General features: G+C 39.1%; 1 protein-coding gene and 1 pseudogene across 1 annotated transcript; both read right to left on the bottom strand.

Annotated features, from left to right (window-relative positions):
• Positions 1-55,985: 55,985 nt before the first annotated feature.
• Positions 55,986-250,893, bottom strand: LOC116329604 (annotated as a pseudogene).
• A 4,514-nt stretch (positions 250,894-255,407) lies between these two features.
• Positions 255,408-260,030, bottom strand: sox4b (SRY-box transcription factor 4b). The gene has a single exon (XM_031751776.2). It carries the CDS (start codon positions 259,437-259,439, stop codon positions 258,195-258,197), a length of 1,245 nt encoding a protein of 414 aa, XP_031607636.1. The 5' UTR covers positions 259,440-260,030; the 3' UTR covers positions 255,408-258,194.
• Between the last annotated feature and the right edge of the window lie 28,328 nt (positions 260,031-288,358).

Here is a 288,358-nt window from a genome sequence, read left to right as displayed (position 1 = left end):
TAGAAATCTTTAAACAGTCCTTTAGATCAAAAATGTACATCTAACATTTATAGTTATATTTAGTTTTTAGATTTTAGGCTAATATACATTGAATGTTCAATCAGCTAAATCCAGTTAAACTTTTTTCATTTATTCTTCACTTTAAAATATTCTGCATTGTGTAAACCACAGTATTTAAAGTTGTACTCCTATCTTTTAGTTAAACATGTTATATTTAACACACAAAGAGGAAATATACGATACATACATACATTTGATTTTTTTTTTATTGTATTTCTCAAATAAAAAGTTTTCAATCTCAAAATGTACGGTTTAAATCCTTTGTAACAGTACATGACACAAATGCCTGCTCCAGCTTATAGTTTTCCATTCCATGCAAATGTATTCTCTAAAAACAGCTAGAAAGTACCCAAAACTTCTGTAAAGATTGTAAGGATTCAATTACTGCTATATTAAGTACTGTTGTAGCCAGGGCATTTACTTTTGCCAAAGATGGAAAGAATTAAATGTAGGTATTGCTTATGGAGGAGGCAGAGAAAGTCATATGAAGAGATAGGACTACCAATCAGTCAAACAATCAACAACAACAACAACAACAACAAAAATATTCCGATCTGAAGCTTTTGTAGATTGAACTTTTGTTGATATTTCAAAATGAATCTTATGCGTAGGTTCAATAAGGAAGATCTGTAATCACTCATCTGCCTGCTTTTCTAGTTGTTCAGCTACTTTTCTGTTTACATTTCTAACACTTTCCCACCCTGTCAGTCTCAAAATTGACATTATTGTAGTCCAGTCATCTTCTCGCCCCCCCCCTTCTTTGAACCAATTAACCTCTGCTTCACATGGTTTAAAACTGTGCTCGCCATTATTCTCCCTCTCAGACTCTCTTGTGCAACCCACCTCGTTCCTATCTCCAACTCAAACATCTCAGCCAGAGCTCTGTTCAAGTCTTAGTCTTCATCTTCATCACCACCACCAGGTTTTATAATTCGGGGGTTCCTGTCCTAAATCCTATCATCACTGGGATTCCTTTCTGCCATGATGGGTCATCGGAGTCTAATCACCAAATATATTAACTTTTCTAATTCAATAAATCATATTCCATTCTTCCAAGTAAACTCTCTCCTTATTGAAATGAGGATTGGTATTGTTTTTAGTGGTACAGCTAAACAGATGACTACAGCTGTTTTGCTTCCTACTTTCTTTCAGATGATTTGGGGATTTAAACTCATTCAGATATTATTATGGTTGGAGGATTCATCTGCCAGAGTAAAGTACATCCTTTGTTCATAGATGTATGTTTGTGTGTCTGTGGATGTTAAACTTGATACTTAAATATGCTCCATTAGGCAATAACTGGAAAAGAACAAGTTTTCCAGACAAGCAGGGGTTAAATTGGCCAGCATTATGGCATTCTGCACCTTCAGTTAATGACACTTAAATCTGATAGGCAGGTTACGCATATTACTGTCAAATAATTCAATTTTTTTTGTTTTTTTGCTACAGTCTGACATAACTTATTGTAACTAGAGATGGCACGATACCACTTTTTTATGTCCGATACCGATACCGATATCATAAATTTGGATATCTGCCGATACCGATATGAATCCGATATAGTATGTTTTTAATCAATAAAACTGTTTTTTTAATATCTTGCTGCATTTTGTATACGTTCATACTCAAGTTTAAATAAACAACAACACTAAAGCTATTCTGTTATACCTGCATGTAAAAAATACACTGCACCCAAAATATTTCATAGTTCAGCAACACTGATCAATCTAATAAACTTAAACCTACTCCATCCTCCCTATTCTGGTATTTTAAAGAGTACTTAGCAGAAATATTAAGCAACCTAAGTAATAGGGTTGCAAACTCCCAGCAAAAAAAAAAAAAAAGGGAACCACCTCCCACCCTCCACCTCATGATGCTTAATCGACGTAATCAACTTTAATTTGATGCAGGGTGAAAAAAATGCACAGAAATAAATTATTTTTCAAGAATAATTAAATAGATTCAACATCTTTCTTCAACAGAATTGCAGAATTCACAGATGGTACTTTCCCAAAGGAAAAAGTACTATAGCTTACTAGGGTATATTAGACTTAACAGTTACTATATACAGTAATGGACTTCTATACATTTTACATCAGATTAAAACTTTGGGTGTAATATTCAGATAATTATTTATTAAAAGCTAGACATTTTAAATGAGAATAAGAAAGAAAAGTATGTCTTTGTGCCCCCCTTTTCCCTGTCCATGTCCTATCGGCCCCCTGGCTAAACTTTGCTAGATCCGCCCCTGCACAGTTACCAGCGTCAGCTACGTAGAAAAGGATCCTGGTGTAGAAAGTAATATTAAATAAATTCTAACAACAGCTTATCAAGCTTAAACGTGCTGCTGTTGTTCCGCCGCTGGTTTCCTCTTTCTGGTGCAAAGTGGGCCAAAAACAAACAAGAGAGACGGACTCGCGACAGAAAAGCCGATCAGCTGATCATTGATCAGTTTCAGGATTGAAGTAGCGCCAGGAAAGTGAGGGAGAAGAGGCAGTCGCTCCATATATCGGTTGTTAAGCTTAACGTGGGAACGCTTTACTAACATTCAGAGATGAACTTACACACTTGCTTTACTTCTCTCTGGGATAACTTCCTCGGAGATGAAATGCTGGTTTGGTAAGGAGGCTCCAAATACACACAGCCTCACATGAGGCATACTGCTCCGATGTGCTACGGTTATGAGCCGAGTTACGCCATGTCGCAAGTTTTGTGAGGTGCTTTTTTGATATTTAATGGATCGGATTACATTTTTTATTTCTCTCCGATATCCGATCCAGTAATTTAGGTCAGTATCGGACCGATACCGATACTTAATATCGGATCGGTCCATCTCTAATTGTAACGGCATGGAGATACTTGCCCAGTAATAAGAAAATAATGGTATCCCGTGGCCTTTTAAAACCTTTAAAACATTACCTTTTTTTGTTTCATCCCTGTGATGCCTTCATGAGGCAGATGTAAAAACAGTTTTTTGTGTTTTTGTTTGTTTGTTTTGTGGCAGGTAATTTCAAATGCAACTTTTAAAGACCAAGAAATGTCACCAAACACACAAACTCTTTCTGCACAGTTTGTCACACAATGCATCTGTCAGTTAATGAACAGCTGAAAAAAACATTTTCATGTGCAACACACAGAGATGAAATAGAAAGAAACAGATCCAGTAAGGGAGAGGAAAGATTATTTTTCAAAGGGAAGACTGTTCAGCAAGCGAATATTTATAAATTGGAAATTTAAAGATTAGAGGTTTCAAACCAGATTCTGGATCTACACGTGCTGTTTTGCTGAATTATGTTTTGTGAACCCTTAGTTGCAAAACTAACAGAAGAATACAAATTTTCTGGTGTAAAATCTGTTTTGAAGTTTAGCTACAAAATCTTCCCTCTGTGCATCATCCGGTACTCACCAGACATTTTTGTTATAAACGTGTGTTTAAAGGTTTCAGAGAGTTCAGGATTATGAGAAAAATAAATGGACCATTTGCACTGTATGCACTGGAGAGAATCAGAACTCCAAACACCTTTACACACCAACACGAAAATCCTGCAGAGTTATTAAACAAAGTATTTGTTGGTTATTCAAAATGCCAGGAGAGTTGCACCACACAAACAAAATTTTGTGAATAAAATAGCATCCAAAGGCAGACCAATACCAGAAATGGCAGAGTGAAATTTACTTTCAGCTCCTTAGTGGAAAAATTGACCTTCACTTAATCTGGTATGTTCCCTGAAGCTCAAAACCCATTTTAAACTGAGTTTTCATTCACAAAAGACTGGAGTTATTGTGGACTGATATGTCAGTGAAATGTCAACTGTCATTAGCATCTTAGAAACACGACAGTTTACTCTCTGTCTTAGTTCTTGACACTTAATTTGACACTGTGATTACCTTTAAAAAGCAAGAAGACAAATAATTATAAATGCAATAAAGGAGAGATATATTTAAACAAAACAGAACCAAACATCTATTTATATCTTAAAATGTCCCTTGGTTTATAAAAAAAAATAAGTCTTATATGAAACACATGCAAGTAATGTTTATAATGATTTTGTAGAGTCATCCAACGGGCAGTAGAGGGATTGACTGCCTCTTGGGTAAAGGATTACAGTCTTGTGTTCTGCCTCCTACAGATTATTTGGGTTTGTTCTGCCATGACAAGATTACAGAGTGAAATTCATCACATATCAAATGACAGCAAAAGGTAGTAAACTGAGAAAAGCACACATAAGGCAAATGCTAAACCGCACAAAATATCTATGATGTACACATGTGAAATATATATTTTACTGCAAATGTAAAAACACTTCAGGAAAAGCCACACTGATTTTTTTTCTCAAACAACCTCAGAAGGCAAGATCACTTCCATACTCCAAGTTTGGTGTGACTAAATGAAACAGGATTAATCCACCAGCCACAAGATTAAAATCTCCCATCTCAAGCTATGTAGGTTTCACCAAAAAAGCCACAACACATCTGGACACTGATACAAGAGCATTAAGTTTGTCCTATGATATCTGGCATCAGGATATTGGCTCAAGCCTCTAGGAATCAGGCTTGCCCTGACACAAAACTTAACATCATCTGGGGAGTTTGAAAGGCTCATGCCACAGTTATGTTTGACATGTTGGTCATTGCCTAACATAGTCCTGTAACATTTACTGAAGCTTCTACCTTACACTCTGTTTCTCAAAGACAGGTCTCACAAATCTGAAATAAAACAAAACAAAACAGTGCTTTGTGTTGAAGTGAGAATAGTAGAACGCTAAGAAACAACGTTTTTTGCAATACAGCTTGTCTTTTACAACTTTTGCAGCAACCTCCCTGTATGCGATCTGGAAATCCCTATACTTCTTCATTGATATATCATAAAAAAGCCTCTAGGGACCTACCCAATCTCACATTCATGCCTGAAGCTCAGCCATGCCAGCCGTACCAGCCATGCTACGTAAGCTGAAAAGACACCAATGCACACTGCGTGCCAGTACTTGTGATGTCATTTCTGGCAGACCTAACCATTTGCTGGGGCAATAACACTGAGCATAAACTGCCTGCTAGGCATTGTTGCCATGTTCCTTGAGAGTTTCCTGACCTAATTTTGCTGGTAGAGGCAGTTGCTGCTGGAAGTGTCTTTGGCGTTGGGGTTTACTTGATCTGAGGCAATATTACATGTAGTTACATATCATCTACATGAATGCCAGGATGTAGTTTCTCACATTATCTCACACACTGTAAAAGGTTTAACAAACTTTACTATGAAAATTCCTGCTTTTGCTTCTTTACAGATTTTTCCAAATGTTTCTCTTTTCTTTAAATAAAATCCCAAATGATGGAACCTGCATGTCAAAAAGTGCTTTAATCTTGAGAGATACCTGTATTTCATGTGAGTCTGCCAAGATCACTTTCATAGGAGAATACATCTTGTGAGGCTTCAGTCCACGGTTCTGTAGATGGTAAAACATCAGCTTATAATCAGCACACTATGTGCAGCTGCTGCTGCACAAATTGTACAAGAATGAAAAAAAAAAACTTTTGACAGTACAGCAACAGCAAACAACACACTTTCCTGCAAAAAATGCATTATCCTTGAATAGAAAAAATATGAAATCTTACCAAACATGCCCTGAAATGCATGTTCCACTAAAATGTTAAAGCTGAATAACAAGACTGCCAGCAATTTATGTTCTTAAGAGCTCCAATGCTTAGGATATGGCTAAGGATATTTCCAAATTAGCCATCCTCCACAGTGTAGGCCACATTTTAAGACAGCAAGACACTCATAAAACATAGCCCTAATTGCTCTGTCACATCAGATGCTATGTCCCCAATGTATTTTATTCTCCCCTATTAACATACCCAGAAGTTTTCAGTAATGTATTTCTCACTGGAACCTAAACAGTCCACAATAACATGAACAAGAGATGTGATTAATTTAAACACACCTCCCCTACAGATTCAAGGTGAAAACTAAATGGCCTTTTAACAGAGGAGAGAAAAAGATAACCTCAAATTTATATGTATAAAAAAATGTCCATTAACGGCTGATAGATTGATTTGCATAAATTAGCATTCCCCTCCCATTAGCAAGCATTATTTTCCCAGTATTTCTTTACACCCATGGGTTTTAGCCAGGACACAGGCAATAAATCTGTGATAAAGGTGGCATCAATTTGTGGACACTTCATGTAAAAGGACAATAACTCAGTTGGAAAAACACTTTTGTGTCATTTCAATTCTCCAGAATTTAAGCTGTGTCTAATTTATATTTTGTGTTTTACCTTATGAGTTTAAAAGTGTCTTATTATTACAAAAAAAGCAAATGAACAAAAAATGTAACTGCTTTAAATAGCAAAAGAAAGAAAAGAGGTAGTAGTTTTTTGTTTCTTTCAAATGATAACACATACAGTAAACAAGGTTATATGAATTCTGTTTCCCTGATTTGCCCTCCTTGTCAGTTGCTTTTGTGCAGTGCAGTGAATCCCATTCATAGCTTCTGATTCATATCTAAAAGGGTAGTGACTGACTGAAAATCCATTGAGTAAATACAAAAAGGTGGCGACAAATAGCAGTACCGGTCATCCGTAAATATGTTGTCTCATAGGTGAATGTCATAAATGTAACTGAAAGTTAAATCCTAAAAGTAGAAGCCAATTATATACTTCTTTGTTCCTTCAGTTGTTAAAAACATGGAAATTTAAAGACCATTTTCATTTTAAGACAGAAACATGCATTAGAGGATCAACACAAGAAAAAAATGGGGAAAGGGGGTAAAAACTAGATTTAAATATTATCATTGACAAAAGTAGGTAGTGACTTTATTTTAATTAAAAAAAATTCAATAAAAGCTTGTAAAAAAAATAGAGAGATTTTTTTAAATTATTTTTTTCTCATCTCATGGTCTAATTCTCTGCCTGTAGTGACTTACAACAATAGCCAAGGGAAGGGTTTAAATCAGAACAGACAAATAAATAAATATTCTCCAGTGTCCAACTCATTGACCATGACATAATGTGTTCAAGCCAGACACTGTAGTGACTGCATAACTTTTAAGGTTGTTGTTATTTCTTTAATAGCCTGATGGGGGCAGACAAGATCTTTTGAAGCAAGCAGACTAGAAAGTAATCATTTCAGTATTTTATGTTAGATGCAGGAAAAAGAGTTCTAATTTATTAATTTATCCTTATTTATCCTTTAACAAGTAAACACAGAAATAAAATCACCAAAACACACAGCCTCATCAGTGAGTTACAATATTTATTTTTAACTGTTATGTCATATACAGTAATTTATGTTATATGTAGTTTATTTTTAAACACAGACAGGAAATTGTTCTGGACATGAAAATATGTATATGTATATACTGCATCAATCATTATTATGGATAATCCTTCCTCCCTTTGTTTATACAGTGAAGCAGTCATCAAATTCTATTTATCACCCAACATAGATACATCCTTTGTGATCAAATATATATTTTGCAATTCATATTTTGAAATTACAGTTTTGTTCTTTAGGCTATTCAGCCAGCACATGTTCTTAAACGCTCTCACTAATTCCATGTTACTGACGTCACTTTTATTCTCCCTCCTCAGAATAATAGTTCTTGCCACCTCTTCAACTATAATGCTTTTACCAGTTAGACAGTCATCAGAGAAGCATAGACTTTCTTTTCCTTTTAATTATAATTATTGATCTGTCATGTCCATTTCACAAAATGAAAAGACTGTGGAAATGTCATATGATTTCCCCAATAGGCACCTGTGGTGGAATAATTGGGGTGATTACACTTACCGTTGCATCTGTGTAGATCTGTTAACCTTTTGTCAATGGGTGACTCTGTGTGTGTGTGTGTGTGTGTGTGTGTGTGTGTGTGTGTGTGTGTGTGTGTGTGTGTGTGTGTGTGGTCGCACTGGTATCTAAAGGGCACCAGCCTAAGTTGTAGAGCACGGTACTCTTCAGTGTTGTATAAAACAAAAGGGAAAAATCATACAGTGATGTAATATCACATTAGTTTAACATATATATATATTTTTTAAGAGATATGACTAAAAGTGTGTTACATCATTCTTTGATCTAAAGTTGATATGATATTAACTTGATTAATTTAGCATCTCATTGCACAAACTGTAGTGATAAATTCGTGAAATATAGTTGAGGCTGAATGTCATTACTGAAACTTTGTTGGTACTAGATTGTCAACCAAGGAACCAGTTAAAATTGATTTCTGCTCAATGGTAGTGCATGTCGAATGAGAACTTTGGGGAACATCAAAGCGATTACATTTTATTCAAGTGACGGGTTGTTTTTTTACCATCAAGTGTATCTATCTGTATGTATCATTGGTTTTAATCATCTGGGAGCCATGCCTCTAACAAACATGGAGATTCCATCCAATCAACCTAGAAATATTTGACGAAGTAAGTGAATAGTTGAACCCACTGAAGTAGTTCAAAGGATTGATAATCCGTGCCTCATACATTTCTGTTCCATACTAATCAATGCCACTGTTCAGTCAATGGCAATCGCACAGTGATTAAGTCTAATGCTCTGGGGACAATAATTTTCTATAGCCCATAAAAAATGTATGTATTTAGGTCTAGATCATGGTTACTATACTACTATAAAACCTGACTGTGACAGTGGGTTAAGAAAGTTCTCATCACATGTTTATTTTGTAATACATTTCTAATTAACACCTACAACATCTATAAAATACTTTGGAGTAATGAAGAACATATTTGTTTTACATACATGCAGATAACAAATTCCAGAGGCCTGTACTACAAAGCATGATTAGGGTAACTTCAGAGTTTTCAATAGTGCTGTACCTCTTACCACAATGCACTGCCATGGTAACTTATGCTGCAGATCTAACCTGCTCCAGAGCAGGTTAGAGTGGTGTGAAACATTTTTGGCTAATGTCCTGATTTCCTTTCTTTTTGTGTGTTTGTCACACTTTCATGTTTTAGATCATCAAACAAATTTAATTTGACAAAGATATTAGACAAAGATAACACTAATAAATACAAAATGCAGTTTTCTAAATGAAGGTACTTATTATTAAGGCGGAAAAATCCAAACCTACATGAGCCTTAATGAAAAAGTGATAAGATAAATTATAAGTTCGTAAGTAGGTTATAAGATAAATGAACTGTGGTGTATCACATCTTTTGCAAAGCTGACTTTAATTTCTCTAGCCACACCCAGGCCTAATTACTGCCACACCTCAGTTAAGGTCAGTGTTCATGACTCCACCATAAGAAAGAGACTGGGCAAAAATGGCCTGCATGATGGAGTTCCAAGACGAAAACCACTGCTGAGGAAAAGGAACAGAAAAGGCTTGTCTCAGTTTTGCCAGGAAACACCTTGATGATCCCCAAGACTTTTGAGAAAATACTGTGTGTGTCACTGTGTGTGGCAGTGTTTTTCTGGCAGGTTCGTGTCTCCTCTCTTGGGTGGAGTTGACCTAGTTTCCTCTCTGGAGCCGCACCTGGATCTCATTATCATGGCAGTATTTAAGGCCAGCGCTGACTACTATTCCTTGCCAGATTGTCTGCTACCCAGTTCAACTCCATGGATCCTTACTCACTTGTTGCCCACAGCTTTTCATAACCTGGTTGCTGGTCTTCTCGCAAAACCTCCGCCACAGACTCCAGTCTCATTCTCACCCGCCTGCCTCTCTGTCAACACACTTGGACTTCTGAAATCAGATCCTATCCTTAACCCTCACCTGGACCGACACTGTCTTGTCCTCCCTCTCGTGACACGCTTCCATCTGCAACCAAAGTTTCTGTCCTCCGGCTCTCAATCTGCCTAATCATGGCAGCATCATGAATTGCTTCCTGGAACCCTGTCGCATAATCATGTCCATGACCCCCAAGTGCTTGGAGTCTGTATTCACAGTCATAGATCCCTGCTTTAGTTCTTGTTTATAATTTGCTCTGTTTAGCCATAGTGTCTACGTTTTCTAAATAGTATTGCCGCACTGTTGTATATAGCCCTCCACTCACTCCCCTGTAAATAGCCCCCTGCACATCTCATTAGTGCCTGTGATCTCTCGTCATTGTAAATAAATTATTTCACGTCACGCTCTGAATATCTGTGTTTGAATCTGCACTTTGAGTCCACTCTGTCTGGCTGCCACACTGGCCCGGACAGTGTGGACTGACGAGACTTTTTGGAAGGGGTGTGTCCCATTACATTTGGCATAAAACTAACACAGCATTTCAAAAAAGGAACATCATACCAACAGTAAAATATGATGGTGGTAGTGTGATGGTCTGGGACTGTTTTGTTGCTTCAGGACCTGGAAGACTTGCTCTGCTAAATGGAACCATGAATTCTGCTCCCTACCAAAACATCCTGAAGGAGAATGTCCGGCCATCTGTTCATGACTTCAGGCTGAAGCGCACTTGGATTCTGTAGCAGGACAATGATCCAAAACACACCAGCAAATCCATCAATGAATGGCTTAAGATAAACAAAAAGAAGACTTTGGAGTGGCCTAGTCAAAGTCCTAACCTCAGTCTGATTGAGATGCTGTTGCATGACCTTAATGCCAGGATTACAAGGCTTGACTCAAGTGCAGGACTCAGAACTGTGCAAACAGAACAGGGTTTATGTACACTGAGAGGGGGGAATTGGGGGTCCAGGGATTCCTAGGGTAGGTCCAGGGCTGGGGAATAGACACTCCTCTTTACTGCCTTCCTGGACCCAGGGAAGGCAGGCTGGGGTCCAGGGAGGTCTGTGCAGGGGAGACGGAAAAACAGCGGTTAACCAGAGAACCAGGGAGCACAAGGAAGGATACAAGAGAGCCAGTCTACACTTACTGAGAATACTACAACAATCCAACGAGGAATAGCATTCCACCGAGACCTTAAATGGTGTCAGTGCAATCAGCCAGAATGAGCATCAGGTGAGTAGATAGAGGGTGAGGGATCCAAGGAGGCACAGGTATCCAGACGCCCCCCTGGCGGAGAAGGTGAGTACCACAACCAGAGCAGCCACATAGAACCCTGACACTTAGAAAGGTGATTCATGCTTTAAAACCATCCAATGTGGCTGAATAGCAACAAGTCTCCAAAGATGAGTGGGCAAAAATTCCTGGAAAAGACTGATTGCCAGTTATGGCAAACACATGATTGTAGTTGTTGCTGCTAAGGGTGGCCCAACCACTTATTAAGTTTGGGGGGCAACCAATTTTTTCCATAGGTTTTGGGGTTTTTTTTTCACATTTTTCACATAGGATATTTGAGAGTGCATGGGAGTTTGCCCAACCTGTGTTTTGGTTACATTAAGTGGATTGAACCAGTGAAACTCCACTTTCTGTGAGTGTAAAGAAGTTACATATCTAATCTGTTAGCCTGACTCTCTGGACTTAAACTGTAAGAAATAAATGTGTAAAATTAAAGAAAATGTTCTGGTAGTTCGTTGTCCTGTTTTTGTTTTGTTTTGTTTTGTTTTTCTTTAACTGTTGTCATAAAACCTAAAAAGTTGGTTCTATTCATATGGTCATACCGTTTTCAGTGAAAGAGTGTAGTCAGTGTAGTCATAAAAAAGAAATTTCTATAGTAGCAAGTGAAAAATAGAAACTTCTATCATTTAATTGTTCATTGCTTATTTGATTTGTGTAGTATGAATGGCTATAAGTGAGGTTTTTATCGGTAGGAAAAGCTGTAAAATTTATGGGATTGCTTGTGGTGAGCAGCAGATTAACAGAGATAAGAGTTATTATTATCATTATTATTATTTAATATTCAAAACTGAACTGTAAATGTAATCTTTTTCAATCATTTTTTCAAGGAGGTATTTTTTTATTCAGTGTTTTCATAAAAGCCTTTATGCATTTAATACTACTAGGGGGGGACACACATGAGATTTAAGGCCTGGGCAAGTTTGAAACCTTTTGTCTGAAGCCAAGTTTGAAAATTAAAATGAATGTCACTTTAGCAGGCTTCTAGTTTGAAAAAAATTCTGCACTCAGCTTTGCAGTTTCTAATATGATTGAAATGCAGCCAAGATGCTGCTCATTTTATGTTTCCATTTGTTTCTCCACTTTTTCCCAATACAATTGCATTTAAATCTGGCTCACCTGTCTCTCTATGTACCTGCCCTGTACCACTACACTTGCTGTCTTTGGAAAGTTTGCCCCTCTTCTTTTTTTCCACATAATCCCAAAGTCAAACAAACACTGAGAGTTACAAACTGTCTAAATTCTTTCATCTATAATAAAATGATCAGTGTGGCTGCTCTACCAGGTGTAACAATTACGTTTAAAATCCAGGCATCACCTGCTTACATCCTGTTAAATTCAGTTGTAAATCCACAAAGAGTAGTAAACGTAAGAGCAGCAGTAGCCCTGAACAGCTGATCACAACCTATACACAAAGAAAATCTACTGGAGCTCTCAGTAGAAATTATTGTGAGTTGTGATTCTTTTTCCCATGCTGAGCCACTACAACCGATTTTAGGGCTGCCCTGCGCGCTAAATCCCACTTTAACACCTTCCCTACTCTTTCGCTGTTTAGAGGCAAAGTAACTCTCTACAGTATAGACAACAGAAAATAAAGCTTTCTTTTTCTTTCTTTTCTCTTCTTATGTTCATGTTCATGTTGATAATTTGAGTGATTCAAGCTGAGTATAAAAATTACAATTTAAACTGAAGTAAAATTTGTTATCTCATTATTCTCTTATTACATGAATATCATGCCACTGGTTTATTTATAGCCGGCGTGTTGCTTTTCAGCCCGTATTATGTGTTTAACCACTTCATATTTTTCTAATATGAAGGGGTTACATCAAAGTTTTACTTCCTTTGTAAAATTAATCGCTAGACATTAGCCATTTTTTTGTGACTGGTCCGATGCTGCCAGCACCACTCCTTTCACGTGAAGAAACTCCTAGCTAGATTGATATACCCTGTTTAAACTTCTCGAGTATATAACCACCTTTGTGTGACCACCACAAATGTTAAGGGGGGTTAAGCCAGATAACAAAGATCTTCTGGGTATATCAAATTTGCAGTCCAGGGTGCAGGTGTGATATCTACATAGGCTACTTATTTTGTTTTGTTCTTACTGCACTTCAACTACATATACTCTGTTAAGAGAAGTTTATGTAGGGCAGCAACTAGATACATACATAATTAATTTTAAAAAGTAAATAAATCTAACTAATCAATCACAGTGACTAAAAAATGGCAGGTACTGAAAATTACAATGAGATTATATGTGAATATACTGGTTTCAAAAACTGTATGTATTAGAACCTTCCCTACAAGCAGTTTTTGTTAGGCTTGTGGTTCTTTTTCAAAGTCTTAAGTCTGTATTTAGTGGTGACTGGATCATGGATGCAAATCTTGCTGACCGTTTGGTGACTATTTACAGGTTACATACACTTAGCATGACACTGGAAAGAAAGTCAAGTGCAAGCAGAGAGCGTAATAGTGCTCATAATATCATAGTACTAGTAGCAAATGCTAGCTATTGCGGCTACTATGATGTCTTCGTAGGGGAATAATGAAATTAAGATAACATATATGAAAATCAGCAGAATTAAAATCTGTAATAAATAGGGTTTAAAAGAAAACATACAGATTGAAATACCCATTAAGTTGGAGATGGGGTATATACAGACATTTACACATATATATGCTGTGATCCTTATAAAGAGGATTTTATTTGAAAAATTGAATATTCATTGTGTTGCTTTTCATCTTTTTTCCATCTTTTCTTTCCAGAATATCTCTTTTTGGCAAATTTCCAGACAATATGGGTCAGCATAGCCACTGGGACTAATTTAAGTTCAGCACCATTAGGTTCTATTCAGTTGGCAGTTGAACAATACTGAATAATACAATATTCCTGACAACAATCTTGAGGAAACATTTACAGCCTGACTTTTCTGCCATATTGCCCTATTTAAATTTCAGAAAAGTAATTAAAGGTAATCTATTAAGCTACACTATTTTAATGAAGTAATAAAGCACTTCCATTTTTTAACAGGGTAGTTTATTTGTCTGTAATCCATTGTATTTCTAAAGTAATCCTTGCAAATCTGTTAGCTTTGGTACACTTTGGGGTTGGAATGCAGGAAACTAAGTGGAAGTGCAAAGACATGGGGGAGCTAAAAGGGCAGGCAGGCTGTGGGCTACCAGGGAGTTGGGGAGTGAGAATTTTGCTTGAATTAAGAAACACAGCAGCTGTGTGTGCAAGTGTGCTTGTGCATGTGTGTACATGTACATGAACATCAGAATATGTAAGATCATCAAAAGCAGAGTGCATGCACAAAGGTCCTCTTAATAATGTGTTTCTGTGTTAGTGTGTGTCACAGAATGTATGCATGTTTGTGTGTGCATGTGAAAGCAACCAAAGAATTTTGATTTTCTTATGACTGTGTCTTCTGGTGCTGAATCGGTCGGGGGTTCAAACTAGACTCATGCTGGGTCCCTCCAAGCACTCACCCTGCTCCTCAGCATTCATTTGTCTCTTTTCCTTTTTGTTCCTCTCTTTTGCTCCTGCCTGTCCAGTTTTTATTCTTCTCCTCTTTTGCAGTGTCTGCCTGTCTGTTTGCCTCTCCTTCTTTTCCTCTTTCACTGTATTTCACTCTCTCCTCTCTGTCATACTCTTTTTCTTTTTTCCACCACATCCTTTCGTTTCATGTGTGGATGGTGGATGCTCATGAATTTATGGATTTCTGCATGGGGGGCTCTCTTCCGACGGAGACCAAAATGATTTCACAGCCTGCTGTGTGGAATATGGTCTCGTGCAGGAACAGGGTGGGAGCTCAAAGCACCAGACAACTGTTTTGTTCTGGTCCATTCTCTGCCACAGAGGGAGTGGCACACCTGAAATAGACCATAAAGTGGCCTTTCTTGTAGTGGTCATATGACCAAAATACCCACACCATTTTTTCTACTATGATTTTTCTGATGCTTGTTGTATTATTTCTCCTATTAAAGGTCTGGGAAGTTGCTTGATTTTAATTTTTTTTATCTAAAAAAATTAAATTAATGATTTATTGTATTATCAGCTTTGGCAAGAGATGCACTACAAGACAGATAAATGTACTAAACAGTTGCTCCTGGCTAAATATTGTAGCTATTAAAAAAATAAAATACAAATCTGGGACTGGATTGTCCAATGTGACAAATATCATCATATGACCAGACTGTTCAGTTTACATAGACATTTATATATTAACATGTATAACAAATACTTTCCCCATTCACCCTGCTGGGCGGTCATTATCTGTACGTATGTTGTTACACTTATGGTATCAACTTTTTGTTTCATACTGGGTAGTGGTTCTGACACTCATTAGTCCTTGGCCCCCTTCCTTCCACTTAGTGTACAGTCTCAAGGTGCTGGACTTGGGGTGAAACCCTGCATGCATGTTAAGGAGTTTTCTTGTCTTAATGTCAGTGGCTTCTATCTCATCCTTAGGCCTCATCCTGCTTATTAACCCAGCACGGTTTCTAACGACCAGCAGGACATAGTTGTTGATTGGTCGGATCTCTGTTCTTCCCATTCAGCTGACTCCTCAGGTCTTGCCTTACTCTCTGCAGATATTTAGGGGTTGCGGCTTTCCTAGCAGCCTCTTCATGGTTCCCATTTGCCAGTGGGATTTCCACATACTTGTAGCTGTCCTCAATGTCTGCAATGTTGCCTTCTAGTAGTGCAGTACCATAAGTTCTGACTACCTTTCGTCTCTTTGCTACTATCTGACTACACTTCTCCAGTCATGACTGATTTCATTGCAGTACATCTTAGAAGCGTGGATAAGTGAATCAATGTCGTGTTCACTATTGGCAGCTTGATATCATCCATATAGAGGAGGTGGCTGACAATTGTGACCAGTGTGCAATCTGGTCTTATGGTCTCAAATGATTGCTCTATCTACCAGTAGCCGATGTTTTGCTCCTCTGGTGTTTCTGCTAATTCCTTTCTGTGCCCTTTCTGTGTCATGTATTGAGTCGAGTCCCTGTTCATCTTAACCTCTACGATGCCTGACAGGAGATTCCATGTTGCAATGAGGCAGGTTAATACACGGTACTTGGATAAGACTGGTCTTTTCTGGGGATGCTTGGCGGTCAGATCTGTCCGGGCATTCTGGGCATCTCACCCATTAGCAGCTAGTTCATTTGTGGTGCCAAACCCTCATGAAGTGCAGTAAGCTTCTTTAGGCATAGACATCCTGTTGGGCCTGATGCTGTCCGAATCTTCATGCTTGAGACCCTTTTTGTGGATGTCTGCCACTGTGATGGTTACTGGAGCCTGTTCACGGAGGTTGCTATGGTCTGTTCTGGTCTGGTCTTGTTGTACTTCTTAGGCATTTCTTCTTTTTTTTTAATCACACCTGGAACTACTATAGCTGACTAACTTCCCACCATTCTGACCTAAACTTTTTTGGCCTCTAGTTTCTTCATCCATGAAAATTTTTACTAGAAAATTTCCACGGTCATTAGTACTACATATACAGTTTCCTCTCCAAAATAATATACACATTGTATAATTTACAATATTTGCTTATTTGATCTTATTGGCTCTTTCAGATTCAAAATTTGAATGTTTAAAATAACATTTGGTTTTAATATTCAATAGTAGACTGTGAAGAGTACAGTGTGTTTTTTTCTCAAATTCTCTTGCTGCAGGGTTGCATAATAGAGACACAGGGAAAACCTGCCATCAACACTGAACCACAGAGTATATCATACAGGAGGGAATCCCATATCCTCTGTATTTTTACTGATGTACCTTTTCTTATCTGTTAGAGTTGGGCATTGTATAATAAACCATTAGTGCTGAAGTGACATATATGCCTTCGTTGCTTTCACAAATCCCTTGTGCTTGTACTATGAATATGTCAGCTTGAGTGTAAGATTATAGCAAAATTTAGGACAAACCATCTAACCATAAGATATTTAATCTTGAGCTCTCCAGCAGTAAACCTATAAAATGCAACAACCGCTATATATGATTTACAGTGGTAGATACAGGGAGTGCAGAATTATTAGGCAAGTTGTATTTTTGAGGAATAATTTTATTATTGAACAACAACCATGTTCTCAATGAACCCAAAAACTCATTAATATCAAAGCTGAATGTTTGTGGAAGTAGTTTTAGTTTGTTTTCAGTTTTAGCTATTTTAGGGGATATCTGTGTGTGCAGGTGACTATTACTGTGCATAATTATTAGGCAACTTAACAAAAACAAATATATACCCATTTCAATTATTTATTTTTACCAGTGAAACCAATATAACATCTCCACATTCACAAATATACATTTCTGACATTCAAAAACAAAACAAAACAAATCAGCGACCAATATAGCCACCTTTCTTTGCAAGGACACTCAAAAGCCTGCCATCCATGGATTCTGTCAGTGTTTTGATCTGTTCACCATCAACATTGCATGCAGCAGCAACCACAGCCTCCCAGACACTGTTCAGAGAGGTGTACTGTTTTCCCTCCTTGTAAATCTCACATTTGATGATGGACCACAGGTTCTCAATGGGGTTCAGATCAGGTGAACAAGGAGGCCATGTCATTAGTTTTTCTTCTTTTATACCCTTTCTTGCCAGCCACGCTGTGGAGTACTTGGACGCGCGTGTGATGGAGCATTGTCCTGCATGAAAATCACGTTTTTCTTGAAGGATGCAGACTTCTTCCTGTACCACTGCTTGAAGAAGGTGTCTTCCAGAAACTGGCAGTAGGACTGGGAGTTGAGCTTGACTCCATCCTCAACCCGAAAAGGCCCCACAAGCTCATCTTTGATGATACCAGCCCAAACCAGTACTCCACCTCCACCTTGCTGGCGTCTGAGTCGGACTGGAGCTCTCTGCCCTTTACCAATCCAGCCACGGGCCCATCCATCTGGCCCATCAAGACTCACTCTCATTTCATCAGTCCATAAAACCTTAGAAAAATCAGTCTTGAGATATTTCTTGGCCCAGTCTTGACGTTTCAGCTTGTGTGTCTTGTTCAGTGGTGGTCGTCTTTCAGCCTTTCTTACCTTGGTCATGTCTCTGAGTATTGCACACCTTGTGCTTTTGGGCACCCAGTGATGTTGCAGCTCTGAAATATGGCCAAACTGGTGGCAAGTGGCATCTTGGCAGCTGCACGCTTGACTTTTCTCAGTTCATGGGCAGTTATTTTGCGCCTTGGTTTTTTCCACACGCTTCTTGCGACCCTGTTGACTATTTTGAATGAAACGCTTGATTGTTCGATGATCACGCTTCAGAAGCTTTGCAATTTTAAGACTGCTGCATCCTCTGCAAGATATCTCACTATTTTTGACTTTTCTGAGCCTGTCAAGTCCTTCTTTTGACCCATTTTGCCAAAGGAAAGGAAGTTGCCTAATAATTATGCACACCTGATATAGGGTGTTGATGTCATTAGACCACACCCCTTCTCATTACAGAGATGCACATCACCTAATATGCTTAACTGGTAGTAGGCTTTCAAGCCTATACAGCTTGGAGTAAGACAACATGCATGAAGAGGATGATGTGGACAAAATACTCATTTGCCTAATAATTCTGCACTCCCTGTATTTTTGAAGATGATCAAATTATTTCATGGATATTTTCACTGGAGGTAAACGAAGACACAAAAGTGTTGAAGCCAACTGACTCCATGGTGTCATTTTAATGAATGGAGAAATGGGGTGGAAAATGCCTCCAGCAAAGTTCATTTTTTATGTAGCCATATGAAGCTGAAGGTATCAATGAGGCTACAAACCTGCATTATAGAAACAACTGCAACATCTGCTTCCCTAATCACGATGTATTATGTGATTGCACTTCAGAATAGTAATTACAGCATGGAAGATCAAGAAACTTAATTTGTTCAATTCTTCAAGCAGAAATCAAGCTTCCCTGGGTGGTCCTCCAAGGATGCAGCAACACTCTCAAGCATTGTGTATTGCTTTAAAATATCAATTTTGCTTTCTTTTTTTTACTCATTTAATATCATCCCTGCTGAGCCAAAACAGATACACACATCTACATTGCAAGTATGTTATTTAACTGAGGACATATAAAAGTGGAAGACATTATCTTAAAATTAGCAATGGTCACAAAAATCTGTGTTTTGGGGCACTGAGAAAAAAATCTTGAATATTGGCCCCGCTCCTCTGGTAATCAATCTTCCTGCACACAATATGAGACTGCTGCTGATTGTGATAACAGCACTGTGTGTGTAGTTGGTGATGATTATGCTTGCCACTGTATGAGCTTATTAGTTCTATTAATATGTTGGTAGTGAAAAAAAAAAACTGCCACTGACGGAGGAATTGTTGCGTCTGTATTACATTATAGGGGTTCTTCAAAATATCACCAGCTTCCTTGATGTTTTTACAGGGGGAGACACATGCATTTGTTTTCCATATTGTACTGGGGTATCCTGGCAAGGTAGCACACAAGCCAGATGGGTGACAGCTGTGGCATAAATTGTGACCTGCTTCAGAAAGACAAGAACACAGTTTAATCACTTCATGATCACTTCAGCAAAACAGAAATAGGCATTATCTGCGCACCCTTTCAAACAGGTTCAATGAAATGTAAAAGACAGACAACAAAAGTGAAAAGCCTTTTTTTCCCTTTTTTTGTTTTAAAATTGTGCTATAAATTTATTAATGGGCTGATACACCACTAAACAACAATGTTTTTAATGAGGTCTAATGTAGCTAATGTAGGCCTTCTATGTCTTTGTACATATATTTAAACTACCATATTACTGTTATGAAACAGTGACTAGAAGAAATATGATTATCGATTAATGAATTTAAAACTGTCTCCATGCCAGTGACAGAAAACTGTTGACCTTGCAGTTATAAATTTGTTGCTTAAAACAAATAGGGTCACTATTAAACTATAAGGGTTCAAATAAAATCTGTGTTAGCATGCAAGAGTATGTCAACAACAGACATCAACCTGATAACATTTTGCATCTCATACTGACTGATTCAATGTGCATGTTGTGGTATGATAACGTATATAGGAGGGGGAAAACCCCATTTGCAATCCATCTGGATTGGATCCAAGCTAATTTAAGCCACATTATAGTATAGTTGAGTCCTCAACCTTTAGTGTAGAGGATCACTGACAGTGTAGTCTCTTTTTAATATGCACTCTTCAACAATATAACTTTTTGGTTGCAACAATAAAAATCATTTCTACATGCTACATTCGGCAAAATTTTGAACAAGCTATCAACCCAGCATTAATGGAAGCAAATCAGAGAGACTGGATTAAAGTCAGTGGAGTCTGAGTTAAAGTTTTCCGATGGATAGTATAATGCCAGAGAAATTCCTCAAGAAAACCCATTGTGATGTCTTTACGAAAGGCTACAGTTTCATTTTACAGGATATTTCAACTTTTTTCTCAATAAGCTAAAAATATTTTTCTACACGGTCGGCTTTTCATTTTCAAATAGTCCATCATGTTTTCAGTCCATGAATATTGAAGAAAGTCTACTATCTTTATTCTGACACAGGGGGCTCATGCATTCAAACATTCAAAAGCTACCCACACTAGTCAATTCCTCCACTCTTCTATTATATCCAAGAACGTCAAAAAGTGGCTCAGAAAGGGAATGGATCAGTTACAGCTGAATAAATTCCTCCCAGATATACTTCTCTTATATAACATTTCACTCTTGTTTGATAGACACAAATCCCCGTAAAGGATAAATTATCCGTATATACCCTAAGGAGTCAGGAAAAGTTTTCTCTCTTCAACATAATCCCACATATCTATCTGTCAGACACAGAGGAAAGTTTTATTTGAATATTTGTGTGGGAAATGAAAAAGCAAAAAGGCCAAAACTCTTAAAATGTAGCTATCCAGAAGAAGTCATTTTATATGTTCATTCTGAAATTCAAAATATTGCTTTAAATTGATTATTTTGACTTTTTACTTTTCCTATGATTATTTTATGGCATTACGTAAAGACAGAAATACAGTGGTTACAATATAATTTGGGTTTTTCTTACCAACATAATCAGACTATTTTTATGCTTTTCAGATCTTAAAGAAACATAAGTGTGGCTCGGCGTAGTCTGCAGTGCAGCTGCAGGGGAGGCGGACGCACCTGAGCGGCATCCGCAATCACGCCACACCAGCATAAATACACTGAACTAGGTCCTGTTGTGGTTGTTGCTGGTGTTGTGCTCGGCTGTGAGCTGAAAAGCTCCAGCTGTCTGTGTGACACAGAAGCTGTAAATAAAAGTGGATGCTGAAAATGCCATCATGCTGTTTGCTTCAGGGAAAGAAGTTTTTGTATTTAAATGAGAAGATGGAGTGGTAATTTACCACCTAGCACTAGCAAAGCTGGTTTGCAAGCTGTAGCCATACACTGTATGGATACATTAAATAGACTCAAATGCCTGTTAATTAGTGCTAACTAACAGATCAATAAATTACCGAAATTTTGCTCACCAAAACTGAAGCACAAATGTCTGTACAACACAGCAAGCCATAGTTCTTGTCAGATAAATGGTACCAGGATTATAAAGATAACCTTACTAGCCATGATTGAGGAGAGCTGGTAATCAAAGCAGCCACACCCCAAACATTAGTATCCAGATGGTTGAATTATAAAAAACATTTACCCACCACACAGTCTTTATGAATGTGGAAATTATCCATGGAACTCGAAACTGTATCATTCAGTGCAAATACATTTTGTACTAATAGTGCTTTCAATAATATAAACATGCTTTTACTGATATTTTACTGATAGAATAAAGTAGGCCATTTTAATATGGAAGTGTATGAGGACTGATTTGCTTTTGGAGCGAGCCTCGAGTGGCCTTTCGATGAACTGTAGTTTTTGACACTTCCACATTGGCTTCATTTTTTCATGCATCCCCTGACTGCAGAAAAGTTTCACAATGAATAATTTACATCTCCAATTTCCTAAATGTATGAAAATTGTAGTGCTGTAATTTAGATGCAGTCCAGTATCTATTTAACAAGGTTATTCACAGTTCTGTCAGTACTAAGCTTACCTCTCAGTATGTGAGATAAACCTTCTTCTATGAAGGATCTAGAAATCTAATATTCAGGACTAGAAAAAATGAAAACATATAATAAACAAGCAGCTCCACATAAAAACACACACACCAGATGGTTTGAGAGGGATTTGAGGATTTGCTCATAGACTTGGTATACCTTATCATGACCTTATTGGTAAATAGTCCTTTCCAGGACCCTGAGTAAACTCAATAAAACTAGCCTCAAAACCCACTGCACTCCCCAATGAGTGCTGAGACAGAATGAAGGGAGAAAGGAGAAAGAGAGCAAGAAAAAGACACTGAGAAATAAATGGAGAAGCAGATGGGGAGAACAAGGTATTGAGATTGAGAGAGATGAGGAGGGAGGGAAAGAGAGAGATCAAAGACAAACAGTGAAGCAGCTGAGACAAGGAGAGCAACACTGAACGAGGGAGAGGGGAACCCGGTGGTGGAAAAGTAATTCAGCGCTGCAGGGAGATGTTGTGTTCCGTTTCTGCTCTTGGCCTCACCAGCTGTAATGAGCCTCAGATTACAACTAGGCCCCGACCCTGACATGTGCAAAAGGCATTGCTGCTCAGGCTGGCAAAGCTGGAGACTGCACTTGGAGAATCAGCTCATCATTAAAACATATTGCCCTCAGCCAGAATAATTGAAAATAGGAATGTGTGCTGTTGTTCATGATGAGTGTTTCTAAGACAGAAGGGAAAGAGAAAGACAGAGACAGACAAAGAGATTGGAAGTCTATGAAAATTGAAAAATTCACAGGTGGAAACTAGCCACTGGTGCTGTATACTCTGTGAGACTCAAAGAAATTCAAGGAAAGATTAAATCATATCAGTATGTTACATAGAGGCATGATAACAAAAAAAAGCAGTAGCTTAGCAAACTCCAAAAAATGTAGGGTGTTGCAGTGAACTATAACTAGTCTTTATTCATGTAGAAATGTTTTGCAATCCATTAATAAGCACTTATTATTATATTATTATATAGTAATATTATTATAATTATATTATAATTTCCCCTAGGGATCAATAAAGTATTCTGATTCTCATAAGTAATCCAATTCAAACCCAAACTCCTATGTCCCACAATTATAATAAAAACAGAGCTACAACCGCTTCCTTTCATATTGTTAATACCTCACCAGCTTCTTATGTACTGTATGTTTGTAAGAGGAATACTAAGAATTAAATATATCTGTGACCTTTGAAAATGCATGAAAAACAAAGTAAAATGTTGATACATTTTAGTGCTACAAAGCTGATGCAAAAACTCTGTAATGTATATATGACTCATGTTAGCGGTGTGCAGTGTGTTAACCCTTGCAGAGCTGCAAGGTCTAATATAATCCCAGGCTGGGCTTTCAAAGAATGTGCCCATCAGCTAACAGATGTGCTGACGGACAATTTTTATCACATCACTAACCCGGTCCTGAAATACTTCACTATTGCATGACTGAATTTCATGTTGTGGCACTTTCTACCATAGTACAAGTGTTGCTGGTCATAGCATGTTTTAAAGAATCCATTCCTATGACAGCAGCCCCTCATGGATACACAGAACTGCTTCACAGGCTATATCACTGAGTCTGTCTCCTGGAGACACAATGCTGTCTACAGGTAACAGACCTGCCTACAGTACATGAACTTCCTCCCACTCCTCTATAATAGAAGAATAGCTGGAAGCCCCTTACTTTTACATGTAGGCTATATAACCCACAAACACATTGAACACAGATAAATGGGCCTACAGATGTCTTTGCTTTCTGAAGAAGTAACAGAGAGTAAGAGAATATTTTTTCCTGAACACCTTCTAGAGATGTGAAAAGGGGAGCATCCGGCCATCCTGCATACATCTTTAGAATTCACACTTTTTTTGGCCCTTCTCCAGGCTGGATGGTGTGCCAGCAGAATAGGAACTGAGTGATGCTGATTGTTCCAGACATACCGTAACTGCATCTGTTGATTGTTCGAATGTGAAAAGCAATACTGGCAAATGACGTTTAAAAACAACATTTGTAAACACTAGTAAAACATTGTTGACCCTGTGCATTGCCTAAAAGAAGAAATAATAAGTATAAACCCATTAGTTATGTGCGATAAAATTTATTCATCTCAACTATTGCTTATGTTTTGGGATGTATACCTGTAATTTAAGAAAATCCCCACAAGATATTATGACAAATAGAATGATGTGAGAATGTGTCAGCAGCTGCATGTTACCAGCCAGCTGGAATCTATGCTGTCATTTGGCCCTGCTATTTCACTGTGCAGTGAACCACCAATGCACTGCCATCACACCACACTTCACCACCAGCAAGGATTTTTTTTTATCACATGCACAGAAAGGGTATTTTTTTTCCAAAATGTGAAATGGAGCTAATGCACTAGGGAAATATAACACAATTTCAACAAGCACTGTAGCAAGACATTTGTAGAGCAGACAGAATACCAAAAACATAGCACTGTTTTCTCTGCTTGTAGAAATCACTTCATGCAAGTCAAATGATTGTCCATGTTCATACTTTTGTGCATGGTGGTGAGAGTTTGCTTGTTAAATGAAGGGCAAGTACATACTGTCCTCTCCTTTATCACCACCTTCTCCTCTACTACATACAATGCTACCCTTCCTCATTTTATTCCTCCCACATGTTGTGTCACTTGAGTGAACTCACGGTGTACTGACTTGTTTTGATTGTAACCCTTTTGAAAATTCACTTTAAGAATGTAGGATTATTATCTAGTTTTGCATTCTGGGTGAAACTGTAACAGTGTGAATACGGACTAAATATTTTCTAATAAAAACTGCATCCTATGCAAATTCTCATTTCTCATTAAGTATACTTGGTTTTCAGTCTTAATACTGACACCAAATACAAATTGTTCTGATGATGTCACGGTCATCTTTTTTTTTTCTGGTCCCTTTAGGGGTCGCCACAGCAAATTATTTCCATTTCCCCCTGTTTCTGGCATCCTCTTCTGTCACACCAACCCTGTGCATGTCCTCCTTCACTACTGTACATCAATACATTTTCTCAGTGGTCTTCCTCATTTCCTCATGTCTGACACCTCCATATTCTGCATTCTTTGTCCACTATCTTCAGTATACTCCGTACATGTCCAAACTATTACAGCCTTGCCTCTGTTACTTTGTTCTCAAGCCACTCAGCTGGAGTTGTCTCTCTGATAAACTCATTTCTTGGTGCCTCCTAATGAAAATATTAGCATCTTCAACTTTGCCATTTCCAGTTCCATCTCCTATCTTTTTTTGTCAGAGCCACCATCTCCAAACCATGTTCAGACCTTCCTCACACAGTACCACAGGTCTTTCTCTTTGCACCCAATCACATGCTTTCTCTAGATCCAAAGACACAGTATAATTCCATCTGACCTGCTATTTACTCCTTTATCAACACTCTCAAACATCACATCTGTAGAGCTCTTTCTCTGCCTGAGGCCATACTGCTGCTCACTGCGCGTCACCTTCATCTTTAGAAGACAATACCTCTTTTCCATGTCTTCATAGTATGACTTTAACCCTCTGGAGTTACTACAGTGCTGCACATGACCTTCTTCTTGAAATTTGATACCTGTATATGTCATCCACTGGTCTCTCTCCTAGGCAATTCCATACCTCCATATGCACAGTATGTCATGTGGACCAAGTGTTGTTCCACACTTCATCCTTTGTTTAGCTGCCATCACTTCTTTTTCACTAATCCTGTCCACTTTACATTCTCTTCTTTCTCTGTATCTTTCTCTATTTCTCTCTTTCTTTATTGATGTCACACCCAAAGTCCAGCTAAAGTATGGGGCAGATGTTCACATGACTTTTTCATTCTCCCTTCCATTTAATGTACTTCCTTGCAAACCGTTCTATACCATACATTTTCCATTTCATTTCCTTGATTGCATATATACAGTGAGTGATGTAATTCTCCACAAGTCACTATTCTTGCATACAAAAAACAACAAAAACAAAAACACCCAAAACATAAAATAGACCATTAGTTGGGCTTCTATGTCAGGCTTCCTTTTAATGGCTAAACCTCAGCGACTTTTCAAATTGGTGTCTTGTGGACTAGTTTTTAAAATGTCATTTGTTTTAAGATGTGAAAAAGCAAGTCAATTCTATTTAACTACATGCAGTAAATCCACTGTATAGATTATTTAACCATAATAACTTTCTACCTCTGTAATAATGACCTGCATTTGTGGAATTGCACTGTAATCAATTTTTCTCATTTGTTATTTCTGAAATCCTTTCTAGTGCATGTCCTATAACCTGAAATGAATGTGCAATGCTATGTCAAATATGCCCCAAAAATATGCAATTAAAATATGATGAAACATATCTTCCAGCTTTGGCCAGCTTTGCTGAATATGCTTTCATAACAAACTAGAGGTGGCCAGTTTATGCAAAACCTTTAACAATAGCTACCCTTGGGAAAACACATTGTTGATCATGTAACATGTCAAATGTATTTGTGTATTATGAAGATGTTGGACAAGATGAACAAGACAGCAGTCTGATGCCTCTTGAGGGGTGGTTAGGAAATTCAATCCACAGAAGGCAAGATATAGAATAAGCTTATCTAACCAGGTAGGACAAACAAGCTCTTTATTAGAATGACAGATCATTATATCTAGTATTTACTCAAGTGTTATTCAAGTGTTAGCATGGAGACAGTATTGTTTACAGAGATGTTTGATAAAAATATTTCCATATAAACTCAAGTCTATTTTTCTTTTTATTGTTTTTTGTCTTTTTTCATTAGGTAAACATAAAATAACAGATACACTGTCCTTTCCTTACTGTCCCTGTAATGTGCAAGTTCTGTGCAGTACTTTTTTGCCAAGAACATAAATAACATTTGTTGTGGTGTGAGTCAGGATATATACTGGTAAATATTTGATCGAACAGCTCTCATAGTTCAACACCAGCCATGCCACAAGTCAGAAAATCAAGGGAATTGTCTTTGTGATTTGATGCAATATCAATCTGGAAAAAAATGCTGTAGCCAGAAGACAAACACACACAGACTCACACACTTCCCTTCTGCCCTCATGCTTGTTAAGATCCTATCTATCTTGTGAGAGAGGGTGAGAGCCCTTTAGCCATACTCATTTCCATTCAAATACACACGTAAGCACACATAGACACAACATAGTCGTGTACTGCACATAATAACAAACACAAACACACACACACACATATGCTAGGATTAGAATTCCAAAAGCACCTGTAGATTGTAATGAGACACAGAGTTCTTTTTGACCTTGGAAGCACCAAAAGTGAAAGCGGTCACCCTCCAGGAAAAAGCTTGCTTGAAAAAAATAAATAAATAAAAACAAGTGTATGTTTGGGAATCTGTGTGTCCTGAATAATATGCTAGTCTTCATCCAGGTGTTCCACTGTGTGTGTTTGTCTGAGACCCAGGCCGTATACTACATCGACCGAACACCTGCTGCTGTGGTAACTAGGATGTCAGTGTGCACAGGAGAGCTTCATAAATATATATTAGAATCAGAGCTGATATTAAATGAGGGAATAACCCAGGGAATGATCTTGCTAGGCCAGTCTGATCTGGCTTCATCCATTTTCTCAGCTCCCTGTCTGTCGGTTTCTCATCCCCTGGAGCCTACAGTATGTCTATGTTCAAAAGCAATGCTGACCAGGAAATTAGTGCCTTAGCCAAATGTACAAATCTTTTTAGGGAAAGAATTTCATATACAAAAGTGAAAAAGGAAAAACGATTCATAACAAGGCTAAAAAAATAATAATTATATGGAAGTAAACACAGTAGTATTCATGGATTTTTACTTTAATATCACAATTGGAGAGCAGTTTGTGTGTTTGCTTATTAAATGTTTGGCTAAGGGACCCAGCCTCACACCTGCTTTTGTGTTACACTTCTAGGTTACCAATTAATTTTTTGAATCATTTTTACTGGCACATAAATTCATCCATTTTAGTTTGGACTTGCCAAAAAACTTTTCATTTTTGAAATCCAGAACTTGTTTTGAAATCTGAAACTACTGTTGACCAGAATAATGTATACCACAGAAGAAGATAAGCAACAAGTTTACATCTAAATTTACATAGAGGGACAAATTAGTGTGTGGCTGCAATTGCATGGCTATGTAAAGTTCTGCATGGGATCGGCTAACAATTTGGTGTGTGTGTTCTCCAGGTAATCTAACTTCCCCCCACAGTATAAAGACATGCGTGTTAGTTTAACCAGTGATTATAAGTTGGCACATAGTTGGCACGTAGTTAAAGTGTGACACGTAGTTAAAAAACTAGGCCTAAAACAGAAATCATTGGGGAGTCATGACATTATAAATACACCTTTGCTGCCATTTCTGTGTGCATCCTGGTTCATCCCAAAGACAAAACTCCTAAACACAAACTTAACAATGTAGCATATGCTGTGCAGTGCAGCAAAGAATGCTCAGACTTCTACATTGGAGAAACAAAACAGCCACTCTACAAACACATGGCACAGCACAGAAGAGCCACCTCGACGGGTCACAACAGTCACTCTTTTGAGAATGCCAGTGTTCACATTTGGGACAGAGAAGACAGATGGTTTGAAAGAGGAGTGAAAGAAGCCTTCTATGTCTACTGTGAATGACCATCTTTGAACAGATTGCGTGGCTTACGACACCAACTGCCTGCCATCTATAATCCAGTTTTGAGATCCCTTGGGTCATTTGATCTCACTAAGTCTCATGATAGGGTGGGGCAAGGTCTCACAATGGGTTCACCCGAAACCTTGGCTGACCCATTTTCACACCTTGGGATGATGCAGAGGACCAATAGGGGGTCCACAACGCTCTAAGGAACACTCCCATAAGGGCTTAAAAATCTGTGACTCTCCACCAATTGCTCTTAGAACTGAAGAAACTTCTCAGATGAGAGGTGAAATGTCTTCAAGAAATTTAATGAAGTCCAAATGCTTTTCTTTCCAAGTTTCCAACTCTTTCCAAGACCACTATGACCCGGGTGACTTAGAACTTTCAGAGACATCTTTTTAGATTCCTATGCAATAAGGCCACAAAGCTATGTTAGTCACAAAATGTGCATGGTGCACCTTCCTAAATACAGACAATACCTTTTTTAAGAGTATGACAAAGACCATCATTAAATCTGACCTTTAAACTACTTTGTGTCATTTGTTTGATATTGCCATGCTTATCGCTAACCAGCTCTGCATTTGTCTTTTATATATTTTCCCATAGTGTACAATGTGCATACAGTACACCAGTCACTTTATACTGGATAAGGCGACTGCCAAGGATATAGGAATTATTTCTCATTTCCGCATATAGTTGTGTGTATTAGTCATATATACACCAGATATGCACACTAGCTTGCAAGATGATGTATGACTGACACCGTACATAATGCTAGCATGTAGATAATAAGATAACAAACATATAAAAGCAAACACATTGTGACTGTCATTTCACATGCAACTAGTTACTAGTTACATAGGGTAAGTTTATCTTAGACTAGTTTATAAAAGCATTGTAACTATTGCTATTAATGTAGCACACATGTTTTAGTATGAAAACCCAAATTTAATTTTTTAGCTTTTCTTAAAAATACAGGTCTGGCAAAACATGCATCATTTGAACTTCCTGAGAGTTTTCCAGATTCAAGTTCACAAAGACCCTGGCTGATGGAATTTAACTTAGGACAGTCTGGGTCTTAACCACTGTGTCGCTATATAAGACTTGCAAAGCTGATATAATATGTTGCCCATCCAAAGGGGGAAGGGAGGATCTATCTTGCCTGACGTACAAAGGAGGTGGAGAGATACATTAAACCCTATCACACTACACCATTCTCCTGTAATTAGAAAAATAATGAAACATGCAAATGCTCATAACTTCAAATGCAGGGAACATGAATAGGGTTCTTAATGACCAGAGATAAATTTGTATGAGTGATGCATTTTGTATCTAAGTATGTCTAAACTCTACTCCTGTTGGCCCAATCAGCCATAAGACCTTCCCCAACCTTTTTTTGAAATGAGATTATCAGGGTTTAAGAAATATATGGACACCAGGGGTATTTGTGTGCAAGAGGCTGCTGAATGACACAGTCCTTCTGTGTTATAAAATAATTTCTCTGTCGGGATGATGAAAAGGTCAAGCTCAGCAAATTGAAGAGGATTTTTCAGTCTTATGGCAAAATGTCTCAATTTTCAAAAGCCAGACCTTGAACTTGCAAGGTGACAAATAGTTTCAGGCTTCAAACCATCACCTTAATTCAACTGCTGGTTTTTAAAATCACCAATTTATCAGATGTCGGTCTTGTCCATGACTTCCTTGTGGCAGTCATGGAAAATTGAAGACTTGCTCTGGACTGGCAGCCAGCATTGTTTGTGGTGAAAATAATAATATTTTGCAGGTGATATCAGAAGTATCCTAGTATGTTCCTTTAAATATAGTCAAAACAGATAATTCCAAGATAAAAGCATAGTTTGTATGGTTAAGTATGCTGATTACCAAAGGGCATGTAGTGATAGTGTAGCTTTTTACAGTAAAACCTTTGTGGAACATGTTGACTTCACAATATTATAAAACTATTAATAATTTCTTTTATTTGTATTTCTTATCATTATACAGCCAAGGAAATAATAACACACAAGGGATGGCTCAGTTTATCTATATCATACCTCTGAGCCTAAATAATAATGGAAAGAAAATAAATGTTACAAAAAATCAAGTAACAAAATCATATTTCATTCAAAATCGTGATACATCAATACCCAATACAGATTGGTCTACAGCATGCTTTCTGATGATCCGTATGACATATATAAAACTATTTTTTCACTTTGCAGTTTGAGGACAAGTCAAAGTCAAACCTATAGCTCATTCCATGTGTGGGTGTCTCGATTCGTTTTCTCTTGACTTCCAATTTAGTGAGGTAGAGAAAAGTAAACCCCATGGCAGTGACCTCTGCTGTAGAGCCATGAATAATGGGGACTATTAGTTGCAAGGTACTGCACTCTGAGAAAAGTAGTCATTTCAGCTGCAGGGCTATTTAATTTAGACATGGGATAGAACGAGACAGTTTGCTAAATGTTTTGCATACAATATCAACTTGTATGTGGAGCATGCTTCAGGTCAGAAAACATATATTTTGCCTGTTTCTTTTCTCTGTCTCACAGGTGCACAATGAACTTAGAGGCTCCGTCCTTTTTTTCTCTCAGATGCTCTTCTGCTTAAATGTGTGCAACTATGCAAAATGTAACATTAAATCATATTTTCATTTAATAGCAACTATCTTTTGTTTTAGTAACAATTTATGTTGTAACCTTTAAAGTGCCAAAGGTTATATTTTTAACAAGTTGGCTAGCTAGTTAGCTAATAAGTGATTTTTATTGGTAAAAAAAAATGGACAACATTTGGAAACACACAGGAAAACAGAAACAACAACAAATCAGTGAAGCTTCCAACACTTTTTTTCATGTTAAATTGGTCCTAACATACTGATAGCCAGTCTGGGAGACTGGCTGTCAAAGGCATGAGGGGGGAAATTACTCACTCATATGCAGCAGATAAATGTTTGCTTCCAAGACTTCAAATCAAATTAAAGGCAGTTAGCACAATGCTAATATGTGCCATACCATCATTTGGAGTCACCTGGTCTATGTCTTCATTCTGTCTTTTTACCTTTATGTCACTGTCACATTCCTTCTTCATCAATGGGCCCTCACTCAGAGTAAACTTCACACTTCATTAATTAATTCATTACCTAAAAGCTGAGTATTGATTTTCAGTAATGGATTTACAAAACTGTTGGACACCTTGCTGCAGGGATAATTAAAAAGAATGAGTATTTGCAATAAATCATCCTTAAAAGGGTTAAAAGTCATCAGAAAGGTGACTTATAGTATTAACAAACAGACTGTGATATCCTCCGTCATTAAGGACACCAAAGGACAGCTTTTACGATTGTTATTTTTTTTTACCATGGTAACGCCAACCAAAGCGGGCTTAATGGGTGTCATTAAACACAGAGAAAAAAACGTAATTGTCAAGCACTGGAACTCAGAAGTGACGTATTGTTAGAACTTAATTGATTAAGTCAGTAAAATAGAAGTGGATAAATGTCATGGAGTACACTTTTTTTCTTTACATAGAAGATATTTTGATATTTGAAGGGACAGAGACACATGGATTCATATATCAAGTTAACACCTAACACTCATTACCTATAAACCTGCAACAAAATCTTTATTTAATATTAATATTTATTTAAAAAATAAATAAATATATACAATACAAACAGATGTAGGTTCATCCTCTTGGCTTGCACTCCAACAAGGTCAATTTGTCACTGAGAAGATGTAAATGTATTCAGCCATGACCTTATATCATAGTAATCACAGCCTACACTTCACTTGGGCAAAACTTGTGATTTAAGATAGGAGACTGTGTTTTATAACACTCTTTAATTTTTTTTCTCACTCTGCCTTCCCTCCCCTTTGTCCAATTGCCTGTTAGCTTCTCGCTCTCTGCTCTCTATCTTGCCTCACCTCCACTGCCTTTCTTCCTCACACACACATGAACACACAGTTTCATGCCAAAGGAGACCATAAATCTAGTTGGTGTGCCAGACTGGGCCGTGGACGCCATAATTACAGAGCATCAAATGAAAGAATTAGTGTCCCTTTTCTCATTACCATGCAAGACTTGCAAGTCCTCTGCAATTTCTCAGCTTACCTCTATTTTACACCTACACAGACAACACATATACCTCCTTTTCTTCACGTCTTGTGTAAGTGCATGCATATGCCCAAACAGTGTGTATTTACAAGGACTGACGCCTACAATATGTGCAAGTGGGCACCTGTATGTGCAATCACAATATCACTTGTATACTCTTACACAATGAAAAAACACATTTAAATCACATTTGTTGTCTCTGAAATTACTTTACAGGAGTGCTGAGAGTTTGAGGATGGGCTGGGTATTTTATTTCCTCTGTCTATACCCAGAAAATATGAGACAAATGTACAGGCTACACAAAAGGAACACTCGGTTGTGATACTTGACAAATTGTCCTTGTCATACCATTCTAAATCCTTGGTGCTACTTGAAATTCTCCAATCAGAGATCCAGCAAGTGCTGCATAGATGCCATGACAGACAGGCAATCCATCCATATGGCCTCCAATATCAAATTCCCTAAGTGGAATTGCTCCAATCACAGACTCCCTGTGCAGACTCAGCGACTGATCTGCAGCACCCTTCCTTTTGCTTTCCTCTCACCTACCTTTCCTGTCAATTACCACTCTAAGGATAGATGGAAAACTGCACATCTCAGCACTCTGAGAGCCACCTCTGCTCAAGTATTTCCCAAGGTTTTGATTGCAAAATCATATGAAAAGCTTGAGATAGTGGCTTTTGAGGATAGCTCCCTGTGGAATATAAGAGCATACAAATGGCTGCCCTTAGGTCCTAACTGAACATAACAAGGAGAGAGAGTTAAGAAAGAAAGGGCTCTTTTTCTCTCTCACTCACTCTGCTTTTTTGCTCTGTGTGTGTGTGTGTGTGTGTGTGTGTGTGTGTGTGTGTGTGTGTGTGTGTGTGTGTGTGTGTGTGTGTGTGTGTGTGTGTGCTAGCGAAACTACATTTCAAAATTTGCTTCACAAAAACAGCATGTGTGCTTGTTACACAGGAACTGGAAGACTGATTCAACTTAAGCTTTAAATGGTGAAAATCTAGTGAAAATCCCTGGTATGTGTAAAATTTAGGGGTAGGTTTAAAGGTAGCAAAGTATTTTTGATGTTATTAGCTTTAAAATTGTGGCATGTGTACCAAATCATGTCATGGTCCTCCAGTCCTCCTGTGCGTCTTCACCGTTTCTCTCTCTCCTTTGTTTTCCCTCTTACTCTGTTTATGTGCTGACTGCTCTGTGTGTGTGGAGCTCCAGCCTCTCCTGGACACACCTGTGGATCATCTGGCAATCAGCGGCCTGCTATTTAAGCTCAGGCCTGACATTCAGTCTTCACCTGAGTGTTGGCTAACTATGGTAGTCTCTGTGGGACCTCTCTTTAAGTCTCTGTTTTTGGTAACTTGAAGAAAATTTCTAATGTGCCTCTTCCTAGGACGACCCAGTGGAGTTCTGAGAGAGTGTTTATTTCTTGGCAGAGTTAAGAGGTTCTGTATGGGAGACTCAGAGAATCAACTTGGAATCACAGAACCTTCCTTCCATATGATTTTGTACAAACTGGACTTTTGAACAGAACACTTCACAAAGACTTTCTTTTTTTATTTAAATTTAGCCCTGCTCCATTTATTGAGGCCATTGTAAACATATCAACTTATGAGTTGTTTGACAATTTCTATAAATATTTACCACCCTGAAAGACAGTCTTCAGTATAATTTTGTATGACATAAGTATACTGTGAATGTATTTTCTATTTCAGTATTGTCTCGATGATTGTACAGAAAGCTAACTTAAATTAAAAATTAAAAATCATATGAACTACTTTCCTATTGATTTCTTTGCCCCATTTACATTTTAATAATCTATGTATTTAAACCTCAGTGAACCTAAAAACCTTTGAACCTAAACTTACACAATTGTTTCCTTACTTTGTGACAGTCAACTACACTTTTATGACTGGACATGTAGTTAGCATTTATCAGTACAGTTCTCAATAACCACCACCCATGAGGTTCACTTATGACTCAAATCCTTGGATGGCACATCATAAAATAAATCACTTTAACGTAATAAACTTTGCAGTAGAGACTTAAATATACATGATAACTGTCTGAAAATAAGAAATGCTTCTAATATTTTAAAATACCCTGCAAGTTATCACATAAAACAGAACTCACATTGGTATGATTTTCCCAGTGACCCATCTTGCCTTTAGCCCCAACGAGGGTCAGGGATCGATTATGTTTCATACCATTTCATACCAGTTAATAAGTGGAGGTTTCACAATATTAATAATGGAGGCAGGAGAGTGTTATTTTTATTATTAGTGGTGGGTTTCGTGTTTTACTGTGCAGTATTGGTTAAACAAATTACATGTAACATTCTAGCTAGAGACTAGCAGCACATCATCAGTGGTGAACATAATGATTCTGGGTTCAGGCCACCTGGGTGTGTTTCTGTGCGGAAGTGGCTACTTCAACTTCTTTCCATAGTCCAAGACATGCGATGTGGGTTAATTTTTTGAGTCTAAATAGGTTGTAGGTGGAGGTGTGAATGGTTATCTTCCTCTGTATGTCAGAGAATACCATGTCAAAAAAATGTTTCCCCATGTTTTTTTTAAATAAGTTGATAAATAATACTGCATATACAGAGGCACTGCTTGCCACCAGGCACAGCAGACAACTGCTTATAGGCCCCAGGCCACTGGGAGACCCCTAAGGCCTGACAAACTTTAACTACAGCAGTGGCATTTTACAAAAGGAGAGACTTAACCTCCCTGCATGATTGTGTTTAACCAAACCTAATGACAACATTGAAGCTCAGCAAAATTTAAGAGGAGAGAAAAGAGAAAGAAAAAAAGGGGTGAAGAGGATAAATAAAGCAAGACCAAGGTGAGTAGAGCAGATAAGGATTAAATATGTTAATATCTAGATGCTGCTAGCCTTAACAGTAGGGGAGTCACGCTTGAGTAATGTAACTTCCACTAGAATCACATCATTTCTTTTTTTTTTTTCTTTTTTTTTTTTTTTTTACATTGGTTAACTTAGCTAGCAGAGGGGTTTAGTGTGTCCAGCTCTGTGTGGCCAGGAGTTAGAGTCGGGACCCCAACAAACACTAGAATCACCACTGCACATTTACAGTACTTTAAGTACATCTACTCCAATGAGCTAACATCTCCAGAATAAAAATCCTGACTGCAGTTCATATAACAGCAAAGAAATTACTGACTTGAATAGATGTCAGTAAAACAGAGAGCAACGCTCTACAGTTTCAGTTTTTTATCCCCTAGTTATTTAGAAATGCCAAACTCTTACTGTTAAAATTTGCATTCATATGGCTTGAGGCAGTGAAGATGGCTGCAATGTTCACCTTTTACATCACAAATCTCATTCATCAAAGAGAATGGGACATCCCATTAACTCGTTGCTTATTCAAATACAGAATCCCAGCAGGTGGATCCTTTGCCTTTCATGGCAAAAAGGGTCAGCGATCAAGAGCTGGTCAGAAATGAACTAGATGTATGAATATCACTTCAGAGTTCTCTAACCGAGGGGATGACTGATGACTGTTTTTCTGCCTGACTGCCACCGTGGGTTAAGACAAGGGGCTTTATGATGCATGGACATCCTTTGTTACTAATTAACCTTCATACCACACTAATTAATTAGATTCTTCCAAGGTCAAGCTTTCTAAATGGGACAATTAAGTGCCTTCCTCTTAAAGTATTTTGCAATAAATAGCCCAAAAATTATTTAAAAAAAATAATATTTAAAAGAAGAAATGCTAAAAAAAAATGTTTTAAACATATCATTACACTAAGTAAATATTAAATGTGAAATATTATGAATTGCAGAATAATTTTTCGCAGTAAACCATCTCTCATGGCAGTTGACTTTAAAATACCAATTTAAATCATTCAGGCTCAAATAATAATCTGTGAAAGGAGGCTAAAAGAGCATTATTTATTTGTAAAATTAGTATTTATTATTATTATTGTTATTATCATTATTATCATTATTATTAATAAAAATAATAACAAACATAAAATGTGATCAATTTCAAAGAACAGTTTAAAAAAATACTGTAGTGACAAGCAAGCAAGGTAAAAATGTGATGATGTTAGCATGCTGTGGGCCTAACAATGTTTTAACAACACATTAGATTTCACTAATGATACTGGTAGCTGCAAAGCGGTAAACATTAACACACATTTTTATTTTCTTCGCACAGATAGACAGACTCATTACAAATGACAAAAAGATGTGGTAAATGAGAAAAGTGAGAGTCAGGAAATTAAGCCTGCTTGAGTACACACATTTTCACTAGAAGGCGTAATGGACCAGTTGGACAGAACAGCTTGCTTGTGTTAAGAAGAAAAAAACATATCAAATAATGACAGAAGCAAATGCTTGCACTGCCACAGTCCTTTACATACACATATGCACATATGCATGCATTTCACATTTGAATAGAGTGCACAAAGATGTGAAGACATAAACAGACTGTGGGCTAGGTATCATTTGAAAGACAATTCCCCCTGTACAATGGAGCCGATATCTGACTAACAGTGTGGAACCAGCCAAATGTGGCAGCCAACTGGTGCCCATCCTCGGGCTATCCCTGGATTTGGACCAAGTACAAAAATTGTATCAAAGTGTGTGTGTGTGTGTGTGTGTGTGTGTCTGTGTGTGTGTGTGTGTGTGTGTGTGTGTGTGTGTGTGTGCGTGCGTGCGTGCGTGCGTGCGTGCGTGTGTGTGTGGTATAGGGGCTGCACAGACAGTAAGCTCTGGCTCATGAGATAAAATAATTGCCTAGAATGGAATATTGTGGTTGACTTGAGGTTGTGCATGTTTGTGTGTGTGTGTGTGTGTGTGTGTGTGTGTGTGTGTGGGTGCCAAGGAGATACCATAGAACCTTTTTCTCGCGTGTACTTTGCTAGAGGAACAGTTATGTCTCACCATCAGTGCTGACACAGTTAGTTTATCAATCAGTAGTACATACACAGTAGCTTTGATGAATGGCTAATTGTTTTCCTCATTCTCTATTAAAAAAAATTTCTTCAGACAACTGTGTATCTGACAGAGATTAATAAACAGCAATACCATCTTGGAGCTATAGATCCAATGTTTTATTAAACCCCATATAAATAAAAGCATAGGGTGCCTTTTGCTTTTAAATACAGCAATGTTCTTTACTGTGAGCATGCTGGAAATTTAGAGAAGTTGATTTAGAGAAGGCAGATAAGTGATAGAAAATGTACATACTGAAAAAAACCCAGAAAACTCAACATGAGCCTTTAGAATTCAGATTTCTACTATTATTATCATTATTACTTATTCACTGGTATGATACTGTTAGATGACAGGCTAAGTTAGAATTTTTTGTGGGACAAATTAACAACTCTAACAAGGTAAAGACTGAAGACAAAAGTTACCCAAAGTAGATACTTTGTAGATACTTTAAATTCTGCTGTGTTTTTACTACATAAAAACAGAAGATTTCACACTTTATATTTAGTATCACTGACATGGATCAGAGATTCAGTATTCAACAACCAGCAAAGGGCAGTGGCTTCCTACGTACCCACCTGACCAAAACACGGATGATTCATGGAAATGATAGTGTTTAACACATTAGTAACACTCTGCTCATGAATAGATTAAGTTTTGTTTTTTGTAAGATACATTTTTTGACAGACAGACAGAACTGTTTTACTGTGATTCAACTGTGTAAGTGTTTTCAGTACATTTTATGAATTTTAGTTTGTTCAATTCTGTTGCAATTTTTTAAAGTACCATATCAAATGTATTTTGGATAAAATCACACTAGGCATTCTGTGCCATGCCAGACTCCCAAAATTTAGTGGGCAAACACATCCAGGCATTAACTTCTTTATTAAACTAAACTGATTTTTAAGTAAAGGATCATTGTTTGTTGCAAGAGCTGAACCCCCAGCTGTGCCAGGGAGTCTTCTAAAGCTTTCTGTTGAAGAGTCCAAATTCTCCAACACTTTTTGAGACAGTGTTATGCAGTGTCAGTTTGGCCCAAAGTGTAAGACTGTCTAGGTTTTCTGTCAAATTAAAAGCTATGGGGCTTTTAAAATGAAATCCTTATAGGAAATCTTGAATTTGCCTAGTATATTGCCTTCTACAATATACTTCAGGTCAACAGATGATGAAAGTGGAGCTTGTTCAAATATAAACAATTGTTCTTGCAGTTGTGCAGTTGTTACTGTTTTATTAAATGTGGTGTAAACAATCTTAATACAGTGACATAGCATTATGAGAAGATGACAGTTTGCCGGATGCATCTGGTAGCTAAAGCTTTATTTTGGACAGTACAAAATTAATAATATCACTCAAGTCATATAACTTTCTGTAGTATTAAATCAAATAATTTGTATGTCAGTGACACATTTTAAACAGCAGGTGCTGACAGAAAGTGCTTTGCAGAAAAGGATGGATATATTTTGTAAAATCCTGGAAAATTATTTGTTATTTGTCCGTGTTTATTAATTTACCAAATAATAAATATTTGTAGACTGCACAGAATCTTGTTTTCCTTAACGTATCATTTTGCAAAATGCACACTTTCCAGATCTTAGCAAATGTGTTATACATGTATAAGCATATAAAAACCTGGAGAGAGAAAACAGAGAGAATGTGTGGGTGTTAGCAAGAGAGAGGAAGGGCTAATTAGAGAACACTGTATTATATTCATTCTCATACACTAGGGACACCCAGTAACACAATGCCTTGGCACAACGAGACAAAATGCCACATCTCCAGGTAAAATTTATTAGGGAGTGATGCTAGATAATATGGATGCCCTGGCTCACATAGGAAACAATGTGTTATCCAGTTACCATTACACCCAGCTAGCTCTGGAAAGAGCTTAAATTAATGATGCACCTGTTTGGTCTATATGGAGTACTTGATAATGGCCTGCATGTTAGGGCTTATTAAGATGCCAGAGAAGGAGAAAATGAGTGGTTAGTAGGAGACCAAAATTAGGAAAATAGGGCTTCAAGAAAAATAAAGAAAGGGGAAAAGACAAATGCAAAATGAAAGAAAGAGGCAAGAACTGAATAATACAAAATGGGAAAGAAGAGAAAAAAGTGGGGAAAAGAGACTCAAACACACATAATATTATTTTATAAATCTGACTTTTTGTTCATGAGGGTAATCTTGTATACATTTAGACGGTTTCCAGGATTGCTGTTTTCACATTCTTTTTGAAAGTCCCCTTTCAGGGTGTACTGGCACAAGATGGCACACACAATAGCTCTATTTCCCCCAAATGTTCTACCTTGGATGCCTTGGGATGTTACAGTAAAATTCCTAACTGACTGCCTCCGGGGGATGATTTTATGGTGCAAAACCCCATAAATGTTGAAAAATATGACAAGCATGGTACTGGTTGTCCTCAGACCTCATGTGACAATTTTGGATTTAGAAATTGCAGTTTCTTCCATTTACCAATGATCTTTGGCCTGTAGGTCATTGCCTTTGATTTTGTATGGATGCGGTTGTGAAAGTTACTGATCATTTGTGTCATCACTTTTTCGATGAAACAATGCACACACAATAGTCTTTTTTTTCCTCCATGAAGAAAATTCTCAGAAGAGACAGTCTGAAGTTCCATTTACTCCACTATGAAAGAAATGACTGAGAGTGACAATCATCCACCTGCTATGACAACCAGCTATCATTACGGTGTCAAATGACCCCTTGGGCTATATTATATCCACCCAGTGACACCAATTACTAAACAAAGATAAGTTGTAATATTACCAACATACATTTGTACTGTGTTTTGTCAAATGTTAATGTTACATGGAGGTCATTTGGGTGTACTTTGAGTATGTGTTGAGGCATTTGATGAACTGTAATGCAGCCAAGTCTACACCAAAAAATGATGAAGGAGCCTATGATGTTTCCTTTTGGGTCAACAGTATTTCACAGTGATGGCTACAAAATGCAGTTTCACAGCAAGTATCTACTCTAAGGATGTAGCTCTTGTAATGTACACATGCTAAAACAGATCTCTGTGCACACATTTGTGCAGAAGAATAAATATATTTGTATTATTTTGCTGAATAATTTCTAAATTAAAGATTCAGTTGTTTCCCATTTTTTACAGTCAGAGCCCTGGGAAAGTACTGAAGATGTTCTGTTCTGATCCTATTGCTTCCATTATGGAATATGCATTTGAAAAATACCAGTATTAACTAAGCTATGAAATAATCGTATTCCCATACAGTCTACTAAACTGCACTCTGCAAAAAGGAAGTTATGTTATTCCTGTGATGACCTGTAGGGTACAGTGGTATGGCAGCTGGAAAAGGCTCCCTTGGAAACCTTAAAGGGGTAAGTGACTAAGAAAATCAATCAGTCCTTCTCTAACTATTAATAAGGCATGAAGACAGAAAATACATAGTTTAAGAGGATGGCAATTCCATGTTAGACATTTTAAATATGTATCTAATATACATAGTATACTGAGACCACGACTATGAACTGCAACTCGCATAGCTGTTGTGAGAAATTGCTTGAGATTTTGCCATAGTTACAGTCCTGAAACTGCTGAAACTGAAGATAATATGGCAAGTAAAACATCCTTGTTTAAGACTTGTAATACATTTTAACCAAAATTGTGTAATTTGCATTTCAATAGCTTAATAAATAATCTTATTCAGTATAAATTGAGGAGTTTGTTCCTATGTCTCAGGTGGAAGTCAATAGAATGACTATAGGAACTGGCAAATCATAAGAGGAGTGCATTTGCCATTACACACTGCACATTCCCACAGGGACAGTTGAAAAGAAAAGAATGGATAATTTGCTGATCTGGGCATATTCCTTTCCTCATCTCTCTTGCTGTGCATGCATAGTGTCTCCATACAGAACCTGTGACTGTGTGCATGCTTGTAAAGGCAGTGATGTGTGTATGTGTACATGTGCAGCATAGGGAAGAATAAATGAAGATGAACATTCCAGACCCTCTGCTCTTTTCTTGTGTTTTCCTCTATTTTTCTGTCCCCCACCACCAAATATGTATTGATTCCCATGCATATTTATTATCTGTGCTGAACCAGTGGGTCTCTGGGGCTTTTAGAGGTGATAGGCCTCCTCCATAGAGCAGAATCAACAATATTGAACAGACAAGGAATCTCCAATCATGCCTTTAAGCACTGATGATATAAAGCATTCACTTCTGACTCATTGCATATGCATTGTCCACTGTGTGCATATTATGTACATTGCATGCTATCAGAGGTTGGTTTTATGCTGTTGTTAAACAATGATTCAGTTTTTTCATTTAAATTTTGTCTATCTCAAACTCACCATATGGTTGCTGTATTTATTGCACTGTATGTGCTGGCATTTTTTATTGTTTATACAGCTTCAGATCACATTGTGCCTTTCAGTCTTCTTTTTCTGTTGTTTCTGCATGACGTTTCTTCTTTCTTTATACGTTTTAGTAAATTTTCAAATTTAAACTTGATTAAAAGGACACTCAACATCAGTAATCTTGTGATTCTGATTTTATAACATAACGTATTTATTAATACTTTTATACTTAAAATCAAGCCAAATTATTCATTTTCCAACAACACTGCAAGCCATAATTTATTCCCTATCAATAGGCTCATGAGTATAGAGCTTTCATAGGGAACGCCCAGAATAAAGACAAGGGAACGGTCTCCTAAGTGCCTCTTCATCTGCCTGCTGTCATCCTTGACCTTGCACTGATGGTTCTGTGCCTGTCTGTATCTGAATATGTCTTTTTTGTATACTTCGTGTGCAGTAAAGCATTTAGACTATCAAGCTGGTAAGAATCTTACTATATAAATTAAACAATATTACAAAATAAATAGATATATTATACTGAACATGTTTATTTGCATTGCATGCATGTGACAATGACTCAATGTGATTCAACATAAAACGTATACTTATCATTTTACCAAAGTAAGTCACATCTGTGTTACTGATTGATTTCAAAATCTCCATGTGATCATTTATTGGGCTGGTTGAAAAATTAAGCATCCTGACTTTTGTTGTGCCAGTAGAATGTATGTTTACATATACTGTCAGAACAGATACACTAGCAGTCAAAAGTTTGGACACATTTTCTCATTTATTGTTTTTTCTTGATTTTCATGACTATTTATATTGTAGATTCTCACTGAAGGCATCAAAACTATGAATGAACACATATGGAATTATGTAGTAAACAAAAAATTGTGAAATGACTCAAAACATGTTTTATATTTTAGATTCTTCAAAATATCCACCCTTTGCTTTGATTACTACTTTGCACACTCTTGGCATTCTCTTGATGAGGTAGTCACTTGAAATGGTTTTCAAACAGTCTTTAAGGAGTTCCCAGAGATGCTGAGCACTTGTTGGCTCTTTTGCCTTCACTCTGCTCTCCATCTCGATTGGGTCTAGGTCAGGTGACTGTGAAGGCCAGGCCATCTGGATCAGCACTCCATCACTCTCCTTCTTGGTCAGACAGTTCTTACACAGCCTTGATGTGTGTTTGGGGTCACTGTCCTGCTGAAAAATAACTAAACTAAACTCAAACCGGATGGGATGGCATGTCAGTGCAGGATGCTGTGGTAGCCATGCTGGTTCAGTGTGCCTTCAATTTTGAATAAATCCCCAACAGTGCCACCATCAAACCACTTCCAAACCATCACCTCCTCCTCCATGCTTCACGGTGGGAACCATACATGTAGAGACCATCGTTCACCTTTTCTGCGTCACAAAAACACGGTGGGTGGAACCGAAGATCTCAAATTTGGACTCATTAGACCTAAGTACAGATTTCCACTGGCCTAATGTCCATTCCTCGTGGGGTTTTTTGCCCAAAAAAATCTCTTCTGCTTGTTGCTTTGTCTTAGTAGTGGTTTCTTGGCGGGTATTTGACCACAAAAGCCTGATTAGTGCAGTCTCCTCTCAACAATTGATGTAGAGATGTGCCCGCTACTGTAACTCTGTGTGGCATTTATCTCTAATCTGAGGTGCTGTTAACTTGAAATTTCTGAGGCTGGTGACTCCGATTAATTTATCCTCAGCAGCACAGGTGAATCTTGGTCTTCCTTTCCTGGGGCAGTCCTCATGTGACCCAGTTTCGTTGTAGCGCTTGATGGTTTTTGCAACTACAGTTGGGGACACATTCAAAGTTTTAGCAAATTTCCAGACTGACCGACCTTCAGTTCTTAAAGTAATGATCAGTGTTACGTAAGTTACTTTGAAAAAGTAATTAATTATAGTTACTTCTTCAAAAAAAGTAACTGAGTTAGTAACTGAGTTACAAGATTCTAAAAGTAATTAATTACTTGAAAAGTAACTACCTTTTACCCTTTTTTTAATAACCATTTCAAACTATTTACATAACAATCAGGGTTTCTGCATTCAATAAGATGCCACACAAATTACTTGTGCCACTCTAAAACAATAATTTCTGTCCACTATAAAGGAGAACATCACAGGCCTGATACCTGCAGGTCTGACAGCAGGAGGTGTATCACTCCTGTTCTCTACCTGGAGAGAGCAGTCGCATTATTGTTCTGACACACAACACAAAACTATCCACAACATTACACACTAATTACACAAGACAACACATTAACTACACACTCCAAACTCTCTCTCTTTTTCTGCTGTCTTTCTCTCTCTTTCTCTTGCCTTCACTCCTAAAACTTCCCCCTCTCCCTAAACAACCAAATGTCATGTTGCCATATCATTTTTTGATTAGCTGACATGGTGCATTTTTCCACCAAAACGAATGGGCTGTTTTTTGTTGTGTTTTTTTTATTTTTTGGTCATAAGCAGAGATTGCTTGCTAGCGCTGTCCTTAAACAGTAAACGTGGCGAAACTATTGAGGTAAAAACAACGCGTATATATTGTTTATCATGACTCTGGTTTTACGTGGCCCGTCAACACAATTTAAAAACTGGTATATATCACCTTGTTGCTTTGTCATCTTAAAGTGGTCATGTAATTGGCTTACCACGACTACTTTAGTCAAAGGAGTTTGCAAAGAAAAGCGTCTGGACTTCTTTAAGTTGCTTGAAGACGTTTCACCTCTCATCCGAGAAGCTTCTTCAGTTCTAAGGTCAAATGGCCGAGAGTCCCAGATTTAAACCCAGTGGAGAATCCCCCAAGGAGGACAAGGACCCCTGGTGATCCTCTAATCACATGCGCCAAGGTGTGAAAGCGGGTGTGGGACCTAATCAGCCAGGGTTTCGGGTGAGCTCATTGTGAAACCTGGCCCCCACCTTGTCATGTGAATTCCTGAGGTCAGATGGCCCAGGATGTGAGTGGGCGTTAAGGCGTCTGGGAGGGAACTCAAAACTGGATTATAGATGGCAGACAGTTGGTGTCGTAAACCACCGCCTCTGTTCAAAGATGGTCGCTCACAGTGGACATAGATGGCCTCTTTCACTCCTCTTTCAAACCATCTGTCCTCTCTGTCCAATATGTGAACATTGGCATCCTCGAAAGAGTGACCTTTATCCTTAAGATGCAGATGGACTGCTGAGTCTTGTCCTGTGGAGGTGGCTCTTCTATGTTGTGCCATGCGCTTGTGAAGTGGCTGTTTGGTCTCTCAATGTAGAGGTCTGGGCATTCCTCGCTGCACTGTACCGCATACACCACGTTGTTCAGTCTGTGTTTCGGAGTTTTGTCTTTCGGGTGAACCAGTTTGTGTCTGAGTGTGTTGCTGGGTCTGAAGTACACTGGGATGTCGTGCTTGGAGAAAACTCTCCTGAGTTTCTCTGATACACCGGCTACATAGGGGATGACAACGTTGTTGCGTCTGTCTTTCTTATCCTCCCTCGCTGGTGTCCGATCTTCTTTTCTGTGCATCTTTGCTGACTTTATGAACAGTTAGGATAACCGCATGTTTTCAGTGCTTCCTTTACATGTGTGTGTTCCTTCTTTTTTCCCTCAGGCTTAGAGGGAACATGTTCTGCCGGTGGTGTAGGGTCCTAATTACTCCAAGTTTGTGTTCCAGAGGGTGATGGGAGTCAAAGAGGAGGTACTGGTCTGTGTGTGTGGGCTTCCGGTAAACTTCAATGTTGAGGTTGCCATTCTCTTCAATGTGCACAGCGCAGTCCAGGAAAGGCAAGCAGTTATCCTTTGTGTCTTCCCTGGTGAAGTTGATGTTTTTATCCACAGCGTTAATGTGCGCAGTGAAGGATTCCACTTCTTGTGTCTTGATTTTGACCCAGGTGTCGTCTACATATCTGTACCAGTGGCTGGGTACTCTCCCTTTAAAAGAGCCAAGAGCCTTTCTTTCCACTTCCTCCATGTAAAGGTTGGCTACAATAGGTGACACAGGGAGCCCATGGCACAGCCATGTTTTTGTCTGTAGAAGCCTTCGTTGTATTTGAAGTATGTGGTGGTAAGGCATGGGTCTAACAGTGTGCAGATCTGATCGGTGTGAAGTTGGTCCTGTCTTCCAAGGAGCTGTCTTCTTGTAGTCGTTTTCTGACAGTCTCCACTGCTTCCGTGGTGGGTATGCAAGTGAAGAGAGAGACAACATCAAAGGACACCATGGTTTCATCTGGATCCAGGGTAAGTTTCTGGATCTTGTCGGTGAAGTCGGTAGTTCTTGATGTGGTGTGGGTGTTCCCACGAGAGGTGCAAGGATGGTAGCCAGGTGTTTCGCAATGTTATAAGTGGCTGAGTTTATGCTACTGACTATGGGTCTGAGTGGGACCCCTTCCTTGTGGATTTTAGGAAGTCCATAAATGCAGGGTATGGCATCCCCTGGATAAAGGCGGTGATATGTGAGGCGGTCAATGATTTTGTCCTTTTCAAGGTCTTGAAGGCAAGCTATCACCCCTATATTACCAGCGGATAAGGGAAGGTGCACCGTGGTCCTAAACACAACAGATTACCACACAAAGATCACTACTCTCCTCAGTGACAACAACACCCACGAAGCTTTAAAACGAGACCCCACAAGCAGCTACAAAAGAAAGTTATAGCTTGCCTTCAAGACCTTGAAAAGGACAAAATCATTGACCGCCTCACATATCACCGCCTTTATCCAGGGGATGCCATACCCTGCATTTATGGACTTCCTAAAATCCACAAGGAAGGGGTCCCACTCAGACCCATAGTCAGTAGCATAAACTCAGCCACTTATAACATTGCGAAACACCTGGCTACCATCCTTGCACCTCTCGTGGGAACACCCCACACCACATCAAAACTCCACCGACTTCACCGACAAGATCCAGAAACTTACCCTGGATCCAGATGAAACCATGGTGTCCTTTGATGTAGTCTCTCTCTTCACTTGCATACCCACCACGGAAGCAGTGGAGACTGTCAGAAAACGACTACAAGAAGACAGCTCCTTGGAAGACAGGACCAACTTCACACCCGATCAGATTTGCACACTGTTAGACCCATGCCTTACCACCACATACTTCAAATACAACGAAGGCTTCTACAGACAAAAACATGGCTGTGCCATGGGCTCCCCTGTGTCACCTATTGTAGCCAACCTTACATGGAGGAAGTGGAAAGAAAGGCTCTTGGCTCTTTTAAAGGGAGAGTACCCAGCCACTGGTACAGATATGTAGACGACACCTGGGTCAAAATCAAGACACAAGAAGTGGAATCCTTCACTGCGCACATTAACGCTGTGGATAAAAACATCAACTTCACCAGGGAAGACACAAAGGATAACTGCTTGCCTTTCCTGGACTGCGCTGTGCACATTGAAGAGAATGGCAACCTCAACATTGAAGTTTACCGAAGCCACACACACAGACCAGTACCTCCTCTTTGACTCCCATCACCCTCTGGAACACAAACTTGGAGTAATTAGGACCCTACACCACCGGGCAGAACATGTTCCCTCTAAGCCTGAGGGAAAAAAGAAGGAACACACACATGTAAAGGAAGCACTGAAAACATGCGGTTATCCTAACTGGGCGTTCATAAAGTCAGCAAAGATGCACAGAAAAGAAGATCGGACACCAGCGAGGGAGGATAAGAAAGACAGACGCAACAACGTTGTCATCCCCCTATGTAGCCGGTGTATCAGAGAAACTCAGGAGAGTTTTCTCCAAGCACGACATCCCAGTGTACTTCAGACCCAGCAACACACTCAGACACAAACTGGTTCACCCGAAAGACAAAACTCCGAAACACAGACTGAACAACGTGGTGTATGCGGTACAGTGCAGCGAGGAATGCCCAGACCTCTACATTGGAGAGACCAAACAGCCACTTCACAAGCGTATGGCACAACATAGAAGAGCCACCTCCACAGGACAAGACTCAGCAGTCCATCTGCATCTTAAGGATAAAGGTCACTCTTTTCGAGGATGCCAATGTTCACATATTGGACAGAGAGGACAGATGGTTTGAAAGAGGAGTGAAAGAGGCCATCTATGTCCACTGTGAGCGACCATCTTTGAACAGAGGCGGTGGTTTACGACACCAACTGTCTGCCATCTATAATCCAGTTTTGAGTTCCCTCCCCAGACGCCTTAACGCCCACTCACATCCTGGGCCATCTGACCTCAGGAATTCACATGACAAGGTGGGGCCAGGTTTCACAATGAGCTCACCCGAAACCCTGGCTGATTAGGTCCCACACCCGCTTTCACACCTTGGCGCATGTGATTAGAGGATCACCAGGGGGTCCTTTGTCCCTCCTTGGGGGATTCTCCCACTGGGTTTAAATCTGGGACTCTCGCCATTTGACCTTAGAACTGAAGAAGCTTCTCGGATGAGAGGTGAAACGTCTTCAAGCAACTTAAAGAAGTCCAGACGCTTTTCTTTGCAAACTCCTTTGACTACGATGACCTGGATGACTGAGAACCTTCACAGCCACGACTACTTTAGTGTTCCTCAGTCAAACAGCAGCACTCATGCGACTGTTTTGCCCCCTTAGCTCCAGGTGTTGTGCCAAAAAGTGATCCTGATTGCCATCTGCGGGAGCGCGCGGAGCTGCTTAAAGCTGTAGCACCCAGATTGCTTACAGCTACTTCCGTGCAACTAATATATAAAAAGCGGTAAGCTGAAGACAGCTTCAACCATCTGTTTGTTGAAAAATAGCAACGCGACCGCACCGCATTTTTCTTGTTAGTAAAGGTAATGCCGTTGTAACGGTAGGAATAGTAATTAGTTAGATTACTCGTTACTGAAAAAAGTAACGCTGTTACTTGTAACGCCGTTATTCCCATCACTGGTAATGATAGACTGTCGTTTCACTTTTCTTAGCTGATTGGTTCTTGCCATAATGTGAATTCTAACAGTTGTCAAATAGGGCTGTCAGCTGTGTACCAATCTGACTTCTGCACAACACAACTGATGGTCCTAACCACATTAACAAGGCAAGAAATTCCACAAATGAACCCTGACAGGGCACACCTGTGAAGTGAAAACCATTTCAGGTGACAACAGCTGTATCCCAATTCAGGGTCTGCAGCCTTAAAGTACGCAGCCTCAATGGTCCTCAAGGGCCGTGTACTCAAAGACCGCTAAGGCCGGAAGTGCGAGGCTTGTGAAATGGGACGGTCTAGCCTCCGTCGCGCTGCCCAGGTTGCCTAGCAACCATGATAGCTGGAAACGTGTGGTTGACAGAAATGAAGGAGAACATATTTTGTTCATTTGTTTGTTTGTTTGTTTCTACACAAGCTTTGTGTGATTTAATAAGTATCTGAGGCTGAGACCACAGGATTGTAAAACATGATTGTTGGCCTTCATATCTGTACTGAACAGTCATTGTAAGATTAGCTAGGAAATAAGAATTAGTTAATGTTGTTCATGAGACTAAAGTCAGTGTAAATATGATATGGCCAATATTATAGTTATTATATTAATCATTATTAGTTATTACAGCAGTGAGTTTGAACTCTCAAATCAAATCACTTCTATTGTCACATGTGCAGGTACACTGGTACAGCACATGTGAGTGAAATTCATGTGAGTGAACTCTGTGTCAAATACTGAGCTTCAGTAAAGATTCAAGTTGCAGTTATTTATATTTCCTATCACCTTAAATCTTCACTCAAAGACAAGTATCTTTGACAGTGTATATATAGGTGTATTATATATAAGAGACAAATGTTGTTCCTTCAGTATGTTGGCATTACTAAATTTGGCTCAATGCTTACATATATGTGTAAAAAGCAAATGTAAGAGCTGTGATAACTGTTTCTGATAGAATGAAGAGTAGACTGATGTATTAAATATTCCTTTATTGGGTGAGAAAATCATACCATGTCATAACTGCTTTAAGTCATACAGAATAGATATCAGAGCCTTAAACAGGCTGACTTCTGCTAAATGGGTCAAACTGGGCAGAAAGTACACAAACACATAACATCCTTATAGAATATGATGTAACACTATAGATCAACTTACCTCAGAATATATAAAGCATATAAACAATTACAGCAATATGATGCAACAAACACAGCAGTACTACTGATCCAAAATACTCAAAGCTTCATAGAACTGAAACAAACATTCATTGTTAGGTCCATTCTGCTGCTGATACATACTTTAGGTTTCTGAATATTAAACTTGTTTCTGCCTTTCTTAGTGTTTAACTTGAAGGCCCTGAGTACTTTCTCCCACACTGAAAACACTGGAATGATAAAATTATTTGAACATTACCTAATAAGACTGATTCAGGACAGATAATTAGTTATTTTAAATTTTTCTAGCAGTCCTTCACAAACAGGGAACAGTCTGTCTATTCTCTCCATCTGTCAGCTGCTGCTGGCTCTTCCTCCTCCTCTTCCTCACACACTGCTGAGTTTGTCCTGGTGGATCATCAGGGTGCAAAGCCTCACAGATGATGTGCAGCAGTGGGTCCTCAGTCTGTCCTCACTCTGGACACTTGCAGTTGTCACACATGGAAATCAAAATAAGCTGATTCAAACACAAGTGTAACTTATAAATACATGTTCATACTTTTATTCCACAATCAGAGAGAAAGAAAAGGGAGAGAGTGCAGGACAGACAGACAGGTGACAGTCTCAGGTGTATACACTGCTACAAAACAGCACAAGAGAAGGAGGATTTAGTGTTTGTGTTATTACGAGTGCTAAACAAGAAGAGTTCCCAGATGGTACAGTGGACACATGTGTGACTCCTGTGATTAAAGCATCTTTCTTTCAGCTTAACGAGTGAACCGTCAGCTCGTTCAAACACACGTTAAAGTCCGTTTGGCTCGACACCACCGAACAGAGGCAGCAATATAACATAGCTAACATTAACAGTGCAGTGAATCCTGCTTGTGCCGTGATATTCAGGACTGCAAACCGAGCAGCATCAATTATCCATAAAATCATCACATTCTCTGTAAGATTAAGGTCGACTATTGAACGGCGTATATTTTAAAGTAAAGGCTTTAAAACCAAGTAAACGCTGAAAGTACAAACATTGCTAATGTCACATAACTTTGCCAACATGTGACCAACAGTAATGTTTTAATGTTCTCCATTATTCAACATTTGCACATAAATAAGTGACATATTATTCAGTACTTACTTTTAACAGTTTACTCTTCGCCCGCTCCGCTTCTGCCGTCTGCGGCAAAATTATCCACACCGACTGCCGCGCTACGAATTGTGGGATATGTGGGGCCACGAAGTCTACAAATGAAGGACGCATTTGAGGGCCGCATTTCGAGCAGCCTTTGAATTGGGACAGCCTTCGGCGCGTCGCTGTGACGTAATCGGCCTTAATCGACCTTTAAGGCTGCAGACCCTGAATTGGGATACAGCCAACATCATGAAATTCACTGAGAGAAGGCCATGGGTTTGCAGTGCTGTCAACAAAGCAAAGGGTGGCTACTTTGAGGAATCTAAAATATAAGTCATTTTTAGAGTTATTTACCTATTTTTTCTTTGCTACATAATTCCAAATATACACTTCCTATTTTTGATGTCTTTAGAATGTCTCTACAATGCAGAAAGCAAAAGAAATAACGAAAAAGTATTAAATGAGAAGGTGTGTCTAAACCTTTGACCTGTAGTGTGTAAGCAGGGCACACAAAGGAATTGGCAGGAATACCAGAGGGGTGAAACACCATCTCCCGGTAGACATAGTAGTTGTTGCCTGAGACTGCAACACCAAGCTCACCAACCCGTGCACCATGCATCACCATCAAGTGTGGGATATACCAAGGAGATGAGCTGTCCCCAGCTGTTCTGAATAGGCCTGAACCCTCTCAGTGAGATCATTGACAAGACTGATTATGGATACCGACTACAGAATGGAGCAAGCCACCTCCTCTTCATGGATGACATCAAGCTGTATGCCAAGAGTCAACTAGACATCAATTCACTGATCCACACCACCAGGATATACAGATATACAGGCAGTCAGAACTGAAGGGATTGCACTACCAGAAGGCAACGTTGCAGACATCGAGGACAGCTACAAGTACCTGGGAATCCCACAGGCAAATGGGAACCATGAAGAGGCCGCTAGGAAAGCTGCAACCACTAATTACCTGCAGAGGGTCAGGCAAGTCCTGAGGAATCAGCTGAACAGTGAGAACAAGATCTGGGGTATCAACACCTATGCCCTGCCCATGATCAGGTACCCTGCTGGGATAATAAGCTGGCCAAAGGAAGAGAAAGAAACGACTGACATCAAGACGAGGAAGCTTCTGACCCTGCATGTAGGGTTTCACCCCAAGTCCAGCACCCTGAGGCTGTATGCTAAGGAAGGAGGCCAGGGACTGGTGAGTGTCAGAACCACAGTCCAGGATGAGAGAACAAACATCCACGAATACATCAGGAAGATGGCCCCAACCGACCACGTGCTCAGTGAATACCTCGGGCAGCAGAAACCCAAGAAAGAGGAGCAAGAGGAGGAACGATCATTGAAGGATAGGCCCCTGCACAGTATATACCAATGGCAGATAGAGGAAGTGGCTGACATCCAGAAGTCCTACCAGTGGCTGGACAAAGCTGGAATGAAAGACAGCACAGAGGCACTAGTCATGTCAGCACAGAAACAAGCTTTGAGCACAAGATCCACAGAGGCTGTGTAAAGATGCCCCTGAGACAATCCAGCACATAACAGCAGAGTCCAAAATGTTAGCAGGCAGGGCATACATGGAACGCCATGGTATACAGAAATATCTGTGCTGAGTATGGCCTGGAAATCCCAAGGTCAAAATGGGAGACACCCCCTAGGGTGGTTAAAATTGACTTAGGTAAGTTCCTGTGGGACTTCCAGATAGAGACGGACAAAATGGTGATGGCTAACCAACCGGATATAGTAGTGAAAGACAAGCAGAGGAAAACGGCTGGAGTGATAGATGTAGCAATACTGAATGACAGCAACATCAGGAAGAAGGAACATGAGAAGCTGGAGACATACCAAGGGCTCAGAGAAGAGCTCAAGAAGATCTGGAGGGTGAAGGTAACAGTGGTCCCAGTGGTAATCGGAGCACTAGGTGCAGTGACTCCCAAACTAGGTGAGTGGCTCCAGCAGATCCCAGGAACAACAGAGGAGCGCAGTCCTACGAAAAGCTAAGAAACTGTGCAGGACCCTCAAGGGCCTAGGCCTCTGGTAGAGGATCCGAGCTTGAAGGATAGACCATCTGGCTTTATGTCAGGACTTCTTGTTTGTAGAGGAAGAGTCTGAATTTGAGTTCTGAACTAGTCTGCCAGATATCTGGACAATTTACCAATTCACCAACTGAAAATGTGTCACATCATGAAAACAAAAATAAGAAAAAGAAGAACCAGAACTATTGATCTGCTAGAATCCTTTATTAGACATAAATTTGGAATAGAGCACGAATCTGGACTGTTGTTTAAAGAAGTAAAAATTTGGATAAAAATTTCTTCTTTTTTTAAAAAATTTTACACAGCAACCCATTTTTTTTAGAATGGGGCTTATACTTTAGTTCCGATTAGTTTTTATATGCACAAAGCCTGCGTTTGGGACAGAGTGCAGGGGATAAAGCTTGACAGATTGTTGTGGACAGCCTGCCTGCAGAAATGCTGTTAGAAGAGCTATTTTGATGTGTAGAACCAAGCAGGATAAACAGCTAAATTTCCCTCTGTTTAAACTGTCCGACAATACTCTTGAGTAGGGGTGTGCTTTGATTATCGTTGTTCCGATAGAAAATCGATTCTAGCTTGGATAACCTGATATCGATTCATTAAAATCCTGAATCGATTTTTATATATAAAGTTATTTTGCCCAAATCTCCAGAATCTCAGGTTAAACCTCACAAAATTTCAACAACCACCAAACAGCTAAAACAGTAAATGAGAGTAGGTACACGGATTCTGCACAAAGACATAAACACAAAGCACGGACCCGGCGACGCATCAAAATCAGTGAGATGTTGGGTTTCTCACCCGACGGCACAAACATGGACGCGCCGTCGGGGCTGAAAGGCGACAGCTCACAGAATCTGATGTGTTGCCGGGTCCGCGCTTTGTGTTTACATCTTTTTTTGCGCTAGATTCTGAAGCTGCAGGTTTCATCACTCTCCAACCAAAGTTTAACCAACAGCAAAAGAAGATCCGAAGTAAGCTTCACATTTCACTTCACATAAACACGAATTCCCTCTTACTTTTGCTGTTTTGCTTCCACCACGATAAAATGACACTTCATGTACAGCTCTCTCTCTCTGTCAGTGTACTCCAAGAACAGTTTCCCATCTAAAAATCTCTCTTTCCTGCATTATTCGCTTGCTTATTACCCACCAGTATACCGTTGTTTACAGCGCTATCAGCTGCTGTTTTATTTTTCTTTTTTTATTTAACTGACTTCCGATAAGTAAGTCTCAATACCGAAGAAATGTAAACTTTTTAAAATTATGCGAAACAGCAAAACGATTGGCTGTGTCTCTAATAAAACCTCTGTAACTTTGCTCTGCTTCGCTTCAGCAACATCAGGTAATGTTTATATGATGATTCATGGTTTTCTTCAGTTTTTGTTCTACTGCAGAATATTTTTAGGGTTATCTGCTTTAAAAAGCCAGGCCAGTAAAATCTCCATCATGTTTTTCTGTGTTTTACCCTCAGTTACTTTGACACAAAGGCATCTGCTGTTATGCTTGCACCTTTGATAAAGTCTCACAAATGTCACCTTTCTTTTTATAGATATAAAAATCAGAATTATAATATAATATTTCTGACTGTCTGAGGCAAAATTTCCTCGATTCAAATAAAATCAAATCAAATCGAATCATGGATCAAATCGATCCATTTGAATCGGAATCGAATCGATTCTAGAAATCAGTGACGATACCCAGCCCTACTCTTGAGGTTTATAAAAAGGTGAAATACGTGGGTCACTTTATTACTGATCAAATAAATGATGACGATGAGATATATATATAGATATATATATATATATATATTTATATAGGCAATGTTGTAAGCTCTATATCCAGGCAAATACCACTACATGTAAGTTCAGCTTCTCTTCAGTTCCAGTTAAAGTGGCTTTGCTTAAAGCAGTGGTTCTCAAACTTTTCTCAATGACTACCACCTCATAAAATATATGGCTCTTGAAGTACCACCCTTATGACTGACATTAAAGTACAGTGGTATAGGCCTATTTAACACCACATACAGTTTACATGAGAAATTTTTATTTCTTATATGAAAGTTATTTATTTCAACTGTCATAAACAGGATGTGACAAATGATAATAATAACAACTTTACTGGATTAAAACATTCACAGCAGATTGGATATCTTTAAGTGATGACCTGATGAACTCTGCTTCCGGGTCCGAACTACTGTGCGTTTGTTAAGGCTGTTGTGTTTTTAACATGTTTTAATGCTTTGTATTTTGTTCTATTTTAACTGAACAAGAATCTAAAAACAGTCAGGGATCACTGTTGGCCTCTCTCGGTTGAGAACCACTGGCTTAAAGCGTGTTGCACAGCACTATATACTGCTTCCTTATGGTCATCTTACAAGCAATGTAGCATGCAGAAGCTGCATGTTGCATATAACGATGCATTAAGAATCCTGTGTGGGATACCTAGACGGGGTAGATGCCAGTCAGATGTTTGTACCTGTGGGTATTTGGACTTTGAAAACACTTTTAACAAAGTTAATGTTCACTTTTACAGAACGACAGAATGGTGGTTCTCTAACGATTGATTGATTGACTGATGGGTAGAGCAAAGGATTCTAACCTTTCAGCTATGCCTCTGCAACTGAAACAAATGACTCTTCAAACGTTTGCTGCACCAATATTTATTTGGAGTTTAAACATTTGCATGGAAAGGAAACGGAAAGTATAATATGTTTTGTAGAATATTACATGTGATACAACAGATACAGGAAATATTTATTTATGAAGTGATATTTCTGAAATTACTTTATATGAATGGAAACATTCAGTAAAATTGATTGATCAGAATGAAATTTCCCTGCAGTGTGTAAAAGTAGGGGGTACAAATAGGGTCACTAAAAAGTTGCAAAAAATTTGAACTGAATAACCCTTGACACACTTACTTTACAAATGAAGGAACACTACAAGAGTAAATAATTTTCTTTAGACCCAGCTACACTCAGATTCTTTGTAAGAATCGAGTTGAGTACCATCAACTTCCACCTCACAAAGTGTCAGGTATTCTGTTCTCCCAGGAATAACGATGTTTATGTAGCGACCTTCCATTCCATTACATGCAAAGGTTTGTGATGCCCCAGCAGCGATGGACGAGATTACAGCACATCTGAAAACAAATTACAAGAAAACAAATTAACAAGTAACATAAGCTTAATCTAACATAAAAGTTTGTATAAATGTCACTTTCAGATAAAGTGCTACTCGATATTGCATGATGCACTTAATTCTAAAAAAGGAGGTAGAAGTAGAAATATTTTACAAACATAATTAATGATTGCCACATATATGACTGTTATGTCAAAGTTTCAATAAAGTTTAAGATAAATAGCTCCTTTACCTGGGATTCGCATTGCCATTGTCATTAAGTGAATTTCAATGCGGATCTCAGCTCCATTGATCCTCTCAGGGCAACAGTCTTGTCTGTTGGTGATAGTCACAGTGTTGATTTTATATGTCTTCAAAGGTCAAGTCTCCACCATGGATTCAAGTTGTTGTTTGTACAGGCACAGGATCCCTGGTTGAAGTTGCTTGCACGATTCCCATCAATGGCATTTTCAGGTTTGGCATTCCCATACATTGAAGACTGAGCCACTTGTCCAAGTCTGGCAACATTAGTCTCTACAATGTTGCAAATAATAAGAATAATATGATAAGAAGAAATCCAAAATCATTATGTATTCATTTAACCCGGAACACACAAGAAGAATTGGACAAGATTTACCTGAAAGTGTACCATCAACTTCCACCTCACAAAGTGTCAGGTATTCTGTTCTCCCAGGAATAACGATGTTTATGTAGCGACCTTCCATTCCATTACATGCAAAGGTTTGTGATGCCCCAGCAGCGATGGACGAGATTACAGCACATCTGAAAACAAATTACAAGAAAACAAATTAACAAGTAACATAAGATTAATCTAACATAAAAGTTTGTATAAATGTCACTTTCAGATAATCAAGGTGCTGCTCGATATTGCATGATGGACTTAACTCTAAAAAAGGAGGTAGAAGTAGAAATATTTTACAAACATAATTAATGACTGCCACATATATGACTGTTATGTCAAAGTTTCAATAAAGTTTAAGATAAATAGCTCCTTTACCTGGGATTCGCATTGCCATTGTCATTAAGTGAATTTCCAATGCGGATCTCAGCTCCATTGATCCTCTCAGGGCAACAGTCTTGTCTGTTGGTGATAGTCACAGTGTTGATTTTATGTGTCTTCAAAAGGTCAAGTCTCCACCATGGATTCAAGTTGTTGTTTGTACAGGCACAGGATCCCTGGTTGAAGTTGCTTGCACGATTCCCATCAATGGCATTTTCAGGTTTGGCATTCCCATACATTGAAGACTGAGCCACTTGTCCAAGTCTGGCAACATTAGTCTCTACAATGTTGCAAATAATAACAATAATATGATAAGAAGAAATCCAAAAATCATTATGTATTCATTTAACCCGGAACACACAAGAAGAATTGGACAAGATTTACCTGAAAGTGTACCATCAACTTCCACCTCACAAAGTGTCAGGTATTCTGTTCTCCCAGGAATAACGATGTTTATGTAGCGACCTTCCATTCCATTACATGCAAAGGTTTGTGATGCCCCAGCAGCGATGGATGAGATTACAGCACATCTGAAAACAAATTACAAGAAAACAAATTAACAAGTAACATAAGCTTAATCTAACATAAAAGTTTGTATAAATGTCACTTTCAGATAAAGTGCTACTCGATATTGCATGATGCACTTAATTCTAAAAAAGGAGGTAGAAGTAGAAATATTTTACAAACATAATTAATGATTGCCACATATATGACTGTTATGTCAAAGTTTCAATAAAGTTTAAGATAAATAGCTCCTTTACCTGGGATTCGCATTGCCATTGTCATTAAGTGAATTTCCAATGCGGATCTCAGCTCCATTGATCCTCTCAGGGCAACAGTCTTGTCTGTTGGTGATAGTCACAGTGTTGATTTTATGTGTCTTCAAAAGGTCAAGTCTCCACCATGGATTCAAGTTGTTGTTTGTACAGGCACAGGATCCCTGGTTGAAGTTGCTTGCACGATTCCCATCAATGGCATTTTCAGGTTTGGCATTCCCATACATTGAAGACTGAGCCACTTGTCCAAGTCTGGCAACATTAGTCTCTACAATGTTGCAAATAATAAGAATAATATGATAAGAAGAAATCCAAAAATCATTATGTATTCATTTAACCCGGAACACACAAGAAGAATTGGACAACATTTACCTGAAAGTGTACCATCAACTTCCACCTCACAAAGTGTCAGGTATTCTTTTCTCCCAGGAATAACGATGTTTATGTAGCGACCTTCCATTCCATTACATGCAAAGGTTTGTGATGCCCCAGCAGCGATGGACGAGATTACAGCACATCTGAAAACAAATTACAAGAAAAACAAATTAACAAGTAACATAAGATTAATCTAAAACAAAAGTTTGTATAAATGTCACTCTCGGATAGTTAAGATGCGGCTCGATATTGTATGGGGGACTTAACTCTAAAAATTAGGTAGAAGTAGAAATATTTTACAAACATAATTAATGACTGCCACATATATGACTGTTATGTCAAAGTTTGAATCAAGTATAAGATAAATAGCTCCTTTACCTGGGATTCGCATTGCCATTGTCATTAAGTGAATTTCCAATGCGGATCTCAGCTCCATTGATCCTCTCAGGGCAACAGTCTTGTCTGTTGGTGATAGTCACAGTGTTGATTTTATGTGTCTTCAAAAGGTCAAGTCTCCACCATGGATTCAAGTCATTGTTTGTATGGGCACAGGATTCCTGATAGTAGTTGCTGGCACGATTCCCATCAATGGCATTTTCGGGTTTGGCATTCCCATACATTGAAGACTGAGCCACTTGTCCACGTCTGGCAACATTAGTCTCTAAAAAGTTGCAAATAATAACAATAATATGATAAGTAGAAATCCAAAAAATCATTATGTATTCATTTAACCCGGAACACACAAGAAGAATTGGACAACATTTACCTGAAAGTGTACCATCAACTTCCACCTCACAAAGTGTCAGGTATTCTGTTCTCCCAGGAATAACGATGTTTATGTAGCGACCTTCCATTCCATTACATGCAAAGGTTTGTGATGCCCCAGCAGCGATAGACGAGATTACAGCACATCTGAAAACAAATTACAAGAAAACAAATTAACAAGTAACATAAGCTTAATCTAACATAAAAGTTTGTAAATGTCACTTTCAGATAATCAAGGTGCTGCTCGATATTGCATGATGTACTTAACTCTAAAAAAGGAGGTAGAAGTAGAAATATTTTACAAACATAATTAATGATTGCCACATATATGACTGTTATGTCAAAGTTTCAATAAAGTTTAAGATAAATAGCTCCTTTACCTGGGATTCGCATTGCCATTGTCATTAAGTGAATTTCCAATGCGGATCTCAGCTCCATTGATCCTCTCAGGGCAACAGTCTTGTCTGTTGGTGATAGTCACAGTGTTGATTTTATGTGTCTTCAAAGGTCAAGTCTCCACCATGGATTCAAGTTGTTGTTTGTACAGGCACAGGATCCCTGGTTGAAGTTGCTTGCACGATTCCCATCAATGGCATTTTCAGGTTTGGCATTCCCATACATTGAAGACTGAGCCACTTGTCCAAGTCTGGCAACATTAGTCTCTACAATGTTGCAAATAATAACAATAATATGATAAGAAGAAATCCAAAAATCATTATGTATTCATTTAACCCGGAACACACAAGAAGAATTGGACAAGATTTACCTGAAAGTGTACCATCAACTTCCACCTCACAAAGTGTCAGGTATTCTGTTCTCCCAGGAATAACGATGTTTATGTAGCGACCTTCCATTCCATTACATGCAAAGGTTTGTGATGCCCCAGCAGCGATGGACGAGATTACAGCACATCTGAAAACAAATTACAAGAAAACAAATTAACAAGTAACATAAGCTTAATCTAACATAAAAGTTTGTATAAATGTCACTTTCAGATAATCAAGGTGCTGCTCGATATTGCATGATGGACTTAACTCTAAAAAAGGAGGTAGAAGTAGAAATATTTTACAAACATAATTAATGACTGCCACATATATGACTGTTATGCCAAAGTTTCAATAAAGTTTAAGATAAATAGCTCCTTTACCTGGGATTCGCATTGCCATTGTCATTAAGTGAATTTCCAATGCGGATCTCAGCTCCATTGATCCTCTCAGGGCAACAGTCTTGTCTGTTGGTGATAGTCACAGTGTTGATTTTATGTGTCTTCAAAAGGTCAAGTCTCCACCATGGATTCAAGTTGTTGTTTGTACAGGCACAGGATCCCTGGTTGAAGTTGCTTGCACGATTCCCATCAATGGCATTTTCAGGTTTGGCATTCCCATACATTGAAGACTGAGCCACTTGTCCAAGTCTGGCAACATTAGTCTCTACAATGTTGCAAATAATAACAATAATATGATAAGAAGAAATCCAAAAATCATTATGTATTCATTTAACCCGGAACACACAAGAAGAATTGGACAAGATTTACCTGAAAGTGTACCATCAACTTCCACCTCACAAAGTGTCAGGTATTCTGTTCTCCCAGGAATAACGATGTTTATGTAGCGACCTTCCATTCCATTACATGCAAAGGTTTGTGATGCCCCAGCAGCGATGGACGAGATTACAGCACATCTGAAAACAAATTACAAGAAAACAAATTAACAAGTAACATAAGCTTAATCTAACATAAAAGTTTGTAAATGTCACTTTCAGATAATCAAGGTGCTGCTCGATATTGCATGATGGACTTAACTCTAAAAAAGGAGGTAGAAGTAGAAATATTTTACAAACATAATTAATGACTGCCACATATATGACTGTTATGCCAAAGTTTCAATAAAGTTTAAGATAAATAGCTCCTTTACCTGGGATTCGCATTGCCATTGTCATTAAGTGAATTTCCAATGCGGATCTCAGCTCCATTGATCCTCTCAGGGCAACAGTCTTGTCTGTTGGTGATAGTACACAGTGTTGATTTTATGTGTCTTCAAAAGGTCAAGTCTCCACCATGGATTCAAGTTGTTGTTTGTACAGGCACAGGATCCCTGGTTGAAGTTGCTTGCACGATTCCCATCAATGGCATTTTCAGGTTTGGCATTCCCATACATTGAAGACTGAGCCACTTGTCCAAGTCTGGCAACATTAGTCTCTACAATGTTGCAAATAATAACAATAATATGATAAGAAGAAACCAAAAATCATTATGTATTCATTTAACCCGAACACACAAGAAGAATTGGACAAGATTTACCTGAAAGTGTACCATCAACTTCCACCTCACAAAGTGTCAGGTATTCTGTTCTCCCAGGAATAACGATGTTTATGTAGCGACCTTCCATTCCATTACATGCAAAGGTTTGTGATGCCCCAGCAGCGATGGACGAGATTACAGCACATCTGAAAACAAATTACAAGAAAACAAATTAACAAGTAACATAAGCTTAATCTAACATAAAAGTTTGTAAAATGTCACTTTCAGATAATCAAGGTGCTGCTCGATATTGCATGATGGACTTAACTCTAAAAAGGAGGTAGAAGTAGAAATATTTTACAAACATAATTAATGATTGCCACATATATGACTGTTATGTCAAAGTTTCAATAAAGTTTAAGATAAATAGCTCCTTTACCTGGGATTCGCATTGCCATTGTCATTAAGTGAATTTCCAATGCGGATCTCAGCTCCATTGATCCTCTCAGGGCAACAGTCTTGTCTGTTGGTGATAGTCACAGTGTTGATTTTATGTGTCTTCAAAAGGTCAAGTCTCCACCATGGATTCAAGTTGTTGTTTGTACAGGCACAGGATCCCTGGTTGAAGTTGCTTGCACGATTCCCATCAATGGCATTTTCAGGTTTGGCATTCCCATACATTGAAGACTGAGCCACTTGTCCAAGTCTGGCAACATTAGTCTCTACAATGTTGCAAATAATAACAATAATATGATAAGAAGAAATCCAAAAATCATTATGTATTCATTTAACCCGGAACACACAAGAAGAATTGGACAAGATTTACCTGAAAGTGTACCATCAACTTCCACCTCACAAAGTGTCAGGTATTCTGTTCTCCCAGGAATAACGATGTTTATGTAGCGACCTTCCATTCCATTACATGCAAAGGTTTGTGATGCCCCAGCAGCGATGGACGAGATTACAGCACATCTGAAAACAAATTACAAGAAAACAAATTAACAAGTAACATAAGCTTAATCTAACATAAAAGTTTGTATAAATGTCACTTTCAGATAATCAAGGTGCTGCTCGATATTGCATGATGGACTTAACTCTAAAAAAGGAGGTAGAAGTAGAAATATTTTACAAACATAATTAATGACTGCCACATATATGACTGTTATGCCAAAGTTTCAATAAAGTTTAAGATAAATAGCTCCTTTACCTGGGATTCGCATTGCCATTGTCATTAAGTGAATTTCCAATGCGGATCTCAGCTCCATTGATCCTCTCAGGGCAACAGTCTTGTCTGTTGGTGATAGTCACAGTGTTGATTTTATGTGTCTTCAAAGGTCAAGTCTCCACCATGGATTCAAGTTGTTGTTTGTACAGGCACAGGATCCCTGGTTGAAGTTGCTTGCACGATTCCCATCAATGGCATTTTCAGGTTTGGCATTCCATACATTGAAGACTGAGCCACTTGTCCAAGTCTGGCAACATTAGTCTCTACAATGTTGCAAATAATAACAATAATATGATAAGAAGAAATCCAAAAAAATCATTATGTATTCATTTAACCCGAACACACAAGAAGAATTGGACAAGATTTACCTGAAAGTGTACCATCAACTTCCACCTCACAAAGTGTCAGGTATTCTGTTCTCCCAGGAATAACGATGTTTATGTAGCGACCTTCCATTCCATTACATGCAAAGGTTTGTGATGCCCCAGCAGCGATGGACGAGATTACAGCACATCTGAAAACAAATTACAAGAAAACAAATTAACAAGTAACATAAGCTTAATCTAACATAAAAGTTTGTAAATGTCACTTTCAGATAATCAAGGTGCTGCTCGATATTGCATGATGGACTTAACTCTAAAAAGGAGGTAGAAGTAGAAATATTTTACAAACATAATTAATGACTGCCACATATATGACTGTTATGCCAAAGTTTCAATAAAGTTTAAGATAAATAGCTCCTTTACCTGGGATTCGCATTGCCATTGTCATTAAGTGAATTTCCAATGCGGATCTCAGCTCCATTGATCCTCTCAGGGCAACAGTCTTGTCTGTTGGTGATAGTCACAGTGTTGATTTTATGTGTCTTCAAAAGGTCAAGTCTCCACCATGGATTCAAGTTGTTGTTTGTACAGGCACAGGATCCCTGGTTGAAGTTGCTTGCACGATTCCCATCAATGGCATTTTCAGGTTTGGCATTCCCATACATTGAAGACTGAGCCACTTGTCCAAGTCTGGCAACATTAGTCTCTACAATGTTGCAAATAATAACAATAATATGATAAGAAGAAATCCAAAAATCATTATGTATTCATTTAACCCGAACACACAAGAAGAATTGGACAAGATTTACCTGAAAGTGTACCATCAACTTCCACCTCACAAAGTGTCAGGTATTCTGTTCTCCCAGGAATAACGATGTTTATGTAGCGACCTTCCATTCCATTACATGCAAAGGTTTGTGATGCCCCAGCAGCGATGGACGAGATTACAGCACATCTGAAAACAAATTACAAGAAAACAAATTAACAAGTAACATAAGCTTAATCTAACATAAAAGTTTATAAATGTCACTTTCAGATAATCAAGGTGCTGCTCGATATTGCATGATGGACTTAACTCTAAAAAGGAGGTAGAAGTAGAAATATTTTACAAACATAATTAATGATTGCCACATATATGACTGTTATGCCAAAGTTTCAATAAAGTTTAAGATAAATAGCTCCTTTACCTGGGATTCGCATTGCCATTGTCATTAAGTGAATTTCCAATGCGGATCTCAGCTCCATTGATCCTCTCAGGGCAACAGTCTTGTCTGTTGGTGATAGTCACAGTGTTGATTTTATGTGTCTTCAAAAGGTCAAGTCTCCACCATGGATTCAAGTTGTTGTTTGTACAGGCACAGGATCCCTGGTTGAAGTTGCTTGCACGATTCCCATCAATGGCATTTTCAGGTTTGGCATTCCCATACATTGAAGACTGAGCCACTTGTCCAAGTCTGGCAACATTAGTCTCTACAATGTTGCAAATAATAACAATAATATGATAAGAAGAAATCCAAAAATCATTATGTATTCATTTAACCCGGAACACACAAGAAGAATTGGACAAGATTTACCTGAAAGTGTACCATCAACTTCCACCTCACAAAGTGTCAGGTATTCTGTTCTCCCAGGAATAACGATGTTTATGTAGCGACCTTCCATTCCATTACATGCAAAGGTTTGTGATGCCCCAGCAGCGATGGACGAGATTACAGCACATCTGAAAACAAATTACAAGAAAACAAATTAACAAGTAACATAAGCTTAATCTAACATAAAAGTTTGTAAATGTCACTTTCAGATAATCAAGGTGCTGCTCGATATTGCATGATGGACTTAACTCTAAAAAGGAGGTAGAAGTAGAAATATTTTACAAACATAATTAATGACTGCCACATATATGACTGTTATGTCAAAGTTTCAATAAAGTTTAGAATAAATAGCTCCTTTACCTGGGATTCGCATTGCCATTGTCATTAAGTGAATTTCCAATGCGGATCTCAGCTCCATTGATCCTCTCAGGGCAACAGTCTTGTCTGTTGGTGATAGTCACAGTGTTGATTTTATGTGTCTTCAAAAGGTCAAGTCTCCACCATGGATTCAAGTTGTTGTTTGTACAGGCACAGGATCCCTGGTTGAAGTTGCTTGCACGATTCCCATCAATGGCATTTTCAGGTTTGGCATTCCCATACATTGAAGACTGAGCCACTTGTTCAAGTCTGGCAACATTAGTCTCTACAATGTTGCAAATAATAACAATAATATGATAAGAAGAAATCCAAAAATCATTATGTATTCATTTAACCCGGAACACACAAGAAGAATTGGACAAGATTTACCTGAAAGTGTACCATCAACTTCCACCTCACAAAGTGTCAGGTATTCTGTTCTCCCAGGAATAACGATGTTTATGTAGCGACCTTCCATTCCATTACATGCAAAGGTTTGTGATGCCCCAGCAGCGATGGACGAGATTACAGCACATCTGAAAACAAATTACAAGAAAACAAATTAACAAGTAACATAAGCTTAATCTAACATAAAAGTTTGTAAATGTCACTTTCAGATAATCAAAGTGCTGCTCGATATTGCATGATGGACTTAACTCTAAAAAGGAGGTAGAAGTAGAAATATTTTACAAACATAATTAATGATTGCCACATATATGACTGTTATGTCAAAGTTTCAATAAAGTTTAAGATAAATAGCTCCTTTACCTGGGATTCGCATTGCCATTGTCATTAAGTGAATTTCCAATGCGGATCTCAGCTCCATTGATCCTCTCAGGGCAACAGTCTTGTCTGTTGGTGATAGTCACAGTGTTGATTTTATGTGTCTTCAAAAGGTCAAGTCTCCACCATGGATTCAAGTTGTTGTTTGTACAGGCACAGGATCCCTGGTTGAAGTTGCTTGCACGATTCCCATCAATGGCATTTTCAGGTTTGGCATTCCCATACATTGAAGACTGAGCCACTTGTCCACGTCTGGCAACATTAGTCTCTACAATGTTGCAAATAATAACAATAATATGATAAGAAGAAATCCAAAAAATTATTATGTATTCATTTCACCCGGCACCAGTGTTCGGTAAGTTACCTTAAAAAAGTAATTAATTACTAATTACTAATTACTTAGTCAATATTGTATTTAAAGTACTTATCTAATTACTGTGTCAGAAAAGTAACTTAATTACTAAATAAGTAATTTAACTAAATACTTCTTAAAATTCCCTATAAACCTTGAGTGGGCAAACAATAGAAACTAAACTCTTTAAATAATAAATAATTTTTTTTAAAAGACGTAGACTCTACAGTACGCAGCGGTAGCATCTCTTTCACAATGTAGCCTGCAATCATTTTTTTAAGCTCACCTTCAGACGCTTTCTGTGCTGCTGAAGTAAAATCAAGTTTTGCCTGCTTAGCAGGAGTTGCCGCGGTGTTATCCATGGATGATGAACAAGAATCACTCAGAAGTGTTTGTCTATGCTGTCGTGTCAGGCGCTTCAGTAGATTACTCGTGCTATTAACAGCAGCCGATAGTTTTTTCTCCCCAGGACATAGCTTACATATTACTGTAATATTCTTGTCTGCTTGTTTCAGAAAAGTGAAGAGACGGGAATATGTCCACTTCATAAAACAGCAACACGCTTCACCCGAGACATCTTCCGCTTTAGAATACGACTATGCAGCAAACTGGCGCGAAATGACGTGCACCTGCACTACAGCGATGTTAAAGCGGCAGAGTTTACTTCTACGTTTAGAAGATAAATTATTGAAATTAAATAATGATATTCAGCGAGTTTAGTTATTTTACAATGTAACGCAAGTACATTGTAAGTAACTGTAATTACAATACCTAAGAATGAACAGTAATTAGTTACTCTACTTTTTCAGTGGAAAAGTAATTTAATTACAGTAACGCGTTACTTAGTAACGCATTACACCCAACACTGCCCGGAACACACAAGAAGAATTGGACAAGATTTACCTGAAAGTGTACCATCAACTTCCACCTCACAAAGTGTCAGGTATTCTCTTCTCCCAGGAATAACGATGTTTATGTAGCGACCTTCCATTCCATTACATGCAAAGGTTTGTGATGCCCCAGCAGCGATAGATGAGATTACAGCACATCTGAAAACAAATTACAAGAAAAAAAATTAACAAGTAACACAAGATTAACCTAAAACAAATGTTTGTATAAATGTCACTCTTAGATAGTTAAGATGCTGTTCGATATTGTATGGTGGACTTAACTTTAAAAAAGGAGGTAGAAGTAGAAATATTTTACAAACATAATTAATGATTGCCACATATATGACTGTTATGTCAAAGTTTCAATAAAGTTTAAGATAAATAGCTCCTTTACCTGGGATTCACATTGCCATTGTCATTAAGTGAATTTCCAATGCGGATCTCAGCTCCATTGATCCTCTCAGGGCAACAGTCTTGTCTGTTGGTGATAGTCACAGTGTTGATTTTATATGTCTTCAAAAGGTCAAGTCTCCACCATGGATTCAAGTCATTGTTTGTATGGGCACAAGATTCCTGATAGTAGTTGCTGGCACGATTCCCATCAATGGCATTTTCGGGTTTGGCATTCCCATACATTGAAGACTGAGCCACTTGTCCACGTCTGGCAACATTTTCACCTTGATATTTAAAAGATAGAAAGATGCACAGAATTATCAAATGTAAATAACAGTGGTGTAAGTAATTTCACCAAATATTTACAGTCAGCTTCTTTAATTGAATTTTTACTATAATCCTTTTGAAAACAGTTTTTCATCGAATTAAAACATATAATTAAATATTAATTCTACAAACCAGTTATTTACCTTTAAAATCTTTCCGTGAGTTAAATGAACCAGATCCTAAAATTATAATGAATTCACTTTTACTTATATTTCTTCAATACATTTTTTATTCTCACCCAAATTTCCAGTCAGCTTTCCTACAATACACAACAAGACAAATATTCCAACCGTAGTCAACATCCTATAAACAAAAGAAAACATATTTCAGGTAAAGTTTATCATATTTAATCTGGAGTGGAGGTTTTGACAGATGTACAATTTTTCTTAATGGTTTGCAATTTGAGCCAAATGTCAATGATTCCTTCTAGAGTAATCTTTTAAATACAAGTATCAATTTTTAAATTATAACAGTAATTAAGCCTTGATAAAGTTGAATACTTCCAAAAATATATTAGTCTGACAATTGAAGGTTATTAATGGTATTATTGTCACATTTAAGTTAAGTACTTTTTTTGTTTTTTTTTTTTTTTTGTTTTGTTTTTTTTTTTTTTTTTTTTTTTAAATATATATATATATATATATATATATATATATATATAGTACAAAATACATGGAAAAACTCATATCATCCTATTCTACCATGGCCTTACCTTCAAGTGTAGGTAGAAGTCTCAAAGTAGGTTCAGTCTGCATTTTCACAAACTGAGCCATTATTATATATGCTTACTGTGATCATGACTGACAGTTGTTTAAAGAACATAAATGTATGTTCAAATAATAAATGTTATTCTTGTAACTTTGCTTAGTTTCATATACACCCTTGTCAAATACCAGGTGACTCCCTTTTTCACAACAGTGCTGTGCATACTACAGAATATTTTGTCACGGACCCAACCAGATGACCTCAGTTACTATTTCTCTATTCTGAAAACATCACGGGATGTCATGTGATAATTCAGAATTTCCTAGTTGTTGCCATAAGTGTTTGCCAAGTTATGAACTAGTTTAAAAGATATGTAAAAATGTTTTGAACATTTATACAATTTAAGGAGAAGATTTAAGGGGAAAAAATCCCAACAAGAATAAAATTTGTGCAAAAATGATTTTTGTCTTAGTTTTCATTTTCTTGTTCTTTACCAGCACTACAGTGTTTTTTAAGGTATGTCTTTAACACACTTTATTGCTATTGCCACACCACGAGACCGGACAGTGTATGCATCGTGGATGACGTCAGTGCTGAGGAGGATGTGCGGAAGTGCTTCAAAAAGGTGAATGCAGGCCAAACTACTGGTCTGGACGGGATTCACAGCTGTGTCCTCAAGTCATGCTTGAGGTCAAGCTGGCTGGAGTGTTTCCACACATCTTCAACCTTTCCCTCACTCTGTCTGTAGTCCCAGCCTGCTTCGAATCAGCCACCATCGTCCCTGTACCCAAATCCTCCACTATCTCATCACTGAATGACTGGCGACCGGTAGCCCTGACCCCTTTCGTGAGCAATGCTTTGAGAGGCTGGTCAGGGACTTCATCTGATCTGCACTACCTGACTCACTGGACCCTCTACAATTTGAACACCACCCCAACAGGTCCACTGATGATGCCATAGCCCTGACACTACATACTGCCCTCTCGCACCTGGAGAAAAGGGACACGTATGTGAGAATGCTGTTTGTAGATTACATCTCAGCATTCAATACCATCATTCCCTCGAAGCTGGACAGACAACTGCAGGACCTAGGATTGAGTAGCTCTCTCTTCAGTCTCTGCTGTCTGACAGATGCCAAGTGGTCAGATTGGGCAGCATCACCTCACAATTGTGCCAGGAGAACCATTTCACCCTCAAAGTCACAAAGACAAAGGAGTTGATAGTGGATTTCCAGAGGTGTAGAGAAGCACACACCCCAATCACCATCAACGGCGTTGATGTATGTATATATATATATATATATATATATATATCATATATATATATATATATATATATATATATATATATATATATATAATATAAAATACATGGGAAACCCGAAACATATTCTACCAAGGACTTACCTTAAAGCATAGGTATGAGTCTCAAAGTAGGTTCGATCTGCATTTTCATATACTCAGCCATTGTTATATATGCTTACCGTGATCATGACTAACAGTTGTTTAAAGAATGAAAAACCATGTTCAAATAATAAATGTTGTTCTTGTAACTTTGCTTAGTTTCATACAAACCCTTGTCAAATACCAGGTGTCTGCCTCCCTTGACAGTGACTTTCAGTCCACATACATGTTGTTCATTAATGTTTTAACTACAGATTCTAATTTTTTCTATGTCCACAAACTTGTTTTTTCATTACATGATACATTTTCCACATGCATGTTGTTTATTAATGTAATGTTTTAATTACTCATTTTCATTACTTCTTTGTCCACAATCTTATTTTCCCATTACATTACATATTTTCTGTCTGCATTTATGCATTAATTTCTTGTGCAGCTCCTTTTGCTTTTAGCTACAAACTACATCCTAACTGCAAAAGAAATAGACATAATTCAGGTCTGCCATTGCAAATATGTTATTTATTGTGATGCTATTAGCTGGCAGCCTTATTGTACTATTGTACCATTCTGCCATATCTGATGACATGCTTTGTATTAGCATGGTGTCTGTGCAGATGTTTGCAAAGAGCTGGAGTTCTCCTAGCAGTATAATGCTGTTGTTTCTGTCCTCGATGCAGTTTCCATTTTACCATAATGCACTTGTCCTTTTGTGCAATAAAAATTAAAGTACTGTACATATTCCTGCTGTAGACGACTCCTCTATTTTCGTCCTCGATCGCATGAACTGAAATCAGCTGATTGTAATGCAAGTGCAAATGGAACCAATAAGCAGAATCATTAGGCAAACAGACTAACAATTCAAAGGAACTATACAGCTCCATCCCTTATAGACTCCAATTTGTTCATGTAAATGGAAGGTCTTCTTCTCTTTATCGATACATAAAGTCAGATAACACACGCTGTAGGAAAGTCTTAAAGACATAAATACCTGAATGACTGATAATTTCCTGCTTTTAAATCCAAATAAATTGACTAGAAATATATTGTCTAACCAGATGTTTAATCTGGATGGCAAGCATCTGGTGCCTAACCAGACAGACCATGGCTATCCCTCTTTGGCTCTGTCAATTGGGGAGATTGATATTGATATAAATTATACATTGTCTTTTTTTCCTCTGTTACCTCAACCTGATACTGCTGGAGACTTCTTCCTGTCAGAAGGGAATTTTTCCTTCCCACCAAGTACTTACTCTAAAGAAGTTTCCTTTGATTTGGGGATTTTTCTCTGTAATATTGTAGGGTTTATACCTTGCGATAGTGCTTTAAAGGGCCTTAGGGTAATTGCTGTTGTGATTTGGCACTATCTACATTGAATTGAATTGAATTGAACTAAATTGAATTGAATTAAAAAGTGACAACATGTGCATTGGACAGGCAATAACAAGACAACTCCCAAAATGGAATGGTTAACCAGGTGGTGGCTACAGATCATTGCTCCTTCTACCTCCTGACTGATTTTTCTTATACCCTCTGAGGTTTGAGAGATACTCCAACTCCTACAGCATGGCACATCCATGTGTGCCATGATTTGCTGTGTTTCCCAAACAAGTCATGCTAGATGACATTTTAAACAACATAAAATATACATACAGTTTAGTGTCTCTGCCAATTCTGGGTTTGAGTAGCACAGTGTTAGGCTGTGAACACAGGTCCCATTAATTGATGACAGGCCTTCATGCCAACTTCATAGTCTGTCTCTCACCTGTTGTCCAGAAATATGCGCAGAAGTAGCCTAATGGAGGTCATGTTATAAGGTTTGGGAAGTGCTCCTCCTGTTCCCTCTTATACAAAGGAGCAGGTATCTACTCCTGCTGCTCGGTTGATCCTTTTCTATAGTCCAGCTTCCCTCATGTCACAGCTACTCTTCTGGTTTCCTTGACAATATAAACATTGTGTTGGGAGCTGATGGCACAATTGGAAGAGATGGACTACCTAGAGTAAGTAAACAGAATGGGCTGCAGGTACTATCTAATGCTACCAGCTGTGACAAGGCTCTTGGCCTCAAAGGCAGCTCTGGAACTGAATTGGAGACTCAGCTTCAGACCCTTGAAAAACCTGAACCTAGCCCGAAAGGAGCGCTAGCTCTCCCCTGGCAAATTGTCCCCAGCAGCCAGGAAAGCAGGATGGCTAGGTGACAGTAAGGAGGAAGTATAGCCTTAACCGTTTGAGACATGTTCACGTGTCGAACCATTTTTCCCCACTCGGTGACACACCTGCTGGGGATCAAACTCTGGTAATCGGTGATTCTGTTTTCAGAGATGTAAAGCCAGAGACACCAGCAACCATAGTCAATTGTCTCCCAGGGTCAAAGCAGGTGACATTGAGGGAAATTTAAAACTGCTGGCTAAGGATAAACGTAAATTCAGTAAAATTATAATTCAGCTTGGCAGTAGTGACACCTGGTTAGGTCAATTGGAGATCACTAAAACTGAAATTGAATTGGTGTGTAACTTTGCCAAAACAATGATGGACTCTGTAGTTTTCTCTGGTCCCCACCCCAATCGGACAAGGAGTACCATGTTTAGCCACATGGTCTCTTGAAATTAATGGCTGTTTGAGTGGTGTCCAGAAAACTATGTGGGCTTTATAGATAATTGGGAAACTTTCTGGCGGAAACCCAGTCTTGTTAGGGGAGATGGCATCCATGCCTCTTTGGATGGAGCAGCTCGCATTTCTAGAAATCTGGCCAAATTTATTAAACCCCCTAAAACGTGACTATCCAGAGTTGGGGCCGGGACGCAAAGTTGCAGTCTTACATGCCTCTCTGCAGCTTGGTGTTTGGTCGGCATGACGGCTGCAGGGCAGGAGGACACACCTGAGCAGCATCCACAATCATGCCTCAATGGCTTAAAAGTCTGTACTGGGTCCTGAGCTTTATTCTTGTTGGTGTGTGTTCGGCTGGCAGCTGAAAAGCTGCAGCAGCGTGTAAACAAACAACCATAATAAAGTATGCTGAAAAGCCTTGAGATGTGGTCGGGTCTGTTGTGGATTGTTTACAGTACCATCAACTTCTATCTCACAACGTGTGAGATGTTATTTTCTTCCTGGAATCACAATGTTTACATACCATCCTTCCATTCCATTACACATAAACGTTTGCGAGGCCTAATATCTTTAAACTATGATCATCTGTAGTAAACCCAACTTTTTTTCCATCCTTTTATCCGCTTTCAGAAGGGATGCAGGGGGACTGGAGCCTATCCCAGCAATTACAGAGGGGGAGAGTGTACACCCTGGACAGGGCACTCACAGATACATACAATAAAAAAATGGAAAAAAATTAGATATCATTCTGCAATACGAAAACACATCTAGAAGTCCAGGAGTGAAAATAGATCCAGTCTGTATAAGTAAATCTATTATTTTTCTATGCTGAGCTTTGAGAAACGTTTGATTAACATCATGCTGAAATAATATTTGTTTGGGGGTTTTTTTTGTCGTTTGCTTACTTTTATCCACAGTCTTGCCAAATGTCAGTACACAATTGAAGGATATGTTAAAGAGATGTATCTGTTTCATATTTAAATTTATAATATAAACCATTCATCAATGTCATCATCATCATCTTCAAAAACAACAGCTAGAATTCTACAATAATAATCCATGAACTGAGCAGACTGGTCACTGGACTTTAGGGATAAGAATATTGTCCCATTCCTATCTGATAAAGAATTGTAGCTGCTCAATAGTCCTGTGTCATTTTTGTCATATCTTTTATTTGACGACGTTCCCAGGCAGACTGCAGGCAGGCCACATTAGCACCTGGACTCTTCTTCTATTGCTGTTGTAATGCCATATGCAGTTTACCATTGTCTTGCTGAAATATGCAATAAGAGATATGCTTCACTGAAAAAGATATAATTTGGATAGGTACATTTGTTGCTCTAAAACCTTTATACACCTTACATCATAGATAGTGCCTTTCCAGATGTGCAAGCTGTCAGTATAAGGCACTTATGTTCCACCATACCATCAGAGATGCAGACTTTATAACTGAATGCTGATAAAAAGCTGGATGGTCCATCTCCTCTTTAGTCTGGACGCCAAATCCATATTTCCAAAAAATAAATAAAAATTCAATTTGTTTGACCACAGAACAGTTTTACACTTTGCCTCAGTCCATTTTAAATGAGCTATGACCCAGAAAAGAGGAGGTTTCTCAATCATGTTCACATATGACTTCTTGCATAACAGTGTTTTACCACATTTATAGATGGCACAGCCCACTGTGTTCATAGACAGTGATTTCAGGAATTGCTTCTGACCTCATGCAATGGTTTCCATCAAAGAATCATGCCTTTTTAAATACACTTTCACCTTAGCGCCTGAAACTCATGGGCATCTAGTATTGATTTTCAGTCTTTTTCCTTGTGCACAGAGATTTCTCCAGATTCTCTGAATCTTTTAATAATATTATGTACTCCAGAACAAAAAATTGTAAAACTGGCTTTATAATTTTCAGTAATTTTATTTGATAGATTGTGAAAAACGTTACACAAATCTTCAATTGAATTGCAGGAACATGGTGCTTCCTTTGGAGTTTACGCCATGACACTTCAACCCAATCTCACTCTAGATTTGTTACACACAGTATGGTTGATTGATCAAGACACATAATTTTTCAGTGTACAAGGTTAATGTAGTCAAGAGGCATATTCTCAAAAAAGAAGAAGAAAAAAAGTACCAAGAAGAAAACTAAATATCTAAAATTAAAGCGTAAGTACAAATCTCCCTAATGCGCCATTGTTGTATAACTAAATGCCATGTTGACTGAGCATCCCACAAGAAATATCTTATATTATTATTTGTTAAAGAAGTTTTTGTTTTTTGTTTGGGTTTTTTTTCCTGTTATTGTTGTAGTAAGTATGAAAGTAGGAAATGGAAAATAAACTACATAGACAAAATATGCATTTTGTCTTTATATCTAGTCAGTACTATAGAGGCATAATTTGGTTAGATGACTCCACAAGGACAATTAACAGAACTGTATCACCAGTGTGCTGAATTCCAGCAAAGCAGACTCAGTTTTCAAAAAGATACTATTTGCATAAAAATAGCTTCATATATTTGTTAACCCTGAGAAGACACCATATATTCGATAGAAGCAAGCAAGAAAGGAAGTAAGATGACGAGGAATGTTCAGAGGGAATATCAATGAAAGAACCAACTCTCCAGGGAAGCACTCAGCTCAATTGCTTGCTCTCAGGTCCTCCCTAATGACATCTCTAGCTCCAGATTGCCTCCCCCGCTCAAGTACTTGTTTCACTCTATTGTCCCAGAGAGATGTTCCTATCATAGGGTGTTGAACATGTGGAGGTGGAGGGATGTAGTCTATCAGACAATCAAATGATAGGATTTTCTCTTCCAATCATTTTGTCTTTTTTCTCTCCCTGGCTTTGAATGCGCCAAAGAGAAGACAAAGCATAGCTAGCTGAAACTGCCCTTATGCCCTTTGACTTTGGGCCAAAAAGATTACTTATATTTTCAAATGATCTGTTTTTTGGTCTTTCTCCTTTCCAAATATAAGATAGATATTATTTCATTTCACACAGGATTTCAAAACTGAAATCAAATTTAAGGAGAAGAGGAGGAAAAACATTATTGCAAACATTATTTTGTTTCAGAATTGTCTGGTCCTTGTTTAGAGCAGTTCTTTAGGACAGTATTAGAGTTCAAATTTTGACACATGACATTAGTGTTTACACTTCAAGTTTAAAATATGAAAAATGATGATTTGACAAACAGTCTATAATGAGCCTTAAACGACAGGAATCCTGGAGGCAGTGACTGTTGTTTGCTTTCTGTAGAAGTTAAGGTTGTTTAGATAAGGTTAAGTGGGATTAAAAGACTGTGTCACCAATGACTGAGATGTGGTAAGTAACAAAGGGAAGGCATAGTTTCAGTAGAATGCACAGTTCTCTTTGTCATTTGTGTTGAAGAGCAGACATCAGTGGGTGTGCCCTACACTCTTACTGTGCATTCAAGTAGTCGCCATAGGCCTTACCACTGCAGCCACAATGTTTACTTTAAAAGCAAAGAGTCTCCATTTCCATATGCATCACACTTTTTATGGTTTCACTACCACTTTGGCTTGGTTTGCAAGAGTTTGTGGACATATCCATAGCCCCTAATTATTTCTTCTTGTCCACCGGGACATTTGTTGTCACACAAAAAATGGCATAAATAGTGCTGAAAAATATATTTTCATCTTTTTTTAAAGCTATTTAAGATACTAACACAAGGCAATATCTTATTACAGTATAAAACCGCATTATATATTGTCATAAAACAAGGCAATATATAATGAATCAGTGTTGCACAAAAATTTGTGCACAAGTTTTCTCAGTATCCCTATATTAAGTAAATATAGTGTTTACTGTGCATTAAATATTTGAGGTTATTTGTGGTCTTCAATAGAATGCTCAACAAATATATTTTTGAATGTTAAATGTGAGAATATTCTTTTTTAACTGTTTGTTGATGTTGTTTCTTTTTTTTACTTGGAAGGTAGGGTAGCTTTAATAATAGGAATATAGGCCAGGCATATAAATAAGCATTGCTTCCGCCTGAGCCTGTTAAGGCATTATTTGTAATATAGGTATGACTCTTTCATTAATTGTTTTGCAAAGTCTGTGTAATATGTAATTAACTGCTGTCAACATTAAAAGTCCAGCTAAGTAGATTCTTTGTTAATCCAATAAGCACAGCATATTTTTGTGTAATTCGAGTAGATTTCTGGTGTGCATTATTTACCACTAATTAACTGAAAAAATACCTTCCTTTTCTAATGTCACTTTATATACTGGAGCAGCAGTTTCACCCCGAAGGGCAAAAAAAAAAAGATGCAAAAATTAAATTGAAACTAAATTGTTAACTTATTTGTAAAATGCACATTCTGCTTAAAAAACAGTTTTGTCTTAAGTTTTATCTTGTAATGATCAAAAAACATGATCACACCAAAGGCTCTGTATTTTTTTTTTAAAACAGTACTGGAAAAAGTCCAAGACCTCCATCCCTTTTTCTAAATAGTGTTGTGCAAACTATAGATGGATTACACTTTTTGTCATGGTCCAGTACATTCCTAAATGGTCACGGAGCTTATTATATTTACTCTCTTCTAAAACAATGTGAAGACTCTTTCTGTGTTTTCATAAAGATGTTAAGGTGTGTCTTTATGAAAGCACCATTGTAAATTGCAGAGTCTGACAGCCAAAAGATAATATGTCTAAGTTCTGAGGTTGATGTGCACAAACAATTACTACCATATTGTTGTACAGAGTTACAAATGAACATAAAAGTGCACTAAATGCCAAACCAAGGATCTGTATATTCCAAAACAAAACAAAACAAACAAAAAACTGATAAAAAAAAATATCTCTCTGAAACAAAAAGCTATTTGTCTCATAATCCCAATTCCTTTTTGTATGAATCTTTCTACATGCTGTATATTTTCCTACACTCATCTTGTCTCACTCCCCTTACATACATTGTCTGTGTCACTCATTTCTAGCTCCCTTCTCAATCGCTCCCTTCTAGCTCCTTAAGCCTCGTACTTCTATACTGCACTGTTTGTCGCCACAACCCACACCCCCCTTGGTGTCTACACCCTTCCTGCTTTTTCCTCAGGTCTGAGCAGGGTCAAGTGCAGACTTTTGTCTCAAAACATGTGGAGGGAATTAATTGGCTTGAGTGTTTGGCTCTTTCCAGCTGGCTGCTTCTACAAGGCTGTCACCTGGCTCCACTCCTATTTCTTTTGCATCACTTCTCCTTTTCACATATTCTCACTCCTCCTTGTGTTCATTTTTTTTCTTCTACTTTTCTTTCTCTTTCCTTATCTTTGCGTGCTCGTGGTGTCAGGGCCTCCCTTGTAAGATCAAGCCCTCTCTTGCACCTGAAGGACCCTTACATTGTGTCTAATAAGAAAGGATAATGTGTAGTGCTAGTTGATAGATATATATCATAGAAAATTGGGAGAGGTCTGTGAATTATCTTGTGTCCCTTCATTCTCATATCTTTACCCATCACTCACAATAACATGAATTGATCCTCCAGTTGTCCTTACACCATTTAAGCACAAATTCTCACTTTCACACCCAAAATCAAAATCAGAATAAAAAATAATTAATCTCCCCTGTCCAACTTTTTTTTACACCAACTACCAGACCCCATTCACCCTGTCACCCAAGACATACACCCCATTCTAAGAAAAACAGATAAGTCAGACTGCATATTAATTGGATTTAAAGGCACGACCACGTGCCTGGCATTCTCCTTGTTTCCATGACAACTGAATCAGGATCCAGAAAGATTTCAGGGCCAAATGGAGTTTTGTGGGTGGGCGTCACCCCAACAGAGGATAAGCATAATTACAGCGAGGCACATAGACAGCCAGAGAATAGTGAAGTCTGTAAGCAAGTGCCCCAGCCATACAATAATAATCATTTTTTTTTTTTGTATGAAATTTGGTGATCTGTATAATACATGTAGTCTAAGATTATCTATTTAATTATTATCTGTCTAGATATTTTTGCATGTACTTTTGCTTGCAAGCATGTTTTATGTTTCAGAAGAATAATCATGCTGCTGAGTCACTTATCTACATGAAAGTGCTTGAGCTGTGCTTTTATTCGTCAATGTTGGTTTAGAAGAGAAAAAAAATAGAAACTCTTTTCACGTAAGATGGTAAATGGTCTGTATTTGTATAGCGCTTTAATAGTCCTTAAGGACCCCAAAGCACTTTGCATATCCAGTCATCCACCCATTCGTGATGGCAAGCTACATTGTAGCCACAGCCACCCTGGGGCGCACTGACAGAGGCGAGGCTGCCAGACACTGGCGCCACCGGGCCCTTTGACCACCACCAGTAGGCAACGGGTGAAGTGTCTTGCCCAAGGACACAATGACTGAGACTGTCCAAGCCGGGGCTCGAACCGGCAACCTTCCGATTACAAGGCGAACTCCCAACTCTTGAGCCACGATCGCCCTGATAGCATTTAAACAAGTATGTGTACACATCTTGTGTGTTTTGAGGGGGTTTTTTTTGTATGTCTAGAAGCATTGTATGCTTTACCTAACATCTCAATATCATATGCAGTGTCAGGAATAATGGCCCCACCCCTTTTTTGTCCCAAGGATATGAAGCAGCAGGGAGGTAGACTTTCTGCAAACACACACACACACACACACACACACAAAGTAAGGAAGCTCAATGTTTTATGCATGAATTTGGTTTAATTACAGTGATCCTATTTGCATAACCTTTCCTAGTTTGATCAGATATGCTCATCTATATTGCAGCCCTCTGACACTGACTGTGGATAGGTTAATTCTTGTGCATATGTATTTGCAATTGTGATGCGTGTGCTTATCTATATAAAATGTTCAAATATATTATCCCATCTTACTGTGCACAAATGGTAACATTTCCTCTCTCCTAAATACCACTCTGATAGGGGAAAATATTTCCACTACTTTTTGGGGTGCAATCTATTTTTAAAGTAGTTAATTCAAAGGAAATTGGTGGAATATTTAAGACGAAATGTAAGAAAAAGAACTTGGTGATTTCCTCTTGGGCATTCTCTCCAGGGAATTGTGTATCCCTGCATGACACTACAAACTTCTTCAGAAGTTTATTTTAATTGCTCAGAAGTGCCTTTTACACAATTGGATCAAAGACTCCCCACCAAGTATTACCCTGTGTTGCAAAGAGATTTAAAGCTGATTTGACCTGTTTCTGAATTCTTGACCACCCTCTCAAGATTTTCTGGAGAAGAAAACCAGCAGACCCAAAAAACTTACTTGCATTTTTCTAAAGACTCCTTTTACAGCCTTATTCATGGAAAGATTGCTGACTACCTTAAACAAATATACACAAATATACATATAGACAGTAACCTAGTTATTTGAACAACAACAAAGTTTTTTCTAATTTTGCCTATGTACATCACCACAGTAAAGTGGTGGTCAAACAATTGAGATGTGATCAAACTGCTGACTTTCAAGGGTTTAACCAAACTCTTGAATTGACTATTTAGGAATTAGTGCTTTTGAAAATGAGCAACTAGGTATAAAACTTGGGGGTACGGTGTTGTGCTGTCACTTGCTTAATCTCAGTTATGAAGCTCAAATGTGTTACTCTAGACACAAACTGATTTTATATCTATTGTGTAATCTGAAATCTCAGATTAAATCTCTGACTAGTCTATTCAAAACTGTTAACACTGTCGTAAAGAGGGGAGGAGATTGGACCCAAAATGCAGACTCAGGCAGGCAGAACTTAACTGGAAGGAATGAATACAAAACTAAACTGGGAAAAACTAGGAAATAAATTCACAGAATACACAGCCAGGAATGGAATGAGGGAGAACACAACACCAAACCAGAGGGATTCAGGGCAGAGAGGAAACACCTGGGGAACACGGCTGAACACAATCAACTGAAGAGACGGGGGAAGCACAGCGAAATATAGAACAAACAGAAGTAAAACAGGAAGTATGCAAAATGCAAGACAACAGAAACCTACAGACTAGATAAGAAAACTAAGACAGCCAAAGAACATAAACAGCGGGATGAGAAAGTACACAGAGACATAAATGGAGAAACAGACAACTAGGCAACATGAAGACAAGTGTTCCTGTGTGTGCCCTTCACAGGAAGGCACACATAAGAGTAGATGCTGGGGAGGACACACAGTGGCAAGAACCAGAGAAAAAGGACACACAGACAAGACCAGGGCATGAAAAGGGACCTAATAACAAACCAGACAACCCAAACTAGACTAAACTTAAAAATGCTCTTTTTGCAGCATTTTTCTATTTGCTGGTGTTTTTTTTTAAGGTACAGTCAATTTGACATCTCAGTTAGTTTTTCTACCTTCTTTTGAGGTAGATTCAGTGTATTGTAGGTATTGTTGGGTGTAAAAGATTTTTCCGTTTCAGGGACCTTTTACATCATCAGGACTGAATAGGTTGGATCTCCGGTTTGACCCTAATTCAAAAGTAACTTTGATTGAAAACCACTGATCTATTCAATCCTCAAACTTTTCTCAATGAGTACCACCTCATAAAATATATGGCTCTTGGAGTACCACCCTTATGACCGACATTAAAGTACAGTAGCATAGGCCTATTTAACACCACATACAGTTTACACGAGACAATTTTATTTCTTATATGAAAGTTATTTATTTTAACTGTCATAAACACGATGTGATAATAATAACAACTGTACTGCATTAAAACATTCACAACAGGTGGGATATCCAATCTTTAAGTGATGACCTGATGAAACCTGCTTCTGGGTCCAAACTCCTGTTGTATTTTTAACATGTTTTAATGCTTTATATTTTGTTGTATTTACTCTGAAGAAGCCCCTAAAAAAGTCAGTGATCACTGTCAGCTTCTCTCCATTTTTATCATCACTATTCATTTTAAAGCTCAGTTTTTAAAACCTTACAATGTAACTACAGCCCAGCCCATGCAGCAGTATATTAATGACTGCAGTTGTTCTCCTCACTGAAGTTTGGTCCGTTAACAGCATCCTGCCATGCAGTTACATTTGTTCATCTTCCAGCTTCAGTGTTTATATTATGCTAACCATAGCTGTGTAGCTAGCCACCATGCAGCACATTATTATATATCAGCTTGCCCAACTTCAGTAACCCTACAAATGTCACTGCTGTTCAGTTTTCTATCGTACATGTCGAAACTCAGTTTGCCCTTCGTGGCGTTTCAGCCGACAACACGAAATACCATCAAGTGGTGGCCTCGCTGGATACGCTATCCACCCGCCGTGTGATAAACCTCCTCCAGGATCCCCCCACCCAAGGGAAATAAACCGTTCTCAAGGCGCTGCTGCTGTCGCGCTACTCCCTCTCCGCTGCAGAACAGCCAAGAAATTCCTCTCTCTCTCGGGCCTGGGTGATGGTACCGCACTCGAGCTCATGGAGAGCACGCTGTTCTTGCTAGGAACGGACGACGGCAGATTCCTCTTCACTCACGTCTTCCTTCAACAGTTGCTGGTACGAGCTGGCCTCGCCAACTCCCCACTGCTGGCCGCGAAGGATTACCACTCACTTGCAGTAGAAGCGGATCGCATTCTCCTGGCTACCAGGAGCTTCGGCATCCAGGGGATAGTTCCCTATTCACCGCCTCCTGCACCCCCACCAATCCTCCCTGGGGCCTCCAACTCATCAATGGTGGCTGGGATCGCGGCACGGCGACACAGCGGCACAGCGGAAAAGGGCCATGTTTTTACCATCAGCGTGACAGCCCGTTCCGCCTTTGCAGGGAAACAAGCCCACTAGCGCTCCGTAGCGGCAGCGACCGCTGGTGATAAGGAAAGGCTACTCTTTATAAAGGACTCACGCTTGCAAACACATTTTCTGGTTGACTCCGGCTCCCAGAAGAGCCTTGGGCACTCTCATGTCATCTTTGCATACCTCCACAATGATATATATATATATATTTTTTTTTTAAATTGGAGCTTTCCCGCGTGCCACTAGTGGTACACGTACCACACTTTGAGAAAGACTGGAATAGATACATGGATGGGGGCAGATTGGTGGACTGAAAAATGAATTGGCAGATATGTGGATGGGTTGATGTGCTTTTAGACATGGCTTTCCTTCTGCATTTCTGTCAAGTGTGCGTAAATAAAGACACAACCTTTATTTTTGTGTGCCTATGTGCACAATATGGTATTTTCTTATCACAGAGGGGAAGAATTGATTACTGCTTGGACCATTTGTTACTACAACAATATAGTACCTGTATATGAGATATATATAACATGAGAATTTGCAAAAAATGGGAGACATCCATGAATTTTGTCACAGGCTTGATGAATGTAGAGTATTTAGGTAGAAAGGTGGCATTTTAGGAATAAGGTAACTATAAAAACCTGTGGTAAGACTGACATCCTAACCCCCTTTTACATGTATTATTATAAAATGGATATCGGTATGTCAATCTTATACAAATGGTGGCTTTAGAAATATGCCAAATAATTTTTATGTGTGTGTGATTTTTGTAATTTAAGATACAAGTACAAATAGAAAGCAATACTACCATAAAGACTACATGTCAAATAACAATCTTCACTGTCCCTTGAGCATTCTAAACACATAAACCACAGATGGTATAATTACTTTTTCTTTGCTCACTTCATAAACTTAATTTTTGCTAAATTACTGTTTTGTTTATTAAACGGGGATTTTCATTGCATTTAAATAAGTGACATTTTAACACTTTTAATTTCTATAGCAATCAGTACATTTTATGTTATGTCCATTATCATTTATCACTGGATACATTTTATGTGCCATTTATACATTTAAAAGTGTTTATTCATTTTGATAGTTTGATTGCTGTAAATCCATTTTGTTTTTGTCTTTACTCTTTTTCTGATTAGGTTTTCTGAGGTTTAAGCTGTAAATAGCAAGAACCATACAGAGGGAAAGACTGGGAATGAGTCATTAATTATGGGACAATGGTTTGGCAAGGGGCCATTGAGTGCAATCTATGAATTAGGAGCTGGCCAGCAGTGCCATTTGCATAATACTGGGGGACTAAATTGCGATTCTAGCGATCTATTGAGAAACACTTGTGGGGCAAAGCTAATGCATCCAAGTCAAAGGAAGTTAAGCCCACATTCATAATAAATTATCCCTCATCTATGCAATCACTTGAAGAAATGATTGCTCTCCTCTATCTCATTAGCGTTTCCTCTCTATTTCTTCTCCTGTGCCTTTCTCTAGTTCCTTTTTCCCCCACTTCTTTACTGCATTCCTTCTCTGTGCCTATTCACATTTGTATTATACTCAAGGGAACAAATGCATACCGTTATCAAAGTACACTCCAGTGTTTACTTCCACCTTTCCTGAGGTTCACTGCTCCTCTCTGCCATTTAGGTGAGTCTCTGTCCCTGTGCATTTAGTGAGGCAATGACAGGAAATGCTTGGTAATAACATCAATTACTCTGAGCTTTTTCTTAGAACATTCCGCTCTTGTAAAAGCAACACAAATGTTTATATAAATTAGGGGCTTTTAGGGGTCCGAATTTTTGTATTAATCCTGCAGAGGGGGGAAAAAAATACACAGAGCATTACAAAAAGATCAAAAACATATATCTTATGATTAATTTTAGCTTAAAACTTATGCATCTCAGATATTGTTGCTAAACACATTACCTTGTCCAAAAAAAAACTGTGCAACTTTAAGAACAATCAAATTAAGAATTTGCTAGAGAAAACTTGATTAGATAAGGTTAGAGAAATGTTTTATATGTACAACAAGAAAATTATGGGATTCAAAAACTGTCACAGTTTGCAACCATGTGGGGTGAGTGATGAGGACCTAGGAGCAGACACAGAGACGGTATTGAACTTGAAACAAATGGTGAGCCTTTATTATGGCTACTACAAGGAGACAAAAACAAAGCAGCAAGGACAGTGGCGAAATTAAACTACAACCTAAACTGGGAAAACTGAACACTAAGAAAACTGTGACTCAACTATGATAACTAGGAAGACGAGGACTAAGAACACTAAGAACACTATGAATGTTATGAATGCTATGAACACTATGATTATGACAGACTAAATACACACAGGAGGTGATCAGGGGAAGTGGAAGCACATGAGGAAACAGCTGACACAAATGAACATCATGACGATGATGAAAAGTAACCCTAAGTACAATGAACATAGAACAAGACTTTCAAAACAAAACAGGAAACATAACGAGATGCCGACATGACACAAGCTTGACAAAATGAAACCTGTCATGAAACATGACAGGTTTAGACACACGAACCAACAAGAGAGACTTAAACACATGGGGTGATAACACAAAGAGATCTAATAAACAAAAAACTATAACTGAGCAACCTAGGAGCTTAACATGACAAGATGAACTTAAAAATAAACTATATAAAAATACAAGGAAACTCAAAACACTGGGTCACACGACCCAGGACGATGACAAAAAAAACCCCACAGTGCCACCTAACTTTTAAAATCACTAAAAGAACATATTTTGTATTAATTTATCACACTGAGTTAATGGGTTCAGGTTGTATTGACTTTGAACCTTTAAATAAGATCTTCTAATAGCTAGATGAATATCAGTTATTAAAAGAAAGCATTTAATACATGGCCGATTAAATTGCAAATGTCATATAACCAAAGCATCCTTAAATCAGTTTAGTGCAAGAAAAATCCAATATGACATTGTGTATCTTTAGTTGAGACATCTGGAATCCTGTCAGTGTAATTAAAGGTTACGGCAGCCAAGGCCAACCAGCAGGGGTCTGCTTCCCTCAACCCATGATGCATATCAAACCAACTATTCACCCTCCACTGTCCCTCTGCATTGCCCCTAATCTAGTTTGATGTTTACTAGGAAGCAATGTGGAAATGGGGCTTTCCTTAGGAAACTATGTGCCAGCAATAGTCCAATCAAATGGCAGGGTATTATAGTCATCTTAGTGTATATCTTGAAAAGATATTCAGATGATTTAATGCTACCCAGCATCTTATAGATAATGTAACCTGATTATATTGAAATGATTTATCTTATACTGAATGAGGGAAACCAACTAAAACTGGATAATTAGTTGGATAGCAAAACCTATTTCACAAGAAACTACAGGGGAAGTGTTTTAACTGCCAACATTTTTGTTTTGTAAAAGCTTAAAGCTACTTCTGTCAATATAAGTATGAGACAAAGACAGGCAGATAGGATTAGCTAGGGTGAAGTGTGATGTGAAAGTCCAAACTATCAGGGAAAGTGAGGTGTCAGGCACCAAGTGCCAAGGACCTAAAGATGCCACTGAATGAAACAACACAAAACAAAACAAAACAAAAAATAAAATCTTTTCTTGAAACTTTGGCGCGTTGCTATTTCTGCAAAGTTTGTCATACGAACAGCTTTTAATATTTTAAAAACAGGCTTGTTCACATATTCCATACTTTTTAGAAATCTTTATTAATTTTTTTGTAAGGTAAGACAAAAACTGTGTGTTTATTGCAGAACTAGCGAAGCGCCAAATTAAAGAAAAGATTTTATTTTTTGTTTCTTGTTTTTCCCCCAGCACAAAAACAATTTGACTGTGCAGCAACAGAGGAAATTACAGCATATAGCTGGACTGTGCAGCCTTCTCACACTGATCCCATACTTAATACCTGATTATGTTTCTTGGATTTTTTTTCTGACAAAGCTTGGATTTGTTATAAGTTTTGTCTGTAAGTTGAGAATAACTAGAATGGTCTATGTGTATCGGGATATATTGGACACAATGTAATGCAGAGGTTCCCAAAGTGTGGGGCCTGCCCCTGGGGGCGCAGAGCCATTGCAGGGGGCGCGGTATGAAAAGAAAAAAAAAAAAAAAGAGCACTTGGACACTGTGGACAGGTTTTTGATGGGGCTCCCACATAAACGCAAAGCAGGAGATGAAGCATGCCAAATATGTTTCCAAACCAACTTCCTTCCAAGCCAAAGACTAGAAAATATGGTGAAGCATGTCTTCCCTTTGGCTTCACCTGCACAAGTGCCAAGGTAGGTCTCCCCTGCAAAATTAGTTTCCCTGCGTCGGGAGCAGCGCTGGGCTCTCCAAATCACGGACAAACAGTATCCCACATTCTTGATTTTTAGTTCACAAACACTTCTTGTAATGACTAACTACTCCTGACATTTTGGACATGTTAGCTCTTTATGCAGTAAAGTTACAGCGGGATACAAATAATATCAGGCTGATCCTGCCGTAATTTGTTCCCCCGGTTCAAATCACGGACAAACAGTATCCCACAGCTGTTTATGTGTTTAAACCCATTTTGCACAGAGAGGCATTTTTTGAAAAATGTATTGATAGCAATGTTGAATATTATTACACAGGAAAAAAAACAACTACTCGTAAAATAATTACACCGTGACGCCTCTGCCTTTCTAAATGGAGGGACAGTAACTGCGTGTGTGTATGTAAGCGTGTAAAACCTGAAGATAGTCAGATTAACAGTAACAGTATTTTGTCTCTATCTGCCATTCTGCAATTCATCTCATGTAAACAATAACGTGGCGCACAGCATGACGTGAAAAGAGGCACATACCTTTGACGTTGCGTGATGAACTCTGTAATCCTCGTCCACACGTAAACGCAAAAAAGGAGTTTTAAATAATCTCCGTTTTCGGTGAATCGCAACACCGTTTACGTGTTGATGAAAAGCCCAAACGCATAGAAACAGCTGAGTTTTCAAAAATACCCGTGTAGGTGTGGACGTAGCGTAAAAGAGTTCGTAGTATATTTTATTACTACCTGTAATTTATTGCCGTTTACTTGTATTTGCTTAATTGTTTACGAAATGTTTGAGGTGTGAAATAAACCGCAATGGAGCAAAATATGGGTGTGTGTGTTTGGAGGATGTGTTTGTGCGGGGGGCGCGAACATTTTTCTTGTAAAAAAGGGGGGCCTGGCAAAAAAAGTTTGGGAAACACTGATGTAATGTGTCCAAAGACAGAGGCTCTGCAGCTAAAATCCTAACAATGATAGATTTCTATTTGATGTGACATCGTGATTCTGAATGCATGAATATGTCTTCACCAAAACCCACAAATCACTCTTATTGCACATGCACATATTCTGCAAACAAACACACACACACACACACACACACACACAAACGCAAACTACTTTATGTAATATTTATTCGTTATCTGGATTCACACTAGCAGGAAAAAATATTGCTCCCCTGCTGAGTTGCAACAACAGTGAAAACCCTGTTGCACTTCTCCTCTTTATCTACTGTTTCTGTCTTCCTCTTCCTACATTCCTACATTACACTTTGTCATTCTACGCACTTTCAAAGTTTGTGTTAACATAAGCCTAAAGGTACTACTCATATTTCCTCAGTCGTATATTTGTTAATGCATAAGGGCACAACAATAATAATGTATTGTACAAATAAACTAGTGCCAATTTAATTAATCTTTAAAAACATTTATTTAAAAGTCTGACTTGATAGAAATCTGGAAAGACTGGCTAGATATGATTTTCATTTTACAGCTCTTAAATTAATTATTTGCAGGGTTGTAAAAGAAACTACTGATAGGGCCTTTGTTTGTTTGTCTGTTTGTCTAATCATGTAGTTTTGTTTACTAGACTCTTGGACTTAATGAAGAATGAAGAGTGTGTGTGTGTGTGTGTGTGTGTGTGTGTCTGTGTGTCTGTGTGTGGTGCGGGGGTAGAGTGAGTATTGCAAAAGGGACAAACTGCAAATTACAGAAAAAATAAAGTCAGAAAACACATTGGAGAAACAGTGACTACACCACAGAAATGTTTTTCAACTCTGTGTTGAGAGTGATAAATGGAGAGTTGTCTATGCCAGGTTCTCTTATTAGAGTGGCAACAAGTGCAGCTATTAGTACTCCATTTGGACCATATCCAATCATACACACATCACACCTACACACACATGCACAATGTCTGCCCTTGCAGGTGTTTGGCTTGCTAACAAGCATCATCTCATTATTCTTTTAGAGAGCCGATTAACCGCTGCAATCATAACAATAATGATCACCAATCAGCCCATAAATACCACAACACCTTAATTCAGAAGCGTGTACCTTGTCTTGACGACATTTTAATATTAAACTTTTAACTGTTCTCTTATTACCTGCCATCCAGATGTTTGTTTATACTAGCAAGAACCCTCCTAAAAACACACACACACACACACTTGGACCTATGTTCCAAAGTTACTTAGTGAAACATGGTTTTCACATCTCAAGATGAAAAAAGAAAAATATACTGCATAAGTGCATTCTTCTGACCATGCAGGAAATATGTGGTACCATGGGATTTACCCTTGGCTTATTTCTATGAAGTAAGTAGGCGAGAGGAAATCAATGTCTGGTGACAGCTAGTCAATCTTAGACTCAGTGCTTAAATTCTACTCTGCTTGAAAGGGTGGATCTTCCCATATCTTCCCACATATCTTCTTTACAACAAATCCTATGGAGCTCAAGACAGAGAAATCTCCATGTATATCGGACAAAGTAGGAATAAATTGCCTGACAGCATCACTAAATAACTTTAAAACCGGCTGTACTTCCTTGCAAATTGGGTTTGAGTTGACAATGTAATGAATTCTTTGGTGGATGAGCATTTTCCTTTCCCCTTTTCCAGGACTTACATGTTGAAAAAAAATACAATTAATAAAATAAATAATGAAAATACATGATAATAAAAATAACTCAGGCTCATTGAGACTGCAAAAAATCAAAAACCTCCTGTTGACTTATTGGAAACGTGCTCTCTAGAGCAAAAAACTATGATTAGTTTGCTGCTGTGCAGAAAAAATGTTCAGGAGATTGAGCAGCTAGGTTGTCCTTGTCATCTATTGTAGAGTCAAAACACCCAGATGATCAGTAGACAATCAGGTCATCATAATGTTAAATGCTCCACTGAGATAACTTATTTTAGGCCTCGTCAGCAGTCAAAAATCAGTTACATAAGGAAACATTTACATGTTGTTGGGCCTAGGGATGGGTACTGGTGTCCAATGCCATCTGACATAAACGGTAGTAACCAGACCGAAAAGCAGCGCACATTTCGGTGCTTTATTTCGGTGCCTTTTTTTTCCTGAGCCAATTCTAGCCAATCATTTTACGTTTCCGAGGATAGTAGGCGGGGCCAGGTACGTACGTTCTTTTAGAGCAGAGCTACAGATTAAAAATGCCCAAGGCGAAGCGGTCAAAAGTCTGGCTGTACTTCACAGCAAAAGATGCAAACTCAGCAGCCTGCAACAAGTGCTTTAAGCTGATACTGTGATACTGTCAAAGGAGGTAACACCTCAAATCTGATGAAACACCTGGCGACGCATAGCGTTTTTTTTTTTAAAGCCGAGAAATGCGCCATGTTTGATAGCTTGCTGCGAGACATCACACCGTGCACATCTACTGCGGGTGTGGTGCCTGTTATCGGACCCGGAGTTAGCAACATCCCCCAAGAACCCGAAGAGGAGAGTCCTGGCCCCTAGCCCTGCCAGTGTAGCAGAAATGATGACGGATGATGATGATGATGGCAGCAGCAGCTGTTCTCCTCTGCGTGAGTAGCTTCATGTTGTTCGTGTGTAATTAACGTTGAATAGGCTAACCACGTTATTACATTAATGCATGTAAGGTGAACTAGCAAACACCGTCGTAGTTACATGCGGCTGTCTTCTTGTTTGATGGCAGATACTCCCTTCACCCTGGCCAAAAAGGCTAAAATGACCAAAGAAAAAGTGGAAAACAGTTAAACATGAGAGGTTTTTGGACAAAGTTTGTGTTTTTTCCATTGTTTAAGCACTGCTTCCAGCCAAGAGTGATACCATATATGCCCTATAGCTGCAGAAAAGGCTAACATTGTTATCTTTTTACAAAAAAAACAGCTGAACATGAGATGTTTTTGGACCAATTTTGTGTTCTCCATTCTTTAAGCACCGGTTTGAGCACCGTTTAAGCACCGGCACCGTTTCAAAAGTACCGGTTTGGCACCGGTATCGGATAAAACCTAAACGATACCCATCCCTAGTTGGGCCTGTGGTGCATGGCTGGAGTGTAAAACAGTAGAAAATCTGATGTATTGCAAAATTGGCTGTAGTTTGCAGGTCATGAAAGAAGCTCTTTGGCATGGAACAGGAGTGTCATTACACACGAAAAAGTAATTTAATAAAGCAGATGATATGTTTCTGTGTACATGTAGGAGTTGATTTATCAGACAGTATCAGTAGTGATGCAAAAAAAAAGTTCAAAGTTTGAACCTTTTTACAATTTTTGAACACGTTTTATACATTTTGGACTTCATTAAGGTTTTTTGGGGGTGTTGATTTCATTGAAGTGGAGCTTCTTTTGTCTACAAGCTATTGCATATTTCATTGACATTCTGACTCATGCATAAACAAACATAACTAAATGAAAACTTGTTTAATAATAACAAGGTGATATAAGATAAAATATTTTATTGTGCTCTTGCATCAAGGGCATAGATATAGTCTTTTTTTATGTTATGAAGGCTCCAGCTTTATTCTAATATAGGTTAAATGTGGGATACAGCTAAGGTCAGGTTTCCAGGATGGATTCTTGAATTGTTTTCCAGTTGTGGGGACACCAACAGAAACACTTCTTTCGAAAGCTATGCTAGTTTCTGCCTGTGATTTAACTTTTATCACATAAATCAATAAATGGTTGAATACATACAATAAAAAATCAGTACTATAATAATAATATATATATAATGATATAATAATAATAATAATAATTACACTCTTAGTAATCCCACTTTTACATTGATCTGTTCTTTCATGGTACGTGGCAGAATGATTAAAACATTGTTATATAGCTAGTTATTTTTCAAGTTTAGCCTGACTTTAGTTGTTTCTCTCAGTAGTTTCTGTCTCTCCCTGTAATTCCAGACTGACTGGTTAATGTCAGTTGAGGAGATGGGCCATACAAGAGTAAATATTTATGCTGTGGATGACAGCAGTTCTGTGTGGTTGCAGCTGTTTGAAGAATTAACTTGGGATGACACAAATCCCTTTCTAATAGTATTACTTGGTGTAATAATTGTTAGATTTTTTTTTTTTTTTACTAATAAATATTTGCTCTGGAGTCTTAGGCATCCATTACACAGAGTAATTTCTAAATATTGGCTATTACAAACAGAAAATTGATTATCTAAAAACTGCCTGATAGTTAAATTTAAGTAAAACATCTCTTTCATTATAATAATCAGTACTAGTTATGTCTAGCTTTGGCCATGGTGTTAAAAATATATTATACACATCACATTTTGTTTGTGCAGTCAGTAGTCAGTCAGGTCAGTCCCTGTAGGAAGTCTACATCAAAATCAGTGACCTTCATTCCAATGCCTCCAACTGCTATTTTGACAAGTGCAGCCCAATCTGACAGGTTAGTTCAGAGTACTATGCTCTCACTCTCTGGTGAGCACTGTGTATTTACTGTGTATAGAAATTATCTGCTTATCTGTTTCAGTTAAAAGTTTCATTTCTAAGTTGATGACCTTCTTTTACTGTCTCCTGCTAAAGAAGCACTGTAGTAGCTGTAGTTGAACAGTGTTGCTATAACTGCACCCTGGGAGTAAATATGCAGAAAACTTCAACATTAGAATCTTACAGAAACATCTCACATGTAAAGAGAATAAATAACAGTTAGCCATAAATAGTGAGTTGCAAAGCAATAAAACAATCACAGAGTTCAAAAGTAGCACCCCAAATACAGATTTGGTAAATTGTTCTTGTGACTTAATTCCAGATTACACATAAAATAAGCATTTTTTATGGATACCATATTCATTTTTAATTTTGTGTAGGAGCTGGAGATGAGACAGGCGGGGTACCTAAGCACTTGAAAATATGAAAACCCCTGGCACACATGTGCCTTCATTGGACACACCTGTAAATGACCTCATTAATATTTTGTGAAGTAGTTTGTAAAGTTATGAGTGACTATTATATTGTTGGAGCGGATGCTTTTATTTTGAAAGTCACAGAGCAACAAGGTGCCGTAAATTAAGTGGCGTAAACCATATAGCAGAAGTGCGGGTTTTAATGCACAGAGAGAAGGTGTGCTCTATGGTTAATGGACGGAAATGGGAAAAAGAACGGCTATTAAGGTGCAATCCTGAGTTGAAAGCAGTTTCTTAGCACCTGGTTGATCAGGGAACAAGGTTTGTAACAAAGTTTGTCCTGTGGATATGTGCTTTGTTGTTTTACGGAGCATATAGCTGCTGACCGCTACTAAGGATAAAGGCTAAGTTTTCACCCACTAGAGGGTGCTAACGTAGCTCATCATGTTTAGGCAGCGATGCAACGATTTCACTGTTATATGCAATAATTTACAAGTTTCAGTGTTATTTGTTATGTAAGGTAAAGAGAATTAATTTGTGATTAATAAATAAATCAAAAGGTTAAAGGTAACACACTGTTTGATTTACTAATAGTCTTTTATTCTGTATGTTGTAGCTCTTACGGTGTGTTCACATACACGGCTGTTTAATAAAAGGATTGTGAACCATCAGTTTGAGAGACCATCTTTTCAACCGGGGATGCTACAGTAAGAGCTTGACCCCAGCTGAGAAGAGCTCCATCTCACGCTCAGCATTGAGGTCCCAGTTCCACAGCTCCACACAAGGTCTTCTGGGATCTGATGGTCAACTAAATTGCCCCATCCTCAGCATGGAAGCATCTGAAGAAGAGACAGAGTGTGCGGAGGATCCCAAGGCCAATGAGGAAGCGGAGCCTCCACACTCTGTTCGTCAAAGGAGGCCTACTGAAAAAATGCAAGCATATCAGGAGGAGGAGGCCCACAAGAAAGAAAAACGGCTTCTCAAAGTTTATGATGAATAGAAAAAACAAGTACGTAAAACACGAGAGCAATTAAAAGGAGACTTAACAGACAATCAAATTGCTTCACTCATGGACATCTTAGAGAATGAAAAAGAGACTGTCATAAAGTTGTATATGGAAATTAGAGAAAACATTACTCCCTCGAGTGACACAAGGCGACTCATAGACGCATGTGAAGCAGTCACCAGAGACATTATCAAGATTGCTCATGAAAGACTCTCAGGCATAGATGACTATGATAGGGACAAGGTAAAGATACGTCTCCGTGAGCTTCTTGAGCCAGACTATGCTCAGTCCATTTACAGTTCCTCAGTCACGCACTCAAGTAAAAACTCTTCTGCCAGTAAGTCATACTCTGCAATGTCAGTAGTGGCTGTTAAGAGAGCAGAGGCTGCAGCAGAGTTAGCAGCCAAAGAAGCAGAGTATGAGGTGTTATTAGAGGAGGAAAAACAAAAGGAAAAGATTCAGCTTTTAGAAGAAAGACAAAGAAAGGAGCTTGAATCTCAAAGGCGTGAGCTAGAGAAACTGAAGGCTGAAAAGGACTTAAAGGCTGCACGAGCTAGACTAAGGACCTATGAGCGTGAGATAAAGAGTGAAATCAGTGCCTCTGATGTCGACTATAGAAACACTGCTCAGAAAGCCCCCACAGTTGCTGATCTCAGTAAAGTCCCTGACAACAATTTAGTGTCTACCTCACTTCCACAAACAGATGTCCTCTACTTAGCACAAGCAGTGCTAAGTAGTAATGCAGTGTTGCATTGAACAGACTGCCAGTGCCAGAGCCCTCCACGTTCACAGGTGACCCAATACAATTCATTGAGTGGAATTGCTCCGTGAATCGCTACCTTATCGTGGTGGAGGGGTTTGTGTGTCCCAGGGATCCCAGGGGCTATGTTGTCTGGGGGCTTTTGCCCCCTGGTAGGGTCTCCCATGGCAAATTGGTCCTGGGTGAGGGACCAGACAAAGAGCGATTCAGAAGACCCTTATGAAGAGAACATCGAGGGAACAGTTTACCCTGTCCAGGATAGGGTTACCGGGGCCCCGCCCTGGAGCCAGGCCCGGGGAGGGTGCCCGAGGGCGAGTGTCTGGTGGCTGGGCCTTAGTCCATGGGGCCCGGCCGGGCACAGCCTGAAGAGGAGACATGGGCCCATCCTCCCGCAGGCCCACCACCCGCAGGAGGTGCCATAGGGGTCGGGTGCATTGTGTGCCGGGCGGCGGCCAGGAGCAGAGGCCCTGGCGGACTGATCCCCGGCTGCCAAGACTGGCAATAGGGACATGGAATGTCACCTCTCTGGTGTGGAAGGAGCCTGAGTTAGTGCGTGAGGTTGAGAGGTACCTGCTAGATATAGTCAGGCTCACCTCTACGCATGGCTTGGGCTCTGGAACCAGTCTCCTGGAGAGGGGCTGGACTCTGTCTCAGTCTGGAGTTGCCCCTGGTGAGAGGCAGCGGGCTGGGGTGGGTATTCTAATATCCCCTCGGCTTGCTGCCAGTACCTTTGGGTTTTTCCCGGTGGATGAGAGGGTTTGTTCCCTGCGCCTCAGGGTCGGGGAACGGGTCCTGACTGTCATCTGCGCTTATGCGCCGAGTGGCAGTTCAGAGTACCCAGCCTTCTTAGAGTCCCTGGGGGGGGGGGTGCTGGAAGGTGACCGACCTGGAGACTCTGTTGTCCTGCTGGGAGACTTCAATGCTCACGTGGGTAACAACAGCGAGACCTGGAGGGGCGTGATTGGGAGGAACGGCCTCCCTGATCTGAATCCGAGCGGTGTTTTGTTATTGGACTTCTGTGCAAATCACACGCGTCTCCATCGCCGAAGCTGCTGCATTGAGCTGCGGCCGCAAGGTGGTTGGTGCCTGCCGTGGTGGTAATCCCCGAACCAAATGGTGGACACCAGAGGTGAAGGGAGCCACCAGGCTGAAGAAGGAGTCCTATCGGGCTTGGTTAGCCTGTGGGACTCCGGAGGCAGCCGACAGGTATCGACAGGCCAAGCGGAATGCGGCTCAGGCAGTGGCTGAAGCAAAAACTTGGGTGTGGGAGGAGTTCAGAGAGGCCATGGAAAAAGACTTTCGGACTGCCTCGAAGAGATTCTGGCAAACCGTCAGGCGTCTCAGGAGGGGAAAGTGGTGCTCTACCTGCACTGTGTATAGTGCTGGCGGAGCGCTGCTGACGTCGACTGAGAAAATTGTCAGGCGGTGGAAGGAATACTTTGAGGACCTCCTTAATCCCACTGACACGTCTTCCGAGGAGGAAGCAGAGTCTGGGGATGAGGGAATGACCCGCCAATTTCGGGGCGAGGTCACTGAGGCAGTTAAACAACTCCTTGGTGGCAGAGCCCCTGGTGTTGATGAGGTCCGCCTCGAGTTCCTGAAGGCTCTGGACGTTGTAGGGCTGTCCTGGTTGACATGCCTCTACAATGTTGCGTGGAGATCAGGGCAGTACCCTGGACTGGCAGACCGGGGTGGTGGTCCCCATCTTTAAGAAGGGAGACCGGAGGTGTGTTCCAACTACAGGGGATCACACTCCTCAGCCTCCCTGAGAAAGTCTATGCGGGGTGCTGGAAAGGAGAGTTCATCCGCTAGTCGAACCTCGGATACAGGAGGAACAATGCGGTTTTCGCGTCCTGGTCGCGGAACACTGGACCAGCTCTCTATCCTCTCAAGGATACTTGAGGGTGCATGGGAGTTTGCCCAACCAGTCTACATGTGTTTTGTGGACTTGGAGAAGGCATTCGACCGTGTCCCTCGGGTGTCCTGTGGGAGGTGTTTGCGGGAGTATGGGGTGTCTGGCCCATTGCTACGGGCCATTCGATCCCTATACAACCATTGCAAGAGTTTGGTTCGCGTTGCCGGCAATAAGTCGGACTCGTTTCCGGTGGGTGATGGGCTCCGCCAGGGCTGCCCTTTGTCACCGGTTCTGTTCATAATTTTTATGGACAGGATTTCTAGGCGCAGCCAAGTGGCGGAGGGCCTTATCGCTACCTTATCGTGGTGGAGGGGTTTGTGTGTCCCAGGGATCCCAGGGGCTATGTTGTCTGGGGGCTTTTGCCCCCTGGTAGGGTCTCCCATGGCAAATTGGTCCTGGGTGAGGGACCAGACAAAGAGCGATTCAGAAGACCCTTATGAAGAGAACATCGAGGGAACAGTTTACCCTGTCCAGGATAGGGTTACCGGGGCCCCGCCCTGGAGCCAGGCCCGGGGAGGGTGCCCGAGGGCGAGTGTCTGGTGGCTGGGCCTTAGTCCATGGGGCCCGGCCGGGCACAGCCCGAAGAGGAGACATGGTCCCAGCTGTAACCTAGTCCCAGCTGTAACCTCTTTGTCTTGTGTCCGCTTTAGTGGTCCAAGGTGTGTGTGCGTGCGTGTGTGCTCGTGTCTATGTGCAGGCGTTTACAGGTGTGTGTTCATGTGCTCTAACTGAATTACTGGCATGGTACTCTGAACGTCTAAGGCCCACGTCTGAGTAAATAACTGCTCTGTGTTTGCGCTTCTTCGTCCCGGTTATTGGAGGAGGGGCACATTTTTTTTTGTTCACCTTAGCTGTTAGTTACGGTTTGATTACATTTATGTTTGATACTTTCATGAATTTTTTTTTTTTTTATTCGTAGTGTAGAGCTTTGTGGGTCCAGCCTAGAAGACCGTCACCTCCACAGAAACAGTGGCGACTCAGTTCTCTGAAATCTGTTTTGCTGGAGACATCACGCGACATGTGATGCTACTTGCTATTGAATGTTTTAGCCATTTTCATGGTGGACGAATTTTATATTTATGCAGTTGTACTTCGGTGGCCTCAGAATCTCATCTCATCTCTGCTTTTTGCGGATGATGTGGTTCTGTTGGCTTCATCAGGTGAAGGCCTCCAGCTCGCACTGGAACGGTTCACAGCCGAGTGTGAAGCAGCGGGAATGAGGATCAGCACCTCCAAATCTGAGGCCATGGTTCTCAGCCGGAAAAGGGTGGAGTGCCCACTTGGGGATGAGTTCCTGCCCCAAGTGGAGGAGTTCAAGTATCTCGGGGTCTTGTTCGCGAGTGATGGGAGAAGGGAGCCGGAGATCGACAGACGGATTGGTGCTGCGGCTGCAGTGATGCGGACGCTGCACCGGTCCATCATGGTGAAGAGGGAGCTGAGTGTAAAAGCGAAGCTCTCAATTTACCGGTCGATCTACGTCTCTACCCTCACCTATGGCCACGAGCTGTGGGTAGTGACTGAAAGAACGAGATCGCGGATACAAGCGGCAGAAATGAACTTCCTCCGAAGGGTGGCTGGCCTCTCCCTTAGAGATAGGGTGAGAAGTTCGGCCATCCGCGAGGGGCTCAGAGTAGAGCCGCTGCTCCTCCACATCGAAAGGAGCCAGTTGAGGTGGTTCGGGCATCTGACAAGGATGCCTCCTGGGCGCCTCCTGGGTGAGGTGTTCCGGGCATGTCCCACCGGGAGGAAGCCCCGGGGCAGAAGCAGGACACGCTGGAGAAATTATATCTCTCGGCTGGCCTGGGAACGCCTTAGTGTTCCCCCGGATAAGCTGGAGGAGGTGGCTGGGGGGAGGGAGGTCTGGGTTTCTCTGCTTAGGCTGCTGCCCCCGCGACCCGGCCTCGGATAAAGCGGATGAAGATGGATGGATGGATGGATGGATGGATGGATGGAGTGGAAAGCTTCCTTTACTGCTCTCATTGACAAAAGGAACATCTCACCTGCTGACAAACTGCACTATTTAAAGAAATACATAGGAGGTCCAGCTCGACAAACGCTTGATGGCATCTTCTATAGAAATGACAGTGAAGCATACAAAGATGCATGGGAACGTCTCAGCCACAGGTATGAACATCCATTTGTGGTACAGAGGGCTTTCAGAGAAAGGCTGGCAAAATGGCCAAAGATCCAAACAAATGACTCCACAGGATTCAGGGCATTTGCTGATTTCATTCAAACATGTCACGAGGCCACGCCCCACATTGAAGGCTTAAGCATTCTCAACGATTGTGAAGAGAACCAAAAACTTGTTCAAAAGTTACCAAACTGGGCAGCTGCAAGGTGGAATCATCAGGCTACTCAGTTTATGAAAGAAAGTGGGAAGTTTCCAGGTTTAAAGGACTTTGCCAAGTTCATGTCTTCTGAAGCAGAGATCATGTGCAACCCGATTACATCATTTCAGGCTCTCCACTCTGCAAACTTCACCACAGACACTGGTAAGGGCTGCCAAAAAGACAAAAGGTCCACCTCTAGTGTTCTCCACACCCAGGCAATAACTGAGATGTTAAAGCCCCATGCATGTTCTGTCAAACCAACGGACATAAACTTCACAGTTGCCCACAGTTCAATGGAAAATTGCTTGAGGAACGCAGGAAATATATAAAGGAGAAAAAACTCTAGGCAGAAGAGTGCTTCAAGAGACATGCAAACAAGGCACAGGCTGGGATGACCCCCTTCCAAGCAAATTAAGGCCAATGTGGGATAACTGGAACAGTGACTTGAAGAACTTAGAGAAAATTGTAATACCACACTGTTATGTCCCTAAAGACTTTGGCCTGATTGTAAAAACAGAGTTGCATCACTTTTCTGATGCAAGTTCATACGGCTATGGTCAGTGTTCGTACTTAAGACACGTAAACAAAGATGATAAAGTGCATTGTGCTCTAGTCACAGCAAAGACCAGAGTTGCTCCCATCAAGGTAACAACAATACCAAGACTGTTGTCTCCATTACTGTAAGTAACATGTTAAAAGATGAGCTTGGATTGACACAGATAGAGGAGTATTTCTGGACAGACTCTAAGGTAGTTTTAGGCTACATTAATAATGATGCAAGACGTTTTCACACATTTGTCTCCAATAGAGTTCAGAGGATAAGGCTCAACAGCTCTCCCCAGCAGTGGAGATATGTCCCTTCTGAGGAAAATCCTGCAGACATTGCCTCTAAAGGTTCAGGTGCAAGTGAGCTCATCATATCCGACTGGTTCAAAGGGCCACAGTTTCTATGGGAAAAGGAAATACCTCCACCTGCAGACATCGACGTGAACATACCACTTGGAGACCCAGAGGTTAAGAAGGTACAGGCACTGAACATGCTCAAAACAGAGAAAAAAGGTTTATCAGACAAGTTAACAAAGTTTTCCTCATGGTACAAAGCCACCCAAGCCATAGCTCGACTCATTCGCTGTGCCAAGGGAGACAAAACAACAGGCCACAGTACAGTACAAGAAAGACAAAATGCACAATGTGTTATTCTAAAGGACACACAAGCAAGTGAATATGCAGAGGAGATAAGGTTGCTAAAGAACGGGAAACCACGTCCACACAAAAGTAAACTGTTTCAAATGGACACTTTTCTTGATACTGATGGACTCCTTAAGGTGGGAGGAAGACTTAAAGATGCTTCATTCTCCTCCATACTGAAACACCCAGTGATAGTTCCAAAAGGTCACCATGTCACTCAACTAATAATAGATCATTTCCACAGCAAGGTCCAGCACCAAGGGAAAGGTTTTACAATCAATGAGATCAGAGTGAATGGATTTTGGATTCCAGGCATCAACAAGGCCGTGGCAAATTTTATACACCAATGTGTCACAAACTCAGAAGAGGCACAGAGGAACAAAAGATGTCTGATCTCCCAACGCAGCGCTTAGATACATCTCCACAATTTACATTCTGTGGAATGGACTGTTTTGGTCCTTTTCTAACCAAACAAGCTCGTAAAGAGCACAAGCATTATGGACTTCTCTTTACATGCCTTTGCTGCAGAGCAGTGCACATAGAAATGTTGGACAACATGACTACAGACGCCTTCATCAATGCGCTCCGCTGTTTTATAGCCATAAGAGGAGTAGTCAGTGAGATAAGATGCGATCAAGGAAGCAACTTTGTCGGAGCTAAAAATGAGCTACAAGAAGCTTTAAAACAAGTGGACTCCAACCGCATTACCACATTTCTTGCAGAGAAGCAGTGTGACTTCAAGATGCACACTCCTCATTCAAGCCATACAGGAGGTGTATGGGAAAGACAAATCAGGACAGTTCGAAACATTCTGCGCTCTACAGTTTCACTTTCATCTGGCAGAATGGATGATGCATCGTTAAGGACTTTCTTTTATGAGGCAATGGCGATCGTCAACAGCAGGCCTCCTACGGTGGACAACCTAAGTGACCCAAGCAGCCCAGAGCCCTTGACGCCAAATCACCTGCTTACTATGAAGTCAAGGATATCCCTGCCCCCTCCAGGCGCATTCATCAAAGAGGATATTTACGCATGTAAAAGGTGGCGGCAGGTGCAGTACTTATAAGAACAGTTTTGGTCACGTTGGAAGAGGGAGTATCTATCCAACATCGCAACAAGACAGAAATGGCACACTCCAAGGAGAAACTTGAAAGTTGGAGATGTTGTCATGGAGAAGATGGATGATCTACCCCGCAATGAATGGAGATTAGCATGTGTAATGGACACAGTAACTGACAAAGACGGACTTGTAAGAAAAGTAAAGATTTGCTTTGGAGAAAAAGGGACTGAGAAAGGACAATGTTCTAGTAAACGTTCTATAGTGGAACGCCCAGTGCAGAAACTGGTTTTGCTATTAGAGACTGTTTAACTACATTCTAAGGTTTAAGGTTCACTTTCTTCAATGGAACTATGTGTTATCATACAGTTTAATGGTTACAGATCATTTCTTCATTAGGAAATCATTAGCGCTTCAGTTAATTCCTAGTTAAGCTCTTAATGATTTGGTGGGAGTGTAAATGACCTCATTAACATTTTGTGAAGTAGTTTGTAAAGTTATGAGTGAGTATTATATTGTTGGAGCGTAAATTAAGTGGCGTAAACCATATAGCAGAAGTGCGGGTTTTAATGCACAGAGAGAAGGTGTGCTCTATAGTTAATGGACGGAAATGGGAAAAAGAACGGCTATTAAGGTGCAATCCTGAGTTGAAAGCAGTTTCTTAGCACCTGGTTAATCAGGGAACAAGGTTTGTAACAAAGTTTGTCCTGTGGATATGTACTTTGTTGTTTTACGGAGCATATAGCTGCTGACCGCTACTAAGGATAAAGGCTAAGTTTTCACCCACTAGAGGGTGCTAACGTACCTCATCATGTTTAGGTAGCGATGCAACGATTTCACTGTTATATGCAATAATTTACAAGTTTCAGTGTTATTTGTTATGTAAGGTAAAGAGAATTAATTTGTGATTAATAAATAAGTCAAAAGGTTAAAGGTAACACACTGTTTGATTTACTAATAGTCTTTTATTCTGTATGTTGTAGCTCTTACGCTGTGTTCACATACACGGCTGTTTAATAAAAGGATTGTGAACCATCAGTTTGAGAGACCATCTTTTCAACCGGGGATGCTACAACACCCTTTATTAGAGACCGATACCAATTGAAAGAAAGAAAGAAAGAAAGAAAGAAAGAAAGAAAGAAAGAGAGAAGGCAAAGCTAGTTGAGGTGACAGATCTCTGAAGCCTTGGAGCAGAGCCCAGTTGTCCTCTGTGTATGATTGGTTGGGGGGTAGGTGATGTCAACCCCTGACAGGTAATTTGGTCTGAACCAGCCTCCCTGGGGTCAAAAATACACGTAGACTAAGCTAACACATACAAAGTCACGCACTCATGTACGCATACACTGGCTCAATTCTAGCCCAAATCCCCATGGCTACATTATATTTATATGTGCTCTTCAGAAGGACACTAAACCCAGGGTAAGCAACAATGTTTTAGCATCACTGGACAAACAGTTCATAAAAGCCTTTCAGCTTACTGCCATTCAAGTCGTCTGAAATTAGCTAAAATCTTATACCTCATTCTTACTCTGTTTTTAAGTTTTAGAAAATACCTGGCCAAACACAAGCATTTTCAGTCAAGGCACTGAGTAGTATATAGAACTTTTTTTAAAGGCAAAGAAAAGAGCAAAACAATATAAAGAGTTAAGGTTCAAACTGTTAATGCCTAATTATTGTTTATATCACTGCTTCCTTAAATCTATATACTGTAGTAAAGATGCATCACGAGGGACTCTTCATCAGTGGCTGTAGCTCAGGAGGTTGAGCAGCTCAATTACTAATCAGAAGGTTGGTGGTTTGATCCCAGGCTGTTCCAGTCTGTGTGCCAATATCCTTGGGCAAGATACTAACTCCAAGTTCCTCTCAAATGCACTGGAGTGTGAATGTGAGATAGAACCTTATGCATAAAAGTGCTTGGGTGAGTGAGGCATGTTGTATAAAGTCTTCAGGTATAAGAGAAAAGCCCTACACACGAACCAGGCAATTTAACACAAATGGTATTCAAGTCAAAACAGTATAGGTCAGAAAGCTTCTGTTTTTTTCTCCCTGTTGGCCAAGCCATCTTTTTAAAGTTCCATCCCATTTAATTTTATTCATATTTCTTTTATTTTGTTATCATTAAAAAAACAGTGTTACCTTTTGAAATTAAATGATTCAGAGCCATATGACTTATAGTAGACTTCTATTCTACAGCAAATAAAGCACATTACAATATTTAAAAGACAATTACAAAAATAAATACATAACAGAAACAATTTAGCAGAGTAAGTAAGATTATATATGATTATATATGGTTTGTAAGTGTCAAATGGTGTTTATACTCCAGTAGGAAAAGTGTGACAGAGGTTATGTCGCTAATGTAATATTAGATATTGCTCTAAAAAAATTGCCAACAGTTCTGCAATGTGAAAACAGGGTGAGGATATGTCTACTGGTTTATAGACTTGGTCAAACAGTGCTGCTTTGGCTGGGATTCTTGCATGTTGGCTTTGGTTTGCAGAATCTAAACAAGACGACTGTTAATGATTTTCATTAATCCTCTACAGCTCATAACATACTGGATTGGCTGTTTTTGAATAGGCAGTAAACTGGAATGGTGATTAAACATGAAATTGAAATAAATTACTATACCAGTAAAACCTTGCCTGTAAATAAAAGGGGGGAAGTAAAAACATAAAAACTACAATTTTATGGGTTTTCTTTTAGTAATTATACATTTTCATACTCTGAAGCTGTGTTAAAGTTCATCTCACGCCTTTGTCAAAAATGCTATATTCATCAGTTACCTAATTAAAGAAGCACAAGCGTTTTCTTAATTTTCCTTAACAATTGATGGTTTATTTTTGTGAAGTGGCTGTTGAGATAACAGCCTACAGAGAAAAATGTGTCCTTTACAATTAGGATTTGGTGTTGTTATTGTTTCAAGTTTAAACATATCAATTAAAAAAAGCTATGTGAAAACCAAGACATATAAGAAAGACCATCTAAAGAGCAATTCACAATGTCTAGCTGAAACAGCTTCCTATATATAAATCCTATGGTGTGCTCTGGATATGAAAACATGTCACCATATAGGTTCGTCAGGTCACTGGTGCTTTGGCCTTACTGGACTTACTAACTGCCTGGTTTCTATCTGTCTATTTGCTACTTGGATAAATTTGGCCTGGCTCAATTGTGCCCTATCTGATGCCCAATTATTTCCTCCTAGCCAGCACCCCTGAACTCTTATGCTAATAGATCCCATGTGTGCTGTAGCACTGTCACTGAAGGTTGGCCAGGTCAGTACTGTTTCAGCGAGGCGCAACATATCTGCTTGCTTTGTCTAGATTGGGCTCGTCAAAAGTCATAGACAAAAGAAATGGTCCTGCAGTTAGTTCTCTAGTCAATTTGACCTTGTGGACACAGGTAATGAATAGTAAAGGAACACCCCATAGTGCATTTTAATGATGCACATTGACAGGGAACTCATGCATTGCCTGATAGGAAGAATGCAAGTCAATGTCTAAACAGAAGGCCCGTCGCAGCTCTCAGAAGCTGACACTGTATCCAGTTTACCCTTTACACAACTTTGTATTGAAGTCAATCAAGTGCTTTTGCTTGAAAAACCAGTGTTCCAGAGGCTATTAAAATTTTACAAGGAACACTGCATGTCAACCTCAACAGATGGTATCATGAAGAACTGATAACAAAATGACATAAAACTGAAATAAACTTCTGCTGAAGGGCATAAGTAGAAAGATGAAAAACTGCAATATTTTCTTTCCCGGTAGTGAAAAGAAAAAAAAAACATGTTTACAGAGATTAATAATCTCCAAATGTTTTTGCAATTATTTACACAATAGCATTGGAAATTTGGCATTGACAAATATCTGTGGTGTGCTCTTTGGCATTTTATATACGACATGCAGGATTTAAAAAAACAAAAAAACAACAACAACAACAACAAAAACGAGGTGTACAAAATATGTACCAGATCAAGATTAAAACATCTGCTAATGTCAGAGTTAGGGAAGATAAATTATCTGACAATGTGTTTGACAACTAGAACCGTCTAGAAGGAGAGGGCTCTACTGAAGTTACAGTTCCTGATAGTGGTGTAAAAAAACCCTCTTCATCATCAAAATAACTTATTCTTAGAGAATTTCATCATGGCAAGCAAGCACTGTAAAACCAAAGAGAACGTGATAGCACTCCTTGCATATCAGAGTTCTGCCTCATAAACGTCTTTCATTGTTTGTTTACAGTAGGGGTAGGAATTTAATTTCATTAATTGCAATTAATTAATTTGAAAAAATAACGCATTAAAAAAAATAACGCATTTAATCGCACTTTGCATTCCAAACAAAGGGGAATTTTTGTCAATGCTCGATTTCCTTGTGTACTGATTACACTAATGCACACATCAGAGCTACAAAGAATCAGACGAAACTGTGTTGCTAGGACTGATAGGAGGCAAATTTCATTTCAAAGGACTACCTGATGAAAGCCTTGATAAAAGCGTGGTTTTGTGCAAACTGTGCAAAAAGGAGTTTGCATACCTCCAAAGCACTTCAACGTTACTAATCTAAACGCGAAACATGATGCAGGGAGCACAGAAACTGTGGGAGCTGTTAGCGCTAGCAGGCCGAGGACCAACAAAAGGTGTCGGCAGCCCAAACTTGGTGAAATGACTGGCTTCAGGACCAAAATCAGTAAGTCAGCGGTGGAATTCAACGTTAGATATGGTTTCTCGTCTACTAAAGAATCAAGAGGCTGGTTTTGCTACTTTAGGCAAAAGCACATGCAAGTGATTTTTCCATCAGAGCTGATAGAACTCCAAAAGTTGGCGACTGTCCTTGAGTCATGCAGGTAAATAAAACTATTTTTTAAACTTATTGTTACTGTTTCTTTAAAAAGCCCTATAGTTGACAGTTATTATGTAGATTAATAATTACTTTCTTGAACTGTCTACTACAGGTTTGTGACTGAGCTTCTTGAAGGTGAGACATATGTCTCATGTTCAGTGGTTTTACCTGCTTTCTGCCACCTGCATCACACCATGGAGGTCTCCAATGATGACTCAAACTACATGGTGAAATTTAAGACTCTCTTCACAAAGGACCTATCTCAATGTGTAGCTACACTCAACCATCAGTGGCTCAAGATAGCTACTGTGCTTGTCCCACACTTTATGGATTTAAAGTGTCTCGCAAGGGGAGAGCGAGTAGAGGTTTGGACCAGCCTCAAGGCTCTGCTGCAGGAACAGTGTAAAGATGCCACCACAAAGGACCCAGCAAAAACAAAGAGCCTCCTCCTCTCTTCATTGTCTTCAGACTGTCATTCAGATGAGGAAACCCTGTGTAACAGGGCCCTGAGTTTGTACAGAGCAGAAACAACCATCAGTGACAAAGAATGCCGGCTGCAGTGGTGGTCCAGTTGAGCAGAGACCCACCCACAGCTGTCTGTCCTGGCCCACAAGTATTTGGTCAGTCCTGCCGCTTCTGTTCCATGTGAGAGATTGATCTCACTTGCAGGTCACATAGTAACAAAAAAGAGAGCTGCCTTGAGCTCTGAAATTGTGAGCAGGTTAGTTTGTCTAATTACTGGCCGAAAGACGGACAGTAAATAAGCATGGAGGTATTGTGAGTCCAGTGGTTTTGTTATTTTTTTGCAATAAAATGTTCGATGATCACACTGTTTTAGCCTAATATACAAAATAATGTTGGCTAAGGTTACTCAGAGTTTAAAGGTGAAGCTGGTCAAATAACCTTTTATGTTTCTGCCTTATTTTTTGTAAGGAGAAAAACTTGCACTTGCACTGCACTTTATGTTGAAATTTTTATTATTATTATTTAAAGACAATACCATTTTGAAATTGTACTTAAAGTACTTAAAATAGCACTTTATATTTTAAGTCTGCCCAATTTTGGCCAGAGATGTTATTTGTGTTTCTCTGTTTTGAATTGAAATTTTCCTCCAGAAATTAAAAGAGCTTGAGTTTACAATATTCATGTCCATGTCTATTATTTGATTCTGTCTCCCACTAAAACCCTTTTGAATTAAAAAACATTTGAGCTTTGGGGCAAATTTTCTTGTGCGATTAAATGCAATTAATCAAGATTAATTAATTACAAAGCCTCTAATTAATTAGATTTTTTTTTTTTTTATCGAGTCCCACCTCTAGTTTACGGTCATTCTTCCAAACTGCTCCCATTTTTTGGCCACAGCCAGCTATCTTCTCTGTAAGCAGGTTAAGACTACTTGCCTCTGATTTCACTGGAATCTGTAGGTTATGTTGATTTTATGGGCATGTCCATGTCTCATTAACTCTGGCTTGAGCATGTAGAGCTGGTTGTTTGTGCACATGCACTGTCGATAAACCTCTGGTCTCTGATGGGAAACTGATCAGAGAATAACATTTGCATTCCTGAACAGAAAAAAAAATGTTTTAACAGTTGAACATTATGCTTGATTAACTTCTGACTTCTCAGAGAAATCCACTCTGCTGGCTCAAATTTGGGTGTAAAAATGTGAATTCCATTTGTTTGCCTAGTAAATAAAAATATAATTTAGTTTCAACAAGCTAAGTTCTGATTAAATTATTTTTCAACCTTCACCCTGTTCCCTCTTTCTTTTTCTTAATTTCTCTTGTTGTCTGTCATTCTTCCTCCACACATCCATACACATTCAACATCCACCAGTACCTCAAATTCCCCCTGGTGGCAGTGAAAGGTCTAACTGAAAAGCTTCAAGGAAGACACAGAGAAATGCAAAGTGAGCAGAGAGAGAAAGATATTCTTAACAGAAAAATCTGGCAACAGATTACATTGTTTCTTGCTCTTTGCCATGTTTCCTATTTTCACTTTCCTTACTCCCTTCCTCTTCCTCCCCACTGCTCGGTCTGTATGCCTTGCTTTTTAGTCTGCTGTGCTTCAGGCAGATCACACTTCATCTCATTGAAGTGTGACTAATGTTAGGACACACAATACACAACCACAAACTCTTTGATCATAATTCTGTTTAACAGTAAAACTGTACACAGCAAATAAAGAATGAAAAAGGAAAGGAAAGCAGGAAACAGAAAGAAAAATGAAGATACTATTGCTTGCCAGTCATACCCCATCAAGCTAAACAGTCACTCAAAAGTCAAGAAACTAGAAGATATGTACAATACACAGCAAAGATTTTGTATTTATTTGTTTCATTTGTTTAAATTATGTTAGTTGCAAACACAGATTACTCATTTTAAGCATTTTTGGTTCATTTACATGTGCTGTCAGCTTAAATAATATGCTTGAAAGATCAAGATTCAAGATTCAAAATCTTTTATTTGTCACATGCATAGTTATACAAGTACAACACGCAGTGAAATGTGTCCTGATACGCTCCTTGACTGTGCAAAAAGAGAGAAAACACTATATACAGTAAGTAAATATATAGAAAGAGGACATTATGTTCAGGAGGTGAGTGAATTATATACATTAAGTAAATTAAATAAAATTAAACAATCTAGAAATTTACAGTTCGAAATTTGAGAATGGACATTGTGTGAGTGGGGTGTTAAAGTGACTTGTGCTGCAGTGAAGCCAGAAGGATCAGGTGTAATATGAGAATGTGATAACAATGAGTCCTGTCTCAGTCAGTTATGGTTGATGGAGGAGGGGGGGGGGGGATTCCTCATGCTTTCAAGTAGTAAAAAATTGTAGTTTTAGTATACTGTATAAATATATAACTGCATAAAAGTATTAATGCCAGTAGTTTGTCAAACTTGTATCTACAGTGTCATTGACATAGAAGAGGAAGAACAGGTGTAACAGCTCTGTGTTAGGCCCCGGGGCAGATATTTCTCTTTTTATCTATTAATTTGTTTGTTTGTTTTTTGTTTTTGTGTCCTTACCACTACATTGTACTGGAGCAAACAAGCATCTCACATTCTCTCACTCTTGCTCTCTCTCACGCACTCACGCACACACAGACACACACACGCCACAGTTAACTGTGTTCTTCACTTCCTGTCTCTCATGTCTAATTCTAACTTTTTTCTCACTGGCTTGATTGAGATTGAGTTACAGTCGAAAAATAATAGCATTTAATGATAATTAATAATATAAATAGCATTGTTTCAGCTTTTGATTAGCATCATAGACAACAACCATAGTCAGAGGTCAGGGAGAAGGACAAATGGATACACTGTCTTCTTCAACTAGGATACCATAAGTCCAAAACATTACATTACAACTGTAATGAAGCCCACTGACCACATTTCCTCACCAACTGACAACACTGCTCAGATCCAAAGTTCTAGCAATATACTCAACTTGCTGTTTTCTCTCCTTCCTCTTTTGAACACTGCCGTTTTGCTTTGCCTACTAAACATATAATTCAGTTGTGCCAACTCATGTCTCATTAAGAGACTTCCACTTGCCCTACCATGATTTTGTGTGTGTGTGTGTGTGTGTGTGTGTGTGTGTGTGTTTTGGAGGGGTGTAGCCAGAGTACGCACTGGACAGATTGTCAATCTGACATAACACTAACAACCATTTACACTCACATCTATGTATAATTTAGAACCACTATTTAACCCAACTCCATTAATTACATGTCTTTGGACAGAGGGAAGCCAGAGTATCCAGAGAGAACCCACGTAAACATGGGGCAAACAAACACTCCACAAAGAAAGGCTCCAGCCAGATGGTGGAGTTGCACTCAGGACCTTCTTGCTATGAGGCAACAGTGCTAACCACCACACAAAAGTGTTGCCCTTTATATATGATTATTTGATCTTTTACTTTTGCATTTTCAATGAAATTTAACTAAATAAATAAAAAGTTATTGCACTTCTGCTGCTTGAGTTAAGAGGGTAAGTAAAAGCCAGGTGCTGCTGATCAAATACAGGCCAGACAAGTTTTGAACACAATCTTCCCAGGATAGGATATCACATAAAATTTACCCTAAGGATAGATGGCATAATACTCAGAGAAATCACAAAAAACAAAACAAAACAAACCCCAAGAGCTATATGTATAACTGTAAATGCCTCAGTTACTATGTTAAAGGTTAAAATTCATGATCGCACAATTGGAAAAACACTAAAGAAAAACACAAGTGGCATGGTTTGAATTACTGCCAGGAGAAAGCCTTGTCTCTCAAAAAAAAAAAGATGGCAGCATTGTTTAGGTTTCTAAAGTTGCATCTGAACAAAATGCACACTTCTGGAACATTGGCACTCATTTACTAATGTGAATGGAGACATTCTTACCCAGCTCAAAAAAAAGTGTGTAGAAACTGTTTGTAAATGAGTAAATGTAATGTAAATGTGAAAAAGAAAAGAATGAAGGTGCTGTAATGGTCCACACCGTAACCCAACTGAAATGCTTTTGCTCAGCCATCTCTAAGCAGCATATCAGACACATTGCATTCATGCAAATTAATTACATGCTGCATGGTCACATGTTTGTGAATGTTGGAGGTATTTCCCCTCTTTGTTGTGATCAGTGTTCGGGTCACTACTCACAAAAAAGTGAATTAAAAAAAGTTATTACACATATTACACAGAACACTTTTCTGAAAAGTAATGCAATACGTTAATTATAACCAGGAGAAAGACATTTGTTATACATCTTGTTACATTACTTTCATGTTACTCTGTAAAATGATCTGCCCCACACACCAACATAAATCCCTATCCTAAGGATGACATACGTGATCTTTTTCTTAGTATTTAGGTATGAACACAAAGGTGACAGCACAAATCAAAGATCAAAGTCAACACAAAGACACTTTAAAGCGATTATCATGGTGATTCTACCATAGAAACATGAGCAGGTAGAAATGGAGGCTGCAGCCTGACTGCTCATCAGTTTGTTACCTGTTGAAGTTCAGTAGCAGCTTGCTTCACCACATTTTATGCTGGTCTGGGGTCAGGATTTACTCAGCATTAACATCACTCTGGGTTCTTGGCTATCTTATTGTTAGCATGCTGTCTGTGCAGGTGCTTGCGAAGAGCCGAAGTTGTGTTAATGGTATAATGCCAATGTTTCTGTCCTGGAGCAGTCTCCACTTTACCATCGCACTCTCGTCCTTTTGTGGATGCTGTAAGCAGCGCCACATTTTTCCTCCTGCGAGACAAAAGTTTAAATCAGCTGATCGTAGCGAGAGTGCATGAACCGATAAGTGGGATGATAGGTAGGCAGACTAACAATTCCAAGGAATTGGACTACTGGGAACCGGTTCTCTACAAGAACCTCTCGATTCCCATGAATATCCTTGATGGATAATGAGGAAGTGTGCTGGACCACAAGCTTGTTAGAAAGAAAACACTACAAAAAATCAGTTTACCTTGCTTATTAGAAACACGCTTAGTATTATTAATAATCTTACTGACTTACCTGATTCATGCTCAGCGTCTTCCCAGGTTGCATTTCAGCAGATGTTTCTGTGATCACAAACAGCAAGGTGAGAGAGGGGAGGAAAAAATAATCACATCACTTCAATATTGTTTAAATATCAATAATAAATACATTAATAATAATTTAGTGAGGGCACATTCCAACTAATAAAGACAGGGCACAGATAGCTCTCCTGCTGTGGGGTGATATGACTGTATGCTGAAAGGAAGCATCTTCTGTCTTCTGTCTGTCTTTGTCTTTCTGTGTGGAGTTTCCATGTTCTCTCCCCGGTTTGTGTGGGTTCTCTCCAAGTACTCCAGCTTCTTCCTACATTCCAAAGACATGCAGTTGGTGGGGATACGTTAACTGCTAACTCTAAATTGCACATAGGTGTGAATGGTTGCCTCTCTTTCTGACACCTGTACATTTTTACAAATGTGGAGTAGCTTCTGAGAAAACAGAAGTAGTGAAATCACCATCAAAAGTCATCCTTAACAGATCTTACAGAAAGCTGAGTTCAGTGTAATAACATCACCAGTCCAAGTGAATCACATGAATAGAACCTGTGGAGAGAAGTGAAGTTGGATTTAAGCTCTCAAAAAGCAACCATAGACTCCAGCAAGCCAAAGTGAGAGCTATTAGCCATGAATGGACGAAACTTGGAACGGTCAGTGTTCATGATTTAGTAAAAAAAAGAGATTTGGAAAACAGGGAATGGGAGAAATTTGAAGCAAAAACTGTAGCTGACCAAAAAGAACAAGACAGAAAATATTCTGAAAACTAACACAGCATTTCATAAAACATCATAAGGTAAACACGATAGTGAAAATAGTAACAACTGTGATATTATAATACATGAAATTTAAAAAAATCTAATAGGTAAAAATTTATTGGAAAGTGTTAAAAACACTTGGAGAAAAAAGTTTAGTAGAAATTGTATAAAAGGGTTTTAAACAAAGGAAAAGTGCTACCAAGAAGAGGCAATATGAATATGGTACCTACTTTGTTTATGTCCAGTTCTGCTTACAGTATTTAACATTTTAACATTAAAAATTAGCCAGTCTGTTGTGTGCTGTGTGGCTTACCATATACTTGGCTTTTTTATACCAATTCTAATAGGTTAGTTTACTAAAATATCTAATCACTGGACATATTTATAGCCTCTAAGGATTATAAAAGCTCATTTAAAACCATGCAATGTCTAGGTTATATGGCCTGGGGCATATGCTACTTATTGGAGCACAAATTAGTCACACAGTGAGGCAAATTAAATCCGAAATGACCATGCAAATGTAAATTAGGGCTGCATTTAGACATACATGTAAACACAGAAGAACGCAGACACAAATTTAGAGAGAGTGCTTCATATTGCTTGGGGATGCTAGATATGAATTCCTAAGAGGTAGCCTACTGTAAAATTATCATGTTAAGCTAATGATGTAGGGGACAATATTAAAAAATAATTATTTGTCTGGTCTCATCATGTGTGCTTATGACAAGTACTATCATGTACATAAAACAAAGATTAAATAGTATATAATATGTAACATATATAAAATATGATTTAATATGACATATGAATTAAACTGCTTTCTTAAATAAACGCTCAAAATATAGCTCACATAATGAAATGGCCACAGACGTTTGTGGGGATGATAGCAAGACTGCTAATGAATGGTTTTGCTTTTGTGGTTTACGTTAAAATAAAAGGGGCCTGCTTATAATAGTATGGCGGTCCAGTGGGTATAGCAGACAAAAGTGTACATATGTATATGTGAAGCTTTATAACTTACTTAATAATAAAATGTAGCACATACATAACAAAAACTGATACAAGTTTCAGCATATTAGAATATTTTAGAAAACTGTCAGTGAGTGTGAGAAAAAGAAAGTCATGTGATTCTAATGCAAGCCTACAAACAGGATCTATTGTTATGAATATTTATCATGTTCTTCCAGCATAGTGTACTGTACTGAGCTGTACTAAGCTACTGTAAAGAGTGATAAATGTATACTACTTCCACCATTAAGTGATTAATTATTAACTCTCCTTCAATTCAAATGTCATAATGCTTGGATAGCATGGCTTTTTAAATATTATTTAGTAAGATTTTCTAAAAATGAGACAGAACACAGAGAGACCAGACAGCCACTGAGACACAACTGGGTAGACCAGAGGTAAACAAACAGAGACTCAGAGACCACATATAAGAGACAGACAAAATAATGAAACTAGAATTCAAGAAATTTAAATAACAAACTCAGAGGCACTAGAACATAATATATTCAGGAACAAGAACTTACATTATCTTATAACTTTCCAAGAAACAGGTGGGTATAAAACTCAAAATACTAAGTCAAAGACTCAGGACCATGGCACTCCTAACTCCAGTCACAAAAAAAAGTGAAAATAAATACATTAAAAAATTACTTTTAATTAACTAATTATTTTATGCATATTCTTTGCATATTTTCTGTCTCTGAAAATGTCATATTATGTATGTATTATGTCAAATGTAGTATCTGAGTATGCAAAAGTGTGAGTTCTTTCGATCTCTACAAACAACTGCATTTTTCTTCTGGCACATGTGGTCGAAGTTTACTCTTTTTGTCTAGGTGCAAATTTGTCGAGTCACATTACAGCACGTTTTGCTTGTGAACAGCAACAGTTTTAAGAACTACTTGGAATGAAAAAAAAAAAACAGGAGTCTGAAAAAGGTAAGTGCTCCAGTGAGTATCTTTCTACAGGAATGAACAGGAAGCTCTGCTGCAGAGTAAATGGGGGGTTAGTGATGGTCAGGGGTAAGTATACAGTAGTAAAAGTTGGCTGATAATTGAGGAGTGGAGTCTGAGCTCTTCTTGGATATTTCTCTCAGCAGGCAGGAAGTGAAGGGGTTACTGGCGGGCCAGAGGAATCCCAGGTGGTTGCAATACATCAACAGCCACCATGCACAGCCACTTTCAAGTGTTGCAAAAGTAATGGCAAAAGACTCCAGAACCACAGACAGTGTCAGGAGTATCTTAGCTGGACTAAGGAAAAAAAGAACTAAACTGTGGCTTAATGGTCCAAAGTCCTCGTTTCAAATGAAAGTAAATTTGATTTCATTTGAAAATCAAGATCCTAGAGTCTAGAGAGACACAGATGTAAGTGTTGAAATGCCAGTGTAAAGTTTGTGCAGTCTGTTAGGATTTATTGTGCCATGTCATCTGCTGGTGTTGGTGGTGGTTGGTTCACTCTGTTTCATCAAATCCAAAGTCAACACAGCTGTCTACCAGGAGATCAGGTCACGATTCCATCTGTTGAAAAGCTTTATGGCGATGCCGGTTTCCTTTTTGATTAAACCTACCACCTGCAAACAGTGCCAAAACTACTTCCAAATGGTTTGCTTACCAAGTTATTGTCATGTGAATTTTATTGTAATGTGCTTAATTGATCAGCTGACTGAACCCTACAGACAATTTATAGGGTACTGACAAGAGTAAGATGTGAAATACTCAGCCCAAAAGTACAGATGAGCTGAAGACTGTTATCAAAGCAACCTGGCTTTTAGCAACACCACAAGCTGAATGCCTCTGCATCACACTGCACTGATCCAGTAATTCATGGTAAAAGAAACCCAATCAAGTACTGTAGAATAAAAAGCATACTCAGAAGTATAGTAAATCCTTTTTTTGATTGCCGTTTGGAAATATTCTAATTACATAAGATGCTTGATTTCTGATTTTCGTGAGCTATAAGCCATAATCATAAAAATATAAACAAAAGAATATCGGAGATGATGCCTTTTTGAATTAAATCATGAAAAAACAACTTTTCACAATATTCTATTTTCTTTTGAGCTCCACCAGTATATTGTAGGGTCTTTTTCACATCATCTTTTTAATTGCCTCCCCAGTGTTCTTTAAATGTAACTTCCCCCTTCCTGTCCCATCTTGCTCTTACTCTTACTGTTCACTGATCTATCCTCACATTCTTTTTCTTTCTCTGTGTCATTCGTTCAGTGCCAGGTCCTGGTGGTTGGTGGTTCCCTCTCTCCAGATGGCCCACTCTGATCATTTATTGATGACAGGAGAACAGAGGAAGGCATTCCCAGCTGCTGCCGCCTGGCACCCCATTCATTGTGCAAGTGCACATGCACACACACACGCACACACAAAGGCTCAAATATTTGAACAATGACTCGGATCCATACATGCATGCAGTTATTGGATTTAAACCCTATCGCACACAGATGTTTTTTTTTTCTCTCCTTTGCCTTCATTTTGCAGTGTCACACATTTTTGCATTGCTGCCATCTGATGTGAGGCACGATTCTGTGCTGTACTTTTGCACAGTTTCCCTCTCCTCTCTCTTCCTGCCTGCAGGTCTCCTCCTTTCACCTCCTGCTGTGGTGTTACTGACTCTGTCACACAGGAACAGACAGAAGGAGAGGCAGAGGGGGGTGGGGGGGGTGGGGGGGTCAATGTGCTAGCTTGTGTACAGTGAGTAAAACTGCAGTTTGCTAATGTTACAAGTTAATGTGCTGCATCTTATGAGAATCTTAAAGTTTATGTTGAAGAAGAAAGAAATGTCATTTTGACCTTTTTCTAAGGAAATAAGGAAATTGACCGCCCACAATGCACCTGGCTTCTGCAATTTATATAAAACACTTCTTTGTTTTTCCCTATCACCTGTGAAAAACTTGTGGAAACTCTTATACAAATTTATATACCAAGTTTTAGCCTTTGTTTTTGTGAAAATGTAATTAAAACTTTGATTATGTTTATCTTGAATAATTATGCAAACTTCTGAGGTGAAAAATAATCATATCCTGAATCATGTCTGAGTAGCAGTGTAAGTGTAAGTATTACACCTGAAGTTAAACACATATCTTTGCAAACATTACATTTCTCTTGAAAGGTAGTTGCTGTTGTAGTATTTAGTATTTACAGTGTTTGGGTTTTTTGTTTTTTTTTTTTGTTTAGAAAGATGAGTACCATCTCCCTCTGCTCACACACATTCTTTTTTCTACATCTACATACAAAGCATTTTTTTAAATCAGTTTTAAAGTACACTCAAACACTATTTGACTCACAGGTTGGAGGAGCCAGAGATCAAAACACTTACTTTCCAATTAGTAGATCACTTTCCTTATTTCCTAAGCCACAACCTCAAAAGGTGGACAAGTAGTCCAGAACCACTTTGGCAGTTATTTTTTATTTTTTTGTTTTGTTTTTTGTGGGAATGTAGTCTGTACATGAGAACTTTGTTTTATGTTTCTTTACAGATTATGTTTCATCTTCTTACCTCTATCCACTTTCTGTTGCAGTCTCTTTTGTTCATCTTAACCTTTCCCAGGTTGTGTTGGTCCAAAAGTTTTCAGGCAAAACTGAAATACAAAGTCAGAGCACTATGAAGACAGTCAAATTCTCTACGGCAGTTTTCAAAGCATGGTTATTTCAGTTTCAAGTTGTGTGAAGGACACATGGCATGCATGTTTGCTTCTTCTGTCCAGGGCCAGAGAGATTTCTCTGCAGTCCTCCCATATAGCTCGGTAACAAAACTTGAAGAAATGATATCCTTGAAAGAAGTACAGAGTAAATATACGGCATTATATATACAGCAGTATGTCCAGGTTTCATAAACACATGTGTCCTTCCGGTGACTGTGTCATGAATAGCCTGAACTGAACATGCTGCAACTTTGAAGTTACACAAGGGAGACTTGCGTGATATACAGCTGGCTTCAGCTGGGTACCCCAAGAGATGCATGAAAACACAAGCGCACACACACACACACACACATACACCCACACACACTCTCACACACACACAGACACACACACACACACACACATACATACAGACCCATGTATTTCATCTCACATATGCACACTCACAACAGTCACTTTTCTACCCCAGAGGTGCTATTTGGAGGTAACACGCATTGTTAGACTAGAAAAGTCATCCTATATCACGAGTCCAGAAGGATAGTGAAGGAGGAAAATGATGTGATTTTTTTTTTGTTAGACACATAAAATAATACATTTCTTTAGTGCAATATATGAATATTAACTGTATATTCTGGATGCAATTTCACTTTTCAAAGCAACTGGATTTTTAAATGTTTTTCGGATTATGAATGTAATATTAAAATCAATTATCATGTTAATCAATCATGTCTTCTTAGTAGCTTTCCCCCACAAATGATTTATGTATCCATTTATATAATCTACTGATGTAAAGAATAAAATGGTATATACTAGCACATGGTCAGAAATGTGCTGTGGAGGCTCATTCATTAAGAGCATGCTTGGAGTCCTCTAGGTGGCACCGTTATCATGTTGGAAGTTAAAAGGCTGTGATTAAGACAGCAATACTTCCAGCAGCAGTAATTCTGACATGATAAAAACATAGCTGTGCAGATAGAAATTGTGTTTAACTTAAAGAAAGGGATCTTTTAGGCGTGCTTTTTTAAACCTTTAAACCATTAAGAAAAATTAGAGTTAGATATCACCTCAACAAGGAACCATGCAAAATGTAACAACTATTTTAATATCTTTAAAGACAATCTATATTAGCTACTTGTAAGTGTTTTAGGCATTCTTGTCTGGTGGAATGACAGTCCACCTCAGCGGGGTCAATTACTTGACAGCATGCGATTTGTACTGAGAGTTGCTATGTTCAATAATTTGATTGGTGTTGCACTTATGTTTAGCTTTCTGAACTTTTGAATTGGTACACTCCTGCAAGATCACTGAGGTCTGCAGATCAAATGCTCCTAGCTGTCCCAAGGTCCAGATTAAAGCACAGAGGAGACCGGGCCTTTGCTGTGACTGCTCCTAAATTGTGGAACAAACTGCCCCTTCACATCAGGACCTCCCCAACATTAGACACTTTCAAAACCCATCCGAAAACCCACTTTTATTCCTTGGCTTTTAAATCAGAATGAGTTTGTACTACTTTTATGTATCTTATTTCTTACTCAAATCGTCTCATTTTATACTTCTTTTTCTTAAATTGTATCATGTTTTCCTCTGTTTTCTTCTCTTTTGATTATCTTAAATGTACAGCACCTTGCTCAACAGTTGTTGTCTTAAATGTGCTATATAAATAAATTTGACTTTGAATTTATGTTTATCCCAGTGGCTGTGCCGAGTCAGACCCCATGCTGTCAGTATGCCAGACAGTCTACCAAAAAAGACATTCTTAAATAGCAGAAAACTTTAAAGCAAAACTTTAAAAATTTTAAAAAGTTATATTTTATATACAAACTTTTTAATCACAATCATTTTTAACTTGACTGAGTATAACTCAATGCCATGCATCTGTTGCAGATTACAGTAACATTTAACTTGTCATTTCATTGCATATCAAAGCTACCTGTAAATACTCTATTAAAAGTAAAATATAGCTGTGACGATTTGGTGCAATTCTTGCCATAGATAACAGATTCTGGTCTCAGGAAACATCTGCATGTCTGTGAAAACGGTCTGTGACAAAGGCTAGAGTTAGAGGTGGAGGACAGGATGACAAGAACACATTTGGTGCGTGTCTGTGTGAGTGCGTGCCGATGTGAGTGTGTGTGTTGACCTGCATGTGTGCATATTTAGCAACTGTGAAAAGGTTGACTGCTGTAAGAACCCTGCTGTGGTTTAATCCCTCTACAGGTCAGTAGGGTTCATGCGCAGGGACATGTGGTTTGTGTGTATAGTAGACATATATGCGCATGGTTTTCACCTAAAAACAGGTATTTCCATCTACTCATCTAAACGCTTCAAGGTTGGTCAGAGTTGAGCAGCACAGAGGCCTCACTGTATGTTAAAAGCAAAAGCTACATTCCTGTCTGTCCCATTGGACCTTTAATTGCTCACAGCAGCACATGGATACTAAAATACCCTGAAAAGTACCACTGTCTCAGAGTGTGAGAAAGTATGCTAAGGATATGACTTCAAGTCGTCCATATGAGCATGTAGTTTGCAGTTTTTCATATTGAAGTTTTCATTGAAAACTCAAAACTCTTCATTCTTTTTCAGCTCCAAACTTACAGGCAAATGAACTGATATATTCTATGTCAAGTACTGTTGTTCAGGATTCAGATCTCTCGTGGACTTTCACAGTTTCAGTGAATGGAACATCATCATCTATAAAACATTTTTTTACATAAATTCTACAATATCTATTATAGTTTTGTAACTATACATCTTAAGAATTTTGATGAAGGTTGAATTTTATATTACAGTATAACAAAACCTTTTTCTGTCTAAGTTCATGCAAGATCAAACACAAAACAGCAAAGACTTAAAGCAAGCAAGAAAGAGAGATGTGGGTAAGAGAGCCTGGATACAGACATTCAAAATGAGCTGTACCACTGAAGCACTAGCACATTTCCTACTATGTGCTTGCCTGTATAATAAGGTTGATATAAATCAAATCTTTGTTTGTTTTATATGAATGATAGCAGTGTCAGTTTCTGGATGCTGAATTGTACTTAAATTACATTTAGGTTTATTTGTTTAATAAAAACCTCTAAGAAGTAATAATGTCACTTGTCAAACACGGGGTACTTTGTGTTTGTGCTTAAAGAGAAAGTTTGTGTTTTCCTTTTTACTGCAGGATGTAAAAACTTTTAGTTATTTAGTTTATTTTAATTATACAATATTTATGATGTAATGTTGCTATCTACACTGAGCTAGTATCTTTGGAATCATGAAGTGCATTTGTTGTTAACACGGTGAAATCTAGCTTGCCTAGTAGATTAGATTGAACTCAGAAAATAGGTCTTCATCTTATATGAAATGATCACCAATAGAGTAATTGATTTACATTGGTGATAGAACATTCATTTAAGGTCCCAGGTACTCCTGAAGCTTAATCCAAAGAACAAGCACAGGACCAAAAACATTTGTTGCTATAACATCCTGGTCGCATTGTTCATGCATTTACTGGAATGAAGGCTGAGGATAATCTGCTCTGCTGCTGTAGGCCAGGCCTACATCTTGCAACAAAATGTTTTAGTAGGGTGCTGATCATTTCTAAGCCCTTCCATCCTAGCTGAAAGTTACAGACTTCGAGCTCAATCATAAACAGTGCTTGAGTTTATAAAACAGACGACTGATTAAGATTCTTTTGCAAGTGTTTCAGATGTATTGTTCATGACAAGACATCTAAGATTAGGTGAGATGAGATGTTTTTAAGGAGCTTGGAAAGAAAAGCGTCTAGACTTCTTTAAGTTGTTTGAAGACGTTTCACGTCTCATCCAAGAAGCTTCTTCAGTTCTAGGGTCAAATGGTGGAGAGTCCCAGATTTAAGCCCTGTGGGAGTGACCCCCCCAAGAGGCACAATGGAAACTCCCACAGGGCTTAAATCTGGGACTCTCCACCATTTGACCCTAGAACTGAAGAAGCTTCTTGGATGAGAGGTGAAACGTCTTCAAACAACTTAAAGAAGTCTAGACGCTTTTCTTTCCAAGCTCTTTAGGCTACGATGACCTGGATGACTGAGAACCTTCACAGACATGAGGTGTTTTTGAATTTTTTCAATCAAAAAGGGGTAAAAAGCAAATCTTCTAAGCAAAATTTAAAGTTCTGCTAAACATGTGTCATGAAAAGTTTGGATACTCTTTAAAGCAGTTCAGAGAAAAAAAGTTTAAACTATTTGCACTCAGCTGTGAGTATTTACATTCAATAAAACAGCAGAGGACTAATGACTGTGTAAGGGTAGCAAATAGGAGAAAACTGTGTCTTTAACTTATTTGGCTAAACAACTTTTTTTTTCTTTATGGAAGAGCGTGTTTTCCCTGGAAACAGTTTTTAATTTCACATGCATGCAATAAAACAACAGGTATTACAGAAATATTCTAGCTATTAAAATCTTATGTTCAAGTATTTTATTAGGGCTTACACTGAAATCCCAGATTACTTAGTGTGGTATTAAAAATATAAAAAAAATATCAAATTTACATAGCATACTGTTAGCTGTGGTCCAAGTAGCTAAAAGGATTTTATGAGACTCATCTGTGAGTATTTACCATAAACAAAGCCGCAGGTCTAATGAGAATGAGGGCTGCACACATGCTGGATTTCAGGTATGGGAGGTATTTAGACTATTTTCTGTATTAGTAATATCATGCAGCTTCCCGGGTGACATTATAAGAGAAAGGTGTTTAAAGAACAACCAATTAAGGTGCAGATGTCACACAGCGCACAAGTTTTGAAACTTGTCTTTCCTATATTATTAAACTTCACGTATCCAACCAATTGCACTGTATAAAAAAGGGTAAAAATTTGATTAGAATGATATTTTAAGGAAAAGATTACATCTTGTGCAAAGCTATATAAGCTCATTATATTTCGGCAATCTTGTGAAATCACTTTCACCCACCAAGGCTCACTGACTTTAAACACTGAGGCAGAAAATCTGACATCAGTGCCTGCCAGAGCATGTCATGATGTCATGCTTTGAGTTAATGTTACAACTTCAAAGTTAATGTTTCATAATCTCAATAGAAAATCACCAGAAACACAGTTTTTCTTTATTTTATGGCAGATTTATTTCATCTTGCTGTCTCTTCAGCCACATCTCTTCAAGGAAGCCACTGTTTCAGAGGTTGAGAGCACGCAGCCCTTGTAGTTTGTCAAGTGAAGCATGACCTTAAAGTTTTGATCTTTTTATCCACTGATTGACCTTAAATTATGTTACATTGAAAAAAAATACTGTAGCGACATGTTTCTGCAATCAAGAGTGAGGTTTAATGGTGTTTTAAACAAGCTTATCAAATTAAAAATGAAGGGGTCCTTTCTAAAAACAAATTTTCTTACTTTCTCAACATTTGCATACATTTACATGATTTTCTAACGTTTTCGAAACAGGGTTGTACGTTTTTATCAGAAACATTTTACTTCTCTTTCCACTAATTGCAGTGATGTTTTTAAAAAAATACATAGAGAAATACCTTCAATTGAATTCCCAGAATTAAAGAATGTGTTGTTTGTCTTTCACAGGTAAAGAGCCATTGTGATGCAATCTCTCTGTAGCACAGTGAAGTAGGGGTTACTAAGGAGGTGTTACTACTGCTAGGGGAGTAGGAAAGTCTGGGGCTCTCCAGAAAAACATCTGATGACACCGTGTTTGTTAAACAAACAGCAGTGCTCAGTTAGAAAATGTGTGTAACAAATGTAAATCAATGTTTCAAATGTACTTTATTAGAAGAGACTGTGATGGTTTTAAGTAGGTTTAAAAGTTGAAATGTGTCCACTCTGGGAAAAAAACAAACAATAACTCGTTTTGCTTTTTTCAGCAGTGAAAGTTATAATTCAGACTGACTTCCTCCAAAATACAATATTACAGTCATTTGACTATCAAACAAATCCAACAATATACATTTACCTGCTATACAGTCTTCAGTCAGCAGGGGGAGCTATTCCACATAAGATGCAACACAACCGGTTAACAGTGATTTTGAGTTCAAAGTCTGGGCTCTCTTGCAAGACAGGTGGCTATGATGTCAGCTTACATGTTGCATTCCACTCTTATTTATTGCAGAGCTTTCCATACACTTGTTTACAGTTGGAGTTTAGAATAGCACAGAGGGCTTAGTGCGAGGCTTAGAGAGACACATCTGCAGCAGTGTACACACAACCCGGTGGAGCCAGTAGGTTTTGGAGAGCAGAGCTTGAGTGACAACTGTGTGGCGCATTTGACCTGAGGGAATGAACCATGCTTGAGTCAAAAGAGAAGACAGAAGCTGTTATGACAAAAAAGAACATGTGGGGCATCCACCTTTAGTTACTGTTTGTGGCTAAATAGAAAAGTAAAGATAGAAAAATAAAACCACATGCCCATGATTTCCATCTAATAAAAGCCAGGCACTTAGATATTCAGCATTGCAACTGGATCTAAAAACAGTACATCTACAGTAAACAATTATAGTGAGATCCACTGCTGATGTGTTGCTTGTGTTTTAATACACAATCTACAGTATCATAACGTTCTACAAAAAAATAATAACAGCAAAACATTTTCGTTTAACCTTTCTTAAATATCATAGCTTTACTGTCAAATATATTGTGATTTAATTGCGATTTAATTATCTTCACAAACTCTGTTAGAGTTTGGACTCATCCCAAATCTTTTCCTCTGACAAAGTCATATATGTGTATGCGTGTGTATGTAAGTGTGTGTGTGTACATGTTTAGATGTCCATGTGAGGACAGACAACTGGCATGCCACCATACTTGTGGGTACCAACAGTCACTTATGGGGACAGAATGCCCATCTTCATGAGCTTGAAGGCCTTTTGGAGGCTCAATATGTAGTTTTAGTGTCAGGGTTACAATTAGGTTATGGTTAGGTTTAGGGTAAGGGTTAGGCACTCATTTTTGATGGTTAGGGTAAGGGTAAGTGGATAGGGAGCACATTTTGTCAATTAGATGTCCTCACTACGATATGAAAACGAGAGCGTGTGTGTGTGTATGTACCTATTATAAATTACAACATGTGGGAATCAGCTCATTATCTCCAACATTTATGCACAATATTCCCTCTTCCCAGCCTGAAAAATCTTTGAGAAACAAACTCTTTGAAGGACATTGCCTTTAGGTACATCTGCCTTCAAAGCTGTGCCTCTCCTTTTCTCTCCCTCTGTCTGTCTCTAGCTCTTTAATGCTAAGCCTACACGTGTAGCAGAGGAACGAAACTTCAGTTTTTTACATTGCCATTATCCAAAACCCTGTACACACACACCACTGAGTGCATGTGTGAGTGTGTGTGTGAGCGTGTGTGTGTGCATATGTGTCTATACGTTTCTGTTTAGGCAGCATCATAGCTGAGTTTAAACCAAAATCCTACAAAGAAGTTTGAAATCTGGCTTGGCTGTTGAGCTGTGGTGGGTGCTATCACACACACATACAGAGTTGTGGTGGGAACGCTATCAAAGAGAGCTATGCCTGCAAGGCACAGCAGCCTCAAGCCCAAAATTGATTTACAGAATAAAAGAGAAAGAGAAGTATAGGAGGGAAAAAAGCAACACATTAGATTTAGGATGCAGCAAACAGAGACTCAGAGAGATACTGAGAGAGTGTGGTAGATTTGGGATAAATACAAGTATGGCTGGCTAAACAGAAAGCTTGTTAAAATAATATGGCCCTTGTTAAATCACACTTTTCCTTCTTGAGGGTTTTAAGGATTTAAGGATTAACAAGTCTTGCTGCTCTATCCTTCTCGATGCTTCACTTGTGTTAATTTCAACCTTGAATTCCAAAACTTAATTTCACAGCTGAGCTTTGCTCATCACAACATTATCAGCCCATATCTTTATTGATTTATGGTAAGTCAATTCAACAAAAGAATACAAATGAGAAATTACAGCTTAATGCAGGAGTTATAAAGTTACACGTGAAGGTGGTTTTCATTTAGACTACTAACAACAGTGATGTACCCTTGTACTTGAGTCTTGATGTTGAACAAAAACTTTAAACTTTAGTTTCCGGAGGAGAGAACAGACGTCTTGCTTGCATCGCTTTACAGTAAACTGTTCAACATGGAGTAAGAAGGCGTTGTTAGTCAGAGCTTACAGTACATAATTGCTTACCTCGTTCTGGATGCACAGTATTTTCCCATAACAACCACCTTCTATTTTACACCCAATCTAGAAGGAATGGTCTGGGCTGGGCTTCCTGTTATTAATGCCACTATACTTGACTATTATCTACACCATGTTTGTGTGTTTGTTTTTGTTTTAATTGGTTGATTTGCACCATTCTAATGCATTCTTTTTTTCCCCATCTACCGGGCACTCTGTTCAGTGGCAAAGGGAAACACAGTAGTAGAATAGAGGCCAAAAAAGAAAATAAAAACAGTTGACCAGAAACAGAATTACCTGCACCTGAAAAACAGACTGAAAACAAACCACTCCAAATATCTAGTCAGCCAATTACGTGGCAGCACCTCTGTGTACTTAGATATATTGGCAGGATTAAGATAAGCCAATCATCAGATGGGGAACAAAGATGATCTGACTTTGAACGTGGCATGGTTTTAGGTACTAGAGAGGCTGGTCTGAGTACTGGGATTTTCCCACACTGGGTGCCGCAGCAGCGGCCCACACTGGGTGCCATTCCTGCCAGCTAAGAACAGGAAAGAGGCTACAATTTCCACAGGATGAGCAAATTTGAATGATAGGAGACTGAAAAAATATTGCCTATTCTGATGAATCTCCATTTGCGGTAAATAACATGAACACATGGATCTATCCTGCCTTGTATCAAGAGTTCAGGCTGCTGGTTGTGTAATGGTACACTTTGGGCAGTTTAGTACCAACTTAGCATCATTTAACATCATAGCCTTCCTAAGTGCTGTTGCTAATCATATGACCACAGTGGTTATGACCACAGTGTACCCATCTTCTGATGGCTGTTTCCAGCAGGATAACACTTCATGTTGTGTCACAAAGTTCAAATCATCTCAAACTGGTTTTTTGAACATAACAATGAGCTCACTGTACTCAAATGACCTTAATAGTCATCAGATCTTAATTCAGTAGAACACCCTTGGGATGTGGGGGAACAGGAGATTCTTATGGATTTCCAGCTGATAAATCAGCAGCAACTGAGTTTTTGCAATCATGTCAGTGTGGACCAAACTCTCTGAGAAATGTTTCCAGCACCTTGTCGAATCTGTGCCATGAAGAAGTGAGACAGCTGTGAAAGCAAAAGGCGGTCCAACCCTGTACAAGCAAGGTAAGGTAAGGCTGAAACAATGCAGTGCCTGGTGAGTGTAGGTCAATATTCAATTAACACAATTCAGAGATATCACTGTTATATACAACAACTCAGCTCCAGACTACCAGTTATTAGACTCAGATGAAAAGAAACTCTCTTAAATCACTTGCATAAGTCAAGCACTACCTGACTTTGCCGTTTGTTTTCACCCTGGCTCATGCTTCAGAGAATCCAGCAGAAAATAAAAAATAGACAAATGAGATAGATTCACTTCTACTCTCTCACTTTCTCTTTCTGACACACAGACTTTCACATCACTGAGGGTCAAGTTAGAAAAAACAAGGATCAGAGCTCAAGGCCATCTTGGACTAGTAGTTACTATGTAGAATGTCTGTGTGTGTACACATGACACATTTCAAAACTTCGAGTAATTTTGAGGTGATCAATAACTATGTTTGACCATAACTATGTTCCAGAACTTGTGATGATGAGTGAGTGACACACACACACACACACACACACACACACACACACATATATATATGTGTGTGTGTGTGTGTGTGTATATATATATATATATATATATATATATATATATGTATATATATACCTGTATATACCTGTATATACTGCAGTCCAGAGAGAGGTGATTTATACCACAAAAAGAGCACCACCTCACCAGCAGTCTAAAATGTTCAAAGACACTCAGAGAAGGAAAAGCTGTGAAAAGGAAGTCAAGACCAATGCAAATCTCACATTAGGAGACAACCAGCACTGAGCTGACTTTTTGACAACTTATTGGCGTGAAGATAAGTAGTGCTATTTTGGAAGGCTTGCAACCTCTGAATGTCCTGTAAAACAGGAAATAATATGTGCATAGTAAGAAACACAGTATGATAACCATAACAGCAAAAGAACTAGCTATATCAGTTGTGTGCTTTCAGTTGTGTGCTTTAGTTTTTACTATACAGATGTAAGAAAATCTAGAATACCAAATGACCAATTTCTAAAATAATTTCGGATTTCATTATAAGGGTCTTTTTGATGCTTTTTAAACCTTTTGTTGCATATTCTGTGTAGTGCTCTTGAAAACACAATCTGGGTTTAAAGTACCACTGAAGCAACCTGATGTGGCAAGCTAATGACATCAAAATGCAGATTGGAAGCTTTGGCTTTGGTACAAAAACACCTCTCAGTGCAGTGACAACTGTACGCTGTATTTCACACACACGCACACACACACTCACTCACACACATACACACACAGGTGTAAGCCCACACAAGCAGACACACAAACTGAACTGTAAAAGCAACCACTCCTCTACTCACACAGTTTGCACAGTTAAATCAAACTGATTTGCTACCATTGTGAGAGGAAATTAGCATAACAAGGATGGGATCAAATGAGGTAGTTACAGCTTGAATCATAAATTGCAGACTGAGCGGACGTGTGGCTGCAAATGGATTGTAGTTCACATCAGTATTCATGAAAAGAGAAAAGTAAGCTTCAGAATGGTTTGGCTTGTTTTTTTGTTTTTTTACTTTATTCAGCCAGTTTTACATAAAAACCGTGAATCTTTTGTCTTGTTCTCTAAATGACCAATGACAATTTCTTGTTAGGTTTTATGACTCAGGGACCAAGCAAAATGTTACAAAACACTGTAAAATTAAATTTTTGGTGGTTTTTTTTAAATTATTATTTGTTTTATAATGGATAACGGATGGATGGATGGATGGATGGATGGATGTTTAATAGTATTGCCTCACTGAGAATATCATCATAAGAATTCATGAAAACATCATATCAAAATCACCCATATCCATGCAAATGCACAATAAGTGCATCTGAGATGAATGTTTAAAAGGATCCATTATGATCCATGGGGAATGATCAGCAGCGACAGGATCATTTTTCTTATGGTACAATCAGCAGTAAGTAAGCACTGAATGAAGTCAGCAACATCTATATCGTGATATCTATTCACCCTCCCCCCCCCCCCCCCCAAAAAAAAAACAAACAAAAAAAACCTTTTACACTCACACATGAATTACTTTAGGGGACATCTGTGGCTCAGGTGGTAGAGCAGGTCAGCTACCAGGCAGGTCAGGGGATCGATCTCCAGCTTCTGCTGTCCATGTGTCAAAATACCCTTGGGCAACATACTGAGCACTACTGTATCTGCTAAAGTGAATTTTGGACAAATGTTCTTAGGTGTGAATGAAACTTCTGCTTTAGGTGCTCAAATTGAGTAGAAAAGTGCTATATAAGTACCAGTCCATTTACCATATATTAGAATTCATGCATACTGTCTTATGAATATTATTCCCCTTTATAAACACTACTGTCTTTCAGCTGATGTCAATATAGCACTTAATCATAGCAAAGTAATTGCACATTATTTTGTATTAGTAAGATGCAGATGACTGCCAGAGTATTAATCCCTTTTTAGCATCACAAGTTTGATCACCTTCAAGCTCGAAAACAATTATTTATTTATTATCATAGTTTTAATTATTCATAGAAATACTATTTGGATTTAAAAACTGTTTCAACAATTAAAACTACTCACTTTATTGCTCTGTCTATTTCTCATTCAAGATTTTTACTGTCACACCTGCTGTGGTTCCTAATTTAGTCTATATCTTTTCTCATATTTCAAATTCCTCTTTTGCTTACTGTTTTTCTCTTCATTAGAGAGTGAATGATCAAAAAAGTTCCTAGATCAAAGCAAATTCTAATATTTGGTTGTATGCACCACTTTAAATAACAGTATGGAGGAAAATACTTTATAGAAACGTAATTAGTTGGCAACATCTACTCATCCATTTTCTTCTGCTTACCCAGTTCAGGCTAATGGGAAGGCTGGAGCCTGTCCCAGGTGTCACGGGGCAAGAGGTGGGGTACATCCTTGTTCGCCAATATATGTTGCAGCACTAAAACAGTGACAAATGGATACAACGCACCATTAATTTTTTTTAGCCAATGGGAGAATAGGACAGAAAGTACCAGGACCATTTGTAAGTGATTATTAAGAGGGAATCCTACAGCTTAACCTCAAGGTTGCCCACACACCATCTCTGTCTCCTCTTTCTTTTAAAAAGCATAACAGAGCTCTGAAGCAAACAGTCTTCTGCACTTCACTAAATGATCAGAATCAGAATTGAATAACTTTGATTGCACACACAGTTACAGTTTGGAAAAATCTACAAAACAACCCTGCTCAAACTCATCCATTAAAAGGAACAGATCAGTACAGCAACTTTTAACTGGTTGAAGTTTTGTGTTTTTGTGTATTATAGTGAATGAGGAGGAGATGCCAGCATGATGTGAAAGCACTCGTACTAAACCAGAAACAGAAAGTTATAACTCCTTCCTTACATTAATGGATTTTTAAGCATCTTTTTTCCCCCAGCAGCCAGAGAAAGCTATCCAGCTTAAAAGCAGCTGCTGTCCTATCCCCTCGAAGAGGTAAATAGCATGTCAGTAATGACTGATGGGAACTGAGTCATCAGCGACTGCTCATAGACAAAAATAAAGCTAAGCAAATATAGGACTTAGTCATCAAGTTGAGACAAATACACTCCAAAAAACTTGACGTTCCCAGTGTTGTGTCTGCTGGATATGTAAATAGCCACCTATTTTTAATATCAGTGATGCGTAATATTATGACTTGCTTTGTTGCCCTCAAGTGGCCAAAATTCCACTAAGAAAGAATTCAAAATACTCCCACAAAATGAGAAAGGCGAGAAAAGTGTTTTGCCAAAATAATAATGTATTGAAATCAGGGCCCTGATACGATAACATTACATTATTCACATAATCAGTGTTGGGTTGTGATTTGTTATCGCTCTTATTTACAGCTGATGACAGCATTCCCTTCCTTCTGACATGCAAACAATGTCTTAATAAAAGATAAGATGTCTATTAAAAATATAAAAAAAAGTGCCATGAACCTTGTGAAAGCAATTGTATCAAAGATCAACCCATGAGTCTCCTGCAACAACAACATAGCATTTAATCGTGAAGACTTGTTGTTCAGACTTCATACTGAATTCATTCAATATTAGGTTAGGACTGGTTCTTCAATTTATTAAGTGTTATGAGGCAAAGTGAAGTGGAACCGGTCTATTTTCTTTCTGTATCTGTTTGAAAGTGTTGCAAATAAGATGTAATTGATAATGCAGCATACTGACCTTTCTCAACAGACTGCACACTAAAACACATGCATTTACACACATCCAGACTCCAGTTGAAAAGGAAAAAGTTTATTTTAATAACTTGCATAGTAAATGATTCAGTATCAAAAGGTTAATACCATATTCCTATGTGACATTTTGCTTGCTAAATATTCACCATCCTGGATTTGGAGAGCCTAACTTTCCATATGAATATGAGGTTATTGAAAAATACGTTTCAAACTTGCAGTCATGACTGATATCACAAAGAATCCAGATATTAACTCATAAAAAAATAGAACCCAAAACAGAAACTATGGTCTTAATCAAAAAAGCCTTCTTTGCTTATTCTGCTCCATGGCTGATAGTGATGTCTCTTTGAATGTAATTAAACCTGAGCCTGTAAGGATCAAAAGTAAGCTTGTTATAATACATTCTGAGGGTAATGAAAAAAAATAAAGACAAAGAATAAAATCCACAGATTTTATTGCTTTGAAAATTATATTGAATCTAATAACTTAGAGCTGTGAGGCATCATTACGCCAAAAAACAAGTGAAGGACAGAACAAGAGAAAAGACAGAGATGAAAGGAGGAGTCCAGGAAGAGAAGAGAAGAGAAGAGAAGAGAAGAGAAGAGAAGAAGAGAAGAAGTAGCGAGTAACACGTGAAAGCAAAAATGTGAGATTAGTGGAGACAACTGAAAGGACACGCAAGTAAACTGAATCAATAATCCAGAAGGCATCCTCTGTCTTTGTATTTCACTCCAACTTAGAAATTTCAGTGAAACCAGTTAATTGCACCAAGCCAAAGAGCCCAAACTGAGGATGATTAATGAGCTGCAACAAACCACTATGTGTTTATTAATGCTGAACTGATCATTTAGGACAAAGAAATTGTCTTTTGAGGCAGGTTCTGTTTGAAGGACAGAGTGTCTTAGTGGCAAAGCTAAACATATGAGCTTGTGAGATTTTAATTAAGAGCATTAATTTACTTATGACATTAATAAACTGTACTTTGTCAAATTTAACACATTTCGTTTCCATAAATTTACTGTATTTCAGTTACCGTTATTATTTGCCTTTTATCTCATAAAATGTATTCAATAACTTCACATTAATGAGAATTTTTTTTAAACTTGCAGTCATGTGGATTTAGACCACCCACTTGTTTGCTATGAGCAGTGAAAACTCAATGCAATTATTCAACCTACTAGTTCATGACCTCCATTTCTAGAGCCACCATGCTTTAAGTCTGGGTTCATGCAGTTCATTCAAATGATAATCCTCACTTCAAATAAACAAGCCTAGACTTCCTGCAGACAGCACTTGAAAACATTCCATCATCAGTCTTTTGCTCCTCCTCATCGTCACCTTCGCTTTCATAGCTATATGAATGCATTAGGACATCCGTGTGCACAAATTCCCTGCTACCCAGAAACTTAAATTAACACACGCACAGATGCAACTGACTGAAAATCTCCATACGCTTGCTGCACAGCATTAGATCTGAGAACGCGCACTGACGCACACTTAACAAACATCCCCATCGCTGAGCATGAACACATATTCTGACACATGCACGGTTCTCTTTTGAAACCACATGCATTTCTTTGGAACAACAAAAAGAAGAGAGTGAGAAGTTGGGGCAACCTCTTCAGCAGCTCTGAGTCTTTACAGTGAGTCACGGTCAAGTCGGCTGGAGAGAGATGGAATATCCTCCCGAGCATGGATTGTGGTAATTGCCTCTGTGTCTGTGTATGGGATAGAAAGAAAGAAAAAGAAAAATTATGTGTGTGTGTGTGTGTGTGTGCGTGTATGTTGCCAGCACCACCTCCAGGCTGAACTGATGGGCTCATTATTTTTGCTCCCAGAACCCCCTCCAGTTTCTGGAAACAGCAACAGAGCAGAGGGGTCCCTGTGTGTGTGTGCGTGCATGTGTCTATGTGTGTGTGTGTGTGTGTGTGTGTGTGTGTGTGTGTGTGTGTGTGTGTGTGTGTGTGTGTGTGTGTGTGTGTGTAGGACTATGGCCTATCCTTTGGAGTTCTGAACTATTTGTAAAGCGATAAGGATAAAGAGAGGTAGGAGATGTAGAAAGGCAAAGAGCAAAGACAAAAGCAAGTGGAAAAGAGAAAAGCCAGGAGTGGAAAAGAGGACAGCGGGTGAGAGCTGTGCTCGTGTCATCAGCTCTCAGAGATATTAAGTCAGCTTTGTGCATGGAACAATATGATTCAAAATGTAATAATATACAGAAACTAATCAACATGCCATATTCCAGACAACTAAATTTTGTCGTTAGTCAATAATGTGATGAAAAAAAGCCAAGTGATCACAATCAAGAATGTGATAATGAATATGATCATAAGCTTCGAAGATTAAAATATAACAGCTGATAAAAGAGTGTGTTGGAATGTGTCAGATGAAAACCAGTCACTGGATGCTGTCTCTTCTCTGCTTTTCTCAAAATACACATCACAAAGTAAAATACCAAGCAAAGCAGATAACAAAAAACAGTTATATTTTGAAAAGACCTATTATGATGCATTTGTGTTTTCAGTGATCACATTTCAGTGTTAGACCCATTTTGGCACTGTGGTCATGAAATTACATTAAGAGAAAGTGAAATTAGTTAGTGGCAATAGAGAAAAGGGAGTGCTGTTTTTGAACGCTAACATAATGTTTTTGACTAAACTGGGACACTTGTGTTTTTATGCTTGAACGATTCAGTGACAAGTGGCTTAACCAACAACACTTCACCTTAAAATGGTCAGGTACAAGCACTGGACTTGAAAATGTCCAATGAGAAATGTTTAAAGACCTTCAGAAAAGTATTGCTAAAGACCACTTTTTAAAAATTCAAAGAAAGCCTCACTTCTTTGAAGCTAAATATAAAGCACTGAGGGCTGGCTTAAGACTTTTTCACAGTACTGCAATGCTTCCAAGCAATAATGTCCAGCATAGTGTACTGGTTACATAAGATTTTATGCATAGATCCCCAAGTTATGACAATTTTAAATGCCTGCCAGAGGATCCCATACAGTGAGTAGGCTGATATATGGCGTTAATCCCCAAAAGATGACAGAGTTACTGTATAATTAGCATTTCACCCTTCTTACTAAGCAAGATTAAGGAGGTCTATATCTAAACCCACATGCATATACACATACACACAAGGCATCAGATCCCTATCATTTTTATAATTAATGCCAATATAATAAAAGGTGGGACGTTGAAATTTAAGACTCTGGGCAAGACAAGACATCATATGGCAAAATTAATCTGGATGATAAAAAACAGACACACACACCCAGCTGTGCTGGGTTTGAATGCTTTCATGTGGTTTGAGTTTGGAAAAGGCAGCCTGGTGTGTGCATGTGTGAGTATCTGTGTGTGTGTGTGTGTGTGCGTGTTCAGTCAGTTCATTTTTGGCCAAACGAAAATTTGGTTTTAGATTTTTATGATTTCATTATTTTTGCATGATGTAACTTAAATTTATTTTATTACACTTTATTTATTCCTTTTATTGTGTTTGTTTAAAGTAGGTTTATTTCCTTTACCTTAACAAGCTGAGTTCAGATCAGGTCAGCCGAACCATTTCTTGTGATTTTAATTTTCAGATATCAGCATGTGTGGCTATTTCCCAGACAGCACTTGTATAATTAACAGCAGGGTAAACCCTGCTGTGTTAAAATGCAATTAACACCACCAGTCATTTCTCATATCACAAAATCGCACAAAGACGTGAGCAGCGTGGACGCGCATTTCATCATATGAACTAAATATTCACAGTAATCATATTCAGGAAGACCTTCCTTGCATCAAAGTCTGTGTCCTCTTATTCAAATCTTCCTCTTTCAGTGTATATTTTTACCGGTTTTCTCCCCCCCTTTTTTTGTTTCTGTTTCTGTTTCTTTTTGTGGACCAAATTTGTCTTTTCACAGGTCAGCTTAAAAAAACGAGTGCGGTCTATTTACTGCCACTGCAATTGTTACTTTTTACAGTCTACAGTGAGAACAGCTCACAGTTTTCACCGGTTATATATTATTCAGATGTTAAGCCTGGTATAGCCTCCGTTTTGATATTAAATAAAAAAGTATGCATTCAGGTAACTGTGCAGAGTGGTGGGCTGTTCTCTTGCAAAGGTTAGTAGAGGGGAAATGCTAACATCATAACGTTATCATTCATCGTCTAGAGTCTGGCTCACATAGTACTTCTGTGGGTTTGTGATTAAATCAAACGTGGCCAAGAGTCAAGCAGCGCTGGAGGAGACAGCCAAGTAGAGGCTGTACATTGTTAAAGACGACTCACCCATGAACTGACATTAGCTCAGTTGAGAGCTTATTTATAATTGAAGACAATCAACATTGTAGAGTACCTGGAAGAGACAGTCGTGGAATATTACATATGCATTTCATGTATTTCTGCAAATGCCTTGAAGAAAATTTGGTCAACCCTAATACAGTACACATTAAATCTGTCATCACCTCCAAACTTCTCCAAGTGGAAAAAATAAGTGCATGCAACGTGCCAGCCCCACAGGTACTGGGATAATATCTAATTATTTGCAATTATTTATTATTTCAAATAACCACAGATGTGCACTTTAACGATATGGCAACAATGTCCAGTCCTTGTTCTCCCGAGGCTCCAACATCAGACCTTTGTACGTGTCTGCCCTCGTCAGCAGCTGGAGCTGCAAGCCTCATTTACTAGATTCAGATCAGTTACGTTGCACCACAGAGTAGCTGCTGAAAATACAGGAAAATAAAGATAGCATCTGAACTAAAAACAAACTTATAAAAATGTCCTCTAACCATGGCTATTACAGTTTGAAAAAAGCCAATAGTATTACGAACTAAGTATTGTTACAAGGTCAAAAGTTACTCATAAAGCAGTTTTTGTTTAAGAGCTGCCTGTTTAAGAATGGCTAGAAAGGGGATGATGTACTGGAAAAACGATGGCAAAAGATTGCAACAGACTGCATTACTATGTTACACAGCAGAATTTCAACCAAGTAGGCTAGGGTAGGAGACCTCAGTCCATAAACTACCAATGTCTGTAGCATATGGAAACATAACAGTATGGGAAACAGCACGAGGAGGAGAGGGAGGGGAGGAAATTGGAAACCAATGCAGAAAAGTCTGAAGAGAAGAGAAGCAAAGTGAAGACTGCTGCCTTGTGGGAAACTGGAGCTGTGTGTCCGGTTGTTGCGTAACTGTAATGTAAGTGAGCTGTAAATAAAGATCTGCTTCCCATGACAGAGCAAGTGACTCTGCGTCACTGCAGCATCAAGCTGCTCACTGGAATGCTGCTTTCGTGGTACATCTGAAATTACACTTTTAAGGTAGAGTTCTTTTTCTCTCAAACATCGCATCAACTACCTAAAACTTGTCATTATAGGTTGGCACGACAAACGGCAACACACTGTGGTTACAGTATGCAATCAACATTCCCTCCAAACTTAACGTGGTTTCATGTGCTGTGTGTTTAAGCTATCACAAAATTATGATGTCATCTCATCAGTCCTTTGGATTCGACGGCACGGAGGAATCAGAAAGGCAAACAGAGCAGAGCTTTGGTGTAAACTTTTATGCAGAAAGTTGCCAGAAAGCTTTCCCTGTCCTTTCTTTAAGAACATGTTAGCTTTGTTAAGGAGAAATAAAACTGTGCTTATACTCTTCTGTACAGTACATAAAAAGCTACCACGACTTAAATGCACCACCAAGTCCACCAAAGTGCAACTTTAAAAATGAATGATTAGGTTTATATATCTTTTTGAAATCCATACAGAAAAAGGTTAATGCTTTAGGGTGGTGGGGTGGGGTTGTGTACTAGACTAGACTTTTTCTTGGCCGGACATAGTGGCTTCCTGAGAATTCTTTGGATGAAGGTAAGTTTACTAATCATTTTTGGTAATAACCCTAATAGCTACATTTTTTTCAAGCCAAGCTATTCATTTAAAGAAACCATAATGCTATGAGGTGGACACTCCCATTAACAGTTCAGTGTATTTAGGTTAAAAACTCTTATTTCTATAGAGTTAAGACCCTTTTTTTTTTCAAACAAGTAGTTTAACTACTATTTCTCATTCATAAGGTGTCAAAGCACCACTGTAACCTCCAGCTCTGTAATTCTTACTTAATCACTCTAAAAGGGGACGGTTAACATAGGTGTATAAAACTTGCACAGTGGCAAGGCGCCAGCCCCAATGGCAACCATGTGCATGTCTCTGAGATGAGAGCACCATCTCAGAGACATGCACATTCTGGTTGTTGGAAAAGGTAGAGGGGACGAACTTTTGTGTTGAAGTTTGAAAGCTGTTACAAATTCTTTGGCAGGTGTTAAGAAAAGCAAACTGGCTTGAATATATACACATACATCTCTTTTTTTGTTATTTTTCCATTTTCCTCGTTTTTCCCCAAGAGATATTGCACCCACTGACAGACAAAACTTCATAATACAGAAACTGTGAAGCATATGACTAAAGAGGATTGGAGGGGGAGAGGAGCCTAGAGGAAAGGAGAGGAGGTAAGTATAGCGTGACAGGCTAAAGAGGAGCTCAGCAATGTTCACATGAACACAAGGAAAATTACAGGGGAGTTCTTTGCAGAAAACTGCAAACTTCAGCTCAGAAGGTGCGGCCCAAAAGAAGCGTGCATTTATGTGTTTGGTCACATGACTTTCTAGCACTTATGCAGCCAATCAGCTGTAGCGATTCTGGTTCACTGCGAAGTTTACTGGGTCGCTACAAAACAGAGGGAAGGCATTGAATGAGATAGCAAAAAGAGGAAAAAGGGAATAAGACTGTTACACTTGCCAGCTTTCTCTCAGCTCTGCCTCGGCTTTCTTGAAGGTCTTATTTTTTTGTCTCTTATAAATCTCTTTTTTTCATTTATTAATTCTTGTTATAGGAAATATATTTGCTGCTGCCTAGTTTAACGAAAAGAGCAGTGATACACAGATCTCTGTCAGATTCAGTCTCCCATTACTGTGAGTTAACAGCATAAAAATATTATTCATCCTTCACTGTTTCTGAATTCAGGTCCCAGGTGTAAATGTCAGACAGCATGACAGCACACCTGAAGTTGTTAAGAAGCTACTGTCAGTATATTTATCACCAATATCCTGCTGAGTGTGTAAATGTGCACATCAGTTTGTCCAACATCTTTTGGTTTCCTGTCTACTTTCCTCCAGCTATTATTGCTTTCTCAACTCTTTTGCACCACATTCCAGTGCAGTCATTTTCTCTACCCACTAATTTCTGTCTCTTTTATTCTGTCTGTGTGTTTTTTTTAGCTGCTGTCTTCTTCTCTGACCCCTGCCCCTTCTATTTTCCACATTTTTCTATGTTTGCTGTTATTTTAATCAGCCAGCCTGTCACCACACTGTCACTATCTGAGATGTCAGGGAGGAGCAAAATAAAAAATTAAAGAGAGAGAGAGAGGAAGAGAGAGGAAAAAAAGAGCTCAGAAATGGGTGAAGGGTGAGGAATTTTTGTACACTATTTTGATTTTGCTGAAATTGATGTTCAAAAGGCTTTTTGCCCCCCTTTAAGATACTTTTTCTGCAGAATGATATCCAAATATACTGTATGTGGGGGAAGAGGGCCGGGGGTTGGGTGTGGGCAAGAGGCAAGAGAACAACACTAGATGAAAAAGATAGATCCTGCAACGGAAATAAAAGAAATAACACAGATCAAGAGTAAAATATCAAGAGAGTACAAGATACCAAAAACACAGGTACACAATAACAAGCTGAGACAGCACAGAGATAAGCATGAATCGTAAAAGACAAACTTGATCGGGATGAAAATGAGACAGAGAGAAGGAGAACTAATATGTGATTACCTGATGGCACAAAGACGCCACACACATTCCTTCACAATTTAAGCATATTTCACATATAACATATTCTTAACTTATTCTGTGCCATATGCTTGTCTTATTTACTTATGACTTTGCATGCAAGCAGGGCTGTGGATATAATTTAACTATAATTTCCTCCTGCTGTTTCATTTGCCTGCATCTTATTGCCGGCCATATGGCCAACCAGTGTGGCATTCAGTTTACATACAGTTTGCCTTCATTTCCAACATCTCCATCAGATAACATTCAGCACAATCACGCTCGATATTGGCCTGGCTATTCTTTCTCGCACAGCACAATGTTTTTCTGATTACCATCGGAGGCAATATGGTGCATTGCAATTCACTTGCAAATGTTGCGTGTATAAGACCGCATTAAGCTTTTATTGAAGACTGGAAACATTTTTAATATAAGGACAGATAGAGAAGGAGGAATAAGAAAAGCACTGTACTGGGTGCAGACTTCAATAATACAATTTGGTGTTCAGCAGCAATAGAATACTCCCTCCTGTGCCACAAATGCAGTACTCTACACTGGCCTGTCAAACCAGCTTTTATTATGAGAGGTGGCAAGAGAAAGACAGAGAGACAGCATCTGAGAGAGCGACAATTACAGTATTTTTAGGGGCCGGGGGGGGGGGTTATTTCCTGCCACCCTGTGTATGTTTATAGAAACATGCAAGCATGTTCGGTTGGGTTTGTCCCAGGTCTTTTCCCAGATGTTCTCTTTTGTTCTCACAGATAAACAGGAAATGTGTGTGTTTCCTTAAGCTGTAATGCTGCAGGTGACAGGACTGGGCATCTGAAATACTAGATGGACAACAGTGATGGTGTTTTTATTTATTTATTTTGCACTTGCCTTGAATTTTAATCAGGTCTCTGCAGTGAGTTTTGCTCCACGTTTTGTGCTTTTCCTAAGTCAGAATCATACAGACTGTATAACAAAACAACAAAGTTATGCAGCGATACAATAGTTAAAACCAGTTTCTTTTCTGTGCTGGTGAAGATGATGGTGATGACTGCATTGTATGGTTCACCAGTCACTTCACAGCTAATTATGTGCTATTCATTATAAAACTTTGAGAAATTAGTAAAAATACTTATCTCAACTCGGTTTTCATCCAATGAATAAATAAATATATAAATATCCAAGTATTCCATCAGCTTGACACACAGTTCACTGGGTTTGTTTATTTGTTGGTAAATCCAAAGTATTATTGTGCTATCACCTGTTGCTTGGCATCTGTATTATGTGAAATACAATATTGTTGGTTTATAGAAGACTATAAACTTTATAGGGCTACAGAAAACCTGACCTATTCTTTTATTTGTTCTTGATTTAGGCTAATGGATTGTAATGATCCAATGCTGAACTGCAGCCCAGAATTTTTATAACATCAGCAGCTGTTTTCAAGTGCAATTTTTTTCCAACTCCAAACTGGCCGTTAACTTAAATTAGGAGGAACTTCTCGCTGGTGTAACTGTTTGCTGTCGATGAACTAGGTCTTGTGAGGTTCAGCTAGCACATTCAATGGATTATTTTTACTGACTTCTACAAGAGCTAAGTTCCAGAGGTGAGATTTTGTTGAGTTGGCAGGTACTTCGAGGAGTAAATAAATAAAAATGATTCTACATATCAGTTCATATTTGAGATAAGGGGGTCAATATTAAATGCTTATGTTACTGAAACAATGGAATACATTCCATTAAGATAAAGCAATAATCTTGAGTAAAATGCAACTGAAATATATAAAATCAGTGTTACTTAAAATGACTTACTGACTTACAGTTTTTTTTTAACAATTCCTGAACTGTTTGTATGTTTGCGCTTTACAACCAGTGACTAAAGACTAGAAGGTTGGTGGATTTCTCCATGCTCGCTCTGGTTCTTCGGTAACCACCCATGGGGACAAAGGCTTGTTTCCACACCTGCATCATCCACCTGTGATCCAGCGGCAATCAGCAGGCACGAATTTAAGACCAGCTCAGCCTTCCACTCATCCCAAGCCCATCAGCAATTCCTATGGTTGTAACTCGGCTGTTATGTGTATTGTTGTAATTTCCCTTATTGTATTCTGCTGTTTCCTTGAGTGTCCAGTTTGTTTTTGTCGTTTCTGGAACAACTGACCTGCAGCTGGCTTCGCTGGCTATCATCATCCACTCATCTACTCTAGCTACATGCATCAGCCACGTCCACCTCACCTGCCCTCCATTTCAATCTGGATCTCTGGAAATAAAGGATTGGATCAACCACCTTTCTCATCGCGCTTCTTAACCGAACACTCATTCGGTCAACCATAACTAGAAATAAAGTAGAATACCTGTTTTTTGTGCTTGAAATACCAAGGCTGCTCATTCAGGGATAGAAGCTGGTCAGTGTTCTGCGTGTGGCCTATTTAGCAAGTTATAAATACACAACGGGGCAGTACAGACTATGGTTTTTGCAGTTTTACTATTTATGTTCCCTGCCGCCATCTTGGATTGTGAATTCTGCACTGGTGGTGCTTCTTTGAGTTTCTGAATCAGAAATCTGACTTGAAGGTTCATTCAGTTGAACCAGAACTCTGATTTCGCACTTTTGATGGAATGGAATGTTCAGCCTTAAACACAGCTGCGCGTGTCATTGTAAATAGAAATACCCTGCTTAAATTAATCAATTAGCTTATTAGCATAGCATTTCTGTCAGTATGTTACCGTTTCTAAGGCCTGTGGAGCAGTTCACATAGATCAGTGTGATTGGTAAATGGTAATAGGCAAAATGGAATGATGGGACTAATATAAAACTAGTTTATCATTAGCAACTCACATAATCATATTATATATACTTTTCTAGCCAAACATGCTAACATTTTGTATTGGTACATTGTTACACTACTTGAAACAGATTTGCTTTTCTCTCACAACCAAAGATTAACCAAAGGTATTTGAGTGCTTCTTCCCACGATTTCTGCAATAGTCAAATATTGGTGATGGTAGTGATTGTTTTAAATCTATTAGGAAGAGAGCAAAAAAATGCACTAATTGACTTCAGAGAATGCCCACCTGTTAAAGAGAGACAATTTCAGCTTATCGTCAGTGATGTAAGTCAATGCAAAGTAATTGGCTGAGGTCCATACAGATGTGACATTCTAATTTTTTGGCACCCTGTTGTTATTGCTTTACTAAATATGGCATGACACACTAATTATGAGGCAAATGACTGGCAGCTTTAATTAAAGGCCGCATTTAGCTATATAAAGTGAACAATTAAATAACTGCTGTCATTTCACATCCAAGGTAATTAAGTTATCAGTGTTTCATTGTCTAAATACTTAGAATACAAGGAATCATAGAAAAGACACTGAAGAATGAGCTCTCAAAGCAAGCAGCTTTTCTTCCAGATGAAATATATTATTGATAATCTGACCTTCATCGACGACAAGAATTAGTGACCTGATTATGCAAGGTTAAGCCTGATTGTAGAGTACTGTAGGTATGGTTTGATTCATAAATACATCTTAAAAATGACCTATACACAATCTGACACAAATCTGATCTAATGAGTGATTTGAACGAAGCATGATGTGAAAAAGAGCCACATTTAATCAGTCAAACAGAAGAAAAGTTTTATTTTGTTAATATCATTGTTATCACTTGTAACAAATACATCATTCCTCTTTTCTCCTTCACAAAGCCATCCTGTCATAACTTGTTTCTCACTGATAGATTGGTAACATTTACTTGTAGCAGCTCAGGAGCAAATGTATAAGCAGGGGCAAGCTTAGCTGGCTGCCAAGAAGGAGGCCAGATCTCAGTAGGCAACCCATCAAAGATGCAGTAAAGATCTTGTTTTTCCTATAGAAAAAGCGTATACATAGAAATGTCTGCAGTGCTGCAGCACCCGTTGGTTTTCAATTCTGCGTTTTGAAGTCTCAAAACAGCATTTTTTTCCACTGCCATGTTAGATTTTTAGGGGAAGATGTTATCATATTTGGACCTGTCATTTGTTATATTGGCTAGCCAGCTTCATTTATTAAGTTTTAGTGTGCAATACACATACACAAATCTGCTGCTAAATGTATTTTTCTTACCATCAGTATACCACAGACTAAATAGTTGACATTTTACTTTGTAGATACCAAATCATTTTTATAAATAAAGCAATTCAATTAAATTTTATTGATATAGCATCAAATCACTGCAGCTGCCTCGGGGCATTTTATGTTGTAAGGTAAAGACCGTACAATAATACAGAGAAAACAGAGAATCCAGAGAAATTCCAACAATCGTTTGACCTCCTATGAGCAAGCGCTTTGGTGACAGTGGGAAGAAAAAACTCCCTTCCCTGGGGCTCAGGGATTGGGAGCCATTTGATAGGACTGGTTGGGGGTGATGGGGAGCAAGACAGGACAAAGACACTGTGGAAAAATTAAAAACTGTCTGGTTGTTTTGTATGTGTTAGACAAATATAATATTGTATTAAAGTACTCTAGTTATGCAAACATAACATTACATAACATTTGCATCATCATTCTATTTAAACGATTTTTAACTACATATATTTATGCATAGATTGTATTGCAGCTGTATTGTTAAAAAGCTCAGTGATATTTCATTGTTGAATGATTTCATTATACTAAATGAAAAAATGCTGATCTTTAGCCATTACGGGTGGCAAAGGAAAAAGGCAGAATGCACCAACCTCAAATTAGAAACATTAAATATAACGTCATCCACATTTTTATGTTGAAGATGTCATAAAATTCAGTGGACCACAACATTTGTATGGTACCCTGTTCCTAATGCATTTGTTTATTAGCTAAGTCTCCAATATTTCAAGTCACTTAGGAGGTAAATCTGTAGGCATGCAGGGTCCAGTTTCATGTTCAGCTTCATCTTTATATAAAGGTCAAGAGCGAGGCAATCAGGAAGCTGTTAGAAAAGTATACAGTCATGGAAGAAATCAAGTAGAGTAGCCAAAGGGTGATCAACTCCCAGAGAGGAGCTGGAATGGAGCAGGGGAACTGAGAGAAAGAGGGAGGCTAAACTAGATTAAACTGAGCCAAGCCAATCACCAGGCTTTTCAGGTTGAGAAAAAGATAAAATGTACCCTAGAAGTGTTAAAAATGGGTTATGATTGATTTGGTGCTGTTGTAGAAGCAACCCATGGCTCAAGTTAGAATCCATGTCATGTCTATCAAGACACAAAAATCATTTGTGATATATATTTTTTGTTGACTCTGTTTTGGCTCCTCTCATTCGGGCACTATTTTTTTTCCATCCTTAATTTGTGTACTTTTGCTTTCACTTGCTGTTTGGTGAAATTTGGGAACCAAACTACTTTAGTAGGATTTACAAAGATTGCAATTTAGATTGTGATACACCCTCTTCCAAATATAACCATGCACCTTTAAAAATAAATGGCCTGCTGTGCTTAAATCTGATGTCAAGTCAGTTCTAAGCCTTTATTTATTTATTTTCATGCCTCTTATATGGGTCTGGACATGAGGGCAGTAGTCTTGGCAGACCCCCTCTTCCTCGGATGGATAGATGGATAAATACATAAAAATAATAGCAGTTTTCACCTACAACAGTGACAAATAAGCCACAACAGTACAACTGTTCTGAGCAGACTTATTATGGATTTCAGTTTAAATTGCATGACACAGCTCAAGTGGAGGGATTTTTGGATCATAACACCTACAGCCAAAACTTCAGCAAGATACTAGGAACAGGCCACAATAGATACCTGCAGTTGCATGAGGTAGTGATGAAAATTGCCTTCAGGCTGCACTGTAGGAGTGAAGAACAGAGAAGACATGAATTTCTTATGTACATTAGTGACAGGTGCACACTTAGACACCTACACACATACAGTACACAAAAATATTGACACTGATTTGTACACACACATGCACAAGCACACACATGCAGCTCGATAGGTGGTCTGACAGAAGTGGTTCATTGTGCATGATTGCTCCTAAAATTTCACTGTGTTGCATCAGCCAGCCGATTCTGTTTTGCTAAATTAGTTTGCCCTTGTTTCCTAGAACAAATGAAACAGTAGAGTATGCTGTGCAAATGACATTTAGAAGGCATATTTTATGTAAATATATACACTGTATACATATAATAAGATACTGATAATAGCTTTTTAATGATTCATAGAATATGTTCTTTGTCATTTAATACTGTTTTTCTGTCATAGACCCTCTCTGTTGTGCATCATATCGCATATGTAAGTGTTGATATTTCTGTATGTTTGCGCAGTCATGCTGTATGTTTTACTGTTGATGTATCTGTCAGCGATCCTGAATTGTTTCACTTGCTCTGGACTTTCACTTCTGGCTGTGATGGATGTGATTCCCTTTACAACTGTACTGCTTGCAATTTCGTGAACTTACATGCAGAGGGGGACTTATGCTGGAGTATAGTTATTATAAGCCAGCCAGCAGCAACTGAAATAACTGTATTCCAGCTCGGTAAATTTGACATCTCTGTCCTTTTACAGTATAAGAGTAGAAACAAAATCAGAACAAAGGACCCTACAAATCTCAGGTAGTTGATGCCTCTATGCCCCTGAGGGGTAGCCTATTGCTTGCAGTCACCAACAAACATATTCACTGAAAGTCATAGTTGAGGCTAAGCTAAGGTTCCCCTATTCAATACTGAATATGTGTCTCGCTGAGTAAGAGAGACTCCAGCTTTTAGATATGTTAATTCCACAAAGCTAGTCGTGTTTGCATCAGACAAAGAGGTGAGTGCTTCCTTTCTGCTGCCGGTCCCTGTCTTTACAAGAGTAATAGCAGATGAAGTATGGCACACCACTAGGGACATCCTTGTGCTATTTTTGTGCCATATAAAGATGATCATGATAAGTTTGTGCCCTGTTTGGGAAAACAATATAGAATACAGTCCAGGTGAATAATCAGCAATCATGGTTCAGGCTTCCACTTTTTAGTACTCAGGGTAAATTAAAAGGATTGAAACGGTCACACGAGGAAGAGAAGAGTGCTTCCACAGTCCATCACATACTGCCACTCTAGGACTGAAACAGGGGGAAAAACACGAGGAGGATGTAGATGTAGCGACTGTCTTTCCTCTAAGTAAAAATTAAACATGTGAAAAGCCTTGTGGATGCTACCTTTAATTTTAAGGAGAGTGCACAGGTGTGCCCCACACTGGAGGAATCTCTTCTGCCTGACTTTATAATTTACTGAGTATTAAATATGTTTTTTTAAACATACTCAAGGAGCATACATATTGCCCGTGGTTTGCTCCCTCTGGTGGAGCAAGACCTCACTTGAATAGTTTCTCTCTCCTGCTCCTTTCTCGGTGAAGTCACCTGCCCTAACAGGTATTGCAGGGTTACAGATGGCCAGCTTACAAAACTTAGAAAACAGAGAGCGACCAACTTGTTAATAGAATTGTGAGAATACAGTCTCTCGATCCAGGGAGCTACTGAGGTGGCTAAGGCTTTCACCCTATCAACATATTACAGTTCTGTTTCACTTGTTAAAATATTGTCAAATGTCAAATATTATTTAGTTAAGATTTAACTACCTACAAGTGTCCAACTATCCCGTAAGTGTCCAAGATAGCAGTAATTTAATGTTTTGTAAAAGATAAACAAGATTTGGACACTTAGCTAAGGATCATGATTTGTTTTTCTTTTGGCATAAAATAAGTCAGCAGTCACTTTTTGTGATTTTTATTTTTAAACTGCCTTTTATTACATTACACTTAATATGAATGAGCTACAAAAACCTATGAAGCTACATTATTTCTGTCAGCCAGTCCTTCTACTCCTAAACTGTATATGTCTTGTGTTTATGTGTAAACACTCGCTTGAAAAAGAGACGTCGATATCAGTGAGACAAACTGTTTAAACGCAGGCTTGAATAATAACCTTAATAAGAGGTTATAGATGCAGCAACACTTGTTGCTAATTGGAACAGCTTCATTGTTTGACCACCGCAAATCATCATGATGACCCTGATGACCACCACAAGCACACATCGGTCAAACGGTAACGCTGTTCTACATTTTAACTTCTTCAGTCTTTCTCCTCTTCTCTGTACACCTTTTTTTCTTCACCCTTCATTAGAGGGAAGCCGAGTTCTTGGTTTCCAAATGGGAAAAAGGAAGCCTTGATTTATACCTCAGGACACACACAAAAAAAATATATCTGGAAAATGTTGATGGTAATGAAGTGGGGCAGGCTATTACTGAAAGGCACTGGTTTTCTGCCAAAAACCTAAAGCTACATGCTTCACAATACCACGCTCACGCTCACTAGTGGCCCTACATATGTCAGGGCAGTTGTACATGGCAGCAGACATCATGTCAAGAATTGTTCCAAACCTGCGACAGTGGATATCTGGGATCACAATATTAGACTGATTCGCTTCCAGATAGTTATACAGCTAAGAGTCTGCTTCTGGAATGCAATGCTCTGTCACACCCATGGCCCTATAATTTGCTCTATGCCTTTTCTTCCTGACTCTCTTCCAGCTACTCTTCTATCAGATTGATGTGTAGGAGCAGGGGTTGATTTTCCAGTGGAGATAAAGTCTTGATCTAACAGAGAATCTCTGATTAATTGTAACCTTGGTTTTAGTGCCTTTAGAAATCTTTAACTGTCAGTGATTCCACACTAGCAGGGCTGTTTCTAAAGGTAAATTGTAGGATGTAGACTGGTATGTCTTAAATAAATATCCACTTAATTTGACAACAACGTGACATTTATAAAGAACGGAGCGAAGTGATAGTCATTTAAGAACCAAGAGTTCAGTGTATTCACTTGTTCTGTGTGTTTTCTGAGAAATGCATGCCGATAAAGTATGCAAAGTGTGATTTAGGTATGCGTGGTTAAAAGTACATAAATAGGTTTAAAATGGTGTTAAAACCGTGTGACATTTTGTGCAAGGGTGTGATTATGCAGGTATGATAATGATGCTTTTGAGCATTGTTAGTGTCTGACGCTTGCTTGGTTTGTTTAACTAATTAAATAATTAATCATTTCATTACCTATTCATTTATTTGTTCGTATATTTACCCACTTCATCAGTCACTCATTGAATCACGTAATGTGTTACAAAGCCTTGAATATCACCATATGTTAATTATATTTTTCGGGCAGGTGACAGTTCACAGCTATGAAACATTAGTATTATTTTTGTTACACTATTATTATTCATAACTCCTGCTGAATTTGGCCATTTTTTCATCGAGGCAAGTGTCTGTCTGACAAAGAGTCCCATCTGCAGACAGTAAAATTTAGAAATGTTAATCCCTAAGTACTTTTAATGGCCCTTAAGTACAAAATGGACCTCATTATGTTTGAGTAAAGGGTCATGCATACATTACTTATCTGCTATCTTTTATTCGAAAAGAGTGGCTTTAATACAAAAGCTGCTCTTCAACAAATATTCATACATGCGCCACTACACGGTCAAGCAGATGGATCGGTGAGCAGTTCAAGCGACTAAGTTATGAAGTAAATAAGAAAGTGATTGACAACTGCAGAGTCTCTGATATACGAAGGCAATCCCAAAAGTAAGGTCTCCATTAGAAAATTACTCCATTTATTTTCTATAATATCTACATGATATTTAAGGTTAAAGAATTATTTATTTATCTACATAATCACCATTTCGGTCGATGCATTTTTGTAGACGCTGTGGCAGTTTTAGAATGCCCATGTCATACCAGCTTGCTGCCATGTCCTTCAGGAAGCACTGAACGTCATCTTTGATCTCTTCGTCGGAGCAGAATCGCTCTTCGGACAAATGCTCTTTCTTTCTTTTGCGTTCAAAAATCTAATAAATGCGCAAACTTCGCACTTGGTGGTAGCGTTCAACAGGAGCTCCAGTTTCAAGAGCTGCCAAGCCAAGATTGAGCATCCCAGGGAGGCCGTGCATGCTTGTTTGGAGGAAGCACCCATCACAACAGTGTGGGCAGCAGCCCTACGAACAGTTTCTCTACGTCGCCACTGCTTTGGAGACCTTACTTTTGGGATTGCCCTCGTATTTAGTTGGCATAAAAGTGCACCCAGAGACTGCATTTGTATATATTTGGGCACTTTAAAAAAAAACTGACAAATTTATGCAGGGGTTTAATGAAAATAGAACATAAACGTAGCATAACAAAGCAGGTTTCTGCTAACTGCAATTGTGCATTGCACCTCAAGGAGAAAAAAAAGTTGTTGTGCTTGGATATAGTGTACATGGTTGCTCCTTCTTCCTGTCTGTGCGCTCAATGAAAAAAAGAAAACACTATGTTTTCTTTTTCATTCTGATGTGCATGCTGAGATCAGTGTATACAAATGCACAACATACAGTCACATCCACATGTGCGCACACACTCCTGCCAGGCCTGGTTTCCTCGATGAAGTTTCGAAATGTGTTTTTCATCATGGTAACAAGAATACCTACAGGCCGTAGCAGCAGTTACTGTATGAGCTTGCCCACAGAATTGGTATTTTTAGCTATTGAAACATCATATTTTCCAAATATATTATATCTAAAAGTTAATACAAGTAATTTTCTTCTTTCTTCTGAGCATCACGGGGCTGTTTCATTTTAATGTGGTCTTGGCTGTAATGTTTTAGTCTATTCTGTTGCCTTGTAAAGCAAATTGCAACAATGTACTCTTGGTTACACATAGATTCAGCCTAACTTTAACACTGTTATCTTTTCCAACAGAATATGTGTGATTCTAAAAGCTGCATATTTTACTTTTCTCTGTTCTTTTGCGCTAAATTTGATCTGATCTGATTGTCTTTTCAAGCCTATCCCTTCTTTAAGTTCAGTTCTAGTTTTCTTTCATATGATTTGCTTTTCTCTTTGATGGCTCTGCTGTGTTGATCGTTTCTGTTCTGTTTCTATAATCGTGTATTCTTACTTTCCTGTTATTTGCTACATTTTTAGTATCTCTGCATCAGGTGCAATGAGTGACAGTTATTGGTCTGGTGTCAGTGGTTCAGGCTTAGGCGTTACCTCTGTTTAAGGCTGATCTCATTTCCTGCACACTTCCTCTGTGGGGTTAACGGCTGGCAGACTTGTGCACATCCTGGCTGAGGTACATAAGAGGGAAAAGAAAACAGTCATGGCAGCTAACAAGTGGAAGAAGATACATTCCAGCAATTAATTAGACATAGCAGTCATAATATACTATTACACACTTAATTGTCTCTTATAATCATTTAAGCCTGAAAATATGTACTGGCGACATTTTTTAAATTAATTAATTAATTTTTTTTTTTTTTTTTGCAATTACGTAGTGAGAGGTATTGACCAACAAAACATAAAACTTCAATAAAATCATTCCAGTTTTGGAATAAATTCATGTGATAGGGTAAATATAGCCATTGCCCTACTTTTTTTATTTGATAATTACTTTATGTCAAGCATGTAATTTAAACATTAGTGAGTTTCGTCCTCAAATATAGTTTCATTCTTAGCCTGAAACTGTGAAACAAGGACGGCAATTCAACTGACACCTTGCGTGCAGTTAAACGTGTGTGCTTGTACATGTGTTCATCTGATAAGTCAGCTGTGTTTCTCCACTCTTTACCAAATTAAATTAAAGTTTAAAGCACAGTTCGTGTCTCAAATACCACTTTGCATGAATGAGGACACAGATGAAAGCAAACCTAAATTATTTCCATAACTTCCTAAGTATCTAATTAATTTATTTTACTTTTGATTAAATGGATACTGTGTAACACTACTGAATATTCAATGAGGTACCTTTCAATGGTACAGTGCAATATACCATTTGGACCGTAATGATAGTCCCAAAGTCTTTCTTTTTCCTGTCTGGCAGACAGACTGGGGGCCTTGAGCAGAAGAAGAGGAAGTGCGATAAACTGTAGGTGGAAAATATGGTGAACGAGTGAGGTGGGGGGTCGTATCTGATGAGGGAAGCTGGTGTTAGTAACCGCATGCAAAGATAGAAGGAGAAAGATAGGCCGGCCTTGAAATTCGTCCCTGAGCGAACCCTGCTCTGGTATTTCACATACTCTATGCTGGCTGAAAATGGACATTCTTATATAAAAAACACTTTTTTCTACTCTTTAGCCATAGCAGTGGAGTTATGAAAGGGACAGGATGACGTAGCTAAAGAATCTCTAAAGATGAATTACCATAAAATTGTGTGTTGTGTTGCCATGGCGCTGCGCTGAGCAGGAGCCTGCTGCAGTATTTTATAGTATAGGGATTTTTGACTTCATATTTGGTCCTGCAATATGAGCTTGTTGTTTTTATCTTAGCCCTGTGAGGATAAAGAACTGGTCAATAAGCATATTGTAAAAGCAAGCCTAAGCCTAGGTTTCCCTACCCTATGAGTTAAAAGTCACCTCAGATCAAACTCAAATCTAATTGGCAGACGTAAGATATTTTTCATCTAAAGTCGCCGCCATCATTATCACAGCATACTGTAGCGAGCCACTCAACTCTAAACTATTTAAAGAGCTTTAAGATGCAGTTGTGGAAGGAAAAATAATTACCTCTCTTCTCCCTTTTCTCTCTGAAAGCAGAGGAAGAGGCACTTGGTTCTGTACCTTTGAGCATTCCCAGACTGCTGGTATTCTCATATGAAAAGTAAAGCTTCGTATTTTCACGAGTCTCCTGAGTAACCATTAAAGTTCTTTATGTTATTTTAACTAGATTTTTTTCTCAAAACAATGCAATATTCATTGATAATCTATGTTGTGACGATGAAAGTGAAAGTCTTCAGATGTTTTGCAATGCTGGACATACTTCTCCAGAGTTTTACATATTGTATCAATAGATGTTCTTAATGTAGTATTTGTTCCCTTGTGGTCAAATTGTAAAAGCTACTTCTTGAGAGTTAAAATGCGCATATATAGAGGGTATATATGTGAATACACTGTTGTGTTGGAACTTTTCCTAGATACAGCATTCACCAAAGAATTTGCAATATAAAGATATAAAGAGGGAATTTAGTCACCTTTCACCTGTGTGTGCGCAAGCGTGTGTGTGCATGTGGACTGTCACTTGCCGAGTGCATGTTAGTACATGTGAGTCCCTCCCTTTGAAACTACTTTCTCTTCAGCTCAGTGTAAGGGCAGACAAACACACATGCGCACACACGCACACAGACGTGTGCACAGAAGCATAGACAATAGTGACTTTCATCCCTGTGAGGGACTCAACATCAACTGGCTTTCAGCGTGTTTTACCAGACTAGCACAGGTTAGTGGCTATGACTGTTGTGACATCCACCACTTCTGAATGTTTCACATAAAATCCACAGTGATGTTCCTATAGCACACAGGAAATGCCACACTGAGGCCCTTTTCCCTTTTAATTACAGGCCCTTGTGCAGACATATTGTTTTTTATAAAACAGATTTACAAAAAAGCATTTTAAAAAGTGCTGTCATTATTTTTTTTTCTTCATTTCCATACAACATAGTAATAACACAAATACAGATTTGTTATCAAACTTTATTTTGCAGTCAGTGATACAAAGAGCTGCGAAATGTAACTCTTACAGATGTGATTGCATATTCTAAGGTTCTAACTTAGACTCTCAAACCGCTACACGATACCCTTATTTTTAAAATCAAATTCTTGCAGTTGAAGGCGATGACAAACAGCTATATATGAGAACTTTTACTGATGAAAATGCTCAAAATGTTCCAAAAAGGTTAATATTTAACACTGACTGCTTTTATTCTTGTTTTTTCCATCGTGCTGTCCTCTTTAACCTCACCCGTCTTCTTCAGTTTCCTGTAAGCTTCTGTGTAGATCAGCACTGCACAAACACATACATAAGAAACATATAAGAATTTTTAATTTTAGTGCATTTAGCCTTTATGGATTAAAGTTTTAATTAATTCAAAAGGGTAAAAGAAGGTGAAATATCTTCTTCTTCTCTCCCTTTAGTGGTCGCCACTTTCTCACCACTGAAAACCTTAGAAATACATTCTGCTGCCGCCTCCTGTTTTCTCAGTGACACCGTCTCCAAATCATACATCATAGCAGGTCTCACTAATATCTTGTAAACCTTCCCTTTCACTCATGCTGCTGTCTTTCTATCACAAATCACAGCAGACACTCGTCTCCACCCACCCCACCCTGCCTCCACTCTCTTTTTCACCTCTCTTGTGCACTGCTTGTTCTCTGGAATGGTGAACCCCAAGTGTATAAACAACCTTACCTTCACTATCTCTATCTCTCCTTGCATCTTCACCTTTCCACCTGTCTCCCTCTCACTGTGACACATGTAATGTTGTGCTTCTACTACTGTTCTTTCCTCTTCTCACTGGTGAAAACCTCCACCTCTACCAGCTCTCTTCCACCTGTTACCTAATCTCACTACACATCACAATTGTTACCGATGATCTGCGTGTTCGAGAATCTTCAAACAAGAGGAGGTATGTTTGTGGCCCCCATGTGGCTGGGTTTTAAAATGTGATGTGTGATGGGTAAAAACAACAGCTGCTATCTTTCGCTGAAATATTTTGGTCACCTTGAGTAACAGGTATTGCATCAAATCACCAATGAGGCTTAACGTTGCCCCTTTAGCAACAGAATTCTTATAACAGGGCTACCACATAGCACATACGTCTATAGTACATAATCCTATGAGTGAGATATTTGTTTGAAACTGGTGGAATATCAAGTTCATTTTTAAAGGATCCAAATTACCTTTGTGATAGCATTCAGTGCAACATGCTCTTTCCAAATTTCATAGGTTGCCTTGCTTTCTGCCCTTATCTTTTACCACTAGCTGTCCAAAAAAACCACAAACTGTCATTCTCCTTACCACGCTGTACTGTTACTGGTTGGAAAAAAGTGCCAACCACAGGGCCAGCTTTGCTTATGAAGGATCTGCACCGTAGGGTATCTATGCCCAACTGGTGTTGTCGTCACTGAATCAATATTTGGAGCACGGGGGCTGTGACTATTATCTACAGACAAGAATTCTAAAAGAAAGAGGCTGGCATTTGAAATTCTGGGAAAGTTATTGTTGGAGCATTACTAAGCATATTGGAAAGTGTAAGCTATAGCCTGAAACAAGTCAGAGTTTCGATGTGAAATGAAAAGAGCCTCGTGAATCACTACTCTTTAATACTATGTCATTAAAAAAAAAGAAAAAAAAGAACTGACATATAAATCACTAGATGTCTGTATTATTCCCAGGGGGCATGTATGCTGTGCACAGTCAGGCTGCTTTTTCCCCCCAACATGCCAGTCTGGCAGACTTCACATCTGGATCACTGTTATTATGACAGTCATAACATTCAACAGGGCATGGTATTCCAGGCACAATTATACAACTTCTAAAACTGGAAATCAATTTTGGAAATTAGGTTTATGGGTTTTCTATAAGTACAACATATTTTTAGGCCTAAGAATATGCAATTAACAGACAACAGCACCACATGTAAAAAGTTGAAATATACCATAAGTATATCTAAACGCAAAGGATGAGTAGCCTAGATATATAATTACAGTACTGACTCCCATAAGATTGGCTATGCAAGTGTAGTAATATAGATAGGTGTAAGATTTTAAACTGATAATAGAAGAATTAATTGCTATCTTCTTAACTGCAGCCACATGGGAATATATTGTGTAACAAACCTTAAGACAGCTATTATGGATTTATTCCTACAACATTAATTAGACAAAATTAGCTCCAGAATGGATCTCTCATACCCCAGACAGTCAGACAGTCCAACTACTATATATTAGGGTGTGTCATCTAGCAGTGAACACTTTAGCTGTGATTCACCATGACATATCTAAACAGCCACTCTGTCTCTTCTACACACACACACACACACTCACAGACACACAACTACAAAGAACAGTTGTGCTAGCATGTATTCCTGCACAGTTCTTTAAATGGAACAACTCTTCACACTTCATTGCAGTAGCCTCAGCTTATCAAACACATAATCACCGTCTTTATCTGAGCTACTGATGTGTCACAACAACACAATGGAAGAAATGTTACCATCCAGCATATGAATGTCTGGTCATCTCTGTACAGTGTTTGTACTGTCATCATCATCATCTTCTTGGCCATGCAAGACCAACAGCAGACTTAAACGCTCCGTTTCTTACTCACATCATTGGTCTAAACAATTAAAATCAGCCAACGCAACAGCCAATTCAAGTCATACAAAGGTGATGTTGAAAGGCGAGTAAATGAAGGGTTGTGAAGAAAAAAAACACATTGTGATAAAAGGAAAAGAGTAAACGACAAAGACAGAATCAAATGAAATAACATCCCAATCCTGATCCTGCCTTATTCCCTGGCTCACTTCCTCTCTTCTCCCTTGTTCTGCTCTTTCATTTTCAACTCATTTTGCTGGCTCACTTCTTCCTCCAACACCCCCTCCATTCTTTCTGTCACTCTCTGTCTCTCTCCCTCCATGAGCAGACAGGCAGAGACAGGGAGACTGTTGTTGTGCTTGCAGTCTGACACTATCAGCTCATAAATCCCTGTCAGCAGCTTGTATGCCTCCTCTCCTCTCTCCCTCCCCGTCTCTTATCCTCCCTCCCTTCACTGGTGGAGAAACAGAAGAACCCAGTGACCTGCCAGTGAAGGTTTGACTGGCACAACCACACACACATTTAGAGAAATATATATAGAGCATATACAGTATATACAGATATATAGATAGTCAGACAGACAGGCAGACAGACAGACATCTCTGATTCTCATGCCTCCCCTATACTGTCTCTCTTTTACTAGGTTCCTTCCTCCCTGTCTTTCTTTCCCTCAGGCAATGTTTGCCGGCAGACAGTCGTCACTGACAAGAGCTTCCTGTGGTTAGGGGTAAACACCTGGTTAATGAGGCCATGCTGCACAACAACCAAAAAAAAAAGCAAAAAAGATTCACAGACCTCACTCACTCTGCCGAGTACTGTAGACTCACAATCGGGTCACGCAGCCACACTGGGTCACACGCGCAGTCACACATGCAAATAAATCTCACAGGAAAACAAGCACAGACATGAACACACTTAAGCACATACACAACCGCACATGCACATAACTGGTTCAGACTGAAAAACAAGAATCTAGACGGAGTGGACATGGATTCAAGAAGGTTCTGCTTCTGTGCCGTCACTAGTAATTTGTTCCTCAAATGCAGAAACAAATCCTTGTCTAAGTCATGTCAGCGAGACACTCAGTCAGGATTTTTGACATACTGCAAATGTTCAAACTGAGTGTGAAATGTGAGTGCTGCTGCAGCGAAGAACAGAGCTGCCTGTCTCGACTGCAAAGTCACAAAAGGACTTTTCCACTACAGGCAAGTTATTGGCCCACACCTGAACCTGCCTCAGCTGTCCAAAGTGCTGCCTTTGTCTTTCCAGCATTCTTGCAGCCTACAGGAGATGGTACAAGCTGAAGTTTGGTGGGTGGTCACAGGACTGTGCCGATTTTTTTTTGTGTCTGTGTGTGTGTCTGTTTTCGTGTGACAAACAGACACATCATCACCACTCAAATATAAGTGGCTATCTGTCTAACTGTGAGTTGACTGTAGGGGGAGCAGTAATACATCGTATTTCTGCAAGTTTGTGTCTTGCTTGCTCAGCAAGGGTCAGATAAATTACTGGTATTTTCTTACTGACAGATTCTGTTGTTCATGGAGTTCTAGTGGAAAAAAACAGCTCTTTGTCACTAGAAGAGTTTTTGATGAACCTTGAAAAGAAGGATCCACTGACCCACCTCTTACACTTTTTCACATATCATATAAGCTGCAACAGAGGAAATTTAATTTTTAAGTATGACAAATGTCCCTGTTCAACATGGGCCTTAAGCAAAGACATAAGGACACATCTCTCCAGACTACAACTATTCTCGCAGAACTCTGAGCTACTTCATGTATATTTTAAAAAACTTTGATTTGTTGGGGTGCATATTTATCGCTTCTTAAGGTACATTTACATTACAGACTTACATTTAAATGCATCCTGGACCTAAAACACAAAAACCCATCACGTGACTGCGTTGGGCAGCAAGAACAGTATATTTGTTTTTTTCCCCTTCTTCAAATTTTCACTCTTCTGATGACAAAAAAATGAAGATGTACTCATATTCTAAGCTCTGAGGCAAAATAGGCAATTTCCCTATCAGCTGTAACCAATACTTCATTTTCATGCCACTCTTGCTTTTTACATTGTGCTTTTATCCAAATTGATTTTGTCACAACAGAATTACATCTTACTGCTCCACTGCTTCAAAATATTGTGCAAGTATCAAAGCCTCAAGAATCTTCCATGTCAAAAGCACTAGAGTGCAAATGATTCACTCAGCAATCATGTTAATCTGTTATCTCTGGACAACAAGGCGCAGCCTGCATCGCATGTCTCATAGAAGTAACAGGGAAGCTTGTGGTGAATCATCAGCCCTACCAGACCCGCACGGTCTTAAGGGTTGTTTTAGTTTTGAGGAGGATTTTTTTTTCTTCTTTAATGGTCTTCATGCAAGCTATTTTAGATATGGTTCAATTGAGCAAAAACACCATGTGTATTGTATGGTAGTATCTGGGTTTGCATATGTCTGTACGCGCACGCTTGTATGGCCCGCATGTCTTTGTGTGCAAAGGAAATGGCTGACAGTGAAAAATGTGACCAATTCTAATTTTAATTGCCAGTGAAAAAACAGCCTCTGCATTTGTGGGTTCTGTCCAGATGAACAGAGGAGAAGGGGTTTAAGCATGAAAGCGTATTCCTTATCACAATTAAAAAGTGTTTTAACATACCGGCATCCCTTTGAAGTTAGATTAGCAGCAATATTGGAAAGATCAGCCCCAGTCTTAAACAATGGAAACTGAATAGGGGGAAAAAATGACTTAACAGAGCCAAAGGTAAAGTTTTCCTTTTGTTGTTCATCTTTTTTTCCCCCCTTGAATTTGGCCTCATTCAATTTTCTGATAGATTCTCTTGTGCAGAGCGACTCTTTTTTTTGTATTATTATTATTTCTTTTTTAACATAAAATTGCTTCATGTCCAACCTAGGGAATGGATTGAGGGGACTACGGCAGAAAAGAAGAAAACTTAATTTGACAGCACAATTTGAATTGGAGATCCTTCTTAGAGGATTTGAAGCCTGGAGTGACAGACGAAATTGTACATAGGCACAGCTAAGAACTGTAATCACAATAAGCCCATATAAGCGTCTTGATTGTAAGGGTCTGAAGCCACACAGTGGCTGTCTTGTGGAGCAGCAATCTACATGCACAACCGCACAGTGGAAGACACACACATCCACATGCAAATACACAACAACAATCAGCTACGGACTTACAAGTCAAAATTCCCATCAATACAAGAAAAAGCCACTCCTTACATAAAGACATGGAAACCCATGGGAAGACACAAGGGCTGGAACTGAGAACAGTGTAATTAGAGAGAAAGACAGATAGGTTAACCCGAGGCACAGAGGCAGAAAGAGAGAGAGAGGGGAGGAGAGGTGACAAGGTTGAGAAAAGTCCCATGTTAACCTGGAAGAAAGAAAACAGAGAGGAACAAACGGGGCAAAAAGGAGCAAACAGCTGCTAAGGATTTACATGCCGTAAATTATTTATGCAATCAGCTGTAGGAGCACAGACACAGGGATAGAGAGAGGGAGGCAACAGAAAAAAATAATCAGGGTTGCAGAAAAAAGAACAGGGGGTGAAAACTGAGAGCCGTAGACATGCTGTAAGTTACAACAAAGAGAAAATGTAACACTTACCCTCACACTCCTGTCTAGACACAGCAATCTTTCCCACTGAGCCTCACTCTGACACACCTGAAACAAACAGTAACACTGTTTACCTACACATGTTACTCTCCAGTTACACGCAAAGCTTCAGATGTCTGCTTCCAGGTCATGAATGACAATGCGGCGTGTTGCACGAGATGATTTCAAGTGATCTCTTAGATGGTTCTCTGTGAGTTTGAAGTCTAAATGCCAAACCTTTATTCATCTTGATGAAGATTTCTTTACATGTCTCCTAATGCATGTGTATGCCTATGATCTATATCACAAGCCAAACAACCCATGAAACAAACTTACTGTGCCTCTACTGAACTGTGCATTAATAATTTCAACCTACAGCAGGTTCAATTCAATTCAATTTTATTTATTTTTTAAATTTGCTGTATGTTCCTACTGCAGGTGCTAATGCTTCACTCTTACTGTGCTGCAGTGTATGTTCAACTTTATTTACACACTGACAGTACTTCAATAAGAACATCTGCTCTGCATTTACATAAAACACTGTAGTTAGCTTCCAGTCTTGACATTTTTTATACAGTATATATATTTAGCTAAAATTACAGCAGCTAAACAGCAAAGAAACACTGTAGCTTATACAGTCCCTAAATATTCTAGTTAAAAACAGCCTTGTAGGCTGTATTCTAAGTATTATTGTGTGAGAATAATAATACAGTGTGTAAAACCCAATAGCAAACATATGAAGAGAAACATACATCAAATTTAATTTCAAGAGCCTCTTAACTTTCTGCAGGACTCAGAATGAAATATTTACTAAACGAAACTGAAAAGGACAAACTGTATATATTTACATTTTTTTCGCAGTGATTTAGTAATTTAATGACACTGTCAGTCTTAAACTACAGCACCGCCTACCCTAAACTATGGCATATAGAGTACATCAGAAACACCACATAAAACTAACAGCATCACTGCACCCATTGCACTCGCTCTGTGCTCACTCGTACACTGTGACGCCCAGGAGCTTTTTGAGAAGATGCTGATCCACAAATTCCCATGGGTTTGGTGGAGTGGACCGGAGCCAGTGGAAATTGCAAACAAACACTGAGGCTGCTGTGTCTGATGTGAGCAAAAACAACCTCAAAGACCTCATTCACACATCACATCTGTGCGTGCGATTGTGCATGTGTTGGGAAGTTCATGAAGAAAAGTGGGAAAAAAATGGGAGCGACCGCGCGTGTATCTGTGTGTGTGTGCGTTTATGAATCTGAGGACTTGAAGGCTGTTCAAAGGCATTACAGCATCAAATTTATGAAGGCATTCACAGTAACACTGGCAATAAAATAGATCTCAGCTCCTGGCAAAAGTTCATATTAGGTCTTACTGTGGCAAGAGAGAGTGGGAAGGAGGAAGAGCGTGTGTGTGTGTGTGTGCGTGTGTGTGTGTGTGTGTGTGTGTGTGAGCGAGGGTGGAGGAAAAAGAATGAGGTGACACTAAAGGTCAAGAGAGAAACAGAGAGATGTTGAGAGGAAAACAAGAAGAAAAAGCCAGAAGAGCAGAAGAACACAAACAGAAAACAATTTCAAAATGGGAAGAGAGAAACTTCTCATGACAGGCCAATGGCAACAAAGACCAGAACCAAAAATGCAAAGAGCAGCAGAGAGAAGCAGCAGCTCTCTCCTCATGTCTCTCCACCCCATGGTTTCAGTGGCCAAGTCCACACCACATTATGGGTCCCTAGGTTTTTTATAATGGCTGGGTGTGTTCTGATTCTGCACTAAAGTCATTGCTAGTTAAATTCCATTCCTAATTAGTGGTGGGAATGAGAATGGAAAGGGGAATTGGTTGAGGAACAATTAAACATCACTGAGGGAAAACAATATTTTCAAACAACATTTCACACCACGAGCCGTGACACTGTTGGATGAAGCATACGTGCCCACACGGCAGATTTTTCTTCCTTCCCTATCAATTTCAGACTTTTCTGCCAATTCATGTATAGCTGTGGTTAATACAAAACTGCAGATATACATTTGTTGTTGACAGAATACGTGGTGGACAGTGCTGGGCAGCAACTAATTACATGTAATGCCAGAGTACTGCTGTCACTTTCATACTGCATGTAGTCCCTACAGAACTTAACTAAGAACTATTAAGAACTATTTTGCTATTTCAGGCTAAATCCTGAAATAGCAAATATGGCAGCAGGCCTGCCTACGTCAGATCAACTGTATTGTTGCACTGATGTGAACAGCAAACATTTGAGGTTCACAGCAGTTCCAAGGACTTTGCTGGCAGTGATATCTGCTTGACTGTTGAGTGCTCCTCTGGGGTTTGCATTCACTAGTTTAAATTTCTGTTTTGAGTTAAATCTTTGTGATGATGTTTAAGCTTAATTTCTATGAATATACACATCAAAAAGTGCAAAAGGATGCAAATTTGAAAAATCAACAGCTAGTATAATAAGCGCTGGCATTAGGTTGAACTACATTAACCATAGAAGACAGCACTGTGGTATTTGTGGGATCACTCTGAACAAAATACCCATTCACAGAACAAGTTTTGACTGAATAAACACATTTATTGCAGTAACATTTGGAGACTGAGACATTTAAAATAAGTGAGTAGTAGCTTCAAGGCACAACTTCAAAAATACAAAGTGTCCAAAACACGATTTATAATAAAAGTGCAGTTTTGTGGAGAATAAATGAAATAAACTGGCATCCCCGTTTGTTAAAATAGCAAGTTTTTTGTTAGCACTTTTACTCAAGCACTTGCAGTGAATGACACACACTCACAGACCCTGATGCACCTGATGTAAAGTGTTAATGATGAGAGAATTAAGAATGACTATCTCAATGTTGTGATGTTTTAATAGCGTGCAGGTGACTAACATCTTGCTGATGGGAATTTGATCATGTATTTGTTAAAGACAGACTTTTAATGAGTAGCTCTTGAGATTAAATGCCCCAGAATAAATAAGACTGAAATAAAATGTGGATATAATTTTAAATACGTGCTCAGTGAAAATATCTTGTTATGCCAAAAAACTAAGATTCAGAGAAACAAATAGATTTTGTATGGCCATTTCTGACTAGCATTACTTGTAGGGAAACCCAGCGTTATGTTACGAACTCCAAATTTTTTGGAGTGGTGAGCGGAATCTCCCACTTTAAGACGAAACACAGGCTCACATTCTTTGCTGTTTCCTTTTTTTTAATGAGTCACTCACTAACCCTACCTCCTCATAATGCTGACCACATAAATAAGCTCTCCCCAAAACCTCACAAAACTCACATTAGAGTATCATTTTTCAACTTTTTTAAATGTACTAAACAGTAATAGTTTGTTTTTCAGATTTCCATCACCACTGCTGCAAATTGCAAATGTGACTCTTTTTTTCTGGAATGATAACGGAGTAAATTGTTTCAGTAAAGCACTCAGGCAGTTTTCAGCTGCTCAGCTCTGTGCTTCACTCGAGCTTGTGGCTCTGGATACATGTGTGCAAGGGTGCAGAAAGCAAAGCTGCACATAGTGTAAATCTCACAAGACATATCATAACATTTGAGTCTGTGAAACTGTCAGTTCAAAGGCTCTTGGTCTCTAGCATATGGAGCAGTGATTTGGCAATTTAGACTATTAAATATAGACTAACAGTGAGCTAATGTTTGTCTATGTAACATGATCAAAGCTGCAAACATGCAATTATGAAATGAATGGCCTCCCTATCTCTACTGTTGCTTTACTCTTTTCATTTGCTCATAAAGCATTTTCAAGCAAACATTGTCACTTTAGAAGTCAAATGTGCTGACTAGCAGCATAGCCATGAAGTCAACACACTGGAATGCACTTCCATCCCCACAGGAGCGAAAGGATGAATTAATATTTGATTGACATGTAGTGAGCCAAGCTACCGAGTGTAAAATGTGTGCTGAAAGCAAGGAAGAAAGTACAGAGAGAGGGGCATTATGATTGATTGACTGTACCTACTGAGCAATTAGAGTGAGATTAATTGGTTAGTTGTCACTTCATTTGACTGTTATTAGCCAAGGAACTCCTCTCTGGAAACCATTTAAATGCGAGATAATTGACATAATTGTTCTGCAGACGACAGAACTCCTGTGGTACTACAGAACACAGTCTGTGGGCTAACAAGAGAAAAAGATGAAAGGAAGAAAAGAAGGTGGAAAATCAGGTAAAATCAAGAGGAAGAAACAATATTTTGCACGCGTGCATATTTTAACAACATTTGAGGTCATGGAAACTTACTGCTTGTGTGTTTTGGGCTGTGGATTAACCAGGATATGTCTCCACACTGAGTGAAATTCTTCTTTATTACATATACATGCACACACACACACATACACACACGCCAACACAAGGTCGAACTTAAAAATTAGAGCAGGGTATGAGGCGACCTTGTGAGGCTCCAGTTAACCAAATAAAAAGTGTATAGGATTTATGATCCTATCAAAGCACTAACACATAACACATCTTATATTCCTAAGCTCATTATCCATTAATGATCTTCCTAACTCATTCACTTTAAATGTTCATAATGTTTTTTAATATTTAAATATATTGCAAATATTGAATTATTGTATAATTAATCCAATGCCTACTGCAACTGAGCGCATATTTTTAAACCTCTGTCTTTCCTGCCTTCTCTGTCTGTTTTCACTTGCGCGATAAAACATTCAAACATTTACACTCTGCATATCAGTGTGGGAGATCAAGAGAAGTCAGCCTCCAAAATAAGCTGTCACGAAGATTAGATGTCATCAGTAACATTGAGGCTCTAGCCCAAGATTGCAATAGCATTCATTAAAAAAAGACATCAAATTACACGCCAAAGTGACGGTAAACTATGTGTTTTTCAGAGATATGATACAAACCAATTAAGGATAGTGTCTGTTTTCACAGTTTTAGGATTATCAGTGTGATAACTAAGCAGAAGACTAGAAGATGCATTGCGATATATCCGGTGCTGGAGGATCTTCCATGGGTTCAAACAAGGATGGTTCTGCACTGCATCTGCAGCCAAATCTGTTTCTTGTGTCCAATTCATAATGAACTGTTTGGATGACTGATTATATATAAAGTAAGTATCTCAGAGAGATGACATGGACAATAAATAATAATGAATAATGTTACAATAAAATAATATTTTTTTAAACTTACATAAGCTTTTTCACTGAGTAAGAAACAGAACAGCTACACATCTGCAAGGCGTGGAGTTTACTTTGGGACTTTAAAACAGTTACACGCCCAAAGGAAATAAAGCGCCCAGATGACTGTTAATTCAAGCTGACCCTTAAGGTATCCACGTTAAGGATTACAAGACATCTTGTCCTATATGGAATAATTTAAAATGACTGCAGGTAGTACACTGGGTTTAACTCCATGTTTTTATTTAAATATTTTAGCATGCACCCCTTGAAGAAATGAAATCTATGAATGTGTTTTAAGTATTCTGCATTACTGAACATGCCTCCTGTTACTACTGCACTTTTTCCAACAAGATCAAATCTACCCAGCGTCTGGAAAGAATTACAGTATGTTACAGTTGAGCATATCGTTCCCTCGGTGAACAGGAAATGGTTTATTTCTCCTGAGTGGAGCCTGTCCCAGCTAGGGAAGTGGCTAACCACATGAAGCTAGTGCGATCCAATCTGTTTACACACAGTAATTTGCACAGGTGAGAGAGGATGGGCTGCTGGGATGAATGTAGGAGCCTTGTTTAGTTCTCACCACTGAGGAATTCAGGTTGTTTAAAAAAAATAAAAATCATGAATTGATTTCATTTATTAAGCCCTGCTAAGATTTGTTCAGGCTTCAAATCACGTGTGCAAAAAAGGTGTGATGGATTTGTTTCAAAGTGATAACAAATTTAGGGAATGAAAAGATGTCTGCATTTAATTAAAGTGCAGCTGACATGAACACAGTCACGTAATATGGTATAGACAAGAAGGTGTGATGAGACTTGCTCTTGGAGCTATAAATATACAACAGTTCGTTATCAGGTTTAGTTCTATGACAGAAATGCAAGCAGCACGAAGCGTTTTAGTGGTCTGCATATTCAAAAGCAACACTACCACTGGTTTGACTGAACCGAGGGTCAGCTGGGGCCTTTTGGAGCTTTTACTCCCATATATTTTGGGGGCTTTTAAACAGATGTTCCCATTTCCTCCAGTTCAAAGACATATCAGGTAAACTGGACTTGAAAAGAACTTCCCCGCTGCATATATGGCTGGCTTCACATCCAGCTCAATTCATCATAGCCAAATTTTACAAAGAAAAATCTGTCTTACAAAGGTAAGCCTGTCAGGAGGAAGAAAAAGAAACAAAAAAAAGAAGAGTCTTACAGTTGAGCCGCCCTGCTTTATTTTCACGTGCTCAAGTGTGTTCATTAGGTCTGTGGTATCAACTGCTTCTCCTGCGTTAATGTGGAGGTGTTGTTGGCAGGGCATAGACGCACAGAAGTGTGAGTCTGACCCGATCACCTGGGCCTTGTACAAAGAGTCAAACAGGCAGACATGCACAAGTGCACAAAGAGAGACACTCTTAAGGCTTCCAAAGAGTCTTGTATTTATTTAGAGAAAGCGAGTCTTGACAAAATATGACACAGCTCCTAATCAACCTGGTCTCTCCATACAGCAGCCTCATTGAAAACACGTTTGTGTTGTCCACGAAACGCCGACGTCTTGTTCTATTTGTACTTTTGAAAAGTGAACAGAAGGTTAGTTTCCATGTATTTATTTTACATGTTTTTCATTATTCTGTGTTCATTCCCTCTCTCAACAATCTGCATCCTTGATCTCCGTGTTCTGTGCTAGATTTTAACTTTGCCACTTTCTTGCTTTCCCTTTCAATCCAAGGTCATGCAAAGGTTACTTCATTGTGACAACTTTCCTTTATTTTTTGCATAACATACAACAATCCATCCTAGCTCTGGTGGATATGCCATTCTTATGAGGTTATTCTGACTTGTTTACAACCTTTCCCTCCCCTTTCTTCTCCTCAAATCATTCATTCGCCCGTCCACATTGCTGATCGTTCATCACCGATACAGCCATTCCTCCGTCTTTATCATCCATCTTTAGCAGCAGTTGTTTATGTCTGCTTGACTCTCTGCCGTGCTGTTTACTGACTGCCCTTGCTTTTTTGGGCTCCTCTCCTTCAACTCTTTACTCTGTTCAATTTGTTATAACTTCTTTCATCCCTTTCCATCTGTATCACTTGGATGCATGCATTTTAAATTGACTTTTTCCCTTAGTTTTCAGCTTTCCATTCAGTTTGCTCACCTCTGCTGAAAGTTAGGTCTTTATTAAACAACACGTTGCCTTATTCCCCATCTTTCGCGTGTGTCTACTATACATTCGAAACTTGTTCCTTTCGGAGACCTTATGGAGCCTCTTCCAACTCTGAGATCACATACTGATAAATGTCTATCCTTATTTGCCTCCAAGGATGAAAGGCACTAAAGAAATCACAAATATTTGACCACAACAAACTTGGTAACACCACCCCCCTGTAACGGGTACGTGCGTGTGAGGGGCCTGAGGTGTAGCGTTTGAAGGCGGACCGAGGGGCAAGTGTATGCACACAAACACACACGCGCACGCATACATCGTCAGGCCCTGTCAGACATCCATCTCACACTTCAGTAGGCTATTTATTTTTTCTGTTTTATTTATGCAGCAATCTCCTTTCAAATTCAGCTCGCACCCATTCGTCTGACTGAGCGGCTGCCCTTTCTTTTCAAAGTGTAAAATTTCATAGACCTTGGGCAAAAATGGAAGAATGGGTGCGAGGGAGAGAGAAGAAACACTGCTAAGGTAATAACCTGATTTCGCCTCAGTTGGTTTTGATTTAAGAGAGGAAGAGTGTGTCAGAGAAACAGCAGGCGCTCTTCTGTCTCGCTTCCATGGCAGATTTTTGAAGAGCGAGGAAAGAGAGGGAAGGAGACGCAGAATGAAAGGAGAGACAATGCGAACAAAGAGAGATAGAGACAGTGAATCACACCCCATGCCAATAAAGTGAAGTGAACTGACACAAAGAAACAGAGATACCATTGAGAAAATGAGCGTTCTACAGAGGGAGACAGGGGAAGGGAGATGGAGAGGAACGAGTTGGGGGTGGGGAGTGGGGGTATTATCAGTGAATGAATTTTTAATAGCACAGAGATCAACCATGCCCAGGAGCTCAAACAGAAATAAATACCTTGCCTCCTTACTTTAAAACTCCTTTTAGAAAATATAACCACAGTACACAGTGGGGTTTTTTTTTTCCTACCAGGGTTTTTAATCACTCAGGAAAACGTGACAGCATACCTGACACCAGAAAACAAGGAGGAACCCTGACAGCAAGACGGGCAGGACAGAGAGGCTTATGGGTAAATACAAGGTTGCACGTCACTCACACCACATACACACCAGCCAGCTGATTACCCCAGGTGTCTGCATTCACACATGAGGAGCATTTGAATTTTAAACTCTTCCAAATACATGTGTCAGCCCTCGCCCATCTGTCTGTCACCCTGCAAATGCCCTGACAATAGCACGAGCACAATTAACTTAAGCAGAGAGAATGTGCCAATTTACCCCCAATTTCCTGCTTACAGCGTCAGACGTTCCTTTCAAATGTGTATTTTTTTAGCATAATATATGAGGCAGGCCATTTCCCTTGCCAAAAGCATCTCCATTTCAGCAAGGTTGTCCCAATTTGCTGATTTTGAAGCACATACCAAATTAGCGCGCAAAACATTGCAATTTTACCAGCTGCTGCGTGTTCTGTTCAAGTGTACGTCAGCGTGAAAGGCGATTTCAGTTTAAAATCTGGTCCGTGGTTCTTTCTATTTACATTATAGACTCGTCCAATTCTGTAGTTGTTCTTTTCCCAGAAGATGTATTCAGAGACGAAAAAATGCTGTGAATTTAGTCTTTATATTTAAAGAAAACAAAAAAAAAAAAAACAAGTTTATGAATTGTGCATTACTGCTAGCAAGCAAAAGCTAGGGAACTTTGAGTCTGCACTACAAGTGAATAAGGATATGTATTAATAATTATTAACCATATTCTTATTATGCCTAAGGACATTAATAATAATTTCTACCTTGAATGATGCATGTAGCTTCTTTAGACATGCCCAGATAGCTGTAAGTAACTGTCAGTGTTGGAATAATCTCTGTTCCCGGTGAGGTTGACACCCATCGCCAAGGCTACAGACACGTTACAGCACCAAGTCAGTGGGATGCCAAGAAAATGGGAAAAAGATCACCAAAGTTCTTTAGAACAGCTTCAGAAGAAGGGAACAGCAGCTACACTGAACTTCACATTGCATTTCTTACAGAGGGAGATGTATGCAATTACATTAAAAAATCATTTATGCAGCTTTTTTTCCAAGAAAACAAAGAGATAAGGTAGAAAAAATTTCTAAAATTGTCTTAAAGTAAGTGGTTGGCATCCAGATTCAAGCCTTTGGACAGTTACTTATTTGTTTGTTTGGCAGACCATTCAATTTCAAATAAAAATGAACGCTCTTTCAAAGTTAATAGGGTGTTTAATAAGCTGAACCTGGGAAATCACAGTTGGAAACTCTTGGACTTTCATACAATACGAGCTAAGAAGCTAATATAAGAAATATCCAACGATCTACGAACTACATAGCAATCTACACTCAGTACATGCATTTCTGCTCACCAGCTGCAACTCTGAATGACGCTTCCTTTTTGTGTAAATGGGGTTTTCTTATGCATGTGATGGTACGTTCTAAAATCTCCATGCTCTACAGAATAATTCTGCATTAATTTCACAATTGTAATGAATCTGCATATTGTGACAGCCCACACACACGTATGCAGCTTCAACTGACCCCTTTGCTGTTTTCATACTTTCTTTGTCACACCCTTACCGATTAGTCGACACTATACATGTAGAAGTTTCCTTATAAAACAAAGACAAATGGTTAAAGTGAGATTTTGTGTATGTCCAGTTATCCAAATAAGGTGAATTATTCTCAAACATTTCGTGAGTTATTTTTTGCCTCCATCCTGATATCCAACTCAAACCTGTCGACAAAGCTTAATACAGGGAGTCATGTTAAATAAAGCTCAGTTTAACTTATTCAGATTTTCCTAAGTAACGTTCACTAGTGTTCCTACACAATATTATCATCGAATTAGACACTGAAGCATAGTAAATTTATTTGCATCATTTATTGTCTAATTTGCCCCTGTAGGAGGAAGATCATGCTACTCTCTGAACTAAAGAAGCAGAAAAACCTGAAGTGCTTTTTCCTCTTTTTCAGGCACAGTTCCTGCAGATCTTTGTTCTGCACTGTGAGATTTGTCATCTCATTGAAAAGCTCTGCATGCTGCACCTCAAGTTTCTTACACCTTTTCTCCAGTTCTTCTAATTTTTCCTGCTTTTCTTCATGCTTTTCTCTTGCAGTTTTTTACATTTTTCTTCTTGAACTTTCTTTTCCTTGTGCAAGTCGTTGTTTGTTTGTTTTACTTTGTCAAGTATGGCCAGTAACTCTTGATGTCTCCTCTGCAGGTCGTGAAGTGTACACTGGATGTCTTTATGTATTTTTTCTGTCGTTGCTTCTCCTCTTGCATTTCAGTGTTTGTGTGCTGTACTTTGTTATAAAGTCCTTGCAAATGGGTATTTTTTTTCACCATTGCTTAGATTTTACTCTGCATTTCTGTGCATATTTTCTCCAGTTCTTGTTTCTCATCCTCAATTTCAATGTTTTTGTCATTTGCTTTGCTGTATAATACTCTTAACTCTATACTTTTCTTCTCAAACTCTTGGAGATCATGTTGCATTTCTTTTTGCATCTCTTCCAGTTGTTCTTTGTCCTTCACTAGTTGTGCATTTCTTTTGATTGCTTGATTAAACGTCACTTGAAGCCCTTCATTTTCTTCTCTATGCACTGGAGCTTGCACTGCATCTCTTGGGCTTTTTCTTGAAGCTTACACTGCAGGTTCTTGATCTTCTTTCTCTTGTTGCAGTTGTGTATTTCTTTTGAATGCTTCATTAAACATCACTTGAAGCCCTTCATTTTTCTTCTCCGTTTGCTGGAGCTTGCACTGCATCTCTTGGTCTTCTTCTTGAAGCTTGCACTGCAGGTCTTTGTATTTGGCTTCCTGCTCTTCTTTCTCTTTTTGCAGTTGTGTATTTCTTTGGAGAGCTTCATTAAAAATCACTTGCAGGCCTTCATTTTTTTTCTCCTTGTCATGGAGCTTGCACTGCATCTCTTTGTGTATTGTGTTTTGGAGTTTGCACTGTATGTCCCGGTGCTTCTCCTGTGTTGTTTTTCCTTTATACAAAGCTCAAATGCTCTTCTGAGGGCTTCAAAAAATCATCGCACTGAGGAGTGCTGGGTTGATCTCTTTGTCTTGGGTAGTGGGTTTTTTTGACATTTTGGTACCTTGTAACGACGCCTCTGTAAAGGATCCAAATGTTTTCAAATTCTTCTTAGTAGATGAATGTTTGACAGCTGCGAACCAACTGACGTATTGACTGAAAACTGAAATTACACTTCAAATTTATTTAGCTTCCTTAGAAGTTATGACAACAGGCTGTGTATATAAAACTTAAAATTTATCATGTTAGAGTGTTTAATACACTGAACCTGGGATATAACAGTTGGAAACTGTTTGAAAAAAAGGCTTTCATGAAATACAACTGTTACAAGTCAGATGAATCATGGGAAATAGCACAGAAGCTGGAAAAAGGCACAGACTGCACAGTTCAGAAAGCTAGCATGTACTGAGTGCAGATTGTTATGTTGTTTGTACATCATTAGATATTTCTAACCGTCTTATTAAGAAAAATTTGTGATTCCCAGAAAGTCGCTTCAAAAACATACTTGTTCTAAAACTGCATAAACCTTTGTTATTGTTACCTTGTTATAGCTAAAACATGCTGTAGCAGCAACCTTATTAGCCAGTAATTTCTCATGGGACACTGACAGGTCCAAACCTGCTGTGGTCTGGCTACAAGAACATGGCTTGAAGCCTGTATGGATGGATTTTGATGGATTCTCAAGATTGAAGACCTTAAATGGTTGCCAAAGTAACAATGTTCCAGCTCTTTACACTGAAAAATGTCTTTGGCTGTGTATTCTTAGTATCATTATCCTCTTAAATTATGAAATGCTGTCCAGGTTAATCATCCTCTAATGAGTTCTGAGTGCTATGATCCTATATACAGTACTATGCGAAAGTCTTGAGTGACCCCTCATTTCTTCATAATTTGGTTGGAAAATGGGATATAGGTTGAGTGATTTATCTAAACGTGCAATCATAAATGGCAAAAAACATAATTTGTGCATTTCTAATGAGATTGAAAGTCAATGTTTGATATAACTACCTTAGAACTTTTAGGCAAGTGTCCCAATAATTTATTTGAGTAGCCTTCAAGAAAGGTTCTCAAAGCTCTTCTTTGGATGATTCATCTTGTAGATACCAATAAACAGTACTATTTAAAAAAGGGGGGGAGAAAGGGGGTTTTCTTTAAAACGCAAAATATGTTAACAACATGGCGTACAATGGTGTTAATATAATGTTCCCTGCCATTTCTTCTGTGAACACCATTGTTTTTAGAATGTTTGATTTCGGCAAAGCAATTACCCTTGATTTTGATCAGCTGTGCTTTTTGAGCGTTTCTATTATGCTTACTTCATTTGTTTTTCTTATCTTTACTTGCAGATGGCACGTAATTACAGCATATTTTGTATGAAAACATTTAAATAACTTAGAAAGGTGAGAGCTGCCCACAAAGTGTCACATATCCAATTACTTTTAAACCTTTTCATTTGTAAGTTTCATAAACTTAACATAAACCTCAGGTCAAAGTTGAGATATGGCACTTCAACTGTAGTTTCTTCTACTTTATTTCATATTAAATCACCACTGACTCGCCGATCACAATGACAAAGGACTGTGGTGAAGAGCCAAAGGAGATGATGTGGTCTACGCAGTGATGGAATTCATTTCTTTCCCAGTCTTTGTGTAAGAGTCATTTCTGTTGTTTAACAAATCTATTGACTTTTTGTTTTTAATTTTAAGTCAACAGACTGATTAAAATTCCAGCAAGCAATTTCAGAAAGCAGTTCAGCAGTGTGTTTTTCAAAAGCAATATGGATCAACAACCACAGAGAATTTGGGATTTGATTGTTGTAATCTCCTACAGGGGAGATGAAGCCATATTGCACTACACCGATACTGTGCAAAATCTAATTAATCCAACCTGAATTTGAATTAACTAAAATACAACCCGTCTTCTTCCTCTTCTTTTTAACCCTAACCCCAAATAGCTCTCCTTGTATGTATTAAAACACTTAAATAATTTTATACTTCTAGAACTAGAGAATAAAAACCCAACAGTATATAAAATCGCATCCACTGAACTAAAACCCATGATTTTGTTGTTGCTCGTAGAGAATGTATCTTCACTCTAGAGAAAAAGCCTTTTTCTGCCTCTATTCATGTAGAAAAAAATGAATGATCTATAAACACCACTTACACTTTTTACTAAAATTGCTTACTTCTAGGATTATATTGTTAGGATTATAACAATTGCCAGAGTTGTATCAATAGTATAATAGGAATATGACTTTGGAATGAACATCATATCATGTTTCTGGGCTCTCTCTGTTTTGGAGTTAATCTACCATATTTGATAGCAGCTGTTGTTTATTTTGCCTAGAATGGAGGACTGCAAGCACTGAGTTCTATACACAAGAACTGTTTTGTACTGGTAATGCACAAAAAATAATGAAATATAAAGAAAACAGACAATGTTTTCATCCCTGGGTATCAAATAGTAGTCTTCTGTCAGAAGTTGCTGCCATCAACGAGGGTAGCAGTGGGTTCACCTATTGCCTTTAGTTTAGTTTAGTTTAGTTTACTTAAACTAGTTGGTTAGGTCTAGGAGAAGATATAAATGTAGACACAATCCCATCATGTTGCAATCAGAGTCAGTCTGCATCAATGAGTGCATCTCATCTGTGATGCATCTCTTTGCAATAGGGAGCTGGATGCCAAATTCAGAATCAATCCTTTAGAAAAGCAAGGTTGTCAAGCGCCTGTCATTTTGCCCTCCTAGAGCAACTATGTCACTATGGTTGCGGATGTGGAGCAGTTTCTGAATTTCTTTTTCAGATTTATGAGGTTCTTATTGGACTTAAATTTCTGTTTAATGTGAATTTCTTTTGTATGCAGACAGAAACAGATTTGCAACTTTATGCAAATTATCACAGTTCATTGCATATTATCACAAAACACATGGGGAGGAAAAGAAGGAGGGAGATGCCCTCCTAGGGCCAGCTCCCCGGCTGACCCCAGTAGGCACCCGTCCTCTAGTACCCACCAAGGCAAGGGAGCCCAGGAGATTAAGCCCCACATGTATCGGAATTTCAAGGAGGAACAACCTCCCTGCAGTTGGAGTCCCCAGGTCAATGCACCAGAGGCCCCTGCGCAAACACACACCGGACGAGGACCTGGTTGTCATGTATCGGAATATACACTCCTGGTTGTCATCTATATAGGTTCCCCCAGTTCTGCAAGCTGTTCATTCTCATTTATGTGCCCCACCCTCCCTCCCTCCTTGTTTTCAATTCATTAACTTCTTCACTTCTATTTAATGCATGGGGATCTGCCAGGCCCAGGAGCCGTCGCCAGTCCCCTTCGAGGCCTTTCCCAAACCGCAGCTCAATTCATGTCCAAGCATTCACCTTTCCCTACTAAAACGCTGTCAAACCTAAAATGGGGACGTGGGCCCAGCTAGTGAAATGCCAACTTAACTTCATTCACTGATAACAGACTGATAGCAGCGAACCACCTTAGTCTTATTGACCTTTTATTACCATCTTGATGCACTGAAGTTGCTTTGAAGACAACAACTGACTACAAGTGGACCCCATCTTTAGAACAACCATTTCAAAGACAATGATATAACAAATTCATTGCACAAAGTCTCAATAATTTTGGTAATGCTGCCTTCTCCAACCACTGTTGGATAACACAACAGCAGCGTTTGAGCCTTGAGAGTAAGAACAGGCTGAAAAAGCAGTAACATGCTGACACAAACTGATGAAGACTGAGGGGAAAAAAGCAGAGTAATGTTTGTTCACTGCAGGTCTGAAATCTCTAAAAGTGAAAAATCTATAAAATAAATAAATAAAATTCCAAACAATGCATTTTGCCTTCTTTTCATAATAACTTCAGAATTGTTTTGGGCACAATAAGCAGCTAATCAGTGACTCTAAATGAAAACTTTTTCCTTGAGCCACTCCAATATCTGTGCTAGCCATAGTGATAATAGCAGGTTTCACAGACTTATAAAGCTTCTGCGTGCTCATCTCCAGTGAGACAAACAAGGACAAACACGCACGCAAAGAATGTGTTTCACTGAAGCCGACTCAGCTGTAATAAAATAATATAAAGTTGTACCACATTTCAGTTCATATTGGAGCAGTAGTATTATTCCCTGCACCTATTCCTATTATCACGGGCTCTCAAAATGACTCAAATTAAAACTCACATTAATCCGACAGTGTAATCCCTCTGCTGCATGGAACAGTCTTTTCAGTCTGAGTGTGGATTAGAGAACACTGAGACCCTGTGTTGGTGGTCACTGGTGTATAACACCTCATAAAGATAATATGCTATGTGTGTGTGCGTGCTTGTGTTTTTCCTGCTGCGACGGTGGTCAGCACAATATAGCACAAAAAGCTTGCGTGTGTGGGAGGGGTAGGGTGTTGTACATGTGGATAATGTGCTTCTTTTACCCTTTGTGGTTACCTGGTGAAGAGGAAAATCCCTATGAGGTGGTCTTCTTGCTATGTGGACTACAATGAAAGCGGCCTGTAACAGAGGAAATGGTGAATTAATAAAATAAGCCCCCTGAGTAGAACACTGTTTGACTAGTCAGAGGGCACAGAAAAGGGATGGAGGGAAGGGTTTGGCAGAATAAAGAAAAACTGGGAAGCACGGATAAAATGTCACTGTTTGTACATGTTTTGTGGCCATCTATAGGTTTGCAGTGGTGCGCTGAATATATAAAGGCCTAATGCACGTTGAGTGTATTTCATATTATCCTTTGCTGAATCAAGAAGGAAATAAATATATAAGTAAATGACAAGTTTTTGTCTCAGTGATCCCTGAACAAAACACACACACGTTTTTTTGCCTGCCCTCCTTACTTTCAATCAAACAGCTTATCATGCTGCTCACACAGCATCCTGTACAGCATCTTTAAGTATCAATAAAACCCTAGCTGCAATCACCACATTAAAAGAGAGGACAAATGCACCTCTTGACCCAGACACATCTGGTTAATGAAAATCTGAAACATTAATAAAAACGCTATCGGTGAGCGATGCTCGGCTGCACACATCTCAGTGGAGCTGTGAATGAATATGCTCATTTTGCACGGTCGCTACATACCGAATGCACAATCTTAAAGGTGTTCCTTACTATAAAAACAGTTCATCTTCATTCGAAACAATGATATTTATTGGAGTCTATGTTTGCGGGTGTGTACCCATGATCCATAAAGAGATGTACAGTATGTATATATTCATAGCTGACTTTTATGGCCGTGAAAACAGGTCCCACTAGTCTACAGTGGCAAATAAGCAGATATTATTTCATTCATCACCCCTAAGAGCTTATACTGTAGACCAGTAAAGCTGAATGCTGATAAGCTGACCATGAATCACTGCAACATCAAGTATGTGTATTAAAATGCTATTCAGATTTATTATTTAGTCTAGTCTGGTATTGTGACTTTGTTAAAATCTAATAGAAATGACAACATTATTGTTATTTGACGCTTTGGTAAATGGTTAAATAAAAAAATAATATCCCTAAGATGTATTGTTTCCATAGCGGCAACAACAACAGCAACTCCGTGTGTACCTTGCATCAATTTCTACTGCACCCATTTTTGCAGAGCTGCTGGAATGGCACACCAAATGAATCATTTACAGAAAATTTTGATTTGTCAGTGCAGGATAGATGGATCCTGGTCACGCTGTATAACAAAAGCATGGGTGGGCATTTACAAAGTGTCAGGTACAGTGCAGAACAAAAATCTCCTAATCTCCTTACTCTTTGCTGTTCATTATTATTTTACAGGGCAGCCGTCCCAAATACATAAGGCCCCTACCCTGCTCAGCCCAGTCTGCCAAGCAAAGCACCAATGCTGGGTTTGATATTCTTCCAACATCCAACAGGCTATGATTATTTCATTCCTTTTTTAACATAACGCATCAATTATTCAACCTTTGCGAGACCAGATTTGATTGCGTTTTTATTTAACAAAAATGACTGTGTGCGCACGCGCCTCCACCCTTCTAAAGGAAGACTGAATATAAAACGTTCCGCAAAGATAATACCTCATGGCTTGAAAGAGTGATGGATGGTGAAGGGGGTGGAGTAGAAGAGAGAGAGAGAGAGAGAGAGAGAGAGAGAGAGAGAGAGAGAGAAAATACAAGTACTCTGGAATAAATGATGACTGCATTAGCATAGGATAGCAAAGGGTCCCTTCACTCTACAATAAATTGCTCCCCGTCTTCAAGGCAAACTGCCCACACAACAAGTGCAGCCATGACATTGGAAAGCGTGTGTGCACGGGTGTTTGCTTGGACTGATTCTGCTGGAGTGTAGCACTGCTGCAGCACTGCAACAGCCATGAAAAAAAGATTTGGTTATTATGTAGCAACACAAATCTGTTACATCCAGGTTTTCAGTGCAGTTAAGTAAAGTCAAACACCCAGCGGTTAACGGGGTAAACTTTCACTGTTTAAATGTAATGAAGGCCTTAAACTTAGCGCTCAAAGCATTTCATTTTTGTATTAATTAGTCTGCGACGCCCAAGACTCATTAATTCACACCTTTTCAAAAAATTATCCCTTTATCCCTTCGCCTCATTTCCTCTTTCTCTCTCTCTCTCTCTCACACTCTCTCACACACACACAGGCTCACTTCACCTCTCTGTTCCCTGCCATTCTTCTCCTCTCCTCGCATCCTCATCTCTGCTAATGAGCCTACTTAAATCTATGCCAAAACACAAACAGCATGAGAAAAAGAAATAGGTACAGTGCTTAGTCTGTTTGTTAAAGGATTCATCATGTGAGCTGTTTTCAATAAATAATAAATGCAAGCGCTGACTTTTGTCTGCAGACGAGACTTTGGAACATGAATTATGCATTGTTATTCTTGGATAGGCCAACACAGGGACAGGGTGGCAGTGTGTGTTGTGTGTGCGCGCGTGGAAGTGTGTGTACATGGGGTAGATCCTGATACACACTGCGAAGACAATGTTTCTGAGGCTTTACAATCAAGGCATGTGGACACAGCTCACTGTGATTACAACTCAAAAGACATTGTTTTGTTTGCAAATACACATGCTGCCTAAACCTTAAGCTCCGGGAAACTCAGCACGCCGTTTCTGTTTCCAGTTAGAAAGTTGAAAGGATCGCAAACTGCACTGCTCGACTATTATTAGTCGTTTATCTTATTCTAATCAAGTCTCTTTTATGGTTGGATGATGAAGGGCAGGATGTGTGTGTTTTCACTCAATTGCCCTGTGTGTGTGTGTCTATGTGTCTGTGGGAGGTGTGTGAGGTGGTCCTCCTAGCACATTTGTGTTCACAGTATTTTTCCATTTGATCCCTTCTCTCTCCCTTTTCTCCTCTTTTTGCAGCTTTTCCCTACCCTATAATCACAACGACAACAAAGGAAGCTTCGTTCCCGCTAGACAGTGGAAAGGTTTCACTGGCAATGCTGAAATATCTGTGTGTTTTTCCCCCCACTTTATTGTCTGTTGTCACCAGGAAATATGAGTAAAGAAAAAAACTTGATTGAAAATCAGCAAAGAAGAGAACAATTACAAAGAGGAGAAAAGAACTCACATCCACCCGTGACAGCAATCATCACTGATCTCTGCTGTCATTTTTACTCCACAGTAAATGATTCATCAAAAGAAACAAAGGGGAAACAAATATGCAAATAAACCCCAAAAAGGCCAGTAACATCGGCCTAATGCCACAAGGGAAGAATAGCAGTGGATTATTATCATGGCAGGTTATGACTGTGATGAATCTGAATTTTTCTTGTTTCATCTACCTTGACAGTACTGAAGTCACACATGCACACAGGGAAAAAAAAACCTGGAGGGATTTGAGGGTTTGATTGAGGAGAGGAGGGAGGGGAGGGATTAAGGACAAGGGGAATGGAAGGATTGGGTGGAGGGGCAGGGGGGTAGTAGACATCGGAGGGAAGAAGAAAGAGATTTGGGAGGGGATGGGAGGAAAGGAGGGAGGGAAGCTTTTGAGGGTGTATTCGACAGTACTGTGAAAGGTAGCCATCAACGGCTTTGATGAAAAGTGCAGGCCTTCTAAAGCTTAGGAGTGACAGCATATGATTTGGTCAAAGCATGAAGCTTTTCAAAGGTAGACATTCTCACTCCCATTCATCTCTCTCAGGTTGAATATAACTTTTGGGCTGAGCTCTGGCAAAATTCTGAATTGGTTTGACAGATTGACTGCATATTGTCCCTGTGACTTACTGACAGTTGGCTGCCTGGAAATGTAGACATTTCTCGAAATGAAAGGGGATTATATGTAATGTTTCAACAGCACTAAGATCACAGGGTATGCAGAAAGGCACATTTTGTATCTAGAAAGTGACACAAAATATGTATGTCTTGTATACTTTAAAGAAACCTAATTATCATTGCCCTGTTTCTCCAACAGCAGCTATACAAAACACCAAGATGTAAGAGTAATGGCTTTGAATGGATTTCCAAAACTGAAATTTCAGTGTTAAAGATGTACAAAAAGACATCAAACACTTTTTTTTCACATGTTATAAAAGTCAGTCCCCCTTAAAACTTACTTCATCACTTCTGCAAATGCACCTCTTGTGTATGTTATGCGGCAGAGTGTGTGTTTCCTACATTTGGTCACATACTCTTCTTGGAGTGGTGCTTGAGGCTTATTAGCAGTTTGGCTTGGTAATGTGACAATATGGACAGGCTTTCTGTGCCAACAGTCGTTAAAATCAAGGGCTGAGGTTTACAGTCCCAGGTCAGTGATAATAGGCAACGAGCCTGTCAGATGATACCACTGTGTCATTTTCATTCACATACATAAATACATAATGTTTGAAATTGCATGCAATTTAACACCTACGCACACAGATGGACAAACACACACTCATGATGCTGCTCTTACATGTAAAAGCATGCACAAAATTGAAAACACATGTCTGTGAGGCTCTGGTCCGGCAAATGTGTATGGCTCTCTCTCTCTCTCTCTCTCTCACACACACACATACACACACACACACACACACAGATAATAGTGTCTAATTTAGGCCCTCATATCTGTAGAGTTCTCAGAGGACTACATTTCATCAGGAATACACCGATGACCTACATACTAGGAATACACAGACAGACACACACACAGTAATATAACCACAACATGCTTCAACACTGCAATACATCCCTAGACTATAGGGATCTGCATGCAGACACATATAGTTCACTCCCCATACACTCTGGGTGCCACTCTTCACACCTAATCAGTAGCACATAAATGCAGAAGTGTAAACATGCCTCAAGTCAATGTATATGTCCTTCCATTCACCCACTGCAAACACTCACATATACACACTGACTGTATGCAAAAAAGATATGAACTCACATTCACTTTGAAAGTTTAAAAAATATCCAAACAGAGACCTATAAAGTATAAAATGTAAATCACATATATACACACTGAAAGGTTGTAGCTATAATATCTGGTCACATTACAGCACATTATAGTAGATTAAGACTGAATATGGTTTATCCTATACAGAGATAAGAACAAAGATATTTGCGTATATAACAAGATTAACAAAAAATCTATTTGGGTTATTGTTTTTATCCTGACATGATCATTTCAGCACTCACCAGAAAACTCTTTGTAATGCTGCTTCATTTAGGACTCCAACCCAAAACAACATTCAACATTGCGGTTGATTTCCACTTTGAGTGGTCCTGCTGTCCTGCTTGGGGCAAATCTTCCAATAATGTGATACAGAAACCGCACCATGTTTCTGCTGAGGAGGACTGCGATTGCTGTATCGATGCTGTATTATGCATTCTGCTGGCACCAGACAGACCTCCAGTCATCATTCATCATTCATGGGCATCGTCTGTCAGCATTTCAGTCTATGGCCAAGAGGACCTGACAAAGAATGACAGTGAGCAAGAGAAAAAAGGAGGAAAATGTAACTAAATGCACCAGAAGGCCTGATTCATACACAGTCATCAAACACTAAGAAAGAGATTAAGTCAGAAACACTGACAGAATGAAAAATAAGGAGATGTCGACTTTTATCAAGGAGAGAGGAAAGAAGAGTTGCCTGTGAAAAAAGACATATATTATTTCTATGAAACACATCCTGAAATCTTGAATACTGAAAAAACATATTCATCAGCAGGTTAAGAAGACGTTTAGAGTCCCTGCAATAAGACTTTTGGCAATAGTTGGAGACACAGGCAAAGACATTTATGGGTGGCTGTCTGCTCAATGCCATGCTTATAAATGGCTTAAGGAACCTGACTCATACATCTTATTGGTTTAGAGAAGAAGGAACTGAGGTTGGGACCACAAATGATGCAGAAATAGACATTTGAACCAGCATGGAAACACATTAACTATTTTCACATTTATGGGTGGTTAGTGGGACTCGGCTCAATGGTGAAGAGGACCTGACTCATACATGGTGGCGTCTATACTTCCTTTTAGCTCCACAGCTTAAAATTTATACCAATAGCAATTTTTGGAGCTGATGTTGGACCACAACTAATGGTGTACTCATTGGATTGTAATATACTGTATTTCCAATTGAAGCAGACACACTGCCTTATCTGTGATGTTTATACAACAAATGAAAGATTCTCATTACGTTTCCATCACTCAGTAAAGACCATATTAGGATAACTGATAGGAATCTAATTGAGACACAGAAGTTATTGGATGTTACTAAACAAGTATCAACTTTTCCGGCTTTAGGCAGTATTTTATTATACTGCTTCCTCTTGAACTAAAGCAACCTCGGTTATGTGTAGAAATATCGATTCCAGCTTCACTCCCTAAATGAGTATACAACACATTCACAGCCTATGATTATATAATTATCTGTTGCCTCAGTAAATCACTCTAATTATAGGCGCACTGCATGCGCCAACTGAATGAAATGCAGGCTGTGTTTTCATGTACATAAATTGAGCTCGTAGAATCAAAAGATTCTGATGTCGTTTATTTCAATAATAGCACGGACTGTTTGAGGCAATGCATCTGAAAGTTTGCACATTAGTAAGATGATCAAGATGCTGATGCTGATTAAATGTGTAAATATTGGAAAAACTGACACAAGACAGCTTTTTATCTGTCTGCAAGGGCGACGACATTAATTCCTACTTTAATAATCAAAAGCACAGACACTCGTCTGCTGAGACTTATACTGACCTTCTGAAGCAAAAAAATGAGGCGCAGTCTGAAAGTTCTACTTGTGCCACAATATTACACATTTTCTATCCGCATTTCTAGAGTCACAACAATAAAATTTGTTTTTTTAGACTCTTATGATCTTTGTAGAAGTAAGTTTTAGTTTCCACTGACAGCTGACTTACAGCTATCTTTCTTCAAGCTACAACCACTATTTGGGATTGTCAGCATCCTTTACATCGAGTTCCAGATGCTTCTATTAGGGCTAAAGTTTAACTTGTACGAAGGTAATACTAATAGATACAGGTTGTCCTTTGTTCCATCTGTTCTTCTTTTTGTTTGTTTTTTGTAACAGTGTAGGATATTTGGACCTTGTATTGTGTTTTGTATAATGTACTATAATTATGTATTGTGTTGTGTTGGTCTACTGTCTGCTAAGGAAATTGGCTTGTGGGGAAAGGTTTTACTTTTGTACTCTGCCTTTCAAAGATGGCCTCCAGACAGATTTATTTCAAAGTGCATTAATCAACAAACAGTTAATAGCACATTTTAGCTAGTGCATGACAACATGGCCTGTCTGAAGTGCTTCAACGGGATTGCTGAGGTTGATAAGAGAAATCTCCTGACATATATTGGATGGACTGCAATGTAGTTTGGTACACTAATGTCATGTCTCCATCAGGATTCGAACAGATTTTTATTGATTTCTTTTAAACTGGCACATAAAATTAGGGACTTTTTCACTATCCAATAGTTGTAATGTTAACATGCTAGCATTTAGAACTTGTGTGATGATGTATAGTCTCATAGATGTACAAACATGTCCATTGATTTTCTTTGCATTGTTTCCCTTTACTTTGTTCGTTTCAAGCATGATTTCTAGTTTAAAATCATAATTTATTCAAAATTCTTTCTACATTCCATCAATGTTAAAGCAGCTACATATAAAAAAAATATTTATAGATTAAAGGTATCCCAAAGTAACAAAATTGTACAAACGAGGACCTGTAGTTATAGTTAGTCTATTCCAACTACTATTGTTTTTCTTTATGTACGCCTGTCTGCAAATTTAGGAAGACAAACTGAATGTTATGTAATGAGGTAAACTGCAACTGAAAAGTTTCTATTATATTATGTGATTTTTTTTAAATAAGTGATTTTTTTAAATAAGTATTTATCTGAAATAAGAAACAAAGAAGAGGGAAGTCAGACAGAGAGTAAGAAGAGGCTGAGTAGAACAAACAACATTTTGTAATCACACATTCACAATGTGCTACCAAAGAGCTCAGCTACTGTTATGTAAACCAGAATGAAACATTCATAGCCAAAAACCTCATCTGACTATCGACCCATTGAGATTGTGCGTGAAAGACACATATGGAGGGTTGGCTACTATCTGAATCTCATCCATAGAAAACAGGAATGCTTAGAAAGGCTCAGTGTGGTAGACAGATGTCAAACTTACTGAATTACCGGTACGCTACTTAAGAAACACTTTTACTGGCATGAACTAAAAAATACTTCCAGAGAAACTAAAGTTGTATTCGCACCCTAAGTAGAAGTATTGATAGGGATTGTTGGGTAGAAGGGAGAAGATGAAGGGCAATAAACAGGGTATATAAGAGGGGAGAATGGAAGAAAATACAGATAGGGATTAGGCAATAAAAAGACAGATGAGATCAAGAGACAGTTCTGACACGCTCAGGCAGCCAATGCTTTCTGTGAGCCTGGGAGCAGCTGAGCTGAGTGGTTGCACACACTCCCACATGCACAAACACACACACACACACACACGCACGCACCAAATTCTGATGTGGTTAGCCGTGACTTTGTGTCTGACTGGGTGTATATATGAGATGTTTAGAAAGGGGCTGTACTGTAGGAAGTTGTGCCAGATCCCCAACACCACACCCCGCCACCATAAGGAGTAGGAGACTTAGTGGGCTTTTGGCTTCTGTTGTGGTTCCTTTAATTCTCTCCCTGTCTTTTTTTTTCTGTCTCTGACTCTCACTCAATCTCTGTCCTAGCTGGCTGTCTGTTTCTCAGTCCAACGCTCTGCTTCCCTTTGGCTGTTTCTCTGGATTTTCTTCTCTCTATATCCATCGATCTTTCTCTCATCCTTAAACCATTCATCCTTCACTTTCTTCAAGGCAATACAGATCCATGAATAACATTTGAAGTTATCTAACATCATGATATCTGCATGTAACAAATCAAATAGGAAGGCGCAACTCAAGAGCCAGCAATCAAAATTCAGTCTTGGAAAAAAGAACATGACAAGAACTTGGGCAGTAAAAAAGTGAGCTTTTTTTCCAAAAAGCATCAGTAAAACCTGTCCTACAAATGACTAAAGAACCTGATCTTTTACACATGTGTGAGCCAAAATACTGTAATTTGACCACACGGGCAGTTTAGTTTATGACTGTAATGATTATGGGAACGTCCTGTCAGATAAACCACAACACTCATACGGTGGTGTGGTGTGGTGTGATCATACGGTGGTGGGCTTTGTTAAGGTTTTGGGCTTCTGTTGTGGTTGCTTTGTACTTCGATGCCAGTTTTTTCCTCTAAGATTATCCTGGCATTTTTCATCAATCAACTTCTTCTCTCTTTCACCCTGCTTTCTTTGACTATGACTTAATTTTCCTTTAATAACTTATAACTGAATATGAGGAATAACTACATTTGTTCCTTTGGTTTTTCTAATGCTTATTGCTACACAATATTTTTTCTTCCTTTCTTTCTCTTCTCCTCATCTTTATTTTTTTCTTTTTTTAAACTTAAAAAGTTTTAACCTGCCTTTTGCAACACTGGTCGGCTCAAGACTCTTTGATTTTTCAGTAAACCTATGTGTATACACCCACACCTTCTACACAGAAGCACTGAAGCACACAAATACAGACAGAGCACCACGGGTGCACTTGTACACACATGGAACCTGACAGTCTCATTTTCTGCTATACACACGCAATCTTCTAACCTTCTATCAAGCGACCCTGCATGCCTTGTTCACCCATTTCCTATACCTCAAACACTCGCACGGCAACTTAATTAAACCACACTTAAGTCTAGATTGTTCAACTGGGTTGTTTGAGAAAAAGTGGACCAGGTATTAATCATGTCGCGGGGCCATGAAACTGTTTACACAGACACATTGTGGGATCTTCTCTTTCGTGTGGGGGACAGATGGGCAGACATTTTTAAACCTAGCATTGGGTTTGGGTCAAGTGTCTAATTGGAAAAAGCTTCATACAAACGTGCATATGTGTGTATGAATTACAAAAGGTCATGGCTTCTTTTGCATTGGCTCTTTTTCCTTGTTGTGAAAATGAAGTGACCTTTGACCTATTAATACATTCTAAAGCTACCCATACTTGCCTCCTGCCCATCTTTCATTCACTTGGTCCCCTGATTTTTTTCTTCCTGTTTCTCTGGCTCTCTGTCTGTCTGTCTGCGTGTACCTCACTCTCTGTTCCCTAATGAAATCTGTTCCCTGTGGGGTAAAGGGTCAGAGCCCCAGATATACACATGCACACATAAACACCAAGCCGTGGAGGGAACACATACATACACATGCAGATAGGACACATGCAGACATGCACACATCCGTGTGGATAAAAGGATAGACCCCCACCAACATTGCTACTGCCACACACATACACAACACACACAGACACACACTGACCCAGAAATCCCCTCTCTATTATGCAGAATATCAGTTGGCTGATGGTAGAGCTGATTATGCAGCTACCCTCTGCTAGCCCACAACTCCCTGGTGGATATCTGCCTTTAAAACTCCAATCCCAAATGTCTTTTTAGCATATCAATAGAGAATTATATATTCCTAAACAGTGGTACTTACATACATACAGTTTTTCACAACTTTCTCATCTCATAATGTCACAGTGTGAGTCTGATTTTTTTTTGTTTTGTTTTTCTAATGTGTGCGCAAACATTCCACATAAAACACACTCAAGTAACATTTAGCCGTCACACTGATGTAAAGACTACAGAGGTTTTCTGTCATGATTTCCTTCTCCCTCTGTCAGAATATGCACCATAAATATTGCATAAGCAAATTCAGACATGTTATTTTCTGAATTATAATAAGTTTTTTTTTGTTTTTTTTTAAAGCATGTGGCAAAGTCTGGAATCTTAAATCTTGTTCATCTTTGGCCATGTGATGCTGGGCTTGGGTAAATGAAATCCACCAGACCACATGACTTTAGCTGGCTGGTCAATGCTCTGTGCCAGCACTACAGCATGTGATATATATTGTGTGGTAACCTGACAGTAAATAATGGTAATTCACTGCATAGAAAATGTTTTGCACAATTACTTGAGTGCAAAACAGTCCCAGTTTAATCAGTAATATTAAATATGGGTTATTCACTAAAAACATTTAGATTATAAAAAAGTAAATTGTACAAGACTGCTTGCATAAAACTTTTATTAGATAAGTAAACTATAAATATTAAAGACTACTGATTTAGCAAACTTCAAATCACTAACTGTATTTCAGTTGTATATGTGGGTGGTTGTGGCTCAGCAGGTAGTGCGGGTCAGCTGCTAATTGCTGGTTTGGTGGTTTAATACCCTGCTCCCTGTGGCCAGTGTGATTTTACAGTTAGAAAAGAATAATTATGGTCCTTCTATTCTCACTTTTCACCCTCCTTGGTCAAATTTTAATTTTATTTAATGCAAGTTTCCTTAATTTAAATAGGCTATTATACTTGTGGACTCTAACAGAAGAATTATCGTGGCAAACTAGAGAGAGAGAAATAAAAAAAGTCCTCACATAAATGGCTTGATAACTTCAGAATTTAAAAAAAAAAACTGACCCTCAGTGTTTCTTGCTGCCTACTCCATTTATAATAAATGTAAGAGCTCAATGTGTTATGCAAATGAGTCAGCAGAAACACAGTAACTAGCTCCAGATCGCTCTGCATATGCACTGGCTTGCCTTGGCATCAGAGGGCTGGATTTATAGATTGGTGCAATGTAGATGAATGGAGTAGTGACCCTAAGAAAGATTGTGTGCTAAGCAAATAAGAAAGGTAATCTTGGTTTGTGAGTGTGTACATGTGCATGTCCTTATATGTGACTACACATGTCACATGCTTGCATATCTGTCTGTTCACGTGTGCATGAGCATGTCTGCAAATTTGTGTGTGTGTATGTCTGCGTGTTTTTGCATATGTGTGGTTTTGCTTGCTTTATCGTGATGAGATATGAATACAGCCCCTCTTGCACTTCATTGATAATGCTATGCATTGCCATTCTGCATGTTTTAGCTCGGTAATTGAAAGGCCATCTGTGGTCTACTGGGGAGGTTTAGTAAAGGGTAAACTGCGTGGCTTGTTATTTTAGGTGAAGGAAGCCCTCGGAGGCCAAAACAAATTAGTTTGTGTCCAGTTTAACCTTCAGAAGAGTCAATTACAGGAGGTAAGGCGTTTGCATGCATGTTCTTCAGGACTTTATGAAGAATTGCTTATATGTTCTCAAAGAGCAATAATAAAACAATGTCAATTTGACCCCGTAGCTCAGGGTAAACTAAAGCAGATACTACTTTGTCAAAAAGACAATATGCAAAAACAAAGATAACTGATTACGCCAGGTGTGCGCGTGTGGGTGCACGCGTGTGGGTGTGCGCGTGTGGGTGTGCACGTGGGCGTCTGCTTTAATATGTCTGTAAAGACTATAAACATGGAAACGGACATGACCCGCACGTCTCAGCAGTTTCCTGTGTAAGCTGTGCTCTGTGTGTGTGAGTGTTCTCTCGTCACTCGGGTCTGCAGAAAAGCCTTTTTCACTCTATTATTGTGTCTCAAAGTCTGTGCACCAGCCCACGTGTGTCTGTCTTCACATGAAGGTTACTTGCCATTCGTCTCCTGTCACCCACAATCCTCTCTACATCATTAGGACCTGGCAGGGGTTTTTCTGGTCAAAGTTCACTCTTTCAAAGGTGGGCAGAGATCAGGTCAGGTTTGGTGTGAGGTGACAGTGAACAAGCACAAAGCTGTAGCACTGACACCTCTGAGGACTCGGGAAACATCCAAAATGGACAGCAACTTCAGTGTAATAAGAAAAGGGGCAAGAAAAGGTAAAAGCTAATAAAAAATAGGAAATGACTTATATTATTTTAAGAAAATCACATTAGTAATTGAGGCATTTAAGGCTCACTGTGAGACAAAACAATGCACACCATAACCCTCATATTAGCATCAAAGTAAATAAAGTACTCACTCTGTCTCTGTCTTCCAGACACCTTTAGATTGTTGTTTTATGTTAACTTAAATCTTAATAATTGGTTTATTAAGTGGTAATCATTGTGCAGACAGCGTCCTGTCACATTCCATGCCCCTATGGAGGCATGTTGTTAAAACAATAAACATCTGTACAAAGAAGAATGAGAAAGAACTGTCCGAAAGATGACTCATTCATCTTGTGTCAGTCTGTTTTGGAGAAAGGAAGAAAAAAAAAGACTTGAAAGGGGAGGAAGTTCAGGTTCACCCTGGAATTAAGAATAGGGCATGTTTAGCTTACATACACAGAGACATCTGTTAACATCCACACACCAACACAGCAGTTCCCTCACACTAACACACTCACTCTAACACTGCCAAAACAAATATTTCACACAAGCACTAAGTCAACCTATTCACCCAGTCCCAGCAGTTAAAAGCAAAGTTTTGCCCTCCAGCTAAACTCAAGCCTGACCATAACCGAGCCTGCGCTTTCAAGTCATTTTATTGAATTCCACCTCACTGCTGTATTTTTATTGTTTTTATTTTGTTTTCTATACTGCTGCATTCTGTTTTATTGCTGGAGTTTTGACGTTTGACAACTTGGGAAGACTTGGTGGAAAAAAAAAACATTCTCTTTTTTTGTCTTATATTTCAAGACATTGTGTGATAATGTTTTATTGCTATCACATTTGTGGATATTTGCAGCGATGATTACGGCAATGAATGTATGCCGCTTCAAGTACACATAATAGTGCTGTTAAACACCATATGCAAAAATGGTGAAGTGCCATCCAGTGTACCACAACAGTTTATCTCTTCAGCTATAGCTGCACAGACGAGGGTTATGGCCTTTGGAATGTAAAAATGAGATAAGAAGGTGAGTATGCTATAAAAGGCACTGACGAGTCTCTCTCTTCCCTTTTCTGCTTACAGATGCAATATTTGACATGCACAGCATATGCAAACATAAATTTACAAATTGTGCATGCCATATATGAATGCAACTGCTGTGTACAGAGTGACTCACAAAAACTATCCAATGACTAGACAAGCATCAAGCATAATGAAACTCTGAGTAGATAAAATACCACGACTGAAGAGTAATGTAATGGCATCCAGCGGGACAAAGCTCAGACCTACTTCTACAGCTTTCCTTTTTTTTGTCAGTGCAGTGGCAGCAGCCTCTGTCTAATCATCTTGTTTTTGTTTAGGTCTTTTGGAGGGGGGGGGGGGTATTTTCTTTTTTCACAGTCTCATTGTTCAGAGTGAAATCTCTTTCTATCCTGTTACAAAACACATCCAGTTTGAAAACACATGCAGACAGGTATGTTAGGAAAGAATATTTAAATATAGACTCTAATAAAGCTGTATGCCTTTACAGAGTGTGTGTATTTATGTCATTTCTGAGCCACCTTTGATCATCCTTCATTTTTTATTATTCCAGCACATTCTATTACGGACAAGTCGTGTATGTTGAACTACTCACGAGAGAAAATCGATAAACCTTTGATTTCACTTCAGTTCACATAAACATGAACTCTTTGTGACTCCAGCGTGTCTGTTGGTGGGCAGGAGGGCTGGGGGTGGCGCTGTTAGGTTGGTGGTGGTGATGGGGGTGGGGTATTGAGTGGGTGCATGTGTATGAATGTATATGCCCATCTCCCCAGATGAACAGGATGTGGGAGGTCAAAGAGGAGAGGGTCAGAAGTCAAGCCTGACTAAATAATAACCAGATACTCTTTTCAGTAATACACACATGCACACACACACATATGCACTCACAGAAACACAGACACACACATTGTCCAAACGCAACTCTATATGTTGTTATTTTTGAAACGTCTGGACAGTGTCTTCCTTTGTGACCTCCTTACACAAAAGCACACTTGAACATGCTCTGTTTCTTTGCCTGTGTCTTTGGCACTCAGACACCCACCTTCACACACACATGCACACACCACACACACATATGCACATGAGGAACAACATAGAGGATTGGAATAACCAGGGTGTCCTCATAAGAGAAACAAGGCTAATTTTAGATCAACTAGCAAATTCTCTGTTCCACCTGCATTCTCTGGGAATGGCGCATGCTGACCTCAAACCTGGAAACATAATGGTTGTGGAACGCCATCAGTATCCCATCAAAGTTAAAGTTATTGACTTTGGCCTAGCACGTCCCATATCTGAAGTGATTCCTGGTTCCTTTGTGCAGACGGTTTAGTACAGAGCACCTGAAATAAAGCTTCATATTCCATTAAATGAAGCAACTGACATGTGGACACTGGGGAGGGTAGCCATGGAGCTTGCTACAGGGGTGCCATTCTACCCTTGCGAAATTTGATGTTTTGAAATTCATCATACACACTCAGGGTCAGCCAACAGATTATGTCATAGACTCTTGGATGGGCACTGCTTATTATTTTGTAAAAGACAACTGCAGCGAACAGCACTGGATATTTAAGACGAGACAGGATTCCAGTCCCGGGAAACTCGATATATAAAACCTAAGCGTAATAATGAACAACTAATGAAGCTTAAAACGGGACCCAGCATTGAGTGGCCAGAATTTGGTCAGCATGATTAAATGGATACTGGACTTGGATGCAGACCAGCGCATCACAACACTGGAGGTTCTCCAGCATCCATTTTTTGACACTGACCTCTCTAAGAGTTCCCCTTGCATTGACATTAGAAGGACAGAGGGACAAAACCTTGTGATCTCTCAGCAGCCTTAAAATTGGAAACGAGAGACACCACACAAAATCAGTCTCCTGCAATCCCCAGCATTGTTTCTTTGACCCCAGACAAAAGTAAACATTCAATTTAAAACCACAAACAGGGGTTGGAAAAAGCAATTAACAGCAAAATTACAGATGCATTCCAGTGCAAATGCTTATCCACATTGTAAAACCCAATACTCATTTAAATCTGATTACAGCAGTTAATTATTTTTTTTTGTTAAAATATTAAAGTTGCTCCAACAATTATCACTTTGGCTTTTTTTTTTTCACTTCCCTCACCCCAACCAGTCACTGCTGTGACAACAGTCTGGTTCTGCCAGAGGTTTCTTCCTCTTACAAGCGGGTTTTTCATTCCCACTTGGATACAAATTGCTGTTTATGTCATGTTAAATAAGCCAGCTTTAAGCATCAACTAATTGTTGTTTGTAATTCTTCCTTACCCCTCAGTCTCCTAGTAGGTGTATCTATGGTACTGATGTGAAAATTCCTCATTCTTGAGTGATCCCATTCCCAAATTTGGGTGTCCATGGTGCCCGGCCTGAGCAGATACAGCCACAGTGCCAAAATGACACCATTGTGATTTTGACAACACTATTTTAATGTTATCTAACGTGGTGCAAAAAAACAAAAAAACAAGGTATATAAAATCACTGGACACTGGACAGCTTGGACGTTTTTTTCCATTAAGTACTGTCCTGGCACAGATTCCACAAGGTGCTGAAAACATTCCTCTGAGTCCTTATTTGACATGATAACATCACACCATCGATGGAGATTTTCAGCTACATATCTATGATAGAAATCTTCTGTTCTGCCACATCCTGAAGGTGGTCCTGTTGGACTGAGGTCCGGTGATTCTGTAGTCCATATGAGTACAGTGAACTCGGTCATGTTCATTAAACCATTGGGAGATGATTTGAGCTTATTAACAATGTGTTGTATCCTGCTGGAAGCAGCCATCAGAAGATGAGTACACTTTAGTCACAAAGGGATGGCTATGATCAGCAACAACACTCAGGTAGGCCATTATTTAAAAATGATGTTCGATTGTTACTAAGAGGCTCAACGCGTACCGAGAAAATATCTCCCACACAATTACACCATCACCATCAGTGTGAACTAGCTTGAGAACCGTTGATTGCTGGACATTTTCTCTTTTTCTGACAGTTCTCTATAAACACTGGAGATGTTTATGTGGGAAAATCCCTGTAAATCAGCAGATTCTGAAATATTCTGACCAGCCAAAACCCATACCATGTTCAAAGCCAGTTGAGCAGGTGTACTTAATAAAGTTGCCATGAATGTACATGAAAAATATTTGAAATATTTCTAAGATTCTCTTAGGTAGTGAAAAAAACCCGAAACAATTAAAAAGACAACAATACCTCTAGCTTGTCTAAAGTAGTGCTGCGCATCTGCTGACTTTGAACCTGACTTTGAACCATAATCTGGTCGTGATCATGTGCATTTGGCTTCCACTGTTTCTTTCACTGGCAGAGTCTTCTCAGCCTCAACCTGCGACTTTAAGGCTTTAATATGACAACATTTACAGGGCAGGACTGATAACGTTTGCTGCCTCGCTCCCACATTAATCATTAACGCAACTATCTTTTTATTAGCCACAGCCGCTAGCTAACTTAATGATTAGTCTAGTCTGACAAAATGAGGAGTACAAGAAGGATTGATATGGGATGGAGCAATCCTTTCAGCAAAGGTACGTTTAGACACTTCTTTTGTGGTGCTCAAAGACCCCCAAATTTTGTGACATCACTATGTTGACAGTGTCATAATTTGCCAACTCATCTACTAGAGACCGGACACAATGAAAAGACGTCTAACTGTCCGGTGTTCTTGATGTCACGATGCTTCCACAGCTGGGGACATCACTGAGACTTAGAAAGTGTCTGCTTATGAATATTTTCTGTCTAAATAGCATAAATAAATAAAATAAATAGCATAAATATTAACCAATATAGGCTAGATATCTAGACATTACTAGCTTCATTTAAACCTTCCAAGTTTGTAGTCCTATAGCTTATTGCTAGCTGCCATAAACTAGCTGCTTACTTCACGTCAAAAGGATATTAACGTCAATGGCCAACAGCAGGCTGTAATCAGTTTGAATATGGCTTTAAATTAATATGTATCAGTTTATGCCTTTTGTTGGATTGGAAATTTCTTTTCACTGCTACATTTAACGTTTGGGTGACAGCACAAAGAGTGAGAGGGGACAACAGAGAGGGAGAGAGGAGGATAAAGACACCAAAGAGAGAGACAGCAAAAAGAAACAGGAGAGAGTGCATAGGTAGTTATAAAGCCAAAGTAGCTTCTGTTTTGCCCACACACACTGATGATGATTTCACATCGCTAAGCAGGGTTATCAAACGTGGATAGAATCTTATGAGAATCTTATAAGTTTCCTAAGATTATATTTTTGTGTTATTTTCTCATTGAATACAATGTGTTTGTGTGTAATTGTCTGAGCAAAGAAGGAGCGAGGAGGATCTAGAAAGAGAGAGAGAGGACAGAGATATCGTAGAAGAGCAGAAAGAACCAGGTGAGTAAATTAGCAGATAATGAAGTTCGGTGGAAAAACACATTATTTTTCACAAGATAATTTTAAATGCTGTGGATTCTTGATGCAATACCCAACATCCACAATGACGGCGAAACAACTAGTAGCTCAGTGTTCCAACATTCGAGAAAGAAGGACTACCTCACAATTTCATGGATGCTTTGTGTGCTTTCCAGTAGACACTTAAAAATGCCAGTGGACATTCTACACAGAACGTATTGATATGAAAATTTGCATTTGACAGGGTTCGTATCATTCAAAAAATGGCTGCCGGGATTGTTCCCACTACACTGATGTGACACACTACAAATCTACTCTTTGTATTGGAGTACATGATGGTCTGTGCTGGGTCTGTACAATACAGGGAGTGTTTGTCTGGATTCAAAAACGTTAATGTAAAAGCTTTTCTTTCAGCAGTTTGTTCCTTGTTCAGGTGTATGGATTGGGACTATAATGTTTCCCTGTCTTTATTATGGAGTAATTAGCCCTCCTGTTATTGTTGAAATACCATATATATATATACAATATATATATATATATATATATATATATATATATATATATATATATATATATATATATATATATATATATATATATATATATATATATATATATATATATATACATGTGTGTATATGTAGATAAATATATACATATATATAGTTGAAAGTACTTTTAAGCACCCCCTGTCATGTTTATATTACGTATATACTGTTCGGGTCAATTTGACCCGGCAGTCAAAGTGGAGGTTAAAGGGGTCGTAAACTATTTGTTTCTTTGGATCTGTGAGACATATTTCACCCCAAACACACATATACACATATGCACACACACACACACACACACACACACACAACCTGAGAGCTTGTCCCATTGACAGGGTATCAGTCACGAAACAGAGGAAAGAAAAGGAGACGAGAGTCATACAGAGAACCAGGGAGGCTAGATTTAGCCTGTCAGTCTTAAAAGGTCAAAGGTCACAGTGGGAGCCAACTGACATATATTCACTCAAATATGCACTCACACACGTACACACACACACACACACACACACACATACATATATATAAACACACAAACCATGAAGTTCATTAAAACAAGGTCAAAAGTGGAGGGCAGGCAGCTGGCTAGGTTTACAGAGAGAAAGAGAGAGTGCAGACAGCTGGGGAATTTTACTAGTGTCTGCAAGCAAGTTTAAAAGGGCACAAGTGAATGTTTATAGTAGGGCAAAGAGGTGCAAGAACTTATTTCAATTGTTCTGAGTGGACTTTATATCAATAACATGCTTTCAAGAATTCATGGGCACTTTGTTAGTGAATTCAATCAGCAAAAGTGAAACGGTTAATGATGCAATAAAGTTATGGGACCAGAGAAAACTTGTCTTTATGTTTTGCCACAAGCATTGTGAAGTTAAGCCCTCATTTCCTGTCAAAGCAGAAAAAGGAAGCAGGTAAAACATAAACAATCCCCGAGCCAAATCCTCTTCTTTTAAACTTAATGTCACTATGGCACACCTTCTAATCATCCAGATTAGTCTAGACTTGGACACGCTAATTCAGCTATTGTCTTGGGACTGAAGATCTGCTTTCCTTTTTAAGTCCACATTGGAACAGCTAGTGCCATAATGAAAAGACATAGACAAAACTCATGGGTAGAATATATCATACCACTCAAGAGTTTTATGGAAGAGAAGATAGAGGCTACACAAATGTAGTGTTGTGAAAAAGTTTTGACTCACACACTCAATTCTTTTTATCTTGCTTCCAAGAAGCCAGACTTTCTTGTCTTGTTTTTTCCCCAAGTAGTCTTGAGCAACAGTCCTCCAGGCTTCCTGGAGGTCTTTTAGGGTTTGGCTGCTTTTGTTTTGTTTGTTAAACCACTTAACACTGACCAATGAATCATTCAAGCACCGAACTCAAGAAATGACCATTGCTGTGTCTACACATAACAGACAATACAAAAAAAAATATTTTAAATTGTATATTTAGTTTGTTACCACCAGCCTGCCAGAAAAACACATCATTTCTTCACATTTCTTTAGTTGAATCTATGAAAAATGCCAAAGATAACATAGTTTGATAGAAACAAATAGCAATTTTACACCATCAAGATGATTCCCAAAGAGCTATCAGCCAAAAACTTGGCATATCTCAGTATGGTGTACAGTTTCCTAAACAATTTGAAGAACCTGGACAAGCAGAGGACAACCGACGAAGCGGCAGACCTAAAAACTATCTACAGCATATAAACAGAGTCTGAATGTCATACCTTTAAGAAATGGGAAATTAAGCAAACGCCTGACACAGGATCTGAGAGATACATCTGACCCTTCAGTTAATCCACTGCTCACTGAAGGAAGAAAAAAGGAAAGAAAAGGCTGAGGTATGCCAACTTACACAAGAACTGGACTAAAAATCTGTGGAAACAGGTCTGATAAAGCAATGAATCCAAATTTCAAGTTTCTGGTTCACATCATCGTCAGTCTAGAGGTCAGGATGGGTAAGGTGAGTATCTACAGCCATCTGTAAAAACTGGTTGAGGCTCTGTCATGGTTTGGTCTGCATTTCAGCCATGCAAAAAAGTACCACAGGATTTTGATCCACTATGCAATACCATACAATGATCGCAAACACACTGCCAATGCAATGAAAGTTTAACTAGATTGAAAAGTACACAGTTGAACACTATCAGTCATGGATTGGCGTCCTGGAAGCACTGAAGTGGAGTTGGATCACAGAATAAAAGCCAGCCAACATCTAAAGAGCTTTGAATGACCTTCAAGAAGCATGGAGAGCTATTCCTGAGAAGGAATGACAAGAAATCTTGCCTAAGAGAGCCTAAGAGCTTAGGCTCTTGAAAGGTGGCTTTTAAGAGCTTGACTTTCAACCTCTTTAGAATTATAAAAACTCTGTTTGCACATATTTCAGTAAATCGCAGCACATAATATAATGAAACAAGTGATACATGTGCACAATATTTGTATTACTCTGTAGCTTGCAGTTCCAGTAAAATGACACAGACTTAGTTGGACAAAATGCAACTTGATAGACAAAGACCAAAAAGTAGAATATTTGTGATCAGAGATAAATGAAAGATGCTGGATAGGTGACTGATGGCATCTCCCAGGCAGGGTTTGGGAGCGTTTTGGGAGTTTTGCAGAGACACAATTTCACAGGATAAATCGAGTCTTTAGGAACTAATACTTTATCAATACCTTATCATTATGTGTGGACACCGCTTAATTAGAATACATTTTCACATACAGTGACCGAGAGCTTAACTGTTTATAATGGAGTAGGCAGCACAATCAGTTCTGCTGAGTTGTTGGGGTTGACTGTGTTGGGAATAGCTTTGACCCTATCTAAGAAGTTCCCAGTGTATTGACTATATTCCCCAATTATTTTGTAATTTATTTACTGAATCAAACAACAGGTTTTCATTTAAAAATACTCTGAGCCCAGCCTTTTGAGTGGTAGTTTATTTCTTCACACACTCAAAGACAAATGGGCATATCTACACACTTAATCTCTAATCACACAAGCTGCACATGTTTTACAAACAAATATGTCATGCTTTCAGACAGGTAAGGTCATACACAGAGACATTTCTCCTTGAGTCTCACCACCATATGGTCTACTGGCCAGGCATTTGCACTCACAAGCTCTCACCCAGACAAATTAGAGCATTATTGTCTCTGACTTCTGGAGACGTGGCTATGAGGAGAGAAGGAAATAGAGCTTCGATCAAGTGGAGAGATAGAGAAGGAGGGATTTTGTTGCACTTTTTGGTGGTAATGCAGATGACAATGGTGCTGAGTTTTAGGAGTACCTCTCAGCGCTGGCATTAACAAAGAAAAATCAGAACTCTTAAACATGCAAATTTAGAGCGCAAGACTTCTTTGAGGATGTTGTTTTTGTTGTTTTTGTTTTTTATCTTTGCCTTTTTTTCTTTGTCATTCAGTATGCAGCACTGTGACTCTATTCATTTCCATTCAGTATTGTTTGAGTCACTGTAGGTGGTGCTCATTGCATTATCTGTTGAGTGAAAGGGACTATACCTGCTCTTGCTGTGGTTCCTAGATCTTTATCTCCTGACACAGAGGCGTCGTAAAACACTTCTTTGGCTCCAGGTGATTTCAAAAGAAAATGTGCACGTGACATTTACAATTTCAACTGAGAGTAGCAAAATGTATCCATCTGAATCCTGTGTGTTTGTCCCTGTAGGCTTTCCTTTCACAGAGTACCAGTTTTACCTGCAAGGGATCCCCATGGGGTCCAAAACCTCAAGGATAGAATAAGGCCCAAAAGCATGACCATTCACTACAAAATGAAAAGACAAGCAAGACAGAACAACATGGGTAGTCAAGGTAGAGCAGCCAAGTGGGGTAAAAAGCAGCACTGAAGGAAAGGAGAATGGAGCTGAGCATGTGGTCAACACAGCAGGAAACCCAGTGGTCATTTCACCCATGGACACACACATACACACAAACTGGTAGACTTACCGATAAAATAAAAACTGCATGGTCAGCCAAACATAGAGACAAACTGCAAGATAGGCCGAGAGCCAGGTGAACAGATATGAATGCACACACAAACACACACACACACAGACAGACGCATCCACAAAAAACACAGATAGACAAACTGGTCAAGCTGGTCAGACAGGCTGAGTATGCTTTGCCTGCAGGGATGATCAAGGCTAAACTGAGATACACAGTGATCAGTCTGCTAATGTTGTCTAGGTCACAAAAATTCATTTTTGACACACAACCCATGAAACAGCTTTCTTGTTTCTTTTGCTTTTATATTACAATTAAGCCTTTTGCAATCTAAATGGTTATTATGTGCGTAACAGAAAGATTGTTTAAAAATTAAAGCATGTCACTCGTCTTTTTATACACCGAAAAACAGTACCGTTACAAGACAGTCGAGACTTAGAGAACAGCTGAGCAGCTATACCAGCTAAAGAGTTGTTATCTGGGTATTCACAATCATCTGAGCCAGACTATAATAGTGCATTATTACGATATGGTGTGACAATCCAATCTGATGGCAGCAAAATCTCCCAACCACACTGGGAGGGGAAAGATTGCATGCAAACATTCTCTCTTGCTAAATCAGGCAAAGGGAAATGACGCTTTGCACAATGGTTCTGCTGTATTATTAGCCCCTCAGAGGAAGCTGCAATTGTTGGATCAGACTCCGAGAAAGAGTAAAGTAAGTCTGGGAAAATATCAGCTTCCTGCAATGACTTCAGGCCTTAGCTTGAGCAAGTATTTGCCTCTGCCTTTCTGGCTTTCTCACTGCTTCAAGCACTTTCTTACCCCATTTCTATCCCTCAAACAAAGAGACCATTATTATTATTAGTATTATTATTATTTATTAGTAGTAGCATTATTATTATTCCCAAAAGCTCTTTTAAGCCTCTGGCACAAGCCTCTACAAGCAACAAGCCTTGGCATATAGCAGCAAAGTGAGAGAGAGAGGGCCTGAAAGCATACTTGAACATCTCCTTCAAACTTATTCTGGTTCTCTGGTTGGTAGCCAATCTGTGTATCCCCAGGGCAGCACACACTATCTATCTGACCTCGGCTGAACTGCTTCAGCAGTCTCAGACAGAAGGGATATGAAAAGCTAACGAGAGCAGTAGAGAGCATGCAGGACGGAACGCAATGACTTCCTTTACAGGGTCCTGGTGGAGATGATAAACCCAAGACCCTTCATTATACAGCTGCAAATAAAATAAACGCAACTCAAGGCTAAACTGAGTCAGTACTTTAAAACCAATAAAACATAAGGCCCGTCTCCTAAGAATTACCTTCCTACACCGCTAAACTGCATTCTCAATTACATTTCAAGGGTGACTTAATTCTTCAGATTTGTGACATTTCATCAATAGTTTCATCCTCATGATATCATTGGTTTTCATGCTTTAGCTCCTCTTCAGTTAACCAATCATATAATAGATGGGGTGGAACTCTTTCACCCTGGTAACCCAGAAAATGAAGGAGGAGCTCCCAAGGTGGTTAATGTGATAAAAGGTTACATTTTAAACAAATCATGATCCCTTTCCCTGAAATAAGTAATCAGTTTTGGTGCCCAAATCTAAGCAAATAACAATTCAGAACAAAATACAATAACAACATAAAATCTAACAAGGGAAATAATAATACAGTTTGCTTGTAGAGACATGATTGTAGTAGAGTATGTTATCCATTTACTGGAACCAGGCAAAAGAAGACTCTGCAAATTGGTTGATTTCAAATATATTTCAGGTCAATACGCTGTTAAAACTATGACTGAAACCGTCATGGTGATATGAAAAATTAATGTTGAACAATTGACTTTTTTGGCTGAGAGTCAGAGAAGAAGTTCGATACCATGCACACATGTGAATACTAAATATGAAACCAGACAGCCAGATCAGATCAGACAAGCATAGCTGCACCTCCTAAGGTTTACTATATTGACACATTATCTCATTTGTTTTATCTCTACTACTTTCTTTTTTCTTTTTTTAAAGCCTATATTAAAGGTTTTGTGGGGATAAAAAAAACAGATATCATCACAAATATATGGTAAAAATCATAAATACAAATAGGATGATAGTTTCTCACTGATATAAAACTTAAACTGATGAGAACTAGTAAAGTTTTCAAACGTCTCAGCATACACTGTTGGGCTTAGGTCTCATGTCTTCTTCTCACTGTCAGTGGTAATCATACTCTATTCAGTAGCAACTTTAGCTCTTGTTTTCCAGATGTGAATGTTAATGATTACCCAGTCTTAAGGCTAAGCTAACCAATGCTAAGCCTGTAGTCTTATATTCAGTAGACAAGCATGAGGGTTCATGACATTTCCCATGTTTTGGTAAGAAAATTAATAGGTGCCTAAAATAACTAGTAATGATTATCAATGATTATCGTAAATTTATAGCTATCATTTTCTCTTGGTATTGCAGACAACTAAGTCATTCCATTTTATCACTGAATAACACATACTTACCAAGCCATTTCTTTTCCACTATACTTATAGCCTTTTTCATCCTTCGATCACCACATATGTGGCATTGGAGCCAGACTTAAAGCCAGTAAAGCACATTGTGTTTAAACCTAAAAGAAGTTTAATTTGTCAAACAACAGAAAGAATGCAATGATAGTAAAAGATCCAAAGGAAAAAGTGTGGAAAAGGAATGGAGTGGAGACGAACAGCTGCTGAAAGTGGTTGGGTGTTGAGCATGAAACGATGGAGGATAGAGGAGAATGGAAGGGCAAGTAGAAAGAGGAATAAACTGAAGGGAAAACATGAAAGGAGGAGAAAAAAGAAGGAAAATGTGAGTGGGTGTCCATAAGCATAAGACGCAGTGAAGAAAATGATGGAGTTGGCACTAGGGAGCAAAGGTAAAGAATAGGAGTGATGAATGTGGTGGAAGGGTTCAGTAAAGGCCTTGAATCCAATCAAAACACTGTTTTTGATTCTGTTTTTCATTTCACCTAAAATAATGTTTCAATAGTCACTTGCTGAAGTTGCTAAGAACCAACCCTGGTCTTTGAATGGGTACTTGTTTTGAGCAAAACACTTCTCTGTGGCCTCAGCTGAACTGTGCAAGCTCACTACAGCTGGAGCTTGGGGAACAAGGCATTGTGGGGATTAGCTAATGGTTTTTCACACTGGCAACCCAAGAAGAATGGTTCCTGTTTGTGGGGATGTAGTTGTGAGCTAGACGCCTGATTGTCTAACACTGCAAGAGATAAGTAACCCCAAAGGTGTCTGAACAGTATATATGACCGAATGCATTAGTGTTAATATTGAGCAAGCTACATTATTTACTGATGAATCAATCTTATTTTTAAATCAGGAGTTCACTAATATATATTGGTCAGTTAAATGAGACTGTAAGCCCCTCCGCTGCTTTTCTCTCTTGGCTTGTGTCTGTTTCCCTGTGTGTTTGTATGTGGGAATAGAGAAATCTATGCTCGAGGTCAGAGCTAAGGATCATGCCTTACATTACAACCTCCGACACGTCTACCACCTAGTAGATACTCTGCTTATATAATCAGTCACATGTTGAGCCACTTGTATATGATGTGCTATTCTAAACGTATTCTGTCTCTAGTTAACTTCCATGTGTCTGCAGTTTCAAAGTAAACTCAGCCTGTTTCCTAGTCCTACTGCACGTTCTGATTCACTCATGATCCACATATCGGCTCAGCCCAATCCTTAATGGCAGGTTTCTGGTACCCTGCTTTAGCTCCAGCGTTCCTACTACCAACTGAGCTTCTCTGTGGCCACTTTTCTTTGCTCAGTTCATTTAGTCATTTTTGTGCAACGGCATCTTAACCAGTTCCTCTGATTCTTGTTGCCTGCATTTACAGCTAACTTAGCTGTAACATATGTCGCAGTCCAGATACCTGGGAACACAAATGTCGGATTTCTTTGGTTCTTAGCAAAGCAGAGCCATTCAGGTATCACAATCATTATGCTTTTTGTTGTTGTGGTACATTCATGGATAGAGATTGGTCAGTGCTCTGCCTATAGTCACAAATAGATAATCTTGGCAGTACGTATTAAACATCTACAGTTGTTCAACTGTTTATTTTCAGTGCCGCCATCTTGAATTTCTAACTCAGGGTATGTTGGTCTGCTCAGACTTTCTGAGTAGGAAATCCAAGTTGAGAGGGCATCCCATAAAAACTTCTGACTAATTCAAGAACATACCGATGGAACAAAACTAAAAGGTGTCAATATCAATGGACACATGAAGTCTGCAGCCATTGTAACGGTTTGTCTTTGCTTCAACTGTTTCCTTAAAAGCACTCCAATTTTTTAAAAAGTGTTACATTTCATGGTGAAAAGCTGACTTTCACCAGTTGTTGGTGATTTCTGAGTGGAACCCTCCAGAGCCCCACAATGACGCAGTGGGACACTGAAAATGAGGAGAAATATTGGCAGCAACCATCATAAATACATTATACATTAACAGAAAATATTATTACTGAAAGTTCAGCTTGGTACACATTCTCCCATAAAATAAAATATTGATTAGGATTGATATGTAGAGTATGAGTAGTACAGACAGACTAGGTTTTACAGTTGTGTATGGTCTCAGTGGTAGCTCTGTTTACGAGAAACAAGATGCACTTTCAAAAACAAACTGTGTACACATACAGTATTCAGTGGTGCACATGGCCACATCGATGCAAGGAGTGAATCAGAATCCCTATGAGATGCTTATTTTTCAGAGGCTGACCAAAAATACTCAGTTAGGTGTGCACACTTCCTGTGAACACAAGCACATGAATAACTTTATTTCAAAAGCAGCCACAAACTTTTTGTGAAGTTTCTCTGATACAGACAGGCGAAATATACATAAAGCCTTTAACAAATGAATAACAAATCTCGCATGTGTCAAGCCCTTCACAGACTCATACATATATGCATAAAGGTTCTCACATGCACACACGTGCAGTGCGGCTGCTTGCCTCCCACATGCACTGCTTGTGACGCATAGGAAAAGTCATTAGACCTGCACTTCCTCTCCAAACAGAAGAGAAGGAAGAAAAAGACTGTCTTACATGAAACACACAGGAAATGTGTGGGTGACTGCTTGTATGTGTATGTGTCTGTTTCTGTGTGCGTGCGTGCATGGATGCGTGCATGTAGACGCAATTGTATATTTCTATGTGCATGCACGTATCTGGAGATCTAAGGTTCCACCCTAAGGGCTGGTGACCAAGGTCTTGTAATAGCTTGCTTTGATTGTTTCACTGACTAGACTACAGCTACAATTACAGACAATTAAGACACTCAGCCAGTGATTGGCTTGCTCAGCAGACTAAGCTGCATACCGTAATCTTGTGGATTCAGCATTTGTCCAAAGCTTGTCCCCCTATTTTCAGATTTGGACTTGAATGAATTATGCTAAAACTAAGTACCCACTTAAGTTAGGATTACTCGCTTAGAGCATTATTTAGCACATCAAAAAGCCGTCTGCAAAGGCATCTCTGATTAAATACATAATAATGGCAGATATTTCTACATTTTTTCATCATATTTAATGCGTAAGTCAATATAATCTCTCAACTGTGGATACTGTAGTTACACAACTTTCATTTCTCTCTACAAAAAAAGGTAAAAACAGTCAGAGCTTCTGCTTTTCAATGGAATTTTTGGCACTAATGTTGTGACTTATCACTTGACATATGGGGTGTGTGTGTTTCTCGTTTTGTCTTCCTATGTAGGAGCTGTGACTTTGCATAACGTCTAAACCAGCACTTCCGTGCGGGGAGGGGACATATTCATATTTACAGCAGTAAATATGAATGTGCTTCATGTGTATGTTGAGTACATGTTTAATGCTATATGTGTTAGCAAGGGCAACTGAAGCGAGTGATCTACAGAAGCATTGTGATCAAATAAATTGTACAACAGGGATGCTGTGTTGGTGCTCAAAGAAATCCAAAACAACCAGGACAGGAAGAAAGACAAAAAATGAAGGAGGCAGATGGTGAATCCTGGGGTTTGGACATCTGGAGAAGTGTCAGGAAGCTCAGTCACTTCATCGCTGAAGGTGTAATATTTATCTGTGTGCACTAGAGCATGTCAGCCTACACACACACACACACACACACACATACATGCATACAGTGTACCAAAGGCAGTACAGACAGGTGAAGGACAGCTTTTCTGACTTACACAGGGACACATATTCCCCTTCACACAGACACACACACAGACACAAACACACACACACCAGTGATTAGTTTGGACACTCTCGCTGCTTATCGCTACAGTGAACATCTGTTACCTCAGCAGGATCCCGACTATTAAAAAAAATGCATTTTTGTGTGCGTACACATACAGACATTAACTTTTCCCACAATATTTTATTTCCTCGCACTCTCTTTGTCTACCCCCACAAAAATACACACACGTCTGCATTAGATGTACTGCTTCCATGTCCTACTTGTTTGGTACTTACTGTTAGAGTTAGTAATTTCTGACACTGACTAAAGGTATCCGTTCAAGGGCCAAAAAGCTGTTTCCAAGCAGTAAACATGTAGTTGCATAATTCTGGGGGGTTTTTTGGTTTTGTTTTTTTTTCTTTTCTGCAAGAGAGCTCTGGGTGTCAACCTTCCTGGGGCCTTTGTTCTTCCCGTGCCTGGTGCTTTTCTAACTGGGTGCTCTCATTTCCTCTCATCGTCTGGAGGCATGCATGTTAGCTGAGCATAGGTGCAGATGTGAGATAAGCTTTGACAAGTCGGTCAGTATAAGTAGAAAAATGCTATGCTATGTACTAATATGCAAAGGTACAACGCTAGCACTCAAACCTCCTAGCTGGCTGGAGAAAATCACAGTCTTACGCAGTCATTAACATTTTAACATAACATAGTTTTGTTATGTTTGTTTTAATGGGAACCAAGCTGAATGTCAGTTAAATATGGATCAGAAGTCTTATTCATTCAACTTCAAGCCTCACCTGCAGAGACGGCAGGAAAAACACTGCCCTGCAGGCACAATAGGTCCATTTATTTTTCTGAGTGTACTGATCCTTAATGCAATTATAAACAGCGTTATGGTGGATGAACTGAGGAACACCTGTTCCGAAAGATTCCCAGGGGTATAAATTTCTTTACTGCTAAAGGCAAACACACTGTCAGGTGCTGTTTGTTATCATGTGAACTAGAAGCTCTGTGTGTGGGAGATTCACTATTCCACACAGAGAGGGGAATCCCCCAACACAGCAGACATTAAAAACAGGTGCTATTAACCATTATCTGCAACTTTTGAGCTTCAGGGTGAATATTTAGTATTACACTTTTCAAAAGGGACTCTTTTTAGTTTCAAAACTCTAATGCTGAAAACTTGTTTTGAGCATAATGTTTGGGTGTCCAGCTGGTATCAGTTTATTACCTTTAGTCAGTACAAAAAAACAACTATTCACAAATATTTGTCTAAAAAAAAGCATCACTGTGAGCATCAAATCCTTGTGAAAAGATATTTTTAACTAGATGCCATCCTGAAACTGATACACTGTTTAAACAGGATACTGTTAACTCAGTACTGGTGCATAATGTCAAAGTGCAAACCAATGTGAGAAAATTTAAAAAAGGTGATTAACATTTAGGAAGTTTTGATGGTTAGCCACTTCAGACTTCTCTCTATCTGTGGCAAATGTTCCGTTCTAGTTGCTTTCACAGTCGAACTTGTCTTGATAACACGAATAGATTTCCTGCTTCTAACTGTAAACAACCTACACACAAGTGGTGGGATCTTAACATTTTGCACTTTGTGACAGCTGTTGCAACCAAAATGTCAGTGTTGACTGCACATAACGTGCTACCCGGTGAAGGGGAACCAAAATAATTATCCACTTTTAGCATGCTGTCAGTTGCGTTGAATATTTACATCTTGCTGTTCTGTAGCTTGCACCGCTTTAAAAATTGCTTACCCCTCCATTTCTAAGATTGAGGTTTCTAGAAAATGTATTTCATATTTAATTCACTCATGCTCATGATAATCATCTCTCCAAAACACTGCAAAATTAGATGTGAATTGATATTTTTTGCATGTTTTAATGCACACAATATTATCATCTAATTACATCATAAATACAGGAGACAAAGTTGTTGTAACCTAAGAGGTTATTAGTGTATATTGCCAGTAAAAAGCACATTAGCATAGTGACTTACCTTGGCAAGCCAATTCCCCTGTACATTCTCACTGTAGAGGTCTGGAGTCAGTGAGGATTCTTCCAGTGTTAATTAAACCGTCTGTCTTGGAGAGAATTAAGGTCGTGATCTCCCAGACCTCACCACTCCCACACTCCCTGAGAAGAAAAGAAAGAAGAAAAAGGGACTTAATGAAGGAATAAAAGGATGAAATGGCTTAATGAACCGCCTAACGAGGCCTGTGGCCGTTTAATAAGGGCTTATTAAAGCTTAATTAGAGCAATAATCAAGCTTGTTTGGAGTATTTCAGTGTTGACTTGTGGCTGATTGTGTTTTCATAGCAACTGGATAAACAGGGAAGAGTTAATACTCCATAGGAAAGAAGACATGTCTAACTGTGTGTCTGTGTGCGTACATGTGTTGTAGGGGATTGCAACAATAATTAGGTGACGACTTGAAGATCCTTCCAGTCACACAGAGGACTCACGCTCATCATTCGGTCACATGCTGAAATCGTACTGACATCCAATTCAAACACTGTGGCATCCTGAACATCAGCATAAGCAGCCAGCGTGTTTACTCCATGCCTGTTAAAAGTAGCACTATCAGCTGCTTAGACATGTGTACTTTGATATAATGGTGTAAAAGCCTGAGCTTAAAGCACCAGATATGCCACTTATAGCAACAGATGTTGCATGCAATCTGGAATCCTGTACTTTTTTCCTTATTATATAGCAACTCACTGACTAATTACAGAGTTTTTCCTATTGTAAAATGATGCTACTGATTCTGATTAAATATTTGCAAATGAGCTACTAAGTTTGTCCAGTATAAACCCAATGACTCATCAGGCAGAGTCACTCACTTACTAACTTAAAAACAGCACACCAGATTTTCTCTACAGATGTTAGCGTGACTCACTTGAGTCAGAGACTAAGTTACATTGTGCCCGAGGAAAGATCTGAAGAGAATGCAAAGTATACAGGACACTTGAGATGTCAGCTTTTCATTATTCATTCAGTGATGCCATCACTTCTTTGAGGAGTAAGCAAGGCTCAGCATGTGATATATCCTTCTTGTATGCACATCCCAAACTCTCACGGCACTGGTTCTCCACTCTGGTTCTCCAGTTAGTGATTCATTCAGTGATTCAGCTTCGTTAGACCCTTTTATGGACTTTGCAATATCCAGTGACCTCACCAATTAAAGGTGTTACTCATCCTTCTTCCTGAGCAGGTGAGAACTCCAGACAAGCCAGCTAAACAACACTGCATCATGAGCAACACAGCTTGTTTTGTTCATGCAAATGAATTCAAATATTCATGTAGAACCCCATGAATCCCTAAATAGGACAGAGGGATGTACTATAGCAAGTCAGAGGATGCAAATGCCACTTTTTGTGTGGATTTTTCTGTCTTAATTTGATTTTGTATGCTATGGCATGCTAACCCATAACATCATAACTGCTCATATACAGAATAAATACTGAATAAATGAACTTGGTCTTCATCAGCAGTTCCTTATAATTACTATTGTTGCTTTTAAATTATTCCAAACACTAACAGTAAAGTTACCAGGTTAGACCGCCATTATATAAATATATATAAAATCTTGGTGTAAAGAGCAAATTAGATTAATTAGCTATTAGATTATAGTGTAAAAAAAATGGTTCTTTAATTGTATTTATGCATTTTAACAGCTTTCTATGAAAACAGATTGAAAACACATGCCCTGGTAATTTTCTGCCAGTACGTTATTATGTTTATTAGTACATTTTGTTGTTGTTGTTGTTGTTTTTGTTTTTTTTAAACAAGATTTCCATAACAGGTCAAATTTAATGTGTGGTTAAAAAATTTTATATTGAAAACTCCATATTTTTATCGGTATTTCTATGTAATATTTGATCAGTAAACATAAAAAAGATAAACAGTATTCACTTTGGCAGCAATATCTATATGTAAACAACAACAAACACTGAAAGGGAGTTTTTCCTTCCCACTATCACCAAAGTGCTTGTTCACAGGGGGTGATCTGATTGTTAAGGTTTTCTCTGTTTTATACTAGGGTCTTTACCTTGTGGTTTAAACTGTTGTTGTGATTTGGCATTATATAAATGAAATTGAATTTTACTGAATTTTACTCAGCTGAATTGAAATGTTGCATATAACTATACCTTTCAGCAAGATTACTACATTGCCCTTCTGTCAGTTTTCTGTGAAAACACACAACTTTGCAATAGAGAGCTTGTATGTCCCTCAAGCCCTTACTGCATCTTTGATGAACGCCTGCTACCAAGTTTTCAAATTTCTAACCTTGGGCTGTCTGCTATGGTTGTAATTTTTCAGATGCTTTTGAGGTCATATTTATTTCCTTTCATACCAGTTTGAAGTTTACAGCTGAGCTTTCACTGTCTAGGAATTATGTCATTTAGCCTGGGGTTAGACTGAAGACATATTCTTGAGGGTTATTAAGCGATCTTGGACATTGCACAGTAGATACCCTTGGAACACTGCACAGAGATGTGTGACAGCATTTCATGAAGAACCGCTGAACCCTCGCAGTTGCAGTTCACGGGCTGTGTCTCTGACAAGTCTGCTAAAATAAAAAAAACCCGCGCTCATTTCCAGAACGCCAAACAGCTGATGATTCCGGCAGAAGGGCCAACGATTTCCACTGCTCACATATTTTTTCCCCCCTCCAATTCTAGACATATGTCAATTTTATGTCAGAGGATTAGAGATGCCAGTTATTGTTCTGCAGCATGTGAATGATGTCAACTTTCCCACAGGGCCTTTTCTTTGAGATGTAGACAGCAAAGCAGCTGACAATTCCTGCAAAGATGCCAACACACCACATCATTTACACAGCTAGCTCTTCAGTTCTGTCAGTTCTTCACTGAAGAATTATTGGGAGGTTAAAGATGATGTCATCTTTCCAGCAGGGCTTTAAATCTCAGAGTTTATTATGCTACTGCACTGAGCTTTGGGAGATGATAATGATGACAGCGGTGAGGCAGATGATTGTGCTGGTCAGTGCAGTGGTCATGGTGGTAATGACAATGGTGATGTAAGCTTCCCCAAAGCCTTTTTTTCCCCCTTTTAGTTTAATAACATGAGCAGCTCACCACTTTTCTTTAAAGAAGCAGTGGCCAGATGACTTTAGCTGACTTCACCCCTTAATCAGTGGACTACGCCAGATAGTAGATAGTATCAGTATCAGTAGATCAGAAGAAGAAAAAAACACTCACAATGTTACATCATCATGTGGTGTACACAGACTAATCTAATGAATGTTTAACAGAATTTTAGAAAGTTAATGCAAGATTTTACACAATAAACCAAAACATGCCTGTTAAAGTAATAGAAGTATCAGATTTAAGTGTCTATGCTTTTAATGCTGCAAGAACACAGTACCTCACTCTCAGCTGACAGTTAATATGTTGGAAGAAACTTGCACAGCTACAATTATTAGGCTGAGTTTGTGCCTTTGCCAAAGTTCTGCTGAACAGAGCCCACAACCTTTGCAGAAGTCTGAAATGCAGGCTCAACTGCTGAGGAGGCAGTTCAGCGTCTTTTGCCCTATTCAGCATTGATGAGACACTGTGTGCTCACACTTTGTATTTATTGTCGAAACCAATTACTTTAACATGCTCATGTTTCTATGGTAATGTCAGTGAATTATAGCATATCACGACCCTGTTCCCAGAAAAAATAACTGCAGCCATCATCATTGTTTCCATTGTTTTCAGTCTTTCTTAGCAGTCACTCATTTCCAAAGATTCCCTGCGATTTTCCAGTTCCACCCTTCTCTGTTAGTGCAAAACTATAAATTATGTCACTTTGCCACTGGGTTTCATGCTAATTATGGCTAAACTGACAGCACATGCAGAGTTAAAACATTTTAAGACCAAACTCCCGACTAAGTTGGAGCTTTTAAAGGTGAAAAAAATATTGCAAATGCTTTATTTTATAGCCCACATTGTGTTTTACTCATTATAAAGGATGCTGTGATAACCTTATAAAGCTTGGAGATTCAAAGTTCTTTCTGGAAGTTCCATAAACTGGATGCTGTGCACGTTTGCACCTTTTCCAAATTGTGCAAATTCTACTGCTCTCCTCCAACCCTTAATTGGCATCTGCCTCTTTATCTGTTTACATTAGTTTCAGTTGTTTTCAGCAGTCTCTGCCATGGCCTTCTTTCCTCCCAGTTACACCCTTGTGTGTTAAAAATATCACTAGTTTTAGGGGATGATGTCATTCTCTCAGCGGGGCTTTCCCACATTCAGCTGATAACACATGTGGTGGAGAACTGTTAAAACACATGGGTGTGTTACAGTTCTAAACTCCTAACCCATATCACTCTTCCATGAGAAACAGACCAAGGAGGGGATTTGGCAAGGAAAATGGGGCTCTTTTTCCCCCGACAGCAACGAGCAGCTTTAAAGCTCATCTAGATTGTGATTACGTTTGCTGAATACAATAACCAAGGCCATGTTGTTGCAGGCAGGCCACAGCTGTGATATACTCCATAAAAAAAATCCCCAAAACACTTCATGCTGTGGTCATTCGTTTCACCTTGCTGATTTAAAGAAACTACAACTTCTGCTTGAACAGCGGAGCATTTCCACATATTGTGATGCCTGAGCATTGACATCAGTGCAGGTTGTGACTGGATCATTAATTTGCATTGCTGTAAAAAGAAAAAAAAAACCACTGCTCTGCCAAAAACCTATCAAAAAATCATATGCTTTCACTCAGCTAATCTACACTTTAAGCCAGGGTACTTATAGAAAACTACATTACTAAAGTCTTGATGCATCCTCAATCATCCAGGTAAGGAAATTCCAAAGTTGATTCTGATCATCTGGACGCAGTGTTTTTAGAGGAAGAAAAGTTTCGCTACTCATCCAAGTGACTTCAGGAAGTCACTTGATGAATAAGGAAAACACTTATGGACAACACTAGCACTTATGGACTAGTTATTGAAACCCTTTGGTAGCTGGGATGACTCCAGTCCCCCAGTGACCCTAAACTGGAGGAGCGGAAAAAAATTGATGGATGGATGGATACTTATAGAAGAATAAACACCTAAATATATGCATGATTTTATGACAAGGTCTGTCTCATCAAATAAGTCTTATGTGGTTTTGCTGCACACATCCACTTATAGAAATAAACAAGCTGTAATGGAAAGTCCTGCAGTATACTGGGTGAAGTAGAAAGACTGAAGCAAACTGAAGTCCCTTTGGGGCAATGTGGATAAACTCAGCTCACATGGACCCTCAAGAGGAAATTGGACTTGTTTATGAAGGAAATTACATCATTGGGCTTGGTTCAGACAATGACTTCATGCTGACAAGATAATGGCCGAGAGAGAGAGAGAGGGGTAATGTTGCATTGCTTGTTTTTTCCTTATGCTATCATTAGCTCTAACATTAGACAAATATTTTAAGCAGCAATTTAGAACAAGCTCTCACACACAATAAGTATGTGAACAGTAGTTTCCTTGTGTTTTCAGTGCACTAATACATTATTTCTGCTTCTATATTGTGGTTTTGTCATGTCAGTAAGTAAGTATTGGTTTATGGAAAGATCTATTTTTGTTTCAATATATACACTTGATTTTATGTTACTATATGTAATATAAAGAAATAAATGAAGCAATCACTTTTTTGAAAAAAGAAACAAAGCTGAAGAATCCTATGATCTACCACTACTTCTACTAGAGACATTGCTGTACAACCTCTTTTTCCTCATGTGCTTCCATCTACCACCACTAGAGGGCTTTGTCACATATGTAAACATTGGCATGAAGAATAGTGCTATCTTACAAGATAGCTAGAGACTGCTGAATAAGGCCCAAGTTGCCCAAACCCAGAGACCACTCAGCAATCACCTGGCTACCATGGGTCGCTTGGGAAAAAGGCAAATTCCCCAATGGCTCGAGATACTTGCTGTGCCAAGAACTTCTTTGCGATAGCTTTGGTTGCTAGCAGACTGCTGCAGTTGCCTGTAGTTTGCATGGAATACACCGACTTCTCTGCCAGCACATGCCAACATCTCTCTGAGTACTACTGTTGTACTGCTGTAAAAAGTGCAAAATGAGATGGAAATGGAGATTGTTAGCCTTCAAAGTAAAAGTTGCACGTTTTGCAACATGTTGACTGTAGTTATAAGGCACGACTTTTTCTTTAAGGCAAATGAAGTTTTACTACCAGTCAGCTAATAGTGTTTGCGGCATCTTTTTGGTGCAGCGGCCTTTTTCACAGTTTCACCTAGCAACTGCCAGAAAGCTCCAACGACCATTTGGCGACCAATTAAGGTTGTCGAGTGGGCTTTTTAACTCACAGCCAGTGGTTTCCAGGTGGTTGTTGACCTGTCTCTGGGACTGTGTGACAGGGGCCTAATAAAGGGTAACTATGGCTATTGTATGCTGCTGGCACAAATCACCTATAGGCTTATTTTTAGTGAAAGAAATGGAACATAACAAAAATGCTAAATTGTCTCTTTAAACATTGATTTTACAAGCATAAATCTGGCAAGATGTAAAGGTCTATTAGCACTACATGATACTGTATAAGCTCCTTGCGTGAAATTATTAGATCTGATGATACATGTAGACTGAATTGAGATAATGAGTCCAAGTACTGAGAAGATGAAAACATATTATTTTCTCCTGTTGGGATTTGAATAAGATCTTGGAAGAAATGTTTACCGAATGTCTGTGTAAAACATCTAATTTTCTTGGACACCCTCAACTTTTCGGGGATTTAGATAAACAAGGTCTCTGGTAAGTATAAAATATTAAAAGATAAGCAACCTATTTCTGCTACTGTATTGTGAAGTTTTTTTTTTCTTTCTTTCTTTTTAATGTTGCTGTTCCAAGCCTATTCAGTTACACAAGGGACCATAACAACTTTCCAAAACAACATTCGGTTGCTCTGCACTTTCTGTAAACTGCTCTGTGACGACCTCTAATTGTCCCGGGGATTGGGACAGTGTGATTGAAAATAAAAATTCTTCACATTACAAAAAAGAAAAAAAATACCAGAGGGGTTTTAGAGGAGCTCTTGGACCTCCCAAGAGCAGAGCTGGACGAAAGCCCAATAACAAAGCTTACTGCTGGGTTAGGGATCTTAGAATATGCCCTGGATTATGGAGCCAGAGAGCCAGAACATGCCCGGGGACAGTGGTGGAAAACTAATACTGATTTTGGCTAAGGAGGGTTACTGGATTTTATCAGAGTCCATTTGTGTAGTTTTGTTATGATAATGACAGTATTCTTGGCATAAAAACGACGCATTTTAATGGGGGCAAGAGTCTCTACTAGAGGTAGATGGTTTCCTCACATTAGTACTTATCACACCTTCCCCCAAGACACCACCTAGAGCAAATCATGATAGAAGAGTAACTCTAAAATCCTAAAGTGCTAATGATTATATGCAGACTGCAGAAACAGACTGTACCAAAGATGTGTATGAGCAAATCAGTCTACCCAGCTAGACTCTTGGCAAGCGGCACAAGAGGAAAGAAAGGGCTTACCCATGACTCACATAAAACCAGACACAAACTCCTGAAAAGAACCCATCAGCTGAGTACTTCAGGCTTACAGGCTCAAGCGAGACACTGTTGCCAAGATACATATGTATTTCTAAAACATACCAGTTACATTTTTTTTTAGTTACCACCAAGTCTGGTATATTTTCACAGCTTATTTTAAACCTTGAAAATGAAAAAGTAATTTACAGCAGCTCCTGGAATGAGGCGCACAGCACGTTCGTAGTCTGAGGGTATCTAAGCTCGGACTATTTTTTCTGAAAGCTCATTTAAATGAATTTATTTCAGCCAATATATTTCAGTCAAGTAAGGCCTGTCAAGGATTATCTTCCCAGGTCTGACGACAAAGAAGTGGAGGAAGTTAATTTACACAAACAGAATGGTCCCATCTGGTGTGATTAGCATAGTACATTGCTAATGCTAACTTTTAATGGTGTGATCATCTCACATGCTCATTTTCACTGAATCCATAATGTGAAATTAGCATATTAGAACAACATATTGTCTCTCACTAGCCCAGGGGCTTGATACAAGGGTGTGTCAGATCTCTTTTTTTTTCTTAAGCTTCGGTTTGAATAATGAACAACATTACTCACTTAGACACAAAATGTTAAAAATGAGGAGAGGAAAATGTAAACAGTCATTTAATTTATTACCTTTTCTTATGTCAAATTAATAACTCGCTCTTAAAAATAATCAGAATAAAGATTTACTCTATTTAATTTTCTTTTTAGTCTGTCCCATGTACAGTATCTCTTTATGCAAGAGAAAGGAAAAGTGTAATTTAAAAAATGCTGTAAAAGTAGCTATATTGGAATAACTCCTTCCTTCATTGGGACACGGACACATGTATAGATAAATCACACAGAAATGAATCACTAGAAGTTGTTAGTGAGCTGTGGTTACACAGAGTCGAAGCCTAGACAGGCTTTCCTTTCAGCCGGGAGAAAGAGTACAGGTGGGGAGAGGGGAGCAGGAGGAGGAGGAAGCCTACATATTTCACTTCCATTCACCTGCTAACATGGCCTCTCAAAGAAACCTTTCATTAGATTTTCAGAACAGTCATCTTAGTCTGCCCAGTGCCATCAAATTTAGCTGTCATATTACACTGGCTCTTTTTGCGCTTTCATCTGGGGGATTTTTCGTCTCATGATTTTAATACAGGAGTTTTGGCAAAAGAGTTGCGCGTGTGGAATTCCTCAGAAACTGAACCGTCGTATCAATCAACTGAGTTAAGATTGGCACTGTTAACCTGCACACATCTGAACAGGAGGCAAAGTGTTTCAGTGACGTGATACTATGAGAAACAATCATTCTGTTTTTCCTCACTTAGAAAAATATATCATTCAGGTGTATCTAATGTTATCTATGGATTAACCTTTTTACAGTGATGCCTTAATATGGACAGAAATCAACATTTCATTCAAAAATTCATGCCGCTTTTAAGAGTTTTTCAAGCTCAGAAATGGGTGGAGTCAGTGAGGTGAGGGTTGCAGGATTACACTGACATTTCCTGCAGATATGTGTGGTTCGCATATTTTTCAAAGAGTCCTTTCAGAAGGTGATAATTTAGTCTGCCAACACCTCTTTTTAATCATTAACTTTAGGGAAACTTAGCCAACCCGGTTTATTTTTTTCACATAGTTTGCAGTAAGAGGAATGCTCCAGGCATACACACAGAAAGAGGGAGACAGAGAGGGAGAAACTCAGAGCTTTCACCTTAAAATAGAACATATAAATAACATTCTGTTGATGTAAGACTAGAGAGGATAGGCTGGTTTCAGTTTCCACCAAATGAATTCAGACTAACCTCTTGCTTCTTGCAAGTTGTTTCAGGCCACCCACAGATCATATAGAGACTCTCCATATACTGTACAGCTAAAGAGTGGTGTCAGCAGCTACTCATAACTTCCTACACTCCTGCTTCTGTTTCACTTTGTTCTTCACCTCTGCCATCTTGTCCATTTATGCTGACCCTCACCACTTTACTGTATTTTTATTTATTTTTACATTATATAAGAAAATCTCTCCCTCTTTCACTCTCACGTACTCACTCTCTCTAATGCAAATATCTGACACAGCAGCAACTGAGATGTGGTAAAGATGATCAGGGTGGTTGTTGGGGCCAGATGGACTGGTCTGAGTAGTTCAGAAATAGCTGGTTTACTGAGAATACCCCACACGATCATTTCTAGAGTTTATAGAGAACGGTCCAAAGGCGAGAAAATATCCAGTGAGCTGCAATTCTTTGGAATTGGGAAAGTGTTGCCTGGTCTGATGAGTCTTGATTGCTGTTGCAACGTTTTGGATTCCAAGATTCAAATTTGGCATGAACAACATTAAACATCCTGCGTCATATCAACAGTTGAAATGCTGCTGGTGGTGTTGTAATGATGTGGGGGATATAACATTTTCTTGGCACACTCTGGGTCCTTTTAATACCAACTCAGCATTTTTTAAAAGCCACAGCCTGCCTGAGCATTGTTGCTGATCATGTCCATTCATTTACGATCATACTGTATCCATCTTCTAATGGTTGAAGCACCATGTCGCAAAGCTCAGATCATCTTAAACTGCTTTCGTAAACATGTCACTGTATTTAAATGGCCTCTACAGTGAACCCAGAAGTCAGAGTTAGAGAAAATAAAGGTGAGCATTTAAGGGAAACTTGAACACCAACCATACAGATGGTTGGTGTTCAAGCACACCACTACACACAGTCTCAATCCACCGTCTTTACTAAAAGTGAGCATACCTGAGAACCTAAAGATGCAACAACAGCTTCACAGCTTCATTTTTTTTCCGAGCTCTGTTTAATGAAAACACCTTTCTCACTCACTATGTGTTAATAGACCTCTCTGCACTGAATCATACTTGTTATTAATCTCTGGCTCTCCTTTCATCCTGTCTTCCTTCTCTCACCCCAACCGGTCGCAGCAGATGGCCCCGCCCCTCCTTGAGCCTGGTTCTGTCGGAGGTTTCTTCCTGTTAAAAGGGAGTTTTTCCTTCCCACTGTCACCAAAGTGCTTGTTCATAGGGGGTCATGTGATTGTTGGGTTTTTCTTTGTATGCATCATTGTAGTGTCTACCTTACAATATAAAGCGCCTTGAGGCGACTGTTGTTGTGATTTAGTGCTGTATAAATAAAACTGAATTGATTTGACTTGAATTGAATTGAATATCTAAGCCTTTTACTTCAGCAGTTTGCATATAGTAGCCCATCTGAAAGCGGGCTCAGTACATTTTCTGGGAATAGTGGAAAGTTACAATAGCTCAGTTGGAGCGTTTAGTCATCAACTTCAATAAAAGAAACTATAATTTTGGTTACAGCATTAATAATTTTAAAACTTAATCCAAACTACTTATCAGTCATTCAGAATAATGCTGAAATCAAATGGAAGTGAGGGGTGGTGTTATTGCTACCTGCCAGCCAGCAACTCCAACCACAGTGGTGCTTTTTCTACAGCAAAGCTTGACCTCTGACCTCAATAAAACCTGAAAACTCTTTTAAGGAATCAATAGAGCATCAAACGACAACTTTAGCTACCCAGGAACTACAAGTACCCATGCAATATTAAACCTGAAGCCTCTGTGAGAAAGGCTTTATAATCTTCGCACAGCAGCATGAAAGGAAGTCTGTAATTATATGAATTTTATAACAACTGCTTTTTAGGGCTTTTGTGGAAATTGCAATAAACACAAAGATAACAGGAAAACATCCCAAGCAATGCATTTTCTTTTGCATCTCTTCCATTGTAAAGTTTTGTATTTAATTCCACGAGACTCGCTTATTATTCACCCTGCAATTTCACATAATTTCCCTCAGTTTTCTGTCAAAGCTGTTAAGACGTGCAATTATATGCCAAACAACCAAAGAAAACTAAACTGCTATAGTTTGTGTTTAAATACACGTGTTCAAATGTTAGCCCTATTAGGCAAAAGAAGCATAATTTTGGTCATGAAAGGCCACACTGCGGCCACAAAACTACACTTTTTAATAGGCATTCATCCATAGAGATGTAAATGAAAACCCAAAAACTGACACAGAGGCAAACACACACACATGCATACACACAAGCAAAAACACAGTTTGGCCACCCAAGATGAGAAAAAGAGAGAGATGGAAACTTAACTGTGTTTATTACTTAAATGTGGATTATAGGGTAGACAGAGAGAGAGAGAGAGAGATTCAGTTGCTCAGCTGTAAGTAATTAAAGTGCAGCCCTACCCCTTCCTCCCCCTTGCAAACAGGCTCACATACACGTCTATTATCTTTATTATAACTTTGCTTCCTGATATAGTATATTAGTTGTTAGTTTTAGTGAGAACAAGCACAACAGGCCTATCTTGTTAAAATGTTAGGGGTGTGTGTGTGTGCGTGCGTGCATGCGTGTGTGTGCGTCAGCTTACTCAGGTAGAAAGGAATGTCTCCCATGGCAAGTTCCACCACAGCAGCTAAACATGTGGGATTTCCCACATGGGCACCTTAATCTTTAAAAAGAAGTATTAGAGCTTCCTGTGATGATTTACAGCTCCCTTTTTATAAATAAATATTTAAAAAGCACTAAAACACCCTGGACTATAAATTAGCTTAGTAAAGATTTTTGAGTCTCAGACGTGGGGCAGCGTGACTGACAAGCTGGCAAAGATTGGTAACTTTACCTAAGAAAAGTTTTGGACGTGACAAAATCATTTTGAAAAGGAAAAAAGGAAAAAAAAACACACTATGAATAAGAGTCAGCTGCAAACCATTTACTGTGGAGGCTAGAGACCAGCTGCCAACTCTTAAACAGCATGTCTTATTGGCAAAACTAACGCACAGCTGAAAGTCTTATAGATAAAAGCTTCGTACTGTACAAAGCCTGAGGTTCATAAAAGCTATTATAAAAGCTTTATAGTGTGAACAAAGCTGGAAAGCTTACTTTTAGAATGTAATCTATTACACAGAACAGATCAGCTGCTTAAAACTTTTTAGCAAAATATTTTTATGGAACTACTCAGGTTTGGAAGATAAACAGATACTGTTTTTATCAAGCTGTGGTACAGGAAAACACTCCTGGACTCTCCACATGGGAAATACTGACATTTTATAGGCACTAAGAATCTGGCTAAGGGCACAAAAGTGAGAAAAGTACATGTAGTGTACCTCAAATGCAAATGTTTCATTTGTCAAAAGGCACAGATGTATCAGTTTCAGATCAAATCTTAATCAGAACAACTAACACACCTCTGCTTTACACTTAGAAATTACCTAGAAATTAATAACACACACACAAACACTCACAAAGCATTATTTCTATTTCCTGGATTGTCTGCCAAGCACTGCAGGTCCTGAGCCAAAGATTTGCAATGCAAGGGGTGAAGAGTTCAGTGCGTGTCAGATGTGCAGTTGAAAAAGACTGAAATATGCGCACACTAATAGTTATGCACATGAAATAAAACCAGTCCCACAGTGCAAGTCCTTCTGACACCAATAGAGGCCACACATGAACTCTCAAACCTTGAAACACCTGAGCACTTTATACTCTGACACAGAAAACCAGTATATTTTACATCTCAAACCATAGCTAAGTCCGCCCCCGTGTTCAGAAATGGGAATCATTTTTATTATTTTAATTATTTAAAACCTCAGAAAACACACAGAGGGAGAACTCATAGTTTGTAGTCCCAAAATATAATAGATTAAGCTACAACTAAAACAGTACAACAGTGCTCTCTGGAAAGATTGCAGCACATAGAAACCTAATCCATTTTGAAATATCATACATTACTTGCACCTGACCACAAACTTAGAAAAACTTAGTCTAGACTGTCAGAGGAAACAGGTCCATGCAGAGTGACAGACCTTTACAGCAGAAGGGACAGATTGTACTCAATTGCCCTTTACACAGGAGAGACTGGCTAAATAATTGACCCCAAGAGTAAAAATGTTTTCGAGTGGTGACACTTTACTTGCAATTTGCAAAGGGCTTGAAGCACACTGTATGACCAACAGAAAGGACTACTAAAAGGACAGAAAAACAAACATCTGTTTCAGTGTAGCAGTTCGAATTTCCATTTCTTTCTCGATCCCATTCCCGCACTTTAATGATCCCATCCATCTACTGCATCTCTGAGTGCACGCTCTTGCCACACACTGGGCCCGGCCTTTGGTAAAATCAAACTGATACCAATACTTTTTTCATTTCGTTTATTTAGTCTTTTTTAGGCTCAAAATTATCGATTACAACCTCACAAATGTCCTCGAGCAGGAAAATTAAAATTTCATTTATGATCTTTATTTCAATGTTTCCACTCGCCTGACAATGATCTCAATTTTTGCTGCTTTTCATACACAGAAATAATCATTTTAAAAAATGCATGAAATGAAAAGCTTCCTTAAGAGATGTTCCTATAATATCATTTCTTTAAGACATATAATATCTGCACAGACGTAGACCTGCACAGTTGTCATTTGTCCAATACGTAACCACAGGGACTGAATGGGCGGTCTGTGTTAGGGTGTGTCATCTTCGGAAGAGTCGAGCTCCAAAGAAACATTATAATTGTCTGCAATACCTCTCACCATGTCTGGACGAAACAAAGCCCCTTTCTGCACGTCCCTTATCTCCACTATAGCTCCTTATCTCACAAATGGGCCCTATACAGACACACAATCATCACATACATCAATGGCACCGAGGTGGACAAACACGCACAAAGCGCAGATATCACACACGTTAATGGCACTGGACTTGATCTTTTTACTGCTGTCTATTTGCGCTGAGAGACGCGACGCATTAAAAAAAAAATAGCAGAGAGAGACCCTTTTTCACTGATGAAATGAAAGGCTTGTGTTGGAGCGATCTGTCAGAGCGACCAAAGGTTCAACGGTGGGTCAGACGAGCGGGGGGATTTTTTTCTTCATTACGTTACTTCTCAAATTACATGAGAAGAATATAAGGAGAGAAATGGAGTGACAATGGATGGCTGAGGCTTTTACACCGAAATACTAATCACATTCAGAAGGAGAAAGGACACAATGGGATCAGGTTTTCTGTTTGCGAAACTCTGCACGCACTTTAATTCTGCATAATTATGCAACAGTGGTAAATGGAGCATAACACTAAAAAGCTAATTGCTTAAGGTGATTTTACACAGAGTTCATGGGGAAAGTGAGGTCTGCTGAAAAAGAGGCCGTCGGTACACGAGTATCAGGATCAATCCCTTTTTCTCTCTCCCAGCTTCCTCGGTCTTCAGAGCTCTCTAATTCTCTACTCATTATTCTGTTACTTTTTACTGCCTTGTCCTCTTCACTGGCTCTCACTCTCGTTCCTGCTGCTTCTGTTTCAAAGAGTCAGTTCAACCACTAACTGAAAATGACCACAGGCGCTGGGAGAGAAAAGGCAGGAACTGTGTGTGGAAGGGGCGGGGGTCGAGAGAGATGATCAGACAGAAAGAGAGAACGGTGGGTGACAGACATGGAGGGGAGCGAATGAAAAAAAGGCAGCAGACAGACCGAGGGACTCTTCCATCCAATGGAAGTTAGGGTTAAAAAGTCGCAGGCAGCATAAGTGTCAAAGGCAGACTATAGAGGCCATTCTTCTCTTCTGCCGTCTCTTGCCTCACAAAGCTGTGGCGTTAGGCTGAAATATGCTTCATTGCTATAAAGTACGCCTAAAGATGTTTCTTTTGTGTGCAGTGAACAATAGCAGTCTGTCAGCATTTCTAACACATCTAAATGAAATCAGAATTTGAAAAATCCTTTTAATAATCATCCGCACAATTGCAGGGCTTCAAATGCTCTAATACTTTCCCTTTATTCATTTTTTAACTGTGGGTGAGGCAGACCCACAGTTTCTCAAAAACAGCAGACAGCGCTATTAAAAGTAACTTTTTCGAAATGGCTTGTTGAGTGCCGTTTTGACTGACTGATGCAGGTTTCAAAACATACAGACACACGGAAACAACCGCATTAGCAATGATTATAAAATGAACGTGCCAAAGCAAAATTTATCACTTGGATGTTGCATAGCAACTGCCACTTGTTTAGCTACTGTTCAAGGACTTTTCTGAGAGTAGAAATAGGACTGAAATCTTGTTTATTAAAAAGAATATGTCTTCCACAGTTCTCCCCTGTGTTATTGCGCCCATATATTATCAGAATTATAGCTGAGCTATGAGCCATGTCAGGCTGCGCTTTACATGTTTAGAGCAGCCAGGGGAAATTGTTATGGCACAATGATTTTTAGGTAAAATAACCAATAAAATGATTATTATTCAATCTGCGATACAAAAAAGCCATTTTGTTCCAATATGATCTCTAAGAACATTTCACCGCGGCAGTACAACTCAACAACAGAGAAGCCGTACAGGATCTGTAACTGCGGCTTCAGAACAGGAAAAATACAGAGGAAATGCTTTCCCACTTTACCTATCACTTCTCACCGTAGGAAATAACTTCTGGATTGCCAAAAACGAAATCTAGCGGGAAATAAAAGATAAGCATGCAGAACACCATGAAAATGAAAACATTTGCCTCATCACTGTTACTCTGGGAAAATAAGTCAAGGTAGGGAAGCGGCATATTTAGAAGTTATAAACAGCTCGCATCGAGATCACAGAGATTACATCTACAAAACCAGAACACCAGAGGGAAGAAATCACAGGACACAGCGAGGAAAAGGAAAAGAAGAAGAGAAAACTAACAGTGGGGGGAAAAGAAAAAACAACAAGATCCAGCTTAAAAACAGGGTGGGGTAAGTATGGATGCAGAAAAACAGAATGAGCTAGGATAAGAAAATAACTCTGGCACTGATAGGATGAGACAAAAAGACGATGGACTGCTTGTTTGTTTATGTCCCTTCACTGCACTGACATTATAGTTGATCTCTGCAAACTTTCTGTTCAATGTTTCCTCAAATTTGGTTTCTCACTGTCTTTTAACCAATTTATTAGAAATGTTTTTAATCAAAATTTTGCAGGCTTTCTTCTGGTCCTCTTTCTTCACTTACCTTTTTTTTTTTTTACTGCCAGCCCATCATTTCAATCACAATCTCTTATCACAGACTCACAAAGCCTTTGTGAAGAAGGCACAATATAAAACTACATAGTGAGCTAAAGAGATCTCCAGATCACTAAAAAATAATCTCCCTATACCCCCAATAATCCTGTGTGACATTTCAAAGACATTACTTTGTAAAGCGCCAGATTGCCTGCGCAGCAGAGACCAGAATCAAATATCAAACGCATACTTCTCGCACCATTATAAGTATGGATTTTGATGTCAGTGTGTTGAATGGTCACACTCTGTAGCCTCTGGTCAAATGTTGAGTGGGCAGTGAGAGTATAGTGTAAAAGGATATATGATGGAGAAAAGGGGTGCTTGAGAGAGTGTGCAAATCTCAAAAGGAATGGAAAAGAAAGGTAGTGTGCACAACTTCTTTTTTCATGTTTTTCTATACTTTTTCTATTTTCTTTTCTGTACACAAGTTATATGAACTTTGAGCAGCTGTTTGTAAGTAAGCAGATTCTATAAATGTGTTTTTTCCTCAGTGTTTACTAGGGATGGGGAGAAAAAATCGATACAGCGTGGTATCACAATATTTTCTGGACACTGGACACAATTAGCTTGACAAAGCTGCCTCCAAATTAGAGCAAGCTAATGACTTAGCCACATAAGTAAAAATAGGACATTGCATCTACAAAAAAACGATAACTGCCCCGTGATTGTATTGATTTTATTTTTTCAAATTCTGCAAAAAATTATGACATGAGCTGACTAAACAGTTGCCCACAGATAGAGGGTGTCAACCACTTTTGACTGCAAAACGATTGCACAGGTTACCTAATAGGAGAGCAACCTTTGTGCAGATAGTTGCAGTCTAACTTGGAACGACTGTTTATAAAGGCAGACAGACTGTCAACATGTTGCATAAGTCTGAATGAGTCTTTGTCAGTGAGCACACCTAGCTGCTGGCTGGTTGTATTCTGGTTATATCCGTGAAGAACAGGAAGGTTACTGAGTGCAAATAAAATGGTTAAATGTGGATTTATGTTTATGTAGACAGCAATAGATATGTGATTTTCAATGATTTATTGCAGGTAATTGCTGAAAAATCAGAAACAGACTGCATGTAATTGCCATCTTGACTCCAGTCAATCGCAGACTGACTTTTGATACCATTTATTGACATTGTTAGTGTATTTGGTAGTCTTATTTTCCCGAAACAAAATAAATTAATTAAGATATCTTTGTTTTATCCATCAAAACCAACACTGATGACATATTACTTTAGGAAATAATCTGCAGCTGAAAAAGGTGATGAATGGAAGCATATGTTATTGCAATGCTCAGCATATCACAGAATGTTTAAAATTGCACTAATGTCATTATATCCTATTATGAGCAAAGCACTGTAATAATTGTGTCATGCGGTGTGTGGTAATTCCCACCTCTAGTTAGTGTTAACCTCCAAACTTTTAGACAGCTTCCTTCTTCTGGAGGGTTTCTAGAAACTAGACAACACCCTCATGCAGTACTGTAACAGTTCCCAGCACACAAATGTTTACAGCCTTTCTGTTCGTCTAAAAAAAAGACACACATTCTTTTTTTAAACTTACAACAAGGACCTCAGCTGGAAAAAAAGTAAAATCAGAAATGACGAGAAGTTGAAGAGAACCTCCCTTGTGAGATTTGCAGACTGTTATTTTCACTGAGATTTGTTCTGTTGTATTTCTCCAATAGGCTGTTGAGTGCTGTAGCAGGGGGATAGTCACGCTAGAGCTGCTTTGTATGAATAACATTTCATGTGCAATAATCTGTGGCTTTCTTGTCACAAAATTACGTACATGCACACGCGCGTGCACACACACAGATATACACACACATAGACTAGGAACGGTCTCAACCATGGCTACAATCACACATTACATCTCAGACTCACAAAATGCAAAAGAAAAAATGCAAATGACAAAAAAAAATGTTTCCTTACCACTGGAACAAGCGGACCAAACAAAAATTAATAAGTAATCTGTGTGTAAATGCATCCCGTGTACAGACACATCCCTGATGGTTGCAGAAAGTCCACCTCCCTCAAAAATGTGTGTTGGTTATCGTTACATGTCTCGCTTGTTTTGTCAGAGTTCAAGAGAGAAAGTTTCTCTGATGTCTCCAAAAATGCTGTGTTTGGGGCAAACACCTGCAGGAATCCTTGACCTCATGACTTGGAAGGGAAACCATTCCTGCAAATAGGCATACAAGAATGATGCCAAAACTTGAAACCCGCACTGCCATACATCAAGAACAGGAACTGTGACATGGGAGACATCATGTGCCAGGGTAGCTGTCATTTTAAACATTTCTAACCAGAAAAAAACAAAAACAAAGCACTTTAAAAAAAAAAAAAAAAAAAAAGCACAATCAACTGCGATGTTCTGGACTGGATCCTGCAGTGACACTTTCAGATACTCTATTGGAAATCTTCTGTCTCTGCATGCTTTTTACTTTGTGTCAGTCTGTCAGCACTATGAAATTACAGATCAGCTTTGATTCCAGAATGATTTTTTGGCATCAGCCATATAAAGAAAACGTTATTGAAGTGAATAAGAAAGAATTAGAAAGCCACAGACAGAAAGAGAAAGAAACTAATATCTATAATAAGTTGCAATGTGTTGGCAGTGTAACAATCAGAAAACCATTTTATTCAACTCGCTCCTAACTGCCTTCCTGGTTCACTGATCCTCTGATTTATACTAACCTATAACTCAAACCACATGTTCTCAAAGCACCCGGACAGTCAGATGAACCTAAACATAATGTCCCACAGGCAGTGGTATCGTATCGATGTGGACTACCTGTGCAAGCTCAGTAGGGTCCACATTTAGCTTCATGCTACCAGTAGTGATACTGATTAGCCTCTGTAACTGTAGGCTCCAAAACTATGAGGTTTGGATGCTATGGATCAGTGAAAAGACAGTCGGTAAAGATCTCAATTAGAGTTTAGACAGACTAACAAAAATCAGCAAAATAAATAGCATATTAAAATATACATATTTAACATTTAAAACATCATTTCCCCAACTTAGCAGCTTTCATGGAAGCATGTCAAATGATAGCATTGTCAAGTCAATATGTAAAAAGCTACAAACTGATGTTAAGTTTGAGTTTCCTTGTCCCTGTGGCAAATGTTGATGAGCAGCTTTCCACATAGTAAGTAATGAAATATGTAAAAATGAAAATACATCACCATTTTCAAAATTCAATTAAAAACTTCATCACAGTCATTTGGCGTCAGCTCCTCTGCATCCGAATGAAAAATGAAATTTCTCACTCGCACTTGTCAACAGCAGACCGAACAGGCTGTCAAAGTGTCATTTCCCACTCGCCGGGGTAACTATATACACAAAGGATTAGTTTCGGAAAATGATAAATGAAAAATCAGAACAGATAAATACAAAAACATGTCACTGTGGAGCTTTAACTTAATTAAGAGCACTTAAGAGTCCTGATCGCTCTCGGTGAGACAGCTCAACTGTGCATGTGTTAATCTGTGTGTCTGCATGTGCACAGCAGTGACTTTCCCCTACTCCAATTAACAGTCATAGCAGGAAAAAAGGTAATTACAAAGCTAAGTGGGAGACTTGAAGTCATGCTGAGACACATAACCTAGGCGCACACGTTTAGGCAAATAAGCACGCACACTGAATCAAAATACAGACATACGAGGGTTTGTCAGTTCATCAGCCCGCACAAAAGGAGGGACAAAACACAGATACACTGTGACAATTCAATGTTGTTTAAACTGTGCTGCAAGGAAATACTCTAGGATAAGTAGTGGATACTTTTTTTATTCAGCAAGTTGATCCAGCGCAAACCATGTAATTAAATGTAATGCATGCAAGGATAAAATACAGGGGCAATAATATAGAAGTAAACACTAGGAGCAAAGGGACAAGAGACACTGAGAAATAAGGCTTGAGGAGGTGAAAAAGGATGAGATTCTAGTAAAAAACTGTCATCTATTATGAGTGCGACATTATAGAGGTTATAGAGGTGAAGTTGTATTTTTCCAGGCCAGAACAAGATACTAACTACCTGGTTAACTTGTCTGTGCAGCTTGTCAGGCCTCAAGAAAATCCCGCCACATATATAGAAACAAACACAGTGTGTTACATAACGATAAAGTCTATCACTGCTTCAAACGTGCTTCACACCTCATGATCAGGTTTTGCAGCTTTACCGTCATGTAGGGTGATACAGATGTGCTCTGTTGCACTTGTAACTCAACTTTTTTTCACTTTTTCTTTTCTTTTGACGCCAATGAATGCTGAACATCCCAGTAAACTGGTGTCGCATGTGTTTCTGCGAGTGTAGGCGTGAGCAAAATCCTGGAAGACAAGACAAACTGCCTAAACTCAGAGGGTGCATGCATGTCGAGACTTGCCCGGAATCATGCTGAAACTGGTGGTTGATTAGCAATCTGCTGAGGAAGAATCTACACGCTTTAGAAACTACTAAGGAGCAGAATTAAAAGTTGAAAGTAAAGTGTTCTTGATATCGCTCATTGTGATCAGATTTTTCCCTTTGTAACCGGGTTACATGACAGATGAGCCGATAAGGGCGTCCAGAATGTTTCCCATTAGCCATATAAAGTCTTCCATCCATACATATGGAGCTATTTACATGGAACAGGTGGTGGAACAGTGAAGACTGGAGAGTCTGACATACACACACACAAGCCCACACGTGCATCCATACACATGCACCCTGCGTCGTTATCACTGCTATCAGTTAATTTATGGCCTTAGATCAAACATCAGGAAAGGATGCACCTGACACTCAACCACATATCATCGAGAAAAAAAAAAGAAGAAGCGGGGAAAGACAAACAGCTGTCTTGTTATTTAGCGTTCTGTCATTGCTGCAGATTGTGCAACAAACAAAAAGAGACGACGACCCGTCTCACAAGCACATACCACAGAATGTCACCGCACGGTGCAGGTGCAATTGTGAAATTAGATAGAAGAGTCGCAGAAGACTCACAGCTGTTGGTTTATGACTTACTGTCATAACCATAACTGTCATTCAGCACAACTCATTTCTGTTTATAGGCTCTTCACCCTGTCAAAGACTTTCTGTGCTGTATACTGCTTTTTGATGCATTTCTTTATTTCCTGGCTCTCTCTCAGTGAGTCAAGATCCCTTTTTTATCCCATCTGAACTGGAAATAAATGAACAGGCAAACAGAAATGCACGGTTCATGGATGGTTGGATGGATACATCAGTAAACGTATGCATGGATGAACATCTTGATCTTGTCATTTTTAACAAACTTGAACTTCCTTTCTTTTTTCCTTTCTTCACCTCTATCTCCATATTACTTTAACACTTTTAAAATCAATCAAACCCAGAAGTTCAAAAAAAAAAGGACATGACATGAATGCAAATTTCAGTGTTATTTTTTGCTCTTATTTACGCCACTCTGGAGCTGCTGCTGCCACAGGAATGACAACCCTTGTTGGGATTCTGTCGCATCAAGCCGGCAGATTTGAATGCTAAACCCATTAGCCAAGCATCACTCACAGTCAGAGCTGGCGATGATAAATAACCCAACCAGAGAAATCTGATTAGGAGAGACGAAGGCATGGGGATCTGAGGGAATGAGTAACAGCAATGTCGCCGTTATCGGGCCTCAGTCAGATTGGAAATCACACACCGAGAAAACATGAAATGCTCGTCTGCAGTGGGTCGTGTCGGCTGTTTTTCTAAACCACGGATTGGGACCCAAAATTGGGTATTTGGTGGGCTGCAATTAAATGAAAGCTAAACTTTGTGTGCATGCTTTTAAGCTCTGCCACAGCAAAGTCAGCACAGCAAACAGGCTTGTAAATAGATAGATATATACAGTATACATAAACCAAGAATCGAGCTGTGGTTGACTGCATTCACATTCACCTAGCAGTCAACCACACAGAGATAAACACTCATGTATGCTTCTCTGTTTGTGAAGCATTGCCTCCGTTTATTATTTTTATCTTGTTGTGGGCTATAATTAATAATACTAGACAGTGATGGTCTGTTATCTAAAACAAAATGAAAAATGGTTTGTTGAGGTCTGAGACAAAAAAATTAAGAGCATGATGACAAATTAAACAGAAAGTTCAAGACAAATTTCGTAAGCAATTCTGGGATTACAGAGCTAATATTTCAAAAACACAGAAAGCATTCACTGCACATTTAAAGATTTCCTTGAGCTGAACCTGACCTTGGAAGATTATTTGGTGCCAATGGGGACGTGTTAATATATGAAGAACCAAGCTGCTGTTTTAGCTAACATTTACATGCTGATACATTGTTGTCATCAAAGTAACTTTGCTATTTGTGTACTAGAGTTGTGCATTACTGAGTTTACAAAAATCTGCATGGGGTATTATGCTTTGACAGGTGTTGATCAAACTGTCTCTTTACCTCAGTGGCCCTGTTGAAATAACCCTCACTGACCCATGTGAACGCCACTTTGTCGAGTCTCAATAATCTATCGTTAATTCCCTGTGCCAAGCTGTCAATGTCACAAACATTTTGCTGTCATTACTGGTAGTATTTAGGTTTGAATGTTTGGAAGTTTTGTTCTGTACTGAGTCCCTGAACTAGACAACTTGTCCATGTTTGTAATGTTTGTGCATGTCTAACACAGGTATTGGATGAATAATATAACAAGTTATTTTGTTAATGCACTGACAGACTGTCCAATACGTGTACTCCAGCTTTTTTAATGTCTTGTTTGCTTGCATGCACTAATTAGCACATCTATGCATCTTTGCAATTTAACCATACAGTACATTGGCGCACCTTGCTAACCAGGCTTGTTAGCGTTCCTGAGTGATTATACTCTGTTGCAGACATGAACAGCTGGAGACACTTCTGCTAAGTATTCATTCCTGTTTGACTTCTCTGAGGTCTCCCTGAAGGGCACATAGTTGATGCATAATAATGTGACTTAGAGGACGAGTCTGATTGTCGAAGCATTACGGCTATCATAGGCAACAGCCTCGCGGAGTGATACGTACTGTGCTTCAACATAATATTACCATATTGTATGTGTATAACCTCTTTTTAAGTTGTGTGGATATTATACATGGTTATGCTGAGGAAGTTTCCACTGGAAATGCCTTTTGGTTAAACTGTCAGCAAGGAATTTGCATTTGCACTGTTAAATTTTTATATAACTTTAATGCACATAAAAAACAGCTGCTTGTTTAAGTGAAAATACATTGATGTTTTGGGTTTTTTTGCACTAATAAATTTGTGGAGTTGTAAAGTATTTTGTCTAGTGTCAATTATATCATCAGTTATATCAATATTGCAAATTTTCAAATGTATATCGTGATAAATATTTTGGGTCATATCGCCCTGCTCTAGTGGTAATGCACCAAGCAGGACTACTCAGTAGTCAGGTTAGCAAGGACTTCTCTGAACATTTGAGCATTCTTAGCAATAATCAATACTTTTAGTGGATTCACGCGTGACACCCTGATCTGTTTGACCGCCAAGCATACCCACTCTCTGATTCTGCAGATGCACACATGCCTGGACTTCCTTTCCCAATGATTTGGATCCATACTGAAAAAAAACACAGAGCTCATTAAAGAGGGTTCAGTTACAGTGCAGAAGCTAAAAATAAATCATCAAAACTGCTTGATCCTCCAGTAGTTTAACACAGAAAAATGGCAAAAATCGAAAGCTAAGTTAAATAACAGAATCACTGTGCTGATACATATGTAGCTGCATTTCTACTACTACTATAACAATTAGAAGCCTACTAGGACATTTTTATGTAATTTGTTTAGTGGTGCACATGAAAAATCTTCATTCTGTTTTCTTTTTTTTCTTTTTGGAAGATAAGCATCTCCAAGCACTGCTGCACTAAAAAGGTCAGCGTAGAATTGCACGCAACATTTTAATGAGACGATTGGTTGAAATTCATTAACCTGGTTACACGAGTCAGATATATACATTTATATTGTAATAATATTCCTTAAGGTCAAGCTGAATTTAATTAAGTACTTAATATAAACAAGGCAATTCTGTATAGATTAAAAGGTTGTTGCGTTCCCATGTTGTAACTGAATTTAAAAAAAACTCCTTCCTGTAATATGGCAAAGCAAAGATATATTAATCTAGGAGTGATTATGCAGCAAAGACAAACTCCATTATATGCAGCACATTTGATTGCGTATCATCATTTGCAAGCCAACCCTCCCCCATAGTCTCAGACAAATAACAGCACCACAACATCAAACCATTTGTCCTGGTTAATTATTAAGAGCAAATTCAATTTACCCTCACCACTTCACTGAAAAGCCCATATACCTCCTATACAGAACCACTTACAGATTGCATAAGCATTCCTGGTGACAAACAATTAAACAAACACTAATGTACGCACACACATTGATTGACCTTTCCTACTGAGTGTTATTAATACACGTAGGTCATATTAGGAAAGGTTAACGAGCAATAAGGCCAGCAGCACTCATGTGGAATATAAACAAGAAGAAGGCTCTCCTGAGTAGGAGAGAATGTGGATTTCAGTACCTGGGCAAGATATTTTCATTCAAGTAATCACAATAAGCGAACAACAAATACACAGAAAGGCATAAACTTGGTGGAAAAAAATAAGTGACAAGGGCGAGGATTAAAGATGAGTTTCGTGCAACTCCTGGAGTGTACAGGCATTTGCAGTTTATTCACAATCAGTCTAATTTACTTGATGTAAAATGGGGTAATTGCAAACGTTTAAATAACATAACTACTTTCATCAGTTGTGTCACAGCCTTTCCGAAATGCTGACTTTGTTTGTTACCCAGACAAATTAGTGGGCCAGGCTACAATCAGAGACTTCCTGTCCGATAGTGCCTTTCACTTTTACCTCACAAAATTGCCGCCTAGAAGATATTTAAAGCCAAGTAGTCAACAACTGAAAATGCATTTGGAAGAAAACGTGCCGCTTTTACTATGCTTTCTGTTAACCAGACAAGTTATAAAAATGTTGACGATGAATGCGTAACAATGTATTTGATTTACAGCTTTTGCTGCTACAGCATTGTTAGTTTTATTGAAGATTATGTATCGGAATTTCAGGAGCAGGACCACGCCTCCAAACACGCTCCTTCCGGCTGTCATCTATATAGGTTCCCCCAGTTCTGCAAGCTGATCATTCTCGTTTACGTGCCCCACCCTCCCTCCCTCCTTGTTCTCTATTCTGTAACTTCTTCGCTTGGGGATCTGCCAGGCCCGGGAGCCATCGCCAGTCCCCTTCGAGGCCTTCCCCGAACCACAGCTCAATTCATGTCAAAGCATTCACCTTTACCTACTAAAACGCTGTCAAAACCTAAAATGAGGACGTGGGCCCAGCTAGTGAAATGGTTACCTTTAGGCACTCACAGATCTTGGTTGATATGAGTAGCGTTCAGGTTTAGTACAGAATCCCGCAGTGACTTGATTGCCAATATTACCAGTAATCACTGATCTTTCACCTGTCATCCACTCCATCCACCTCCAGTTAAATCTGCTGCATTTCAATGGCATTCATTCTTTGCAAATATATATAATATATATATATATATATACATATATCAAGCCAGGTTGTTATATACATAGATATACTTACATCTGGAGGCTATAGAGGGATAGTTAATTAATCAAGCCAGGTTGTGACAGTTAAATGGTCAAGTTACTTAAGTTAAATGAGTTGCTCTTTAACACTTACCAGACTGAACAAGCCAAGGCTATAGAGGGGATAGTTAATTATATCCTTAGTTTAAGATTGCTAAATGTTCAAACTTTAAACAAAATAAGACTGGATGATACTATCATGATGTAAATGTTCAAACTTTACAAAAATAAGAATGGATGATACTATCATGATGTCGTAAAACGAACATTCGCTCTTTTCTTAACAAGACGACCAGATCAAAAGATCCATGCAAAAGTTGATGGCTACCATATGTATCAATTAGGAAAGTCCCACACAGAGGAAAGGCATGTGGTTGCACAGAAAATATACAATGCAATATGCATCACAAATGATCTGAAGCTGATCTCTTTCTTTCATGCATGTCCAAAGAATGTCCCGGACATTCATCTGAAATGAGCTGAAATATATCTCGTCCTCCTTCCCACATCACAGAGCTTGCGTGCACGAGTCGGTGCTTTAATAGCTTTGAAACGACTTAAAACACGTGAAGTCACAATAATAAATGTAAGTCACAAATGACTTGGAACATCCTCTCTCACTCTGTCTCTATTTCGCTCTCTCGCTCTTTAAGTGGGTCAGTGTGATGATGGTGTCAGTGTCTGGACTCAGCAGCAGCATATTTGCATCAGTCATCCTAACTAGACCGTGAAGAGAAGGATTTCCCTGCTCAGCTGTGCCAGTGAGTCAGTGAAATATACCCCTTATAAAACCCTGCTGGACGGAAAAGAAGCCTGAGGATAACTTGGATCCATTTAATGGGCTGAACTTCAGGCTCTTTGCTTTTGGCTATGCAGATACATTGTAAGTGGGAAGTAACATTGCATGAGACTGATACCTCACATAATGCTTCAAAGACCCTGTAGAGATCATTAAATGACTTCTGAAGCACAAATACATATACTGTACAGAAACACACCATGTAGTGCATTACTATCTTTTTGCTAAATGTTTGAAAGAACTCACTGGGTTTCGTTACCATATTTGCAACTTTTGCTTTCATTTTATCTTTGTCTCAGTATTTAAAGGAATGTGGGTTTCTTAAAAAAATGTAAATGTCAAAGCATGAAATGAAGAGCGGCAGGGAAAACATTTGGGGTTGTGAGCTGCATCAACACTTGTGATATTATACACTTAATTCTGCTGAGACACCAAGACAGGCCTCTTGAGTGCTTTAAGGCTGGATAAAAACTCAGTGGTGCAGTCAGTGCTTTGCAACCAAATTCAACCTCTAATTAGGCCCGCTCGTGCAAATTTAGAAGAATGTGGCAGTGGAAAAAAAATAAAAAATTCAACAGCCTCGGGACAACCCTAAACTTGAAAATTTGGCTGTGATGGCAACTTTGGAGCTTAATTATCTGAATAGGCAGGCTTGTTGGGTATTGTCAAAAATAGCTTTGGATACTATTAAAAATTCGTGATGAGGCAAACGATGGTTAATTAAAGTTGCAGTGAGAAGTGAGCATAATGCATGCTGCATGTTACGATACAAACACCCAACTTGGTTCTTTGTCTCACCTTTCTGACAACAAAGTCCATCATGAATAAAACAAGTCTGAACGTTCTTCCAAATTGGCTTGAAATTTTGTGCAACTAGTAAAATTTATGTGCGTGTGTATATTGTGTGTGTTTTTAATTTTTTTGTTTTGTTTTTTCCCCCCATTTCTTATCTATGCAAAATATCCACTACGGATGTCACTATAACCAATTCCAGAAGGAATACAGTACCTTTCAATACCAAAATTTTAAAGTAACTAGCATATAGCATAGCATAATTGAATACTGACTGATACTAAAAATTACTTTTAGTATGACTAATCATTTGAAACAGCATTGTTTCCAACAGCTGACACGCAATGTGACAGAACACTCCTGAAGACAGGCAGGCACAAAGCCCTTCTCTTCACTAGCACCTGACACATCAACAGCAGCGCAGCAAACTTAGCATAGCATCTTAGGCTACGTTCACACTGCAGGTCTTAATGCTCAATTTCGATTTTTTGATCAAATCCAATTTTTTTGTCTGGTTGTTCACACTACAAATAAAATGTGACAGCAAACGCGCTCTAGTGTGAACCGTTCACGGCCCTCAAAGTGGCCCGCATGCGCAAAAGAAGACGCCACACACAACGCGCTCTGTTTAGACTCAGACCAAACAGTATTGTTTGACTGATGGCCGTTAATATAAAGACTTGTTTCGGACTTTACATTTCCCAATTTTGCTTTAAGTTATAAAGTTATTTTGTTATTTAAATATGGCCTAATAATGATCCTTATTGCTGTTTTAGAGAGGAGCGGTGCTTCAAAGGATAGTTGCAGATTTCTGTCAGAATCTGCAGATTATACAGATTATTATACAAATAAAATGTTCACGTTTCTCCAACGTTGTCTTCCCAACAGTTTCACTAACATCTACGCTGAAAGGCCAGGAAGCGTTCACGATGTCTTTGGGCGCTTCTCCGGCGCTGATAATTGGCGTCTGTCTTGTGTCAGTGACGTAAAAGACGGATTTCATGCGACATGACCATTCAAACAGCAGTTGCTAAAATATTAGATATGTATCGGATTCAGTACCACATACGAAAGTGACCTAGGTCGGATTTGAAAATATCGGATTTGTGCTGTTCACACTGTCATACCATGATCGGATATGGGTCGCAGGGTCAAAAAAGTTGATGCGCTTTCGCCTGCAGTGTGAACGTAGCCTTAATGACTCACACCCCAGTCTTTATGAGGTGTTTTGTTAGGTCAATAAAGCTTCCGGTTCAACAACACTTAAGAAAACACTTAATTAAACACTTAATATAAATACATACCTGGTCAGAACATTTTAGCATTAGGTGTTCAGCTTTTACCCTTGTTAGCTGTATGTTAAGTCACAATTAAGGTAGCGGCTATTAGCAAACATTATCAGTCCTGCTTGTCTGTAATGTTAACAAACAGTATTAATTTAACAGGAAAGCACACTATGTGCATGTAAAGTGTTCTGTTCCTCTCCTGATTGAAGCTGAGAAAAGCATACTAGCAGTATACTAGTAGACAGAAACAGTGGCAGTCTACCTTCCAGTTTTATTTGCACACCACTAAAAATATAGTGCCAAGTCACCAGAAGCACAGAAACTAAACAGGGTTATAGTTGAATTCTTTTGCACCAACCAGTATTGTTGTAGTCTTTTCTTTTTTTTAATAATCCTCACAATTTTGTCATTTTTTCTCTCATGGCATCTAAATTAGTATCTACGACATTTTCCTGGTTATTGGTATTGAGTTTTAAATTCCAGTATCACGACAACCACAGGATCCAGCAACACCTGTCTCACTTTAACCTCTCTCTGTCTCACTTTGAAGCCTTTTGTAACTTCCCAAAGTTTTCAGTTGATGTCTTTTTTTTGTTTTGGTTTTTTTACCCAGACTTTGGTCAGCTTCGAGTCAGTCGCCTGGGCCTTGATCGCAAAAGTTTCTCTCAGGTAAACTTTCAAGTAGAAAAGACCCCTGTTGCTACTTTCAACTCTTCATCTCCTCTTTCGCCTCCTCCTCACTGCTCCGAAGTGCTTTGTTGATAAACCCACTTTAGGGCTCACCGGTCTTGTTAGAAGATTTTGCCGTTTGGACAAACCGGCGTGTTTGTGTGCATGCATCCACATAGAAAAATGACTGTGAAAAACTGTACCTAGCAGATTAGTTAAAAGAGCACACCCCAGCTCTACAAACATAAATACAAGCTCTCTCTAGGGATTTTCTAATCTGGACTTAAGCTGATGTTATCAGTAGATACACTACACTCACACTACAAATGCATGCTGTTCTGTCATTATCAGAGCAGGAAGCCACTCTTCAGATGCTACTTGATGCTCCAAACAAACTGAGAAATACTGAGCGGTCTCACTCACCAACACACAGACATATACATGAAACACATTTGATCATTGGTACCACTAGCTGCTCAGAAAGGACAGTTCTTCTGCCAAGGCAACATGCATTTGGCAAACACTGTGAGAGGCTGCCATGCAGTCTTCTGCTCACTTAGCACTTCACACACAGTCTGTCGTACTTTGTGTTACTCACTCGGCAAAAGCTTGAAGCATACATGAGCGTTTTGTGTGACAGCAGAAAAAAAAACTCGGCCCTGGATAACCAGAAAACAAAGAAATGAAACAGAAAAATGTATTCTAAGTTTGGTGCCTTTGTTGGTAGAAGCCCAGCTCTTCCGTGAGCTCAGACTGAAATCATAAGAAAAGAGACTTCATTGAGTTTGTTAACTGTCAAACAAACCCACTAGCTGTGGATATTTTATTCCGTCTTGCAAAAGTGGTAAAGTGGGTTCTATAGTTCATGTTTAGAATAGTTTTTAATTTGAAGGAAAAAATGTTCACATGACAAACGAACACCAAACTTACAGGTGCTCTTATATATGCTCAAACATCTTTTACTTCTTTTCTCTCCTGCTTCCATGATGACTGTGTTGACGCTAACATACCCCTCAGCAAGTTTCATCCACACATATGCAGAGACACATCAGGCATCAGTCTATCTGGCAAGCATGCAAAGAAAGACAAATACTGCCTGACTACCTCTCTGCCCCATGCAAACACAGAGGCACACATAACAGCCACCTTACATATGAAAGCAACACCTGACACAGGCCAACTGGAATCGACCAGTACTGAGAATGTTACTTTGGTGCCTGCAGCAAAGACACTGTATAATATGTGTGTGTGTGTGTCAGAGTCTGACAATATGAGAAAAAGCTTGAGGATGAATTTGAGAAAAAAAACAAAAAGAGTGTACCAACTTAGGATAATCTTTAACTTTTGTCCCAAAATCTGGCCTCTATCTTTTATAGACACACACAAACACACACTATCAGAGCTCCTACTCGGGATTGCCAGAAGTTAAGTGCCAGCAGCAAATACACAAAGTGTATGTGGCATCAATTTCACTGCAGCACCTCACAGTGCTCAGCACTGCCTGCCAGAGCCTCTCCCAGGCCTGATGTTTGCATCTGCTTGTGTTTTTCAGTTCATCTATAGGTGGACGTATGTATGCACGTAGTGATCTGCATCAATGCATTACATCTGCATCTAGTTTGGTTTAGGGGAAATTATACATTCTGGTTATTTTCCCTCTCTACATAACACAGTGGATTACTTTACAGTCAGTGACAGACTTAAAGTCTAAACTCATGGATATCAACAAATGCTAAGATGCTATTCGAGGCCATCACTGAAGCTTCTTCTTTGTGGGTCTTTCTGCATTCAGTTTGTGCTTCAGTAACTGCAAAGCATGCAATTATGGGTTGAGATCAGGTGACTGGTTTGCATTTCTTTGCTTTGAGAAACCCTTGGGTTGATTTTGTAGTGTCAGCTCAGATGTGCAGCATTTGGTTGAATCCGAGCAGAGAATATAGCCCTCTACACTTCACAACCTGCTGTTTCTATCAGCAGTCACATCACCACTAAACATCAGAGATCTGGTTCAGCCGGGAGTCATACATGCCCGTGCCGTAATACTGCCTCTCCAATGTTTGACAGTTAATGTGATACGCTCACATGAGCTGTTCCTTTCCTTCTCTTTACTTTTCCCATCATTCTGGCACATGCTAATCTTGGTTTCATCTGTCCAAAAATTTTTTCCAAAGTGTGCAGACTCTTTTAAATGTTCTCTGTCAAAGTTTAATCGGACCTTTCTGCTCTTCAGTGTTTCCATCGAGTTGCAACCCTCTGTATTTACATTCATGAGGGCATCTCTTGGTTGTTGACCTCAACAGTGAAACGCTCACTTCTTCAAGGATGTTCTTGAACTGGCATGATTTTATTAGACAGATTATTTTTAACCAAGGAAATACATGCATTTCCACACACATATATGAAGAAGTAACGATGGCTATTACTATTATTAACTATTAACTACTCTTGGGCTTTTCACAGAGTTGCTGCAACTCCACATTCCATGCTGTTGAGTGCTTAAAGATGAATTTCATGCTTGTTTTCATCTTCTTATACATCTCTACTCCGTATCTATAAAATGATTGAAAGTGCATTCAGTGCATTCACATTTTATTCTGGGTTGCAAAGCAAATAAAGTGAAGTGTTCTTTAGCAAAGTCTTTGATTTGAAAGAAGAAAATGTTCACATGACAAACGAACACCAAACTCACAGGTGCTCTTACATATGCTCAAACATCGTTTGCTTCTTTTCTTTCCTGCTTCCTGATGACTGCGTTGATTCATTGAAGGAAGTCTGCTGAAATACTTGAGGCGCAGTAAAAATAAATATTTGCATTATTGTTACAAAGAATGGATTGACTCTGAATGAAAATGAATGTGCAGTAGTGTACTGAATGTCACTTAAAATGTAATAAGAAAAGTAAAAATGCTCATGTACCGTACATGTATACTATTCTCTCATTACATTCACACTGAGATCAAACTGAATAATCCAAAGCCAGCCTAAGCGCCCTATGTTACCTTTCAAGTCAAAGTTGAATCAATACTTAATATATATGGAAACACGTACATAAAAGCTGCTAGTGTCCCCTGATGTGATCAGTGAAGTGAAGGTCTCAGGGAACCCCTCTGACCTGCACCAATCCCAAACAGGACTCATGCTATACAGCCCCGAGGCAGTGTTTACGTGTGTAAATGGGTGACTGAAAAAATAGGTGCTTGTGTGTCTATGTGTACATGTAGTTTGTCTTTTCATTTGTGTGAATATACATGCGTTTGTATGTACACGTATGCGTGTGTGTGCACTAGAAGCAGCATAACCTGAGGCTGTGACAGACGGACTCTAAACCATGTTACCAACACACCCCAGTGCCTCACTTAATAGTGCATGAGATAAGAACATTTGGACTTCAAAACAACCCCGCTACCCCTTTTCTCTATGGGAAATTAAGCTTTATGGAGCCCTAGTTTAAGACAATGGCTCCAGTGGTTTGGAAATTCCTTGTCACTAATTGAGAGATATCCTGAATGTGTTGAATAGGAAAGGTAATCTAAATATAGACACACACACACAGAACTTCAACAACACAGAATATGGATGGGATCTTACAAAAATGTACATGTTGTATGTATACACACATGTGACGAACCCTGCAAAACACAGATGGGAACTGACATAGATTTCAGTTCAATTCATTTCAGTTTAATTTTATTTCTAAAAACACAAAAACACACTCCATAAAATCAAAATTGACTGAGTGCAAAATATTAGCTGTACCTGCTAGAGACCAGTTAACCCCATAAATAATGTGAAGATGGTGAGCAAATATTTTATTCTCGGCAGATAAAATAATTTGTACAGAACCAGGTCAAAGCCAACTCGTGAAACCTCTCTTTTCTGTACTTGGTATTATGCAGGTAGCCTAAAACACATGGAAAGTAATGTGAAACTCGCTAAAAAAGGAATAAGTCACCATCCCGCCCATGCAGGTCAGAAGTAATCTAAGGAGGGAAACTCTTCAAGAAGTGAGCTCTCACAGAGATTGAATGAACACACGTGACGGTGGAGGACAGTGACTCAGTCATCAAAAGAGAGAAGGAGCAAACCAGTTCAGAATGAAGGGGTGATCAACGGGCTATGTTAACATGGAGATCTACAATGTTTGAGAAAAAAATATGGAAGTAGAGTTAAGTAGAGAGCAAAAAAAAAAGCCATTAAAGCTAAGAAGGCATTTGAGCACAAGACAAGGAGAGTTAGAGAGTGGGAGGTAGAGGCCAACAGAGAGACACAGCTAGAAACAGAGGCAGAGCTATAGAAACAGAGTCATGCAGTCAGCCAGGGAGGCAGACAGAGATTAAGAAAAGCAAGAGTAAGACAGACATGCATCTCAACTGTGACGGGCAGCAGGCACCGACACAAGGAAACTTAAAAAGCAAATTCTGAAAGACAGCAATGCAGACAAGAAACTGAGGGAGGAAAAAAAGAAAGCAGAGAGACAAAAAAGAAGAAAAAGTCAAAGCGTAACTAGAGGAGAAAAGGGAAAGTGACAGAGGAGGTAGTGCAAGTGCAGTGTGAGAGAGAGGTCCAGATGATGAGGCAGACATGCACACAGACTGATGGAGAGTGCATAACTCAGTGGGGACTCTAATATTTTTGTCCAAGGGCACAGTCCAGCATAAAAAAAATACTCGACATGACAAGGACAGCTTGTCTTTGCTCCACACAACCAAAATTACCAGCCATTCATACTGCGAAAAGAAACTGTGCCAAATAAAAAAAAAAATGTAAAAAAAACTTTGTAAGACTGATGATCTTTGCAAGGTCGTCACAAAGGGGTGACGACCTTGCATTTTGGGGTCCCAGAATGCACTTTTGAAAATGTAATGATGCCACTTTGTGTTGTATTCTCATCAAATGAGAAATGAGATGCTTTTGACTTTCACAAAGCATGAAGTGATATTTTTAGACTCTGCGTGAGCTGCAGGGACAGGTGAATCAGCACCGAGTGACAGCACATTACCAGTCTAAAGAGAATGAGCTGCACTGAGACGAGAATAATACAAACCCATGTCTAAAAGTCTAGAGCTGCACTTTCAAGTGAATGCAAATTGGTACCTAAAGTTTTGAGGAGGGATGTTAACATTTGTGGCTGGCATAGCCGTCATGATCAGATTTGCATTTCTCTCTAGCATCATTCCTGTCAGTGTGCAGCTGAGTGAACTGGCAGTGAACTGAAGAGGAGGCTGGCGCAGTCCTCCCACTGTCTATTGTGGCAAGACAGCACCTCAGTGTGAGTCTGTGTGTGATGGAGAAAATCTGAAAAATGAAGTCAGAGGTAAAAAATTATATATATATATTTAAAAATACAGACTCAGACATGCAGTGTAGGCAACAGGGAAAAGAAAGATGGAATAAATTACAAGGGATGGCAAACAGATACGAGAAAGTGAGAAATCAAATGAAGGAAATGAAGTGAAATAGATAAGAATGGTCAGAAGAAAGAAAAAACACCTTCTGTCTGCGTGCTTTCATCCTGAACATCTTTGTGTCTGAGTGTCCCTGGATCACTGTGTCAGCAGTTCTCATTACTATACATGCTGAGGACATCAGAGAGCTTACTAAGTAGCCAGTAAAGCATCCTCTGTCTGCGTGCGTTCAAGTAACAACAGACGGTAAACATAAACAGCAGAGGAAGAGATTCTCACAAATGAGCATGGAATCACTGAGGCGCATGAAACACCTTGACACTCACACATGTCTGTTGTCTAAGCACCCTAAATTAGGCACATGGATTAAATTTGTACGTCCAGGAAGATTTAGTTGATTCTGGATTGAATTTTAGGCAGAACAAGTCCAGTCAGGTTCATCTAGTCTGCCCGAAGTGCTGAAATAAAGCTAGGCAATTTGTAATAAAAGTAAATGAGTCATATTAATGGGCAATTAAGCTGCATGTGAGCATTCTTAATGCCCACTAAACCAATTAAAGTGTACAAGGAGGTACCTCAGTTTGGAAAAAGAGTGAATTAATATTTAACAAGTTATCAGCCTGAACACCAGAAAAGAAACGTAGTGCAGTAGCTGTACTAGGTAGCCAGGTTATGAGGAGCAAATTAGTTCCACTCCTTATAATTAAGACAATAGTAAATGATTCCTATTTCCACAACAGGCTTGCTGGCAAAAAGTAAGTAAATTTATTTATTTAGCGCCTTTCAAAATCACAAAGTGCTTCACACCAAACAAAACCAACAATGGCAAATAAAAATTTAAAAATGAAATAAAACAATAAAATGAAATGAAATGAAATTCTACCCAAAATGCCAATTTTAAAAGATGAGTCTTCAGCTGCTTGTTGAATGAGTCCACTGAGCCCACTGATCACAGGCTTCTAAAAAGTGGGGCACAGATTACGGAGCCACTGATAAGTCTAACCCGTGACAGAAATCTGAAAGCTAACGCCGCTTGTTTGTCAAAGTGTGCCGGGTAACTGCCTAATGTATAAATAAAGATATGACTCATGCTTAATCAGCTCATTTCTCAGCTGACCTTGTCTGAAAAGAAATTTGCCTCCAAATGTGATTTCAAGTGGATTGTTAGTCTTAATAAGAGCAGGTTATTTTAAGGTTTTATGAACTTTGCCCCCAGCCGTACAACCCAAACACTACAGGCGGATGATGGTGCAAATATATGTAAGAATTTCAGTGAATGTCAATGAGTCAGACACACTATGGTGGGTTTGAGTCATAATCAGTCTTATTCAGCAAGGATATACAAGTACCATGAACCTGACCTTGTGCACCAGAGCTGGTAACAAAGTATAGCACAGAATAGCTGACAGCTGATGCAAGGCAATTGGATGCATAATAATAATAATAAGAGTGGGACACGACTTGGCCTTATTCAGCCGCATTCCCACCAGAGATTTCATATTGACCTCATATGACCTGGAAAAGCAATATGTCAACCTTTATACTCCACTGAATTTTTAATATTGCCCAGAAAAGCCTTAGCTTGAGGTGCATTGCTTTAAACAGCTTTTAAATTAAATGTGAGCCCTTACTGTTTCGCGTGGTGCCATGTTTTACAAGAACCTGGGCTTTTATCCACCTGTGTCCATCGTCAAGGCTGTATCCAGCCTGGAATTACTGCTTTATTGAGAGCAGGAAATTAACTTGAGTTTATTCAGCCCATTTCCAGGCACTCAGATTATGTCCCGCACTGGACTGGAAAATCGTGTCATTGCAGATACTCTCAGGGTAAGACTTACAGTCACAGGCATTATCCGCCTCAAGGAAACCCAGCATTTAATATTCACCATCATAGCTATAAATGGCACTGCCATGCACATAGATAAACTCTGAGTTATCTCACAGTATGACATTCACCATACTGTAACAAGTACCAATCACACTGTATTTTATCAGCAAAAGGTACATTTGAAAACAGAATAAGATTTTAATTGATGAAAGGGCAGACATGAAGATTTAAAATAAATGCTCTTATGGACTTTGTAAAATTTTATAGTCTTTTTGCAACAAAAAGAAAGAAAAGAACAGCATGCAAAAACACATCCAAAGAAATCCAGGCCCAGCTAGCAGATATAATTTAAATGAGGCTCCTATCCTAGCTGTCTACATGTCACCTTATATCTCCCAGAAGGTTAGGTACGGCATTGAGTAAGATGATGTCGATATCTTTATTCTACACCGTAATCTTGATAGCGACAAAATTCCCATTCCTGAAAGCAGAGTTGTTTGCATAGAGCAGGACAGTTTCGAGTCTGATATCTCAGCTAGTGTTATGGGACATAATCTGACTTATCACACTATATCCAGCTAAGCTCAAAGATATCTCCATCAAAACATCAAAATAGATTCGGTATTAGTCAGCCAAAGTACACAGTCCTGACATGGTGCAGGGGCAAGATGACAGAAGATAATATTCTGGATTAACCTGCTTGAATAATACTTCTCCAAAAGCAGAAAGCACATATCACAAAATATCAAACAGACACAAAAAGAGATGTTAAAAAAATGCTCCCTATTCAACACATCTCCTCACTCTAATATTGCCACCTATAACTGGAAAAACCCCACTTCCACTCGCTATGCATTTCTCAAAAAAGCTCAAAGATATACTTTGGATTTGCATGTCATTAAGACACAGCATTGTTTATTTAAACATTGTCTTTATGTTTATTTCTATATCTGAAGCTCCCAGGACTAAATGATAGAGTGATACAAGACACAAGAAAACTGTACTTCATATTTTGAAATAAGTGAAAAGAAAAATCGCCATCAAAAAATAAATAAATAATTAAGGGAAACTAAGAAAAAAATCTCACGTGACATTTCCAGGGCAGCAGGATTGTAGCTAAAGCTCATTTATTGCATTCTCGAGATTCTCACTCATTCTCCTGCGCTTTTATCCCTGTATGAAATATTTGCCATCTTGCTGTGATTGTTTTGTGTTGTTTTTGAAAGTTAATATTTTAAATAATTACTGTCAAAACATTATAAATCCTTTAGGAAATCAAAGGATGCCAGTTTCAAACAGAATAACTGTCTTAAATTTTCCTTTCAATTTACAGAATATGTCTGGCAGAAGCTTCAATTTACACTAAACTGTGTAATGAGTGACAGCTGAGGCAGGTTGCTCCCTAATATAAAGAGGCATCATTCTCTGACTGACAGAATACGTTTTTTGGAGGGAATGTGAAAAGGTGACACAAAATCACTGTAGATTTGTTTACAAGCACACAATGGAGGTAAGCAACACCTCTTCTGTCATCTTGTATCTCCTACTTCTGTCAAATTGCACACAACCTGAAAAAATGAATGCTACTTTGAGTTCATTTCATCTAAAGCACCAAAATACACAACCTTTATGTAACTCCTAACTTCTGCCTGCTGATCAAGGGCAAGTACTGGCACCAAACTGACTCCGAGACACCAAAACAAAGCGGTCCACGTGTCTAAACTAGCAAATGTGAACTACATGGACATGAGTGTAATCGAATGCATGAGGGAAGGTAGCTGGCACTGAAACTAAGAGCTCTGTTTAGCAGTTTTCGAGTCGCAGTGACATTTCTTCCAGGACTTAATTAGGAGTCACCAAAAGTAGTTGATTGTGGGGCTTAAACCAAAAGAAGACATCTAGCAGTGTGCACTCCTTCTGCACCTAGGGTCCTCAGACATGCTCCAATTGTATGTATGTTACATTTTATGAACTGCCACTGCTGCCACGACTTGCCCGTGAGTGACTTGATGGTATACTATATTTAATTTTCAGTGCTGCTCTGCTCTGTCAAAAAATGACAGAAAGCCTACATCCTTCCAACGCTGTTAAAAGAATGATGGAAAGTAAAGTAAACAGATACAGTCGGGTCATGTATTGCATCTAAGAGTGAGTACCCAGCACTGAGGACAGTCCAAGCATTCACTACTGGAGGGCATTCTCCTCTGAGCTGCTGGTCTGGGAAAACAGTGCCAACTCAGTCTAGGTCCAACCTCGAGAAAGCAGCGTGCTGGCTGCAAGCTGGGTCTTCATCACTGGCAGCTTTTCTTTCTATAACCTTGCACTGAAGGCCAGCGTCTCTTCACTCCCTGTGTTCTGGCTCTGCTGCGGATCAATTAGCGTGAGACAGATGTCATTTCAATTAGGCTGTACAATGCAGTGCCCGACTGCTTATCTCAGACGCAGCGTGAACCCTTTTCTCCTTAACTGGATTGACACACATCTCACTAAGTCCATCACTATTTTTTTCTTCTATTTTTCAAAAGGAGAAACATGATGTTCGAAATCTTATCTCTGTAAAACTACAGCAAAAATCGAAATGGGCTTTGCAGTGGTGATGGTGACATAGAACATTACCTCTGGAATAGTAGGAAACTGAAAAAAGTCGGGCATGGCTGGGAATGGGACTTTATATTAAAGCGAGGTTAAAAAGAAAACAGAAGTAAGTGAATATAATAAAAGCTGTCAGTGAAATGATTTACTGAGCCCTTATCAGATTAATAATCCAAAGCGAATCACAGTGTTGAAGAATAGCAGCACTGATATCACTTAACTACACTGTGCCTGTAGCAAGGAAGCCAGTGTTCATGCGCTAATGACACGTGTGTGTGTTTGTGTCTATAAAATCACTGCTTTATAATCTTTTAACTACCAGACAATCACAGATTTGTCTGTGATAAAATCCCAGTCCTCACACATATGTCTATGCTTATACCAGGCAAGTCATGTGTGTGTGTATGTGTGTGTCTATGTGTACTCATGTGGGGCATTCCTGATGCATGCCTGTCCGTGTGTGTGTGTGTAGCAGATTTAGCTTTGATAAAACCCCAGGCTTTAGAGGGATTATCAGCCCATTCCCAGACAGCAACATGCTGTGCATTTATGGAGGTAATAAGTTGATCCATAATAGACAGACCAACAGACAACTGGCTAAAGGCTGTTATTGGAAATTGTGTCCCCCATATCTATACCTGGGCATAGATGAAAGAGGGATGGAAAGCAATATCTTCAGAGACAGTCAGACCTGCTGTGCAACACCTCATGCGAGCTATCACCCGGTGAATTTTGATTTGGCGCTTACCTTTATGTGTTTTTCAACTGACTTGTCATGCTACTGTTTGTGGTGTGGTTTTGCCTCTACTAAAATCCCAGAGTGCAAACGTACAGCGGCTGCCAAGTGTAAGCACACAACGCGGCACGACACAAGACATCAGCATGCAGACTCAAAAATAATCTAGCTAAATGTTAGTACTCTTTTTTTTATGTTTCAGAGATCTTAAATTGCCATTCGAATCACTGCTTTTTTCACTGAAACCAATCCCGGTGTATTTTAGTGAGATTTCACTCACTTTAATGTTATCTGACACCCATTTGTCGTTGCGTGACTTGAGCGTTTAAAGTAGGGCAAAACCGGTGAAAAGGTCGCACGTTTGAGGATGCAGGCTGTTGTTTCCTGGGCAGAGCAGTAACTTTCTCTGCCATTATTTCCCAAAACAAACCCTCTGTTGATGCTGAGCTCATAGCTTCACTTATGACTACTTCTCTCACCACAGGCATGGTGACAGAATTACTATAAACTGAAGAAAGGCTGATATAAAAAGCACTATGAGGCTTGCTGTCTGCATTATACTTGTCATTTTTATCTCTCTTTCTAACTCTCTTTTCCCCCTCTCAATCTGGATCTCTATTTCCTTTTTTCCCCTCCTGTCTTCTCTGCCCATCATTTACCCCCATGTCTGTTCTTTCTGCTTCATCTCCCTATGTTTCCTCTCTATCTCTCCCTACCCTCCCTTCAAACGCTCTGCCTTGTGCGCAGTCATAAAGAAATAATTTATTCCTGTCCCCCAGTGCTGGTATGTATTAGCATGCCAGCAGAGCACGTTAACTTATCTCTCGGCTACAGGCGCTGAGTGGTAAAACTAAGCTCTGATAGTTTGCAACAGGATGACCACAGAATGCCTGTAGCTCGGAGAATTAGGGCTGTCGTCATGATTAGTAATGGTGGGCCTAATGTTTTACTGCACTGTAATTCACTGAACTGTACCAACTGTATGACTCAATGATATGCAAAAAAGGACTATCAGCCCAAAATCGGCTGGTGGAGAAAATGAAAAGATTATTAACTGCTGCTGTTTTTGACAACTTGCCCATCTCAACCAATTCTGTTCTTTTGTTAAGGCGCGCAGAACATAACACATACAAAATCTGTTTGAGCGGCTGTTGAGCTCTGAAGGTCCAACTCAAAATTTGTTTGGCCATCTGTCAGCGCTAGTATCAGAGCATCAGACAGTACATATGAGACTGTAAAAATAGCATGAATTCGATAAAGCGCAGTGTTAACATACACAGTTAAGGGTCGACGGTGTGTAGGCATCACATGCTGCATAAACAGATTGGGCCTTAAGTGGCATTTGTTGTCATTTTGTTGCTTAATAAACCAGAAAACACCACCAGCATACACATAAATTTATTATTGGGATTTTATGTGAGCCACTATCAGCTGCATTTCCCATAACCTCCATGCAGTGAGCGGTAAAAAATAAACCTGATAGCTTTCTAGAGGCCCAACCACACAATGTCTAGGAGAATTAGGCTCATTGTAGTGATTAGTTACTCTAGGCCTAATGTTACTCTAATCTAATGCACTTTGTATAGCATGAGTCGGGTTTACAGACATGTTGTGCATTATAAATGGATAGAAATAATGCAGATGTAAGAATGCTGGCATCTCCGGGATGAGAGTCTAAGGTAATACATTGCTCCAACTCTGCAGTACAAAGCGTGGCTCTTATTAGACTTCACTTCCAGGGAGAGAATGAGCTGCATTTTAGTGTAACAACAAACAAGGATGGATAAGCGATTATAGTGACACAGATTTAGTTGTGCATATGGCGCATAGAAAAAGAGGGTGTTAAACCATTCCCCACTTTAATGAGCATTCCAGCTTAGATGGATATTGAGACTTCAGAACTGAGAGATGGCACAGATTGCTGCGTTAATGTCATCCTGTGTAACTCAGTGGATTAGGTTTAGATTTGCAGCTCCCACTAGGGCGACCGCATAAAAGAATGTATCTTCTCATAAAGAGTCCACCGAATGGCAAATGCTATGAAAACTGCCCCGCACTTGATAACAGCATTACTGATAAGCAATGTAATTAAGATGCACAGAGTGGAGCATGCTGTATTGTGGGAAAAAGCACCCCAGTGCAATCTCTATTAGGAGCCAAGTGGCGGGCATGTCATAATGATTATTTATTATAACCCTGATGTTTCTGTTTTACTCACTATTTCGTTATCTGAGTACTGGATGCAACTGCACAACTGAAATTCACTATGTCACAGGTAAGAGCTACAGAGTCATGAGCGTAGCTTAATATGCAGGACTTCCTGTTGACTTATATGTTACATTACAAAGTTGATATGATTTGTGTTAAATAAAGCCTCCATAGCTCAGAGTCCAATTCGCCATGCTCCCTCTTCCTCCCTCCCTCCCTCTATGTCTGTCTGTGTGTGTTTGTGACTCATCACCACCCATATTGTGCCACTGACCTATATCTGCCCTACCTGTGTGTCACACTATCGACTGACCTTGATTCCAACTGATCCACTCACTTCCAGACAGTGACGTGAGTCTTTAGCACAACACCAGCAGGAAGCAAGTAAAATATTTCTCTTCCAATCATTTAAATTCTGCTGGTTACAAGAAGAAAAAAGTGAGTAATTTGATTAAAGCCGACAAAAACCTTGTCAGGTACCCGCATGTCTTTTAGTAACTAATTTGAAATTTCGAGCTGATTTAAGGGATATTATCAAGGTAATCTTCTCCAATGAGTCTTTGCATTTTAGCCTTACTTTTAATAATTTAGTATACATTAACGATGTTGAAGGATCTAGAATATTTGGCTGGCTTTTATTCGTCTTTATAATCTTATTTAATAGTATCTCAGAGGCTTTTGGCAAATCATTTTTAAAATGTTTTCTGGTTGGTCTTTGCATGTTTAAAATGATAAACAACTCATTTCTGAGCAGACACGGTAGATTAACATCAGAACACATAGCCAAGAGCCACATCCCTGTATCTCTGCCTCTCTCTCTCTCTCTCTCTCCCGTTCTCTGCTGCAGAGTAATGCATGGTGAAAATGTGATTCTGCAGGACCATGTGGGCTACCATGCACAAAGCGACTGGAGGTGGAGCTTGGATGCTTACAAGTTCCACTGTACGCTCTCATTGGCTCTCAATGACATCATTGATAAGGGGCTGCAAAGAGGGAGAAAGGAGTGACTCTCCTCTCTCCCTCACACTCCTGTATAGTAGAATGCAAATGCAGGTTAAGAAGGCCAGTTGAATAGCTTGTGACTCTTTTCTGACTCTAAGAGATTCGTCTGAATTAGCTGCTGCAAAAGCATCAGGCGAAATACAAAACTGCCTTCTTCATTGTAGGATGGTCTCGCTCTCGCCTGACCCCCGAATGAACTGGGCGTTTGAAGAAAGATTTCTCTTTCTACAGAACATTTCGCAACTGATGAATGCTGACTGATGAATGGATCACAGTGCATGCAAATGATACGACTGTCACGCAATCGTAAGTGAAACTAACTATCAGTGTTAAAACTGATCAGACCGTGGACACTCAAATTTGGCCCAAAAGCGTTCTCGGGCTTTATAACAGATAACCGAAATCAAATCAGATGAAACATCCACTCCGACTATGACACAATGATGCTGCTGTGCTATGCCGAGACCATGCACAGATAAAAATGAAATAAAATATAAACATGTCATGATGTAGGGACTCTGCTACTACTGAACTAATTGTACAAACTGCATATCATCAGATGAACTTTTAGTTTGTTATTTTACAATACAGACTAGTGGTCATGTGCAACAAACTTGGACTAAACATCCAGCTTCATTAAAGTGCTTTGGGCATTTCATGGTTATTCACTATGTTATTAAAAAATTTCAGAGTGCATAACAAGTGTGGAATACAAAAAGACATTGCGAGAATTGCAAGTTTACAGTATTGATAGTCATCATTGTTTAAACATGCCAAAATTATCTTAGTTTCTCAGGAGCAATGACTAATGACTGGCACGATAAGACAAGCTGGTTGCCTCAAAATAATCTTTTATCAACTGTATATTGATTTTAGCTTTAAGTACAGGAGCAACACAACGCCTTACAAAATACAGCTGATGACAAATGTAGCTGGAAAATAGTGTGTGTGTGTTTGTGTGTCCTTGCGTGTTCTGGGGATTTCACACATGTACCAGCCCTGCAAACAAGTGGTTGAACAAGTGCCACATACCATCTCCCACTAAAGAGTAATATTACCTACCCATGCTGAGGGCTGAGAAGGATCAGGAAAGCAATATCCTGCTATCCCAAGGACTTTGGCCCAGGACGCGTCTTGTATTGTGGCATTCTACATGCACATCTTTTATAATCCTCAAAGTATCTCCATGAGGTTTAGATTTCCAAGTGTGCCTAAAACACAATCCGACTGGCGCTGCTGCTGCTGAAGTCTAAATCCTCATAAGATAAGTCTTCATGTTCATCCAGAAGAAAAGTGAACAGTCTCTTAATCCTTCATTTCATCTTAAAAATAGCTTGATAGGTGAATCTGTACATCTTCCATGTGTTTTTTTTTCTACACATCTTTTTTTATTTTCTTAATCCATCAGAAGCAAGCACTGTACCGGTTAAATTGCTTAAATTCCCACCTAAGGACAGTGCCCAGAGAAATAAAAAGAAAAAAGAAAAAAGGTTAAAGGCATTGCAGTCAGTCAAAGCTACAGCACATTTTTCTCATTCAAATGGAATCCCAGTCTAAATCATATTAAACTCACACTTTAGTAGTGAATGAGCAGCGTAAAAGTGTGTGAATGAACTGTATGAGTCGAATTTGTTTTTAGAAACTTGTAAATATATATATTTCTTTATATAGAATAGCAAACTAATTTGGTTTCAAACCACATGTAAATCCTGTAGGTGTGAATTCTCCTCTTTGCTGACTAATGCAAAGTTTAAGGGTAGAGCTACTCCACAGTGGAATGCTTCAAATCCACACAAGTTGTTTGGCCACACCTTCACAAGATAAAGAAAGTTTGTTTGTTTTTAAATCATGTCCACTTTATTTTTTTAAATAACGAGGCATAAAAAATAAAAAATGAAGGTGGAACTTAACAATAAAACTCAATAAACAATAAAAAGTATTTACATTGACATTTCCCGGGTATTTGATTCTTTAAAAGAAAACAAGGCAAATAAAAGCTATTCCAACACTTTGAAATACTAGAATTAAACAACATAATTAAAAAATATATATCACATAAATTTAACTTTGCAAGTTTGAAAAAGAAAAGAAAAAGTTGTTTCCTGGTGGATCTGCGCTCCTTTCTGCTAGCTTTCTTTGTATGGACTGAGAACAAAGGAGCCTTTACAGTAGCCTAACAAAGAAGCTGCAGCGACTTATACCTGTTGATCTATTTCCAAATAAACTCTAACAAGTTTCTTAAAGATTTTCAAGATGAGCTCGCTTTAGATTCACGTCATGGCATCTTTTTTTGTTGCCTCCAAACATCATTTCTCATTAGTGCGAAAAAAAGTTTAATTCTGTGTTACCGTTTCTTGTTTCTTGGAGACTTTACACCTGATTGCACTGCGCGGAATTCCCATAGTGCAGAAAGACAACTTCGCAAGAACGCAAACACAACAGTCATAAAACTACTGCACTAAGAAGAAGAAAAAATAGTATTTACAAACTATCCATCAGCCAACTGTGATTTTTCTCGCGTACGTAAAAAGGTCCTTTCCTCCGCAAACTTCTGACAGGCTTTGTCTTGTGTCGCAACATCCTCGAGAGACAAAAAAATACAGCAACCCCACAAACTCTGCCTCAACTCCATGAAAGCTCCCTGACAATTGCTTCTAAGTAGCACAAGTTGAGTGTTAATGAGCGTTATGGAGATGCGTGTGTGAGCATCCCCCTCAAGTTCTCTCCTCAAAGCGACCCGCATCAGACAAAGGAACAGGGGACCGCTCCTCTCGCTCCCTCTCTCTCTCTCTTTCCTTGCTGCCTCGATTTCTCTAGCTCTCTCTCCCTCTCCCTCCTGCTTTGTGCTCAAGTTTGAGCGCTGACGCACCAACTACAGCCGCAACTTTTAACTGGGAATAAATTCCAAAAAATCGCTCGAGGCTTGAAAGCAAAGAGTGTGCCGCTCGGAGACAACTCACCTGGGCAGTCGGCTTCCTGTGCGCGCGCTGCTGTCGGTTGTAGGGGGGGAAAAAAGTTTGAGAGGGCACATCTAGCTTTGTGTTGTGGAGTCCCCCTTTGTCTACACGTGTGATAGATGGATGGGGCTCTTTTTTGGCCGCGCCTAGTTCATTTCGCTCTCCAAAGAGTCCCGCCCTCTCAAAGTCAAACAACTATGCACACAACAATATACACTGTGGATCCGTGTCAGTGATAAAGATCACGGGGATTAAGTGTTGGGTTCGATCATTATACTTATTATTACTATTTTACTTTATTTAAACACACTAACTCCCAATAAGTTCTTTTTTTGTTTTTGTTTTTTTTACAAAGCAGCCAATTGTCTGGGTCGTGGGATATCTATTTATTCTTTTTACCCCATTTTTTTTCTTCTTGCATTTGTTTATTCATTAAAGCCTCTTTGTGGCACTGGCTTGCAAGGTGCTCTTCATTGAGCATTCTCTATCTCTCTCTCTCTCTCTCTCTCTTTCGTTCAAGTGGCAACCAAAAGAAACCCTCATAAAACTGTCACACTAGAAAATCTTTGCTTCCGAAATACTTTTTTCCTCCATTCTTCTTGTCTTTTGGCTGGCTGACAAAAACTTTCCTGTATCCTCCGCGTGGAGACAACCATTGTGTCTGGACAGCAGTAGCAGGGGAACAAAGAAAGAGACCAAAAAAAGGGGGAAAAATTAATTTTTTTTTGTAAAGAATGAAGTGGTGTGTGTATATCTGTAGCTCTAGACTTGTAATGACGGGGATCCGCTGTGCTACTGCTACGTCAAATCTTATGCAAAAGCTTTATTTTGAGTTTGGAGAACAGTAACAGTGATGCACCAAAACATACGTAAATATAATATTTAGGCATCTTTGCACCCCGTAAATACATAGATATTTATTAATTTATTTAATTAATTTATTTGATTAAGTTTATTTACTTGAGCAAACTTTCTAGTTTTTATAACTTAACTTGAAATCTTACTTAACCACTACCTTAACATCAGTTACTCTTTGTTGTATAACTCCTTCCTCCTTCCTGAGAAATAAAAAAAAAAAAAATTAAAGGAGTTTCAGAGTTTCAGGCTTTTTTTTCATTAGGAAAGCTGCTTTTGGTACTGCAGTCGGTGAGGGTAGTGCTGGTAGTATTACATGTGGGTGTGCTGGAAGGAGGGGGAAGAGGGAGATGAGCAGGGGCAGGGGCAGGGAAGAAGTCATAATCACGTCTCCCTTCTCCCAGTTATGTGCAGCTCTTTGTCCCGGCTGTAACGTTTCCTAAGAAAGGAGCACGCAGGACAACTGGGAAACGTGCAAATGCAAATACATGCAGTGACAGTTATTAACCACACTGCTGTTCACAGGCAGAAGAAAAAGCCTCTGTGGCTCTGCCTATTGGACCTGACCTGGGTCCTGAAAAAGCAGCGTACTAGTCAATACTGCTTTTGTGCTCGGCATTCTTTGTGTACACCCGTTTCCACAAGTGTGTGTGTGCATGAATGCATTGTGGGAACATCTAGACACAGCCAGTTAGGTAGAAATTTAAAAACTAAAGATAGCCAACAACACCACTACTGTGTCCTTCATTTATATGCCAGACAAAAACAGATAAATAATAAAAGGAAGGAGCTACTGCTCACGGAAATCTGTGTATAAACAGCGACTATAACAAATGGTATTTGCACATAGAAATAATGGGGGGGGGGTTGTAAATCACAGAAAGCAGATAAATAGTCATACCGCCATCACCACAACAACACCATCTACCCCCTTGGGTTTAGCTCAGAATGGATATATTATATACAGACAGACAGACAGAGATACAGTCATACCTCTCTCTGCACCCTCCGGCAGAGCTCTTATCCCCCCCTGCTGTGGTTTTACTGGGCCACTGACTCCAGCAGTCAGCCTGTTCTGCTCCACTCTGCTCTGCCCTGACTGCTGCCTGCACATCTCCCACTGAGGAGTCAGCTGAGCCAGGCATGAGACTGCACACTGAACAGGCTACATACAGCTTAGAGGAGCTTAACACACACACAGACACACAGAAGTGCTGGAAATCTTAAGAAATTTGCAAGATTATACCAAACAGTACAGATATTATCGCTTCACAATCATGGGGATATTAAGATAGAAAGTATGCAGTGGGTGCTAAAACTGCCAGCTGAAATAACTGTTTATTTGCAGTGTAAGGTTAGTTGTAAAACACGACTAATTAAGCTGCTATGAAATGCATATATCTGCATTTCATTAAGAGAATAGTTAGCAGTCGTATTATGATCTCCGCTATGGATTTATGCACTTGTACACGCTCACTTTATTTCCACAATCAATGCTGCTTTTTTTTTATACACCTACTTTATTTGAAAGTAGATGTCAGACAGTGAAGAAGGGCATCAAGATGCATCTAATTACGACAATAAAAAGAACTGATAACTCCTGAACATGCTGGTGTTTTTACCATATATAACAGTTCCACAAAACCAGTTACACTAATAACCATGGAACAGTAATTTAATAAAATAAACTGTTATGCAATAAAACCAGTGGCTGTGTGCTTTGAGCTGCATCGTCTGTTATATTAAAGTAGCTGACAGAAGAGAAATAGCAACAATTAATAATACTACTACTACTAATAATAATAATAATAATAAATGAAACCATTAATATTTGAGCTAAGTATACAGGCTCCTTTCTTGTTATAAAAAAATACCCATGTCATGTAGTATGATGCACATGCCCGCACACACACACACACACACACACACACATCCGCATACTGTAGACAGACATGCTTGTCAGCTACGCTGGAGGGCCCTTGGCTGACTGCTGCTAAAACAGCCCTTCCCCCACAATAAGGGTCTGTCTGGGAGAGGGGGAAGGGAAATCATGACTGAATCAAGTCTGAATGCCAGCGTAACGGCACAACAGGCTGAAATAGAATAGAATAGAATAGAATAGACATATCTTGAATGAAAATAATTATGTATTCACTAATAAGCCCCTTCATTCAGTCACTTACGGTGGTCTCAGTATGTGTGTGTCTTTGATTAATGATGTAAATAAGCAGTGTGCTATTATATAGAAGAAATAAGGTGCTTAGGCAAACCTGTCCTAACTATTTGAGGCTTATTTTGGTCAGTCGCAATGGTGTGGGATCGCTTTTCATGATCAGTTCTTGGCTTGGGTGTGTTTTCTTTAATGTATTATCCAGGGGAGGTTTGAGGGGGAAATAAAGGAGGGGTGCAGCAGGCAATTCATGTTTTCCTTTTCAGGGTGTATTCTTGCATCATCTTTCTAACAGTTTTCCGGTTACCAGGTTGTTTTATTAAATATTCAGGGATAAAGAGCATTCTGTCCATTCAATGTTATCTGTTCTGTTTTTTATGACTGAAAAAATTCACGTGAACTCCAGAAGTAACAGTGTAGCAACACCAAAAGATACCCTGAGGTCATTGTTAATCGTCATGATTTAGCGCTGCTGCGAATACGACTTGTGTATTCTGTTCGATACGAGTGACGCTAAACTATTTTCTGCTTTGACCCAGTAACAACGTGGTTTTAAGTTATGCATAATGCATTAGAATTTTAAACTCTAGAGACATAAATCAATTTTACATGTGTGCTTGAACAGATGAGTGCAGCTTTCATGCGGTTTCTTGGTGATGTGCAAATATAATAAAAACAGTAAATACAGAAAAAGGTCATGTCATTTATACAAAAAAATTAAAATAAACAAATCTACACGTTTGAATATCTGATGTAGAACTGAATCCTAATGTAAAGCTTCCATACCACTTAACTCCAGCATCAAACTTATGTCACAAAGGGGTTAAGAGCATCGCCTTTTAAGCTTCATTTAGAGAATAAAGTGGACAGTAACTCTACGGATGCTGACACCTGCTACAAAACTCTTTCCAAACCAAACCATCCCATTTTGTGGTGACTAGAGTTTAAAGTGTGTGTGTGTGTGTTTTTTTGAGCAAGGCCAGTTTTCAGAAAGTTTCTTATATGAATGAGGCATTTACACTGCATTAAGAGGAAACTTAAATAAAAGTCCCTGCGATGTGCAGACATGGATAATATAAACTGACTTAATGCGCAATTGTCACAGTAGCTGCAGAAAGTTTACAACACAATATTTGAATAATTCTTCGCTAAACCACTTTTCTTTCACACTGCAGACCTCACAACCATTTTTGCTTGCCTTTTAAAATTATGTAAATGGTAGTTTTGGGGGGGTGTTGCCACACTGCTGGAGTGGATTTCTCCAAAGCAGTTAATGCTCATTACTCAAGACTGTTTTTATAAGTTATTCTGAGCACTTTTGGAATCAGCCCCCATTGCAAACGTTTGCTTTCAGTTGTCTATTTTTCACCAAGTAAATCATGGTTTGATTTGTTTTGATTAAAAGCAGGTGAAGTGGTAAGGTGAGTAAAAACCTTCATCCTCTTATAGAATTTTCGGAAACCCAAAAAACTTAACTTATAATGTAATAATTAAATACATTCTGGGCAATTACTGTTAGGAGATGAACTTGGAACATAATAACACAAATGTATCACTTCTTGGGTATTCATGGCATTGAAAGAGAGATTAAAAACACACTCAAGAATAAAGAAAAAAGCTGTTGAGTTTCAGTTCCAGCTGATATTTATTTCCTTCCTTGAAAAAGTTCTGTACACAAGTTTGTATCAACAATCTGACAGGCAGTGAATGGACACAATTTAGCTGGCATGAGTCCCCGCCCCTTTTCTGTGAGACTCAAAAAGAGGGTGGGTACTTTTGTTTATGGCATGATTAGAGACAATAAATGATAATTCTACACATCATATTGCACAGGATGGATGAAAAATAAAGTTAATATATTTAAAAATGCTTTCATATTTATATATAAAAAAAAAAAACAGTCTGAACTGACCACCTCGAATGTAGGTAATGATGTGTAAAAGATGGCAGCTCTAGACAGTGCCTGTCCTCGATAGCAACAACGTACATAAACACACAATCTTTTTGCTTTATGATACAGTCAAATATACAAAGACCGAGTTCACGTTTCATCGCTTTTCCTCATTTTTTTTCCATTTTTTTTTCTGAAAAACACAACAGCTAATAACCTGAATCTGAAATACAAATGCTATTCACCATGCCATAAAGATACTAAAACAATTATTAGCTAATAGTTAGCCCACAAGTAGAAAAGATTATATATTCAAATACAATGAGAAACGCAGTACAAGTAGGTGTTTGCAGAACTCAAGTCTGAAATTTGAATACGCTTGATGTTATCATCCTTGTTGTTTACTTGCTGCAACGCTAGTGCTATTTCAATCCAGTGGTTGATTGGCAAATGTGACATCAGTTAATGAAAACATCAAGAAATAAGTCAAATTTAAAGCTACAATCTCCTCGTTGTTGTCACAGGCAAGATATTTGACAGGAAATGCAAAAGCAAAGTGGCTGCTCAAGATAGTGATGCTCTTAAACCCACATGGCCCACAGGAATAGCCTGCAGAAACAATGCGTTCCTGTGTCTTTAAGGAGCCTGCAGTCTGGCACTGTAAACGTTGAAGGTAGGCTGATACAAAGGCTGATGCTGCTTTCAAGTGCTGTCGGACAAATCACAATTAAATCCTTAGAAGTTAAGCATGTCATGCCTGCAGGCTACGGTCAATACAGGATATTGAAATATATATGGACTGGATATCAGGGAAGTCTTAAGAGCATATGCTGGTAAAAGACACGCAAAGTTTGCCTGTTTACTGAAGTAAAACATGAATTACACACCTGAGCCACAAGGGCTCCCTTATTTCTTCAGAAGGTAAATGTAGTTTGGTGCCTTTGATTTCTAAAATCAAAAACAATTGGCACCGCGGTGTTAAAAGGTCTGTTTTGCGGGGGGGAAAAGAAAAAAAAAATGGGGGAAAAGCGTTTGGACAGGCAACAAAACCTTACGAGCACACGAGCTTACTGTAAGCACTTGAAGGCAGCATGAAAAGCAGCCTGCCGGTGGTATTAAAAATTAGAAAATCCAATACAGCTGTATTAGTAGGCTACACACACCGATTGTTGACTCCCCCACTTTCTATATAGATTTGTACAAAAATACACTGAGAAAATAATCAAACTGTTTCCTCTCTTTTTAAGTGTCCAAAAGTGTGTACATTTAAATATAAAAAAAGAAATCAAAAGTTGTGTGTTTTTTTAAACTCTAGCCCTTCGCCTGAGAAGGAAATGTGACAGACACAGACATACTGACAAACAATCGTGTAAGAAAATAATAATAATACAGGACTAGATCATGTATACAAGAAATTAAAAAAATGATCAAGTCAAAAATGCTTGGCCCAGTATATAAATACAACATCCCATATAAAATGGCATCTGAATACATGTACAAAACAAAGCTCATAGGATGGAGGAGAAAGGGGGAAAAGAAGAGAGAGAAATCGGTGAGGATTTCTCTATAGTTAAAATCTTGAAAACATTAAAAGAATTTTGGTCCTGAATCATAGAGAACATGTGTATAAAGTTCAGCACAGATTTGAAGTTGCGTTTGAATCCTGAAGTCTGAAAAATTACAACAGCTGGTGATTATTTCAATGTCCGTTTTTTTTTTCCTTTCTTTCTTTTAAAGAGAAGAACCGAAGCGAGCGCCACCTATCCATTTAAATAACCCTAATACTAGTTTTTAAACTGCTCGACAGTCTCACAGAAAATCTCAGCACAAGATAGGAACAAAGTAGGCTATCATGCTTAACGTGTTTTTTTTCCTTTTGCTTTTTGAGAAAATAGTCGACTTAGAAAAAAAATTTAAAAAAAAACTCCAACCCACCTTGGTTTCACTTTTTTTTTAAATCCCTCTTTAGTGACACACCACAACAACAAAAAAATGTCGCACGGCAGTCCCGTTTCTGTACCTTTTTAGTGGTGAAGTTCACCTGGCGATTGGTAAAAAGTTGCGAAATGTCTCTTTTTTTCCTTTCTTTCTTTTGTTAAATCGTCAACAACATTGATTAAGTGAACGACGTGCAAATCAATCACAGTAAAGTTGTTCAGTTCAAAACAGTCCACGACTGAGCGTTTTCAGTCTCCAGTACTACTTCCTCTTCTTCTTCACCCCCTTCACTGTCGTGTTGGTATTAAGTCCCACAGTCGACGCATCCAAAGAAAAGTAGCCTAGAAAAAGCATTTATTTGCTTTAAAGTTTAGCTCTCCAAGGATATGCAGCCTCTTGCCTATTTTGGGGGGCGAGAAAGGACTGGGGGGTAGTTTCAGCGGGGCTTTAATAGTCTGATGCAGTTAAACCTATAACACAAACTATTGCGCCCACTTATGCCCCCGTTTCTGTTTGTGGTCTCATTCTTCTCATTATTATTATTAATTTGCTGGCAGGATGTTACCTGTCGTTTCTTGCCTTTCTCAGTACGTGAACACCAGATTGGAGATGGTGGACTCTAGCCAATCCCCGGAGATCATCTCGCTGACTTCGGGTGTGCAGTAGTCGGGGAATTCGAAGTGGGACCCTCCGGAGCCGGACTCAAAGTTCAAATCCCAGTCCCTGTCCAGCACCGAGGAGCCAAAGCTCCCCAGCGACATACTATCAAAGCTGGGGCTCGGGTTGATGTCGAGCAAGTCGTCCTCGAACTCTTCATCCTCCGAGGAGGACGAGGAGGAGTGCGACGAGGCGGAGGAGTGAGAGCCGGAGGGGGTAGGCGAGGAAGCCCGCCGACTGCTGTACGTGTGCCCACCGTGGCGCTCCGATGAGCCGCCCAAGCTGCCGCTGCTGCCGGGGGAGTCGGCACCCTCCTCTCTGCCGCTGGCCGCGTCCTCGTACAGGCTGAGCGGGTCGCTGGAGTCCGCCGAGCTGCTGAGCGTCGGGCTGGCCGGGACCACGACGGAAGACGCCGGGCTCACGCTCAAGCTAGCCCCGCTGCTCCCCAACACGTATACTCGTCGGGGCTTTTTGCCATCGGGTATCTGCTTGGCTACTGAGGAGGAGACGGACTTGGACTTGTAGAGAGAGTTGTGGTGGTGCTCTGCTGGGTGCTCAGAGGCAAACAGTGATGCTTTGGTGCTATTGCTGCTGCTCCCGAAAAGTGATTTGTGGGGTTTGCTGCTGCTGCTGGGTGATTTGGATCCGTTCTTCCTCGAAGACGAGGACGTCTTAGTGCTGGTGTTGTTGGAGCTACAGTTGAGCTTTTCCCCCTTCTCTCCTGCGGGCTTGGATGCGCTCGATTTTACCTTCTTTCTTGGCCGGTACTTATAGTCGGGATAGTCCGCCATGTGCTTGAGCCTGAGCCGCTCCGCCTCTCTGATGAAGGGGATCTTGTCGCTGTCTCTGAGCAGCTTCCACCGCTTCCCCAGCCTCTTTGAGATCTCGGCGTTGTGCATGTCCGGGGACTGCTCCATGATTTTTCTCCTCTCTATCTGGGACCACACCATGAACGCGTTCATGGGTCTCTTGATGTGACCGCTGGGAGTTTTACACCACGCCGGGTTGTCTCCCAACTTGTCGCCGGCGGTCGAAGAAGCTGTGGAACCCGGGGAGAGAGGCGAAGCGGCCGTTTCGAGGTCCATGCACGCCCCGGAGTCGGAGCTCGAGTCCCCGGCGAAGAAGGACAGCGCCTCGGTGGTGCTCTCTGTGTGGCTCATTTTCTGCACCATGCTGCCCAGTTGTGCAGACAGAGGGGGAGAGCGGTGTGCTTGCTCTTTCTCTCCCTCTCTCCTTGCTCCTCTGATTCACTATTAAAGCAAACTCAGCTCTTTTCTCCCCTCCTCTTCACAGTTTGAGCCGAGTAAAAGCCAGTGCAAGAAATAATTCACTCCTGAGATGCGCAGTAAACTCGGCAACACTTCAGTCCAGAGTAGCCTCAGTGGGCTAGATGCGTAAAAAGAAAAAAAAAGTTTAATTTCCAGCTTCTGTTGGCGTTTAAAACAGCACGGATGGTAGCCCAGTCTCCACTGTGTACCCTGTAATCAGTCTCTCAGTCTCCCCTTCTGTTATAAAAACCAGTTTAGCCGTGGGGGCAACTGAGCACAGTCTATGCAGCTGCAGAGCGCAGACCGGGTGCCACACTGTGCGCTCGGGCACTTACAAAGGGCTCCCAAGTACAGTGTGTAGGGTAAGTGCTTTTCTCTGCATCAGAAACAAAAGCCATGCATGCTGTGTAAGGGAGGAAAAAAGCAGCTAGAGCGAGTTACACTGTCCGCCTCCCATCACCTACAGTCGCGTTCCAAGCAGCCCTCACGGCCCGGCCCCCTTGCTTGCATTTATTCCTTCCCGTAATACAAGGGCGATAAAAATCCACCAATGAAATCCTGTCGCTAGCCTGCCTCCGCGCCAGACTCACGCCCACCTCGGCGCCGATTGGCCGAAAATGGAATCTAATAATAATCAGCGCGTGCAATGAGGAGCCTCGTGTCTGACCTCATTCCAGAATACAACAAGAAACTTCATTTTTTTAAAGAGACATTGGCTTATGTTATGAACACCCCCCCTTTCCTCCAGCCGACTCTCACCACCAGCCCATGTGTATATCATTAACATGTAGCCTTGCTATAGGAAAGCTAAGTATACTTCACCATATGGCCGTTTAAACAGAGTGCAGTATGTACCAGTGCGCCCGAGACGGCACAAAAGCCACGCGCTCTATTTTAACCAGCCTCCTTTTCTTCCACTTGCACAGACAGTGAGGATATTGTGCATGGCGCGCACCTATAATAAAGCCAGCTGATGCAGTCGTGCATTGCCGTATGCTTGCAATGCTAAAGATAACACACTCTAAGGTTATCTGGCGTATACTGCAGGCTATATTATAATGGGATCACTCATTTAAACTGATTATCCTTCTAAGGACTGACTGAAACATGCGATAATTAGTTTAATTGGTGGTAGTTTGCCTACAGGTGGTCACCGTGCGAGCAGACTGACATGATAGTTTGGCTAGTGTGAGTAAAGACTCCAAGACAGCCAAGCTGTATATATGCTTTGCGCTTTCACTCCTCTCTCTCCCTCTCTCTCCGAGGCGGGGTTGGGCGGTCTTTTGTCACATAACACATATCGAACGAACCCTCTCCAGCGCACTAGAAAGAGAGAAGCGAGGAGGGAGGGGAGAAAAAAAGAAGAAGAAGAAGTAGGCTGTGTGTGTGATGTGTGTGCGCATTAACCGCCTGCGAGAGCGCGTGTGCTCTCTCTCTCGCGCGCGCGCGCGCACACACACACACGCACACAAACTCAAAACTGACACTCAGTGCAGTTTTTCGTAAAACAAAAAGCACCGGTGAGAGAGAAACGCACGGCGCTGCGCAAGGTAAGAGTGTGCCCAGTTTTAACCACAATCAGATGAAACGTGTGTACAAAAACAGAAAGCCAACAGACACGGAGCATCATTTTATCTTGTTTTCCTGAATCTTACCACATGCACCTAATAAAGGTGTGCAAAAAGTATGTGGGTAAGAAAAAAAAAATCATCTTTTGCTTGTGGACATATTATCATCCTACAGCAATCACAGCACTTACTAGGCTCTGTTTCCTCGGGGCATCCAGTTCATCCAGTAAAACAATTTGTGGTTTAATCGACTTTAAATGTAATGAGTCACATAAATGAAAGGAGACGGGATGAGAGTAGGACGTAGGAAGGCTTTAAACTACAATGCGGAATTGGGAGTGACGCTAGATGGCGTCGCATAGCCGGAGAGGACCCTGTCTGGGTCTGTGCTGCAGAAAATTTAGGGAGAGTAAAAAGAGATCAGCCCCAGCATTGAATACAGTTACCAGGGGTGAATTACATAATGTCTCTGTGCGACAGGGAGGCATCCAAGCGATACTGTTGTGCAGAGTGAACGTGTATCTGCGGGTATGTTGGAATAAGGTATAACAGACTGCACTGAGGTAGAACAGGCTGTGGAATTAACTGGAAATGGAAGCAATATGGTGGTGTTAAAAAAAAAAAGATTGAAATCAGTCACCACTTTAATGATTCTGGCTTCCAGGGGAGCATGCCTGTTTCTTCACATTAAAAAAAATCAATCTAAATAATAATTTTAAAAAGTAGTGCCAAGTGTCTGTGTAACAGAGAGAGACCAGGAGAGTTGATCAGATGTTCAGTGTCTTAATGAAAGTGGAGTCAGAGGTGACTTAGACCGCCACAGGGAAATTAGTATGAAAGTACAGTCGCCAGCGTTACTGGATGCATTTCACTGGATACAATTATATTCAATATGGCCTCGTATCTGCAGTGCATCCAAGTAAAGCAGTGGGTAATTGGGCTCCAATTTGTGTGTTCATGGAGCAGAACTGCAATGGATATAAGAATGTTAACTCGTAAACTCACACTTTGCCATAATGCGTCTTTTAATATGGAAATGCGGGACAACACGATGCAGTTTCAGTCTTTGCAATAGAAGTCGCTTTAGTCCAGGAAATACCATTTACTTTACAAGTTTAAAGCTAAAAACACACACATTTCAGCTTGAGTCTATTGAGGCCGGTACAAATTCAGTAATAATAATAAATACAGACAACAATTTCAAGGGTAGTATATGTTCTTCATACATTTTTCTCTCTTCCAACAAACTCTTGGGAGCTCTGTGCACCTGGAGGGACAGCTGGTAAGCTTTTAAATGTAACACCTCATTCAGTACCTTGAGCAGGTGTCTTCTATTCTATTCTATTCCATTCTATTCTATTCTATTGTAAAACATAAATGCAACCTTTCACCTAGTTTTGGTTTCACAGTTAACTTGAATACACGTCAATTTCTTGGCACACTTATCTGTCTTTCTTTCCCTCTGTCCCCCCCCCCCCCCTTACCTTCTCTGTAAACATTAGCATGCCACACACACACGCGCGCACACACACACACACACACACACACACACACACACACACAGAGGTTCGCACGACCTAAAAGGATAAGTAGTGCATTCAAACTTTCCTCTCGCTTTCTCCGTCTCTCTCTTTTACTGCCATTGTTCCACTAAGGTGCAGCTGCCACGCGAGTCGGAGTGGGTCGCGTGCCAACCCCAATCTCAACAGGTGTTCTTTTTGCACACACCCCAAGCCCCCAACTTCCTTTGTCTGTCCTCACTCTTTCCTTCTCACACACTTTCTCTCTCTCTCACTCAACTCCTCCCTCCATTTTTCACTTCACTAACTTTTCTTGCTCTCTCTCTTTTCTCTCTCTCTCTCTCTCTCTCCCTGCCCCTCCCAGATCCAAATTTACTTGAACCAAATAGAATGACCACAATTAAATTAAGTTAAGGTGGTTTATACAGTATAAAAACGTGTAAGAAAATACATTAGCACACATTACATCCTGTGTTACATTACATGTAAAACATAATACGATTTGAAATGTTACTTTAGCCAATGGGTAAGATGGTAAAAACAAAAGTAAACATAAAGCATGAAAGAAAAAAGGTGCAATTCAAAGATTCTGAATATTCTGCCACTTTTAATAAGACTTATAGCAATGTCAGGTTTTCACTATAGTACAAACTGAATTTTGCTTGGGTCTTACATTGTGTCAGGAACTTGGTATTTCTGTCTTTATACAGGCTACAGAGAAGCAAAAACTCTGGCCTATGTCTTAAACTCTTTAACTCTCCTTCTTCCTTCTTCTTTCTGTGCGGACTCTCTCTGCTTACCCATCTGTCATTCCCTGCTTCTTCTCTGCTTTCTGCCTCCCTCTCTCTACTCTCAAGCCCACTTGGTTTTATTGGCATGAATGTTAGGTGAACACTGTTGCCAAAGAACCCCGTCTCTCTTTCCTTTCTCGCCCCATCTCCCTCCCGAAGATAAATCTGATCTGAGGTCATCTGTTATTCAGAACACTGACACCATATGGTCAGCCACCCACTCGGGGTGCATTCAGTCGGTATCATGAAAACTTAAATCTTCCCATACTTAAATATTGATGAAGGTGTATACTGGCCGGCTGTCACAAACCCTGCTTAGAGTTTACTCTGCTTGAACTTTGAATCATAACAGTAGTTGATCTATTAAAAAATACTGGCCTTTTAATAATTAAATACGTGAATGTTCATGATAAATAATTTAAACCGAAGAGTACAGATATAAGTGGAATATAAGTAATGGAAATCCCAGAATGGCAAATAGGAAAATACAAAGTTTAATGATGAAATCACTTGTGAAAGTATGATGGGATGTAGAGTGAAGCTGGGAAACATAATCACCAGCGTTAACAAACACAATTAAATTAACAGTTATGTTTTTTCCCCTACCATATTTTTTTGTTCATCCCAGCCATGGATGACCTTTACTGCAATCTTCCAAAAGAAATAGCCACAACTGCAGTATTAAGCATATAGTGAGGTGAGTGGTGGTAATGGATGTCTGGAGGGTGTCAGCGATGTAAAAAAACTGAAAGGTTTTAATTGTTCCACAGTTTTTCATGGAAATGAATGAACTCTGCGTTCCTATGCATCTCAGGCATGTCACTATCTTTAACACTCCTAATTATTTTCACTCCACAAACTAGCAGAGAGCGTGGAATACTAAACAGAAGCTCATCACTTAAATGTGCACATCCACACAGCAGTCTGCATGGTTACTTTGCCTGATGTTGGTTGCGCAAGAGTTAATCAAGATAACCAGTGGATCGGATGTTTATAATTACACTCTGACAATGCATGCCACTTGAATTAGAGTCTGCAGATGGACCACATACCTGCCTCCTTAAGTAGCTGTGAAAGGATGTAATCAGTGAAATGAGAAGACCATTATATAGGAAGGGCCTGGGCCGGTGGCAAGGCTGAAATATTTTTTTCAAGGATTTTGTGTTATTCTTTTGAGCACAACAAGAATAACGCTGTTTTATGTTATATGTAGAGAGGTGAACACAACAAAAACTACATGGATAGTGATATAAATCCCAATATTGCAATGGCCTTGGGTTTTCCCCTTCTGCTTCACCTTGTGGACTGTGGTTTATCCATTGGGCATTCTGGGCACATGTAAAGGGGCCATGTACAACCTGCCCCTTTCTTACATATATTGCTGAGGCTGGTTGTCTCTCCCGAAGCCAGCTAGCTTTGGAAGAGTATTTCAGCACTTCCAAAACGACTGAAAAAGGCATGAAGAAAAAAGAAAAAAAGCGATACCCAACTTTTCAACTTGCAAAACCAATTCAGTATTAAAACATTTCAGTCAGTGGTGGGTGTAAAATGTTCCAAAATAACATGTTACTCTAGTCACTCTACATTTTTTAGTAATGTAATGTGTTAAGTTGCTAAATATAATGATTTCGTATTAATTGCAAGAGTAAATACCACTCTCAACCGCAACTTCATTTACAATTATGTCATTACTTGTGTTTTCAGTTATCTGCAAACCATATCTTCATGAAATGAAAACGAGTGCGATGGTTGAATGCAAACTGCATACAGGACAGAAACAACAGCATTATACTACTTACACAACTTTGGCTGTCTGCAAGCATCTAGACTGACTGCATGCAAACACAAAGCTAACAAAGAACCCAGAATGATGTTAAAGCTGATTGCATACTGACCAGCTCAGCAGCCAGAGCCAGATCTTCAACAGGTAACAAAGGCAGTGATGAAAAGTAGGGATGGGTTCCCAGTAGTTCAGTTTCTTGGAAATGTTAATCTGCTTGCCTATCAATCAAATCAGTTCCACTTGCACTGCGCTACAATGAGCTGATTTCAGTTTGTGTGCTGGAAGAAGAAAGTAGCTGTGCAGTCCGCAGCGTAGTTATGGACATTACTTTTATTTTTATTGCATAAAAGGACAAGAACATGATGGTAAAGTGCAAACTGCATCCAGAGATGAAACAACTACATTATGCTGCTCACACAACTTTAGCTCTCTGCAAGCACCTGCACAGATAGCATGCTAACGCTAAGCTAGCCAAGAACCCAGAGTGATGTTAAAACCAAGTGAATGCTGACCCCAGCCCAGCAGGCAGATCCTGAACTTCAACAGGTAACAAAAGCAGTGATGAGCAGTGAAGCCTCTGCTTCTACCTGTTCATGTTTCTAAAGGAGAATCCCAGTGCATGGCCTGGAAGTTTATGGGTCTAAATGAAGGAAAGCCTGCTGCACCTCACAACTAAAGAAGCAACTACCATGGAATATTTCTGCATGAATTTTATTTTTACAACAAGAAACAGAGAAAAAGATTCTTCATCTGCTTAATTTTCCCATTAATATAAAGTACTTTAGAGATTGATGCGAAGTTGTATTGTGATGGTTACTTTTCATTTTTTCAGTAAGGCACAGTGCCCTTCATTTCAAACTACTCTGTGTACATGGATGTCAACATTCCTGTATGATATGTCTGATTACTGAAGAAAGAAAAACAGTGTGATCACTTTGGTGGCTAGGGTCCACCAAACATTTGTGCCCAGGGGTCTGTAACTTGATGGTCTGGGCATGGGTGGCATCCAAAGAATTACAGAAATTCAGGAAAACTTTCAACCTCTTGAAAGCACATGGATCTACATGGCAGTAGGACCCACAGCATGTATTACTAAAATACAATAGAGACAATAAAGTTCTTTGATTTATTATATTCAAGTCATTGAAGTCAATGACCCCAACAGAGTCCTTTACAACCCTATAACAGACAGATGGCTGGTTACTGTATATATAAAATGTATTTATTCAGCAATATTTCTAAAGCTTTGTTTGAACAGGTGTTTTCAAGCGCAGATAGAGACAAAGATGCAGACATAAATCCACACAAAAGAACACACAACAGTGTCTCTTTCACAGCAGCAAAGTCTTATCTTATCCAGAAAGAGCAGCTGCAAAGTATGACCCCTAGTTTAGCTGTTAATGATTGGCGGTGTGTGATTGGGAGCGTGTATGTTTGTGCATATATACGTTTTTGTTTTTTTCGTTTTAACCCCCACAATCTCCCCTTTTCTAAACTGACAGGAGCTTATTATTAGTGGTCCTGCTTTGATTTGTGAAGTTCAGAAAGGTGAATTTGAACATCTGTCGCATTTCAAGGTTGTTTCTCTAGGAAGCGCAAACACAGGCAGGGCTTAACTACCAAGGCAATGGTTAAGTGAAATGCAAACACACACACAGACACACAGAGTAGGTATATGTGCCTTGAACTAATCTTGATGTTTGAGAAAATACATATGTTCATATAAATATTTTGTATTTGTGCATTGTTATAAGGCATTTGATTATTTTCTGTGAGATACAGGGTGCTGCTATATATTCAATGAGCTTGTGTCAACCTCAGTGTTGTATCCATTGTGCAGTGTGCAAACAGTCCAGTTAAAGAGGAAGCCTTTACTCTAGCCACAAAATGTGCTTGTGGGGTAGCCACACTGTCAGCTTTAGACGCAACTTAGATATAATATCAGTCTCCATCTAAATAAACAGTTGTACCTAGAGAGCATAGTGATGTATACAGTTTAACACGCCAACAGTATAGATGGTAAAAAAAGAACACAGATAGTGTCACTTTCCATTTGGATTCTACAGGAGTCACATAATGTCATCCAACACAGAGTGTAGCAGGATATAAAGAGCTCTGGGAGACAAAGAAAGATTCCTATTAATGCATGTGTATTAAACTAAATATGATGATTGACATCTGACATTCATGTGCAAAATGCTGCACTTTCAAAATATCATTGTTTGGTGTGATAGAGTAGCTTATATCATGTGTGTCTCTGTGCGCATAGTCCAAGTTCATTTACACGTGTGTGCGAGCAGCCGTGTCAAGTCAGAGGTGACCAGTTGTCACTGAGCTTTGACAGAGACCAGGTATCAGAGAGACATAGCGTCACCTCATCACCTCCAACGTTTTTGTGTGCGCACGTGTGCGTGTGTGTCAGTGTGGGGCATACCTCTCCAGAGACACCTCCTAACCCGCCCCAGGCAAACTGCCTGGATGACACACATGGAAGGCTCCCTGGAGTGAACCTCAGGTGATGAGACAGCAGCATATGTGTGTGGTTCACATCTCCTGAGATTAACGATCTTCTTTGGAGCATGGATGGCAAACACACACGCACAGTTACACAGATTTGACATAAGGAAAGTTAAGCTCTGCTCTTTCAGTGATGGTGCAGTCAGTCAATATCAGGGTCAAAGGAAAAGAGAATTGAGGAAAGAAAAGGAGGAAGAAACAAACGAGCGTCTCAATTAGGTTTTAAGTTTTGGAGAAATTAGGAGCAGTCTTTTACACCAGTCTTTTACTTTACATAAAATGGCATCAGGTCTATGTTTACAGAAGCCATAGCTACAAAGAACAAATAAGAAGCGCAGGAAGTGCGACACAGGAATGGCATGGAGAATTTGGTCACATAGCACACGTAGCACTTTTGCGAAGCATCCAAGAAATGGTTCTCTGCTTCATGTCAGTGACTTCAGTTTCAGGATAGAGGATGGAACACAAACAGATGTAAAATGAAAGATCTGTGCCGGTTTATTTCCAGAGTTAGACCTTCATACAGTGCGTTGGAGAAACATAGATAATAGTTTGCCCATATCATGGGCAGACCTGTTGAGAGCCCTGTAAAAATGCTGTTTGATGGTGCAGACATGAATACATTATTTCAGAAACAATAAATCACAAACATGATGTAAATGTGTCTCAGCTTACAGCTTTAAAGACTTCAGTTAACAAGAAGGTACAATTTGCTCTCAGCAAGATGTAGTACGATGTGTGAAAGTGTTTTTTTGGTTTTTTTTGTTGGGTTTCTTTATTGGCTTTAATTACATTCCACTTTTTTGTATGTTGTGGTCCTTTTAGAAAAAACAGAACAACTTTAGTTCTTTCCAGCTATCCATCATGAGCAGTTTTGTGAAATCAGAGTGCATTTTATTACAAATATCAGGGTAACGCAGTACTGCATTTTGTTTTTCACTTTAGGAGTTTGCCTTAGGGTTTCTGTGACAGGAGGGGATATGATTTCTATTCTCTATGTTCAATCATATTAGAAACACATTGGATGTAATCTATTCTCCAGCAAAGTGATAAAGTGCTTTCTCACCAATTACCGACTGCCATCTCCCTCTTCACACCTGGCAGGCATGGGATGGATGGATGTGGCTGACAATGCGTATGTGCATGTCACAGAGGGATAGGGGAGGGGTTGGGAGGGGAAAAGGGTAAAAAAAAAAAAAGGGCAGCAAGAGCCACACTGTCAGATTAAGTCAGAGAGAGGTTTTAAAAGGGTTGTCACTTGTGTTTGCATTTTCTCAGTTATCATCAGGTGAATGACATCTCTTTGTTTCTGCAATATCACACTGCTGTATTTATCCCTCTATAGCCGTGTTTTTCTCTTTTCTTCCTCAAGGACCATTTTGCTCTGTGCAGGAATCAGAACATTTTGACACTGGATATATTACCTTCTGATGCATGTCTACTTTGCTTTTCAATGTAATAATTGATTATCATTGATTAAGCATTTGTTTAAGAAACATTTAAATTAGTGTAATATTGGTTGGATTAAACACACACTGGTTTAAACAAACCAGACAGAGGTTAACTGGTAATCTCTGGTAAGTGGCTATTTTACACTCGCTGTGTGTTGCAGTGATGACACAAAACAAGCATTGTGTGAATTGGAAACGCAGAAAGGCAAAAAGCCTTGGGTCTGCCTTCAAAAAATTTTATTTTATTTTTTTTCGAGAATGCAAACTCTCATTTAAAACAAACATGAATTGTACAAGACTTGTTTCAAAGGTTGAATGCTTTAAAAAAAAAAATCACATCCTCCATGTTTCTTATCTCAGTCTGGATGCTGAAAGCCATGTGCTAGTGAACTGAGTCTTAGTCAGCTGACAACAGAAATTCAATAACCACCAGCTGTTCAGCTCTTAGAAAAACATTTAGATTACTATATTTAATTGCACTTCACAAACAGTATATTTACAACTCATTCTCTTAGATATCACTGCATAATCAAGCAAAAATGTCTGTTTCATCAGACATACATGTAGATGACTCTCCACTGACTGTAGGTACATTCATTCCACAGCAATGTGTGTTTAAATAACTGAATAACTGTAGATGTCCATATGTATTCTTTGGAGACGTGTGTGGTATAATATAATTAACCAGACCTTGAAAACAGAACTATTTGATAGAGGAATGCATTAAAGTCAGAAAGAAAATAGAAGAAATTGTATCCCTTTGTATTTCCTTAATATCCTAAGGAAGAGAACAGCAGACTAAATTTTGCTTTGAAAGATTAGGTCACAAAACAGAAAGCAGATATGAAGGTAAGTATGAGGAGAAATGAAGATTACCTCCCCTCAGGACAAACTCTTTTAAAATTAAACAGTCAGTGCTGCCTGGAGGAAGGACAAGGGCGAGATGAAAGTAACATTTGAAAAAAATCTTAAAGCACTCGAGGTATGGAGCGGGCCACCCTGCTGAAGGAACTGGAAAACCAGTGGCAAAGGCAGGTGAGCGAGCTTTAAGCAGTGGAGGAAAGGGAGACTGGGATCAGCCGGGTCAGTGAAAGAAAAGGAACCTTGCACAAAGGTGCATCTGAAGACCTTGGCCCAGCTCATGTGAAGAAGAGGAAGAAAGAGAGAAGAAGGGAAAAAAACAAGAAGGAGTGGGGAAAAAATGTGAATGTCTGAAGGAAAGCCTCTGAAAAAAGCTTTGAAGACACCCGAGGAGAGGTGAAAGAGGTGGTAAGTCAGGTCCTCCTCTGACCTGTGTGCACTTCAAATACTCTTACAGAGCACTGGCATTTTAAGATTTAAAGATACATGTAGCAAAGCCTGATTATTTGGGGGTTGCTGAATTTTAAATCAATGACAAAGACTAAAACTGAAGACATTTCATCTGTATTTTTATTTTAGAATTTAGTTAGTTTCATAAGTACCTTTTTTCTCGTTTTTTTCTTTTTCTTCCAGGTAATCTGTTGTTTCAACACCTAGTTTTAGTCTAATTTTAGTTAATTATGATAAGCTTTGTATCAATGCCTGATCTTCTCAACCCAATAAGACAGAAAGATGCATATCTGTATCTTTGGGCAGTTGCAAACTACATTAAGGTATCTAAACTACAGGAGACTAAACTAAATATAGAGGCAGAGCAAAAACCTTGCTAGTCAGGATAAGTGCTGTCTATATTTATGTGCAGTCGTGTGTGTGTCTGCGTGTCTGTGTGTGAGGTGTCTTTGTCTATATGTATTTTATGATGTCTGTCTGGATGGTCTCTGAGGTGATGACTGTTGTGCTCACACCCACTTACACACCCACTCACCCTCCCACTAATGCATGAGGCTGTTTGTTTTGACTGTGCTTGACAGTGAGTGATGGCTGATTGACAGCCTCAGATGATTTTTGTGCTACTAAAACTGCAGCCATCCAGCTCCACACAATTCAACCACTCTTTTTGCCAGTCTGCCACCACAGAGTTAGCAACAGTCTGCGTTTTGCCTCCCTCACTTCTCCAAGCCAGTCGCACTGCACTGCGGCAAGCAGGGGAAGCAGACACACACACTCACCACTCCACTCCCAGATTTTTTGGAAGGGGAGAGAAGAGGAGCAAGCAAAGCCTTGACATAACTACGATTTTTTTGCGCTTCTTGATGGAGAGCTGCTGTAAAATCCAGAAATACCTTTCAAAAATCTCTGTTTTCTTGCCTCGTGCTGAAAGTTGTTTCAAAGAGGCTCGGAGCATCATCCTGACAAAAGGAATATGCACAACTCAACCTGCCTGCCAATAACGAGACACAAAAAGTGAGAGGAAAGAAAACGAAATTTGGACCTATGTGGTGGATTTTGGAAGCGAACGAACACGCAACGTTCCAAGGGTCTTTTTCTTTTTTGGACGAGATTAAGAAGGCAGGGGCAATGCCAAAGGTTTTTCCCTGCCCTCTTTTAAAAAACAGTCTTGCAGCAGCTTGGGCTCTGGCTATGCTCAGTCTCCACCTGCATGTTGCTAGGGAAAAAGCACTGGAAATGTCTCCGCTAATTCCAGGATATAGATGCGGCCAGGCCTTATAATTGTGCAGCTCCTGCACTCTCCATACGCAATATAAATCATATCCAGTACAGCGGTATCCAGCCAGGCGAGCAAGCTATCCGGCAACCGGCTCCCAGCCCAGACAAATTGCATCCCCAGTGGAGGAGAAGAAGAGGCAGGAAACGATGGGCTGAATGACTGGCAAGGGAGAGAGAGGGAGAAAGGAGAGGGGAGCTTCCAGACAGAGTGACCTACATTTAACAGTCTGGAGTTAAAGACAGAGTGAGAGGGAGAGAGAAAGAGAGAGACAGAGAGAAATGTATGAAGAAAAACAAGGTAGGGGGATGAAACAGCATGAATAAAAGATGAAAAGCAGAAGATGAGATACAGAAACAAACATAATCAGAAATTAGCCGTGGCAGAGGAGAGAGAAAGCCGATCCTCAGCGCTGTCTCTCCTACATTTTGCCTTTTTTTCCTCCATCCACTCATTTTACACCTTTCACGCCCTTCCTCTCCCCATATCCAATGTTATTTTCTTCCTGCTATGTTGCTGCTTTACTTTCATCTTTTACCATTAATCATCCATTGTGTGGGGTGTCTGGGGGGAATGGAGCTGACTGTGGTGTAACCCAAGTCTCTGGCACACAAGCGCTGAGAAACAGAAAAGTCACCCTGGCACGTCGTCTTGGTTTTGCTTATGTTCTCCATGTTTTTCCACAAATTTTGACTCTTTATCTTCTGTTGCACCCTTCTTACTCCACATTCACCGCCCACTCCAATTTTTCTCAGCACTCTTTAAACTTCATTCCCCTACGTCCAACCACCCCATAACCCCTCCCCTATATATTTACCTCTCTCTCTTCTTTCCTCTCCTCCCCAGCATTTGTCCTGTATGGCTAACACAGCAACACTTTTTCATACTGGATTATGTTATCTAGCTTCTTTTATCTAGTGTCAGCAGAGAGGAAGCATAAAAGTAGCAGCAGCAGTGATATCTGTGTGTGAGCCTGACTCATGAGCTGGGTTTTATATCTATTTGATTGCCTCATGAATAGAAAGCTGCCTGTCTGAAAGCTGATGGCCTCCAAGCTGGTTCTCACAGCTTTTGTGTAGCTGACTGTACAGTTGGTAAGGTGCAAAATTCAAGTGTGACTGCCTGGCTGGTTGAGCATTTGTCCATCTGGCAGTACTGGTTTTATATTGTGTCATTCTGCAAGTTTTTTTTCTTTTTCATAATGATTACTACTTTTAACAAAGAGATGTCTTAATTATCTTACGTGCTCTTTTGTCTTTAAGTCTGTTTTTTTATGTACACAGCATTGATCATTCCCACTGCAACCTTTTTATAGTTTTTACCAATTTTCCTCATGACCCCCTCATCACTTCCCTCCCCTTACATGTCAGTCCTCAGGGATCAGTGTTAAGGACAAGAGCAGGAATTGCACTTGAAGGAGAGGAAATGACATGGGTAATGGAAGAGGACACACAGGTATCTGTCAGGGAAAATCGAGGCTGGAAAGGGGGAGAAAATGATTTATTCATGAAAGAGAATTACACTGCTTTCACCTTCTTGAATAGGCTTGATCAGAATCCTATATTTCCTTTAACTCTTTAAAGAAAAAGGTGGTGGGGAGGGATTTGAAGCACTTCTTCCATCAGACTGTAAGAGCTTTTTATGCACTGCTCAGACTTTTTTGGTTTATATTCATTTTATGATTTCCAACACATTTTAAACAAATGTCACTTACATTGCATTCGTGATGCGAGCTTCGTGAACGCATAAGTACAGCCGGCTCTTTCTGATCTCTTTTGCTTTTGGTCACACAACAGTGACTACACAACAAATTCCAACATCACTGAATTATTTACTTATACCTACAGTCATAAAACAAATGTTGCTGATTTTATTTGTAGGATTTCTAGTTCCCATATACTGTAAGTAACAAAAACAATGGAAATAGGCTAGAGAAGCATTTACGATTGTGTTTGTTAGCATTCATTCTTGCTCTCTCTCTGTACACAAGTCCAGGACAGAACACACTTTGCCCTGAGACATGTGAATTTATAAATAGAGTGTTATTTCCCCTCATTGGAGCACTCTGGCAGCTTAAATAATCACTAACTAGGCTTCTGCTTGCCTTGTAACCCTGACAGATACTTGCCTTGTTTGACAAGCTTGTTTTTGCTGCTGTGCTCTCTCTGTATATCAGTATAATAAGGTTGACCTTTGCATAAACATTCACACAACGAATCAGTAGCATCCCCCATTTTCTATACCCTCGTCTTCCCACATCATATATGACAGGTCCATTATTTGTAAATGGCAACTACACAGCACATCTCTTGCTTTAAGCCACTTAGAGTAAATCACATCTGTCGGCAATGGTGTTTTCTGTCTCTGTCAAAATTGCCTACTACTAAATGTACTTATATTTCTTCCTCTGTTCTTCTCACTTTTATCTTGTTTCCTATTGAAACCTGGTTTGTAAATGTCTCTAAAATCCCGAGGGAGATGAAAAAAGCCTTCATGGCTGGCACTACTTCAACATTGTATAGTCTATTATTAGCCGAGTACATGGTGGACAATGCTAGCTGTCAGTAACAGTCGTAAAAGTGCTGCAGAATTGGAGATTTTATGCAGGACTTCATGCCAGGAAGCAAATGCACTCTACTCCATGGACCTTAATGTAACCGCCATCTATTTGATGTCAGTGAGGAGTCATGTTTCTCGGCAGGTTTTGCTTTAAATGCGCTTCAAATAGTATAGTGATTTTTTTTGTAACTCAAATACAGTTTATTTTTTAAACATAGTAATTTTAGCTAATACAAATATATGAATATATTCCTAATAATAGAGGCATTGAATGTGTTGTAGTGTTGGTGAATCTGGTTTCTAAATGACTGTGTGCCATGTTTCTCTTTAGTGTTACTTTGTGTTTGATCCATAAAGTAATTTCCCAAGGTGTATCTAAGAGGTAGATGTGCTGGAAAATAATCCACATCCATGGTGATGTAAGACCATTGGACACTAAATACTAAAACATGCATTCATTCTAAATATCATTTAACGTTTTTCTTAGAGGCTAAGAAAAACGTTAAATGATAGAGGCTTGTAGTCGTAACTCTCTCATCAGTGCCATGACACTCGTCCTCCTTGTGTGTTATTTCTAATGTCACATTGAGTCTGAATTAATGGAAATAACCGGCACACCAGGAGGTAACGTTGGCACAGTAATGCTCATGGATCAACCGGTGAACTGACCGCGGAGCATTACATTAATCAAGGAAAAAATGTTTTTCCCTCTTATAAGTCACGTCCTTCACATTAAGCTGCATTTCCTCACTGTGTCTAATACAGTTCTGTCCTCAGCAGGCGGACAAAGTGCTGTATTAAATCCTCATTATATTCTCTTTATTTGTCTCAGTCATCTGCTTCCAAGACAGCACTGTTCCCTTTTCATTAACTCTTCCTGCTCAGATGCGTTAGAGCAGACTGTTCTAATTATTATATAAAATGTTAGGCCTCAATAAGACAACAAGGCAATAAAGACTAAATAACAGGAAGTATCCTTAAACTATTTCGAATGAAGAACAAATTGTTCACCTTTCTCCTGCTGACTTCTGATGTGTGAAAGGAGGGAAGTGTTATAATATACTGTTGTGATGGATTGTGATCAGCTATGAACTCTCACCTGATGCATTAAGCTAAGCAATATGCATTTCTTTCAAATGATTAATCTAATTTCCTCCTTTTTTACTGACTTCCACAAATAATGGCAAGCGAATCACTTTGCTGCTGTTATGTCATTTATATTTTAATACAGCTAGTCATCTTTGGTTAACAAGTTAACAGCCAGTAGATCCAGCAAGGCAAACACTAAATGATCAGGTAACAGGTAAGTGGTTGTCCACTAAGTTTTCTTGTAAGTGTATTTTAGAAGAACTGTACAAGGCAGCTATTTGTGAAAAATGTGATCGATTAAAACTATTTTTTAACACGCTGATTTTGTGACGTCTTTCTGCTTCTGCACATGATGACAGAAATGTTGAAAATAAAAGCAGTTCCAAAAGTAAGCACAAGATTTGTGATCTCTTTACAATGATGTGTGTAGAGCTCCTCCATTATAACGCTGATTATAAAATAACTGAAAGCGTCGCACTTCTTTCACTGAATTCGATCTTCTTCACACATTTTCATTCATTGATTTATTCCTTCTTTTCTTGTTTTTGCTGCTAATCCAAACAAAACTTGTAACACACAACACGAAGCAGTATGCTGCTAACACTGAATTGGATTGTATGTTAATTGTGTTTTGACATTTTAGAAAAACATCAAAGTGTTTACTGGAGATTCTCTCCACCATACATAATGAAATGTGTCACTTTGGTAGTCTGCTGACACAAAGTGCTCTTTGTTATTGTTTTTGCAGCCGTCTCGCTCCTCCAGACGATGTGAGACAGGTTTCATGTAGCAGGTCAAACCTGCTTTAAACCACTGACTCAACACTGTGACTCAGCCTGTGTTGAATAAACAGATAAAGAGATAACGCTTTTGAAGTCGAATGGAAAAATCTAGCACACACACACCTCATAGTTTAAGTTTAGTGTACACAATGCCGACTATGTGAAACACATCTGTCCACTGTGTTCAGTTAAACTGATATAACTGTTCCCTTTCTTTTGCATTTGTAAGCAAAAATCCTGCAGATAGATCTGTTGCATAAAAATGGATTCTGCTATGATTAAACATTTTATCTTTAAAGACACAGATTACAAGGAAACACAATATTAAGGTCAGACTAACCATTTGTAGGCACACTGTTTTGTACATTATAGTCACGTATTTGTATTATTAGTTAATCTTTTAAGTAACTTGGGCAGCTTTTGAACAACACCACATAACAACAAAAGTTCAGTTCAGCTGAATTCAGGCTTATTTATTTAGTTAACTTAAGGGCCTTTATACTGCAAGATAAAGACCTAAAGGATTCCTGAGAAAACCCCAACAATCAAGCAACTTCCCATGAACAAGTACTTTGCAACGGTGATAAGGAAAAACTCTCTTTAAACAGGATGAAACATCAGTCAGAAGCAGGCTCAGGAAGGGGCACCCATCTACCATGACCAGCTGGGGTGAGGGAAAAGAGAAGAGAGAAGAGAAAAAGAGAGCCTGGGGAGATAGGATTACACAGAGTAACAGAGGGAGGAAACAAAAATTTAATGACATGGTAGAGCGGTATATAAACACCTGTGACGTGAAAAACTGTGAGTGGAGATGAAATGCTTAGTGCAACACATAAATCGCATAGCCGTATGAGCCTATAGCATAATTATAACCCTGCACCATCGCAGGGTCACCTGATCCAGCTTTAACAATAAGCTTCATCAAAAAGGAAAGCTTAGTCTAATTTAAAAAATGGGAGCTGATTTCACGGGAGCGTGACCTGACAGTTGAAGGTTCTGCCTCCCGTTCTACTTTTAGAAACCCTAAGGTGGCAGTCTGAGAGCAAAGTGCTCTTTTGTGATAATGTGGTACCGAGGTCTTCAAGGTATGATGGGATCACATCAAGACTTTGTATGTGGACAAAGATTTAAATTCAACTTTGCATTTGATAGGGAGCGGTGAAGAAAAGCTAATATGGGAGAAATATGATCTTTTCTCTAACTACAACATTTTGGATTAAAAGGAAGCTTTTAGAACCTGAAAATAACTAATTACAATACTCCAACCTAGAAGTAATGAATGTATGACGTAGTTTTTCAGCATCAGACTGAGACTGGTTGTTTTTAATTTCAGACACATTGCGGAGTTGAAAAAAGAAGTCCTGCATACCTAATGTGTGTATTGAAGGACATATCCTGGTCAAAAATTATTCCAAGATTTCTGACAGTGTTGCTGGAGGCCAAAGTAATACCATCCAGAGTAAGGATCTGATTTGACACCATATTTCTGAGGATTTTAGGGCAGAATATAATAACCTTAGTTTTGTTTGAATTTAGGAGAGGAAATTTATGGGAAATCAAAGCTTTTTTCTTTAAGACGCACATGGATCAACTATGTTCTATAACTGATTGAATTATGCGTGTGGCTTTATAGATAAATAAATAGATGTATAATATAGATAAAAATAGTTGGGTATCTTCTGCATAGAAATGAAAATGTATCTAGTGTTGTCTAATAATACCTAAGGGAACCATGTATAACATAAAATGTCTGAGCCCAGCAAAAAACCATGTGGAACTACATGACTAACTTTAGTGTCTGAGGAAGACTCCTCAGACTGTAATCTGTCACAGACATTTTTCAAACCACTGCAGTGCAGTTCTTTTGATGCAATTAGTGTTTTCTAATTTCATGTTACAATTAACAATATCAAATACTGCCTTGAAACTGCATAATACAAGCACAGAGATGAGACGATCACCTGTAGTGTTCATTAGCGCTGTTTCTATGTTATGATGAACTTTAAATCCTGACTGAAACTCCTAAATAGACAATTCCTCTGCAAATGATCAGTAATTGTGTCACAACTACTCTTTTAATTATTATTTTTTTAAATAAGGCTGGAGATTGTTCTAGAATTAATTAAGATAGTTCGATATAGTAAAGACTTTTCTACCTTTTTTGATATGTATATTAAATTGTGGTATTGAGTAATGATCATACTTTTTTGATCGGTCTTGTAGGAATGAGGTCTAATAGACATGTAGATGATTTAGAGGAAGATATTATTGAAGTTACTTCAGAAAGACCAATAGGCATGAAAGAGTGTAATGAAATATCAGCAGTTATTAAAGTTGCTGTAATTAATCATATGTCTGAGGGATGACTGAATATTTTTTCTCTTATGGCTGGAATTTTATTTTTAAAGAAAGTTTTGTTTAGAAAGCAAAAAACAATTTAGAACAAAGATTTATTAAATTAGTACAATGCCATTTTTACTTTAAGGCATTTGCGAATCATCAATTTGACTCTTTGATTTGACACGTTCTTTTTTAGAGTGACTGTATTCGGCCGTAAACCATAAAGATATAATACTATTAACAAGATAATTGACTTCTGTGGGAGTGAGGTTCCTGTAACGGCTCTCAATTGTGTTGGTACAAAGAATTTTATTGAACATAGAAGGAAGAACTTCTTTAAATTGTGTTACAGCTTTTTCAGGAAAATATGTAGTGTACCGAAAATGTTTTCCAGTTCGGTGTAGTCCATTATTATAAAATTTAATGTTATTAAGAAACTGTCAGATAACAGAGGGTTTTCAGGAAAAACTGTTCAGTTCTCATTGCCATATGTACGTTAATTTACATTTTGAGAAAAGCCAGTTGAGTCTAATAATTCAATACAGTATTGAGGCTGTTATTGGCAAAATATATATGAATGTTAAAATCATTTCCTTGGCCTTTGCCTTGAGGATTCTGACAGTTAATATAATTTCGGTTGTTGATTCATTTAAACTAACATATTCATCCTGCTGCAGCCAGGTTTCTGTGAGGCAAAATAAATCAATATTTTAATCAATTATTAAGTCATAAATTGTCAGGGACTTGAAAGAGACTAATCTCATGTTTTTAATACTCCACATTTAATTGTTTTGTTCTTTAGTACAGTTAAAAGGTTTATTTTTTCTTGTGATTTTTTCATAATTCAAATATTTTTTGCTGGTATTTTGTTTGTTCTTAGGTGGTCTAGGAGCAGACACAGTCTCTACGGGGTTTGGGTCATCGGTGGTTATGACAGTCATTCGGATGTATTAAATGATTAAAAGTCTCTATTGAAATGAATTACTGTATTAAATTCAGGACTACTGTATTACTGTAGTCCTGAATTTGCAGGACTGCGCCTACTGTCGGAAGTAATTAGATTGAAAGGAACAAACCTGAAAATGGTGAATTCAATTCCGGTTACTCCTGGGTCACAACAAAAGCTTGATCTGTAATCCAGTAGATAGTCAATTTACAGAGAAAACCCAACAATCATATGAACCGGTCACTCCTGGGTTTGAAGCTTGATCTGTAATCCAGTCTTTAAGTCTGACGTCATTAGCCGTTTCCGGGTCCAAAGTCCGCTACAGGTCCCAAAGTCAAAAGAACACTGCGGCATCACTGAGAGTTACAAACTGTCGAAATTCTTTCATCTTTAATAAAATGATCAGCGTTGCTGCTTTACCAGGTGTAGCAATTAAGTTTAACATCCAGACATCCATGAAAACAGAATTTATGAAATTTAACAGAGTTAGGAGTTAGCAGGAAGTTAGCTCACTAGTTTCCACCTAAACATGATATACCATGTTCTAAATGAGGGATTTCTGAAAAAATTAAAATGTTCAGCTCTGCTTTCGCTTCCGACATAAATGAAGACATTAAACTAAATAGCAGTGACGTTTGTGGGGTTACTGAAGTTGAGCTACCTGGTATATAATGATGTGCTGTGTCAGGAGTGTCCTTGATCTAACACAGCTGATTCAAATGGCTAAATGACCTCCTCAACATGTCCTGAAGTTTTCCAGAGGCCTGGTAACAAACTAATCATTTGATTCAGGTGTGTTGACCCATGGTAATATCTAAAACCTGCAGGAGACCGGCCCTCGAAGCCTGGAGTAGCCTACCTACAAAGCCATGATCAGCATAAACACATTAGCGCAGTGAAGCTGGAGGATAAACTCTAACTTTTTTCCACTCGATGAAAGTTAACGTGAGGGTTCCCGATGGTTAGGGACAAATGCAATTGCATGGCAGGATGTTGTAAAAGGACCAAGCTTCAGTCAGGAGAACAACTGAGACAATCCATCCACAATACGAGGTTAGTCACTAATTTACTGCTGCATGGGCTGGGCTGTAGTTACATCATAAGGTTTAAAATGAGCTGAGCTTTAAAATGGATCGTGGTAATAAAGCCCAAGAGAGTCCGGCAGTGATCACTGCCTTGTTCAGATATAATAGAACAAGATACAAAGCATTAAAACATGTTAAAAACACAACTGCCACAATAAACACAGAGTAGTTTGGTTCATACGGCATCACTTAAAGACCGGATTGTGGCAGTTGGTTTGTAGTTTTTAGAGAAAGGTGCAGCATGCAAGCGGTGTAAACATTAAGATATTTATGCCAACAACATCCAAGAACCCAGTCTATTAGGGTGTGGACACAGTCTATTTGGTAAAGTCATCTCTGCTCCCAAAACAAGTCTAAGTTATCTATAAAAATCACCCCATAGTCGTTACACATTGATGACAGCCAGGTGTGCAAGCTTAGCAGGTTACTGAAACAAGTTCATACTGTTGATACTGGATATCATTTGTTCCCACATGGACTACAACCCACTTTAATTTCAGATAGTCCTCTTTAATCTCTGGGATTTTGTCAATAACTTCCAGAACTCAAGCACAAGGATAGCTGTAAGTTTTATCCCTTTTCATGCTGAAATTCAAGATGATGGAGGTACCTATAATAACATTTGTGGAGCAGGATGGAGTATGAACCAAGGTGGAATTGGCTGCGGTGTCACGGACTAGCCTGACTGTGGATGGAGTGAAAGGCCATGCAGGAAGCTGTGGAGAATCTGAGGCTCTGGGGTTTCTTAGTGGAACCAAGGTAACAGCCAGTGGTGATGCAGGTTTCCTTTGGAAGCCTAGTCCAGTTGAATTCCTGGAATTACTGGAGGAAAATCCTGTTTATCTAGATATAGATATATGTCTTATAGAAGAGTTGAGCTGCGGAGCAATGATCAAGGCCAGAAGTTACTTGCTCAACTTCTTCAATCCTTTATCCCGATTCGGTGATTTATCGGCTAAAATCGGGACAAGCTTGCACTCCCTGGTAATTGGTAATTGGTGGAAATCTAAAAAAAACAAACAAAGATAAACGATTAGCCAGACTAAAACTGGGTTAATCTAACCTGGCTTGATTTTGACAGTTTTATCAGTAAAAATCTAACTGCCTGGCACAGTTTTATATAATACATTAAAATTAATGCAAAATGTATCCTTTAGAATTGAAATAAGTATAAACAGAAACTGCTGTAAGACCAACAGAACACCAATAGATGCGCAGCAGAAGCCATAACAATGCTGGCCACAGAACCCATAATTTGATTGTTACACAATGCAGTGCAGAGAATTTGCATAACCCGTGTGCATGTTTGTATGTGGTTGTAAAAGCATAGCAGTTGTTTGCAGGATGCTTTAGTTCACCCACTGTGGCAAGTTTCATCTTTACTGTTCTCAGTGGGTGGGTTGTTCTTTCTCACATACAGCAGGGCTTTACCTTTTGTGCACAAGAGGAACATTGATATCTAAAGTGCACAGTGACTTTACTGGCCAGTGGCACACACACACACACACACACACACGCAGATGACCAGCACGCACACATAAGCACACACCTCTCCCAGACAGTCCCATATGGACTCATTAGGGGCCAGTCTATCACCACCTGTGCATTGAAAGACCCAGTGGACTAGCTTTGACAGTGACTGTGGACAGAAGCTGTGCAGGGAATAGACACACACGCACACTTTCTCAGATACGTCATGCACGCATATGGACTCGTGTACACAGCTTCAAGACATCTACACACCCGCTTTTGGTGGCAAGCAGGGGAAGCTTGGGGACATCGCGTGCACTAGGTGTACACTAACAACAGAACTATGTAACTAGACTTCACCTGGTGACTTGAAAAATACCTCTTTATCGACGATATAAACTACATTATGGATTCTTTTTCCCTAAGATTGACTTAGAAGAAACAACTATCATATAACCAGCAGTTGATGATCTCTACAATATCTGTTCCCGTAGAAGAAGTCACAATATGCAAACTAATCAAAAGAACTCCAAATAAACTTCTAACTTTACATCCTATTAATATTTTGTCAAAGCTCAGATGTGAATCATAATGGTTAGTTGTCATTAATCAGATGTGTTGCATTCTCTGTCTTTATTGTGGTAAAGTATTTAAAATAAAGCTGTATATTGTGCACATTTCATTCTCCAATAGATGTAATGTTGTAAGAGTGAAGATGTGTGAACTCAAATACAGGAGGCTGGAGCTGGAGGCTAACAAAAACAAGCTTTTAAACCATCAACAACTAAAGAAATAATCAAAGTCCAAGAAGGAAACAGAAAAAGGAGAACATGCATGCTCTTCAAGCTTACACAGGAAGCACAAGAGACACCGTGACAAAGACTAAGGGGAAGGCGGGATTATTTATACACGGAGGGCTAATTAGTGGATGACAAATGGGAAGGCAATTAAACACAGGTGAAATAACACAAGACGAGACAATCAGAGGGAGAAAGACAGGAAGTAAAACTAAGACAGGACATGAAAGAAAACAAACCTTCAAAGACTAAAAGGTAATAGCCTGAAGATACTGATGCAGACGTGAATACTAATGTTTAACACGATGTACGAGACCAAGGCCTTAAACACAGAAATGAGACAGAAACACAGCAAAGGTGATCTCCACAACTGCTACTAGAATAAATAATAGACGCGTTCCATAAGAAAGTCATGAACCAAAATTTAAGATATCACAAAACAAAAGTAAAAAAGAAAAGACACTCAGTATTACCAGAATAATAATGGAAACATGAACCAAAACAGGATCACAGAATAGTAAATAAAAAGGATTCATGCAGTAAAAAGAGAAATCAAAAACTCAACAATATCACAAGGAAGTCAAACTCACCATTTAGAGATTAAAGAAATCAAATCAGGAATTTTCTTGAATGTTCTTTCTTGTTAACTGACTGCTATTTGGTATCATAGTGAATACTCTTCACATGCTAATTTCAAGAAGTCAATTCAAAAGGAACAAAATTGATTACTAATGATGTAGGACATCATTAGTAATCAATATAGTAAACAGAATAAACAACATGTTGTAACAAAAGTAACAAAATAGTGGTGGCTACAGATTCTAATCAGCCCCAATTTTTCTCCTTTGTGTGACAATGGGAGAAAGAACCACTCTTCTCTCTTCTGTATCAGTCTATACTCTTTTGTCTTCCCCTTGCTACACTACCACACTCTTCTCCATCATCCATGGCCAGGCTGTTGCCCTCGTCGTGCTGGATCCATGTTCAAAAACTGTTGGAAATCTGTTGTGCTCAGGCTCTAAAATACTCATATTCATAACTTAACACATGTGAGTTCAGCAGATTTTGACAATTCAACAGTCTGTAAATACTCACATAGAAAGAGAGTTTCTTTCTGGTGTTCACAAGTAACACAGTGCTGTGAAGGATTTCACCTACTGTTTTGACAATTTCAACTGCCAAGAAGTGAGCCAGAGCAACTGAGGAAAACTAGAATGGAAGCGAGTGTGTTTGAAGGGAGTTATAGCGACACTCCAGCTTTGTTCCTGGAGTGGGCCATGGCATTAACCACTGTGGGGAATCCTCACATTCCTGGTAATTCTTGCCAAAAAGCTTCAGAATCACTTGAATGAGTTGTCTGTGAGCACAAGACAAAAAAAATAATAAAAATACAAAGGCAGAGATTATACTCAGTTCCAGACACAGAGATGGGAAGATGCAGACACTGAGAAGGTAGGCCTCCCCGTTACACATCTTTAAAGTCCACCCAAATGTGCTGAAGGGACATCCACAGTTGGTCAGTCGAAGTTTAGTTAGTCTGCATTGTCACTGAAAGTGGCAGGCATGTGGACATCCACAGGGAGCCTCAGGCTCACCATCTGATAACATTGGTTACCATAGCAGACTCGCAGATATGGAAACTATGACATGGCTGTAACTGAGAAGAGGTCTCTGTGTCCGACTGGATATTTACATTACTTTTTTCCCCATTACTGATTGTTTTTATTCCTCAGATTCAGAACAGGTTCTCATTATATAGCAAAGTGAAGAAAAAAAGTCATCTTACATAGTGCTGTGGTCCCCAACCTTTTTTGTGCCATGGACCAGTTTATTCTGGACAATATTTTCACAGACCGGCCTTTAAGGCGGATAAATACAACAAAATAAAACCAGTACCGGTACCAAAAAAAGAAGATTTATTCATAACACAGGGAAAAGACCCAGGGAGACCAAGTTAACAATAAAAACGATTAAAAATAATAATGATAAAAACCGCTAAATATCCTGAAAACCATAAATTTCACACCTGAGCCTCAACTCTCGTGGCCCGGTACCAAATGACTCACGGACCACTACCAATCCGTGGCCCAGGGGTTGAGGATCGCTGATAGAGTGCACAAGCTTGATCACACACAGCCTAATAATAGCATAACCTTAATGCTGCATCAGCTACTGGTGTCTTTGGATGTTTCATGTGGAAGCAAGGTGAGAGACCTCTCATTCTGAACGTTTCTTTCTTGCTCCGCCTCCCCCTTATGCCTCATTCTCTCCAAACTGCCCTTTATCTGTGAACTTTACTTGACCCTCTTCGACTGAACTGATCTGTCACGCTCTAGGGAAACCAGTGTCAAAATGCAGAGCTTTAATAGACTCTGGGAACTTAGGGCTAAAGTAGCACAGGGTAAAAGGAATAAGAAATAGCTGCTCATAACATAGACTGATAAGAGGCTCCTCAAAATTCTCTGCAATCTTTTCATCGTGGTCTCGAGGTAAAAGATTGTAAAGTCTTCAGTTAAATCAATATAACACACGCTTCATTATGTCATTCGTTATGTGCTTTTTTTTCCTTTTGCTTTGCTTTGTTACTTTCCTCTACTGTGTGCATGCAGGACCATGAGCATAGTATTGTGAAACACAAAGCTGAAACATGTACCGTGGTTGGCAACTTGTCTGTACTCTGCTGAGAAATGTTGATCGGCTTGTTGGTTTTTTTGGGTTGCACCCTTGCCAGTAAAGCCCATTCTACACTGGGCCAGCGAACTGGAAGCGACGCAGTTCACACCATGTTTGTGTTTTCACGGATCAAAAATCAATTTAAACCCACTACTTTCACACTTGGGTAGCTGGCGCATTTTCCAGTTTTTGCTATGGCTGCTTTAAATAATCAGCAGGGTTCCACTCAAAATTCCCGACTTTGCTGCAGATGTCATTCTGTCGTAGAGTGCAAAAAACATGCAGGGGCATTTTAGCAAAAAAGAAAAATGTCTGTAATCTTTAATCATCCTAGCACTCTATAACTTAATTCTTTCCATCTCCCAGCAACACAAAAAGAGGAAGAGTGGCTGAGGTGAGTGAGCGAGCAAGAGATGAGATGGAAATGATGTAAGCATAAAAACATAAAGAGAGTAAGAGGACTTAACGATAAGGAACTTTTTATTACTTTTTCTAATATTTATCTTCATAGTTAACGTTGTAAAGAAAAGGTAAACTAAAGCAGAAGCATCTGCTATAGTTATTGTATTTGTCATAGAAAAAACACATTAAAAAGAAATGCTGTGCCTTTAAGTTTCATAGGTTAGGGTTAGGGTTAGTAGCCAGCAGCTGGAAAAATGACCCTATTCAATTCAATTTTATTTATTTATATAGGGGAAAATGTCAACAGTCACCTCAAGGTGCTTTATATTGTGAGGTATAGACTCTACAGGGTCTTTCTATGTCAATATATTTTCAAATACTATAATAAAGAAGGTGTGAAATTGATGAGATGTCTTACAGCTTTTACTGCACTTTACGTTTTTAAAACAACATTTTTTTACTTGTTTCCGTACTGGAAAAATGTTTGTCTGATTCTTAATAGTTTCACATCTGACCTACAGCATACTTACCCAAAGAAAACAGATTCATATGGGCTTTCACTCTGGTGTATACTGCAATTGATCTCTTCATTCTGGAAATAGGAAAAAACGACCCCTCATTGCCTGAACGTGCAGGAACAGCACAGATCACTAGCCAACACCCCAACACATATTGCAACAGAAATCCCATTTGCCCCGTCCACTAAACACACACGTTTTTACTCGCATTTACACACATCCTGCAAATAACACTCGCACACAGCATCCCATTCAATTTCGCACATGTCAGGGGAGGCTCTCAACTAGGCATTCATATTAAACTAGTTCATTATTTATGCAAGGGAAGAGATTGCCAGTCCTCGATTTGTCTCATGAAATGTTAATATATTCATCGGAAGATTGTAGTCTTTTAATCTGCCCCACCAGAATAATACTTATCTGCCACTACAGCACCATGTTGTACAGTAGCTCTATCTCTCCTAAGACTCATTCCCTTTCTGTACCTCTCTGCTTTCCCCCCTCTGTCACATTCTTTTATTCCTTATCTTTTCTCCCTTTTATCCAAGGAGTAGCTGGGAGTGAGCTAGTGTGGCATTTGGGATGCAAATTCTCATTGTGTTCATCTTGGTTTTAATTGCCAAATGTTAAATGCACGATTTAGTATATTTAGTATGTCTTGGCTTCACACTAGTTTTTTCAAACAACAATATTTATCTATTAAATCAAAATTGTGACATACATCATAAATACTTTTCTTTCTTCTTCTTCTACTTTAAAGGGGAGACTGAATTGAAGGCTACATTATTCTCAAAAGGATTTACTAATTTAGAAAACCTACACAGCGCTTCTGTTATTCATGGATGTTACTAACACCATCAACTTAACTTCACAAACAGTGATCAAAGCTGTCAACCCTGGCTCCTAGAAGTTGCATATTAATAAATTAGCTGTCTAATTAAATCTGTGTTACAATGTAATTGTTGACACTGCATGCCTTGGTGGGACCTTTGATTGTGAGAAATTTGATTAGACCAAAGAGAAAAGAATGTGGGTTTATGAGGTTGAATATAGTCCTCGTGGAGCACCAGGAGTTCATGTATTGCTATTGTTTTCACTGCATAGAAACTACTTAAGTTTGGTTACTGAAGTTGAAGTCAGTGTCTTCACTTTCCTGGTGTTGGTGAAAAACTGTCGTGTCGAATGTAAGGTTTTCTTAAATCAGTTTAAAGTAAAATTGTGGGAGGCAGCTGGGGTGGAAGAGGCTCAAACTCACCTGCCTAACTAAAAAAGTGGAATCTTTTCTTTTTTATTGTCACTCACTAATTAAGTGCATATTTATTTGCTCTTCTGTGAGGCTTAGACACTGAATTACTGGAAAAAGTAGTTTTAGTTCAAATGCATAATTTTCATGAGAGTAGAAGTAAATTGTCAGAAAAGCTTAGCCAAGATACTATGTGGTCCTTTTCTGAGAGAGGACTTGAAAATGTATGAAGTCCAACATGTATGAAGGACATCAGACTTTGGATTGTAGAAGTGTACCATCATCACGCAAAAGAGTAGACCTCAAATCGCGGTTGAAGGCCCAGCTGTGGATTTTTTTTTTTCTTTTTTGGGGTGGAACGACTATGACTTTATGACTTTTCCCCAGTCTTAACCGAGTGCTTCCAGTGCTTTAATTTAACCGTATAACCGTACAAAAAGCTTAACAATGCTGTAGTCCCTACAGAGCAGTGCTTGATTGTTTCATTTTCCTCGTTAAAATATCTAAAGACTGAACTGATTTGTTCATTATCAGCACATTTGCAACATCCAAATATGTCAATTAACAATGTTAATCTTCATTATGTTAATAGAAAATAGAATCTGATAGGAGTTACATCCCCTTAAAAACACAGTGATATATAAATGCAATTTAAAAGACTGCTTTTTTTCTTTTATTCTATTCCCCTTTTCTTTCTCCCTG

This window comes from Oreochromis aureus, linkage group 11 (assembly GCF_013358895.1).
Source record: "Oreochromis aureus strain Israel breed Guangdong linkage group 11, ZZ_aureus, whole genome shotgun sequence".
Lineage (NCBI taxonomy): Eukaryota > Metazoa > Chordata > Actinopteri > Cichliformes > Cichlidae > Oreochromis > Oreochromis aureus.
This window is presented reverse-complemented; position numbering and strand designations above follow the sequence as displayed.

Bases quoted from the DNA above. Each gene is read 5' to 3' on its own strand.
- sox4b (XM_031751776.2), bottom strand. From the start codon at position 259,439: ATGGTGCAGAAAATGAGCCACACAGAGAGCACCACCGAGGCGCTGTCC.